The 288,358-nt window shown below is 35.1% G+C and overlaps 1 protein-coding gene across 1 annotated transcript; it reads left to right on the top strand.

The window, feature by feature from the left end:
* Nucleotides 1-89,547: 89,547 nt before the first annotated feature.
* Nucleotides 89,548-270,739, top strand: LOC122753697 (pleckstrin homology domain interacting protein). The gene is given in 41 exon segments (XM_044001307.1): nucleotides 89,548-90,034; nucleotides 90,143-90,201; nucleotides 90,357-90,386; nucleotides 90,594-90,653; nucleotides 107,330-107,480; nucleotides 107,586-107,684; nucleotides 132,858-133,018; nucleotides 153,333-153,554; nucleotides 155,098-155,198; nucleotides 161,391-161,461; nucleotides 162,854-162,954; nucleotides 163,046-163,086; nucleotides 164,179-164,277; nucleotides 165,318-165,471; nucleotides 166,410-166,544; nucleotides 182,843-182,971; nucleotides 185,206-185,431; nucleotides 190,375-190,512; nucleotides 191,657-191,840; nucleotides 194,719-194,836; nucleotides 208,438-208,578; nucleotides 210,742-210,818; nucleotides 212,580-212,811; nucleotides 222,187-222,247; nucleotides 222,250-222,305; nucleotides 224,183-224,290; nucleotides 225,048-225,172; nucleotides 225,280-225,362; nucleotides 229,630-229,741; nucleotides 229,959-230,020; nucleotides 235,533-235,688; nucleotides 238,254-238,374; nucleotides 240,296-240,421; nucleotides 243,926-243,995; nucleotides 245,960-246,010; nucleotides 246,578-246,727; nucleotides 257,672-257,824; nucleotides 258,979-259,142; nucleotides 259,611-259,873; nucleotides 262,437-262,616; nucleotides 265,085-270,739. Coding segments are annotated over 41 exon segments (5,466 nt in total). The 5' UTR covers nucleotides 89,548-89,994; the 3' UTR covers nucleotides 265,741-270,739.
* The last annotated feature ends 17,619 nt before the right edge of the window (nucleotides 270,740-288,358 follow it).

The following is a 288,358-nucleotide window of genomic DNA, read 5'->3' as shown; positions in this document are numbered from 1 at the left end:
TTTGTATGGTGTTCACTTTTCTGACCTTAATATTCAAGGACTTCTGATATAGATAAAAGGCTGATTCATATAGAGGATCAGAATGGAATTTTTTCCTTCAAATCACTTGAAAAAATGCAAGTCTATATGACATTTCAAAGTAACTCTGGTGGCTTCAAATGGACATGAAACTGAATATGGCTGGTATCCAATCTTTTCAGCAAAGAATAGTGCAGTGGTGAACAATTAAGCACAGCAGTTGGGTCTTTTACTTACAGATTTTTTTTTTTTTTGCAATTAGGGAATGTATTCATCATATAAAGTCTTACTGTCAGATGGATCCCACTAACTTAGATTGAAGATCTTTTGTGAAACTGATGGGTGCAAATTATATGAATTAAACACTAAGCTTGAATAAGACAGCAGAAACCTTTTCTTTTGAGGGTGGGGTGGGAAAGAGGTTGCATTTTTTTAGAGTGAAAGTTTTTAGCATAGTGTAATAAAAAGCAATAAGATAAATGAAGCAACATGTTAAATATAGTTCTAATTTAGAATTGATGGAGACTTTAAAAGTTGAGTAACTGTCCAAAGAAGACTGAAAATGGGGCAGCTAGGTGGCCCAGTGGATAAAGCACGGGCCCTGGATTCAGGAGGACCTGAGTTCAAATCCAGCCTCAGACACTTGACACTTACTAGCTGTGTGACCCTGGGCAAGTCACTTAACCCTCATTGCCCTGCAAAACAAAACAAAACAAACAAACAAACAAAGAAGACTGAAAATGAATCAATATTTTGTCTCTAAGCGAGGGAAATTCAGGGAACATGTAAAATTATTCAACATAGATGTAGAATATCTTAGAAATGGTAAGATTTAATAAAACACAGTGTTGAATTTTGGTTTGAGATGTATGGCTTTTGCCCTTTGAAGTCATCATGGGATTTCTGGGTACGCTTGAGGGCCATTTTGATTCCTGAGTTTACACATTAGATGATATATATCAGGGTAGCTCTTGATGCATTATTTTTTACAAGTTAATGATGAGTGTTCATAACTCACTTATGGTTTCACTTCCCTCTGCCACTCCTGACTTATGAGAGCATCAATAACTTGTGGAAATAAATTATTTATCAGAAGCTAATCCATTGTATGTCCTGTTTATGAAACATTTTAGTTTTAGTCAGTATTGATGAAATGCTTTCTTTTGTGTACTAGTGGAGCCAGATACTATAGTTGCACAATCTGAAGGCAATCATTGGAGACATGGAGAGACAAGGAAACAGAAAATTCTGCATTCATTCTGCTATAACTGTTATTCATTTTACTTCTCTTTTGTGTGTGTATATGTGTGTGTGTGTGTGTGTGTGTGTACTAGTGGAGCCAGAGACTATAGTTGCGCTATCTGAAGGCAATCATTGGAGACATGAAGAGACAAAGAAACAGAAAATTCTGCATTCATTCTGCTATAACTGTTATTCATTTTACTTCTCTTTCGTGTGTGTATATGTGTGTGTGTGTGTATGCGTGTGTGTGTGTGTGTGTGTGTGTGTGTGTGTAAAGAGGAAAGCCCTTCCTCACTCTGGTGTTTCAGGGAAAAAAATATACACGTGCATGTTTTTGGTTAGGTAATACAGAATCCAATTACTCTATTGCTCAACCTCATAGTGGGGTCTACACAACTGCAATTATCACATTACATATATATATATATATATATATGAAATAACAGATATAGATATGGATATGGATGTGGATGTGGATGTAGATAAAGATGTAGTTATAGATATATAGATATAGATATAGATAGATAGATGATATATATAGGGTGTGAGCAGACTCCTAAGAAGTAGAAATGCAAGAGCAGAATTAGGTGAAATGGAATTCCCCAGCCTATCATTCTAGAATCTAGGAAGTTCATCTTCCATGGTCACAGGATCACAGATCCAGAGCTGAAAGGAAACATCCATTTTCACCCTCATTTTACATGTGAGGAAACTGAGACCAAGAGAAATTAAGAGACATTAAAAGGATGGCCCAGGATCACACAACTAGTAAGTTATAGAGCTAGGATGTTCAGTATTGCCTAGCAAATATAAGACTAAGGCCATACTTTGACAAAAAAGAATGATATTTGTTGGAGCTCAATATAAAGATGTTATTGACTACAGTACTGGCATTTCTGAGTCTCTGACACTGGCAGCACTGTTTAAACAAAAGGCAAGAAGTCACAATGTAGAAACTTTTTATTATATTTAATACTAGCACAGATACAATTCAAGACAATTTGAAAAGGAAGATTACCATTGTGTACATTATATGGATAAATGGTTATTACTAACATCTTGATCTGTTCATTTAAACATTATATTTCTTATACTAAATAAATCCTATCTGTCTCATAGAATTATTTATAAATAACAGGGTTCTCCAAATTCTCCTATTCACAGAAGCTACTGTACTAATTGCTTTAAGCCCCAGAACATCAATGGACCTCCTTGTTGAAATTTCATGGTTAACCTTCCTGCAAAGCTGGCTGCCTGAACAGGAGACAGAGCTGTCTAGCTGCCACATACCTACTCCATCAAAAACCTGAAGTTCATATAGAACAAATAATGATTAAAAAATCAATGATAAACCACAGTAAATTACCTCTTCTACCCTAGAACTGTTCAAGAGGTCAGCCAGAAACCCAAGGGTGATAGGGAAGTGAGCCCCCTCTAGTAAAGTCAATATCAGCCAAGCATAGGGTCCTAGAACAAACAGAGATGACTACAGACACATGTAGCCTGAAAGGCTTTGTGTTCTGAGAAAGCAGGAATAAACCTCTGAGAAAGCTCCAGAGAGGGGACCTGGGAAGTGCTGGATAGCCCAGATCAGGATAGAACAGTAAGGCACTCAGAGGCTTCAAGTTCCCTAACATTTTCTCCTGAGATACCAGTGTTCCGAATCTCAAAGATCTAGTGGGTCCTAATCCTGTTAGTAGAAGTCAACACAAAAACTCAGGGCATCAAACAGGCAACAAACCACCTCTTCCAAAAGCCCAGCAGGGAGGTAGATACTACCTTTGACACAAAGCCACAATTCAAGAACTAAAATTGGAAAGCTGGTCAGATTGAAAATAATCATCATCAGGCATCAAAAATTATTGTAAATCTATAGATCCCTAAAAAAGACAAAGCATCTCTAGAACAACTATAAAAAGTGACTCAAAGGGGGGAAATTGATTTTTGCATAAGGTCTACATGAATACCTATAAGAAATTAAGTAAGATTTTTTAAAATGAAATTAAAACCTTTAATGAAAGAATTGAATGAAAAACAGGTAGCTAAGAAGAGAAACCTTACCTATGAAATGGACTCTCTGAAAACTGAAATAGACTACAAAGAAATCAATGACTTCATGAAACTGCAAGAAATATTAGGACAAAATTTTTATAAATAGAGGAAAATTATATGATATAAAAAATCTGCTCTAGAAAACAGGTCAAAGAGATAAAATTTAAGAATCTCTGGACTTTCATAAAGTCACCATAAAAATCCTAGACACTATATTTCAAAGAATCCTAAATGAAAATTGACCTGATCTATTAAAAACCAGAGAATAAAGTAAAGAGAAAAAGAATTCATTGATCACCTCCTGAAGAAATCCTCAAAATAAAAAGTATCAGGAATTTTATTTATTTTATTTTAGCCCCAAATCCAGAACTCCCACACAAAAGGGGAAAAGAATATTGCAAGAATCCAGAAAGAAGCAGTTCAAGTACCAACGAACCATGGACAGGATCACACAAGACTTGGCAGCTATTCTAAAAAGAAAGAACTTGAAAAACAATATTCCAAAAGGCAAAAGGGATACACTTAACAACCAAGAATAATTTACCATACAAAGTGGAGTGTCATCCTACAGAGGGGAAAAAATAGATTTTTGATGGAATAGGTGAGTTTTGAGGATTTCTAACTAAAAAAAAATTCAAGAGAAACCAATAAAGGAACATTAATTTAAGCAATTGAAAGTTGTATGATGATTTAGTGCTAACATTCTAATAGTGTCTAGTATATGCCAGACATTGTACTAAATATAAGAGCTACAAAGAAAGGCAAAAGCAATCCCTGCCCTCAAGGAATTTGCATTCTAATATGAGAAACAACATGTACATACAAAATATAAGCAGAATAGATGGAAGTAATATCAGCAGGAAGGCATTAGCAGTGAGGGGAACTGAGATAGGCTTCCTACAGAAGGTGGTATTTGAGCTAAGTCTTAAAGGAAACCAGGGAAAATAAAAGGTGAAGATGAGAACACTTCAGGCATGAAGATATTGGGGTATAGGAGCCCTGGGCACAATTTCAGTGTGAAAAAGAGTGTATGTGTTTACTCACAGACAAGAGAACAGGACAAGAGAGCAGTAACTATACCTCTCATTAAATCATGCTACCTTGGAAAAACTGAAAACTTAGAAACCCCTGGAAGTATCTCTGAAAAGAACAGCATGAACAATCTGAAGCTTGGGACAGTGTCCCCTCTGCACCAGGAGCAGAGCCTAATTGTAACAGAAAGTTAAAAGTCAAGAAATAGAATGGAAATATGAGAAAATGAGAAAAAAACCTTAAACATAGAAAGTTACTATGGTGACAGGGAAGATCAAGACACAAATTCAGAAGACAAAAAAGCAGCTATATGTAAATTTTCAAAGAAAAATGTAAATTGGTCATAGGCCCAAAAAGAATTACTGGAAGAGCTCAAAAAGGATTTTAAAAATCAAATAAGGGGGGCAGCTAGGTAGCGCAGTGGATAGAGCACCAGCTCTGGAGTCAGGAGTACCTGAGTTCAAATCTGGCCTCAGACACTTAACACTTACTAGCTATGTGACCCTGGGCAAATCACTTAACCCCAATTGCCTCACTAAAAAAAATCAAATAAGGGAGGTAGAAGAAATTGGGAAAAGAAATAATAGGTATGCAAGAAAATTATGAAAAGAGAATCAACATCTTGGTAAAGGAAGCACACAAAATATTGAAGAAAATAACACCTTGAAAAACAGAACTGACCAAATGGTAAAAGAGGCACAAAAATCTACTGAAAAGAAGAACTACATAAAAAGCAGAATTGGCCAAATAGAAAAGGAGGTATAAAAGTACACTGAAGAAAATAATTCCTTAAAAATTAGAATTGGGCAAGTGGAAGCTAATGATTCCATGAGACATCAACAAATAATAAAACATAGTCAAAAGAATGAAAAAAGAAGAAAATGTGAAATATCTCATTGGAAAAACACTTAATCTGTAAAACAGATAAAAGAGAGATAATGTAAGACTCATTTAACTACCTGAAAGCCATGATCAAAAAAGAACATAAACATCATATTTCAAGAAAATTATTAAAGAAAACTTCCCTGATATCCTTGAACCAAAGGTAAAATTAAAAATTGAAAGAATCCACTCATCACCCAAAATGAAAACTCCCAGTAATCTTATAGCCAAATTCCAGAGCTCCTAAATCAAGGAGATATATTGTAAGCAGTCTGAAAGAAACAATTAAAATATCATAGAGCCTTGGTCAGAATAGCACAAGATTTAGCAGCTTCCACATTAAGGGACAAGAGGGCTTGGAATATGATATTCTGGAGGGCAAAGGAGTTAGGTTTACAACCTAGAGTCATCTATCCAACAAAACTAAGTATTTATTCAAGAGAAAGAAATGGACATTTAATGAAATAGAGGACTTTTCAAACATTTTTGATGAAAAAGCCCCAGAGTTGAATAGAAAATTTGATGTTCAAATACAAGATTCAAGAGGATAAAAAGTAAATATGAAAGAGAAATCACAAGTTATTCAATAAGGTTAAACTCTTTCTATTCCTACATAGGAAGATGATACTTGTAACTCCTAAGAATTTTATCAGTTAGAAGTTAGAAGTAGTATACATACACAGAATGGGTATGAGTTAACAATGATGAAATGACCTAAAAAAATAAAATTAAGGGATGAAAAAGAGGTATGTGCTGGGAGAAGGGGGAAGGGAGATGTAGAATGGAGTAAATTAAATCATATAAAAGAGCCACAAAAACCTTTTCAATGGAGGGGAAGATATAGTAGGTGGGGGAATGTCTGAACATTACTCTCATTGAAATTGGATTAAAGAAAGAATAACACACACTAAGTTGAGCATGGAAATCTATCTTGCCCTATGGGTAAGTAGAAGAGGAAGGGAGAAAGATAAGAACAGGGTGGGGGGAGGAGGTGGGAAGGGGGAGATTATCAAATGGAGGGTAGATTGGGAGAGGTGGAGGTCAGAGGGAAAATAGACTTTTGAAGAGGAATAGGAAGAAAGGAGAGAGAGAAGGATAAACAGAAGAAAATGGATGGAGAAAAATACAGAGCAATCATAACTGTAAATGTGAATGGAATTAACTCATTCATAAAATAGAACAAAATAGTAGAGTGAATTAAAATGCAGAATCCAATAATATGTTCTTTACAAGAAACACTTGAATAAGAGAGATAAAAACAGAGTAAAGGTAAAGGGCTGGAGTAGAATCTATTATGCTTCAGCTAAAGTAAAAAAAAATCAGGGGTAACAATCATGATATCAGACAAATCAAAAGCAAAAATAGATTTTATTAAAGGAGATAGGCAGAGAAACTACACTTTGCTTAAAAGATACCATAACAAAGGAGTAACATCAATGGAAAATACATATGCACTAAATGGCATAGCATCCACATTCTTTTTCTTTTTTTTTTTTTTTTAGTGAGGCAATTGGGGTTAAGTGACTTGCCCAGGGTCACACAGCTAGTGTTAAGTGTCTGAGGCCGGATTTGAACTCAGGTCCTCCTAAATCCAGGGGTGGTGCTCTATCCACTGCGCCACCTAGCTGCCCCGCATTCACATTCTTAACAGAAAATTTAAATGAGTTACAGGAGGAAATAGACAGTAAAACTATACTAGTGGGTGACTTTAACTTTCCCCTCTCAGAACCAGATAAATCTAACCAAAAATTCAACAAGAATAAAGTCAAGGAGATGAATAGAATTTTATAAAAGTTAGATATGATAGAACTTGGGAGAGAATTGAATGGAAATAGAAAGGAATATACCTTTTCCTTCAGTGGTACTTAGCACCTACACAAAAATTGACCATGTTCTAAGACATAAAAACCTCACAACCAAATGCAGAAAAGGAAAAATATTAAATACATGATGTAATAAAAATATATTCAATAGAGGTTCAAGGAAACAAAGATTAAAAATTAATTGGCAACCAGATAGTCTAATCCTGAAGGATGAGTGGGTCAACAAACAAATCATAGAAACAATAATTTCATTAAAGAGAATGATGAGACAATATACCAAAACGTACACAGTCAAAACAGTACTTAGGGGAAAATGTATATCTCTAAATGCTTACATTAATAAACTGGAGAAAGAGCAAATCAATGAATTAGGCATTCAGCTAAAAATTAGAAAAAGAACATATTAAAATCCCTAGTTAAACAACAAATTAAAAATCCTGAAAAACAAAGGAGAGATTAATAAAATTGAAAATAAGAAAATATTGAACTAATAGATAAAATTAGGAACTAGTTTTATGAAAAAAACAATAAAATAGATAAGCCTTGGTTAATTTAATTTTAAAAAAGAAAGAAGAAAACCAAATTACTAGTATTGAAAATGAAAAAGGTGAATTTGTTACCAAGAAAGATGAAATTAAAGCAATTAGGAGCTATTTTTCCCAATATATGTAAATATGACAATAACTCTCATAATTTAAGTGAAATGGATGAATATCTACAAAAATATAAATTGTTCAGATGAACAGAAGAGGAAATAGAATACTTAAATTATCCCTTCTTAGGGGCAGCTAGGTGACACAGCGGCCTTGGAGTCAGGAGGACCTGAGTTCAAATCCAGCCTCAGACACTTGACACTTACTAGCTGTGTGACCCTGGGCAAGGCATTTTAACCCTAATTGCCTCACAAAAAAAAAAAAAATTATCCCATCTTAGAAAAAGAAATTGAACAAGCCATCAATGAACTCCCAAAGAAAAAAATCCCTAGGACTAGATGAATTCACAAGTGAATTCTACCAAACATTTAAATAACAATTAATTCCAATACTATATAAACTATTTGGGAAAATATGCAAATAAGGAGTCCTACCAAATTTCTTTTACAACACAAATATGGCACTGATACCTAAACCAGGAAGTGCAAAACCAAAGAAACAAAACTATAGACCAATTTCCCTGATGAATATTGATACAAAAATTTTAAATAAAATACTAACAAAGAGATTACAACAATAATATACTATGACAAAGTGGGATTTATACCAATAATGCAGGGCTGGTTCAATATTGGGAAAACTATCAGCATAATTGACTATTTCAATAACAAAAGCAACAGAAATCATATAATTATATCAACAGCTACAGAAAAGGCTTTTGACAAAACACTAGAAAGCATAAATGGTGCTTTCTTTAAAATGATAAGTAGTATCTATCTAAAACCATCAGCAAGCATTATTTGTAATGGGAATAAGCTAGAAGTCTTCCAAGGAAGATTAGGGAGTGGAGTAAGGATGTCCATTATCAGCACTCTTATTCAGTATTATATTAGAAATGTTAGCTATAGTCGTAAGATGAGAGAAAGAAATTGAAAGAATAAAAAGAGGCATTAAGGAAACAAAACTATCACTCTGCAGATGATATGATAGTATCCTTAAAAACTCCTAGAGTATCAACTAAAAAACTAGTTGAAATAACTAGCAACTTTAGCAAAGTTACAAAATATAAAATAAACCCACCTCAGCATTTCTATGTATTCCCAACAAATTCCAACAACAAGAGATAAAAGGAGAACATTAATTTTAAATAACTGTAAATAATATAAAACACTTATAAGTCTACCTGCAAAGACAAATCTAGGAGCTATATGAACACAATTATAAAACATTCTTCACCACAAGTAAAGTCAAATTTAATGATTGGGGAAATATGAATTGCTCATGGACAGGCCAAGCCAATATAAAAAATTATGATTCTACTTAAATTAATTTATTTTTTCAGTGCCATGTCAATCAAAATATCTCAAAGAATTATTTTATTAAGCTATAAAAATAGCACAATATATCTGAAAAAACAAAAGGTGAAGAATATCAAGTGAATCAATAAAATAAATGTGAAAGGTAGTGTAGTAGCAGTAGCAGAACTCAAATTGTATATTAAAGTGTTAATCATCCAAACAATTTAGTAATGGCTAAGAAATAAAGTGGTAGATCAATAGATTAGGTATACAATACACAGTAATAAATGATCATAGTAATCTAGTGGTTGAAAAACCCAAAGATCCAAGCTTTTGGAACAAGCATTTCTTCTTTGACAAAAATTGCTAAAAAACTGGAAAGCAGTTTGGTAGAAACTAGTTTTGACCAACATTTTACACCATATACCAAGATAAAGTTAGATTGGACACATAATTTAGACATAAATGATAGTATCATAAGCAAATAAGGGGAGTATAGAATATCTTACCTGTCAGATGAATGGATAAGGGAAGAATTTATAACCATACAAGAGATAGAGAGAATTATAGGAAGTAAAATGGATAATTTTTATTACATTAAATCAAAAAGGGTTTGCACAAACAAAACTAATGCAGTCAAGATTAGAAGGAAAGTAAAAAACTAGGGAAATTTTCTTACACCAAATTTCTCTGATAAAGGCCTCATTTCTCAAAAATATGGAGAACTAAGTAAAATTTATATAAACATAAGTCATTTCCCAACTGATAAATGATCAAAGGATATAAACAGCCAGTTTTCAGATAAAGAAATCAAAGTTATCTATAGTAATATGAAAAAATGCTCTGATTCAGTATTGATTAGAAACATGAAAATTAAAACAATTCTGAGATACTTCCTCCAAACTATCAGATTGGTTAATATTAAAGAAAAACAAAATGACAAATGTTAGAAGAGATGTTGGAAAATTGGGATACTGGTACACTGTTGGAGCAGTTGTTAACTGATCCAACCACTCTGGTGAACAATTTTGAACAATACCCAAAGGACTATAAAACTGTGCATATGGGCAGCTAGGTGACACAGTGGATAGAGCACCAGCCTTGGATTCAGGAGGACCTGAGTTCAAATCCGGCCTCAGACACTTGACACTTACTAGCTATGTGACCCTGGGAAAGTCACTTAATCCCAACTGCCTTTAAAAAAACCAACTGTGCATATGCTTTGATCCAGCAATACTATTAGTAGGTCTGTATCCCAAAGTGATTTCTTTTTTTAAAACAAAAAATATCTATATGTACAACAATATTTTAGCAACTCTTTTTGTGGTGGTAATGAATTGGAAATTAACATGACATCCATCAATCAGGGAATTGATGAATAAATTGTCGTATATTATTGTGATGGAACACTATTGTGCTATAAGAAATGATGAACAGAATGGTTTCAGAAAAACCTGGGAAGACTCATATGAACTCATGCAAAGTGAAGTCAGCAGAAGCAGAAAAACATTGCGTACAGTAATGGCAATATCTGGGCTACTCAAATGGTAATAAGAACCTTGCAAGGGTGGTGGCTGTGAAAATAGAAAAGAGACTTTATTTATATTATAGAAATAGCAAAGACAACTTGGTAATTCATCAGATATGAGAGTATGAAGGAGAAATAAAGAGTTAGGGGTGGAAACCCCACCAAGCTCTTTGAATGGTGGGGCAGTGTGACAAAATTGATGAAAATTAAACCTTAAATAGATTTAAGGGAAAGTACAATAATTTCGTTAGGACATGTTGTGTTTTAGGTAGTGGTAGAATATATATGTGGAAATATCCTGAAGGCAATTGAAGATCCCAGTTTGGAGTTTGGCAGAGAGCTCAGGAGAAGAGAGAAAGATCTGGGAATCATCTCTATCAAAGTGAGAGCTGAAGCCATGGAAATGCATAAGGTTATGTAAGGGAGAAAGTGGAGATTAGAGAGACAGGAACACTTTGTCTCTTTTTCCTTTTGAGCATAACATTCTCTTTATATGATAACTAGAAATAAAATATTCACAACTAACTCATTTCTGTGTAAAAGTGTAGGACTGGCCAACTACTTCTCAGTTTTCAGTGTCCATTATGGAATTTCTCTTAACCAGTTTGTTAAGAGTCAACTAAGCCAAACACCTGGTCAATTCACCCACAATAGCCAAATTGGTATTTGATAGTCATGGCTTCCTGTCAAGGCTTATGTTTAGAGTATCTTTCATAGATGATATTCTAATAATAAAAAAAAATCTCATATTATTTCAAGTGGATTCCTAGAGCAGCCCAGTCTGAAAGAGAAACTAATGGAAACACTGTTACTGATGTGGGTGGTGAGGAAGATCATTTGGACATGAGGAGAAAGGCATTGATGTAGGGAGCTGATTTTCTCAGACATGAGATTTTTTGAAACTTGCCCATGCCTCCTTTATCCAAGGCTACCATGGTTATAGTAATTTCTTGGTCACAACATAAATGAAATAGCTGTGCAAATAGCCACTTAGCCTGAGATTTCGCTGCTAGAAGGACTGTTTGCACAGGCTGCAGGAAGTTCCAACACTGCCTTTTCCCATCACATCTAATTCTACTGTGGATAATAAAATCCACTTCAGCTGGGCAAGTAGAAAGAATGATTATTTAATGTAGGTTTTCTAATATCAATATCCTGAGAAGAGTTAGTGATTTTTTTTGTGTTTTTATTTATAAAGCTGAAATCAAATATTTACTTTCATCTTTTTTAAAAGACCGGGATCAAATTTCTTGTTCTAACTTTCCTAAAAATGAAAAGTTTATTATATTGCTCTGATTTGTTTGCCAATTTGTTCATTGTCTGGTTATTCTCGTCTTTTACTTCCCATTCTTTTTCCCCTTTTCTTTGGTGTTCACATGTTTTCACTACAATTTGCTAAGATGGGATAAGTCAAAGTTTCTCCTCTCCCTAGTAACTTTAAAACAATGCCTAGAATATAGAACCATAAACAACTCTTATTTGCCTATGCAACCCTAAAGTATTAAATAATAACATAGTACCTTATAATTTACAGTTATTTTCACATGTAATCTTAGAGTCTAACAAATACTGTATGAGATAGGTAGTATAAATATCCCCATTTTTACATTTAACATTATTGATCACCTCCTAGATTTCTCTTTCCTCTTTGTTTTTCTTACATTCCCATCTTCTACTTCTCTTTCAATATTTCATCCCATCTGTTCAAATGCTTTTTCTTCATCTCTTGCCTGATTCTTTATCCATGGCATGTCCACTAACCATTGGTGTCCGCACAAGAATCTACCCTGGGACCTTTGCTCTTTTTGCTTTATACTATCTTACTTTGTGTTCTCATTAGCTATCATTAATTCAGCTATCATCAAGTCCAGATGACTCCCAAATCTACATATCTACCCCTCCTCTTTCTCTATCTCTCTCTCTCCCCTAGCATTTTGGACGTTGTGAACTCCATGACCTGCATCCATTGAAATCTTAACATGACCAGAAAATAACTCATTATCTTTCTCCTCAAGCTCTTCCCTTCTTCAAACATTCCTATTACTGCTGAGGGTATAACTCTACTCCTAGTCACCAGAACTGCAAATTTTGGATCATTCTTGATTTTTTCCACTGTCATCCTTCATATACAATTTGTTGTAAAATCTCATCCATTCTACCTTCAAAACATTTCTGATATGCATCCTTCTCCACATCTTCTCTCCATTCATACAACCATCACCCTAATCTAGGCCCTATTTATCTCCTGCCTGGACAGTATCAATAGCCTTCTAATTTATCTTGCTCCTCAGTTGTATCTGACTCTTCAAAGCTTTTGGACCATATCATGCCAGGCCCTTCTGTTCTCTATACTGTCCATGGGGTTTTCTTGGCAAAGATACTGGAGTGGTTCAACATTTCCTTCTCCAGTGGATTACCTTTTGTCAGAATTCTTCACTATGACCTGTCCATCTTGGGTAATCCTGCATAGCATAGCTCATGGTTTTATTGAGTTGTGCCAGCCCCTCCAACATAATAATGTAGTGATCCATGAGAGGTCTAAGTGATCCACTTGCCTCAAATCTCTTCCCATTCCAATTCATTTTTCATTTAGCTGCCAAAGTGATTTTCTAAAGCATGGGTCTGAAGGAACTTTTCACTTCCAACAAGTTGAATGACTTCCTCCTCTACTTCCTACTGTCCTCTCTCTTTCTCTGCCTGATCCTAATCATCATGGATTACATACACACTTCTGGGAAAAGCCTTTCCCAGTCAACTTTGCTATACTACTGCCAAGTCCCCACATGGCTAGATATCATGATCTTGTTGAATAACATCCTCAGATGATGTGAAAGACGAGATATACAAGTTGACCAAGAAGAGTCTGACTCCACAGATTGGTGTAGTCTTGAGCTTCTTATGGTGCAGCACAAGTTATACTTTGTTACTGGTAACAAAGAATCCTGAAGTCCAAAGGATTTGCTCACTTGATGAAGAGATCTATTTCTTTTCACAAGTATTTTGAGAGAAACAGAAAGGATAAGGATTCTAAATTCCATATGATTCTGAATGAGAGCCAAATTCACCAGCTGTCTCCTTTCTACAAGACCAAGAAAGTGCTCTTACCCAAGTGGAAATACAAATCATCCATAGCCTCTGCTCTAATTGAATCATTTTGACTTGTGTATTAAAATAACAGTCACATTTAACTGAAAAATAAAAAAATAAAGCATAGATCTAATCATGTCACCTTCCTACTCAATGAGCTCCAATGGCTGGCTCCCTGTTACCTCCAGGATCAAATATAAATTCCTCCATTTGATATTTAAAGTTCTTCATAACCAGACCCTGTCCTACCTTTCCAATCTTCTTAGATTTTATTCCCTCCATTTATTCCACAATTCAGCTCTACTGACCTAATTGATTGTCTTCATTCACACATACTTCATCTCCCATCTCCATGCTTTTGTACTGGCTGTTGGCCATGCCTGGAATGCTCTGCATTCTTTCTGCTCTGTGTTCTTTCTGCTCTGCATTCTTTCTGCTCTGCCTTTTTGCTTCCTCCAAAGATTCAGCTCAAGTCCCACCTTCTGCAAAAAGCTTTACCCAATTTTCCTAGCTGCTAGTGCCTTCTCCTCTGAGAATACTTTTTTTTATCAACTATGTATATATTTGGATGTTCCTCATTTTTACAAGTTGTCTCTTATTATAATGTAAGGTTCTTAAGGGCAAGAACTATTTTTTTCCTTTTCTTTTCTTCATATCCCCAGCCCCTGATATAATATCGGACACACAGTAAGCACTGAATTTTTTAAATTTATGAAATGAAACAAGCATTTCTGTAGCATAGTATAATAAAAAAGATGATTGCACATGAAACTGCAAATCTATTATGTACAACTTGCTATTCCTTTTAAATATTAATAAAGTTATCATGTAATTTTTTTCCTTTTTCCACCCTAGAGATAGCTACCATTAGAAACAAGTATGTATGTATATATGTATATGTATATTAAATCATTCTATAAATACTTCTGTTTATCAGTTCTTTCTCTGGATTCAGATAGTGTCTTTGTTCATATGTCCTTTATAGTTAATTTGGATATTTTTAATGGTCAGAATGACTTATTTGCTCCAATTTTTCTTAAAATAGTATTATTGTTGTTTCTTTATACAACGTACCCTTGATTCTGCTCATTTCACAATTATTTCATGCACTTAATAATAATACTTGTTGACTTGCAGGTTGAAATAATTTGAATAGACCCTTTTGTTTGACATTTAAAATTTTTCTCAATCTAGTCCCAAATTCTCTTTTCAGAATAATCGTATATTACTCCTCCACATTCACTATACCTTCCAATCAAACTGGCCTACTAGCTGGAACTCATGAACCCATTGTACCTCAAACCCCCATAGTTTTATATGCCTTGAATGGTCTCCCTACTTATTTTATTTCTTGTAATCCCTAATTCATTTGAGGCTCAGTTTGAGTGCCATCTCCTATAAAAGACCTTTCCTGATTTACCCAGTTATGAGTGCTCCTTCTCTGAAATTAATTTATATTTATTTTGCATACATTTTGTATTACTATTATGATTTTTCTTTTTGCCTTTTTATCTCTGGAACTTAGCATAGGGCTTGACACTTAGTAAGCACTTAATAGATGTTTGTTGAATTTAAATACAAGAACCTGTAGTACTAAGCCAGCTAGTAAGTGGCAGAGCCAGATTTAGAACAGAGATCTTCTGACTTCTTGTTGTTTAGTCATTGTTCAGTTATGTCCAACTCTTCATGACCCCATTTGGGAGTTTCTTGCTAGAGATCTAGAGTGCTTTGCCATTTCCTTCTCTAGCTTATTTTACATATGAGGAAACTGAGGCAAACAGGGTTGTGACAGCTAGTAAGTGTCTGAGGCCTAATGTGAATTTAGGAAGATCAGTCCAGGCCCAGCACTCTATCTACTGAACCACTCAGCTACTCCTGACTCTTAGTACAGTGCTAATTCCACTATACCATTCTGTCATGATAGAAGTATCAGCAATTCTCATTATTAATTGTCCACATGATACATTTAACATTTTAGCTAACTTTGCTGGAGTAGATACAATTGCACACTTTGTCTTGATAATTGATGGCTTCTTTCTACTTTGCCTATAAACACATTCACATATAGATAGACATAAAATGCATATCCCCAGTTTTAAACAAGAGCTACCTTGCCTTGACTCTGACACCCATTAAGCTACCATTCCATTTTTTCCCTCCGTTTTATTGCCAAATTTCTAGAAAGAATATTCTACACTTACTGCTGCTTCTTCCTCATCATCCATTTACTCTTAATGTGCTTATAATCATTCTTCTTTCTCTTCCATGCTATTGAAGTCGGCCCAAGATTGTTTTTGTTGGCTCATTCTCACCGAGATCTGATTCCCTCCTGATGACACCCCACTTCCTTTTGTACTGGCCATCTTCTATTTTCAGAATGCATTCTTTCCTTATGTTTGCTTTGTGGAGTCCTTTCCTTCCTCAAGTACCACCTCCTGCATAAAACCTTTCTGATGCCCTCAGCTACTAGTGCCTTCCCTCCCATACCACCTTTTATTTAACTCCTTTGTACTTATCTGTATTTATTCATTTTTTATTTATTTTGTATATACTTACTTATGTTTTCATTGTCTTCCTTATTAGAAATAAGCTCCTTTTAAGTAAGAGATTGTTTCATTCTTTGTCTTTATATCCCTAGTACCTAGTACAACACCTAGCGCTTGATAAATGCTTATTGATTGAGAGAGATTTTGGCAGAGATTGTAGCAATGCTGTTGGGGGGTTACATTGGGTTGTTGGTTGTAGTATATTCTTCACTTTACTATAGTCATCCTATTCTAACCACAAACAGATTAACTCTGATAGATCTAGTTGAAGGTTAAATGGCTACAAAGTTTATAGTGTATAGAAGGGCCTATAAAAGAGAGTGATAGCTATATCAAGTGCCTAAATATTGACTTTCACGATAAATAAAATGTATAGAAATTTGATTCAATTCAACAAAGATTTATTAAGCACTTTGTTGTGGGTTGGGTCTGTCTCAGGCAAGGCCTTGGAAGTTTGGGTTTAATACTAGAACAAAATGAGACATTCACAGATCATTCAATAGTTAGCAAAAGATTTACTTATCCATAGAATGAAAAGGATGTTCAAAAAAGATACTCACTGGGGGCAGCTAGGTGGCGCAGTGGATAGAGCACTGGCCCTGGAGTCAGGAGTACCTGAGTTCAAATCTGACCTCAGACACTTAATACTTACTAGCTGTGTGACCCTGGGCAAGTCACTTAATCCCAATTGCCTCACTAAAAAAAAAAAAAAAAAGATATGCACTGAAGACACTCCAATGCTTCAAGTTGATTCATTTGAGTGAAACTCTCTTGATTGAGTTGCCCATTATGGTCTACCTGGCATTAGAAGGTGCCTGAAGTTCCTTCTAGCTATTTTGTACTCAGTAACTAGAAAATGATATCAACTATGAATTCAAGAAGATAAAAAGCCTGAGGTGGAGATGAATAAGCCATTCATTTCAGATGTAGGGACGAGCTTGATTTAAAGGTAAAACATTAACAACTAGAAAAATCAGAAAAGACATCTTGAAAGAGTAGCCACTTAAAACTGAACCTTTAAGGGAGCTAGGGGTTTCAAAAAGGAGAGTTGAAGAACATTTCAGGGATGGGGGTTAGCCTGTTCAAGGGCAAAGATAATAGGAGATAGAGAGTTGCATTTAGCTAGATCACAGAGTGCAAGAGTAAGAATAATATACAAAAAGACTAGAAAGATAGGTTAGTTCCATACCGTGAATGGGCTCTTAAAACTAAGTATAGTGTGTATTTTATCCTGGAGGCAATAAGAAACCACCAGAATTGATTAACTAGGGGAATCATATGATCGGATTTACACTTGAGTCATTTTGGTAGCTTCACAGAGAATAGATTGGAATAGGGAGCAACATAAAGCAAAGACAACAATTAGGAGACTGTTGCAATAATCTAGGTGAGAAGTGAGTAGGGCCTGACCTAAAGTAGTAGCTATATGAGTAGCGAGAAGGGGTGGGATGTAAGAGATGTTATGGAGGTAGAGCTGGCAAGATTTGACCACTGATTGGATATGTGAAGTGAGAAACTGTGAGGAGTTAAGAATAATGCCAAAGTTATGAGCCCAGAAAAATTGAAGGATGTTTATGCCTTCCTCTGAAATAGGTATGTTTGGAAGAGAAAGAAGTATGTGTGTATGCAGACATATATACACATCTTCATATGTGTATATATGTACTCAACATGTATACATGCATATGTATATATGCATACATTCCTATATACAGACACACAACATGATAGTCCCCATGTGTTTAAATTCTAACCAAGTATTAAGGGCTAAAATTCTAGCTAAACTGTCTAAAATATCTAATGAGTGGTCGCCAAATAAATTATAAGCTTTAGCAAGAATTAGACTTTTAAGCATTTATTAAGGAGAATAAGAATTTGATTAAGAGAGAGAAAGGCCTACATTCATCTATCTATTAAAGGGAGAGCACGTTTCTAGCTCCACTCTCCACCAGAGTCCAAAGGAAAGAGAGCAAGACAGAGCGCTAGTCTCTTCCATCTTCCTCCCACTAGCCAACATCACTTCCTGATGCCAAAGAAAAGATGCATGGTCTTGCCCTCAAAGACCTTCCTTTTCATGGCGGAGCTTTTCTACAGTAAGTCTCCAGCAGGTGGCATCATTCCAATCATTACACAAGCAAGACAAAACATAAGGAAGTTGCTAGAAAGAATGTGAGGGGTGAAGAAGAGAAAGGGAATCTACATGGAAACATGACAGGAAACTATAGGAAATCATATGATGGTTTGGTACCCAGTCAGATAAGATAAAAGGCTCACCTTCCAGAGCCTAGGCAGTGGGGAGGGCAGGAGTGGAATACTACTAAATAGTGGAGTAGAGATATGTCATGACTGAGAGTGAAATCATGACAGGCATAATGCAGGCAATGAGTTCAATTTTGGACATATTCAGTTTGAAATGCCTGTTAGGCAGTTAGTAATGTGAACCTGAAACTTGGGAAAGAGACTGGAGCTGTAATACACACACATATACACATATATGTATGTACACATGTGTAGTATGTATATATATACATATATATAGCCATACACACAGCTATATTTTGTGTGTGTGTGTGTAAGAAACTGGAGCTGGAGAGAGAGAGAGAGAGAGAGAGAGAGAGAGAGAGAGAATCTGTGAGTCATAGGCATAAAGATTCAAAGATTCAAGCCGGGGCAGCTAGGTGGCGCAGTGGATAGAGCACCGGCCCTGGAGTCAGGAGTACCTGAGTTCAAATCCAGCCTCAGACACTTAACACACACTTACTAGCTCTGTGACCCTGGGCAAGTCACTTAACCCCAATTGCCTCACTAAAAAAAAAAAAATATTCAAGCCATGGGAACTAATGAGGTTGTCAAGAGAGAGTAAAGAGAAGAGGGCCTAGGAAAAAAACATGTGTAACACTCACAATTCTCCTATCCCTGAATAGTTGGTGTTCTCCAAGACTGTGACCTCAAACCTCTTCTCTTTCCTCTCTACATGATTTCTTACTGACAATTTCATCTATTCATCCAATGATTTCAGCTATTATTTCTATGCAGGTGACTCCAAAATTAATATTTCCATCCCTATTTTCCTTTCTGGGCTTCACACCAACATTTTCAGCTGCCCAGTATAGTACATACCCCCATTTAGATTTCCCACTCTCACTTTAAATTCAGCAATTCTCAAATTGAACTCAGTAACTTTCCTGAAAAACCTGTTCCTTTTTCTCATTTCTCTATTTCTGTTAATAGTGCCATTATTTCCTCCCCTTATACAGACTAAGGTCATCGAAATGACCTTTGACTGTTCCCTCTTTCTAATTTCATGCATCTAATCAATACCCAAGTCCTACCAATGCTACCTTCACAACCTCTCTGGCATCTCTTCTTCTCTAGCAAGTCTCACTTCAACCACCCTACTTCAATCCCATATCATCATTGCCTGAACTGAATGAATGAATAAATGAAAAGTACTTACTATGTGTCAAACATCATGCTATGTGCTGAGAACACAAATATAAGAACAAAACGGTTCTTGCCCTTACCTTCTGGTTGAGAAAGACAAAGTATATAAAGAAGTGGTGGCTATAAAAGAGAATTTTGGTTTGGAAAGTTACATGGATGCTGAGTACAGCCATAGAGGAGTCAATTGATAAATCCTTTCCAGAAGCATTGGTAATAATATTACTTTAATTGCAGCTCCCAGAGCCAGAGATGAAAGTTGGGGAAGAAGGGGTATGTGCTACAGAGCGCTATGGATATCAAGATGGCTGGGATGGATATACGTAGTATTGAAATATTAATGATCTAAGGTTCTCTTTTTTTCTGTCTATTCCTCCACATTATTTCTATATATTTCTTCCATAGTAGTTTTCTGACAATACTATCACTGATATAATAATAATAATAATAATACTTTCAATGATACCAAGTTAACTACCTAATAAAATCCTTATTACTTGGTTTTGTATTCAACACCCTTGACAATCTGTGGTACTTTTGCTAAAATAGAATAACATTCCCTAAGAACCCAGCCAAGGAAGCAGACCTGCAAAAGCTCTGTAGATCCTAGACTTAGAGTTTCTGTTTTGCTGAAAGAACTTAACATTGGGTTGTCAGCCCAAAAGAGGAAAAACCCCACCCTTCAGGAAATTGTTGTGAAGATTGTTCCTGAGGGAGACAAAGAAGAGCAAAAACTTTCTTTTGTAACAAATAAGTGCTTACCCAGAACTGGCATGCCTTGATTTGTAGAGTTTGCCATTTTCTGAGAACAAAATGTTTACATTGAAAATTTAACAATCAGGTGAGGTAATACAAGCTGGCTCTAGCACATCCTTACCTTCAAGTTAAGAGCAAGGCTGACAGGTAGAAAAAGAGTGTAGGATATTCTTAGTACTATGATTTCCACCACTCTCCCCACTAGGCCAAGATTAATAGTTTGTATGCCTGTAAAACAGAATTGTATCCTATTCAATTTTACCTCTTAGCACCTAGCATAATGTCTGGCTTGGTTCTCCTCCTACTTCTCCAGCTGCTTCTCATCTGTCTCTTTCACTATCTCATCCAACCTTTGGTATTCCTTAAAGTTCTATATGGGCCCTTTTTTCATCACTCTTCTAGTGATCTTCTAAATTCCCACTGGTTCATTTACCATCCATATGCAGATAACTTTCAGATCCATATGTGCTTCCTCCAGTCCTAGCTTTTGGACATTTCTAAGTGGATGTTTCACAACATATGTTATGTTGAAACATAACACATAATACATATAAAACAGAACTTCTTATCTTTTTCCCTAAATCTACCTACCTCTTTCTAAACTTCTGATTTCTGCCCTTCGTCCAAACACCTAGGATCACAAATTCAGAGTCAAACTCACCTTTTCACTCTCTCACTCCACATATCCAATCAGCTGCTAGGTCTTGTTGATTCTGTCTCTAACATATCTCTCACTTTTTTTCCTTTGTTCCTTTCACATATCCATCATGTTCTTTCAGGATCTCATCATCTCTCACCTAGATTATTGCAATAGCCTCCTGGTTGGTTTCCCTGCATTCAGTTTCTCTTGTCTCTTATAAATCCTACACACTGCTGCCAAAATTATTTTCTTAAAGTACAGATCTGACCATGTCACTCTCCAGCTCAGTTTTTTGATCATCATTACAATATTGCTGTTACTATGTATAATTTTCTCCTGGTTTTCTAAAGCCATCTTGCTTGTCATTTCTTATAGGTCAATAGTATTCCATCACAATCATAAACCATAACTTGTTTAGCAATACTCCAATTGATGGTCATCTCCTCAATTTCCAATTTCTTGCCACCCCAAAAATAGCTTTTATAAATATTTTGTACATATAGATATGACTTATTTTTATAACTTGGTCTTAGTTCCCTACATGTTTGAGAAATAGAGCCTTTACCAGAAACACTTGATGCAAAAAAAAAAATTTCCTCTAGTTTTTTGCTTTTCTTCTTATTTTGGCTGCATTGGTTTTGTTTGTACAAAATCATTTTAATTTCATGTAATAAAAGATATTCATTTTACGTCCCATAGTCCTCTCTCTCTATTGTTTGGTCATAAACATATGACCCAACCCTTATCCATAGGTCTGACAAGTAAACTTTTCCATGCTCCTCTAATTTGCTTATGATATCAACCTTTATGTCCAAATCGTATACCCATTTTGATCTTATCTTGGTAGACAGTATAAGATGTTGGTCTATGCCAAGTTTTCTGCCAAACTGTTTTCCAGTTTTCCCAGAAGTTTTTCTCTAGTGTGTTCTTGTCCCATAAGCTTGGATCTTCTGCTTTATCAAACACAGATTGCTATGGTCATTTACTATTGTATATTTTGTACCTAATCCATTCCACTGATCAACCATTCTATTTCTTAGTCAGTACCAGATTCTTTTGATGAATACTGCTCCAGTATTATATTTTTATCTTAATCAACATTTGAAGGAAGTCACTGTTGTTTCTTCACCAAACTTCTGCTAGATGCCTTCTCAAGTTAGATTTTTAATTCTGGGTTCTCAAAGATTATGTCAACAGAATGAAAACTCTGTTTAATATAAGCCTGGTCATGGACTGTGCGTCTGCTGTCTGAGGACTAACTCAGCTAAATTGTAGGAGATGTTTAACCAAACCAGCTGAAAAGTGAAGAATTTTTCAGTCATTATAATACTCATAGATCATTTAGTAACTCATAAAAGGGGTTAAGAACTACATTAATGGAAAAAGCATCCACACCAAGAAAGAACTGTAGTTAACCTCTATGACGTTAAACCCCCAAAAGTTTGAGTTATACCCCAAACATACCCAGAGACCCCATTGAGAATTCATTTAATTTATTCATAAATTTATACTATAATTCTATGAAAGTCCTTTTTCCCAGCCTGAACTGCCTCATCTCAAAAGTTACCATAACTTTATTGTGTTTTGTGAAAAAAGCATCCTCCCCCCTTGGATCTTAAGTAAATACTTGTAAGATTCAAGGGATGTTACCTATTTCTAGTACTTAAAGATTTCTGATCTATTAACATGATGGCAATGTTTTTATTATTGTGGTGGTTTGTTTTTTTCAGGGCAATGAGGGTTAAGTGACTTGCCCAGGTCACACAGCTAGTAAGAATTGTTGTTAATATCATTTATCACGCTATTTGTTGTTCAGTCATTTCAGTTGTATGCATTTCTTCAGGATCCCATTTGGAGTTTCCTTGGTAATGCTACCAGAGGAGTGTGCCATTTCCTTTTTCAGTTCATTTTTAAAGGTGAGGAAACTGAGGGAAACAGAATTAAGTGAAATGCCCAGGGCCACACAGGTAGTAAGTGTCTGAGGCCAGGAAGATGAATCTTCCTGACTCCAGGCCCAGTGCTCTATCCACTGAGCCACCTACATGCCCTTATTATACATATGTATTTCCAAATTTTGAAACAACTATGAATTTCTGAGATAAATATGTCTTGATCATAAATTATTTTTTAAAAGATATATTTCTTTGTTTTTTCCAATATTTAATTTTTTAATTGATATTCAGTGATATTCCCTTTCTTTGTCATTTTCTTCTCTAGTTTAGTGATAAGAAAAGACCACACTTATTGCATAGAAAGAACTGGAGAGAGTCTTCTTCTATTTTCAAAATTTATTTAGCATTGAGGTGCATTGGGATTTTTTTAAGTCTCATAAAATTCACCTATGAATATATCTGGTTTTAATTTTTTTTAGTTTCACAGTTTATTAATGGCTTGTTAAATTTATTTTCTTATATTTATTTATACTACCTTTTACTTTAATTTAAGTATTTTACAGTTTTGTAAATATTAATCCTTTTATATACTAAATTTTGTTGGCATATAAATTTATTTAATATCCTTTAATAATTTTTGCTACACCCAATTTTTATATATTTCATTAATATATTTATTATCTTTAATAAATTTGTTATTTTTTCTAATAATTTGATCTCTGACCCAATTATTCTTAAATAATTTTCAGTCTTATTTCCCATATTAATAACTTATATAATTGTGTAATGGCTTATTAAATTTAATTTTAAAATTCTGATTTTCAGTATTTAGATATTCTCTATGACCTGGATTATGATCAATTTTTGAAATGGCTCATGCACATTTGGATAAAAAGAAAATTCTCTAATAAATCCATTCATTTCTTTCCATATAGCTATAGAATTTAACTTTCCCAACATATAGTTTATTCTGTAACATCTTCCGTATTTTTCTTCCTGCATTCAAGGTTGAAGACTATAGAGGAATGGACTTATAGGAGCTAACCAGAAAGTGTATAGTAGCACTCTCCTGGAGAATTCTGAGGACTCTAGGTTCACATTTGACTCAACATTGAGGGGCCTTGCACTTTGAGCTGACAAAGCAATCTTTGTCCACTGAACAGAAAAAAATGATGATTCAGTGGTTATTTTTATAATATAACACTATTTATTTATTATTTCTGTGTTTGTTTTTAAAACTCCTTATAGTCTGTCATTCTCTGACTTCTGCCATGCATTTAATTGAGCAATGTTTTTTTTTTCAGGGAAATGAGGGTTAAGTGACTTGCCCAGGGTCACACAGCTTGTAAGTGTCAAGTGTCTGAGGCAGGATTTGAATTCAGGTCCTCTTGAATCCAGTGCTTTATCTACTGCACTACCAAATTTTTTAAAAAGAAAGAAACAAAAAAATATATCTTTACAAACACACAGAGTCCAGAAAAAAAATTCCCATACTGACCATGTCTGAAAATGTATGTCTCTTTCTACATTATAAGTTCATTGATTTTTTTTTTTTGGCAGGAGGTGAATGTTATGCTTCATCTTCAGTCTTTTGTACTACTCATGATTTATCCTTGAACTAATCAGAATTCTCATCAAAGTTGTCCTCTATAATGCTATTGTCTTTGTATAAATTGTTCTCCTAGTTCTGCCCCAATTTCCTCTGAAACTGCCCATTTATTTTTATGAGACAATATTATTTACTGCATTTTAGTAATAATAATAATAACTACCACCATTTAAATAGTGCTTTGAGGTTTGCAAATTCCTTTCCAAATCTGATTTCATTTCATTCTCCCATTAACCCTGGAAGATAGGTGCTATTATTATTATTCTCATTTTACAGATGAGGAAACTGAGGCACACAGAGGTTAAGTGGCTTTCCCAGGGTCACACAGCTGGTTAAGTGTCTGAGGTCATTTTTAAATTCAGAGCTTCCTTAGTCTTAAATCCAGCACTCTATCCACTGTGCTACCTAGCTGCCTACACAATAATATGTTTAGACATTCCCCAATAAGTAGGTAACTAGGTGGCGCAGTGGATAGAGTTCCAGGACTGAGTCACAAAAACTCATCTTCCTGAGTTCAAATCTTACTTCAAACACTTCCTACCTGTGTTACCCTGTACAAGTCACTTTACGTTTTTTGCTTCAGTTTCCTCTTCTGTAAAATGAGCTAAAGAAAGAAAAGGCATACCACTCCAGGATTTGCCAAAACAAAACAAAACAAAATAAACAAACAAACAAACAACAAAAACAAAAACAAAAAAAATGTTTAAAATGGGGTCATAAAGAGTTAGACACTACTCAACAACAACAACAAGATGTAGGTACTGCATCAGTTTCCAGATAAGGGCTGCTATAAATATTTTTGTACACATGGGTCCTTTTCCTCTTTTTTAATCTCTATGGTATATAGTCTTACTAGTAGTTTTGCTAGGTTAAAGGATGTGGATGTTTAGTAATTTGGCTGTCTTTGACTTTATGTTGGGTTGGTTTTGCTACTCTTTGTTTTCTTCAGAACTTTGTGTACCTAATCTGTTCTATTGATCAACCTCTCTATTTTTTAACCAGCATGAAATCATTTGGATGATTATTTCTTTGTACAATATATTAGGATCTGATACTGGTGGATCCCCTTTTTTTTTTCATTACTTCCTTTGAGATTCTTGATCTTTTGTTTCTCCAGATGAATTTCCTTAATTTTCCTGGCTCTATAAAATAATCCTTTGGTAGTTTGATGGGAAGAGTATTGAATAAGTAAATTAATTGAAATAGCACTTTGATTTTTATTATATTGGGCAACTAATATTTCTCTGACTATTTAAGTCTATTTTTATTTCTGTAAAGAGTGTTATCTAGATAGATTCATATAGTTCCTGGACGTGTCTTGGTATATACAATCCCAAACATTTTATATATTTATAATTTCTTTGAATAGAATTTCTCTTATCTCTTTCTGTTAGGTTTGATTGTTAGCGTATAAGAATATTGATTTTTGTGGATTTATTTTCTATCCTGAAATTTTGCTGAATGAATGTATTGTTTCAATTAATACTTAGTTAAGCATGATTTTATAAGTAAATTATCATGTTATCTGCAAAAACATCAATTTTGTTATCTTTGTACCTATATTTGTTCATTTGATTTCTCTTTCTGGTTTTATTGCTATTTCTAGAATTATGTTAAATAGTAGTGGTGATAATGAGAACTCTTCCTTTATCCCTCTTTTTATTGGAAAAGCCTGTAAATTTTCACCTTTACATATAATATTTGTTCTTGGATTTACGTAGATATTATTTGCTATGTTTTCTGGCATTTTAACAAAAATAAGTACAGGATTTTGTCAAAAAGACTTTCCAGTATCTATTGATATAACCATGTAATTTATATTATTTATATATATGTTTAAGTCTTCCTTATATTGAACCAAATCCAACCTAATCATATGGCATAATATTTCTAATATGTTATTATGACCTATTTGCTAATATTTTTTAGCTTCAGTGTTCTTTTGTCTTCTTTCTCTGCTTTGTGTGTCCCTTCTTTAGGTATCAAGACTATATTTGTATTGGGGGCAGCTAGATGGCATAGTGGAAAAAGCACTGGCTCTGCCCTGGATTCAGGAGGAACTGAGTTCAAATGCAGCCTCAGACACTTGACACTAGCTGTGTGACCTTGCGCAAGTCACTTAACCCTCATTGCCCTCCAAAAAACAAAACAAACAAAAAACCCCAAAGACAATATTTGTATCATAGAAAGAGATTAGGAGGGTCCTTTCCTATTTTTGCACACAGTTTATATACTATTGAAATTAATTGTTCTTTGAATGTTTGATATAGTTTATTTGTAAATCCATCTGGTCTTGAAGGACTTTTTTTCATTTTGGGGGTTAGGAGGTGAATTATGTCTTGTTGAATTCCTTTTGCTGGTACCAATTATTTAAACAATCTATTCCTTCTTTTCTTAATCTTAATATTTAATATTTTTAGAATATATAATTAATTTCCTTTCAGTTATAAGTTTTGTTAGCATGTAATTAGGCAAAACTATTTCAAATAATTTCCTTTATTTCTTCTTCAATTTGTCTGAATTCTTTTTCATTTCTGATATGAACAATTTAGTTTTATTCTCTCTTTTTAAAAACAGAGAAGCTGTTTGTTTTAGTTTGTTTTCCTCTAAAAAAAAAAACCCAGAAGATGGTTTTATTTATCAATTAAATTGTTTGGAGTTGTTGGGGTGGCTTTTAATTTTATTAAACTCTTCTTTTATTTTCAGAATTTTTACTTTTCTTTTTAGTTGGAAGGGGATTGATTTGTTTGTCTACTTTATTTAGTTAGATGTCTAATTAATTGATTTGCTTTTTTTCTTTTGTTGATGAAAAGTGCTTACAAATATTAATTTTCCATTAAGAACCGCTTTAGCTGAATCCCATGTTTATTTCTATAATTTGTTCTTTGATCCACCAGTTCTTTAGTAAATTTAATTTTCAACTAATTGTAATTCTTTCTTAGAATACTTTTTATTGAATATAATTTTATTGTATTGTGTTCAGTAAATGATATGTTTAGCATTTCTGCTTTGCTGCATTTTTGTTAAGATATTTATATACCTATACATAATCAATGTTTGTAAAGGTGCTACAAAAAGCTGTGAAACATGTAAATTGCTTTCTCTTCCCTTTCATTTATTGCCAGAAATTTATCATACCTAATTTTTCTAAAGTTCTTTTCACTTCTTTAATCTCTTTCGTGTTTAGTTTGTAGTTAGATTTGTCTAGATCTGAAAGCAGTACATTGAAGTTCTCCAGTATAATTTTACTATCTATTTCTCCCGGCAATGTGATTTACTTCCCCTTTAAGTATAAATATGTTATGCTATTTAGTAATTATATGTTAAATATTGATATTGAATTATTTTCTAGGGAACCTTTAAGCATAATATAGTTTTTCTGATAATCTCTTTTTAATCACACCGATATTTACTATAATCTTATCTGAAATTGTGATTGCTACCCCTGCTTTTTTGAGTTCAGCTAAAGCACAATTGATGTTACTCCAATCCTTCACATTAACTTTAAATGATTCTTTATTGTTTTTTAGTTTTTAATAGTTCCTACCCTCCTTTTTAGACCCATCTATCACCTTGCTTCTCCCCGTTCCCTCTTGTTTTCCTTTTGAGTTTTATAGAGCATTATTGTTATTAAAAATAATAATTTGGGGGGGCAGCTAGGTGGCACAGTGGATAATGCACTGGCCCTGGATTCAGGAGGACCTGAGTTCAAATCTGGCCTAAGACACTTGAAACTTACTAGCTGTGTGACCCTGGGCAAGTCACTTAACCCCCATTGCACCACAAAATAATAATAATAATAATATGGATTTTAAAAAAATAAAAATGGATTTGAATTCAGCTCTTCCTGACTAAAATTCCAGCACTCTATCCACTTCACCACTATGTGTATATTTGCATGGATGTGTGTGTATCTGTGAGGGGTCAGGGGTAGATGCATGTAATTATATTAAAATATTTCTTTATCTGGTTCTGGTGAAAATGAGGTTAATGGAATGTCCTTTCTGTCTACCCCTTCCTCCATGATCATATAGTCTTCATCTTATGTACCTCTGTTATATAATAGTGTTTTCCTCCTCTTTCTCCTTTCCTCCCCAATAGAGTCTGCTGTCTTTCTTACTTTTGTCTTCTAAGACCATCAATACAGGCTCTCTGTCATTTTTAATTTTTGTCTATAACCCCTAAAAATGTTAGGATTCTAAGAAGACATTTGTTTCTTATCTCCCTATTAATATGTGAGCAATTCATCCCTATATAAGCCCTTCCAACTAAACAAACATATGTACGCTTCTATGTTTTTCTTGCTACCTGTATTTCCATTTCGAAATATCTACCTCATTCTGGCTTTTTTGTCAGGAATGCTTGTAAATCTTTTATTCCATTATAAATCTACCTTTCCCTGTAGGTTTATACTTAGTTTTTCTCAATAGGTTATTCTTGACTGTAAGCCTTTACTTAGTCTTTCAGAACATTAAAATCCAAGATTTCCCTTCCTTTATTATAGCAGCTGCCAAATCTCATGTGATCCTTGTTGTAGCTCTTTAGTATTTTTTTAAAGCTGTTATTACTTATAGTATTTTTTTCCTCTGACTTAAAATCTCTGGATTTTAGCTCTGATATTCTTGGCAGTTTTCATTGAGTTTTATTTTAGAAGGGACTGGTACATGCTATTTTTAATATGGCCTCTCATTCTAAAAGTTCTGAGAAATCTTATTTATAATTTCTTGAAACATGATAATAAGACTTCTTTTTGGTCATGGTTTTCAGATAGTCTGATAATTTTTAGATTATCTCTTCTTGTCCTGTTTTTTAAATAATTTGTTTTTATATGATATTTCTTGTATTTTTTTTTATTTTTTCCAATCTTTTGATCTTCTTTTCATATTTTTTTCAATGTTCGCATTGTTTTCTGCTTGACTCATTCTAATTTTCAGGACATTCAATTTTGGGGTGAGACTTTCTATCATCTTCTCTAAAACATCAGTTCTATTTGCCATTCATTTTTTCCTAGCCATTCCATTTTGTTTTCTTGTTTCATTTTTTCCAGGTATTCTTATAGTCTTTTTGGCCAGGATTTTTTTTTCCTCTGGATTTGTTATAAGGTTGATATTTGGGGTTTCCCCTGAGTGTCTCTTAAACTAAGATATATTTTCATGGTATTTGTAGTCTTTCTTGGCATGCTCATTTCCTCTGTCTCAACATCTAGACTGGGGACCTGTGCTTGAGTCAAGCTCCACAAATGAATGGCATGAGTAGGACTTGACTGGACCTGAGTATGGTGGTACAGACTAGGCCCCTCCTTCAAGGTACTTGAGGGCTTCTCCTGTACTAGGCTCTGCCTGAAAATCCCTCTTGCCACAGGGATCTGGGAACTCCCTCTGCCATAGGGTACCCTGATATTAGGAGAAGGACTAAGGAAGGAGGATCTTTTATAGGTTAGGCTCCCACCATAAGGTTTGGGGACTGCTCAAATTCATCTTTGCCTAGAACTTTTCTCCCACCACTGGGTTCATAGTTCTTGATATAACACTGATCACATCTGGAGTTCCCTGGGGTTGCTCCCTCCTACTTAGTTTCTTTCCCCATAGACTTTGGGGATACTTCTGGGCTGGTTTATGGCTAGAATTTTTCTTCAACATCACTGGTCCTTAAAAGAGAGTGATCCAGGAGCAGGTAGGTGGCACAGTAGATAAAGCACCAGCCCTGGATTCAGGAGGACCTGAGTTCAAATCTGGCCTCAGACACTTGACACTTAATAACTGTGTGACCCTGGACAAGTCACTTAACCTTCATTGCCCTGCAAAAAAGAGAGAGAGAGAGAGAGAGTGATCCACCATCTGCCATACTCTTGTTTTCTCATTCACTGGACATAGCAGGAGTCTTTGGACCGCTCCCCGGAGGGACATGGGGAAGTCTAATGCCCTTTTCATGTATTTTTGCCTTAGATATGTTTCCTGTAGTTAACATGCTATTTGGGATTGTATTTTTAACCATTCTGTAATTTATATTCTTTTTATAGGTGAATTCAATCTATTAATATTCAAAACTATAATTGTTCAATTTAATTTCACCTTTATCATACTCAGCTATAATCTTTGTTTTGTCAGTAAAATGTAAAACATTATTTAGTTTCCTTTAGTTAATCCAATCTCTTTCTTATATGCACACATAGAAAATTACTTATCTACTTATCCACTCACAATCCCTAGTTAGAATCCCAGTCTTTACAAATTTACCTATTCACCCTTACAAATATGCATGAATTTAACCCTAGTTTCTAAATTGATTCAATAACCTACCCCTATAAGTTTTGTTTTTGATAAATCTTATTTATTATTAATTTAACATTCATCAGTAAAAACAAACATGTCAATATACAAATAATAAGAATTATATATAAACTGAACACATATAATTTTTTAAAGTTTACATTACATTTAAGGAAACAGTAACAAAATTGCTCTATCTGTATCTCCTGCACTTTTTGTTTTCTTCTATTCATGAAAAGCTATGTTATTGATATGTTTGGCATTGCTAACACTATCTATTAATTTGCCTGCCCCTTCTCCTCTCCTCCTACACACACACAGAAGCCCTTCTTTGTAACAAATAAGCATAGTCAAGGAAAACAAATCAACTCATTAATCATGTCTGAAACCATGTATTTCATTCTGTACTTCTAGTCTATCACCTGCTTTGCATAAGATATGTGACATGCTTCATCTCTGTTCTCTGAAGTCTAACCCTGGAAAAGTCAATGAAAGTCTCTGAGACTCAGTTTCCTCATCTGTAAAATAGGAGAGGGTGGACTGGATAGACTCTAAGGTTTCTTCCAGATCTATGATCTTATCATCCCCTTATCTAAGATCTTTCTTAATCAGTATATGTGATGCCCACAACCTAAGAATTTCTCTTCTCACTCTTCCATCTGTGAGGGCCAAATCTAATATATATGGAAAGTTAATTGGGTGACTCACCGAAATATTGGGGTCCTGGAAATAATGAGGGACCTCTAAGTTCAAAGCTCCTTCCCCTCCGAACTGCCCTTTTAGATATTTCTCCCAGACCAATAAGAAAGGAGCCTTACAGCTTCTTTTCCACAAAAGGATCAGATTTTGTTACTTGGGAATTAATTAAACAACAAAGGTGAAATTAATAGAAATCAAAGATAAGGAAGTAGGGAAAAAGAAATACAGATAAATTCTCCTAGCTCTAACCTAAGTCTATACAATCCCCAGCTCATTTTCCAATTAAGCTAATTCAAAGGAATTTGTGTTCACTCACCATACCTGGGATGTCTGTAGTTGCTCGAGCCACCGGAAAGGCAGAAGAGAGAGAGTGTTCTGGAAGCAGCTCAGCCTCCCATCAGCAAGTGTTTAATCTTCCTTCCTCAAAAGGGGAGGTCTTTCAAAAACTGCCTATGGAGAGGTTTCTCCTTCTGACCTCAGTAGCATACATAACTTCAGGGTGGGCCAGGTGTGGCCCCTCCCAAATGATTCAGCTAAACTCCAATAATTTTTACCACATATCCCTTTTCATTATTTGATTGATTTCTCCTCCCATCCCCCAGTCCATTTGTGACTTTTAGTCATCATTCAAAATAATCTTGTTGCTGTGCATTTATTATTTGAGTCAAATCTTTGTTGCCCATCTGATATTCCTAGTTCTAATATGGGAACCATAATAACACTTCTTGCTCTCAGTCCTTGAGACAATTGAAGACCTCTCTAGCCCTGCTAGCCCTTTGAAACATTTAAATGCAATTTCCCTCCTGAGATTGTTACCCCACATGAATACCTCCCAACCCTCTAGCGCATTGCAGATCACTACTGGGTATATACAGCTTAGTAACTTTTTCCACATAGTTCCAAATTATTTTCCAGATTATTCAGACCAATAAACAATTCTAGCCATGGTTCATTAAGGTGCCAGTTTTTCCACAGCCCCTCCATCACTATTCCTGTAGGTCTTTGATTGCCCCCACTAACAACCACAATAAATCTCTCACTCAATACTGTCCCTCTACCCTTTGAAACAATATCAGTTCACAATATCTCCAGTATTGTTTTACTCATCCAGTATAATATTTACATGGAATACCTTTCTAGTGATTTATCGATTCAGATTCAGCATCTTAAAGCTGTCATTACTTAATGTTCACCATTGATTTACATATCAAATGTCCCCCCTGAGCATGTTCCCCCCCAGGAATTACCTGGAGGTTTATTTCTGGGGTGATTTATATGTAAAAGCTCCTGCCAGGTTTTATTTTTCCTGTACAAACATTTCAAAGGTGTTATGGATAATTTAAAGTATTTTTTTTCTTCTGTATTATTCTTAGTTTAGTTGGAGAGAAGATTCTGAGGTGAAGTACAACTTGGAAGGCAATGTGGTGCAGTGGGAAAGATACTAGATATAGAGTCAGAGGAAACAGAATTAAATTTCAGAGCTGCCATCTATTATCTGTGTGTCCTCAATAAGCCTCAGTTTCTTCATTTGAAAATTGTTTGGGGGGAATTAGGTAATTTTTAAAGCCCCTTCTAAATGAGGTATGTGGGCTATTTAGGGAGGACCAGCTCCTCTAGAGTGAGGGCTTGCTGAGCCCTTTTCAGGGCTGCTTACCTACCTTTGGTGTTCACCAGCTGCCCAACTTTCACCTGTGGCTCCAAAAAGCTATAGCATGTGCAGTGGCCGTACCTTGGTAAAATCATCTCCACAGATGAGCTAAACCAGGGTGGGTTAGAGTGATGTCTACTCCAAGTACATGAAGATTTTCCTCAATGGAATGGGTGGATAAGAATTATCTGTTCCAATGATCATGAAGACAGCTGAAGTAGGCATTGGGGAGCCCTTAGAGCTTGGTCAGACACAGACATCCACTGCATCTGGGACCATCACCAGTTGGCCTGACTTTTGTCTTGCCGCTGGACTTTGATGACTGGAAGAGAGTGGGCTGACAACTTTGTGTAACTCTGGCTCACTTAAATGCAATTCGAATAGAGTCAAGACATCACCCCATGATGTCATTGGTCCTCTGGGCAGCTAGGTGGCACAGTGGATAGAGCACTAGCCCTGGAGTCAAGAGGATCTGAGTTCAAATCTCACCTCAGACACTTACTTGCTGTGTGACCCTGGGCAAGTCACTTAACCCCAATTTCCTTAAAACATCGGGGGCCATCTCCAGTCATCCTGATCTATATGTTGCCACTGGACCCAGATGACTCTTGAGGAGAAAGTGAAGTTGGTAACCTTGTACATCCCTCCCTTATTTAAATCCAATTCAGTACAAGTCATGATATCACCCTGATGTCATGGTTCTCTTTGAGACCATAAGTACAAACAACAACAACATTGATCCTATTCAAAAAAATGAGAGATGAACAATAGGTCTAAATATACAATCCTATGATTCTCTAAACTTTCTATAAATCATTTTTCTTCTTTTTCAGCATTTCTTGTGTTGAGTGAATAATTCTGTGTGATTCAAGTTGGAATCCCTCTATAAGTGATGTCATGCTTCTTGGACAATTGCAAAATCCTCTAATGATGGAGTTTTCTAAACTGATTATAAGGTATTTGGGTGAGCCAAATGTGACATTTCTCTCTGAAGGTATTAAGTGAATTCTATTAATCTATGATCAACTCCTTTATTTGATCACATCTGGGAAATTTTCTTGGGTGATTTCCTGTAAGCAGTAGTTAGAATCTTTCAATCTTTGCATTTTTGATTATCCTAGGAGTAAAATGATCTTTCTTAGCTCTTTTCTAATTCTGTCACCTTTGCTTGTAAAGTTTTCAAGTCTTCCCAGTTGAATTGTCCTTTGATCTTGGTCTGCTACAGAAGATTTGCCTTCCAGACTAAGAATTGAATTTACTATTGAATTCATCCTTTTATCTAAATTTCCCTTGGCTTTCTCCAGGATGTTGACTTTTAAAAAATCAGTTTGTCTTATTCTACTTTTACTGATGATAAATCTTTCTTTACTGATTTTATAATTTCCTTTAGTTTCTTGAAAGTGTTTCTTATCCAGTTTGAGGAACCAGGATTTTGAAGCCCAATTTTATCTTACTCCAAGGCGGTCATTGTACTGTACTAGGTTCCAACTTAATTACTTGGGCCAAATACTGGGAGTTACAAAGATAAAATACAGTCTCTGGGCTCGAGGAGCTCACAATATAATAGGAAAGATAAGAGATGTACCTAATAACTGTAAACACAAAACAGGACATGATAAGTGTGTGGAAAAAAAAAGTATTAGCAATTACTTTTGTAGGAGGTAGCAGGGAATTCGGGAAAGGCTTCATGGTGGAGGTAAAATTAGAGATTTGTCCTAAAGTATAGGAAAGATTTCAAAATCTACCAATGAGGAGATGGGGAAAGAATAGTTTCTGGCATAGGGAAGAGCATGAGCAAATGCACAGAGGAAGGAAAGGTATGAATTATGTAAAGAGTGGTGGATTACAATACTGTGAAATGGAGGTCTCCAGGTATGTCAGAGTCAAATTGTGAAGATTGATGAATGGCAGGCTAAGGAGGTTGGACTTTTACTCAGTAGATATCAAGAACCCATTGTCAAAAAAAAAAAAGAACCCATTGTCATAATACTCTACTTTTCTTACCCATAAGGAAGGAAGGAAACAAGCATTTATTAAGTACCTATATATGCCAGATATTGTGCTAAGCATTTGATGAGTATCATCTCATTTGATCCTCACAACTGAGTGAGGTAGGTACTATTATCATCCCATTTTACAATTTACATTTTACAAACTAAGGCATGCAAACTACAAACTTGCCCAGGCTTACACAGCTACTAAGTGTTTTAGGCAAGTTTCAAACTCAGGTCTTCCTGTCTCTAAGCACATTGCTCAATCCACTGCACCACCTAGCAGCCTCTAGCCACAAGAAATAGATTTTAATTTTCTTTTCTCAGTTCTTTCTTAACTGCTTTGTTGCCTCTTGATGACATTCTGCTTTTAGGTGTGTGTGTAAAAATGGAATGCTGTGGTTATTGGGACCATCACGAAAGGTAGAGGAAAGAAGAAGAGTAACAACAGCAGTATCAAGAAAGGAAGTCAGAGGTGGTAAATGGCACCAATTATTTAAACAGTTCCTTTAATTCTCTGCTATGCTTTGCTAATGAAAACTTGACCATAATAATACTACAACTTTCACTGTCCCAGGTGAAGTTAAATCATGTCCCTTAGTGACAACCACATGGTAAAGTGAGTTGCAGCACTGGATTATGAGTCAGGCTTCTAGACCAAGTTCTGCCTGTGGAACTTTGGACCAGTCTTTTAATTGAAGTCCCTACACCTCAATTTCCTTATCTACCACAATATAAATTTGTAGTGGTTGACCCTTAAGAGCACTCCACCCCCCCTCTAAAATTTGTTAATATGGCTAACCTAATTTACCAGCCCTATCTCAGACTGTCTTCACATATTATATATTTAGCCAAACTGATCCACTAAACTTACCCTGAGACCTGTCTGACTTGCTCTCACATCAATTTACTCACACAAACCATCCCCCATGTATTCTCTCCTCATCTTTTTCATATAGAAATTTGATATTCCCTTCTAGGCTCAGCTTAGGTGTTACATCCTCTGGGAAACCTTCCTGTTTGATAGTGCTCTCTTGCCTTCAAAAGGTGTTTTTTTAGAGCACCATTTCTGATCTGTCTTGACCCAATCCTTCCCTACTTTGTTTTTACTCAAGTGTGTACAGACAAGGAGCAATGTGGTATAGAGAACTAGATTTAGAGTCAAAGTTCATTTCTAGTTCTGCTGATTATTACGCATATAATATTGGGTAAATCACTTAGTCTGTTATATATCCTAATAGACACTTGTTGATTATTATTAGGTGTTTAATTGACGCTTGTTATTGATTAATCGATTGTTGGATAGAATTTAAACACTGAAAAGTCTCTAAAATAATGAAATCACAGGTTTTAACATAATAGACAGATGTTAAATGTTCAACATTTGTTGATTGGTAGATGAAATTTCAATTCTGGGAACTCCCTAAATGATGAAATCACAAGCCTTAACATAGTAAACAATTACCTTAACATACTAAACAGATCTTTGACAAATTGAAATGAATTCTGTCTTGAATGTCCACAGATAAAAGCATAAACCCAGACTCTTCTTACATCTTTAAACACATCCATAAGTACTGACCTCCTCTATTCATTGTTTTTCCTACTTTTTTAAACCACACACACATATACACCATATATACTTTTCTCTGACCTTTGGGGGAAAAGGCATGGTAAGCAAGAGATAACAGGAGATTAAAGAAAATGGAATTTTTAAAAAGACAGACTAGAGGTATTTAAGAATTTGAGAAAAATGTCAAAGAAAATTCCAAAGGGAATTTGTGGCAAAGCAGAGGGAGAATAAAAGAAATGGATAGCCCTAGCTTTGAGGTGTGTCTCCTGATTTTGTCAGCTTTTATGTTGCACTTCTGTGACCCACATTTTAGAGATGGGAAGCATGAACATAGCTTCCCATTCTCCTTTAGAAGAATAGTATATGAATCTCATGTTAGGGCACAGCTGGCATCCAGATGTCACGCATGATTTTGGCATTTCCTTAAAATATAACAAAAACCTTTTCTCAGCTGTGGCAATGAGAATCACAACAATGGTTCCAAATACTTGCCTTTTCCTAAAATACTGGCCAGTTATGGTAGTATCCATTCACGATCAGGTGCTACCCTGTCATGTATCTAGAAATGGCCAAAATAGCTATAGTCCTTGTTTTCAGTGACCACAGATGTTACTGTTTGGAACCAATCCCCATGGCTTTGGCTAACCAACCATGGCTGAAGAGGCTAGATATAGTTCCCAACTTCCACCATCTGTTTAAAAAACTTCCTTGTAAAGGTTCCTGGTACTTCATCATGTTTGGGTCTTTGTTAGCCCAAAGGACTCAACTTGTGAAGAATGACAAAGAAAAGTGTAACATTGGCTTGTGTCTATAGGGTGGATTTATAAAACATGGCTTATCTTCATAGTGATTCTTCACTTGGAAGTATAGTTATTAAATGTTTCATACTTATGCCCCCAAGTTATAGCACAAAATTTTCTAACAATGATCTGGGAGTTGAGCTCCCAGCCCTGAACTAGGAAAGGTCCATCTCTGCTGTGTGGTTCCCATTGTGTCCTCATGCCACAGACAAAAGGACACCAGGTAACATAAAAAAGTACAGGGCCAGCCATGGATATTTATGAAAAATAATATTGAATCCAGCAGATTTATTTTTAAAAGAATTTTTAAAATGCAGTTAAGCATAAGTAAGGCAAAAGAAGGGTAGATATCACCTCTTCCTCTTGGCTAGCCCCTTTCTCTAAGCACCCTTGCTACTAAGAGTGAGAACCTCCCCCAAAGAAGCACAATCTCCCTCTTACATACACACACACACACACACACACACACACACACACACCTTTCTACTTGTTAAATCAATCAGTTCACATTTATTAAGCACCTACTATGTGCCAGGCACTGTGCTAAGCCCTGAGGATACAAAAAGAAGGAAAACACAATCCTTACTCTCAATGAACTTACAATCTAATGTGGGAGACAACATGTAAACAAATATATACAAAACAAGCCTATACAAGATAAATATGAAATAAATAGATGAGAGAAGGCACTGGAATTAAGAGGGGGTTGAGAAAGGCTTCCTGTAGCAGGTGGGATTTTAATTGGGACTTCAATGAAGCCAGGGAGAGAAAATGTCCACAGTGCAGAGATGTAGTGGTTTTGTTGTTGTTGTTGTTGTTGTTTGTTTGTTTATTTTTTGAGAAACAGCTAGGAGGCCAGTTCACTGAATCAAAGAGTACTTGTTGTGGAATAAGGTTTAAGAAAACCTTCTACATTGGAGAGGTAGAAGGGCATTAGGTTATAAAGAGCTTTGAATCCCAAACAGAACATTTTATATTTGATTCTTAAGGCAATAGGAAGCCAGTGAAGTTTGTTGAATAGAAGGGTAATGTGATTGAACTAGCACTTTAGGAAAATCACTTTTGTAGCCAAATGGAAGGTAGATTGGAGTGGTGAGAATGTTGAGGCAGGTAAATCTACCAGCAGACTATTATTGCAATAGTTCAGGCATGAGGTGATGAGGGTCAGCACTAGAGTGGTGGCAGTGTCAGAGGAGTTCATGGTCTTTCAGAAGGGAATTACTGATGTGGCAGACACTGGCTGTTGCAATAGTCACAGTGCTTTCATGGGACAACTGACACCTTTGTCTTCTTTCCTTCTCCTCAAAAGTCTCCAAACTTACCCATGTTATTCATCCTTCATGTTCAAAAAAGACCAATGACATTATGGGTGATGTCTTGACTTGCACATGAATTCCCTGCACATGGAAACCTCCACACTTCAGTCAGGAGGCTGATCATGCCTTAGTGTCCTCTCTTCCCAAACTGAGAAGAACTATAAATCCCAGACTTTTTTATACTCAACCAACCTTGTGTCAGAGATTGCTACCAAGAAAATCAACAATCATTTATTAAGTGCCTTATATATGCAAGATGTAGTGCTAGATGCTAGGCATATAAAGATAAAAATGAAAACATAGAGTACTAACAACTGGAAGAGTATCGTGGAAGGAGGGACATTTAAGCTGGACCTTGATGGAAGCTGAGGTAAGGAGGGAGAGAATTTCAGGCATGGGGGATAGCCTGTGAGAAAATAAAAACAAAAAACAAAAATTTCTCTAACCCTAAATCTCATTTAAAAAATAAACTACTCTGAAGTATATAAGGTCAAAGTAACCTGCTGAAGTTATCCAGCTCTTAATTAAAAAAAAAAAAACATTGTATGAATAGCTTCATGGGCAGGGGGGTTGGGGGAAGTGTGCTCCATATTGTTTGTTACAGTCATTCTTAAAATCATTGCTAAATAAACAACATGCAAGTACCAGCATTATTCGTACCAGGCTTCAGTAACATGTACATATATAATTTCCTTTTAAAGTAAGTTAAAATGAATCAAACTGGTAAGGTAACCTTAGATTTTCCTTTTGCTAAGGGTCTGCATTATTTATTTGAGGATATGTTTGGCCATAGAAGCTGGACTCCAGGAGAGCAGATATGTTACAAAGCATTGCAAATGCAAGCTGAGTGATTAGAATGATGTTACCTTAATAAGAATGGGAGGTGGGTCGAGAATTCAAAATCACAGAATAGTTGGGAAGAGAGAAAGGAAAAAGCATTTATTAAGTGCCTCCTATATTCCAGGCACTGTGTTGAGCACTTTACAAATATTATCTCATTTGAACTTCACAACAATCCTGGGAGGTAGATGCTATTATGATCTCCATTTTATAGTTGAGAAAGCTGAGACAGACAAATTAAGTGACTTGCCCAGGGTCACACAACTATGAAGTGTCTGAGACTGGATTTTAATTTTAGTATTCCTGACTCCAGGTTCAAGTGCTATCTACTATATCACTTAACTGCCTTGGTATCTGAGGAAAGAGCATTAGGAGCCACCTAGTCCAGACTAATTCATATGTGGTTTTGTTTGTTTGTTTGTTTATTTGTTTTGCGGGGCAATGGGGGTTAAGTGACTTGCCCAGGGTCACACAGCTAGTAAGTGTCAAGTGTCTGAGGCCGGATTTGAACTCAGGTACTCCTGAATCCAGGGCCGGTGCTTTATCCACTGCGCCACCTAGCCGCCCCCCAGACTAATTCATATGTGAACAAAAATTCCCTCTACTACATACTAGATAAGTTACCTTTCATCTTTTACTGAAAACTTCAAGTGTGGTAGAACTATCAACCAATAAGCATTTATTAATCACTTAATGTGTGCCAGATATTATATAAAGTGTTGAGTACACAAGGAAAAACTCAGAAAAAGTGCCTTCCTTCCAAGGGGTTACATTCTAATGGCAAAGGATAACTTGTACATAAATAATTAAATATAGTATATAGAGAATGGATAGAAACTGACCTTAGAAGGTAAGTCCCTAGAAGCCTATTCAACCTGTGGTTAGCTGTAATTATTAGGAAACATTGACTTTCATCAAGCCTAAATTTGTCTCTGTTTTATTTGCACTCCTACTTCTGCCATCTGGGGCCAAGTAGGCCAAGTCTAACCCCTCCTTTTAAAAAAAAAGTCTAATCCTTCTCCCATGTGACAAATGACAAATCATTCCCCCAGCAAAATTCTCTCTTTTTCAGGTTAAACACCTCCGTTTCCACCAAAGACTCTCACATGGCATTATCTTAACATTTTCCCTCATCCTGTTAGCCCAGTTCTGAACTCTTCTACAACTTATTATTATATTCTCTAAAATGTGGTATCCAGAACTGAATACAATACTCTAGGTGTAGTCTGATCAGAGTAGTTAGGTGGTGAAGTCATGAATGATGAGCCTGGACTCAAGAAGATCTGAGTTCAAATCTGTTCTCAGATACTTACCACTTACTAGCTGTGTGACCCTAGGCAAGTTACTTAACTTCTGTTTGTGTCAGTTTCCTTCTCTGTGAAACAGGAACACCTCCTACCTCCCAGGGTTCTTTTCTTTTCTTTTTTTTTTGGGTGGGACAGTTAGGGTTAAGTGACTTGCCCAGGGCCACACAGCTAGTAAGTGTCAAGTGTCTGAGCCTGGATTTGAACTCGGGTTCTCCTGAATCCAGGGCCAGTGCTTTATCCACTGCGCCACCTAGCTACCCCTTCCCAGGGTTATTTTGAGGATCAAATGAGATAATTTCACAGTTCTTGGCACATAGTAGGCTCTATATAAATGCTTATTCCCTTTCATTGTCTTTCCCTGACCAGGGCAGAGTACAGGTGGGACTATAAACTCCATCACTTTGGACACTATACCTTTCTTTTTTTGTTGTTTGCTTGCTTTGTCTTTCTTTTTTTCTAGGACAATGAGGATTAAGTGACTTCCCCAGGGTCACACAGCTAGCAAGTGTCAAGTGTCTGAGGCCAGATTTGAACTCAGGTCCTCCTGAATCAAGGGCCAATGCTTTATCCACTGCACCACCTAGCTGCCTCATCACTATACCTTTCTTGAAGCAGCCTAAGTTTGAATTAACTTTCTTGGCTGACATATCATATTGTTTTGTCATCCTAATAATTAATTTCACTAACACTCAAGCAAAACATTCAACTAATTGTTTCATTTTCTTTTTAAATGCATTGCTCTCTACTCATGCCTCTCCCATGAAATTGAGTTATTGAACCCCTAAATCATTTCTAGGAGCAGTTAGGTGGCACAATAGATAAAGCACCAGCCCTGGGTTCAAGAAGACCTGGTTTCAAATCCTGCCTCGACACTAGCTCTATAATCCTGGGCAAGTCACTTAACCCTGTTTGCCTAAGTGTCCTCATCTGTAAAATGAGCTGGAGAAGGAAATGGCAAACTACTCAAGTATGTTTATGAAAAACCTCAAATGGGTTTGTGAAGAGTCAGACTCTGCTGAAACAACTGGACAACAAAAAAGTTATTTCTCCCTTTATCCAAGTCATTGATAAAAATATTAAACAGAACAGTGTCGATCCCAGAGAGCTAGATCTCTGGGGCACTCCACTTCATGTCTTCTTTAAAGAGCATATCAAACCATTAATATCTGCTTTAGGTCTAGTCTCATTAAATTGTCACCTCCTTGAGGGCTGTATTTGTATTTTATTCCCAGCTCTTAGCACAGTGCCTGGTATACAATAGGTACCTAATAAATGTCTATTGACTGACTAGTCATTTAATCAGTTCTAAATCCTACTAACTTTTGTTATTGTCTCTTTGTTCATTCTTTTTTGTTAATTAAATATTGTAAAATGATATACTTTTTCATTTGTTAATATTGCTGTCATTTCCCAAATGTCTCCCTTTCCAACAGAATACTTCCTTATATCAAAGCAGTATTTACCAAAACAAATCAATGTGTTGGCAACATATACCTCATTCCATATATGCTGGAAAGTTGATCACCTCTCTGCAGAGAGGAAGGAGGTAAATTTCACAGCTAGTCCTTTGAAGTCATGATCATTCACTGCATTTTGGTGTATTTAATTATTGTTTACCTTTCTTATTGTAATCATTTTGTAAATTTTCTCATTCTATTTACTCTGTCCTTATTTAAGTTCATCTAAGTATTTTCAAGAATTCCTGAATTCTTCATTTTTGTTGGCTTGTGTTATAGTGCAATTTTATTCCCAAACTATTTGTTCAGTCATTGATGGATACATACTTTGCTGCCACAAGAAATTATGCTATGAATATTTTGGTACATATGGTACCTTTCTATCTTGGACGTCGTTGAGATATATACCAGTAGTGGTGCTGCTAGTTCAAAGAATAGGTAAAATTTAGTGACACCTCTAGCATAATTCCAAATTGTTTTCCAGAGTGGTTGGACCACCTACTAGTTTTCCCAGTGGTGCATTAGTGTGCCTGTCTTCCCATAGCCAACTCATTTACCTTTTTCACATTTTCCATCTTTGCCAATCTGAGCTGTTTCAATTTACTTTTTCTTATCAGTAATTTGGAGCATTCTTTCCAATGGTTGTTGATAGCTTGCATTTTTCCTTTGAAAACTGCTTTTGCATATCCTTTGACTATTTATCTTTCTTGATATTACATATTTCTATCAATTCCCTGTGTACCTTGGATATCACTTTATCATTAAACATTTTTGTTGGAGAATTTTTCCAAATTAATATTGTGAAGGGTTTAAAAGATAAACAGAAGAGTTTATTTTTGATCCTATAGGCAATAAGGAACCACTGAAGTCCATTGACTAAGGGAGTGACATGTCAGATTTATACTTAAGGACAGGGGGCAGCTAGGTGGTACAGTGGATAAAGCATGGGCCCTGGATTCAGGAGGACCTGAGTTCAAATCCAGCTTCAGACACTTGACACTTACTAGCTGTGCGACCCTGGGCAAGTCACTTAACCCTCATTGTCCACCCCCCCAAAAAAATGAAATATACTTAAGGACAATCATTTTGGCAACAGTTTCTTGGATGGACTGGGCTTTTAAGAGACCTGAAGCAGAAAAAACAATCAGGAATCTGTTACAATAATGTAGGTGAAAGGTGATGAAGGCTTCAAATAGGGTAGTAGATACATGAATGGAGACAAAGGGTCAGATTTGAGAGATGTCATAAAGTTTGAAATGGCAATAGTTGACAAGTGATTGTATATATTGGTGACAAAGAGTAAGGAACACAGGATAATATTGCAGTTACAAACACAGGAGGCTGAAAAGATTGGTATCACACTAAATCTGTAAACTAATTTAGTCTTTTCATTTTTATCATATTGGCAAGGCTCAACTATGAACAATGAATATCTGTCCAAACACTTAAATATTTACTTATTTCTATAAAGAATATTTTATAGTGGTGTCTCTGATAGTGAAGAATGTAGGTTGGAAGAGGGAAGGGTTTGGGAAGATAATGAGTTCAGTTTGGGACATGTTAAATTTAAAATGTCTTTAAGTTTCAAATTGTGTATCTTAATACAGTTTGAAATGTCCAATATGTGGTTAGTAACATGTGATTGAAGCTCAGGGGAGAGAGTTGGTCTGGATATAGTAGATATGTGAGTCATCTATATAGAGATGATAATCAAACCTATGGAAACTGATGAGGATATCAAGAGAGTGTAGAGAGAGAAGAGAAGAAGGCCAAGGATAGAACCTTAATAGGGAGTTCCCACAATTAGGTGACATGATATGACAGTTTGATTGGTATGGCACAAAATCTGTAAACTAATTTATGTAGTCTTGTCATTTTCTTTATATTGACATGACTTGGCTATGAACAATAAATATTTGCCCAATGATTTAAATCTTCCCTTATTCTGTAAAGATGGTTTTGTAATTGTACTCATGGAAGTTCTAAGTGTGTCTTGACAAGTTCAATCTCAGATTTTAAAATAGATTTTGTACTATTTCGAAAGAATTTTTTTCCTATCTCTTCTTGCTTGTTTTTAAAAGTAATACAAGCGACAAAAAGGATAATGATTTTGGGAGTTTATCTTGTACTTTCTACTTTATTAAAATTATTCATTGCTTTGATTAATTTTATCTTCAAGTTTCTGGAATTCTCTGTTTATAATATTAAGAAAAGGTCCATTGATTCCAAATCTTTTTTTTAATTAATAAAGTATTTTATTTTTTTCCATTACATGTAAAGATAGTTCTCAACTTTTGTTTATACAAGCTTTACAATTTCAGATTCCTCTCCCTCCCTCCCCTCCCTCCCCCCTCCCCTAGACAGCAGGTAATCTGATATAGGTTTTATATATATATATATATATATATATATATATATATATATATATATATATATATATATATATATATATATACACATAATAACATTAAACATATTTCTGCATTAGTCATGTTATAAGAGAAAAATCAGAGCAATGATGAAAAACCTCAAAATAGAAAAAAACAACAGCATCAAAAACAAAAGAAATAGTATGGTTCATTCAGCATCTATACTCTGCAGTTCTTTTTTTTTTTCTTGGATTTGGAGATCCTCTTCCGTCACAAGTTCCCTGGAACTCTTCTGTGCATTGGTGAAAAGAATATAGTCCATCACAGTAGATCAACACACAATGTTGATGATACTGTGTACAATGTTCTGGTTCTGCTCATCTCACTCATCATCAGCTCATGTAAGACCCTCCAGGTTTCTCTGAACTCCTCCTGCTCATCATTTCTTACAGCACAATAGTATTCTATTGTATTCATATACCACAACTTGTCCAGCCATTCCCCAATTGATGGGCACCCCCTCAACTTCCAATTCCTTGCCACCACGTAAAGAGCAGCTATAAATATTTTTGTACATGGGGGTCCCTTTCCCCTTTCCATGATTTCTTTGGGAAAAAGACCCAAAAGTGGTATTGCTAGGTCAAAGGGTATGCACAGCTTTATCGCCCTTTGGGCATAATTCCAAATTGCTCTCCAGAATGGTTGGATCAGTTCACAGCTCCACCAACAACGGATTAGTGTTCCAATTTTCCCACAGCTTCTCCAACATTTATTATTTTCCTTTTTTATCATTTTAGCCAATCTGGTAGGTGTCAGGTGGTACCTCAGAGTTGTTTTAATTTGCATCTCTCTAATCATTAGAGATTTAGAGCATTTTTTCATATGGGAATAGATAGCTTTGGTTTCTTCATCAGAAAACTGCCTGTTCATATCCTTTGACCATTTCTCAATTGGGGAATGACTTGGGTTCTTATAAATTTGATTTAGTTCCCTATATATTTTAGAGATGAGGCCTTTATCAGAAGTACTGGTCTCAAAAATTGTTTCCCAGCTTTCTGCTTCCCTTCTAATTTTGGATGCATTGCTTCTGTTTGTACAAAAATGTTTTAATTTAATGTAATCAAAATCATCCATTTTGCATTTTATAATACACTCTATCTCTTGTTTGGTCAAAAACTGTTTTCCTTTCCAAAGATCTGATAGGTAGACTATTCCTTTCTCTCCTAATTTACCTATGGTATCACCTCTTATGTCTAAATCATGTATCCATTTTGACCTTATTTTAGTATAAGGTGTAAGATGTTGGTCTATGCCTAATTTCTGCCATATTATCTTCCAGTTTTCCCCAAATCTTTTTAATGTGTTTTACACACACACACACACACACACACATGTCTCAATGTTATATTTTGTTAAAAGACTTTTGGGGGGCATCTATTGATAGAATCACATGAATTTTATTATTTTGTTATCAAAATGAATTATGTTTATGTTTTCTAATATTTAACTATTCCTAAATTCTTAAAATAAATTCAACCTTGTCAATGAATATTTTAAAAATATATACTATAGCCACTTTGTTAATACTTTATTCAATATTTTTACATCAATATTCCTTAGTGAGATTGATCTATAATTATTATTCTTTGCTTTATTTTTCCTTGGGGTTATCTCCAATTTTTTCACAAGAACAGTATGAGAGACTTTGTTATATGTGTAGGTAAAATCTAGGTGAATAATATTTATAAAAGTGTTTTTAAAGGGATCCCACAAAGTCAGAGCTATTTTTATGATAATAAAAAGATGTTTTAATTTCTTATATGGTAAACATGGATAGATATAACCCATAAAACAAAAGTTCTTTGGGGTACCCAATAATTTTTTTAAAATATAAAAGGGGCAGCTAAGTGGCACAGTGAGTGGATAAAGCACTGGCCCTGGATTCAGAAGGACCTGATTTCAAATCCAACCTCAAACACTTGACATTTACTAGCTGTGTGACCCTGGGCAAGTCACTTAACCCTCATTGCCCCCCCCCCAAAAAAATACACACACACACACACACACACATATATATATATATATATATATATATATGAGATCCCTGATCGATCCGTTTAATAACCCTATTTTAAAAAAGGAAATGAGGTTACAGAGAACAATATGACCTTGATGAAGCTATGCTATATCTTTGTGCTCACCTCCTCCCTTTTTTTAGATGTTCACTAATCATCTCTTTAACGACATGTCGTAAAATTTGATCAGGAATAAAAGTAAAGTCCAGGGGCCTATTTCTCAATTGTAACATAAGGGGTTTGTTTTTTGATCATGAATCCTCTTTGAAAAACATTTCTGAGTGCACCTTCCCCATATATGCCCATTTGTTTATAACTTATATTCACTTGCTTGAGTTTTTATATAGCATATATATTATTCTAAAACATACAAAAATAGAAATGAAAAAGAATGAAATAATAATTTAAAATAACAATTTTAGTTTTTATTGCTGCACAGTCCAAAAAATTTTTCTGTCCTCACTAAAATTGTCACTTATAATATTTTAGAGAAAGCAAGGTGATTGAATATACTTTCTTCCCCAAACTATGGGTTAACATTATATAATACAGCCATCTAAAGGTCTAGTTCTACATTCAGTTTATTTTGCAGTTTTGTTTTTGTAATATTCATACCTGAAACAGGAACACTATGATGGTCACAACCCACAAAATACCCTGCCTAAAGGCAATAGAGTGATTTTTAAAGTGGAAAAATATAATTTATTTTACTCTTATTTCATTGTAAGCACGAGATGTGTTTTTTTCCTAGCCCTGAAAATATTCGCAAATGAAAAAAAAAGTTTTTAGTTCTTCAAAATGTCACTTTATGAGATCTGTCCAGATTGCCCCATTTGTTAGTATTGCACCTCTAGCCTTCTGTAAAAGATTATTTTGTATTTATTTTCATGTATTTCATATTTACTTATCAGTGTACAAGTAGAACATAAGTTCCTTGAGGTCAGGCTCTTTTTGTGTTTGTCTCTGAAAGTATTGTATCATAGGTCATAGGATCATAGAAACAGTCTTGGAAAGTACTCAGAGGCTCTTAAACTATGGGTCACAACCCCACATGGGGTCATGTAACTGAACAGGGTTTGGCAAAAACATTGGCACCATTAAAAGGTTATATATACCTATTCGAGATCCCTATGTTCACAGGGTCACATAAAACTTTCTTGGGCAAAAAGGGGTCACAAGTGGAAAAAGTTTAAGAAGCCCTACATCTAATCCAACCATTTCATTTTACAGATGAAGAAACACAGGTATTAATGTCAGAGTTTACGTTTGAACCCAGGTCATTTCTGATTCCAAAGCCAGTGAGAGCTTTTTAAATTTTTTATTTCTATTTATTGTTTTTAATTTCTATTTTTGAGATTAGGTATTCCATTTTGTCCAGGCTGGAAATTCAGTGGCTACTCTCAGGCCAGATTCCAACACTAATCAACTAGGAAGCTTTAACCTGTTCTGGTTTTTTGGCTTTAGTCTGTCCACCCCTCATCTTCTCCTTAGGTAGACTGATGGTTTTAGCCCTACTACAACTCAGAACTCCCCAGTTCAAGTGATCTGCCAGCCTCAGCCTCCCCTCACCAGCAAGGAATACAGAAATGTGTCTCCAGAGCTGGCCCTTTCTGTTGCCATACAGGTTCTTAGGTTTGCTGAATTGAACTATAACATCTAACTTTGCACATCTTTTCTAGTTTGCAAATATATGCAGCCAACATCCATGTAATGGGAAGCAAGTGACTGTGAACACCAAGTAATAATCATTATCCATTCTATTTGTAAAGGACAGTACTGTAATAAATCATAAAAATTGGGCCAAATAAGCAAAATTTTACCTTACCCTAAATTTTTTGCAACACATGTACTGAAGCAACTATCCCAACTCTCCCTCCCACTGATGTATGGAATCTCCAGAGCTTTGCCCACCTTAACATCTGCTTCACACAACTTCTGCTTCCCATAGTTTACCACTTTCAAATGACCAGTGTTAATGACTATTTTGCTATGATTCCCTATTTCCTAAACATACCTCTTTAGTTCTTACAGAGAATAGAAAACTACTACATTTTGTAGCCACTATAAAAATTATTTCCTTGTTACAAAAACCATAAGCTCCAATTTTCTAGGCAGATAAAGTTTATTTAAGTAGGCCAGGGCAGAGGATGGAGAAAGAAGTGGGGAGAGGAAAAGGAGAGGGTGCTTGTTAACTAAGAGGATCTTGGGATCAGGAAAAACAAGGATGTTACACTTCAATTTACATTTAGAACTTTCACTAACCCTTCCTTTCCCCTACATGTGAGACACAGCTCCTTAGTACTTTGTTATTGCAGATCAAACATGTGTCTATGATTGCTAAATGCTCTTACTGAGCTTCCCTTGTATAGACTTCCCAGACCTAATTGAAGTGTAGCAATACTGTGACCTTATTTTCCCAGATTGAGGCTATTTCCATTTCCCCATCTTGGTTCTAGAGTACCACTGATGGGTTGGGAACAACTCTCTAATACTATTGTTCAAGTCCCCATTCTGGTGTGTGTATGTGTGTGTGTGTGTGTGTGTGTGTGTGTGTTCTCCACATTGTTAGTCATTGGTAATTAGCACTCCAGTTTGAATTGTCAATTGACATCAATTAGCTTTTACAAAAGGGATATTTACTTTAAAGATATATTCCAAAACAAAGGGTACCATACCACCTGGGTGGGTTGAGTGGGTTCAAACTTAGTAGTTTCTTTCTACAAAGGGTTCACTTAACCAAGTTCACTTCCAAATTCATTATAGCCATTAGATGAGTCCCCTTCTCAATTATCACTAGGCTGAGTCCTTCCGGTCATTCCTGAGAGGGTTATATTGGGCTGCTTGGCCAGAAAACCTGGGACTTCAGCTCCCAGATCTTGTGTGGATAATCATTTTGATGTTTTTGAAGCTCACATAGTTATAACTGTCTTCAATATTCTTTCACTTAAAAACATGACAGGACAAATACAAAGAGGCAAAGAACAGAAGTCCATATTACCAATTCCAAATGTTGGTCTCATATGGAGAGGGTCCAAGATCCCTCCCCTTACATCATAGTCTCTCTTACCTAAACAACAGTAGGCAGAAAAAGTCAGAATATTCTAGCTGATTAGTGCCTTTTGAATGCATTCCAGTTCCAGCTTTGCAGCCAAATGATAGCTTTTCTCTTTGTGCCATTGGCAGATCAGAAGCAGTTATAGAATTTCTATATGAGCTCCAAATTGGGGAACAGAACACTTCCATTACATATCATCATACCTTTCTAGAAACAGGGTCCCTACTATCTTCCACATGGGGATTGCACGTATCCTCCCCCCTACCTCCTGACTTCCCCACCCCTATTATATATGGACTTGTATGTGTCTGGCCCAACCCAGTTTTAGCATCTGCTGGACTACCCCAGAGGACCTAGTTCCTTACTCCTTGGTACCTAGTTAGGAAGGTAGGTATGAGAACAGGAATGAGAATATATTCCAAGGGAAGACAGAACTGAGGGTGAGAACAGTCTCTTCTTTTGCTTATTAAGGAACTGGAATAATAGTGGCCAATTACCTGAACCATTCTGAGTGTCTGACTGCACAGGTGAATAAGACATCCAGGTAGCATGAAAGACTTCCTACTTACCACTCAGATCTACTTTGGCTTCTGAGCATTCTCAGTATTGATATCAGTTATGCAAGAATTACAATTGCTTAGGGCAGCTAAGTGGTACAATGGATAAAGTGCCAGGACTGGAGTTGGGAAGACTCATCTTTGTGAGTTCAAATCTGGTCTCAGGCACTTACTAGCTGTGTGACCTTGGGCAAATCACTGAACCCTGTTTAACTAAGTTTCCTCATCTATAAAATGAACTGGGGAAGGAAATGGCAAACCACTCCAGCATTTTATTCCAAGAAAACCCCAAACGGGGTCACAAAGAGTTGGTCATGACTGAACGGCAACACCAAAACAGGATGGAAAGGGCCCCAGAACAATATACTTTTCCTGGTCTTTGCAGCAGACAAGGTGTGACACATGACTCTGACATATTGACAGAGGGGGCATCAATGTTTCTGTCTCAGAATCTTTCCATATACATACATACATATATGCATAAATGTATAACAGATATGCATATAATATTAGTAAAACTTAGTTTTGTTCTCTTTTTAGATAAAAATAAGGATGAAAGTAAGTTCCAGCATTTTCTTTTTTTTTTTTGTCTGGGCAGAGGGTTGAGTGACTTGTCCAGGGTCACACAGCTAGTAAGTGTCAAGTATCTGAGGCCAGATTTGAACTCAGGTCCTCCTGAAACCAGGGCCAATGCTTTATCCACTGCATCACCTAGCTGCCCCCAAGGTCTAGTATTTTTATCTCATAGCCTCACATGGGATGCATTTCCCCTTGTGCATAACCTGGGATTAGCACATCCCACCTTCAGTCTTGGATCACTTATGATCTTTAAGGTTTCTTCCAGTTCTTCTAACATTCTATAGTTCCATGAGAATGACAGATGAAGCCTCCCTCTAGTTCCTCCTGGTACTTCAAACAGAAATGCTCTTGGGGAAGGACTACACAGGAGTGGAGTTAACCACCCTAGTGGCTGTTTAATTTTATTTTTCCTTACTTTACTTCCATGAAAAGGTGACTGTTTTGCCCCAGGGAGAGAGAGAGAAAGGAGACCTCATGAGAAGCTGGATGACTGAAAAAAGAAACTATCTGATTTATGTAACTATTAGCCAAAAAGAAACAAGGCCTGGCAACTAGTAATTAAGGATAATAATTCTCAAAATCATGTTGTGCACATTTGTTTTGGGGTCTTTGATAGTGATTCTATCTCTAACCAGTCAGAATTTAGTTTCTCAAACCATCCATCTCATAAAGTTAGATGTATAATTTAGAAATATTCAATATGGGATGGCATTAGTGTCCATGAGTTCTTTATTTTTTTTTTCTGAGGCAATTGGGGTTAAGTGACTTGCCCAGGGTCACACAGCTAGTAAATGTTAATTGTCTGAGGTCAAATTTGAACTCAGGTCCTCCTGACTCCAGGGCTGGTGCTCTATCCACTGTGCCACCTAGTTGCCCCTTTTTTTTCATGAGTTCTTTTAACCACAATTGGATTGAAACTTTTCACACACAGATTTTGAGAAAGATATATCGATTACTACTCGAGTGTGTATGTGTGTGTGTGTGTGTGTGTGAGTATGTGCACATGTGTAGGTGCATTGTAAACTAGGAAATTCAAGACCTGAAGAGATCCTGGCTCTGGTTCTGATTTTTATTAAAATGCTGCTTTGATAAACAACATTCAGTAATAATTGAATAGAAAGCTATCCTTCTACTGTTAATCTTGCCATTGAATTTCTTCCATTAGTTTATTTTCTCCTACATTTCAAAATAATAGCCAGTAGAATTTTAAAATAGAGAAAGATTTTGATCATTTATATGTTACAGTTCTAATGGTAAATTTTTCAAAGGTAGTTCAGCTCTCTGTAGGCTAGGTCTATATTGGCAATGTAAAAAAGGGAATGAGGTTTCCAGATTTGTTATGTGTCTAGATTTGGTTTAACAATGGAGATCTTGGCCTGTAAATGATTGAAAAATATTCCAAAAGGGAAAATTCAGGAAAATTCAAAAGAAGAGAGGAAGTTTTAAAATAAAACATTGGCTTAATGGGAGCCAATGTATTGTAACATACAAGATAAACATATTCAAAGTTACATGGTAAGGATGGTAGAAAGGTAAGAGAAAGAAGCACTACTATGTGAAGCAAGACGTGCATTGAAACTGTACTTAGTTAAAGTTATTACTAAAGATGTTTGAAAATGATGTCCAGGGGAATCTCCTTCATTCAATTCAAGCATTTATCAAGTACCTACTGAGAATTATTCAATTACTTCATTGTGTTCTGAAGGTGACCCTGAGCTTCTGAAGTTTATTCCAGCAGAACATAAGCTCTGGAAGATATCATTATGAAGGAAAGACTTTCAATCTGGAACCAACAGCTGAAATAGGTCTTCTTTATAAGGCTCACCCTACTTATAGGAGGAGAGGCTCATCACCAGTGCACCAGTCACTTGGCAATCAATTCTTTGTCCATGGAAATACACAAAATCAAGGAAATGAAAAAAAAAGGTTCTCAGTTATGTTGGTCCCCTACCATTTCTAGAGTGGTCATGTCAGATGGGCAGGAAAAAAAAGTGGCATGGAGTATTAAGAATCACATAGTTTCTAAGTTTTCTATAATTATTGACTTAGTTGTTGGTACTGTAATGTGGGATCCTTGTCCAATGACTAATGGATGTATTTAAAGAATGAAATTATATGAGTCTTAACATTCTTGCTGGGAAAACAGAAGACAAAGGCAAATCATAGCTAATTGCACATGTGGGTCCTTTTCCCTTTTTAATTTTTTTTCTGTTTAGAATTTTATTTTCCAAATTACATGTAAAAACAAATTTTGACGCCAATTTTTTTTGGGGGGGACAGGATAATGAGAGTTAAGTGACTTGCCCAGGGTCACGCAGCTACTAAGTGTCAAGTGCCTGAGGTCGGATTTGAACTCAGGTTCTTCTGAATCCAAAGCCAATACTTTATCCACTGTGCCACCTAGCTGCCCTCCAATTTTTTAAAAACTTTGTGTTCCAACCTCTCCTCCTCCCTCCCTTCCCACCCCCCAACCTCAAGAACTGAAGCAATTCAATACAAGTTATACATGAGTAGTCATGGAAAACATCTCCACATTAGCCAGGTTATAAGAGAAAACAGACAAAAACAAAACTTTATATTAAGGAACTATAAAAAAATATGTTTCAATCTGTTTTCAGATACCATCAGTTCTTTCTCTGTAGATGGATTGCAATTTTCATAAGTCCTTAAGAGTTATATTGGATCATTGCATTGCTGAAAATAAGCATGTCCTTCCCAGCAGATCATCTTACACTATTGATGTTCTTTTGTAAACAGTCCATTTCACTCTGCTTCAGTTCATGTAGGTCTTTCCAGGTTTTTCTGATAGCATCCTGTTCATCATAACCTTTATTTGGTACCTTAAACTTGACAAAGAATTTTCTTCACAATAGCCCAGCAAAGTAGGTACCATACATTTTGCCATTATAATCAATCATCATAACTATTTCCTTCCATCCTGTTCACTTCCCATGATATTTACTCTATTTTCTATCTTCTTTTACCCTATTCCTCCTCAGAAGTGTTTTGCTTCTGACTGCCCCCTCCCTGCTCTGCCCTCTCTTCTTTCACCCTTCCCTCCTTTTCCTCTTCCCCTCCTACTTTCCTGCAGGGTTAGATAGATTACTCCTCCCAATTGGGTGTGTATGTTATTCCCTCCTTGAGCCCACTCTGATGAGATTAAAGTCTTTAAGATAATTCTGTGTTCTAAATTTTTCTTCCTACCTCCCTACTCTACCCTCCCTATGAAATCAAGAAATTCAATGTGTCATACATGAAGTCACAGCTAATTGCAAAAAGAGTTCAGAGTTCCTCCTTGGAAAAGCAAATGAAGGAGTTGGTTTTATTGTGTGTCCAAACGTAATAAGAAATTCAAGAAATATCATTTCATGGGGGCATTTTGTCATTTCATATTGCAATACTTGATAAATATTTGCAAGAAGACTATCATGAAAATAATTGTAACCTATGTGCCAACAACTATTACAAAGATTGAGGAGTAGAGAATTTTTGTGAAGAGCACTTGGTATGATCCTTCAAATCAAATCCAAATATAGTTGGTATTTGGTTACTTCAATGAAAAAGTTGTTACTTCAATGAAAACAGTGAAAAATATGTTGGAAAATATTGTTCAGGAGTAAGAAATAAGAGAAGACAAAGTCTTGGAGACTACATAGAAACTTCATGCTTATATCACAAATACTCTGATTGGGAAGCACTGGATATAGTGAGTACCAAATAGCATCACAAATAAATCAAATCAATTATATGTTAACAAACAGGAAACAAAGCATTACTGATATAAGAATCATTCCTGAATTGGCTGTCAGGCCACTAACTTGTAAGAGCAGGGCTCCAAATTAATACAAAACAAAGAAAACAACTAAAAATAAGTAAAAGATATACAATGTAATTAAAAGAACTCAAATATTACTTATTTAAATAAGTTATTGATGCTAAAAATGGGAAATGGAAAGAAAAAAGGACACCAATTATAACAATTCTCCATGGGAGTTTTACAAATGTAAATCATTTGTGATAGCAAAGAGAACAAAAAAAGCCTAGTAACTACCTGAGCCAGTAACACTTGGTTTCCTTGCCAAGTAGAGAGAAATGGCAGCCAAGGACAACAGCAGTTTAGAATATAAACTCATTGGTAAATCTTATGGAGGATGGCAGAAGATAATGGGTAGTATTACCTCATGAAACAGTAAAGACAGGTGAGGGGAAAAAGTTTACATAAAGCTCAATGAGATCAACTAAGCAACATAATCCTGAGGCAATTTCAGGATGAAACTAGAAAGAAGAGAGAGATCTATAAAGACTTTTGTAACAAAACACTTTTCACCATCAAGGACAGTAGAGGTAGCACATTTGAATTCTAATATCGCATGTCTCAGAAAAAGCTATCTACAATTAGTACTTCACTTCTGCTTCCACAACTTTTTTGCGGTCTTGTTCCTGACTTCATCATTTAACTTAAATTCCTCTCTCCAAAGTTACCAGTGATATATTAATTGCCAAATCTGATGGTCTTTTGTCAGTCCACATCTTTATCAAACTATCTGCTACATTGGACACTGTTTATTGTTGAATACCCCTGGCCTCTCTTCCTGGATACTCTCTCTTTTTAGAGTTTTCATGGCACTACTCTCACCTGGTTCTTCTTCTACCTTCTTCTACTTTCCTGGCTCATTATTTATATCATGCCCCCTAACTATGGGTGCTTCCCAATGTCCAGTCCTAAGTCCTTTTCTCTTTCCTCTACACACCTTGTTTTGGTAATGTCATCAGCTCCCATGGGTTTTATTATCATTTCTATATAGATGACTCAAATGAATATAATCTAAACTCACTCTTTCTTCTGATGTTCAGTCCCACAGCATTATCAATTGCATACAGGACATTTCAAATCTGATGTCTCAGATATAACATAAACTCAACATATCCAAAACTGAATTCATTATCTCCCCCCAACCCCACTTTCCTTTTCCAAACCTTCCTATTTTTGTCAAAGGTACCACCATCCTTAGTCTCTGATTCATAACCTCAGGATCATCTTAGACTCCTCACTCTCTCTTAACCCATATATCCTGTCATTTTCCAAATACTTCTGTTTCTAACTCCACATCTCTTGCATCTTACCCCATTCCCTATTCACAGGGCTACTACCTTAGTTCAGGTGCCCATCACCTTTCCCCTAAGCTACTATAATAGCTTCCTAATTAGTACTCCTGACTCAATTCTTTCCTCACTCCAATCCACTCTATACTGCTGCCAAAGTGATTTTCCTTAAGTGATGATCTGACCATGTGACTCCCTTTCTCTAGTGGCATTTTATTGCTCCATGATTAAATAAACTCAGTTTAGCTTCTAAAACCTTCACAATCTGGTCCCAACCTATCTTTTCAGTCTCATGAGTATTTTATCACCCTCCCTTTTTTGTGATTTAGCCAAACTGACCTTGTCTGTGCTCTTACCATACAACATGTCATCTCCCATCTCCATGCCTCTGTACTGGCTTATCCCCCATGCTCCTTTACTTCTGCCTCTCTTTTCTCACCCCTGTCTCATAGAGTTCCCCTCTCTTCCTTCAAGACTTAAAGCCTTTCCTGATCCCCCCAACCACACCTCTCTCCCAAACTACCTTGTGTTTAACAACTTTATATTTGTTTATTTATTTATATGATATATTGTATATCACATTATATATTATATAGGTATCACATATAATATATAATATTATGTATTATACATTATATCTATCGCCTATCTATCTATCTGTCTATCTATCTATCCTGTATGCACATATGTAAAGAGCCTTACTTGCACACACCTAAATTTCCTAACATGGAGGTACTCTGCTTCTCTGAATTCCCTTACCATGTGGGTGGGAGTAGCCTCCTTTGATTGGCTACTTAGTAGGAACAGCTTGTATCTGTTAAACTAGACAGATGGAGGCCATTGCTCTCTCTCTATCCTGTGTTAGTTCAGAGAGTGAATATCATGCACAATTCCCCCACAGAGCAGGTGCCATGACTTGATCCAGAAGGAGGGATACCTCCCCATTCCTTTCTTTCTTTTGTTTTTTGCGGGGCAATGAGGGTTAAGTGACTTACCCAGGATCACACAGCTAGTAAGTGTCAAGTGTCTGAGTCCGGATTTGAACTCAGGTCCTCCTGAATCCAAGGCTGGTGCTTTATCCACTCTGCCACCTAGCTGCCCCCCTATCCCTTTCTTGCTTTTACCCTGGCTTTAAGAAATGGGCATGGCGGTACTTGTTTCGGTTCTATTTCATTTGTCCTCACTTTCATGAGCTGAAAGCAATCCCCACTGGAGTAGTAGTCATTATGACCTTGAAGCCAGGATTACAGGTGAGATGTTGCAGCTAGTCAGTCTGGAAAGAAAGCACTAAAAACTAGGATACTTAAGTCTTGAGTCCAAGGCAGGTTTTGGACTTGGAACTGGTACTGTGTGCTCTATAGGAACTGAGCTAAAGTATGAACTTAATCTTCTATTCCTCAGAGATCAGGCCAGCTAGTCAAGTAGGTGGCACAGTGGATAGAGTGCTGGCTCTGGAGCCAAGAGGATCTGAGTTAAAATCTAACCTCAGACACTTACTACCTCTGTGATCCTAGGCAAGTCACTTAACCCCAATCACCTTTAACATCTGGGGCCGTCTCCAGTGGTCCTGATCTATATCTTGCCACTGGACCCAGATGGCTTTGAAGGAGAATGTGAAGTTGATGACCTTGCACAGCCCCCACTCACTTAAATCCAATTCAGTGCAAGACATGACATCACTCTGATGTAAAGACAAACAACAACTCATCAGAGACTGAGGTAGGGCAAGGTGGAAAGAGGATTAAGCACCATGTGTTAGGGAGAAAGTTTATATATTTTTTGTTATACTTTCTGAAGTAAATATTTCTGTAAAAATGAATCTGACTATTAGTGGTTGATGGAACTGAAAAGCAGGGAAACCATTTCCTAAAATTGCAGGGACCCCATCAGGGAGCCTACAGCCAAAGGTAGAGAGCCTAAACATTTCCTCCATCCCCCCACCCCAAGTCCCTTAAGGGTACCAAAGAACCCTGGTCTGTGTAAGAGAACAGAATATGCCTGAAGGCAGTGGAAGCCAGGTGTTAAGGGCTAAATTTCTAGCTAAACTGTCTAAAATATCTAATGAGTAGTCGCCAATAAATTATAAGCTTTAGCAAGAGTTAGATTTTTAAGCATTTATTAAGGAGAATAAGAATTTGATAAAGAGAGAGGAAAAGGCCTAGATTCCTATCTATTAAAAGGAGAGTACATTTGTAGCTCCCTTCTCCACCAGCATCCCCAGGAAAAAGCGAGCGAGACAGAGAGCCCGGCTCCCCCTTCCTCCTCCCACCAGCAAACGTCACTTCCTGATGCCAAAGAAAAGACCCATGGTCTTGCCCTCAGAGACGTTCACCTCATGGCGCAGCTTTTCTACAGTAAGTCTCCAGCAGGTGGCATCATTCCAATCATTACAGTCCCCCCTTTGTTTCCTCAAGAAACAGGGTGTTTCCTTGATGAAACAGTCAAAAATAACAGAATATAATAACCTATGCTAACTAACAATATGTTAATAACAATATAGAAAAGGAAGAGAGGAAAGTTTTGTCCAGAGGGGCAATCTTTTGTCCTCATGAACCGATGCTTTGACATTGGTCTTGCAAAGGGAGGGCCTCTGCAGAGAGTACATGTTATAGATGGTGTATATTATAATAGAAAGAGAAAAGAGAAAAACAACAACAACAAATCAAAACTGTTCATTTAAAGTCTCTGAAAGTCTTTTCTCAGATGTCCTCTAGGTGTGGAATGGAAGTCTTTTTCAGGGGTTGATGTGTGGATGCTGGTAATCAGCCAGGAAAATTTCCTACAAAACTGAGCTTAACACAACTTTAAAATAGCTTTGTCAATAATCAAATCAAACAATGAAAGTTCTCAAAAACATGTCTAAGGGAATTCAGAATCTTAGTTGTTACACATGAAACATATAATAAAACAATAATTGCAACATTCTTTAAAATTAATATTAATATAGTCCCTCCTTATGGAGGGTAATTGAGAAGACAATTGCTGTGATATTAATTTTTATCTTTGTTTCATCACTTTTTGCATCATCTGCCTAATTATCCTCATGCCATTATGAGAAATTTAAAAATCTAATATAATTGGTAACAGATGTCAAGGCCAAATTCAACACTGTTATTTATCATGACACCTGAGATAATTATGGGGGTTACCATAAAAGAACAGAGAAGTGATGGGATATGAGTATTCCCACACTTGAGCAATATGTACTGCCCATGCAGTATGCCAGGCTTAAAATAGGTGGATGGAATATATGTCCATGCCACTGAACATATTGGAGGAAACCGAGTCAGACTTAATCAGATGCATGGGATTGAGATGTCCATGGCATCAGGCATATAGGAGGGGGCATAGAAACCAGGTGAAGAATGAGATGGGTGGGATCAAAACTTCCAGCCATCTGTACAGTATTGTGGGGAAAAATAAAATAAAATATTAAACCAAGAGAATCCAACCTCAACATTTGTCAAAAGACGTTCCCTCGGCCATACCTTGACTTCATTCATGTCTCCCCTCATGTGACAGTTCAATGTCTGCTCTTGCATGTATTCCTCTTGTGATTGGATGGCATCTTGGCCAACTGGCATCTGATAACTCAGAATAAAGGCAATTAATGTCTTAAATGATAAGTTCCCATAATCCAAGTCTCATATGGATTTAAAAATTGAGGATAATAAATGATTGCAAAAAAAATATGAATATATCTTGACTCAGAATATAATATATAATTATGCAACAATTTCAAATAATACCCCTTTTTTTCTTAGTATACAATTACTTTTGTGAAAAATAGAAACATATTTAAATACAAGTTAAAGCACAACACAATCTCAAAGAAACCTTTTTTTTTTTAAAAAAGAAAACTTTTACAAATGTTCCTCTCTTTTTTTTTTTTGGAATAGGCTTATCAAAAATAATACTTCTAGAATCAATTTACGCTTGCCATGGCAAACAATTTGCCAGGGAAATGCTCTATGGAGTTTGATCAAATAATCAGTTGAGAGGAAAAAAATAGCAAAAACAAACAACTCAGAATATGGGAGCACAATGCTCCTAGAATTAACATTGTATTATGAAATCAAAACCATCTTGCAATGTTTCAAAATTAGATAGATGAATGAATAGAAGAAAATACACATGGAAGAATAAAAGACAATGAAATTCAAACTAGGGAAATCTAAATTAATATGAACTTAATATTAATAAGAGTATTATAAAACATAAACTTGATCACATGACTATAAAAAGCTTTTACAAATATTCTTTTTTTAAAAAGCTAAGTATAAAACACAATCTCAAAAGCATGAAAATCTCTATGAAAATAGACCCATACCATTAATTTCAAAATGTAGATGTAATAGCATAGAAATCTTATGTAACCTCCGAACTAATACTATTACTCTGAGTGAATTTAGAACACTTTTGATTCCGGTATTCATATCAATACCTTGCTGCTTACTTCTACATTTCTGTAAAATGTATACCCTTCCATGGCAAAAGAAGCAGAGTCTTGAACTATGTTGATGATTGTCATTCTTATTCAGCTTAAGTTTTTCTTCTTTAACCCCTCTATATTGTCTGTCAGTCCTTTCGCCATACAAATGCTTTATAAGGTTACTAATTAAAGACAAAAGCAGATTAGCAAAATTATGAACAAAACAAGCATATCTGGAATTTAAAGGGCTTTCTAAGGTTGAGTCAGAAGGACAGCCAGGCCTGAGGCTGAGCCTGAAGCTGCAAATACAGGTAAAGAAAGCTGTGCATGCGCAACAGATCTCTGGACTTCCTGGCAGGGGAATCAATGGGCTTGGCCATGGGAGGAGTAGAGGGTGGGGTCTGGAGAGGAGGGGAGGGACCAGGGCAATTTGAATCAGACTTGATTTTGAACTCAGGCCTGGATTCCTCTTCCCCCACTTTGCCTCCAGGTGCTAGGGGATTAAAAACTTCTAGAGGGTGGGTCATTGCCTCCAGGCATGCAAAATTGGAGCAACAATTAGTGTTAGAACTGGGAAAAACTGCAGGAATCTCTTCAGGTTTCTCTGAAAAAGCATGGTTGGGAGAGGGGGAGATATTTCCTTGTTTGAGCACCTTGCTGGCTCTTCTAACAAAAATAAAAATAAAAATAGAAACTCCACAAAAACAAAGCATTAACATGATCTTATCTCCCATTTGTCTGGTTAAACAGACTAAACTCAAAAATAGGGTAATTAGGGAGTTTAAAAGGTCCATTTGAAAAAATTTAAAGGGAAAACACCCAGTAATTCAGCAATACTTCAGATTTAAAGGGACAGGGTAGGGGAAATTTCTTCCCCAACCTGAAGATCAGAGGAGTGAGGTTCAGCTTTCCTCTTCATGGTCAGCCATCTGTTAAGGGCTAAATTTCTAGCTAAACTGTCTAAAATATCTAATGAGTAGTCGCCAATAAATTATAAGCTTTAGCAAGAGTTAGACTTTTAAGCATTTATTAAGGAGAATAAGAATTTGATAAAGAGAGAGGAAAAGGCCTAGATTCCTATCTATTAAAGGGAGAGTGCATTTCTAGTTCCCTTCACCAGCGTCCCCAGGAAAAAGCAAGCGAGACAGAGCGTCCGGCTCCCCCTTCCTCCTCCCACCAACAAACATCACTTCCTGACGCCAAAGAAAAGACCCATGGTCTTGCCCTCAGAGACGTTCGCCTCATGGTGCAGCTTTTCTACAGTAAGTCTCCAGCAGGTGGTGTCATTCCAATCATTACACAGGGGTAGTCAGTGTTTTTACACACACACGTACACACACATCTATGTATATATTCTTGTCATCTTCCCCATTAGAACATAACCTTCTTGTGTGTAGGGATTGTTTCATACTTTCTATTTGTATTCAAAGTTCCTAGTACAGTGCCTAGTTCATAGGAGGTACTTGGTACATGTTTGTAGAATTCTTTAGTTGCTACTTGTGAAAGTGTAAATATCACTAAAGAAGAGCAATTGGTGTAGAAAAAAAACAAATGTAGAGGAAGTCCATGTTGAAGGTGACACAGCTTGGGGACATTGAGGGATCAGGTCTCAAGGTATGTGAAGAGTGGAGGATAATGAAGGTGCAGAACAGTGCTTAAACATTATCACCAAAAAAGGTGACTGAGGGAACATCACTAACTACTGACTCAAAGGCTTCCTTTTCAACCCATACAGTTTTTTAAAGAGAATAATCTACATGCACATCAAAGATATTTTTTAATGAGAGATCTAGAAAGGAGCAAACAGCCTTTTACAAGTGATATTTTACAGAAGAATACATTATTACAATCACATGACTCATTGAAAGATATACAAAATTAAAAATCTCACTGTGCTTATTACTTGCTAACCATGAAAAATATCTGATTTGGAAGAGAAAAAATATTGATTTGTATAGCTGAGTCAGGATCCAAAATAATCATGATTGTCTAGAACACTCGACTGAAAGTTTAAATTTTCTTTTTGGTTCTGATTTTAAATACCTCCAAAATAAACCTTATCATACAGATAGCAGAAGAAAAAAGAGAATTTTATATGAAACCGAGAATCTCCATTTCATTTTATATATTACTTTCAAAATTGTCCTATTTTTTGCTTCATTCAGCACTTCCCTCTTTTTCTTCTATACATATTAAAAAATGTTTAAATGCCTCCTCCTTTTTTGACACAACTATTACTAATACCTTCCTTCTCCTAATGCCTCCCTAATTGAAAACACAGAAGAAGAAAAAATTCCTTCCAACATAGCCAAGTAAAACAGATCTACACAATGGCCATGTCCCCAAAAAAAAAAAAAGAACTATGTCTCCTCTTCTCCCTTGAGTCCATCATTTCTCTGATAGGTAGGTAACATGTTTCATTATACATCTTCTGAAGACCTGGTTAGTTATTTCATTGATCAAAGTTCTCAAGTCTTTCTAAGATTTTTTTCTTGTCATTGTATGACTTTTCTCCTGGTTCTGCTCACTGCATTCTACATCAGTCCATACCTAGTATTCTATGAAATCACCTTTTTTGATAATTTCTTCCAGAGCAATACTATTCTATTACATCTATCACAATTTGTTCAGTTATTCCCCAATTGCTGAGCACTCAGTCAGATCCTAGTTTTTTCCTTTTTTGTCTTTTAATTCCCCCTTCAGGAAGTTTGTTTTGCTTATAACTATTCTCTCCTCAATATCATCCTCCTTGTCAAACCTCACCTTCCAGTCTTTCTTTGGTTCCCTGTTGAGTTTGATATATCTCTCTATGTGTGTGTCTATATATCTATATACTCTGTGTATGCACATTTAACCTTTTTCCTCTTTCAGATAAGAATGAAATTCTTTCAAATGGGATAAGAATGATGCCTGCTTTTCCCATCCTTTCCTCTATATTTGTATACTTTTCTTCTCCAACTATGAGAAATATTAAATTCTATTACCTTCTTTTTCCTTTCTATACTAGTGTATTCCTTTTACTGTCCCTTTTCTTTCTTCTCTTAAAACACTTAAGAATAGGGTTTTAATCCAATCATATTTAATCCAATCCACCCTCTCCCCAATCCTGTTTTTTTTTTAATATGTATATGATAGAGGACTTATGATGAAGAATATTATCCACCTCTTAACAGAAAGGTGATGGACTCATGGCGAAGGAGACATACATTTTTGGACATTATCATTGTGGAGATTTGTTTTGTTTGACTATTTGTTAAATGGACTTTTTCCCCCTTTCTATATTACACTTAAAAGTACCATAAATATGGGGCAGCTAGGTGGCGCAGTGGATAGAGCACCGGCCTTGGAGTCAGGAGTACCTGAGTTCAAATCTGGCCTCAGACACTTAACACTTACTAGCTGTGTGACCCTGGGCAAGTCACTTAACCCCAATTGCCTCACTAAAAAAAAAAAAAAGTACCATAAATAGCAAAACAATATTAGAAGAGTTTTCTGTTATTTAAATTTCCTTTCATTTATATTGAAGGTCTTTTTTTCTCTTTTTTTTCCTGGTTTTGTAAATAATTTATCATTGAAATTGTTCAATTTAACTATGTGACTTTTTGTTTGAAACAAAGAGTTTTTGTTTTTTTTCTGGAGGTGGTCTGTGTATACTTTTGATTGGTGCTTTGTTTTCTATATTCAGAAGTGCTAAACAATTTTCTTGTATTATTTCTTCCATTATGGTATTCAGGTTTTTTGATTTGTCATCTCCTCCTAGAAGGCCTAAGAATCTCAAGTTGTCTCTACATATCCTGCCTTTGAGATCAATGTGCTTTACTTGTAGAAAGATCATGTGTTTTGTAAAACATTATTGCTTTTTGCTTCTTTTCTAGATTGTGCTTCACTTCAGTATATTTATACTCTCAAATTTGTTGTTCTCTCAGACATGTCCATGGATTCACTTTTTTTATTCTGTTTATTTCTGCTATACAGATAATACATTTATCCCCTTTTAACTTCTTTCAAGATTCTTATTTCACTCATATACAGTTCTGGAACCTGCTGCTGTCATTCCATGTTCCCTTAAGAATCCACAGAGTGCTATGGGGAGATTCAATTTCCTTTTTGCAATATTTAATTGGAGATATTTGTAATCTCTTGAATGTTTTGGCACTTCTCTTCTAATTTTTGTATATTCTCTGTTGATTTATCTGCTTGTGCTCTAAGTTTTAAAACTTACTTTTCTTTCTTTTGCAATATTTCATGGTTTTAGCCTTTCTCCCTTAAAATTCCCTCTAGCTCAGTCAGGGCTTCTTAAATGTTTTCCACTTGTGACCCCTTTTTGCCCAAGAAATGTTCATGGAACCCCAGGTATATAGGTATATAAAATAGGTATCCATAACATTTTACTGTTGCCATTTTTTTTTGTGACCTCCACATTCAATTAAATGACCCCATATAGGGTTGCAGTCCACAGTTTAAGAAGCTTTGCTCTATCTCAGTTTTTGACTTTTCCTTCCCTGATGGTGGGTTTGCCTCACAAGCTAGAGCTCAAAGATATCTCAGCCATTTCCCACAACAAGGAATTTACTTTTGCCTGGCCTCAGTTCCTGACAAGTAGCCTCTGGGTGAATAAAACTTAGCTAGATTTTAATTTTCTTATTGATGTGGTTGATTATGTTAATAGTTGTCCTAATGTTGAACCAGCCCTGCATTCCTGGTATAAATCCCACCTGGTCATAGTGTATTATCCTGGTGATCACTTGCTGTAATCTCCTTGCTAATATCTTATTTAAGATTTTAGCATCAATAATCATTAGGGAAATTGGTCTATAATTTTCTTTCTCTGTTTTGGCTCTGCCTGGTTTGGGTATCACCACCATACTTGTGTCATAAAAGGAATTTGGTAGAACTCTTTCTTCACCTATTTTTCCAAATAATTTGAATAATATTGGAATTAATTGTTCTTTAAATGTTTGGTAGAATTCACTTGTAAATCCATCTGGCCCTGGAGATTTTTTCTTAGGGAGTTCATTAATGGCATGTTCAATTTCTTTTTCTTATATGGGCTTATTTAAGGATTTTATTTCCTCTTCAGTTAACCTGGGCAGTTTGTATTTTTGTAAATATTTATCCATTTCATTTAGATTGCCACATTTATTGACATACAGTTGGGCAGAATAGTTCCTAATTATTGCTTTAATTTCCACTTCATTGGTGGTGAAATCACCCCTTTCATTTTTGATACTGGTAATTTGGTTTTCTTCTTTCTTATTTTCATCAAATTAATGAATGGTTTATCCATTTTATTGGTTTTTTTCATAAAACCAACTCTTAGTTTTATTGATTAATTCTATAGTTTTCTTGCTTTCAATTTTATTAATTTCTCCTTTAATTTTCAGGATTTCTAATTTATTATTTAATTGGGGATTTTAAATTTGTTCTTTTTCTAGCTTTTTTAGTTGTATGCCCAATTTATTGATCTCCTCTTTCTCTTTCTTATTGATGTAAGCATTTAGAGATATAAAATTTCCTGTAAGCACTGCTTTGGCTGCATCCCATAGATTTTGGTATGTTGTCTCATTATTGTCATTCTCTTGGATGAAGTTATTGTTTCTATGATTTGTTGTTTGACCCATTCATTCTTTAGAATGAAATCATTTAGTTTCCAATTAAGTTTCAGTCTACCTTTCCATGGCTTTTTATTACATGTTATTTTTATTGCATCATGATCTGAGAAGGATGCATTTACTATTTCTGCCTTTCTACATTTGACTATTAGTTTTTGTGGCCTAATACATGGTCAGTTTTTAATATGTGCCATGTACTGCTGAGAAAAAGGTATATTCTTTTCTATCCCCATTCAGTTTTCTCCAGACATCTATCATATCTAACTTTTTTTTAACATTCTATTCACATCGTTAATTTCTTTCTTATTTATTTTATGGCTAGATTTATCTAATTCTGAGAGGGGAAGATTCAGATCCCCCACTTGTAGAGTTTTGCTGTGTATTTCCTCTTGTAACTCATTTAATTTCTCCTCTAAGAATTTGGATGCTATACCACTTGGCACATACAGGTTTAGTATTGATATTACTTCATTATCCATAGTACCTTTTAGCAAGATGTAGTTTCCTTCCTTATCTCTTTTAATTAGATCTATTTTTGCCTTTGCTTTGTCTAAGATAAGGATTGCTAGGCCTGCTTTTTTTACTTTAGCTGAAGCATAATATATCCTGCTCCAACCTTTTACCTTTACTCTGTGTGTATCTTTCTGCTTCAAATGTGTTTCTTGTAAACAGCATATTGTAGGATTTGGGTTTTTAGTCCACTCTGCTATTTGCTTCTGTTTTATGAAAGAGTTCATCCCATTCACATTCACAGTTATTATTACTAGTTGTCTATTTACCTCCATTCTATATACCCCCTTTGTACTTTTCCCCTCTTCTTTCTCCCTATTCCTCCTCACCAACATTTTGCTTCTTACCCCTGCCTCCCCCAATGTGCCCTCCCTTTTATCAGCCCCCCTCCCTTTTCTTTACCCTTTTTTCCCCTGCTTCTGCCCTCCCTTCTATCAGTCCCCCCATTTCCCCCTTTCCCTTTTACTTCCCTAAAGAATAGGCTAAGTTTCTTTATCCAAATGAAAGTATACGTTATTCCCTCTTTGAATCAAATCTAGTGAGAGTAAGGTTGAAACAATGTTCCTCCCTCCCTTATTTCCTGTATTGTAATAGGGTTTTGCACCTCTTCATATGATGTAATTCACCCTTTTCCATCTCCCTTTTCCTCTTCTCCCCACAAACTACTTTTTAACCCTTTAATTTTCTTTATATCATCACATCATAGACAATTTATATTTATACCCTCTGTGTATAATCCTTCTGTGTACCCAAATAATAGTTCTTAAGAGTTATAAGTATTACTTTCCTATGTAGGAATATAAACAGTTTAACCTTATTGAATACCTTTTGTTCACCCCTGTTTACCTTTTTAAACTTCTCTTGAGTCTTGTATGTTAAGATTGAATTTTCTATTCAGTTCTGTTTTTTTCATCAGGAAACCTTGAAAGTCCCCTATTTCATTGAATGCCCATCTTTTCCCCTGAAAGAGAATACTTAGTTTTGCTGGGTAATAGATTCTTGGCTGCAATCCAAGCTCCTTTGCCTTCCGGCATATCATATTCCAAGCCTTGTGATCCTTTAATGTTGAAGCTGCCAGGTCCTGAGCAATCCTGACTGTGGCTCCATGATATTTAATTTGCTTCTTTCTGGCTGCTTGGAGTATTTTCTCCTTCACCTGATAATTCTGGAATTTGGCTACAATATTTCTTGGAGTTTTCTTTTTGGGGTCTCTTTCAGGAGGCGATCAGTGGATTCTTTCAATGATGGTTTTATCCTCTGATTCTATAATATCAGGGCAGTTCTCCTTGATAATTTCCTGGAATATGGTGTCTAGACTCTTTTTCTGATCATGGCTCTCAGGCAGTTTAATAATTCTCAAATTGTCTCTCCTGGATCTGTTTTCCAGGTCAGAGGGGAAGATGGATATGAGAATTGGGGTGGAGGGTGAGGTTCTGTTGGAGAAGATAGTAGGCTTTGACAAGAAAAACACCCATCTTTTAATTATAGACCAGACTGAAGGAAATAATAAAGGAATATGTCTAAGTATCATTAGATGAGAAAGAGAGGAGGAGAAAAAGAAGATCTTGGGAAATGGACCCTTTTTTGGGAGGGGAAATAAAGTATGAAGTGAGTGTTCAGCAGAAAGAATTGTAGAGAAAATGTGGGAGGTTGGAGGAGAGACAGGAAGATCTACAGCAGCCATTATAGAGGGTGGGATAGTGAATTTATTAGTAAGGAATAAAATAATTAATTACCTTGTTGCAGTGAAGACCTAATTGAAATTAGATGATATAAATTTGTAGTGGATGGTAGGCACAGTTTTGCGACTTCCTCTAGCTTCATTTAGAAGCAGAATGAGAGAATAGAAGAATAAGAGCAGAAGTGGATGGTAGGTTTCATTGTGGGTCAGAGTTTTGCAAGTTATCTGCAAGAGGACAAGGGTATAAAGAATTTAGAAGTAAGAGATGGTATAGAGTTGAGTTGGCTCACCAAGGGTAGAGATAGGTAAGGGAGGAGAATGTAACCAGTGCAGGGCTGAGGGCCTGCCAAAAAAATAGAGGAGTGAAATCTAGACTTTTCCATAATGCCTGCAAAAATGGAGGAGTAGGGAGAAGAGGTGGAGTGATTCATCTCTTGGGGCAAGATGGCACTGGAGAATGTCCTAGAGGCCTCAGAAGGTAGGAGACAGATTACAGGGTCTTGTTTTGATGGGTCTGTAGCTAGAGAAGACCTTGGGACATAGCCAACTATGGTTGCCAGAGGGGAGTGACAGGATCTTGTCTTGGGCAAGCTGGCAGGACTAAACCATTGGACAAGTGCCTGGAGATGACTGGTTTTTATCACAAGCTGGAGAAGGCCCTGGTCTTGGCAGTGAGGTTGCTGGTGAGAATAGAGCCAGGGAAAGCTGGTATAGTGGCTCATGCCTGTAGTCCAGGCTCTGGGGAGGTGGGGTGGGGTGGGGCTTGAACCTGGTAGATTACTTGAGTTCAGAAATTCTGGGCTGTAGGAGGGCTAAAGCTGATCTGAATCTGGCACCAATATGGTCAGCAGCCAGAAGCAAAGGGTTACCAAGCTCCCTAAGGAGGTGTGAACTGGTTAGGTTGAATAAACAGAGCAAGTTAAAGTTTAGTCAATTGGTCCTAAAATTCTAGTCAGTTGGGATTGGGATTGGGTCTGTGAGTTGCTATTGTACTTTTTGGTTTTTTGGCTGAACAATGAGGGTTAAATGACTTGCCCAGGGTCACACAGCTAGTGTCAAGTGTATGAGGCTGGATTTGAACTCAGGTCCTCCTGAATCCAGGGCTGGTGCTTTATCTACTGCGCCATCTAGCTGCCCCCATGCTGTTGCACTTCTAGTATGGGTGATATAGGGAGACCTAGTCTCTGGAGAAAAAAATAATAATATGGCTCCGGAATAGTGAATTTTAAAAATATCCAAAGAATTATTCACTATTATCCAGTTGGAAGAATGCAGGATGCATCCTTAAGGAAAACTATAAACATAATAGACCACTTTAAATAACAAAACAATTAAAATCACATAATTAAATCACTAGATGCAGAAGAAGCCTTTCGGGAAAAATATAGCAATAATTTGATAAAAACACTCAATATATAGGGATAAATATATCTTTCCTTAGGGATAATCCATATAAAATAGAGCTAGCATTATTTGTAATAGTATGACATCAGAAGGCTTTCTAATAAAATTAGTGGTAAAGAAAGAATGTTTTTGTCATTGCTGTTAACATAGTTCTAGAAATGTTAGATATAGCAACAAAGCAATAAAAATTAGAGAAATAAACTGGCAAAGTAGAAGCAAAATTATCTTTATTTGCAGATGATATGATGGTTTACTTGGAAAATCTCAAAGAATAATTTCAAAATTGAATGAAATAGTAAAAGCAATAAGTTATAGAAAATATCTACCTTATCACTAATAAAAATAAGGATGAAAAATAAAAAAGTTAATTCAAAATAACTACAAAAAGCATAAAGTATTTGTTAGTTTTCTTACCAGACATGATGAATAACATACTTTTGATAAAGATCAATTTGATACATGAATTAGGAAATGTCTTTGACAGGAACTTGATTAACTCAGTTAAAGCAATTCTTTTTTTTTTTTTTGGTTGGGCATTGAGGGTTAAGTGACTTGCCCAGGGTCACACAACTAGTAAGTGAAAAGTATCTGAGGCCATATTTGAACCCAGGTCCTCCTAAATTCAGGGCCAGTTCTTTATCTTTGCATCACCTAGCTGCCCAGAGTTTTCTTACAAAAAATTAAAACCGCTCTTTATAGAAACAAAGGAATACTTAAGTAAGTGAAGAGATATTCATTGTCCATGGCCAGACCATACCACTACAATAAAAATGACAAGACTATCCAATTAATTTACAAATTTAGTGCCAAACCAAATTACCAAGGGGGTTATTTTATAGAAGCAGAGGAAATAATAAAATTCATCTGGAGTAACAAAAGGTCAAAAATTTCAGGGACATAATGAAAAATAGTAGGAATAAAGTGAGACTAGCATAATGACAGATAAAACTGTATTATAAAACAGTGCTTATTAAAATTATTTTCTCCTTGTTAAAACATAAAAATGTATTGATTGATCAGAATATGTTATTGAGGTATAGGAGCAATCATATGTAGTGCCCTACTGCTCAATAAATCCAATAACACAAACTAGTAGGGAAAACTCATATGTGAAAAGTATAAAACTAGAAAGCAGTGTGCTAGAAATTAGGTTAAAATGAACTTCTTATACCACATTCTATAAGTTCCAAATGGATATGAAATGTAATTATAAAAAGTCACATGATTAAAAAAATCATAAAACAGAAGAAACTTATACAATGATGGCTAAGTGTAAAGACTCTTGAAATATAGAGATTATCAGAAAAGATAAATAGATTATTCAATTACACAAAATTAAAGCTTTTACATAAACACAATCAATTCAGTTAGAATAAGAAAGAAAGCTGTTAATTATGGGGGAAATCATCACATTAAATAACTGCTAAAGGTCTTATATCCAAAATATGTAGAGATTTGTCATGAACATGTAAAAATGAGAATAATTCCTTAATAAGTAAGTATAAATAAAAGATGTAAAAAATAAGTTTTCAAAGGAAGAAACTCAATTTTTGGGAAGAATGCTCCAAATCACTAATAATAACAGAAATGCAAATTAAAACAACCCTGAGGTCTCACTTTACTTCTTTCAGATGTCAAAGTTGAAAAAAAGATGAAAATAGTAAATGTTAGATTGGCTGTGGAAAGATAAGTCTACTAGCATATCATTGGTGCAATTGTGAATTGGTCCAACCATTCTGGAAAATAAACTGGAACTATATTAGAAAAGTCATTAAATCATACATACCCTTCTTACCCAGCCTTGCCATCACTGGTATACATCAAGGACGTCAAAGATAGCAGCACTTTTTAAAAAATAGCACTTTTTTGTGGTATCAAAACAATGGAGAAAAGTTAGTGTCCATGAATTGGGGAATGGCTGAACAGTTGTGGTATATTAATATAATGGAATATCATTATAAGAAAAAATATGAAGAATTCTGGGAACCTTGGGAATACATTCAAATTGATGAAGAGAAAACAGAAGCAGGAGAAAAATTTATATGATGACCAGAAAAAATGCAAAGGAAAACAAAGTTGAGAGACATTAAAATCTATGTGATAAATCTTGATATTAGAGAACTGACAATGAAACATACCTCCCTACTTTCTGCAGAGAGGTGGTGGACTTGAATTGCATAATGAGCCAAAATACTATTAGACATTCTTAATACAGTGTAGCTTAACTACACTGTTTCAAGCAAGTGTATTGGTGATGAGGGTAAGAGTCAGAAATGTGCATTAAGAAGTGACAGAAATATCAAGAATCATTCATAGTACTGAAAACAAAAATAAATGTATGTGCATGACCAACACAATGGAAGCCTAAGTATTTTCTTTGATCCTCATCTCTTGAAACTCTCCAAAAAAGAAATTATATGTCCAAAATAAAGCAATTTTAGCTGTCTTTAAGCTCTAGGACACCAGGAACCCCCCAAAAGGTTAAAAAACCAACAACACTGAACTAATGTCTAACTTGAACTTGCTCAGCACCCTCTCCCCCACTGCCTGTCGTGCTACTTATAAGAAGGCTATACTAGCCACCCAACCCATGGGCTCTTGACAAAATTCAATCCTACACTCTGATACCCCCTCCCTCTTTCTAGTGCCGTGGAGATCAAGTTCCAAAATGCAGAAATTTGCTGAAGCTTCAATAGCCACTGCAATCATTCTATGCTGCAGAAGATCTCTTCGGGAGAGTAGGGCAACAGATGGAAAGGGGCAAGATTTGTTTGATATTGAAATAGAGCTCAACCCCACACCCTGACTCTCCCTCTCCTGCTCCACCCCCCTTCCAGTTTGAGGAGGTACAAATAGTAAACAATAGAAATCAGCCCAGGCTACAATAGCATCAGCATGGTAGTCTCTGAACTGCTTGGCCAGAGAACTGAGCAACAGAAGAAATAGGACAGAACACAATGCACATGAGTGTATCAGTACATTGTCTTTGTTCTTCATTCTTGAAGAGGACCATGACATCCTGGAGATGTCATGACTTGCACAGAATTGGATGTAAGTGAAGGAGGGCTATACAAGGTCACCAACCTCATTCTCTCTTCCAGAGCCATCTGAGTCCAGTGGCAAGATATACATCAGGATAACTGGAGATGGCCCTGGATGTTTAAGGAAACTGGGATTAAATTACTTGCCCAGGGTCACACAGCTAGTAAGTCTGAGATGAGATTTGAACTCAGGTCCTCTTGACTCCAGGGTCAGTGCTCTATTCACTGCACCATCTAACTATCCTGTGTGAATGTGTAAGTATGGGGGGGGGGGATGGGAAGGGCTGTAACACTATAATGAACCTGAGGAAAATAACCAAGCATCTAGATGGGCCAATTCTATCCCCTCAAAAGTCACTTGGGGCAAAGACTTTAGGCTGGTGAACCAAGAATTGTCCAAGATGGGAGGAGGCAAAGAAGTTTTGAGATCCAGTACCCAGGGAGATAACAATCAGAGGTGAGGTTATCAGAAAGTGAACAATACAGAAAAACAAAGGGAAAAAAAAACTAAAATTACCAAAAGATCTTAAGAGGAGAAAAACTCAAAGACCATGAGCATAAACAAATCAATTAAAAGGGGAAACATTAACAGCATAAGGAAATAAGACCTCCAGATCTAGTAAACTAGTTCAGACATCTGTGAATAAATCTTGAAAAACCAAGGAAAATTTGATGAGACAGAGGACTTTGTGGAATATAAGGAGGACCTGGAACCACAACACATTGTTCCTGTGAGGTTTAAAAATGAATATTATAAAAGGAGATTTTGTTACCTGTACAGAATAGGAAAGCTTGAATCTGATGGCTAGTTTCACCAAAGAATCAAAAGAGAGGACAACTGATTGGGAACGCAAATGAAGGATAATCTAGAAGAAGAAAAGTAAAAATTAACATTAAAAGGAAATATGCTCTCTATTCAAGCAAAACATTGATCTCGAAGACAGATGTGTAGAAGCAACCTATAGGTCTCCCAGAAGAACACAGCAAGTCAAAAACCCAGAATTTCTGAACATAGAACACAAAATACCAACTGAAAGTATCCATGGATTGCCTCCAGAAAAAAAAAAATCCAAGCCTGCAAATTCCAAGACACATAGTGGTTAAATTGAACAATTCCATTGAGAAAAAAATAGTGTGCAAGCAACCAGGTGAAAAACCTTCAAATACAAAGGAAAAGAAATTCATATTACACAGACTATTATAGACCCACTGGAAAACTCAAGCGGGAAAGGAATAATATGTTCTGAAGAGCAATGGAATTCAGGAAGCAGCCTAGAGTCCCCTACACTGCAAATCTAAAGTTAACCATAAATGAAAAAAAAATAGACATTTAATAATAAAAATCCAAAATATTCTTAGAAAGAAAACCACATCTGAAGAGACTATTTGCTTTTTGAATACCCCAGTCAACAAAAAATGTAGTAGGGGTGAATGAAATAAACAGCCAAGAACAGCAACAGCAAGAGATGAACAGCAGAGTCCAATAAGAGACTTCTTTCTAAATGTACACAAGAAGACAGGGGTTAAGGCAGAAATTAGGCAGAGGTGAGGATGGAATGGCAGAACTGGGGCATTATAGATAGAAGTTTGTAGCTCCCTGCTTACAGTTGAATCAACTAAATTACAAAATAAGAGCGTTCATGGAAGACAAGATGGGAGGAGGAAAATAGAGGGGAATGTGTGATGTGCCCTGGTCAAGTTTAGAGCTAACAGTGGGAGAAAGTGACTCCTGTGATCTTTCAGAAAGAGAAGAGACTATAGGCGAATGAATGAGGAGGTAGAGGGAGGGATTGAAAAGGGAGGAAAAGGGGGGAAGCTTTGTTTTGATGGTGGAAAGGGGAGCCAATAATGAACGTTCCTATGGATAAATATAGTTGTTCTATGAAGAGAGATGAAGACCTTATAGTATGTTATCTGTGGGGAATTGGTGCTTGAAAATGCCACTTGTCCTGCCCTGGGGAGTTGGGGGGAGAAAGAGGGGGATACAGGAAGCAAGCTCCTAGAGGATACTGGTGCCTGTGGGAGGGGGAGGACATAGACTAAGGGAGGGGATTTTGAGGTAAATGGGCTGCACAATTGAGGACTGGAAGGAAGATTGTGCCATGGGGCAGTGTCTTCTTTGTCACCTATAGGGACTGACATCTTTCTGGGAATGAGGCATAATGTGGATGAGGGGCAAACTCTACAAAGCAGTAGTAGAAATCACTTAGAAGAGAAAGCCCAGAATGGATATCTCACAAGTTTGATTTCATCAGAAATGCACAGAACAACAACAAAAAAAAAAGGGCAGCTAGGTGGCGCAGTGGATAGGGCACTGGCCCTGGAGTCCGGAATACCTGGGTTCAAATCCAGCCTCAGACACTTAACACTTACTAGCTGTGTGACCCTGAGCAAGTCACTTAACCCCAATTGCCTCACTAAAAAATTTTTTTTTAATTTTAAAAATTTAAAAAAAAGAAATGCAAAGAACGGAGAGGGACTTGATAAATATAGGTGTCATAAACCAGAGAATGATAATCTGGAGTAGACATAAAGGGAGGATTGATAGTGAAGACAATGAAAGAGAAATCTTCTCTGGAAAGAATGAAACAAAACATGAAAGAAAGCACAAAAAGTTAAAAAAAAAAATCCCAACTGATGAACAGTTTAAGGGAAGGATATGAAGGGTGAATCAACCTGAGAGGAAAAAAATGGGAAGAATCAAATAACCAAATTAAGTTTGTAGAGGCCAAATTTTAATTGGGGAGTGTTAATTAGGCGGCTTGACATAATATTGGGGTAAGAAAGGAGAATAACAGCCTCTTTAAAAAACAAAACAGGGTTTATTAACAGGAACAAATTTAAAGCACAAATAAGATTAATAGAACTAGGGATAAAGAAAAAGGGAATAGGGGAAGGAAAAAGATACAATCCACAACTCACCACCACCTGGAAATCAGCAATTTTCAAAGAGATCCCACTGCACAGAGCTCCAGCGTCTCACTCCCTCCACCACTCAAGCTAGAGTGAATCTGTCTTCCCTTCTCTCATAGGAAACAGGGCGGCCACACACGCTAATTGGCTGGCAGCCCTGATTGACAGAATTAACAGGCAGCTGCAAAACTGCTAGCCTCCCAGCTTCTATGCGCTAAAGGTCACCTGACTACCCTCACCAGGCTTCTAGTTATGGTAATTTTGCCAGGTCAATGCAGGCATTGTGCGTGGTGATGGTGTGAACTGCAGCACCATGATGACAGCCACAGTTGGTGGATGAATCACTGTGCCCCAATGGAGGGGGCGGCACCTGAGGCTGGCCAGGGTGTGGCCAGGGCTTCTAATTTTAGCCAAAGATGGGGTCTTAGAAACCTCAAGTCACAATTAATTCTTTACAAGTTAAAACAACAACAACACCACTACCAACACCACCACCAACAACAAAAGAAACTAATAAGCAAAACGTCAAAGGGAAAGGGATAACAAATGGAAGAGGGGATTAGAGATGAGAAGACAGCCAGTAAAAATATGACCATCTTTTAAAAGGTTAAGCTAAAGTAGCTAAAGAGACATAATACTGTGTTTACAGAGGAAGAAAATTTCGAAAATCATAAGAAAAAAGAACAAGATTAGAGAGAAAAAAGGTAAATATAAACCTTTTATAACTTTAAATGTGAATGTATCAAACAATTCAATAAAACCAAAAAGTATGACAAAAACTTACAATCTGTTGTTTATAAGAAACACACTAACAAAACAAAGATATACACAGAATAAAACTAAAATGGTGGGAAAAATTGACTATGTATCAAGTGACTCCAAAAAAAGTTGGAGTTGCAAATATGGTATCTGACAAAGCAAAGATATTCAAAAAATTAAAAGGGATAAACAAGGAAACTACATTATTCTGAAAGGAACCATAGGCAACAAATCAATAGCAGTAATAAATTTATATGCTCCAAATGCCTTAGCATCCAAATTCATAAAGCAAACATTAATTACGCTATAAGAACACAGAGAAACAGAAAAGTAAACAAAGGAGTAATACAGAATCGAACAAATTGCTTGAGAAACTTGAACTATAAAGCTTATCTTCTAAATGGTAATGTAAATATGTATATATATGTATATATGTATGTATATATGTATACTTCTCAGCATCATGTGGAACTTAAAAAAAAAATTAACCATATATGAAGGCACAGAGATCTTGCAAATAAATATAAAAAGGCAGAAAGGCTTCCTTTCTATAATGAAATAAAAGACTATAACACCATAAAACTGGTCATTGATTGATTCAGAGATCACAAACAAAAGACAGACTCCAATGGAAATTTAACAACAAAATTCTAAATAATGAGAGTCCAAAAAAAATCATTGAAACAATAACTATTTAAAAGAAAGTGATCATTATGGAGTAACATACCAAAATTTCTGGGATGCAACTTTAAGTCTTTAAGGGGAAAATCATATCCATTCAAATTTTAAGAAAAAGTAAAGATTAATGAACTGAATATTTATTTTTTAAAATTAGAAAGCAGTGGAGGGGGTGGAGCCAAGATGGCAGAGGAAAGACATTATACACAGAGCTCTTGAAACAATTACCCTCAAAATAACCATAAAACAACCCCTGGAGCAGCAAAACCCACAAAAAGACAGGCTGAGATTAATTTCCAGCCAAAGACAGCTTAAAGGGGGCTATGCTGGGCTACAAGAAGAGTCCAACTCTGAGGTCATGCCAACACAGTCTCCAGGCAGACTGCGCCAGAGAAACTTAAGCCCAAGGTTAAGCACCAGGTGCAGCACCAGCATCTTCTGCAAGTAAGCTTATGGTCAGGTGAGAGGGCTGTACAGCTCTGTGTGTGTGTGTGTGTGTGTGTGTGTGTGTGTGTGTGTAAAATACAGGGGTGTCTGTGGGACCTAAGGAGGAATTCAGCTATCCTACCCCAGCAGGGAACCAGGAAGAAATCTTGAGTGACAGGAGGCACAAGTGGGGGAGGGGAACAGGCTCATTGGAGCTAAGGACCACCACAGCACACAAAGTTCAGCTGGCTGGTTAATTATCAAGTTGGCCTGAGGTTATCTTCAGACCAGAGAACAGGCCAGGCAAAAGAAAAACCTGCCCTTCCTCAAAGCCAAACACCTGGGACCCTCTAAAGCCTGGGACAGTATATCTTGGAAGTAGGGTCCCATTGTAAGAGGAAGTTAAAAGTCAAGTAAAAGACAACAAGATGAGCAAGCAAAGAAAGTTGAGAACTATAGAAAGTTTCTTTAGCGACAAGGAAGATTCTATCCTCAGAAGAGGATAGAAACCTCAGGGCCCCTACATCCAAAGCTTCCAAGAAAAATATGAATTGGTCTCAGGCCATGAAAGTGCTCAAAAGGGACTTTGAAGAGAAAGTAGGAGAGATAGAAGGAAGATTTAGAGAAATGGAGGAAAGAATGGAAAGAGAAATGATTCAGGAGAGTCATGAGAACAAAATCACCAGCTTGAAAAGCCAAATGGAAAAGGAGATACAAAAGCTCTCTGAAGGAAATAATTGCCTAAGAATTAGGATTGAACAAATGGAAGCTAGTGACTTTATGAGAAACCAAGACAGAGTAAAGCAAATCCAAATGAATAAAAAGAGAGGATAATATGAAATATCTCCTTGGAAAAACAGCTGACCTGGAAAATAAATCCAGGAGAGATAATTTGAAAATCATTGGACTACCTGAAAACCATGACCAAAATAAGAGTTTAGACATCATCTTCCAAGAAATCATCAGGGAAAATTGCCCTGATATTCTAGAGGCAGAAGGTAAAATAGAAATTGAAAGAATCCACTGATCACCTCCTGAAAGAGATCCCAAAAGGAAAACCTACAGGAATATCATAGCCAAATTCCAGAGATCCAATGTCAAGGAGAAAATATTGTAAGCAGCTAGAAAAAAAAGGAATCCAAGTACTGTGGAGCTACAGTAAGGATAACACAAGATCTAGCAACTTCTACATTAAAGGACCAGAGGGCATGGAATATGATATTCCAGAGGGGGCAGGAACTGGGGCTACAGCCAAGAATCACCTACCCAGCAAAAGTGAATATAATCTTTCAGAGGAAAAAATGGGGGAAAAATTAGAAAGCAAACAAAGAAACAGACCCAAAATATGTAGAAAAGCTGGGATATTGAAAATACAAAGAGAAATGGATAATGATGAAACAAAAATAGAAGTGATAAGTAAAACTAGTAAAACTAAAAACTTGTTCTTTGAAAAAAACTAATAAAACTGACCAACCTTTAGCTAATCTGATTAAAAAGAATGGGCAGAAAAATCAATAAAATAACAAATGTTCAAGTTGAAATCACAACAAAGCAGAAGAAATAAAAAGAATCATCTAAATCCATTATACATAGTTATATTCTAGCAAAACTAAGAAAATATAAGAAATAGAGAGATATCTATATAAAATACCCAAACTATAAGGAGGCCAGATAAGAATATCAAATAATTCAATTTCAAAAAAGGAAATAGTACCAGCTGTAATGGAACTTCCAAAGAAAAGACTCCTGTACTTATGAATATACAGAAGGATAGCAAACTTTTAAAGGACAGTTAATACCCATATTTTATAAACTATTCTCAAAGCTACCAAGTCCTTTTATGAGACAAATATAGTCCTAATGCCTAAACCAAGGAAGGATAAAACACAGAAGGAAAAGTACAAGCCAATATTACTAATGAATATTGGTTAAATTTTTAAAAATAAAATCCTATCAGATTACAGTGATTTGTCCAAGAAATAATTCATTATGATTAAATTGGAATTAGTCATAATGCAATAATACAGGGATACAAGAATGGTTTAATATTAGTAAAATGATCAACATAATTAATCATATTAAAAAATAAAACATCTAAAGCCACATTGTTACTTAACAGATGCAAAAAAGGCCTTTGACAAAGTAAAACATTCATTTATGTCAAAAGTCTAAAAAATATAGGCACAAGAGACATTTTTAAAAATAATTAAAAAGCATTTATTTAAAACCAAAAGAAAGCATCAAGTGCAACAGTGATATACTAGAAACTTTTTCAATAACCATGGGAGTAAAATAAAGATGTCTACTCTCCCCATCATTATTTTATATAGTTCTAGCAACTGTTATAAGAGAAGAAATTATAAGCATAAAAATAGTAAAATGAGATAAAACTATCCCTATTAGCTGGTTGACTTGGAAAATCCCAGGGAATGAACAAAGATGGTAATCCCAGGGAATCAGCAAAGATAGTAATTGAAGCCAATTATTGGCTTCAGCAAAATTGCAGGCTACCAAAAACCCTCAAAAATCAAATGCATTTATACATAATAATAACAAAATCCAAGAAACAATAACAGAAAGGGAACTCCCATCCTATCTAAATAACTAAAAAATGCATAATGTATCTGAGGATCCATCTACAAAAGCATACCAAAATTTGTGTAGATTCAGTTATGAAGTTTTCTTAAAGAAATAAAGAACAATTTAAACAGTCAGAGGGATTGTAAGTACTCATGGCTGGGCCATACATGTCAACATATTAAAAACAACAATACCAAAGTTAATGAACACTTCTAATGCTATTTCAATCAAATTACCCTGGGGATACTTTATAGAACTTGATAAAATAACCAAATTCAGTTGAAAAACAAAAGATCTAGAATATTAAGGGAAATGAAGGGATGAAAGGAAACAGCACTCCAAGACTACAAATTATATTGTAAAGAAGCAGTGATCAAAACCACCTGGATTATTTAAAACAACAACAACAAATAACTTAACAGAATAGGTTAGACATAGGAGAATCAGAAACAACTGAACTCAGTAACCTAGTCTTTTATGAAGTAGGAAACATAAGTTACCTATGGAAAAACTCCTCATTTGATAAGTACTGATGAGAAAACTGGAAAGCAGTTTGGCAGAAATTCGGCTTAGATCAACACCTTGTAACATATTCCAAATGGATAGGTGACTTTAATATTAAAAATCACATGATAAAAAATTTAGAAGAGAAGCAGATCATATACCTCTCACATTGATGAGGAGAAGATGCTTAATCAAGCAAGGGATAGATGCAATTACAAAAGATACAACAGAAAACTTGGATTATATGAAACTCACTAGTTTCTGAACAGACAAAATAAATGCACTTAGGATAAGAAAGAGATCCAATGTGGGAGGGGAAAACTTTGGATTAAATTTACTGATACGAGGGGAATGGATATCCCTGGATATCAAAGTTTTGATATCATATATATACATATATATGTATATATGTATGTGTGTAAATATGCATGTGTGTGTCTAATAGCCATTATCTAATAGATAACTGGTCAAAGGACATGAACAAATAGCTCGCAAAAGAACAATTGCAATGTATTCACAGCCAAATGAAAGAATGCTCTAGATTACTAATAAGAGAATGCAAATCAAAACAACCTTGAAGTTTCACCTCACATCCTGCAAATGAGCAAAGATGAAAAAAAATGGCAAGAGTCAGTGTTGTGGGATGAGAAGCTTACTAATAAGGTGGAGCTGTGAAATGGTACAATCATTTTGGAAAGCAATTTGGAGTTATGCAAATAAAGTGACTAATGTGTCTATGCTCTTTAAATTAGAGACTAATGTACATTATTGAACTTATGCCCCAAGAAACTATTGATAGGAAGAAAGTGCCCATATACACCAAAAATATTTGTAGCACCACTTTCTGTAATGGCAAAGAATTTAAAACTAAGTAGATGCCCATTCATTGGGGAACGGCTAAACAAATTTTGGTACCTGAATTTAACAGAGCATTTCTGTGCTGTAAGAAATGATGAATGTGATTAATAAAGAGAAGCATGGAAAAATCTATTTGAATTGATGCATAGTGAAGTAAGCAGAACCAAGAAAACAGTATATTGGAGCAATGGACACAGGAAGAACAATCACACGCAAAAAAATTTAAAGTGTGGCAAAATTATAAAGATCAATCATTACTTGAGTGAAAAGATATGAGAGGACTCCCTAAACCTACCACTTTGTGGAACTAGAATGTCCACATCTGTTGCACATTGCGTATTTTTTTAACTCCTTCAGTGCACTGATAGGTTGTACTGATTTGTTTCCTTTTTCTTTTTGTTTTTTAATACTCTGTTATATGGGTTGTCTCTGGAGAGGACAAAAGAAAACTATGAAGATTTTAAAAACTGAAAGAAATCAATAAAAACTTATTTAAAAAATAAGTGTGTGATAGATGAAAAAAACAGACTGGTTATACAGTGAGAGCAGGGGATAACAAATGGCCAATCATTGTGCTTCATTGGCAACCACATGACATCAAGATAATGTGAGAAAACCCCTAAGCAGATTGGATGGATCCCCTATAGTGAATTTATAGGAACACCTTACTAGAATTGTTTGAGACTGTCAGACCTGGATATAATCTCCATTTGTGGAAGGAGAACTCTCATAGATAAGATCAGAGATTCACTGTAACATCAGAATACCATAAGCAAGGTAGTGTGCTAGGGGTGCAAAATTACTAAAAACCATTTCCAGACCTTGAGGACCTTACATTATACTAACATATACAAAACATGAACAGATAAATAAATACAAGATAATTTGAGGAGGAAGAAAGCAGGGGAGTTGGGAAAGGCTTATGGTATCTGAGTTGAGACTTGAAGGAGGTTAAAGATTCTAAGAGGCAAAAGTGAGGAGTACATTCCACGTATGGGATACCATCTTGGAAAAAGCACAGAAGTAGGAAATAGAATAGTGCCTTTGGGGGGAGCAGCAAGTAGACCAGTTTTATTGAAATGTAGAGTCCTTGAAATGGAACAGTGTGGTAGGTATATGAGTGGAGAGAAGTAGACATATGCAAAAGATGTAGAGGTAGGAATGACAAGATTTAATTGATTGGACATGAGGGGTCAGTGAGAGAAAGTTGAGAATAATTTTGAGGTTGCAAACTTGAATAACGATGATGGTAACACCAACAGAAAAAGAAAGATCTAGCAAAGGAGATAATGAATTACTCTGGGACACTTGGGGAAAATGTGTCAAATTTAGAATGCGAGGATTGGCTGGCTACTAATCCTAACTCTAGCTATGTAATGTTGGGCAAACTACTGAACTTCCTTTGGCCTCAATTCCTCATTGGGTTATTGGATTAAGGAACCTTTGAGGTCCTTTCCAGCTCTATAGCTATGATCCTATTCAAATATTGTAGAGATAAATACTATATTATATTTCATTATACATTCTACTAGTATATCCCATTGGCAGAGCAATAAGGAGTAAGGAAGTATATTCTGCCTTTGTCAGATCACATCCAAAGTATGGTGTTCATATTTTAGGAAGGATATTAATAAGTTGTATAGTATCCAGGGGAAGGCAATTAGAATACTAAAGGGTCTTGTGATTATGGTATGACAAGATCGATGAAAGTAACAGAGGATTTTTAGTTTGAAGAATACTTAGGTGGGCACATGATAGCTTTCTTTAAGTATCTGAAGAGCTTTCATATGGACAAAAGATTAGAGCTATTCTGTTTGGAAGTAGAGGGAAAAACTAAGAAAAATCGGTAAAAGTTGGGGGAAAAAGATCTTGCAGGAAAGAAAAACTTCCTAACAGACTACTCCAAAGTGAAATGGGATTCCTTGGGAGGTAATCTTTGGCACTTTAAACCAAGGCTTGTTGGATATGTTGGAGAGGAGATTGTTCAGATCAGGTATTCAGATTGATGTCTTGAGATGTGCCTTCTCTCCTTGCTCTGAGATTCTAAATCCAACTTTGTTGTAAACGGAGTGGCAAATATCAGGTATTGATGAGCTTTTAAAAAGGGTGTTTATACTCCCTTGCAATTTTTAACACTTAAAATGAAATGTGTATGTGTATGTGTGTTATGTGTAAAGTCAATTCAATTCAATAAATATTTAAGTGCCTACTTTGTGTAAGGAGTGCTATTTGGGTCAGAAGCCCCACGAATAGTATTAGCAAATAGTATTAGTATTAACAACTATGGTCCTCAGTTTCCAGAGAGCTGAGTTTGGAGTCAGAGGACCTGAGTTAGAATCCCAGCTCTATTTTTTACTAGCTGTATGACCTTGAACAAGACCTTTATAATCTCTGGTCCTTGGTTTATCTTCTATAAAATGAGGACATTGGATTAGATGATCTCAAAGGTAGCTTCTAGCTCTAAATCAAGGATCCTATGAATATATGCTTTTCCTTATCCACATCAGGGTTCTTATGAGAATCAAATGATGTAATGTATAGTAAGGGGCTTAAAACTATTCTGTGATGTGTAAATATAAATTGCTATTATTTCAGGCCTGACTGATTAGTTGTTAAGTCAACATAGATTTATTTTAAAATACCCAGGATTTTGGAAGAAACGAGTGGTAGAGGACATGGAAGTAACTGAGGCCATAATACTGAGAAGAAACAGAAAAAAACCCCAAGACTACAAATAAAGAATGTGTGATCAAGATACCACCATAGAAATGCCCAGGAAGAAATGACCATCATAGGCCAAAATTGCAGATTAAATCTATGTTTCTTTCATACAAAATCCATCATCATGGATAATTATGACTGAAACTGACTTCAACTCAGTGTAGAGAATGCCTATAATATAATAAAAATACTCCCTAAATGAATTTACTTTTGTGGATAGGTGGTTCAATGCATAGAGAGCTGGACTTGGAGTCAGGAAGCAAGTCTGAATCCTACCTCTGACACTGATTAGCTAGCTGTGTGACCCTAGGGAAATAAGTTAATCTCTCTTGGCCTTAGTTTCCTCATCTGTCAAATGGGGAAAATAACACCTACCTCATAGGATTGTTGTGCAGATGAAATGAGATAACATATGTAAAGCACTTGGCAAATCTTAAAGTGCTCTACAAATTCTAGTTATTTTTTTCCCATATTATTTGAATTCAAGGTATAGTATTTAAGAATCTGAACTGAAATAAAATATGTGCAGGTTGTGATCTTGCTCTTTGAATTATTTCCTCAAATAAAAACTTCTTCCTTGGTGGACCCTTCTTAGATGTTTATTATGTGAAGGTCTTTCAATAAAATCTCCATCTAAATCTTCTTTATTTAATTTTTTCTCATGATCCCAACTGTTAGTACAGCATTGCATGCATAAAGTCATGTAGATACATTTCTCCAATACTCAAATTCCATTTTAAAATCACTTTAATTAAAAAGAAAAAAAATTATGAGAATTTACTTCCAGTTTACCTTATTCTCCTATACCTCCGTTCCATCAAACATCTCCTCACAGTATTGAATGTTTATCGAAATCTCCTTTGCTTTTCCTGCCATCTGGAACAGCTTTTTCTACATCATCCATTGTGTCACTTCAAATCTTAGGGGACTATGCCTAAAAATTGTTTTCTGTCCTTTAATCTTTGTAATTTTATGATCTGAAGCAACAAAGTGTTTGTGTATAATGTTTATGTGAAAGAGAGATTACAAACCATCATATGGAGCATTTCATGGGGATTGGAACTTCTTTTGGAAACTAAAACCTATGAAAAAAGATGAAAAGCACTGGGATTATTAATCCTAGAGAAAGTAAAAAGTGAGTTAATAAACATCTTTAAGTATATGAGGGTTTATGTGAAAGTTGATGATAAGTTGATATTTTCCATTGAATAGTTAGTGTTGGGTAATAGAAAGACCATGAGACTTGCAATCAGTTAGATGTGTTCAATCCTTCCTCAGATCCTAACTAGCTAAATAACTATGGGAAAGTCAGAACCTTTCTCATGCTCAGTTTTCTCATCTGTTAAATGGGGATAACCTTATTTCTAGCACTTTTATCTGAGAGTTATTATGTGCCCAAAATGAAACCATATATTTAAAGTGCTTTGCAAACATTAAAGCACTACATAAAATGTCAGTTACTATTAGTGAGAAAAGAACAAGAGGAAATGAGTTTAAACTTTAACATGAAGATTATTAGTTATACATAAAAATTTCTCATATACTGAATATTATTAAAGGTTGAAATGGTTTATTGAAGGTGGCACACACCTTCCTTGAAATTCATTAAAAATGGGGAAATTTTTCAGTGATCTAGCTAGTTTGATTGGTGTAATTCTTTTGTAAAAGAATGCACTAGATGCATCTTGTAGCTTCTTCCATCCCTAGAGATTGGGGGCAGCTAAGAAGTATGGGATTTTTAAATATTTACTTTGTTGTTGAGCACCTTGTTGGAAGATATAACCATTTCTAGGGACAGTGTTTTATCTTATACTTCTAGCTCTATACTTTTATTTCAAAAATCAAACTCTTGATTCCTTCTAATTAGGATATTTTTAAAAGTTTATGGCTTGTATTTGTTCTAAAAAAATCCAAAATAATCTTATTTGCCAAAGTATCCAAGTAGGCCAGAAACCAAATTTCACAAAATACAATTATAGCAAATTTGAAATAAAATTTAGAATTTAAATCTTTCAGAGCCTAACATTATAATCATACCTCCAGTGGTAATATGCACATTTTTTAATTCCAAGAAGACAGTTCATTAAATAATGCTTTAAGTTTTCTTTTAGAGGACATGTCAATAACTGGGAAGGATAGTTTTTGCTTGTTATGTAACTTTACTCAGGTATTTAGTAGATTTCTACTTTTGTTTTAAAAGCCTTATAAAAGAGATATGTATTTTAATTTTGATGGGTTCAAAGGAAAAAAAATTAGTAACCTTTTTAAAATAGCAAAAGAGGTTAAAATCTTCTTTTTTTAAAGTCATACTTTGAATTTTATCCTTAAAACCTTTTAGCAAAAGAAACAACTGAGAAAGTAATAGTCAAGTCTTTATGACAGGGAATAAATAGAGTTGTCCTTTAGGATAAGCTATTTCTCCAAATTAAATGTGTCATTAAATGAAAAAGAAGAGTATATTTGTAGTATGTATATACTTTGTATTAAGTATTAAAGTATAAATACTTTAAAAACAGAAATGAATCTTATATTTAACTATGGTCAACATTTAGAGATGTTTTGTATTTTTAAGAAATTCAAAAGAAGTTAATGAATTATTTGTTATTTTTGTAGGAATTGGTAAAATTCTTTCTAATGTCCACTTCCAAGCAGAAATATTTTCACATCTTTTTGTTGTAAAAATGTAATTTTTAACCTATAAACTAAGCTTAAAGAAGATTAATTTTAAAATAACTTTTCCAACACAACTGGATCTAAATGTATTATGTATTGCTTTACCACATGGTTTAGCTAACATTTCAATAACAGAACATAAAATGTCTTGAAATAGGTATTTTCCAAAAAATGAATGAAAAAATTGTGTCAAAGTTATTTAGAAGGTAATCAAAAGAATAGAAACCTCTAAAATTTTCCTAAAATGGTCTTAGAAATCAAGTATCACAAAGCTTAGGAAAAGATACTGCAGCTCCTAAAAGGAGAGACATACCTGGGATTACTAGAGTGCCTTCCTAAATTTACATACCATCAAGAAGATACATAGGAAAACTTTAATCTCTGTATTTTTATATTTGCTGTCACCATTTTTTTCTATTCCCTTGTGGAATAAAACATCAATAAACATCAGACTAATGCAAAACAATTAATAAAAATGAAAACCCAAAACAATCTATGGTTACAAAGAAGTATTTATTTGAAAGAAATTGGGACTACATCAATTGGTAGGATTATTTTAAGTATGTAGTTCCTAAAAATAAGAGGATAAAATATATGGCAGTTAATCACAGAAGTAGCAAAAGGGCAATAAAGAACACAAAATGTCCATCTTTTCAAGCTTAAACATCCTTTCTAGAACCAGGTTGCTAGTAATTATAATAGTTAAAAAGGAATTAATGGCTCACACAATAATATAATGCAAATATTGTCAGTATTTAAAAGAAAGGACATTGCATATCAATAAATGATTATTACTCTGATAATTTAGGCTTAAAAAAAACCAAGTCATTGTAACCATTTTTTATTATAATCAGAATGAACTATAAAAAGCAATCGTTGCACTCAAGTATCCACAGGGCTTAATTTTCGGGCCCCCCACCAAATACAGATTTAGCCTTGGATGTTTTAATAGTGTCTTACACAGTTGTAGTCTTCAGGGAAGCTGAGGGGCGGTTGCAGCACCAAGTGTTTCCCACCAGGAATATTAGGAGCCAGGCTGGGTACAGGGCTTGAGGTAAGAATCCAGAAACCACAGTTCAGCTTCTAGGGTCCTAGTCCCACAAATAAGCACCTCCACTGTTTTAAACCAGTCCCATAAAAAATACAGTTTATTACCTAGAATGTTAATGGAGAATCTTTTGTTAAATGTTAACAAAAGAATGCTTATTCTAGTTCCCCTTTAAACATCTACCTCTTTCATTTTCAAATGTTTAACTCCAGTCTCTTTTGGAAAGTGCTTAAATCATTTGGAGATAAATATTACTTATTGCTCTTTTCTAACAAATGGCATTTTCCATTGTTTCCATAAATTTCACCCATGTTCGTTTTCTTTTTTTTTTTTAAACAAGGCCCTTATCCTCATCAGCAAAACTCAGATGAATGATTTAGCATGTAAAACCCAGTAATTACATACTAATTTACAAAAGATTTAAAAAATACTTTTTAGGGTGGTTTTCCAGGAAGTCTTTGCTTGCCTAACTGTAAACAGGAATGGTTTCGACCTTAAATTAGGAGTCATTTGTTAGCATAACTTGAAGTCAACTATACAATATATACTTAATTTAAATCATTTAATCACCAAATACACTGGCCAAACTGTATTATACTCTTAAAATCCTTCGTTAGGTTATCACTAAATTACCGACAGTTCAGCTGTAGGTACATATTAACGTCTCTGCTTTTCCGTAGATTCACATTATTTTCTTCTGGCGAATATTCCGAAAAGCCTTACGATTTCTAAATACCAAATCTCTGATTAGCTGTCCCCCAGCCCTATTATAATGAAAATAGCATTTTAAGTGCAAATAAGGAGTTAGAAAGCATCGTTCTTAGAACCAAAGCAAGAAAAAAAACCCACCAAAAACAACCATTTTACAATTTGTACTTAAGGCACTGGCAGTAATACAAGAAATATGCAGAGATAAGCTCCAGCAAGTAACGGGCTTGAAAAAAAAAAAAAATGTTACTGCTTAACAAAAAGCAGTCTTAGCCTCTATTGCGATATACAGCACTCCCAATAAATTACACAACACTTGAACAGGCTGCAGAAATAACGCAGGACAAGACTTACACAGATGCCAATCCGCAGCATTTATACACATGCACATGGGTAAGAGACAGAAACCAAACACTATCATTCAACTGAGGGAGGGCAGCGCAATCTTGAGTTTGTTCAATGTGTGTGTGTATGTATGTGTTATTTCTGTGTGAGTGTGTGGACGCCGTGTGTGCGCGCGTGAGAGTGAGACCCATCCTCGGGGCATTTTCCCCCCTCTCTGGGCAGTTTTGCTTCATTTGTTTCCTATTTCTGCTACATTGAAACTAACTTCCATCTCAGCTCCAGTCAGAGGCGCTGAATAGAACCTGTGCTACGGCTCCGTGTGCGTCATATCCCTCCGCGGAGCCGTCCCTCCCCCCGAATCAATCCCTCCACAGAGAAAGCGCTTTCCAACCAACCAACGGCCGCTGCTCCGACATCTTCTCCTAACTGGAAATAAATAAATAAATCGATCTACTGGGGGGCGGTGTGAGAGCGGGGAGGCGGGGAATCAGGCCGAACGAGGCTGCTGCTGCTGCCTGGGAAAGGAGTGTGTGTGTGCGCAAGATAGGGAGGTTATGGGGGAGGGATGCTTTTCCCTATCTTTTTGACCTTCCTTTTGAAATTGAGGGAAGGAAGCCGTGTGGCGAGAGACTGGGTGGGGGGAGACCCCAAGACCTAACCCTAGCCCGGGTTCGGCGGCAGGGACTCCTTTCTCAGGCGGAGGGATCTCTGTGGCGGAGGTGGCGGGCGGGTTGCTGCCGCTGCCGCCGCCGCCGCCGCCGCCGCTGCCTGTGAGTTGTTGTTTCCTCCTCCTCCTCCTCCGCCGCCTCCTCCTCCGCCGCTGTTGGTTGAATGGTGGAGCCGAGGCTCTGGCTGGGGAACACACAGTGACAGCTACAGGGCAGGCAGGCAGGCGGCGGCGCCGTCCCCGCTTCCCGTCCTCGGCGGGGGAACCCCGCCAGTGGCCCCTAAGTGACCAATAAACATGTCTTGTGAGAGCAAAGGCCTCTCGGAGCTGCGATCGGGTAAGTGGGGAGGCTGCGGGCGCCGCTGGCACGGGGCGCGTCCGTCCCCAGCGCCCCTAGCCCGGCGCTGAGCCTGTGTCTCTCCCCTCTCCCCTTGTCCCCGCACAGAGCTCTACTTCCTCATCGCCCGGTTCCTGGAAGATGGACCCTGTCAGCAGGCGGCTCAGGTACGGCGCTGCGGGCTGGCGAGCGAGAGGCGGCGGCGGCGCGCCGCCGAGGGGCTGGGGCCGGGCCGGGGTGGGGGAGGGAGGGAGGCCGCGGGCGGCGGGGGGCGAGGAGGGTGGCCAAGCAGCGTCCCCCCACCCCGCTTTTGTTGTTGCAGGTGCTGATTCGAGAAGTGGCCGAGAAGGAGGTAAGAGGAGGCGGTGGCGGCGGCGCTCTGCGGTGGCTCACCCGACCCGGGCTGCTGCCGCTCCCTGCCGCCGCCGGAGGGAGGAGGGCGGCGCGGCGGGCCCGGGCGGGCCGGGGGCGGCGGGGGGGGCTGTTTCGGGGGGTGGGGGGTCAGCCGATAGGCGGGGGTCGAGCAGAGGCTGATGTTGGGGTGTTTTCCCCCTCACAGCTGTTACCCCGGCGAACTGACTGGACGGGAAAAGAGCATCCCAGGACCTACCAGAATCTGGTGAGAGATTCCCATCGCGATGCGAAAAAACTTTTCCCCGAGTCAAATAAAAATTGAATTTCCCGCAATTTTTTACAGGGACAAAAACTTGGCTAAAAAAATCGCGAAAGCTTCAAAGGCAATGGGAAGGGTTGGGAGCTCAACACGGGACAGGCGCGGGGTTGGGGTGAGGGGTACCCGCACCCCAAGACCAGAGGGGCTGCGGACAATTTATTTGTGATATTTTGTTAATGTGCTAGAAATAAAGATACGTCATGAATGTTGTGCAGTGAAAGGGCTGGAGGAGGAGGGACTAGAGCGCGCTTCCGCGAGAGAGCGCGAGCGCGGGTACGCGCATCAGAGAGTCAGGCGGCCAGGAGGGCGCGCTCTCATTTCTCCATGCGCTGTTGCTGCTGCTGCTGCATACATACATAGCTCAGCTTCTCTCCTTTTTCTCTCCCAGTCTCTTCCCTTTTCTCTCCTCTTTTTCCTCTTTCTCTCCTCTTTTTCCCAGCTCGATTCACTCTCTCCTCTGTCTCTCCCCTTCTTTTCCTTCACACAGTAGCTGGTGACTATTCCAAAGTGACATTAGCATTTCACACACAAAAAAGGCTGATCAGCTTAAATCATGGCAAGAAATTAGTTCTCCCCTCTTTTTTTCCCTTTGCTTAATTTCAGATCTGGAATTTTTTTGGGAGATTAACATGTACAGTGAGTACAGCCCCTTAGCCACACATTTATTTGTTGTTAGAACTTTTACTCATCCATGACAGAATTGTAATATACATTTAGAAATGTGATTTGTGGTTACATATATGGTGAATATGCATATCCATGTTTATCATGACATATTAACTGTACCAAAGTGTTAAGATTCCTAGCCTTCTGAAGTTTTTTCCCTGGGATGAAACTCAAGTAAAATTTCCCATCATTTTATATTGTGTGATTCTGACTTTGAAAAGTTTTTTTTTCCTTTTACATGTCTGCTTTTCCCAGTTTTCTCACCAAAGGCATTCCATAGTTCTCTACAAATATAATTTTAGGGGAGGAGTGAAAGGATCTCCTATCACTTTGCCCTGTTCCTCAGTTACCTGGCATTTGCTTTTAGGATAAAGACTCAGTATTTCAACAAATTTGGATTATTCTTAAGTCGTTGCCACGATCATTATTTTTGGTAGCTACTATTTCTTTTTGGTTGTAGTGTAGGCATTAATTTGACCAATAAAATCACTACTTGATTAATCTGTTTTCTTTGAGCCTTTCAGAATAAAAAACATTCATAAATTTAAACTTTGAATGAAGCAAGTAAAGATGCAGTGTTAGATTTTGAAAATTCAGTAATAACCAATCCTGTAACCCCTGGCAAAACATGGTAGAAATAGCTGCCATTCTCGATTTTGAGGAAAGTTTCAATTTTAATATATGAAACCAAATATAGAAAATGGCAGTTTCCATTGCTTGCACTTGAGTTTGGATATAATCCTATACCGATTGATGTTGTTTTAAAATGTTTTACAAGTTCTCTTCAAGACTGAGTTCATTTCCATGGATGTTTCTTTTTACCTGTAATGTTCTTACTTTGCTACCCAGAGAAATCCTATTGAGATAGCAAAAGAGCTTCTGATTTGACATGGGTGGGCTTGATTTTGACTTGTTCTCTTATGAATATATAAGTATACTGTGTTTGGTGTAATGTTATTTGGTTATTTTTATTTTTGTTAAATTTCTGGTGTTTCTGGGATAATTGAACTCTTGTATAAATCTTGGAAGTTATGTTCACATATTGCCTGATTACTTTTATGTACTTAAAATGAAAAGCATAATTTACCTACCAAATATAACTTATTTAATTTTGTTTTGTAGACTTTGTATGTTTTGGTGAGGAGAATTGTTTACATTGGTTTTTTCTAGGTGAGGGTGGTAGTTATGCTATCTGATAAAGTTATTTTTCTCTTAATTGGAGAAGTTACAGTACTGAATTTAAATATATAGGAATATTCCAGATTAGAATTAGTTATACAATGCATACATTGAATATAATTCTAAGATTAACAAAATCTATTTGTAATAACTGTTTGAATCACAATAAGTATGACCAAAAGAGTAAGCAATGGTCTAGGAGGCATTCAAAAAATTTTATACACAATTTTAAAATAATTTTTCAAGTTTATTGTGAATATCTGTGGAAAATAAAGCATATCCTTGATTTGAAGGATTTTTGCTTTGGAATCCCATAAGTTTTGATACAAATATAGATCTTCAATTTCAGAACTTGAAATGAAACTTGTTAATTTTAAAATATTTGCAATATGGATTAGGAAGAGTTGACTAGAACCCAAGTTAATTTATGATGAACATATTAAGACATGACATACCTGGTGATTTCACCGAGTGTTTTCCCTCCAGTAACATACATCAAAAGAGGATCTCCCTCATGTTCTTAAAGATACAAGGGTTTTTGGGTTTTTAGGGGAAGAGTGTACAAGTATGTTCTTGCTACTTGACCAGTCTACTTCCTTTTTCATTCATATATGCCATCAGTTATGTCCTTTTCACCACTTTAAATAGACAAGATGTTGTTGGTAAGATGCTGCACTGCATGTATTTGATATTGCCCTTTGGGTTGCTTGTAATTTTGATCCTTCAGAAAGTATTCCTAAGATCCTCAAACTCGGGGCAAATGTAGAAAAAGGAAGAAATTCCTAATCTGAGCATAGAACAAAGGAAACACTCTTCGCTGTTTATTTTGTTTACTTCTTAGTTCAATTAGTTTGGATAGTGAAACTGGTTGGTTTACCATCATTTTCAAGTTTTTAGCTTATGCAGTGATTGTCTTTAGATTTCTAGGTCTGTAGTTGAGGCAAGATTAAATTTCCTAGACTAGATTGTGTACTCTTGAATTTTTTTGGATTGATCCTGCAATTTCATAAATGGAGGTAAGTCCCAGTGAGGAACTCCTCTTCTAATGTACATCAGGACTTTCTCTGCAAGATGTAGTTTTAGAGTTGCCTGGGGTCACTGAGAGGTTAGGTTAAGGGACTTCCTTGAAGTCACATAGTCAGTGTTCTTAAGAGACCTTGACTTGAACCCAGGTCTTCCCAACCCTGAAGCCAGCTTTTTATACACTAGACCACATTGCCTTTACTTTTTATTATGATTGCATTTTTAGCTAGCAAAACCATTTGTTTTTTGAGCTACTTTTGTTTTGCTAAAATTATTACAAAAATGATTCCTACTCTTCTCATAAAGGGCTTTACTCTTAATAGTTTCATGCCACAGAAAGCTTCACTTTGAAGGGAACTACTGCCATTTACTAGGACCTAATTTGGTGTTGAGTCTTAAAACTTAAAGTACTAAAACCTTGAAGCTTAAAAAAAGGGGGGGGGGGTGTATAGTGTGTGAGTGATCTCAAGTTAGAAAGAGAAAGTTAATTTAGAATTGTATACAAAACACAGTAAATACCTTTGTGTTTGGTACAGATTTGCTGTGGTTAAAATACTTAATTTCTGTAAGTTATTGATGATTTTCAAACAATAATAGAAATTAAAGACGAGTAGTAAAAATAATTTGAGTTTTTAACCATTTGTATTTATGAATTGTTAAACTGGCTAGTTTTAAAAAACGATTTTGAGCTTTGTAAAAAAGATTTAAGTATAGAATTATAAGTAATGTAATCTAGCATTGGTAAATTACATAGAGATTCAAGGAAATTTGCCTTTCCAGATTTTCAGTTTTTAAAATTATATTTTTAATAGTATTTGTAAGACTTAAATTTTTTTTTCCGAAAGTCAGAATTGGCTTAAAGACTGGTTTCCTTTGAGTCTACTTAAAGGAGATGATGAGACTGATTATCTCTAGGCTAGTAGTTTTTATTTTTTCATCTTATATAGTCCTAGTAAGAAAGACAGGCCTTATTGTAGGGCAGCTTACTGAAAGAATTTTTTCTGTCATAACTTCATGTTTAACTTACTATATTTGTGAGAATTAAAATATTTTGAATATAGAAAAGAAAATACCTATTTAGTTGGAGGAGAGAAGTTGTGACTTGTCATTTTATGCATGAAGAATCTAGTCTAGGTGATTTCACTGTTAGAAACTAGGCTCTTCCCTTACCACTAATTAAACAAACAACTCAAACACATTCTGTGATTCCCAGTACTTTCCTAGTTGTGTGAAAATTGATTTACTATACAGGGGAAGTTCTGTTTATATACATACTCAAGTGTCCAGCCATGGCCCCCATACACCCCCCACCCCAAAGCCAGGCAATGATATTATCTTCTTATGTGTTTCTACTTAAGTTTAAAAATACTGTATTGTGCCCAATCCAGTTTTATAAATTTATGTTTCAAAGGTATTCTACTTTTAAATATCACATTTAGATCATTTGGCTTTTACATTTTGGACATCATTATTACATATTCAGATTACTATGAAGAATATGGAATGACTGCTTTAGACTTCTGGAAATCACGTTTTATAGTGTAGCTGTTTACCAAAATCATAAGTATGGTGGTACAAAATAATGTAAAGTTTAAGAACCTTAAAGTAAGAATTCAGTTGAACATATAGGTAGAATTGTAAATAAATTAGTCTGACTACTAAGATATTGACTGACTTTTCCGGGCAAATTTACATTATGAAATATTTAGTTGTGAGCATTTTGGATTGATTAAAGGATATTAAAGCTTTTTGCTTTTGAGAAGTCAAAAACTGTTATGAGATGGTAGTTTGGATTATGTAAAAGGATCTTGCTCTTGTCGGATTCCTTTTGGCTGGAGATTAGGGAACTTAAAAACCACAAATATTTGTATCTTTTAGGACTTTATGGATGAGTATTGTGTCTTTGGTTGTCACAACTAGAATTAATTTCTTTTAAAATTTCCTGGTGATGAGAATTTTTGAATTTGTTCCTCTTTCAGAGTCATAAGTTACATGAATTTTATGAACATCAAACAAAGTAATTTAGCATTCCCTAAATACAAAGCACAAATGTTCCCCTTCCCCCCTTTTTTTAGCCTTACTCTTTTTTTTGTGTGTTTTTTTTTTTGTTTTTTTAAATGGCATTTGTGTAAACACAGAATTTAGTATTTAATAAAGGAATGATTTTTTTTTCTGGAAAATTTTCAGTTAAGTTGAATTCATGATGTTCTTAGAAAGTGAGTATCTTTTACTGATGTTATTTAAATTGTCTAACATTTTAGACAGCTTACTGTGAGCTTTGTTAAATGAATCCTGTTTTGTAGAGAAGTGTGTTAGTGTTCTTTTAAGATACATAAGACTACTAATTAAATATATTTTGAAATGGATTTTCTTTTAGGAATAATAACTTGGCTTTTGCATAGTACTTTCATCTTTACAGAATGCTTTTTCTCACAGTAATTCTGAGGCAGATACATTTAGGTATTAATATCCTAGTTTTATAGATGAGGAAACTGTCTCTTAGAGGTAAAGTGACTTGTGTAGGGTCACACAGTAATTGATTGAGGTGGAATTTGAACATAGCTTTTCTGTACCAAAACTGGAGACATATTGGTGAGAGAGCTAGCCTCAAAATCAAGAAAACCTGGGTTCAAGCTCACCTCTTGTATGTGCTAATTGTATAACCCTGGGTAACATTATCTTTTAATTATTGTAATTATTAAATTATTATCTCAGTGTTCTTTAAGCAGTTCTCTATATTTAAAGAACTATATAGAACTACATATAGTTCTCTATATCTATATTTATATATCTATATCTAATCTATATCTACATGCATACTACCATTTTCTCACCTGGTAATTCCTTATAAAACAATGAAATCACAGGTGTACTCTATTCCTTTCTGACTCTTAAGTAGTGCTCTTTCTGCTATACTGTACATTATTGAATCCATTGAGTCAGTACTTTAAGTTTTGGAAACCAGAGTGATTTTAAAACTTATCTGACTATTCTCCATTGAGCTATGCCAAGATACATGCATATATTTTGTTTCATAGTATAAGAGAAGGGAAAAAGAGGAAAGAGGTTAATAATACTCAAGAATGGTCCAGCATCTGCTCATCTGCTTACTATTCCAGCAAAGTTTTACTGTCACAGGAATGACTCAGAGTGGATGTCCTACATCAATACTTGGATCATATACCTGTAGTGTCCATGGTTTGGATGAGGGGAAATATTTATCACTTCCTGTTTTCAGCTTTGATTTACTTAGTTCTTTTGGGGGGGGGGGCCCCGCAATGAGGCTTAAGTGACTTGCCCAGGATCACACAGCTAATAAGTGTCAAGTATCTGAGGCCAAATTTGAACTCAGGTCCTCCTGAATCCAGGGCCGGTACTTTATCCACTGTGCCATCTAGTTGCCCCCGATTTACTTACTTCTTATCTGTGGAAATAACAAATTCTAGATAAATTTGGTCCTGAAATATATGTAGTAATGATTTGCAAAATGGGTTTTCTACCATTATAGGTGAGATGTTATTTCTAGTGTGTGCTTTCCATTTGAAACTACTGAAAATAAAACTGACTGGTCTATTTAGATATATTTCTGAAATGCTAAAGTAAACATTTTTAGGCTTTTCCATTTTAAACCAAAAGTAGTATTAGGTAGTATAACTTTGACAATAGATGTAATTAAAAAGAACGACATGAATCAAGTTTTCAAATAATTTGCTTGTCAAAGTAGCATTTGGGTATTACTTAGGTAAATATTGTTTAGCTCGACGAGATATTTCTCTCGATACTGACTTTTTAAGATTGTCAAATACCTGACAATTTAAAAAGTAAACCTCACTGTATTTTTTAACAATTTCAGACAAATGTTCACAGATTTTATTTTAACAAGAGGTGACAGTCCCATAGTGCTTTTCCTGTTCAGCCCACTTCTGGAGTATTGTGCTAAGTTATGGACTCATTGTTTTATTGAGAGCTATTGACAAGCTGGATGAAAAGAGAACTTGAAAGCATATGATACAAGGACCAATTGAAAGAACTGGGCCTATTGGCTGGGAAAAAGAAGACCATAGAAGGTCATTGTAGTTATCTTTAAGTACATATCATGCAGAAGAATCACTAGACTTGTCCTTTGTCATCCCATGGATCCGAATTAGGAGCTATGATTAGAAGCTATAATGCTAAAAATTGCAGTGAAATATGATAGAACTTTATAACAATTAAAGTCATAGAAAAGTTGATTGCACTTCCTGAGTAGTTAGTTTTCCTGTTACTGGAGATTTTTTAATTGAGACTGTATTATTATATATTATACCGTATTCTTCTTAAGAATACTGTTGACTAGGGGGCAGCTAGGTAGCACAGTGGATAAAGCACTGATTGGATTCAGGAGGACCTGAGTTCAAATCCGACCTCAGACACTTGACACTTATTAGCTGTGACCCTGGGCATGTCACTTAACCCCTCATTGCCCCAACACCTCCCCATAAAAAAACAACCAACAACAAACACACAAACAAAAGAATACTGTTGAGGAGAGAGTCGTGTTTCAAACAAGGATTTAGCTAAATGACTCCTTAGGAACTTTGCTGAGATCTTTTGATCTTGAGTTTCAAGATTCTGCTCATAGTATTCCTATGCTATACATACCCTAATGATTTTTTTTTTTTGTGAGGCAATTGGGGTTAAGTGACTTGCCCAGGGTCACACAGCTAGTAAGTGTTAAGTGTCTGAGGCCGGATTTGAACTCAGGTACTCCTGATTCCAGGGCTGGTGCTCTATCCACTGTGCCACCTAGCTGTCCCTCTAATGATTCTTTAAAAAAAAAAAAAAGCATTCTTCCTTACCACTTTACTAGAATGTAAGTTATTTGATGGCAAGGACTGTTTCACTTTTGTGTTTTTATGCCCTGTATTTAACATAGTGCCTGGCACATGATAAGTATTTAACAAGTGCTTGTTTGAGATGCTGGGAAAACAATAAGAAAGTGTTGTCATGTGAAAGTTGAAAATCAGATCTTTCCAACATTATTTCTGGATGGGGGATAAAGATGTGGGACTTAGGAGTTACTAAGACTTGATATTGATGCCTGTCTCTAACATACACAATTATTCGATCTCCCCCAGTCTCTGTTTCTTTGTAAGAATGGTGATAAAACTTGTAATACCTACTTTGTAGAGTTCTTATGAATCTCTCATCTCATATGTGTGTGTATCACTTTGTAAATTTAAACATTTAAAAGTTATACATCAGAGCTATTTCTAAAATAAGTTCTACTTTTTAAGCATATGCTACAGTTTAATACATTAGAAAGGTCTCTTAATTCAAGTCAGAAATATTTACTGATCACCTACTATATGCCAGGCACTTTTCTAGTTGATGGAGTATCAAAGATCAAAAGCAAAATAGATTCTGCCTTAGAGGAATTCGGATTCTGCTGGGGGTGGGGGTGGGGGTTGGAAATAAGATGTAATCCAAATACAGAGATGGTACTAGTGATACCTTGGTGGTACCCTTGGTGATACCAGGGATGGTCAGGCAAAGTCTCCTGTGGGAGGTAGCACTGGAGTTATACTTTAACAAAAGTTAAAGAACTGGAGGCAGAGGTGAGATTACCAGAGACAGAATGTTGTGATCTGGTAACTGCCTTAGAACAATTTGGTTGGAATGTGGCTTGGTAGATGGGGAGGACCAGATTATGAAGTGCTTTGAATGTCAAGACGGGTTTATATTTTATCCTTATGGTAATAGGAATCCAGTGGGAAGTGATGGAATGTTGGGGGATGAGGAAGAGTAAAGAGTTGAGGATACTTCTGAGGTGAACTGGGTGAGTTAAAAGGGTTGTGGTACCATTGACAAATGGAGTATTTAGAGAAATGGATGGATTTTGGGAAAAAATACTGAGTTATATTTTGGACATGTTGAGTTTGAGATACCTGTGGGACTAGTTATAGATGTCCAGCAAATACCTGGTATTGTAGTATTGAACTTCAGTAAAGACATTAAGACTTAATAATGTAGATTTTGAAGTAATTTACCTAGAAATTATAGTTAAACTTATGGGAGATTTTGCAAAGGAGACTGAAAAAGGACATTGAGACAAGCAGAAGGAGAATTAGGAGAGCACACAGTCATGAAAACCCACAGAGGAGAGAGATAATAGGAGGAAGGAGTAGTGGCAAGCTACAGGGTAGGGGAAGAAATATGATGACTTGAGAAAAAGCCGTTAGATTTAATGGTTAGGAGAGCTTTGATCATTTTTGTGATAGCAGTTTCACTTGTGGTGAGGTTGTAGGCCAGATTATAAGGGGTTGGAAATTGATTGGGAGGTGAGAAAGTTTTATTTTGTGCCCCAAAGCAACAAGAAACAGAATTTTATTGAATATTTGGTTACTTTATAATGCAATACTTATGATAAGTATTTGCAAAAATAGTATCATGAAAGTAATTACATCTTATTGCCATTATTAAGGGCAACACTTAATTCCCTTTTAGATTTCATCTTAATTTTTTCCAGCTCGTTGAGATCCTTTTGGATCCTGACTTTGTCATGCAGTGTATTAGCCATCTCTCTCAGCTTTATGTCTTCTGAAAATTTTATAAACAAGTTAAATGAATATTTATTCAAGTTATTAATAAAAATGGTAAATTGGAAAGGGCTAAGAAGTATTGAAGTTTGCCACCAGAGAGCTTCTTACAGGTTGGCATTAATCTGTATTGAATACTTTATGCGTTCAGTTCAACCATTTCCAAATCTGCTAATAGTACTGCCATTCAATCCTTGGTGTTTTTATGTAGTGAAATACAACTCAAGAGGCATAAAGTTCAAAGATTTTATTTATATATACATATATATGTATGTATGTATGTGTGTATGTATATACATATATATGAGAGATGGTCTATAACTGAAGATCATTCTAGTTGATTGAAAAAATACAATTGCTAAATAGTTGAGTATTTTTTTCAGTCCTCCAACTACCCTCATCAGTGGTCTTATCCCTTCTCTGTTTTTATTCCCAGCTTCCAGTCACTTAGAAGGTCGTTTCTTTTCCTTTTGGTGTCTGGGCAGTTTGTTGAAAGTTTCCACTTGTTTTGACCTTTAGCCTTTTTGACTTAACGTTTTTATAGGACTTTGGCACTCATACACTCGGCCTCAGTTACATGTCTTTGCTTCTAGTCTGTCTTTTGAGCACATCTTTGAAAAAATCTGAATTTGTTTAGTAAGCTTCCTTTATCAGATTTGACCTGGGTGTGATGCTTAATTAAACTGATACCTCAGACCCTGACTATGGTCAGTTGGTGTGAAGGTATCTTAATGTTCTATAAAAAATAGGACTGACATTTCCAGTTCTCACACTTGATTAATTTGGATAGACTCACTGTATATTGGTTTGCTCTTACTGTGGGAATAAATAGATGAGTTGGGAGAAAAGAGAAAAAATTTTTTAAATGATAGCAAAGATTTTTTAAATGAGTGTAGAAATAGATAAAGAAATATTTGTAAACCTAAGGTGATAAAATCTGGAAGTGTTAATATTTACTTAAGTGGTATGTAGTATTAAATGGTTTTTAAAAACCTCTTTCAAAAATAGATCAAAGTAGATTGAAATTTTTCTAGATTAGGAGAATGTAATATTTTATACCTGGGGACTATGTATTTCAGCTTGTAAAGAAAAATTTTGGTGACTAATTTCTGTTCAGTTCTATGTAATTATACCATTATCCTGTGAAATTTGAATATACCCTTGTTTTTGGCTTTTGTAATTTGCTTACATTTTCCATCTTTTCTTTTGAACCTTAGCTTTAACAAGAGGTAGAATTAACACCTAAGTTGTTACTGACCTACTACAACGTGCTATGATTGTACAAATTTAGCCTTAGTTAACTGTTCAGACTCCTAAAGATGGAGACATATATAAACTATATTTCATCTGGTTTTTGACATGTGGAGTAGATGGTGGGCTGATTGGTTGAAATAGAGGGATCAGTATGTAATTGTGAATTAAATGATAGATTTTTGTTCTTAGATATTGTGTGAATTAGAAGGGGCCTCAGAAATTATCAAATATAATTTCTGTATGAACAAAAGTTGCTTCTAGTCTAGGAGGACCCATTAATTTACATGGGAAAAAATTAATCTCACTAAGATTTAGTATTTCTTGCAGTTGTGAAATTTTTTTTTTCAAGGCAATGAGGCTTAAGTGACTTGCCCAGGGTCATACAGCTATTAAGTGTCACATGTCTGAGGCTGGGTTTTAACTCAGGTTCTCTTGAATCCAGGGCTGGTGCTTTATCTACTGTGCCACTTAGCTGCCCCCAGTTGTGAATTTTTTAAAAAATTCATTCTGAGAAGGGTTCATAAGTTTCACCAGATTGCCAAAGTTTGAGATGGGAGATCCATGATATAAAAAAGTTTAAGAACCCCTGCACCAATCTAGCCTTTGTTTGAAAACCACTAAGGGCCACAACCTCCTCACAAATCTCACTCAATTTGTGGACGGTTCTGATAATTAGCAATTTTTTCCTTAGTATCAATTTACTCTTTGCGCCTTCTACTCTTTACTCCTAGTTCAGTTGTCTCGGGGCCAGGCAAGACAAATCTAATTCCTCTTCCACGTGACTGACTTTCAGCTACTTGGAACACAATGATCATGTCACCTCCTAAGTTAAATCTTCCTTAGGCTAACCATCCCCTTCAGTGATCTTCATATTATTGTATGGTCACAGTGCCCTTTCTCTACCATCCTGTTTATGCACCTTGGGATGCTGTCTAGTTTAATAGTATTTTTCCTACAACTTTCCTAGAATTGAACACAGTACCCAGATGTGATTTGGCTGAGATATTCTACAGTATGACTTAACTTCTTATTTCCCAATTTTATGCCTCTTGATGCAACTTAAGATCTTATTAGCTTGATTTTGGCTTCCATGTCACATTATTAAGTCATTGAACTTCCAGTCCACTAAAATCTCCAGATCTTTTTCAGACAAATTGCTATCTAGCCATGCCTTCCATTGTACATTTGTGAAATTGACTTTCTGAACTTCAGTTAGATTTAGACTTGTATTCTGGTTTGATTTCTTTTTGTTAAGATTAATTGCCTTTTTTTTAAGATTAAAATTACATAGGGGGTAGCTAGGTGGCGCAGGAGTCAGGAGTACCTAAATTCAAATCAGGCCTCAGACACTTAACACTAGCTGTGTGATCCTGGGCACACTTTAACCCCAGCTGGCTCACTTTAAAAAAAAAAATTACATAGTAATACAGTCTTCCAGTATACTTAATTTTCAAGGACAACTTTATTCTGTTCCAGATTGTAGGTTTTTACTGCTGGATTTATTGAGTGTAATGATATGTTCTGCTAATTGGTGAAAAACTGTTCTTGACACCTTACCAGTTCTGTGATGATAAATACTAGACTTATGTCACAGATAGAAAAGTGATTACCTGGGGCAGCTAGGTGGCGCAGTGGATTGAGCACCGTCCCTGGAGTCAGGAGGACCTGAGTTCAAATGTGGCCTCAGGACACTTTACACTTACTAGCTGTGTGACCTTGGGCATGTCACTTAACCCTCATTGCCCTGCAAAAAAAAGAAAAAGTGATTACCTGTTTTTGTGGCTGGCCACTTAAGAGTGTCCTAAGCAACTCTGAAAAGAACTTGAAAAACCAAGTAGGGAATTGGAACCCCATGCTACAGAAAATATATGTGCTGCTAGTTTTCATTACCCTACCTCAGTCACACCCCGGAAGGGGTGTCAGGTACTAGTGTTTGTATATATTTGTTGTGTGCTTTGTAATGAACTAGTATAAGAAAAACTTTAATCAGATCAGTAGTAGAAACTGTCAGTTTTTCTTTCTTCTATTTAGAGGTATAATGTAGACCTATAATCCTCAAGATAAATATTTTGGAGGGAGCTCGTAATTTTCCTAAGCCATTTTATTATTTTTTTTCTGCATCATTGTTTTTAAGATTTTTTTGAATTCCTGAATTATTGTTGGACTTTAAGTAAATTAAAAGTTAACTATTTTTACATAAAGACTTTTGGATCCTAAGTAATATAGTTAACTAAAATGTGATTAGGACAACTAAGTGGCACTTTGGATAGAGAATAAGGCCTGAAGTTAGGAAGACCCATCTTTGTGAGTTCAAATCTTGCCTCAGACACTTAGTAGCTAAATCATCTTGGGCAAGACACTTTAACTCTGTTTGCTTCAGTTCTTTGTGAGAAGGAAATGGCATACCACTCCATTATCTTTGCCAAGAAAAACCCAAATGTGGTCACCAAGAGTTGGATGCAACTGAATAGCAGTAATGCGTGTTTATATATAATGAACTTGGGGGGGGGGGAGAATAATATGTGCTTTGAAGAGTACCATGGCTTTTTGTTTTGGGGTGTATATGTATGTGTGTGTGTGTGTGTGTGTGTTTTGTTTTGTTGGGGTTTTTTTGGTGAGGCAGTTGGGGTTAAGTGACTTGCCCAGGGTTCAGTGTACTCAGGTCTTCCTGAATCCAGGGCCGGTGCTCTATCCACTGAACCACCTAGCTGCCCCTCATGGCTTTGTGTTTTAGTCCTGAAGGCTGTTGTTCAGTTTTGATTTAGATAGCAGAAGATAGTGGTTGGTTTTAAAAGCACTGTAAAATAGTCTTTACGACTCAGGAAGATTAAATGTTTTGAAAAAGAGAGATCATGTTTGACATCGACAACTGAACAATGTATAGAAAATAAAAACTTAATGTTATACGTAAAAAAATATATATACAGCAAAACCTTGATATTATTTCAATTTGCTTGGGCTACAGTATGATGCAGTTCACTTTTAATAGAGATTATATGCCAAGAAAACTCCAAATGGATTCATAAAGAGTTGGACACAACTGAAAAGATGGAACAGAATCAAGTTGTATCAGGAATTTTGGTGGGGGGGTGGGGGAGAAAATGTCTCAATCTCAAAATACTTGACCCGTGGATATATCCTGGGAATGGTTTTCAACCTGCTTTTTCAGCCAATACTTTATAATGAAAATTGAACTTCAGAATAATGATTCTAAGGCACTGCAAAATACTGAATTAGTAAAGAAATAGTTGTGTTCAATATATGTTGCTTAGGAAATGAATGTTACTTTTTTAGACATTATTAATACTTTTGTAATTTGTCAAGAATTCCAATAAGAATCAAAATTAAAAGGATATCATAATCAGAAAAAATCATTTAATCAGTAGGGGTCCTAGTCCTGATAACCTGAGCATTCTTTCTAATTGAGTAAGACTTTATAATATACTAACTTTTTGCTTTTATTAAATAAATAATTTTTAAAATAAATTTTTAATGAGTTCATGAATCATAGAATTTAAGTTAGATGAGACTTTGGTCGTCTAGTAACAGGTTCATAGGATTTATTGTTTAGAAGTTATTTTATCTAACCCTCTTATACACGTCAGAAAATTTTGGCCAAGAGAGTTTTTGACTGCCCAAGGTCACAGAGATAGATAGTAAGCTGCATAGTCAGGACTTGAATCTAGGCTCTTCACTCATTTTACAATGAAACAATGTGTATATGTTTGTTTTTTAGCAGTTAGGTTCATTGGTAAAAATTATGCCTGTTAGGTGTTTAATTTGTGGACAACTTTATTTAGTCAACATTCTGGGGGGAAAATATATGTGTGAGGTAATTTTGCTAGCCAGAATATATGCTTCATAAGGAAACATTAATGTTATAAATGTATATGAATATGTGTTTATATGTATTTTTGGTATTTTATAAAAGTATTTGCTAAAAATAGTACTACAAATGAGATTATTTGTCAAGATCCTATGTAGGATTGTGATTATCTTTCTATGTTAATTTTTCTTAAAAATGCTAATTTAAGGTTATTGATAAATTTGGGGTGAAAATTAATTTTTTTATAGCTAGCTGTGGAATTTTTAAAAATAGTAACTTAAAAATGTGGGATATGGAATTTGTCACCTTATCACAAAACAACTCTTAAGTCATTGATAGGGATTTTATATAAATGTGTGAAAGAAATTATGAAAACATGAAAAAAAAGTTCATTTTATCTCCTATCATCAGAAGATTAATATAGTGAGAAAAACATGTCATTCTAAATAAGATTTTCTAGATCCTCAGTTGTTCAGTTCAATATTCCTTATGTTAATGAATTGCTACAATACAAAGTTTGATAACAGCAGGTGCAGGACAGAAGCAAATTCTGATGAAAAATAAGGTGTAGGGGGCAGCTAGGTGGCACAGTGGATAAAGTGGCAGCCCTGGATTCAGGAGGACCTGAGTTCAAATATGACCCTAGGCAAGTCATTTAATCCTCATTGCCCTGCCCCCCCCCCCAAAAAAAAAAGTAAGGTGTGTTAGGTACAGTGTAGAAATATGAATAATATCCAGCCTCTTTAAAATGTCAGTTGTGGTCTTCAGTTATGCTATAACAAGCTATTGCAAGCTAGTATAGAATAATTTGACAAAAAAGTCTTGTTTCATAAGGAATTCATATGGAAATGGCAGTGGATACTAGTCTTTAGGCACTATAGTGAGGAAATTTACATGATTTGGGTCAGTATTATAGTATAATAGTTATTTTAATTCTTTCGAGATTCATTCTGTATTAGGATTTTAAAAATATTTTGATAAGTATATGAATTTGAAGGGATTGTCCTCTTCCAACCTGCCCCCCCCCCCCAATCAAATTCTAAATACATAATGATGTTTTTATTTGGAATCCAACCTGGGCCAAACTAGAGAGTAGAATTTTGTTTCTTTGTAATTGTAGCTGACATTTATAAAGTACTTTACATACATTATACATTCGATCTTCATATCAACACTGTGAGATAAGTACACTAGCTATTACTACTCCTGTTTTACAGATGAGGAAACTGAGGCTCTGAAAGGTTAAGATGAGATTAAATATAGTGCTTTTAAATTTATAAACACTATTATCAAGACTAGTTTCAGTAGTTAACCTACTACTATTGATTGTAATTTTAATACGTTAAAGACTTATTTGAAATGAAGCATGATAGTTGTCAACATAATTTTTATTTATAAAAAGTATATTAGAATTAGTTGTTAGATTCTTTTTTTTTGTGGGGCAGTGAGGGTTAAGTGCCTTGCCCAGGGCCTCACAGCTAGTGTCAAGTGTCTGAGGCCGGATTTGAACTCAGGTACTCCTGAATCCAGAGCCAGTGTTTTATCCACTGCACCACCTAGATGCCCCCATTAGATTGAAGTTGAATTCCTTCTTAACCTTTCCCCTCATGTTATTTGCGGTGTATAGAGGGGAGGGCAAAACTTAGTAGGAATCAAGCTGTTTCACAGAACAAATACAAAGTTTTTAAGGAATATAAAATTGTAGGGTAATGAGATATAGAGATAGTGAATAGAATGAGATGGAGTTGGAGATCATCTAGTATAACCCTTTATAAAAAAGGAAAATAAAGCTTAGAATCTGTGACTTTGGTCAAGTTTAGGTAGTAATAAGTAAAATTTAAAGACTAGGTGTGATATAAATCCAAGCCTCTTGGTTTGTTTTTCTATATTAAAGAAGCAGTTGGAAGAATAGCTAGGACAAATCTCTGCTTTAAAAATCAATTGTCTTTATTTAAAATTAAATGAAAAATTCACTTTTCATGTCAGTATTTTTTCTTTAGAATTTTAGGTAACAGATGTAATATGAGTTTTATGTGATGAAAATGTTGGTCTTCCCTTTAGCAAATATTTTTATATTTTTCTGTTTCACACAATAGGTGAAGTATTATAGACATTTGGCACCAGATCACTTGCTGCAAATATGCCATCGATTAGGACCACTTCTAGAGCAAGAAATTCCTCAAAGTGTCCCTGGAGTGCAAACATTATTAGGAGCTGGAAGACAGTCTTTGCTTCGCACAAATAAAAGTATGGAACTTCAAAAGAAGGCTTAAAGGGATTTTAATCATTTAAATTTTTTGTGTGAATTTGCCTAAATTCATAAGTATATAATTACACATATATGTTCAATAGGCTGCAAACATGTTGTGTGGAAAGGATCTGCTCTTGCTGCTTTACATTGTGGAAGACCTCCTGAGTCTCCGATCAACTATGGTAGTCCCCCCAGTATAGGTAAGTAAATTGATTTTAATCATATTGGGCAGAATTGTTTAGAAAACTGGACAAAAATTATTTTCAGGTATAGCAGATGTATATCACTTTGCATGCTACACATTGCTTTATCAGAATTTCAGGTAAGAGCAGTGCAGTTCAGATTATTTTTAGGTACATTGGTATAAGGCCATTTATAGTCATACATAATTTTAAATTGTATTGCATTTTTATATTATATGTGGACTATGTGTACTTAAAATATTTTCTATATTTTGGGGCACAATTTAGATCAAAGCTAAAGTCTGAGAAAATTCAAGTTGTATATTCCTTAGTAGTTTCATGTTCTTATTAAATATATTTTATTGAAAAATTAAGTCTTCAGTCAAAGGTGCTTTGGGTTTGTTTGTTTTTGGGGGGCAATGAGGGTTAAGTGACTTGCCCAGGGTCACACAGCTAGTGTCAGGTGTCTGAGACTGGATTTGAACTCAGGTCCTCCTGAATCCAGGGGCCATTCTTTATCCACTGTGCCACCTAGGTGCTCTCCAAAAGTGTTTTGTAATGGGTATTCTTTTTTAAGTTGGACTAAGTGATCCTCAAGGTCCCATCCAATTCTGAAATCCTCTGTTACCAGTGAGAGATTTTACATTTATCACTTGCATTTCTTAAAACAAGGATAGTTTCCTTTTCTTCATTTTTACCACAAATTGGAAAAATTGGGAATTAGTGAAGTACACTCATTTAGGGACTGAATAAAGGAAGGCTTTTTTTGTTGTTCTTGTTTATTTGTTTTATCTTGTTTTTTAAAAAGTTAAAAAAAATCTGACTCTATCAGTTAAGTAAACTCCTGGTGAGGATACTTCTACCTATTCGACTTAGCAGCTGTTCTGTACTTAGAATGTTGTAGAATTGCTTAAGAGCACTGTAGGGTCACATAATAAAGTATGAATCGGAGATGAAACTTGAACTCAAGTCTTCTGACTTTGAGGCCAACTCTTTTACCACTACTCCACATTGGCTTTTGTGTTAGGTCTAGGAAAATAAAATAGTTGACATATCTGTTAGGAAATACAACTGTGCTTCTTTTCCCTTTAAAATAATAGCTGTTTGATCCTGGGCAAGACACTTTATCCTGTTTGCCTCAGTTTCTTGTATGTAAAATGAACTGGAGAAGGAAATGGCAAACCACTTCAGTATCATTGCCAAGAAAAACCCAAAATGGGGTTACAAAGAGTTGGACATGACTGAAACAACTGAGCGGTGGAGATGTCTACTTCTGGATGTAATATCTTGTCAAATTCACCATGTCCAAACTAAACTAATGATTTTCCTTGTCCCCAACAGGTTCCCCATTTCAGCTCTATTTTTTTTTTCTGTCAGCATTGTCACCATTCTTCAGGTAGAAAATTTGGGGTCATTTAGGGGTCCTTTGTTTTCTTTCAATTTGATTACTTTTTAAAGTATCTCTTGGGTTCATCCTTTTCTGTCTGATCTCATCCTAATCGAGGCCTTTCTCATCTCAAACCAAAGTTAATATGCAAGTCCTCTTGTCAGTCTCCTCCCTCTTCCCTTAGTCTGCCTCACTATCCAAGGAAACCCACATTGTACCAGTGAGATTGATTTAATGCCATCCCTCTTCTCAAGATAGTTAAAAGTTAGATAAAACACTTATTATGCTCTTAATACACATGCTAGGCATTTCTAAATGCTGGAGATAAAACTTCAAGCAGAGATGGAAAAGGTACTGGTTCAGGGCAAGGAAGCAAGCAGAGAATCAGTATAGATATGGGTGAGGTGAAGTATGTCCCTGGTTCTTCCTAAATTGGTTCCAGGGAAAGATTTATTAGTTACGAGAGCAGCCCCAATTAAGTGTGGACTCATTGCTATTGTCTTTGAAGATTCCCTAGAACTTAATTCCATCATAGATATCTTACTTTATTTGCCATTAATTATAAGTACTTAGCTTTTGCTTCAGACAGTAAAGAAGCATTTATTAAGTGATTACCTCATGCTAGGCACTGGAAATACACAGGCAAAAATACAGTAGTCCCTACCTTCAAGCAGTTTATAGTCTGTACATATACAGAATACATAATAAAATAAATACAAGGTTCTTTTGAGAGGGAGAGTGGAGAGCACTAGCAGCTTGGGAGGAATCAAGAAAAATTTCATAAATAAGGTGGTATTTGAGCTGAGCCTTCAAGGAAGTGAGGAGTTTTAAGAGATGGAAAGGAGAAGGGAGTACAGTTGAAGCATTGGGGACAGTGTGTATGAAACTACTTCCTATTATATATTCACTAAAGCTAACTTCCCCTCATAGCTTTCCCTCTTTCATAAGTCTTTAATGTCAGTAGCATAGTTTTGTATCTCATTCCCTGCATTTAGATTATAAATTCTGTGAAGGCAAGGACCATTGAGGTAGCTTGTAACTCACCTATGTGTTTTATTAGATGAACTTTCTGAATTGCATTGACTGGCCTACATGTTGACAAATATCTCTGAACTTAGTTACGTGGTCCTTAGATGAAAGACAATTTTGTTACTTGAAGGCTTTTCAGTTTGATTCAGGACCTGCAGAATTTGAGTTTTCCTGACATTTGAGAAACCAGGGTCAACTCCATGGCATAATGAGGAATCAAAGTAGGACTTTGATAATTTTTATATAAATTCTGTTTATGCAGAATTGGAAGACAGCAATATATCTGAAATGAGATTTAATCGAAAAAAATTAAACTTTACTAACATTCTATGTTTTTTACTCACTTCTTGTTTTGTTTTACAAATTCATAATTGGCTCGTCTTTATAGTTATTATGACAACTTGATCTATAGAATTTTGTTCAAATGTGACTTAAAAGAAAGATAACATTGCCTTAGATAAGGTAAGTTGTACTTTTAGAAAAATGTTTTTGGTGTGCATCTGAGAAGGGCAAGAGTAGACTTGGTTAAATAAAACCCTAGTAGTCTGTCTGCTTTCTAAGACGTTGCTCTTGTTGAGTACAAGGTAGCCTTTGGCTAAAGAACAAAAAAACAAAAAAACTACAAACCTAGATAGTAATGTGGAAATAATTCATTGATATCCTTAAAACAAATTTTATCATATAACTCTCCAGAAGAGCCGTTAAAGTATAGGAATGCCATTTAGAAGATTAACTTTTAAGAGTTTAAAAAACTTTATTTTCAAAACTTAGTGAAAATCAATTTGTTCTTTTTAGAAATGCCAACAAAGTATTTTTAAGAGTAACCAGAAAAAACTTAATAGGTTACCGGATAGATAAACTAATAGTATGGCCATGGAGGAGAGATTAGTAACATGAAAAATATATTTAGGGGGCAGCTAGGTGGCACAGTGGATAAAGCACCGGCCCTGGATTCAGGAGGACCCAAGTTCAAAGCTGGCCTCAGACCCATGACACTTTCTTAGCTGTGTGATCCTGGGCAAGTCACTTAACCTTCATTGCCCCGCAAAAAAAACCAAAACAAACAAATATATATGTGTGTGTGTGTGTGTGTGTGTGTGTGTGTGTGTGTGTGTGTGTGTGTGTATGTATATTTAGATTAAATGGCAGAGAAGAAGAATGTGACAGGGAATTGAGTTTTAGAAAATTGGTTGGATCAAGCACATGTTTTTCTGTTATACTGCATTTCTCATCATATAATGAAAACTCATAGAAAAATAAGTTCCAACATTTTTCTTCCTCTGTACAACTCTTTAGGAACAGCTTTCATATATTTTAGAAATATTTGATACAAAATGCCAGTCTGACTTCTGTTCTTTTGTATACACACATGTGAAATACACATTTGAGGGGATTAATTAGAACTATTAATTCTACTACTATGTATTTTTCAGTGTTGTATGTGTGTCAGGCTTCACTATGAAGTTTTAAGTTGGCTACACTGTTGGGGGATTTGAAGGCAATTTCAAACAGGTGTCTCTGATAGGTTAGTAATAAGAAAAAATAAGCATTTAGAATTTTGGTAGAATGTTCTGCCTACATGTTTTTTCAGGATATTTATTGATAGCAAGGCAGTGTGTTTGAAAACTTTTATTTGAATATTAATAGCACTAGATATATGTTTTTTAAATCCCACTTTGAGTTTTTGGGGTTTTTTTAGTAACAATTGGAAACTTCTTTTTGTTCTTCCCTTCCTCAACAAGACCTTACTAATATAGATAGTATCACTGAGTGTCAGAAGGTAGGAGAAAAATGATACCAAGAACTCTTCTACTTTATTATTTGGATTAGATTTCTTCATGGACACATTGAGATTGATAGAGCTATGTCTTGTGTAGGATTGTCATCTATTTTTCAGTTTTCTCTATTTTAAAAAATCCCACACCTCAGCTTAGAACCAGCTTCTAGCAAAACACTGCATTAAAAATGTAAGGCAGTTGGGGGCAGCTAGGTGGCACAGTGGATAAAACACTGGCCCTGGATTCAGGACAACTTGAGTTCAAATTCGGCCTCAGACACTTGACACTTACTAGCTGTGTGACCCTGGGCAAGTCACTTAACCCTCATTGCCCCACAAAAATAAATACATAAATAAAAATAAATAATTTTTTTTTTAAAAAGAATGTAAGGCAGTAATGATGCAAAAGTCAGAGGTTTATTAACACATATTTGTATTTTATCCTTTTTGTAACAACTATATTGTGATCCAGATATCTCTTTTATTCAAGTGTTCTTAATTCCCTGAAAATTGCTATGAGCAAAAAATTATTTATTGATTTAACATATACTATTATTATTTGTTTAGTAGAAAAAACAATTGCCATCTCCTAGAAGAGACTCCTACAGTGTTTTATTGATGTGATTATGTGATTATATCAAAGTTGTGTATAGCAGAAATTTCTTTCTGTTGAGAGGTCAGTGTACTTGATGAAGATTTTTTTTAGCCTGATACTTAGAAATAGTGTTTAAATTAACATTACATGTTACTATCTTTTTACTTATTTTTCAGGCTATTTTGACATTTTAGGGTGTTAATTTTATTGCTGAAGGAATGCTTAGTGCTAGAACTTCTTTGTTTGTTGGCAGACATGCTGGTGGGAAAAAAAGTAGATAAAGTTACTTATCTGTCTGCTTACAGCTGGTTGCCTTATCACTTGGTGTAGAGATGAACTATTAGGCCTAAGGAAAGAAACTTGATGTCATAGGATTGTTGTTTTTAAGATGGGAGTAGAGGGATGTTATTGACAGTATACTTGTGACTCTGCTTCTGGATGGAGTAGCATGACTCATTTTGCTCCTCACTTATATACTTTGAAAACTTGTACCCTTCTTTAATACCCTAGTACTCTCTTAAAAATTTCAGTGGAATCTGTTCTTGGCAGGAACTTCCAATGTAGGCCTTCTTGTTCTGCTTGTCCTTTTTTGCTGCTAGCTACCCACTCCATCCCCTAAGAAAGGAAGAAAGAAATCTGGGATAGAGAGTTATTTTACTATAAGATTAGACAGTGCTATGTAATGGAGAAAGGGCCAGGACCAGGCCACGTAAAAAGAGGCATGTCAACATTAGCTCAACCAGTTGTTTCTGGATTCCTTTGCTCTGGTAACCTATGAATAAAAATAAAAGAAGCAGAAAATAATAAGAATCACAGCATTTTTAGAGAATAAATTTTTTTTTTCCTTTTTTTTTTTTAGTGAGGCAATTGGGGTTAAATGACTTGCCCAGGGTCACACAGCTAGTAAGTGTTAAGTGTCTGAGGCCAGATTTGAACTCAGGACTGGTTCTCTATCCACTGTGCCACCTAGCTGCCCCTAGAGAGTAAAATATTAACCTAATTGATGGTACCATGAGTATGTTATACCTATTCAATTGAAAAATATCAGTCTTACATTTTCTCTATAAATGAAATAGGAAGACAAAAGAACTTGGAACTAAATATAAGTGGCACACAGGCTCTCAAGCAAGAGGCAGATAAAGGAATTAGTTTTATCATGTATTCAGAAACAAGAAGAAACATAACTTTATGGGACATTTGATAATTTTGTATTTCAGAGTACCATGATAATGATTGTTTCTATAGTTCATCTATTTCGAGTGCTTAAAAGGTAGGGAAATTCGGTGGAGTACTCAGACCCTCCAAAATAAATTTCCATATACTTTGATACTTGGTGACTTAAAAGTAAAAATGGGAGTAGATGAGGATGACCAAAAAAAGAGGTTCAGAAGTAAGAAAAGAGAGAAGCCAGAAATTTGTAGATTCCATAGCAGCCTTAGATATATATATAATGATACTTTTTTGGTGAGGCAATTGGGGTTAAGTGACTTGCCCAGGGTCATACAGCTAGTAAGTGTTAAAGTGTCTGAGGCCGGATTTGAACTCAGGTCCTCCTGACTCCAGGACCAGTGCTCTATCCACTGTGCCACCTAGCTGCCCCATGATTACTTTTTTGAAGAAAAAACTTTGGATATGATGAACACCAAACAATATCACAAAACCAAAATTAATTATATGTTGTCAGGAGATGACTTATAGATATAAGATCCATTTGTAGATAAGATGTGTGTGAATTCAAACTGCTTATTGAAGCAAAGATACAAATGAATAGAAATCAACAGAATAAAATTAAAATGTAAAAACATAAAACACTTATGTGTTCACTTAAGCATTTACTTATGCATACATGTGTGTACATATGAACATATACATACATACGTATATATACTTATATCTGCCCTTCAGTTAACAGCTCCATCTTTACCTACTTGAGCATGTTACTGGTAAAGAAAAATGGGAATTGTATGAGAGGAAAGGATGTGAGACATAGACACAGATTATGGTAGTTGCAAATTGAAGTTTAATTGATAGATACCAGTTACCATAATGAGGAGGTAAAAAGAGCCTAAAAAATCCTCACTTTCTTTAGAAAACATTTGGCTGGCTTATACAGCTAATATGACAATTAGAAGCAATACTAGTTTAGAATATAAACTTGTTTATAAAATATTATGGAAAAGGAGAGTGCAAGGTTATGAAGAGTATTGCCTTTTTAAATAATGAGAAGCAGTGTGGACAAAAACTAGTTTAAAGATAACTTGGTATGCAACTCAGCTAAGCTTAGTCATTGTAAGAGCATTTAAGAATAAAATAGGACACCAAATGAATGAAATGGAAAATATCTGAAAAAAGATGAGCTTAAGGAGAAAGTGGAAAATACATTGAAGAAAAAAAAGGAGAGGGAAAGTAGCTGGACTAGACCAAATATATACAGAGGAGGCCCATTCTGGAGATGACACAGTTTCCAAGGTGTTATAGGTGCAATTCATCAGGTATTTGAAGGACAGGAAGGTACCAAAATTATGGAAGAAAAAGGTCAATAAGATACATCAGTAACTACCACCTCATGTCCCTAGTTTCCTGCATGTAAAAATGTATATGAAAATAATGTGCATGCGTATTAATGGCATACTGGATGAGTATGGGTACAGGTAGGCTTTTGTAGGCAAGATTCCAAAGTAGACCATATCTTTCCTATTACTCAGTTGACCGTAAAACTTAGAGAAATGAGGTCTCACTGTGTTTATTTGACTGTAAAAAGAGCATTTGATTCAGTAGAGTAAAATGCCATTGTAGGCTCTCTGACAAAGTAGCTTTAACAGCTTAACACTGCAATACAACTTTTGAGACACCTTATACATGGCAAAATTATGCAAGATTCCTTTAAAGGTATATAACAAGTAATCTCCTTTGACTCTTATGATTAGTAACAAATGTGACATAAAACAGATGTGGATGAAGTCCACTGCAGCCAGCAAGTTGAAGAGGGTTTTTTTTGTAGATGTGGTTCTCCAGATGCTGCTCCTCTTTGCAGATGACATTGTGTTGATTGCATTGATTTCTGAAACATTGTGGAGCCTCCTAAATGAGATCTACAATTACATAAGAAAAATCAAGTGGCTAAAACCTACCTATTGTGTTACATTTGCAGAATGCAAATGGATAATAAATTGGGCCTAGAATAGGAAGAAAGCAGAATGGATAGTCTTTGGGAAATTGTCCAGTTTTTTTAATGACCTCAAATATCTCTCTCTGAAACCTATCCTATCTTTTTAATACCTAGGTAGGTGATGGGTGTGGAAAAGCTGAAATGTTATGAACAAAAAATTTTAAATTAAAAATTTTTTTTTCAGTCTTAATAGTATTTTAATTTTTTCCAGTTACATATAGAGTTTTCAACATTTGTTTTTATAAGATTTTGAGTTCCAAATTTTTCTCCTTCCTTCTCCGCTCCACAAGCAGCAACCAGTCCGACAAACATAATATATGTACAATCATGTTAAACATATTTCCACATTAGTCATGTTGAGAAAGAAGAATCAGAATAAAAGGGAAAAACCTCAAGAAAGGGAAAAACAAAAACAAAAAAAGCAAAAATAGTATGGTTCAATCTGCATTCAGATTCCACAGTTTTTTCTGGATGTGGAGAGCAGAACAAAGAATTTTGAAGTCATACAAAAGGATGTCATCGAAGAAATGTAAAAGCAAAAAAGATGTCGGTCATGCAGCAAGAATTAGGTATGACTTGATAGGCAGCCTGTTTCATTGGATTGTTAAGGTGTCAGTAGAAAAAAAACACGCTACTTACAGGGGGATGTGGACAAGTAGCACAGGACAGTTAGACATGGTAGGTTGTGATCTGCATTGTTTCAGGGAATTTCCATATCAATGAGATGACAGGATGTCTTAGGAACTTATTGTAGGAATAATTATCAATGGAAAAATTCCATTGTATATAAACATTTCACTATTGTGTCTGTTACATAAAGCAAGATATATTCATAATGAAATTTATAGAGTAAGTTCCAGCTGTATAGCAAACTCCAGTAAGCCCTATTTCAGTTTCTTACTTTGGGTCTGTGTGTGGGTTGGAGAGGTGAGGTTGTATAGGAGAGATACTGACTGACTGACCAGTTTCTTGAAAGTGGTGCCCATTGAACATAGGCTCTTGGAGATTCTACAAACCTGAGAAGATTTCAAGTATCAGCATGATAAATTTAGGTCTGCCAAAGGGCTAGTCTAGTTAAATTTAGTGAGACTTTTCAGAAGATTTGACCATAGCAACTCAAGAAGACCACTTACTAATGGATAAATCTGCATTGATGGAAAGAGTACCCACACTTATTTTCATCAAAGATTTAACTTCATAAATTTAATCACCTACATGTTTTGATGAGTTTTGAGATACCATCAAATGGTTTTTTGCCCCCCACATACCTTCCCCAGTTTGTCTGCTTACCTCTTCATTAGCCTACCCCATCTCTGTTTTCCCTTCAAATATGTATCTACCCTCTGTCATCTGCTTAGGCACCTAGTGGTGCCTTCTGTTTTTCTTTCCTTATTCTTCCTACCCTTACTCATCAGTAAATAACAAAAGTTGAAAATGCACTAGAATTCATATGCAGGAGACCTGGATTGTGGCCACTTATACCTGCTAACATATCTTTACCCTGGATTCCTATCTATCTCCCTAAAATCTTTCCTGTCACTTCCCTCACTCCCTTGCCCTGCCCAGTAGGTCTCGTACTAGTATCTCATTTCTTGTTACCCTTCCTTCAATAACATGGCTATTATGCTTTTCCTTCTGCAATACTGTTCTTTTTTTGGTATCTTCTAATACTCTTTATCTTCAGTCTTGCTGCCTTCTAATTCTTCAATCTTGTTATTTTCTAATTTCCTTCCACCATCATTTCTCAGCTTTCTGAAATATTTTCTTTTGTCTCTTCTATACTGAAATTAGGGAAGCTAGGTGGCACAGTGGATAGAGCACCAGGCCTGGAGTCACAAAGACCAGAGTTCATATTCAGCCTTAGACACTTACTAGCTATGTAACCCTGGACAAGTCACTTCACCATGTTTGCCTTAGTTTCCTCATATATAAGGTGAGCTAGAGAAAGAAAGACAAACCATTCTAGTATCTTCGCCAAAAAAACCCCAAATGAGGTCAAAAAGTCAGACATGATTGAAAAATGACTAAACAGCAACCCTAAAACTGGTCTCTCTTGTGTCCCTAACGATTGCTTAATTTCTGAGTCCAGTGGTTCCTTTTCATTCTTTTTTTTAATAGTAATTGCTTATGTTGATCATTTCTTCCTTTTTGATACTCTGTTTCTATGACACTGTTCTCTTTTGGTTTTCTACCTATATATGTTTCTCAGTTTTCATTGGTGGCTTATCATCTTTTTTCCCCCTATATGTGTCTATCTGTTAAGATACTATTTTTGACCCTCTTTCTCTGACTACATTCTGTTATCCTGGTGATCTCACCCACTGTCATGTCTTTAATTATCTCAGTTGTAGAGATGGTTTCCTGTATAGAATTCATTCACGTGTTCTGGACCTCTATTTTCTGGTTGCTGCTGGACCCAGTGAATACTCTTACCACCATTCAGTGTATCATGAAGTAAATTTAGAAACCCCTCAAAATTGGCTCCTCTACAACTTCCCTGTTTCTTTTAATGGTATCACTATTTTCCCACTTACCTGGGCTTAACAACCTAGAATAATTTTGATTTCCTCCCTCATGCTCTGATATCTAATCAAGTTCCAAATAGTCATCCCATGATAACTTTCATATGCATATACTTTCCACTCCCTGTTACTGTTCTAGTTCACTTCTTCACACACGCCAAATAATACTTCTAATTTTAAAAAATAATGTAGTTATGTTTCTGTATTATACCCTTGAAAAGATTATTTCCCTTACTAGAATGGTGTCTGGCCACCAAATCTTAGAAGTAAGTAAGCAAGCTTTTAGCAGCTTCATTTCTCAGGCATCTATGTACTTTTTGCAAATGGTTTTATATCAATTTCATAATGAAACAAAAGATTAAGCATTTTCTTTAGGTCTTTGGCTTTTTTATTTCTGTTTTGGATTTCTTCTAGGATGTTTTAAAGCTTTCATTTGAAATTAGAAATTGGAATATTTCCTCAAATAGTTCTTTCTTGAAACTAGGAAAACAAGTTTTGGTGATTTAGGTTTTTAAAAAAAATACATTTTTTTATGATAAATTGTTTTTATATCACCTATATTTCCCAATGTATCACCCCATGCCTCTTCCCAGGGAGCCATCCCGTATAAAAAAAGAATTAAAAAAAAAGCAATTCAATGAAATTAATGAAAACATTACAAAAATGATACAGTGTTTGATGTCCTTAGTGCCCCTCATCACCTTTGCACAGAAAAGAGGAAAGAAGTTACTTGTTTAAGGGAAGCAGTATTCTTTGCTGAAAAATTTAGGGAGATAGCAAGGAAAAACAATGGCTTTGACCAGTGTTGTGTTTTGTTTTGTTTTTTTATGTTGGAAAGCTTTGAAATTTGAGATTTGAAAGCCTTTACAGTGTTCATTTTACTATAGGACTCTTGTCAAAGAATCAAAACCTGAAAGTCCTTCTTTGACACTAATATTGAAAGGCAGTGTGGCATTAGAAGATAGCCTCAGAATCAAGAAAATTGGGGTTCAAGCCCAGCATCTGACAACAAACTGGCTAAGTGACTGAAGACAAATAATTTAACCTCTAGGTATTCTTGGAAGCGTTCTTAAGATGGTATTCAAATTGCAGAATAATTGCTGGTCAGCATTGATACAGTTTCATCATTTGAAGCTTACCACACCAGTGAAGTCACAGGTGTCAACCAACTCCAAGAAAGTGTTCGCCCTCCCCTGGCCAAAAAAAACAAACCCCCAAACAAAAAATCTCACATCAAGCTTAATTATTGTCATCTTTACATACCCATATTTGTACTGTCTTAAGATATTTTTAACTTAGAAGTCTTTTAGAATACAAAAAGTAATTGAGAGGCAGCATGGGGTAATGAATTACCCTTAGCCTTGGAATCAGGAAAACCTAGTTTTGATTTTTGCCTCTGGTATATATTAATTGAGTGACCCTGAGCAAGTCTCCTAACTTCCTTGCACTTTAGTTTCCTTATCTAACTCTAGATTTATGATCCTGTGATTTCTCATGCTCTAGACTTAAGTTGCAGAAGAGTTTCTTATCTTCATAGAGGAAGTTTCCCTTACCAGGAATTTTTCAGCACCAGTGAAATAATATGAAGGTTTTGGAATTTAGAGGAATTAAATGATTTGTAGTGCATCACAGTATGCTCTTTAAAATTTATACTTTTCAGCTAAGAAAGTATTAATATCCTCTTAAGAAAATTCCTAATAACTAAAGAAAACAAGTATTCCTTGATATATAGAGTTGTATTTTTTAGAAACATCTGCTTACAAGTGAGTTTTTATGTTTAAACCCTATTTATCCTTGGGTTGTCATTGTAAAACTAAAAAATGACCTCAAAACAAGAACATATTTAGGAATGTAATCAAATGTTTGATGTGATACTTGAGTTCCAATATATTTGGACAGAAAATTAATTACAACATGATATTCTCCATTTCAGACTGAGTAATACTGCCGAGATATTGTTAGTTGTCATATCACATTGTTTGAATCCTGAAGCTTGCTGTAAAAATACCTAGATCTTTTTTATGTGAACTATGTCTCTATCTTGTACTTGTAACTACTACAAAATCTCATGTTAAGTTGAATTTGTTTCCTCTGTTCCTAGTAGTTTTAATTATATTGAAACTTCGTTCTGTAAGTATGTATCCTTATAAATACTATTCAAATACAGATTCCTTTGACCTAGAAAATTTGGTTTGGCCTTGATCACATTTTTATGAGTACTAAACTCTCTCCCTGCTAGATATCTCTAATGTGATATACTGATGAAGTGTTTCATTTTGGGAATGAATCAAATGAATGTGGTCAGCATGATAGAGAAATTTGGTTCATCTAATAGTATTCCTGCTGTAAAATTTTGTTTCATACATGTTTATTAACCTACTCCTTTAGTCCAAGCTTTTCGAGTGGATTTAGACAAATTTCTCTTTGTACTCAGCAATATCGTTTGAAAAGAGACATGGTCATTGAACTACAGTATGAAATTTTAAAAGCCATAAAAATAAACATCTTTAGGAAGAGCAAAGAGCATATTCAAAACAAATTAGAAGACTTAAAACATGGTGGTGTTTCTTTGAGGATTACAATTGCATTAGTAATTATATATAAGTTTAACCAGAGTTTTAGAACCAAGTAGAGTTTTTGAAAATTTGTAAATAAATTCACATTTTGAATAAAAATGTTTGTGCAATGGGGTGCATCTTTAACATTTCAAGAGGGTGTGCTTTAATAAGTACTTTTATTTTCTTGTTTACAGATAGTCTTTCCTGAAATTAGAGCCTGGTTTATGATGTACCTATGTAATGTATAATTACAGTTAGTTTCCGATTAATGCAAATAAGGAATCTCATGAAGTGGTTGCATTATTTGAATTCATACTACATATTTCCTTTGGGCTGGAACTAGTAAATACATCTTATAACTTCAAACAGTGCAAATTCAAATACAGACAACTACTTCAGAGGCAGGATTCATTGTTTGCAGTGATGGGTACCTAGCTGTAGTTAACTCAGTATTTTGTTATATAACATTGTAATAATAATTTTTTTTTATGAACTTAGTAAAAAAAATAGATGACCTGTACAGAAAGGATAAGTGAATTTGAATTTTTACTTGTTTAGTTGGCATGCCTCTTTCTTGTTGATAGAATGGAAGCTTCCTCAAAGTACTTTGTTTGATTCATTATATATCTAAAACAGTACCTGGTACATGATAGATGCTTAATAACTGCATATTGATTGATTGCTTTCTAAAGTTGTATCATAAACCTAAGTACTAAAAGAAATTGTGTGAATTGGAAAATACTGGCTAGTGAAATAACTTGATTAGAGAGGAATCTGAAGGTTAGAGGTGCTTATATAGATAGCAGTCATCCTAAGCTATATTGAAGACTGTTAGTGTAGTAATGAGATCTTTACCTAGAAAGTATTAAAGGAGAATTATGTTATGAATACCTCTCCAACTGCTTTTCCTGATAATGACTATTAACGATTAACACTGAATGATGTAATTTGGATTCTTTAATCATGAATAGATAATATTTTAATGTATTATAATTTCAATATGCTTTAATTGATTTTTACACTCAGCATGATAGAACACTTTGAATTAAGTTAAAACCTTTAACATGGCTAATAAAATGGAGAAATTTAAAAATAATGTTTGTTTTAATTTTGACTATTAGAATCTAGAAAATACTATTGTCTTTTGTCTATAGTTAGCTGTTATTAATGAAATGAAAAATTTAAACTTTGTTAACATCCATTTATGCTGAGATTTCTGAATGTGAGTTAAATTATATCCTTATATCCTTATAATTTTTAGAGAAATTACAAGTGTTGCTTTAGACCTGTTAGGTGCTTTTTCTTACAGGCTCGATCTTTATCTGGAAGCATAATCAATTTGCTGGCTTGGTTAGCTGTTTATTAACATTTCATATCTGATATCTTTAGCATAATGAAAACTCTTAACTATTAAATTGATGCTTTTTAAAAAAATTTTATTTGAAAGTTGCTTCTTTTATAAGTACATATGCTGTCTACGTGGAGTAGAATAAGAGGATATGTTATTTTTAAAATCAACCTGAATTTAGTTTGGGGTTTTTTTTAGTACCTAATTTCTTAAAAATTATAATCATAGAAGTTCAAAGGTAGTAGGTGCTGTTGACTAGACAGATTCCTGGCCATTAGTTTAATCTCAATATCTTTATGACTCTATAGGTCAGTCTTTCACAACCCTTCTTCCCTCTACCTCTCTATCCCTAATAGTGTCTGGTTGCTTGTATGGTAGAATCCTTCATATAGCATTTACCTTGTAGAGTGAAGCCTTTATTAACTTCAAATAATTAATAACAAATAGAGAAGTGCAGTAACTAGCCAAATTAATTGCTATTGGTAGGAGCAGTACTTTGTCAAGAACAACAAAGGTCCCTGACACCTGAGGAAGAAGCAAAAAGGGACTAGTAGTAGGGCTGACTATGCAAAAAGTAGAGTTCTGTTCATTCAGCCCTTTTATTTTCTTGAGAAGTTAGGACAATAGTTTCTTTGCAGCAATAATTTGATTACCTGTCTGCCAGGTTTTCTTAATTGTTTTTCCCTTCCATAAACACGTAGGAGAGAGGTATTTCACTAAGTTCTTCATTTTCTTTAATGAAGGCGGTCTCTTTACTTTTTGGTCTCAGGATACCTTTTTCACTCCAAGAAATTATTGAGGACCCCAAAGAGCTTTTGTTTACATAGATTATCTGTCATAATAGAAATAAAAAGTGATCAATTTTTAAAACATTAATTCATTTTAAAATAACAATGATAATCCCATTACATGTTAAATAACATTTTTGGTGAAAAGTAACTATGGTTTCAAAACAAAAAAATTAAGAGAGAAGAGTAGCATGATAGCTGGATCCTTACATCTGTTTCTCCATTCAGACAGTTGTGATATGTTGTTTTGTTTGATGTATTTGAAGAAAATTTGGCCTCACAGAGATAAGTAGTTAGAAAAAAGGAGGAATATTTTAACAATCTTTTCAGGTAACTGTGGATAGTCTTCTTTTATATTACCAGAACTTGATGAGATGTGGTCACTTAAAGGCTAGTTGGAATGTAGCATTTGAAACTATATCACAAAACTTTTTGTACTTTGTTACATTAAAATCCATTGGTCTTCTCATTGAATGGATCTTTTGCCATCTGTGATTTTTTTTAACATTGTTTTACTGAGTCCAGCAGAACTTCCAAAAATGTGACGTGTTTCAATCTGTAATAACAAAAAATTGCATGTTGATATCAGCCACTAGTCTCATTAGAGAAATCTTTATAAATATTGGAGTTGCATAGCTCATGGTGGAAGACAGAAATTTTCCAAAGTTCTAATTCTCAGATGAAAGCTCAATTTAAAAAGTCATTGGGAAGAAATACTATATGCATGGTTTCCCTTGAAATGACAGGCTCATTTCATTCATTTTCAAGAAAAAGTATCCCAGATGCCAAAGTCTGAATAGCTGCAGTTTGGTTGTCAGTTCTTTTAAGTAAAAATGGTGTTTTGTGAAAAAAGCAAGTAATTCAGCTTGCAACTCAAACAAATGTATATGTACTCTTCTTTGAGACAACCACTGTACTTCAACACAGTACTACAAGTGCTTTATGCATATTTCTCAGACATGTACTTAAGGGTTTGAATTTAATAAAATTAATAACTTGTTGCATTAAGGATATTCTTAAATAACAGCATTTTAAAAAAAACAACAAAAAACTATGAGCATATGTCCCTGAAGAAAAATGACTACTTGTATAGCTTAGTACCATTGCTTCAATCTGTGCTAAGGTGTTAGCAATTTTACTCACCATTGCTTTTTTACCATCAGTGCAAATGGTAATAGTTGTCCCTAGATAAACCCTAAGATTCAAAAAAGTTACTCAACATTTTGACTATTTCAGCGCCACTTGTGCTTGTTGCCAAGCAATCACATAAAATATCTTTGATGATTAATTGGTTCTTGATAGGACACAAAGCAAAAACAGCAAATCTAACATCTGTAGATCTGTCCATTTGTGAGGCAGAAGTATAATTTTATAAATGAGATATTAACTCAGTCTTCATGTTTGTAGCTAAATCTTTAATTCACAAGTCTGTAGTCTCTGTGCATTCCACTGGACATACATTAGAAAATTACAGTTAAAACTCAAAATAGTTTTGACCTCAGACTTCCAGTGTTCCATATACTAATGTAAGGAAACATGCTCTTTTCCCTTTTGCATTTCCATTATTTTTCTTGTTAAGGAGTTCTCTCTGCCTTTGGTCATGTTCCAAATGAGAACAACCATTTAACTAATGTTTATTTCCCCACACGTTGCCAAGAAACATAGCATTTATATAGCAAAATTGTTTTACATATTTTGTCCTCACAAGAGGCATGGGAGGTAGGTGCTAGTGTCATCATCTTCATTTTACAGATGAGAAAATAGAAGTTAAATGACTTGTCTGGAGTCACATAGCTAGTGTCTAAGGCCGGATTTGAACTTAGGTTTTCTTGACTTCAGATCTAGAACTCTCAAGTGTTTCACCGAGGTGCCTCCTATAGTTATGAAGGTAGCTTTTCCTTCCACTGAATTATATTTTTTTAAAAGCCATATATCTAGTTGTATATTATCCCCAACACTTTCTAATAATCTGTATAATTATAATTCCTATAATAGTTCTTAATTAATGGAGAGAAAGTGACTTGGCTCCTTCTACAGTGGGAAATATTCTGTCCAAGAACTAAGAAAGTGAGTATTGGCTGCTTTTAGTGGATAACTTAGTGACCCAGTTTAGTAATATTTTTTGAAGGTGAGCAGGCAAAATGTGTTTGGGCTCAAAAAATTCTCAAATTCTAATCTAATAACTGTTGGCAGTTCCAGACTATAAGAATGTAGGTAAAAGTATGTTATGATATCTAAATATAACTATGTGCCATGAACATAATTCTTTAAAAGTTGGTCATTTTAAAAATCTCTAGCCTCTTTAGGTTCTTAAGATGCTTATATTTTCCCTCCTTATTTTTTTTATAGATGGACCAAAAGGGAAAATGCTAGAAGGAAAAGAACAAAGATAACTTAGGTATTTACTATTCCCATTATTTAGCTTCACTCTCCGTTTTTTTGTTTCTCTATTTAAATTTCTGGGAGCCACATATAGTTTTATATGAATAACCAATGAGGAGTGAACAGTATATTGTTTGCTCCAGTACTCAAGAAGTTGATAAAAGGCCAGTTGGATTTTCATGTGAAAGAGATGTCATTTGGAAGTTGGAAACATTTTAAATTCCATTAAACCCCCCCCTCCCCCTCCTCCTCCCCCAGCTAGCTGTACCAAATCTGAAGCTTTACTATAAAGTGGCAGTCATCAAAACTATTTGGTACTGGCTAAGAAATAGAGGGGTGGATCAATGGAATAGGTTATGCATAGGAGACACGGTAGTAAATGACTTTAGTAATGTACTGTTTAATGAACCCAAGGACTCTAGCTTCTGGGATAGGAATTCAGTATTTGACAAAAACTGCTGGGAAAACTGGAAGATAGTATAGCAAAAACTAGGCATAGATCAGTATCTTACACCATATACCAAAATAAGGTCAAAATGGGTACAAGATTCAGGCATTAAGGGTGATACCATAGATAAATTAGGAGAGGAAGGAATAGTTTACTTCTCAGATCTATGGAAAGGAGAACAGTTTATGACCAAACAAGAAATAGAGAATATTATGAAATGGAGAATGGATGATTTTGATTACATTAAATAAAAAAGGTTTTGTACAAACAGAAGCGATGCATCAAAAATTAGAAGGCAGGCAGAAAGCTGGGAAACAATTTTTATAGCCAGTATTTCTGATAAAGACCTCATTTTAAAAACATATCAGGAACTAAATCAAATTTATAAGAATCCAAGTCATTCCCCAATTGAGAAATGGTCAAAGGACATGAACAGGCAGTTTTTCTGAAGAAGAAATCAAAGCTATCTATTGCCATATGAAAAAATGCTCTAAATCACCATTGATTAGAGAAATACAAATTAAAACAACTCTGAGGTACCACCTGACACCTATCAGATTGGCTAATATGCCAAAAAAGGAAAATAATAAATGTTGGAGAAGCTGTGGAAAATTTGGAATACTAATGCATTGTTGGTGGAGTTGTGAACTGATCCAACCATTCTGGAGAGCAATTTGGAATTATGCCCAAGGGTTATAAAGCTGTGCATACCCTTTGACCCAGCAATACCACTATTGGGTCTTTTCCCCCAAAGAAATCATAAAGGGGAAAGGACCCACATGTACAAAAACATTTATAGCTGCTCTTTTTGTGGTGGCAGGGAATTGGAAATTATGGGGATGCCCATCAACTGGGGAATGGCTAAACAAGTTGTGGTATATGAATGTAATGGAACACTTGTGCTATAAGAAACGATGAGCAGGAGTTCAGTGAAACGTGGAAGGACTTACGTGAACTGATGCTGAGTGAGATGAGCAGAACCAGGAGAACATTGTACATGGTATCAACAACATTGTATGTTGATCAACTGTGATAGACTTGATTCTTCTCAGCAATACAATGGACCAAGATAGTTCCAAAGGACTCATGTTGGAAAATGCTCTCCAAATCCAGAAAAAAAGAACTGTGGAATCTAGATGCAGATTCTTTTTTGTTGTTGTTGTTTTTCTTTTTTGAGGTTTTTCCTTTTTGGTCTGATTCTTCTTACACAGCAGAAATATATTTAATGTGATTATACATATGTAACCTATATCAGATTGCTTGCTGTCTTGGGGAGGGGAGGGAGGGGAGAGAGAAAAATTTGAAACTAGAAATCTTATAAAAACAAATGTTGAAAACTATCTCTACATGTAACTGGAAAATAATAAAATACTGTTATGAAAAGATTTTTTTTTTAATTTCCCCCTCCCCCCCAAAAAAGTGAACATGACCTGACACTTTTTTTGGAAACCAGTAGGAACTTAACGGGTAGGAAAGTTGCATTTAATTTCAGACAAGGTTAGTGTTTTGGTTGGTTTGTTGAACTGTTATCACCCCAGGTACAAGGGGAGACTTACTGAAAAGGCAAAGGGGAAAATGTTTATCCAGAAATGGTGATATAACAAAAGGCATTAAAACTTCTTAAAAATTAAGTTCTTTCAAACTACCAAAAAACATTTTAAATTAGTTAAAAATCAACTTTTAATTACATTATGTAGTTCTCCTATATTGTGGTTTTGAAACAAGTCTTCTACGTTTCTTTTTACCAGAGTTTTTGTAAAAAGCATTGTGTCCATAAATAGCAATTTGAAAATATTTTCAGAATAAATATTTGTGGGAGAAACTGTTCTTCTTAGTTAAAAATTGAATTGCATCTCAGAACAACCAGATAATTTTACTTACTTTAAACTAAGAAATTGGCTTATTTAGGAAAAAAAAAATTAGGACCTTAGAGATAAGATTGAGGAGCTGAGGTCAATTTGAATACTATCTCAGACTGAGAGAACCCCTTTTTCTTATTGGAGCCCTGAATAGCCCTAAATCAGAATTTTACATTATACAAGTAGCCAGTTTAATTTCTCTTCCTTAATTGAGAACAATTATAAGAATTGTAATTGCATAGATAAACTAACAGAAGCTGATATGTTGGAACATTAAAGTAGGTCATTCATATGACTTCGTTACATATGATTCTGTGATGAAAAAAGTTAACTCTGTGGCTTCTTGGCATTGTTGAGGATGAGGAGAGGCCAAGTGGTAGAGAAGACCTCTTGTTGCACTATGGAAGAAGATAAAGGGAGTAGTAGGCAGTCAGAGAACTTGAAGAGAAGAATCCCTGGGGAAAAGTTTCAATTCTTTAAGAACTCTTATATGGGAGACAGAAATTGTGAAGCCTTTGAGGGCTTTCTATTTCTTTACCTGCACAATGAGCCTGAGAAATGGATTGCTAAAGTCTTGTAAATGCATTCATTGAAACATTTTATTATGTACTTACTATGTGCCAACCCACTGTGCTAGATAACACAACAATCCTGGCTCTAAATGAACTTACTTAGAAAATAAAATGCCAAATATATTTCTTAGTAGAAATAACTAACAAGTGGGAAAATCAGAATGGGCTTCTTTGGGTTGAATTTTGAAGTGGCTAAGGGTTCTACATGTCTATTAAGAGGAAGTGAGTATATTTTTATCTTTTCCTTTGTAATCAAAATTGATCATTGCAATTATCTCAATATACTTGTCCTTTAGTATTTTTTTATTTCACATTATTATAGTAATAACTATTTTCCTTTCTGGTTCTACGTAATATTTGTAAAGCACTTAGCACAATGCCTAGAACCCAGTAGGTGCTATATTAGTTCATACTAAGTCTTCTCATTTTTCTCTGAAATCCTCACATTTTATATTTCTTACAGTACAGTCATATTCCTTTGCATTAGAATCCACAGTTGGCTCAGCCCCCTCCCATATTATGGAAATTGAATGTTTCTAGCCCCCCCAATGCTATTATGAGTATTTCACTACATGGAAAATTTTTTAAACTTGGGGGGGTACAGGTGTGTTTGTATAATTTGTGTTTATATTTATGTATATACATATATATATATATGTATATACACACATATAATATAATCTGTACCTATGCTTATGTTTATGTATACATATTGCAGTAATGGGATTCCTGGGTTAAAGGGTTTGAGCAGTTCAGTTACTTTTCTTGAATAATCCAAGAATCACTGGAATATATTTCAATTAACATCATATATTTCTGGTTTTTCTTATGGCTGGTTATGTATTTTAAAAATTAGAATAGTAATGTTACAGCCGGCATGATCTAGTGGATTGAGATTAAAATGCCTTCACCATAGGTTAGAACTGGATTGGATCATTAGAGGTCATTTAATCCAGTCCCCTTGTTTTCAGATGAGAAAACTGAGACCCACAGAGGTTAACTAAATTACCTAAGGTAATTCATTTGAATACCGTTTCTGTGGTAAGCTATATATGGAGTCTGGAAGAACTAGGCTCAAGGGATATCTCTGACATAGTAGCTGTTTGACTTTGGGCAAGTTATTCTCTCATTGCTTCTATTAAGTTTCTAAAACTAGAGTCCACAGATGTGCATTGTGAAATGAGTTTCTATGCCATGAACCCTAATGAAATCACAGATGTGAAGCAAAAAAACAAAACAAAACAAACCCACCCATTTCCAATGGAGAGAATAAGTGTGCAAGACCATTTTGTGTACATTTGGAATTTTTGACTTTGTTGTTTGTCATGGACCTTTTGCCAGTGTGGTGAAGCTTATGAACCTCTTCTCAGAATAATGTTTCTTGCCCCCATTCCTAATTAAAGGAAGTGCCAAATTGCAGTTTGATGAAAGTGAAAATAGATATAATTTTTTTTTTTTTGCATCTAAGTCCACATACTCCCTGAATTGTATCCACAGCACCCTACACCCTAGGTTAAAGATTGCTGATTTAGTGAAGGAAATAGAATTAAATTGCTTAAATTAGTGAGTTTGATTTTATTTTGGTGGGATTTTATATGACATTTTCTACTGACCTGGGTTGTTTGCTGGGATGAGGAGCTGTATTTGAATTTCTTTGTAAGGAATCAAATTGGTAATAATAGATTTGTTTGAGAAAAGAAGTTATTTTTAAATTTTCATAGTGGTCATGTAGATTACAAATGTAGATTAGTGGGTTGTTGTTTTTTTAAGGAAATTTCATAGTGAGAGTGCATCTGATAGGTTCATTCAGATGTTTATATAAACATCTAGCCCCAAGATACTAGTGCTTTCCTTCCTAGTTTGGTAAATTCAATTCTTTTCACAGATTTTTTTTAAAAGACATTTTATCCAGCAGATAGGCTTTGTCCTTTTTTCCTGTCATGGCCAATCACAAAATAGTCTGGTTGTTTTTATAGAGATCGTTATTACAAAAATAATAAATTACTTTTGGCAAATAACCATTTATGTGCTAAAGGAATTGGGGAATAGCTGAGACTAGAATAATAACAATAATGGATAATCTGTTGAGGAAGACTGGGGGTTTAATACATTCATTGATTGAGAAAAAGGAAGATATAAAGAGTTAAAAATATGTGAGGGAAAAAAATAGTAAGAGAAGAGGCAATCAATCTTTTTTATTTTGATTTGGCCCTTTGTATATTTCTCAATCTTTATGCCTTTTCTTCTAGGCCAAACCATGTGATATGTTACTGTGATTTTCATGGTATCACTGGTATCAAGATCTTAAACAGTTGCCTATAGGATTAAGACCACATTCATTAGTTGATTATTTTAAAGCTATGTGTTTTTTTCCTCCCACTTCTTACCATGAATCCTTTTTTTCCAGTCTTGACCTATAGTTTAGTACCTGATTCATTTTTATCTTGCATTCTATATTCTGTAGCTGTCTGACAAATTGAAGAGGTTACAGTCTCTATATATGAAAGTTCCCATTGATATTACAAATCATTGAAATACTGAAAAAATATTCTGTGTTTGTCTTTCGTAGGCAATTCTTCCTTTCTCAATAAGATTATAAACTTCTTCAGGATTGGGATTGTGTCATAAACTTTTACTAAATTTTTCAAAGCACACAGCCACACCAATTGATTTATTGATGCCACAGTACATTCTATCTGTAGGATTTTTTTTTTCTGCTAAGGACTACATTGCATTAACATCGCCAAAGGTGAATTTTCTAATAAGACCTTTTGTTTGAAGAAGCAGGTCTTGCCACTCTTACATGAATTAAGACTTGAGACCTGAAGGAACAAGATTTTTGAGATAGTCCATAAGATATTTGAAAGACTGTGTGGAAGGTGGAAGAAGTTACATACTTATCTCAGAAGGCAGAAATAATATCAGTAATTAGAAATCACAGGGAAGTGGATTTGGCTGAACATAGGAAATAACTTTTAATAACTGAATCTGGCCAGCAGTGAAATGGAATAATTTGTGAGATAGGTTTCTGGTAGAAGTTTTTAAACACAACATGAGTAGACGTCTTTTACGATTGTTGAGATGGTTGCTGTATGTTATACAGAATTGTATGCTTGCTTCTAAAGAACCTTGAGATTTTATAACTCTTAAATATAAATATTAAACTTTAAATGCCCTCCAGAAATCCTACTCTGATGATTCTTTTTGGTGCTAGAAGGTTATGCCAGTGGAATACAAGATGTGGCTGGTTCTGCCCTGCTGAAAAGGCTCCAAGTCTGGTCCTTAGGGATAGACCAAGTCTATTTTCTGAGGAGCAATTGAACTAATTGCAGACAGGCACATCACCAGTAGGTTAGACTCATGGTAATGAAACTTTTTAGCCATGGCAATGCATGAAATAGGTGGTGGTGGTGGTGGTGGGGTGAACCCTAGCCCTGTGTAGGCTACTTGTGTCTCTGTATTGTTGGTGGCAGACTTGCAGGAAGTGGGACAGAGGGTGCTCAGAATTACAGTTGTTAGACCATTCACAAATTTCAGTTGATTGTTGCTACTCTGAAAGTGAAATCCTTGTTCTGTAATCACTGAGTGACTATATTGAAGGAATTCAATCATATCAATCTGATATTCTTGATAAAAACCATTAGAAGAAAGAAGGAAGTTATAATTAAAGGAGGGTGGTACACAGGTTATTCTGAGAGTAGCAAAGAAAAAACTTGGCAGAGTGTGGGGGGGTTTTGTATGCCCCGAAGCAAGACATTTTATGGGCCACCTGTCCATCACATATTGCAGTAGTGATTTGAAAAGTATTTGCAAAAAGACCACAACTGCCATGAAAATAAGTGTTAGTTAACACACTAGCATCACTGACGATAAAGTATAATTTCTGTAGAGAACTTGATAAGTTTAAGTGAAATCAACATATACTTTTATACTTGGCAATTTCATTGTTTTGAAATTAAGCTCCTTGACATTTTTTCTTGGAGCTTCCTTCTTTGAAGATTTTGTGAATGTAATTGCTCATGTCAAATTTAAAATCTATGAACTGCTTGCTGCTAATGAATATCATTTAATGTTTTGAAAATAAAAGTCATTTAAAGCCATTCAGATGGCTTTATTAGAGACAGAATATTTAAATTATCATTCCCCTTTGGACTGAATTTGGGTTCTGGTCCTACTCTGCCACTAACTTGGCAAGTGCCTAACTAGGTGATCTTTAAATTTATATGTAATTATACTCTTATAGTTTCTAACAATCTGAGTCTAGAGACCAGGGTTTTTTAGCATCTGTGTAACATTGCTTAATTCTGTTTCTTTCTTTTTTTTCTTTTTTGCTGGGCAATGAGGGTTAAGTGACTTGCCCATGGTCACACAGCTAGTAAGTGTCAAGTGTCTGAGGCCGCATTTGAACTCAGGTCCCCCTGAATCCAGGGCCGGTACTTTATCCACTGCGCCACCTAGCTGCCCCCAATTCTGTTTCTTAATCTGTGGAATATATAGGGTTAATAATTACTGCCTTATCAACTGAACTAATATGAAGATAAATGAAATAACATGTAAAAGTATCTTAAAATGTGTAATGGGTTAGAGTGACTTTTAGTTAGGGGTCTATATAAATGATATGACATTCTATAAACATTTGTATAAAGTAGTAATGAATACAAAACTTCCTTTTGAGTAAGTGTAATCAAAATGTAGTCTTAAAACTAAATCCTGATGTTACTTAGAAATCTTTTCCTCCCCCCCCTTTTTCTTGTTAGCGGATACTTTGTTTTCAAGGAGACTGAATGGGAAGTACAGACTTGAGCGACTTGTACCTACTGCAGTGTATCAGCACATGAAAATGCACAAAAGAATTCTTGGACATTTATCTTCTGTGTACTGTGTAACTTTTGATCGAACCGGAAGGAGAATATTTACTGTAAGTGCTTATTTTATTTATCATTTTTTAAACATTTAAACGATAGGCCAGAGTTCACATCTTAAGTTTTCATATAGCTAAGATGTAACTTAAAATTACTTGAAATTTTTATATCTATATTGATAAATACATGGCAATTGTAACCCTAAAGCTTTTCAGAGTTTTGTTTTATATTTTTAGCTTAAAAGAAAAAGGACATGAAACATTTGAGTATTTGTTGTAAATTGGTTTGTCATAGTTTAAGCTTTGGTATAAAGCATATCCATCCTCATCCAAGACTGTTAGAAATATGTGATAGGTGTATTTATGATCTAATTCACTTCTACATCAAATACATATGGCATTTTGATTAAACTTTTGTAAGGTAGGGAATATGAGCTAGACCTATGATTTTATGAGTTCCCAGATGAGGGAACTCCCTCTGATGATGAAGGGGTTGATATCTTCTCTGTAATTTGTGATTTTATTGAACTGCTTAGAGCACTGAGAGGTTAAGTAACTTGCTCACAGTCCCTAAGTCACTATATTCCAGAAACATTGCTTGAACCTAGGTCTTCATGGCTCTAAGACCAGTTGGCTATCCATTACATCAGACTGCCTCTCATTAAACTCTAGTATATAGCCCAGAATCATTTAAATTGTTTTGTAGCTTGAGGTTTTACAACAGAATTTTATTTCTAACTTCTAAGTATCTCGAGGATTTTTTTAAACTATGTAAATAAAGAGAAATTTAAGATTATTTTTGTTTTGTTTCAAACCTTGAGGAACATCATGTGGATATATTTCTTCTCTATAAAGTTAAAGAAGAATATTTACTGTAATAAAATTTTATCCTTTGTCCTTATTTTTATATTTTTGTTACTCTGCATAGAAACTATGCAAAGTACTTTTTTTTTTTTTTTGGTGAGGCAATTAGGTTTAAGTGACTTGCCCAGGGTCACACAGCTAGTAAGTGTCAAGTGTCTGAGGCCGAATTTGAACTCAGGTCCTCCTGAATCCAGGGCCAGTGTCACCTAGCTGCCCTCTGCAAAATATATTAAAACAATTGCCTATGAATGTGCTCTTCTTGGGTATGTTTCTGATTTTTTTTTTTCAACTTCTGAGAGTGAAGAAAGGGGAGGTTTATTCAGTAGTATTATCTTATGTAAGAGAGTTATTTACTGTGAATGAAATATAGTAGAGCAGCAAATTATTAAATATTACTTTATGGCCTTAAAATGTTGGCTTATTCCTTGGTCTCTGCATTTATTGAAACAGGAAATATTAAAATAAAATTTAAATGGAAATCCCCATTTCTACTTTTGTAGATGAGAGCTGGCAAGGGGATGGCATATCTGTAAATTATAATAAATCTCTTTCTTCAGTTATTGTAAACTGAAACCTGCTTTACTTTTTCTACTTTTCTTTTGTACCCATTCATCTATAAAACAGCTGACTAGCAGGATGTGGATGATTTAACCCATTCCCATTTTTTAAAAAAATTCTGGCACTAATCCAAATAAAAAATGACAATAATCATTTTTAATAATTAGGAAACTAACCTTATTTCAAACAAAATAATAGTGATATTTGCTAAACTTTCAAACAGTATGTCAGATTTCAAAGTGGAAATCAATCTGCTTGTTCTTTATAGTGCTTTTAAAATCCAAGGAATTAATTTACTTGTTTTAAGTTAAAGCATTGTGCCTTGCTCATAGAGGGGGCATAATAAATGGACTTAATTGAAGATACTGTGTGACTCAAATCCAGCAAAGGCTACCAAAATTTAAAATGGCCTTTTCTGATGTATATTATTTGCATCTGAAATCCTCTCAAAATAGTCAAAAACTGAAAGGAAGAGAATTTCATGATTATGCTACTATATATTTTGGCTTCACTTGGTTAACGTAGTATATATTTGGAATTCACTTTGGTTATTTAGTCATTTTAGTTATGTCTGACTCTTGGTAGACCTATGTTGGGGTTTTCTTGGCAAAGATGCTCTCACTTTGTTTAACATAAGACAAAGATAACTATCAAAATTAAGAACAATTGATAGCCCATTAGAGTGCTCATTTACTGTGTTTTCCTGAAATAGACTTAGTACTTTGTGGGAAATTCTCATAACTTTTAAAATATAAGCCCTTGTTTTCCCATCTAATTCAATTTAGAAGTATTATATGTATGATCTTATGTATATACTTATACATAGTTTTTATGTTTATATACACATAGATATTGTATGTATGCTTTAATCAGTCCTATCTTTAAGAAAAGTTTAACTTTAAATAGTTTTATCTTATTTGGAAATTCTGTGGGAAAGAGACAGTAAAAGTAATTTTTTTGAAGTGAATGTTCCATAGGTGCATGAAAAGAGCCAATGCAGAATCAGGATAATCATCCAATACTCAGCTTTCACCTTTTGGGGAACTTGGGGGTATTGGAATGGTGGACAAGAAAACTCATACAATGGCTGCTCTTGGGCATGGGGTAGCAAATATGCAAAGTGAAGAAAAACAAATTTCCACATTGGCTATGTCAAAATAATTTATATCATCCTTTTTGAGTCTGTCATTTCTCAGGCAGATGAGTAATATTCTTCATCCTTACTTCTCTGGAATTATGTGGTTGGGCAGATGTTTTACAACATTGTTATTATGTAAATTGTTCAGGTTCTGCTTATTTCAATCTGTATCACTTCATTACATATCTTCCCAGGTTTCTTCAAAACAATCCCTTTTGTTTATATCACAATAGTATTCTTTGTTTTTTTGTTTGTTTTTTTGGTGGGGCTATGAGGGTTAAGTGACTTGCCCAAGGTCACACAGCTAGTGTCAAGTGTCTGAGGCTGGATTTGAACTCAGGTCCTCCTGAATCCAAGGCCAGTGCTTTATCCACTGTGCCACTTAGCCGCCCTCACAATAGTATTCTATTACATTTATATATTGAATATTGTTTCCCAATTGATGTATTCCCTTTAGTTTCCAGTTCTTTGCCACCACAAAAAAGCTGCTATGAATATTTTCATATTTAAGGATATTTTTTCTTCTTTATCTTTTTGGGGCATAGGCCTACTTGTTCTCTTCCTTATTAAGGGGGCAAAAAAATGATAGGAAGAGAAACCCATATATTAATAGCCTAAAAATATAATTTGATTCTTTAGTGATATACTTCTACTTTTCTCCATTAAACTCAGAACATTATTCTAACTTTTTATTGGTTATTCTCAGGTAAACATTTAAAAATAGTATGTATATTTATAAAAATATATTACAAACATTCATTTTCCATTGTTATGGAATGAAAATAAACATATTTAATGGCTTCTGTGAAGTGCTAGTTTTAGTTAAAAGATCTTTTACTTATGAAGAGCTACTTTTGATTTCCTGGAAGTCTTATAATTGCCTGGATTGGTTGTTGGAAGGTATGTGTTGATAATGTTAGTGTCTGTCAGCTGGAAATCCCCACAATTTGTGGAGTAGCCGAAATAAAGATTAATTAGGTACAGGCTTCAAAATTAAAGATTTCCTTATTCCTTTATATATAAGTTTGAGATAGTGGCATACCATGCTTATTTCCTTTGTATAGGATTACTAATTTTAAAGACATAAATGATAAGTTCTAGGCATCTATTTTAGATACATTTTAAAACTTTTCAAAGGTTGTATTATTTTAGTACTTCTTATTTATTTGTATCAGCAATTATATGTCACCAGCATGCCATAAGAAGACTGAATGAAGCAATGGGGGATGCTTAATATAGAGTAGCTAAGATTGCTACTCTGGGAAAGAGGAGGGGTAGGCAGTCTTTAAGTATTTGAATGGCTGTCAAATGGAAGAGGAATTAGATTTGTTTTGCTTGGCCTTGGGGGAAGACTGGGAGTAATGGGTAAAAGTTGCAAAAAATAAAATTTAGGCTTATTTAAAGAAAAAAATAGTTGTTTTATTGTAGAGGGGATTTTTTTAATGTGTAGGTTGGAATAAATGGGCCTATGAGACTACTTTCAACTCTAGGATACCATAATTTCTCTCCTAGGATGCTTAGGGAAGTATCATTTTGGGTCCACTGGTTCATTTTCCAGAATTCACAAAGGATGGGTTCATGAGGCTTTGTTCTAATTAAATGCCTTTTTCCCTGCCTCCCCATACACTTCCTTTTCTGTCTTGCTTCCCTACCTTGACTCCTACTGTTCCCTGAACTTAGAATGTTCTCTGTTTACTAACCCTCAGTTACCAACCCTCTCTCTATACTAGTTCATACTTTATTCACATAGATTGTGTTATCTTCTCCATATAAACAACCTATTCTTATCCTCCAGTCAGTAATGATACTTACCCTCTTTGACTATCACAGAAATTTATTATGAACTTAGTTCTTTAACACAAGTGTTCTTAGATTTCCACTTCTTACTCTTGAAATCAAATCAGTGTCCCCATTACTTACGGAAAGAGATGTGACATTTGACTTCAATCACCATTCTTGTGATTCCTCAGACCAAAGCTTCTTCCTTGACTTCTCCTTATCTATATATGTCCTCTCTCCCTACTAGCATGCAATAGGATCATTGAAGGCAGGGACTGCTTCACTGTTGTATTTGTATTTCCAGCATTTAGCACAGTGTCTGTACTAGTAGGTGCTACATTTATTCTGTGAAATCAAAGTTGTGAAAGACCCAGGGGGCAATGGAGAAACACCTTAAGCACAGGTTATCTGCAATGTGTTTCCAGTGACCTGTGCAAAGGTAGAGATATCAGGGAGAAAATGTATGATTGGAAAAGGAAGTGGGTTATTCAGGTGGTAAGAGCAAGAGATAAGAGATGGACACCTGAGTACTCTACTAGTATCTGTGGAATAGAAAATAATAATAACTAACATTTTATATAGTGCTTTTAATGTTTTCAAGGCTCTTTATAAGTTTCTCATTTTATCTTCACAACAAGTCTGAGAATAGAGCTATTATCCCTAATTTACAGATTGGTAAACTGAAGCAGGAAGATTAAATTACTTGTCCAGAGTCACATGGCGAGTAAGAGTTTTGTCTAACATTTTGAGTGGATCCTCTTTGGAGGATTTATGGAAGAATATGGACAATAATAGCATACAATTAGAAAGCATAGATGGGTTGTAATTTGTACTAAGAGTGATGATACCTTCTTCAGAGATTTCATTGAAGTATTAAGCAATTTGCATGTTTAATAACCTACTAGTGTATTTTGAGACTCCATAAGGACAGAGGAATTGTGATTTATTTAGTTTTTGCAATATTAATGTTTATTCAGACAATATTTGTTAAGCATTTACTACTCACAAGGCACTATAGAAGGTGCTGGGAATGCAAAGACAAAAATAAGAAAAATGAACCCTACCCTCAAGGATCTTTTATCCCACTAGGAAATATAACATGAAATCAGATAAATGCAAAGCAATTTAATGTCACTGATATATATATATATATATATCTAGGGTTGGAAGAAAATTCAGAGGCCGTCTAGTTTAATTCCCCCATTTTTATGATGAGAAAAATGAGACCCAGCATGGTTAAGCGAACTTGGCCTTGGTCACACAGGTAGTAAGCATCATAGATGGAATTTAAACACAGATCTTCTGCCAGTGTTTTGTCTACTGAACCACAACTAGGAGGATCAGGAAAGACTTGATTAGAGGAAGTATTTCAGATGAGCTTTGAAGAAAGCTAAAGATTTCAAGAAGTTGAGGTTTAAGGAGAAAACACATTCCATAGATGAGTGTGGGGAACAACCTGTGAAAGGACATGGAAGCAGGAGATGGAATGCTGAATTTAGGGCTGGTGGAAAGTGAAGCAAAAATTCTATAGTTTGAAAAATACTGAAAAATCAAACCAAAAGGGTTTTTGTTGTTGTTTGTTTGTTTGTTTTTCCGGGGCAGTGAGGGTTAAATTGCCCAGGGTCACACAGCTAGTAAGTGTCCAGTGTCTGAGGCCAGATTTGAACTGAGGTCCTTCCTCCTGAATCCAGAGCCAGTGCTTTATCCACTGAACCACCTAGCTACCCCCATGTATTTTTTTTTTTAGATTATAGTAGATTAATTAACTTTGAGTTTTTCATTAGATATTATGTTTTTTCTCCTTCTCCTTGCTTGTACCATAGTGGGAACTTAATAAATACGATTGTATTGACTTGATGATGCCAGGGTATGGAAAATTGATAGGCTTTAATTTGTTATTGATTGAAAAGAAACAAAGATAAATTTGGAAGTTGCTTTTTAAAAATCATAATTACTAGTGTCCCTGTAGGTGGCAGCAAACCTTTATTAAATGAATGGGAAATTCTTGAACCTATATTAAAGAAACAACTTAGTTCATTAAAAATGTCTTTTTTGTTTATTTGTTTCTGAGTACCAGATTAATTTAATGCATTATGTCCGTCAATATTTTCTGGATATTTGAAGAATAAAATTCTGAGGATTAGCAAGTGGTATTTTTTAAAAAATAACTTAGTGAGAATTTGGGGGGGAAAGTTTATTGTTCAGGAAAGATCAGGTTCATTTTATTAAAAACCCAACAAACCTTTATTTTGCTTTTCTGGCAGACTGCATTCTATCAGAAAATAGTGGCAAATATAAAGGTTCTTGTTTTGAGACTAATTCTTAATAAAATTGTTTACATTTATAGGCCTATATAGAAGGAATTAAGTGAATCTGTGTTTATTCTGTTATTGTCTACATTATAATATTTGGCTAGCTAGCCAGTTGATCTATTAGATAATAAGCTGTCTTTCTAATTTTTTCATCTTGTTGTACATGGAAACTTGGATAAGTCTATACAGTGGTATTTTGAAAGAGTACAAAACTGTACCTAACCTAAATTAGCTTTAATTATATATATTGGGTAAGAACAAAATATAGGAATAAGCTAACAATTTAATTTTGTCACTCAGTGGGAAGTGAAAAAGGAGCAATATGTGAGTGAAAAGTTTTTATTAAGCATGTATATTTTCATGTGTCAAGGAATCAGTTAATATTAAGATTCCGCTGTATGTCAGACACCTTGCTAAATGCTGGAGATAGAAATACAAAAGAGGCAGTCCTTGCCCTCCTGGAACATAGGAGGAAACAATACTTTTAGGGTACTAGTGACCATGGCAGGGTGTTTTGGTCTCATAATTCACCATGATGATGAATGGAGCCATAAGGGATGGCTTAACTTGTCCTTTGTAGAGGGCAATATTGATGTGCTTCTTTTCTTATAGCAAAAGTTGGAAAACTGGTAGCATGCCTGGAAAGGAAGAAGAGATCTGGGGTAAATTCCCCAGTGGGATGTGAAGTATCCTCTGATTGGTTTGGAATTGGCTAGATACAGTGAACTTGGTGAATTTTTCTGCTTAGTTGCTGATCAGTCATGCAGTTTGGCCCGAAGGCAGGAGTTCTAAAACTTGAGTTGGGGCATTTTCTATAGTGCTCCAGCAGTCTGGAGGTTCTGTAGCTAGGTAGCTCCTGGCTAATTTTCTTGATGCTGAATGAGAAGTAATCCCCTGAAAGAACTGTGCCCTGGGGCTTTGCTTTCTTTTCTTTCTGGAAAGTCCCAGTTTCACCTCTTTCCCTCTCTAGGTCTATAATAAGTATTTATGTATAAGTATAGATAGAATCAAATTACTTCTTCCTTTTCTCCTAGAGAAGGGTATGTCTAATCTGTTCATCATCCCTTTATCTTTTACCTCTGTAGGGGCCAAATTTAATATGGGGAGAGTTAATTGGGTGGCTCACGGTAATATTGGGGTTCAGAAAATGAGGGACCTCTAGGTCCAAAGTTTCCTCCCTTCCATACTGCCTTTTTTAGTTATTTCTCTCAGGCCAATAAGAAAGGAGATTAACAGCATCTTTTCCACAAAAAAATCAGGTTTTATTAATGGGAATAAAATATATAATGAAGGTGAAATTAATAAAGCCAAGGACAGAGGGATGGGGAAGAGAAAAATGGATAAGCTCCCTGGCTCTAGCAAAGACTGACACAATCCCCAAACTTGCTTCCAGCTCAGCTAGTTTGAAGAGCTGGCTTCATTTCTATTAACTCACCACCTGGGGTCTGTAGTTTCTATAGGAGTCAGCTGGGCAGCCCCCCCCCCCTCCAGTCCGCTCCAGGAAGCTCACCAACTGGAAAGAAAGAGCTCAGAGTGAGTGTTCTCTTTTCTACCTTTTCTCTCCCTCCCCAAAAAAGGGAGGTCCTTCAAGTTGCTTGGCCAAGGTGGTCCACCTAGTGACTCAGTAGTCTACAGTCACTCAGGGCAGGCCAGGTGTGGCCTATATCTAATCATCTCAAGTAGGTACTTAGTTGGTTTCTCAAACAATACTAGATCAATCAGGTGGGACCCCTGGACATCTGCCAAATTCCATTATTTTATCACACCTCTAACCTCTTATCCTTCTTCAGACCAGAGTAACCTCACCACTCACCAATGTTTATTATCTTTCCTCTTAAAAAGTAACCTCTTTGGGGACATAGTAAGCAAGTCATCAATTCAGCAAGCATTTATTAAGACCTACTTTGTGCCAGAAACTGTGGTAAGCAAGGGGTTCCAGAGAAATGCAAAAACAGTCCCTGCTTTCAAGGAGATCACAGTATAATGGGTTGGGGGTTTTTGTTATTGTTATTGGTGGTGGTGGTGGTGGTGGTGGTTGGTGGTGAGTTTTTAATTCATTTTAGATGGCTTGAGGACATGCTAGTAGAAACTGAAATTTACTTTCCCTTTTCTCATTTAAAAAAAAAATTCAGACTCCTAAGAACCTTGTATTGAACCTAAGAACTGAAAAGGCAACCTGAATATCACATGAGTGGGAGAAACTTAAGTAGTTTAATTGTTTGGGAGGAGGGGATTAGGAGAAGAAGATTGGGGTCCTGGAGGAGGTAATGTCCAAGCCAACCTATTCTAGTTGGGTAGACTTAGTCCTGTGGGCATCTTCTTGTTTTCATTTAGAGTATCTAATAAAAAACCCTCTGATCTTAATTTGGTTTTCCAAGTAGACTTCCCTACTGGAGAGAGAGTTAAATGTAAATTAAGTTCAATAAAGATTTTTTTAAGCATCTACTATGTGCTAGACATTTTGCTAAGAGCTGAGGGATACAAATAAGAAAAAGAAGATAAAAAGGAGAGTTGGGGTACTAGGTGAGTTAAAGCCTGGCACATTGTGAACCCTCTGTAAAAGAAGGCTTTAGAAGGAGTTTAATGTTACACTTTGCAGTCCTCCATTCAAGGTGGGGGGTGGGGGTTCTAGTATAGTTCAGCTTTGTGAATATGGAAGATATTGTCATGGAGAAGATTGGTGATGTGGGGGTCCTTAGGTATTCTTCTTTAAAGAACACCCTCTCACACAAACTGATTAGAAAAAAAATAGTCATTTATTTAGGGGCTAGAGTAAAAGACACAGACAGACAAACAGAGACACACACACACACACACACACAAGTCAGACTTCTCTCAAGAGGAAATGGTTCAGAGAGACATTCCTTGATATACCTCTCTGTCCCCCAACAGGAGAAAGGCAAAAGTGTTTCTAGATGATAGATGGGGTGATCACCAGAGCCCTTAATGGGGGTAGGTTGGGAGAAGTTGGGTGAGGGGTGGTTATTCTGATTTCTGAAGTTATCTCTCCCCTGGCCCACCTAATGGGCTTATCTATAACCCTTACTTCTCAAAGCATGTCTGTCCTTTAGTTTAGCTTCTCTTTTGTGTGTGTGTGTGTGTGTGTGTGTGTGTGTGTGTGTGTGTGTGTTTTGGGCAGGACAATGAGTGTTAAGTGACTTGCCCAGGGTCATATAGCTTGTAAGTGTCACGTGTCTGAGGCTGGACTTGAACTCAGGTCCTCTTGAATCCAGAGCCGGTGCTTTATCTGTTGCGCCACCTAGCTTGCCCCCCTTTAGTTTAGCTTCTTGAGAAGAGTTAGCCCAGATCCATGTCCTAAAGGACATAGCTGTCCAGTTATGTCCCAGCCTCAACCCAACCCAATAATATGAACCAATTTTCCTAGCAGTTTCAGAATTGTGGAGTTAGCTGATGAAACATTGAAATAAAAGGATTTAGTGGCAACTTTAATCCCCGTCCTGACCATCTACCTCTATTGCAATGTTGAAATTATGAATAGCCCTATCAATCAATAAGTATTAAATACCAGTTCAGTTCTAATGGTTGAGACAAGTATGTAAATATAGACAGAATAAATATAAAGACAATAAATGCAAAGTAATTAACTACAAGAGTTCAGAAAGGAGGACACTAGAAATGTTAATCAGGAAAGGCTTTTTGTAAAAACAGGTTCTCAACCACTAGTATTGTGGATCCCTTTGGCATTCTGATGAAGTGGTCTCACTATAATATTTATATATGCATACAATGAAATACATAGAATGACAAAGGAAACCAGTTGACATATTGTTATCAAAATGTAGATTATACCTTGAAGATTTCTGGCTGCTACTTAAGCCCCTCTGGGTTCCAGAGGGATAACCTCGAAGGTTTACAGTTTCAACTTCACTACTGCTTTCCTTTGTTAGGAACCTGTAACCAGCCCCAATTGCATTTAAATATTTAATATCCATTAGAACTCTTTTTCCTCCTCTCTTCTTCAATATATTTTTATTTTTAAAAAATATTTCCTGAGGGGGCAGCTAGGTGGCACAGTGGATAAAGCAGTGACCCTCAGGAGGAGCTCAGTTCAAATCCTGCCTCAGACACTTGCCACTTACTAGCTGTGTGACCCTGGGCAAGTCACTTAACCCTCATTGCCCTGCAGTGTGTATATCCTGAAGCAGGTAGGTGGCACCTCAGATAAAGTATGGGGCCTGCAGTCAGGAAGACCTGGTTTTAAATCCAGCCCTCAGACACTATCTGTGTAATCCTGTTTGCCTCAGTTTTCTCATCTGTAAAATGAGCTGGAAAAGGAAATGGCAAACTAATCCAGTATTTTTGCTAAGAAAACTCCAAAAAGGGGTTATAGCAAGTATTGGGATTAATTGTTCCTTAAAGGTTTGGTAAAATTGTAAATTCATATGGTCCTGGGGACTTTTCCTTCCGAGTTCATTTATGACTTCGCTTGTTTCCATTGTTTCTGACTCTTAGTGATCCCATTTGGGATTTTCTAGGCAAAGACACTGAAGTGATTTGTCATTTTCTTTTCCAGCTCTTTACAGATGAGCAAACTGCAGCAAACAAGGTTAAGTGACTTGCCCTGGGTCATATAGCTCGTAAATGTCTGAGGCTAGACTTGAACTCTGGTCTACTTCCAAGCCTGGCCTATTTTTCTATGATTTGGTTATTAGAACTATTTCCTTTTCCATTAATATGGGCAGTTTGTAATTTTATAAATATTCATTTCCATTAAATTGTGAGTTTTGTTGGTGTATATATAATTAAGCAAAACAACTAATAGTTGCCTTAATTTCATTATCATTGATGGTACATTTACCTTTTTTATTTTTGATATTGGTAATTTGCTTTTCCTTCCTTGTTAAAACAATTCATATTAACCAGTGTTGTGGGATTTTTTTCCCATAAAACTAGCTTCTAGTTTTATTTACTAGCCCTGTGGTTTTAGTTTCAATTAATTTTTTCCTTTGATTATAAGGATATCCATTTGGGATTTTAATTGGGGGTTTTAAATTTGTACTTTTTCTAGTGTTTTTTGTTGTGTGCCCAATTCGTTGATCTGCTCTTTATTGATGCATGTATTTAGATGAATAATTTTTTCCCTAAATACTGCTTTTGTTGCATCCCACAAATTTTGAAATGTTGTCTCATCTCATGAAATTATGGATTGTTTTTGTGATTTGTTCTTTCACCCATTCATTCTTTAGGATTATATTCTATAGTTGCCAATTAATTTTTTATGCTTTCACTGCCCTTTATTAAAAGTAATTTTATTGCATTATGATGTAGAAAAGGTAATATTTTTACTTTTCTGCATTTGGTTTTGAGTTTTTTGTGCCCATGGTCAGTTTTTGTGAAGATGTCCTGTATACCTGAGGGAAAAGTATATTTAGTTTTCTCCAGAGGTCTCAAATCTGACTTTTTAAAGATTGTATTCATCTCCTTGGCTTATTTCTTTTGTTGTTAGATTTATCTAACTTTCAGGGGAAAGTTGAGGTGTCTTACTAGTACAGTTTTACAGTCTCTTTCCTCCTATAATTAAACTTTTCCTGTAAGAATTTGGTTGTTGTGCCATTTGGTGCATATTGTGTTTGATATTGCTATCACTTCATTGTCTCTGGTGCCTTATTGAAAGATGTTGTTTCCCTGCTTTTCTCTTTTAATTAAATCTACTTTTGTTTTTCCATTGTCTAATGATGATTGCTACCCCTACTTGTTTTTTACTTCAGCTGAAGCATAATAGATTCTGCTCCAGCCACTTATCTTTACTCTGTTTATGTCTCTCTGCTTCAAAAGTGTTTTTTTTTCCCTAAACAACATATTGTCGGATTTTAGTTTTTAATCAGGTTCTGTTTTATGGGTGAATTTTCATTCACAGTTATGATTACTAACTCTGCATTTTCCTCCATCCTATTTTCCTCTGTTTATCTTTCTCTCTTTTTATCCTGTCCCTCATCTAAAAATCTTTTTTGCTTCTGACCACTGCCCCCCATTTCCCTTTCTGTTTTCCCCTTCCCCTCCTACTTCTCCTTTGGGGAAGATAGATTTCTATTACCAGTTCAGTGTGTCTAGTTTTCTTCTTTGAACCAATTCCAATGAGAATAAGATTCAAGCATTCCCACCACCTCCAACTACCTATTTTCCACTCCCTTATAAGAGCTCTCCATTTTGTACCTGTTCTAAGTGTGATAATTTTCCCTATTCTTCCTTTCCCTTCCCCCTTCTCTCAGGGCATCCCTCTGTCTTGCATATTTATTTTTTAAAAACATCATCCCAACATAATTGACTTACTTTCCTGTATACTCTTTCTATGTAGAATCCTTCTACCTGCCTTAATAATGATGTTTCTTGGTAGTTAACATGTATCATCTTCCCATATAGAAAGGTAAAAAACAGTTTAACTTTATTGAGTTCCTTATGATTTCTCTTTCATATTTACCTTTTTATGATTCTCTTGAGTCTTGTATTTGAAAGTCAAATTTCTGTTCTGCTCTGGTCTTTTAAGAATGCTTGAAAGTTCTCTATTTCCTTAACCATAATTTTTTATTTCCTGTGAAGGATTATACTCAGTTTTGCTACATTGGTGGTTCTTGGTTGTAATCCTAGCTTCTTTTTACTCTGAAATATATTCTAAGCCCTCTCTTCCTTTAATATGGTAGTTACTAAATCTTATGTGATCCTTACTGTGGCTCTGCAGTATTTGAATGATTTCTTTCTAGCTCCTTGAAGTATTTTTTCTTTGACCTGGGAGCTCTGGAATTTGGCTATAATATTCCTGGGAGTTTTGAGATCTCTTTTAGGAGGTGAAAGTTATTTTCCCTCAATCTTTTTTTCAGGTCTTTTCAAAAGATATATTTTACATCTTCTTATATTTTCATTCTTTTGACTTTGTTTTATTATTTCTTGATGTCTCATGTATTCCTTAGCTTCCACTTGTCCAATTCTAATTTTTAAGGATTTTTTTTTCAGTGTGCTTTTGTACCTCTTTTTCTATTTGGCCTGGTGAAGCTTAAAAATTCTAACTGTGATGTCTAAAAATCTAATGAGTGGTCTCCTTAAATTAGAAACATATAGCACCAGTCTTTGGGCATTAAGTATTTATTAAAGTATATTAGGGGTTAGTAAAAGGAACAAATGTAGAAAGAAAGGAAAAGGGGCAGCTAGGTGGCACAGTGGATAAAGCACTGGCTGTGAATTCAGGAGTACAAGAAAGAAAGAAAGGAAAAACCCTTCATCCCTGCACCTGAAGCTGCTCCTCTCACCACTTCCAGTGGAAAGGCAGATTCTCGTTCCCTAGAGCAAAAGCTGCCTGTGGGCCTGCCCAGGCTTTGTCAATAATCAAATCAAACAGTGAGAGTTCTTAAAAACATTTCTAAGGGAATTCAAAATCTTAGTCGTTATACATGAAACCTATAATAAAACAAAAATCGAAACATTCTCTAAAACTTAATATTACTACAGTTATTTTTATCTTTGTTTCATTACTTTTTGCATCATCTGCCTAATTATCCTCATGCCATTATGAGAAATTTAAAAATCTAATATAATTGGTAACAGATCTCAAGGCCAAATTCAACACTGTATTTATCATGACACCTGAGATAATTATGGGGGTTACCATAAAAGAACAGAGAAATGATGGGATATGAGCATTCCCACACTTGAGCAATATATACTGCTCTTGCAGGATGCCAGGCTTAAAATAGGTGGATGGGATATGTGTCCATGCCACCAAAGATATTGGAGGAAACTGAGTCAGACTTAATCAGATGCATGGGATAGGGATATAGGAGGGGCATAGAAGCCAGGTGAGAATGAGATGGGTTGGGATGAAAACTTCCAGCCATCTGTACAATATTGTGGGGGAAAAAATTAAACCAAGAGAAACCAACCTCAGCGTTTGTCAAAAGCTGTTCCCTTGGCCATACCTTGACTTCATGCATGTCTCCCCTCATGTGACAGTTCAGTGTCTACTCTTGCATGTATTCCTCTTGTGATCGGATGGCATCCTGGCCATATGGCATCTGATAACTCAGAATGAAGGCAATTAATGTCTTAAATGATAAGTTCCCATAATCCAAGTGGATTTAAAAATTGAGGATAATAATGACCGCAAAAAATGTGAATGTACCTTGACTCAGAATATAATATACAATTATGCAATAATTTCAAATAATTCCCCCTTTTTTTTACTAAGTATACAATTGCTTTTGTGAAAAGTCAGAACATATTTAAATACAAGTTAAAACACAACACAATCTTTTTTGGGGGGGGGGTGAGGCAATTGGGGTTAAGTGACTTGCCCAAGGTCACACAGCTAGTAAGTGTTAAGTGTCTGAGGCCGGATTTGAACTCAGATACTCCTGAATCCAGGGCCGGTGCTTTATCCACTGTGCCATCTAGCTGACCCTCAACACAATCTTAAAGAAAACTTTTTTCAAGAAAACTTTTACAAATATTCCCCTCTTTTTTTGAATATGCTTATCAAAAATAGTACTTCTAGAATCAATTTACACTTCCCATGGCAACCAATTTGCCAGAGAAATGCTTTATAGAGTTTAATCAAATAATCAGTTGAGAGAAAAAAAATAACAAAAACAAACAACTCAGAATATGGGAGCACAATACTCCCAGAATTAACATTGTATTATGAAATCAAAACCATCTTGCATTGTTTTAAAATAGAGATAAACAAATACAACAAAATGCACAAGGAAGAATAAAAGACAATGAAGTTCAAATTAGGGAAATCTAAATGAATGTGAACTTAACATTAATAAGAGTATTACAAAATATAAACTTGATCACATGAATATAAAGCTCTTGCAAATATTCTCCTTTTTTTTTTAAAAACTAAGTATAAAACACAATCTCAAAAGCATGAAAATCTCTATGAAAATAAACCCATACTATTAATTTCAAAATGTAGATGTAATAGCATAGAAATCCTATGTAACCTCTGAACTGACATTATTTCTCTGAGTGAATTTAGAACTTTTGATTCCGATATCTAAAATCCCCAATACTCATAATAATACCTTGCTGCTTGCTTCTACATTTTTGTGAAATATGTCTTCTTGAAATATGATTATCATTGTCATTTTTATTCAGCTTAAGTTTGTCTTCTTTAACCCCTCTATATTGTGTGTTGGTCCTTTCATAATACAAATGCTTTATAAGGTTACTAATTAAAGACAAAGGCAGATTAGCAAAATTATGAACAAAATGAGCATATCTGGAATTTAAAGGGTTTTTGAAGGTTGGTTTGGAAGATCCATAGCAGGTTGAGTCAGAATTACAGCCAGGCTGGGGAAGGGCTGAGGCTGACAGCTTCAGCAACTGAGTAGAAGCTGCAAATGCAGGTAGAGAAAGCTGTGCATGCTCAAGATCAGGACCTGAGGAGGCTGGATTAGATCTCTGGACTTCCCTGGCAGGAGGATCAAGGGGCATGGCCATGGGAGGAGTAGGAGATGGTGCCAGAAGAGGGGGAGGGGGTGGGGTCCTGAGACAAGGGGGCAGGACCTCCTCTCCCATGTGGTGCACAGCCGGGGAATCAGGCTTGGTTTTGAACTCATGTCTGGTTTCCCTTCCCCCACTGCTTCTAGATGTGGTTGGGGTGTTGCCTCCAGGCATGCAAAAGAATGGAAACTCTTAGCATTAGAATTTGTAAAAAATGCAAGAGTCAGAGGTTTCCCTGAAAAGTCATGGTTGGAGATGTTTATATTCCCTTGTGTGAGCACCTTGCTAGCTCTTCTAACAAAAATAAAAAGAAAAATAGAAAAACCACAAAAACAAAGCACTAACATGATCTTATCCCCCATTTGTCTGGTTAAACGGACTAAAATCAGAAACAAGGTACTTAGGGAGTTGAAAAAACCCATTTGAAAATTTAAAGGGAAAACAGCCAATACTTAGCAGTACTTTCCAATTTAAGGGGACACGGGAGGGGAAATCATACCCAACTGGAAGATCAGAAGACGGAGGTTCAGTTTTCCTCTTTGTGGTCAGCCATCTCTAGGGGGTTAAAATTCTTGCTATACTATCTAAAATCTAATGAATGGTCACCAATAAATTATAAGCTTTAACAAGAGTATTTAAGTGTTTAAGTATTTATTAGAGAGCATTAGGATCAGAGAGAAAGGTAAAAATCTTAACTATTTCTAAGAGACCCATCATCCAACCCACCATGGTGAGGTCAGGAACCAAAAAAGGAAAAAGCCCTCTGCCAGCCTCCGCTTCCTACTTCATGTCCTCTTCCAGAAATGGGAGGCTCCTCATGTTGATTGGCTGGTAGCCTTGATAGGCAGTACTCATGAGCAAATGGTCACTTCCTGACACCAAAGACCTTGACCACATGACTTGCCCTCAGACGCCTTCTCCTCATGGCAGAGCTTTCCTACAGTAGCTCTCCAGCAGGTGGCAGTCATTCCAATCATTACAATACATATCCTACCCACAGCTAGGAAAGGTATATGTTGCTTCTTTTTTTTTAATGGTTTTTCAGGTAACATTCATTTTGAATTTATTAAGAAATAATGTAATGTGTTGTTCTCAACCTGATTTTTGCTAGTGATTTCTAATTTTCTCAGGAGTATTTATATGAAGTTATTTGTTAAGTAATTTGTTTCTGAAAAACCAGAATCCTACAATATGTTATTTACAGGAAACACATTTGAAGCAGATACACACAGAGTAAAGGTAAAAGGTTGGAGCAGAATATATTATGCTTCAACTGTAGTGAAAAAACAGGTAGCAATCCTCATGTCAGACAAAGCAAAAGCAAAAATAGGTCTAATTAAAACAGATAAGGAAACTATATCTTGCTAAAAGGTACCATAGACAATAAAGCAATATCAATACTAAATATATATGCACCAAGTGGTATAGCATCCAAGTTAGAGGAGAAGTTAATGAGTTACAAGAGGAAATAGCAAAACTATACTCAGCATCCCCCTCTCAGAACTAGATAAATCTAACCACTAAATAAATAAGGAAGAAGTTAAGAGGTGAATAGAATTTTAGAAAAGTTAGATATGATAGACCTCTGGAGAAAATTGAATGGGATAGAAAGTAATATACCTTTTTCTCAGTGGTACATGGCACCGACACAAAAATTAATCATGTATTAGGGTACAAAACCCTCACAGTCAAATGTAGAAAGGCAGAAATAGTAAATGCATCCTTTTCAGATCATGGTGCAGTAAAAATTTCATGTAATAAAGTTCCATGGAAAGATAGATTAAAAATTAATTAGAAACTAAGTAATTTGTTTCTGTCTTATCAAATACTATGTCACTGAATTCTATTGCATTTGTTATAATGGAATCAAAGATCTCACTTTTCCTTCTTTTCCCCCTCCCCCCCAAATATATTACTTCTTCTACTCTTTCAACCAAATCAGCCCTGATCTTTGCTCATACTTTGACAAATGGTCCCTTGACACATTCCTCTTGTTTCATTTCATTTTCCCAATTCTAACTTCTTCCTTACACATTCATCTATGTATTTTTGGTATTCTACTTTAATGTGTCATTAGTTGCTACCTTATAATACCCTGCCCCTGATTATTATTTTTTTTTAACTCTGACCTAGGTTTTTTCTGGTTCCTACTGTATCTAATTTCTTTGCTAATGGTAGTTGGAGAAAATAATGAAATCTGCTGATTTCTTAAATAACAAAAAACAAAAACTTATGCCCTCTTATTTGACACTTGCCTGGTTTTCTTCATGCATCTTTTGGTTCCTTTATCTTCCTGTCTACTATTTATCTATTTATCCACCTTCAGCATATCTGTATTTAAAATTTATTTCTCACACCACTCATTTTCACTATCAACAAATCCAGCAGATGGTTTTTCTAGTTTCTCTCACATCTTTACTTGCAACCCAGTTCTGTGTAGCTGGCCAAAGGCAATCCAGTTAGATCTCTTCCTACTTCATTCTGGGTACAGTTCATCCACTGTAGCCTTTGTTCAAGGCATGATGGCCTGATTCAATAAACTGCCTGCCTAGATGCATCTCATAAGCTGGCTATAAACTATTTAATAATGCAAAAACACTTCTCTTTAACATCAGTGTTCTATGAAGGATATTATATCACTGCAGATTATTGAATGTTGTTGTTTGTCCTTCATTCTCGAAGAGGACCATGACATTGGGAGGTGATGTCATGAATTGCTGTGAATTGGATTTAAGTAAGGGAGGTCTGTGCAGTCACCAGCCTTACTCTGCTCCAGAGTCATCTGAATCCAGTGGCAAGATATATAGCAGGATGATTGGAGGTGGCCCTGGATGTTTAAGGCAATTAGGTTTAAGTGACTTGCCCAGGGTCACAATGCTAGTAGATGTCTGAGGTCAAATTTGAGCTCTGGTCCTCCCAACTTCAGGGCCAGTGTTCTGTCCACTGTGGCACCTAGCTGCCCCAGATTATTGAATACCATTTCCTCAGAGCAATAAAAATGAAGCTCAAAGGGTGATGATGCATTAGTGGACATAAGCTGCCCACAGCATATTGCTTATGAGAACAAGAATTTGTATGAATGAAAAATGAGGTGGGTTTGTTAAGTATCAAGAATAGGATATGAGAAGAATAGCCCAAGTGGTACATTAGTTCCTGTACGAAGCTTCCAGGTTTTGAGTAGATCCTTTATGGACTATTGATGGGAAATATATAGGTAAGCATTTTACAGGTTAAAATCTGTGACAGTTGAAGAAATACTCTAAATAAATTATACAAGGGTATCAGAATGTTTATTTCTATTTTCTTGGGGTTAACATGTGACTTAGAAGTGAAACATCATAAACTTATTGTTTGTTCTGGATTTGGTCCAAGAAAAGACTACTTTTTCAACACCAGAAAGAGCAAGATTTGGGACATGGCTTAAAACATACAGAGTGCCAATACAATGTTTTCCATTTTAATAGTTTAAATTTGCATAATTTGACTAGGTAATGAGATTCATTGTTCTCACTAATCCATAACTATCTGTAAATTCCTTTGTTAATGAAAATGCCTAAAATATTTTGGGGGAGAAATTTTAACATGTATCATTACAATAAAGCCATCTCAGATGTTTTAGCTAGCCTGTGTGTTGGTGTATGTGTATGTGGGTGTATGTGTATATATACATATAAATAGTTTTTAAAACCTTTCCTGAGCATAATTATTAAACTTTATTTGCTAATGTAACTTATTTTTTTAATGACAGCTAAGATTTAAATCCCACCCACCAAAAAAATGTGTAAGTAAATATATATTGATAATTATGAAACAAAACTGCTTGGTTTCTGGCTTCTTAGAATGATAGAAAACCTCTGAGGTGTGTGTGTGTGTTTTGTTTTGTTTTGTTTTGTTTTTAAGTGAGGCAGTTAGGGTTAAGTGACTTGCCCAAGGTCACACAGCTAATAAGTGTTAAGTGTCTTGAGGTCGGATTTGAACTCAGGTCCTCCTGATTCTAAGGCCGGTGCTTTATCCACTATGCCACCTAGTTGCCCCTAAGTTTTTTTAATCACAAGTTAAAATTAATTTCATCATTAACTTTTTAGATTTTTGTTATATCTTGTATTTAGATAAGTTTATGATGTAAACTGTTTTATAGTTTGTTTTTTTTAATGTTTAGTGGTACCTGAAAATGTACTTGTTGAGAAGTGGATCATTGCAAATATCAATGTTTTACAAATAAATGAAAAAAAAATCAGATTTATATTACTTTTTCTTTAAGGGTTCTGATGATTGCCTTGTAAAAATCTGGGCAACAGATGATGGAAGATTGCTGGCTACTTTAAGAGGACATGCAGCTGAAATATCAGATATGGCTGTGAACTATGAAAACACCATGATTGCTGCTGGAAGTTGTGATAAAATGATTCGTGTGTGGTGTCTACGAACATGTGCTCCTTTGGCAGTTCTTCAGGGTCACAGTGCATCCATAACATCACTACAGGTAATTATTAATTTATTCAATCACTTCAAAAGTCCTCAAGGGAAGTCACTTTAATAAAATTGTTATACCTCAGAAAGTAATCAGATTTATCTTCTTTTAATTTTTCTTACCTAATTATGAAGACCAGTAGGAACTGAGAGAAAGAGAGGTGCTTTTTATATAACCCTTTTATATAAAAGTTTGTATTTTTAAAATACTGGCATTATGTCTTAGTTCTGCCAGACATGACTTTATCATCTCTATGTAGATGATTCTCACATCTTCATATACAGCCATTAGCCCTCTCTCCTGACTTCTAGTATGGTACCACATATTGCTTTTTGGATGTGAGGAACAGTATGTCTGATAGGCATCTCAAATTCAGCATGTCTAAAACAGAACACATCTTTTCTTCCAAACGCTCCCTTCTTCGACATCTTTATTGTTGATAGTCCACCCTTCAAAGTCACCCAGGCTTGCAACTTCAGTTTTCTTCAACTCCTCTCTTACACTCACACTCCATTCTTTTGGCAAGTCTTGTTATTTATAGTTTCTACCTTTAAAACCTCTCTCATCTTCATTCACTTCTCTCCACTCAGAACCATAACCCTGGTACAACCTCCTATCACCCTACACCTGGACTACTTCAGTAGCCTTCTAATTAGTGTCTCTGCCTTGTCTCTTGTCTGCTATTCATTCAGCAATCAAACTGATTTTCCCTAAAACAAACATTTGACCATGTTGATTCCTCATCCCTCTATCCTCCTTGATTTTATAAATTTCACTGGTTCCTTGTTGCCTCCAAGATCAAATACAAAATGTTACGTTCAGCATTTAAAGCTTTTCACAATGTTGACCCTTCCTATCTTTCTGGATGTCTTACACTTTTCTCCCTTTCATGTACTTTGCACTTCAGGAACACCTACCTACCTTCTTTGCATATGACACTTGCATCTCCCACTTCTCTGCCTTTTTACTAGCTGTTCCGCTCCCCCAATATCTTGCATGCTCTTCCACTTTGCCTAGACCTTACCTCTTGACCTCCTTGGCTGCTTTTAAGACTTAGCTCAAATTCTACCTTTTCCAGGAACCCTTTCCCAGTCTCCAGCACTGTAGTGTCTTTATTCTGGGATTACTTTCTGTCTACTCTGTATGTATACAATGTTTATGTAGTTGTTTACTTGTTCTTTTTATTAGAATGTGAGCTCCTTAAGGGCAAGGACCATACTTTTGCTTTTCTTTGTATCCCTAGCACTTAGCACAGTGCCTAGCACATGGTAAATGCTTAATAAATGCTGACTGATATCTCCCTGTGCTGCTTTAACTTCTTCATTTGTAAAATCTTTGAGGCCCCTTCTAGCTTTAGGTATATGAATGAACTTCCTGTGTTATTTGATAGAGTTTACTTCAGTGTTTCAATGTTCATTTTTGGTACTATGTAAGTTATTTTATTTGTTACTATTTTTAAGGTAGCAAACATTTGGAGCCATTGTAAATTTCATTATTTGAAGAAAGTGTTATGTTTGTATAAAGATTTTTTTTTCTTTCTGTTCTTGTTTTTCAGTTTTCTCCATTATGCAGTGGCTCAAAGAGATATCTCTCTTCTACAGGGGCAGATGGCACAATATGTTTTTGGCTATGGGATGCTGGAACCCTTAAAATAAAGTCAGTTTTCTAAAATGTACAATAGAAATGGCTTGTTTAATGGTTGCATTTTTTTAAGTATTTAAAAAGTAAACTATTGAAAATGATTCTTTTTCCTCTGCCAAAAACTGGCATTTGAGTAATTTAAAATTTTGCCCAAGTAATACAGACCTTTGTTTCTTTTTTTTTTCCTTAAATATACCCTGTTTTTTATTTCATGGTTTACAGCCAGAGTTTCATCAGTTTTGCATTATTTCATGCTTTTCTTTTTTCTAGTTCCTTTCTAGTCTTTCCCTTTCATATTCTCTCTTTTCTTTTTTTAGAATTCTTTTAGTGTAAAATAGTTCTATAACCTTCACTTTAGGAAGTATCAAACTAGTTGATTCTGTTGTCAAATATAGGCATTCTGATATTTAGTTCTAATTTAGAGAAAGCGTTAGGGCAAATATTTCCTAAAATGACTGATTTCACCTAAACAGGGATGAAAATATTTTTTTCTTTACCCTTAGTTCCTATTATAAATAGAGTGCCTCTTTGTTGAATCTTACCTTTTGTCAGAATAGGATTGTGTAATAGATTCAATGCTAGAGGTGGCCATTTTGCAAACAAGATATAGGTCCTTACGGAAGTTGACTGTCTTATCTAAATAAGTATTGCCCTGCCCACCAAACAAATAAACAACACACAAAATTCCAAGATGAGTTAATGTCAAAGCAGTTTATGACCATTTAAAAGTAGTGCAGAGTGAAGCACCTGTGAGACATGCAACAACTATCATAAGTAGCCTTATTGAAATTTATGGAATTAGAGGATAAAAGTTGAACATCCCAACACATTAAGTAACTTCCATATTAAACCAATATATTGTTTGTAGACTTTTTAGAACACCTTGATATACTGCAGTTATCCCTTCCAAATTGAGGGGGTTAGGGGCACAGTGCCCCCTCAATCTGGAAAATCCACATAAAATCTTTTGGCCCTCCCTTCATGCCAATGAAGAAATTGGAATTTTTATGGTATCAGAAGATAAACTATGTTGATATTATACAATACTATGTGAATATATTTCATGCATTTTTGGGTTTCTAAACTTTCTCTGTGTCATCTGCCAGCCTTCATGTGTTGTCTGCAGCTTCCATAAAACTTCCCCAAAATTCCTGTTTAATTTCTTATGCTGACCCATGGTATATCAAAACCATTATGGGAAAAGTTGCAATGTGGAAGGGATAACTGTATTTTTTTTTACCATATCATCTTGAGTAATGTGTTATATTCAAAATCATGAAATTAAACATGAACCTCAATAATTTTATTGGGAGAAAAGAATTTAATTTTAATGATGTTTATGGTAGAAATCCATAATTTTTTAAATGTACAATTGTGCCTTTTATTTATAACTCATTGTGCTAGGTTTTAGAGGTGATACAAAGATAAAGACATATTTTATACCTTTCAATGAGCTTGTTGCATTCTGATCTTGAAGTCTTTTTATGGTTATGGAGACTTCCATTAAAAGTTGAAATAGAAAATGAGACTGACAAGTGAGTGGAAGGATAATGCTTAGTGGCCAGAAGTCAGTAGAAGATATATGGTCTTTAAAAAATAAAAGCTTAGAAAATTAGTTTTTCCCTTTTTTGATATTTCCTGATGTCACTTATTTCAATAAATAACTTTTTCTTTTTCCTAAAGTTTGTTTCTTTGGGTGCATGAAGGCTCTCATAAATTAGGGCTAGTATCTTCATTTATCGAAAATTTTCAAGGTTTTCCTTTGAAGTTCTGAAAAGAATTTTAACCATTTTTTAAATGGCTTTTTGCCCAAATGTATTCTTCCTTGGGTTTTTTTTAAAGCAAAGGATGATATTAAACATTTCTCACGTTTTCTAGTTGACTCAGAACTCTCATTTTTAATACCATATTATAATGTTCTCAGGGACAGTTAAAGTGTTTAAGGTTACTTGTCCCTATACTAAATAACTTTAGATTGCTATGGGGTTTTTTTGTTGATATTTTTTGCCATCTTATTCTCTCTTTATTCTATGAGCAGTTATTTGCTCCAACAATACACATGTAATATGTAACTTAGAAAAAAATAAGAAAATTGCCTCAGGAAACCAGCTAATCAAGCTTGCTAAAAATAAGCTATTAAATTTCTGAATGATAACGAGTCAATACACTCTGTCCTGAGAGTGTCATTTTTCTCCTCTGGAGTAAGCTTTGTGACAGCTGGTTTTCCTTCTTGTTTTTATAGTTTTGATTTCTAGAGATTTCCCAGATAAGGGGTGCATCTAATTACAAAATCAAAGCTAACATTTTTTGTTTTGTGAGTATGGAAGAAATCAGGTTAAATGTAATGTTATATCTTTTTGGAAAGTGACTAGGTCAACTGTCATCCACACTAATTGAAGGAAACAGTAAAATAAATAATTGGTTAAACAGATTTTTTAAAACCCACCCTTCATTACTTTATTTACTAGGTAACACCTCCCATCTGGCCACGTGTATTTTAGGGAGTTTCTGCTCCAAACTAGTTGATTTGTTTGGAAGCTGGTTCAAGTACTCTGAGTTGAAGAAAGCAGACACACACTCTCTCTCTCTCTCTCTCTCTCTCTCTCTCTCTCTCTCTCTCTCTCTCTCTCTCTCTCACACACACACACACACACACAGACACACACGCACGCGCGCGTGCACACTCCCCTGCCCCAGCCATAGCTAGATGGGTTTTTCATAGCTTATGATTCCTGGGGAAAAAATGCAAAATCCATTTTTAATTTCTATTTAATTGAATAAACTAGAGTTGTTTATACCTAACTTGAATACACAGATACATGATGCTTGATGCCCAGACCTCTTATCATAGTGTTTGACACAAAGGAAGCATCTCATAAATGTTTATACATTCATTCTTATCAAATTTCAATCAAAAGATAGGTGATAAGTGTCTTTTTTGGATCTTACATTGAGAGTCTGAATGTATAACATGTAACTTGAAATTTAATGTATTCCTAGTACCACCAAAGTAGATTACTTTTTGTCATAAGCAAGCTAATTCTTATAAATGAATTCTAGCAATTTTTGTTTCTTTTAACTTGTATGTTTTAGCTTACCTATACTAAGGTCAATAAATATTAAGGAAATAAAATGTTAACATTGCTAATTTGTTTTAAATTTTCTTAAATAATTTGTTTTCTTTCATTTTATAAGAGTGTCTCAAACTGATTCATAATAAAAAATTACTGTTATGGTAACTGTCGAACAGTTTGGACCTATAGACAGGCCTATTCCATTCAGTGTTCAAAGTACAAAAAATTTTTTAAGAAACTTTGTTCCTTCAGTGATATTTTCAAGTAAACCAGTGAATAAAACTTATTAATATTTGAATGGCAAAGGTTTATAATGGATAATTTTTGATTGTAGAAGCTACTTGAAATAATCAAATTTGATGGTCTAATTATATTTTTTTATTTCATGTATTTCTAAGAAAACCTTAAATAGAATTTCAAAATCCTTTCAACAATTAGTACAGTATGCATGTTGGACTACATACCATGATTAAAATTTAATTTTGTTAAATTTCAGCAAGACAGTTTAAAATCTTTTTTTTTGTATGAGAAATTAGAATTTTATTATAAGAAAATAGTGGAAAAGGATATGATTACACCATTATAACAAATTAAATTTTAAGGCAGATAACTCTTGACTATGTTTCATGTTTCACAATACAATTGATATATGAATGGTTCCCATTCATCTTTATATTAAAAAAATTTTCGTGGACCTACCACATGATTCAAATAGTAATTGTACTATGGTTAATTTGTTGATTTAAAAAAGAATATGCAATGGCACATGACTAGTTTGAATTTAGTACTATTTTAAATGAATTCATATTTTAGCAATCAAAATAGGATATACTTAATTTCAAGTGTTAACATGTTGATTATGCTTAATTTGTTACAAAGATTATGTTTTTATATTTAGGGATAGGACTTGGTGAGGGAGGGTGAGGTGAAAGATATAATTGACAAATAGAAAAGGAAAAAATAGGGTTATTTGAAAGTGTTTTGTGCATTGGAAAAATGTACAGAAGAGAATTAAGGGAAATTGAGAAGGAAAATGGTCAGAGAGCTTTGAAAGTAACATGTTGAATTTATGTTGTATTTCAAAAATCAAGTAGGTTGTATGTAATACAGGTTTTTACCTCCACAGAAGCCTCTTTTAAAAAATCTATTGTAGGGCAACTAGGTGGCGCAGTGAATAGAGCACTGGCCCTGGAGTCAGGAGTACCTGAGTTCAAATCCGGGCTCAGACACTTAACACTTACTAGCTGTGTGACCCTGGGCAAGTCACTTAACCCCAGTTGCCTCACTTAAAAAAAATCTATTGTAAATACAGAATTTTGGGGTGCGTATTGGTTAAATTATGAATAAAAATAAAATTTAGAAATAGTAACATGTATCACAAAGCATAGTATTTTATCCCCTTATAGAGATATATTTGCTTTGTTGTTCAGTCTGACAGCTTCAATATCCAACTGTTTATGATCCCATTTGGGATTTTCTTGGGAAAGAAACTGGAGTGGTTTGCCATTTCCTTCTCCACATCATTTTACAGATGAAGAAACCGAGGCAAACAAGATTACATGACTTGCTTAGAGTCACATAGTGTTTGAGACTGGATTTGAACTCACAAAGATGAGTCTTCTTTCAGGCCTGGTGCTCTGTCTGCTGTTCCACCTAGCTGTCTCATATTTGCTTTATGATTTGTGAATCATTAAAATAACTCCTTAGTCTCTCTATGGTCTTAAGACCACTGCAGTGAGAGTGGGTTTTTAGATTTTGAGTTGGATAATTATGATATAGTAAGTTTAATTTGAATGTCCTTATTTTTTGCTGTATAGTGGATATGTTTTGGTGTATTAGTAACATAAATAGTTTGTCTCTATCTACTTTTTGGTACTTAAACTTATTTCTAGTGTTAAAGAACTGAACATTTTGTATTATCTAATATATATTTGTTACCTAATGTGGCACTTAAATTAAAAGCCATGTGATCTTCAGCAAATTACTTAATCTCTCTAATCCTGTTTCCTGATCAATAAAGTAAGGGAGTTGGAATAAATGACTTGTAGTTCCTTCTAGACTTAAATCTTATGATGACTAGAAGAAAAAGCCTTTAACAAAAGGTAGTTTTTACATTTTTTTTCCCCATTCCCAATTTAACGAATTCTAAAAATGCAGCTAGGTGGTAAAATAGAGTGCCACTTAATGGACTCAGGAAGAACTGCATTCAAATCCGGCAAATTACTTAACATCAGTTTTCACATCTGTAAAATAGGGATAATAGCAGCACCTACCTCCCAGGGTTGTCATGAGGATAAACTGAGAATAATTGTAAAGCACTTAGCACAGTGCCTGTCACATAAAGTATTAACATATAAATATTAATAGTAGTAGTAGTTATTACTTTCATCTACAAATTAGAACAAAAAATAATATGGGGATATACACATATATCTATACATATACATGAACAAAAATGTATAGACATGTGTGCATACACACATATAAAAACACAAATTTCTGTATAATTTTTAAAAAATACATTGTAAATTCATCTTGTTACTTTCAAAGCTGTCTTGTTTGTTTCCTTCTGGATTTCCTTGTGTTGTAGTCTGTTAATTTAAAAAAGGAAAGCTTCAAGTATCCTTTTTTCTAAATTATTTTTGGGGAAGCTAACCTTATCTCTAGCACTGCCAATCTCCCCTATATGCCCTCTTAGATAAAAAAAAAAAGAAAAAAATCAAAAAAGTCTTTTTAAATGGCCTTTTCCATTTTACAAATCATAGTTTTCCTGTTGCATTAGTGTGTTACACTGTTGTGCCATATGGCATACTGAGACCCCATCAAATTTGATTAAAAGTGAATGTAACCAATAATTGTTTCTACTGTGCCAATGACCTTGGAGTCATTATTGGTGAGTGATTATGGGAAAATTTACTGTGTAATCAGGAATTCCTAAAAATATCAATGGCTAGGGTTTCCACAAAATCCAATCATGAAACAATAATTCTAAATTGTTTATAGATGGGCAGCCATCTGTTACTTCTTGTTTAATTTCTGTCCTACTGTACTTATTTTGAAACTTAAGAGTATTTCTGGAAGTACTGATCCCTTTAGGATGATAATTTTAATTGTTTATTTTTTTACATTGTAGTCAAAGACCCACAAAATTTACAGAACGCCCTCGACCTGGAGTCCAAATGATCTGTTCTTCTTTTAGTGCTGGTAGGATTTTCTCTTTTAGCTTTTCCCCTCACTCTTTTCTATTTAAAATTTTTTGTTGTCATTTTTAAACAGAATTTTCAATGAGATGAATATTATATTATTAAAATTGTTGTAATTTTCCCCTGTGGGGTGGAGGAAAGGGATTAGAAGACAACAGTAGTGAATACAAAAGAATTCAGGACATTTTTGGATTTTTTTTCTTCTAATTCAAGTTATATAATTAGATTGTGATTTTTTTTGCTAAGAAGAGGAAAAGCATTCACAAAATTCAGTGTTGATCAAATATGAAAAGATTAGAACCTTGAATTAAGATAAGAATTAAGTAAGCCCATTTGTATTAAAATGTAGAGACTGAATTCTTTCATTTGAACTTTGGAAGTACCTTGTAGCTAAATAATATAGACATTTATAAAATTCGTTGGGAGGTATTCCAGTTGCCATGCACTAACTTTTTTGCATACCCCATTAGACTTAGGTATTTTGTAATATCAGATGTAACCTGTGCTGTGAAGTTCATACTTCAGTTTAAATAATTTCTAGCTATCTATCTATATCTATATATAAATATATAAAAGAAGACAAGTCAGAATTTAGGGATTTTACTGATGGGCCTTAGAGATGAAAGTGTTAACTGATGTAAAGAAAGCTTTACTTTATGGTTTTAGAATTTGCTTGTAATTCTACTTTAGTCTTCCTTCTAATTAGCCTAGAGTGAGCAGGATTTTTTTTATTACTGAAATTAAGGCCACAGTATATGTCAAAGTAAAGTCCAGTATCACCAGCATTGTGCTGTAGAAAGAGTTGCTAGATTTGGAAGCATTAGGACCTCAGGTTCATGGCTCTGCTATTTACCACCTGTGTGGTATTGAACAAATCAGTCTCTCTGAATCTTAAGTTTCCTGATCTGTAAAATAAGGGGCAGTGAACTAGATGTCTTGAAATCCCTTTTAGATTTAGAAATGTATGATTCTTTGAATAACGAGAAGACAGGTGATGGTGATATTAAATACTGCCTTTCTTAGATGTCTTGATTTTCATCTGATAAAAACGTTTTAGATGTTTTCAAGCTACTATGACAATTTTACAGTAATGTTTGAAATGATTTGTCTGGCTTTTAGCTGCAAAATGATATAGTGTACATTTAAACTACAATTTGAATTTCATTTACATAGTGAGATTAAAAGATTATTCAATCTCATTTTACCATTTGCTCTATAAATAATATATTAAATTTTGAAAAATTCACTAAGTATTAAATGTTCAGAAAGAATGAATACATTTAGATTTTAAATTTAGTCTCATGATAGAGATCATGATGTTTATAGTATTTTAGAATCTTAATTTTTAAAGGTTGTGAAACTACATTAACGTGTTTGTTGGATCCTTTCATAGGTGGAATGTTTCTGGCCACAGGAAGTACTGATCATATCATTAGAGTTTATTTTTTTGGATCAGGTCAGCCAGAGAAAATATCAGAACTGGAATATCATACTGTAAGTATTACTTGAGAGCATTTCCTTATCTAATTAAAATGTCTTTGGCAGTTGCATTCAGCTCTTTTTTTTTCCTTTAATTTATTTATAGGACAAAGTTGATAGCATCCAGTTTTCAAACACTAGTAGCAGGTAAGAAAAATTATAATTTATATTTTTTCAAAGAATATGTTCTTTGTTGTTGTTATTATTTTTTGAGGTATTTGGGGTTAAGTGACTTTCCCAGGGTCACATAGCTAGTGTGTCAAGTATCTGAGGCTAGATTTGAACTCAGGTCCTCCTGACTCCATGGCCAGTGCTCTATCCACTGCGCCACCTAGCTGCCCCTTGTTCTTAGTTTTTTAAACTATGAAATTGTAAAAACAAAAAACCAGTAGCTTTAAAACTTCTTTGAAATTAATTATTTGATGCTTGGTTGGATCAGAGTGAGTGGCCTTAACAACTGAAGATACTTTTTTGTAGTGCCAGAAAGAGTATAAAGACAAAATTGCTGGTGAGTTTTAGGGATCTGCATCAGTAAACAAAATTTTCACAGTAGGTATTCCATACCTTGATAAAATCATAAGTCCAATTAAAGAAAAGGAAAAAGAAAGTGAATTTTTTATTAACATATTAAGAAGTAAAACAAGTTTCTTTTCTTATACAAAGGTGAGTCAATACTTAGTGTTGATTTATAATATAAAATAACAAAAAAATACATATTTTTATGTTATACTGAAAGTTGTGAAGATCTATATTCTTATAAATGTTTACATTTAGATTATGTTGGGAGCATTCATTTTGAACATGATTTTATAGGGAAAGTTAAGAGAAATTTATTCATATTATTTGAAAACCCATATTTGCAATGTAATATTTACTGATATGTTTTTTATTGGAAGAAAGAAATGAAGGGATGTAGTACTGCACATTCATTTCTGACCACAGTAACTACAGAACATTTAGTGCAGAACTAAGTTGCTTAGAATAATGGAGAGTGGTCCTAAACCACCTTTGAAACTTTATTTTTCAGTGCTAATCACTGATACCAGTAAATTTACATTAAAAGTTAGAAAGGCAAATGTTGAATATCAGTAGTTTTCAAAAGTTTAGGGACTCATTTTTAAGAATATTTTTTAATTTAATGTTATAAATGTGAGTATATGAAGGAAAATTTTTATATTTTACAGAATAGAGGTCAGGAAAATAAATGCTTAAAGCTGTTTGTATCTTTCTTCTCACTAGGTTTGTAAGTGGGAGTCGTGATGGAACAGCCCGAATTTGGCAGTTTAAGAGAAAAGAATGGAAGAGTATTTTGTTAGATATGGCTACTCGTCCAGCAGGGTAAGCTATCAAACTTGAAAAATTGCTTAGGTATATGTCGTTCAAATATCTTAGCAGTGTAGAAGGGTCTTCATCAGGTGTATATATGGTGAAGAGGTAGTAGATAGGTGGTTCAATGAATTAAGCACTGGGCGTAGACTTTACATGACTTCAAATCCAGTCTCAGGCACTTAATATCTGTGTGACCCTGGGCAGGTCACTTAACCTCTGTTTTCCTTAATCCACTGAAGACGGTAATGGCAAACTGTATATCTTTGCCAAGAAAGCCCCATGGACACTATGGTCCTTCAGGTCATGAAGAGTCAGATGTGACTGAACAACATCATCAAATGATGAAGTGGAGAGAAAACTGCATCTGAACTCAGGGTCTAGGTTTGAATCCCAGTTTTGCTACTTAATATTATATGACTAAGTCACTTAAATTTCCTTTGTCTTTGATTTTTTCCTCCCTAAAATTGGAAGGTTTGATTGGATGACATTGAAGGACTCTTCTAGTTCTAAAACTTGGAACTAGCGACCCAACCCCACATATACAATAAAATTTCAAATGTTACATTTCTACCATCATATCTATTGTATCTGGGCCTTTCCATTCACACAGCTACCACCATGATTCAGGCCCACATCACTCCTCACAAAATTTCTTACTTCAATAATCTCTTAAGTGAAATTTCACTGTTTCTTCTTTGATCTGTGGGATCCCTTTAAACTGATCCATCTAAAATAGTGGTATAATTATGATATGAGGCAATGACTTTTTTCCTATTCTTGTCTTAAATGTATTTAACACATATGTTTAGTATTTTATAATTTTTCTTTTGGGGGTGGGAATGAGTTGTACTAATTTGCCTCTGGGTCATAAAGGTCATAAAGTCAGTGGTAGATTCCAGTTTCTGAATTTAAATCCAAGTAGCTATTTTTATTATACGTTATTATTACTAAATAATAGGGTTCATAATAAAACCTTTTCAGATTTCTGTGGTACCAATATTTACCTAATGTAAAATATTTGGTTAAAATAACATTTTTATTACTTTCAGACAAATCCTGCAAGGGGTAGAAGACAAAATCACAAAACTTAAAGTAACTATGGTAGCATGGGACCGTCATGACAACACTGTAATAACTGCTGTTAATAATATGACCTTGAAAGTCTGGAATTCTTATACTGGTCAACTTATTCACATACTCATGGTAAGAAAAATCTTCCAATTTTTATTTAGTAGACTTAGTTAATATATAACTATTAAGTTAGCTTATATTGAGCTAACTTCAACACATATAATGAGAAAACAAAGAAATTATAGAAATAAACATCTGTCATTTTATCCTGAGCTTCTAAAGACTATTCCCAGATGACTAGCTTATTATGGGGTTCTTGCAAGAATTGAAACTTTGAAGGGAATTAAAAGAAATAACTCTTTTCTGATGTCCTGCTGTCACATCCAATTGTTTATTGATTTGGAAGAGCACTATACAGAAAGTTCCCTACATGAGAGGTGTCAAACGTGGTGTTCACACCACTCCCAGATGTGGCTAAACCAGATAAATGTGTAATTGGGAAATATTTAATACAATAAATCAGATATTGTTAATTTGTGTTTTCTAAGTCAGCAAATACGTGCTTGAAGGGCTCTTATGAATAGTTTAGTGACTGTTGATTCTATTTGAGTTTGATACTACTGCCTTACATCACTATGTGATACCTGACTTTGGGCATTTATATCATTTAGCTTAGTTTTATTTCTAATTCTCGTGCTTTCCTTCTGTTAATTATTTCCTTTTCATCCTCCATATAGCTTGCTCTGTGTGTGTGTGTGTGTGTGTGTGTGTGTTTTTGCATGTTGTCTTCTCCATTAGATTGTAATTTCTTTGAGGGCAAGGTTTGTCTTTTGTCTCTTTTTATATCCCCAGGACTTAGCATGGTGTCTGGCACATAGTAGATACATAATAAATCTTAACTGATAGCTTAGTATTTGAGGTATTTATTTTGCCAAGTAAATTTGAAGAAATGTATGTAAATGAAGTAAAATAATTTATAGAAGTATTCAAAAAATATTTGCTGTATTAGTGTTGTATTGTTAATTTTGCTTTATTGTCAGTGATTTTAACTTGAAAAATACATTTTTCAGGGCCATGAAGATGAAGTATTTGTTCTTGAACCACACCCATTTGATCCTAGAGTTCTTTTTTCTGCTGGTCATGATGGAAATGTGATAGTATGGGACCTTGCAAGAGGAGTTAAAATCCGTTCTTATTTCAACATGGTAATTATTTATGCCTTAAATTTTTATATAGTTATGTATATGTGTGTGTGTGTATATGCATATATAATATTTAAGATTTCAGTGTTTTCTAACTACTGGCATTCTACATAGTGCAAAAGAAGTTTGTTTAAAATTGGCCCATACAGAAATAAACTTTTAGGCCTAAACTAGTTAGTAAACCCTTTTTCTTGGAGTATTTTGACTCCATAATTGTTGCTTTAACACTTTCTACTTCAGTAAATAAAGTGTTTATTTTCATCTTACACTGAAAACTTTATTGTGGAAAATTTTAATTAAAATCTTTGTCAAATTTATTTACTCAAAGCATTTTGTACTATGCCTACATGTTGTGGTTAGTAGTTTAGTTTTCAGTGTTCACTCAATAAATATAAACACATAACTATGGGTAAGACATCATTAGGTGCTGGGGCCAGAACTTCAAAAACGATACCATTTTTGCCCTCAGGAGAGCTTACATTCTACTGAATGACAATAATTGCATAGAATTCTATTTTAGTTTTCTCATTTGAGCCTCATAACTGTTAGGTAGCTGTTAAATACTCTTGTTACTTCCATTTTGTAGATGAAGAAATTGAGGCATTAAGAAGTTAAAGTGACTTGCCTACAGTTAAATAGCTAGTAAATTTCAGCTGTGGAAGTTGAATCTCACAGGTCTTCTATGCTTCCAAATCCAAGAACAAATGCAGTCTGTGTTATGCTGATGTTCCTAGTCTTAAACCTAGGAGTCTAAATTAACTATATGCACTTAAGTCATGTCATTAGAATGCAAGCTCTGGATTTTCTTATCAAGAGGGAAGGGTGCTTTTTTATGGTTTTGTGATTTATGTCTAATATTAAAAGGTCAGGTTAGCTAAATTCAGAGAGACTTTTCATCAGGTTGACTGCAGGGTGACTATTATTTGTTTATAGCAACTCTCCATGACTGTCTGCTAAATTTGATAGGATTTGCAGTCTGTATCATTGGGTGATGCTCACACAGACAAAATCATGGATCACTGAAGTATTAAAGTATATGACTACATTATACATGGATTTAAATGCCATCATTGCAAGGGCAAGGGGGAGGTTCTTGAATATCGAGTGAGAAAGGAGGTTTGAGAGTTTCAGAACATATAAATGGAGAGAGAAAGAGAGCAAGAGCGAGTAAGCAAGAGTGTGTGTGCATTGTTGTAATGGTAGTCGATGCTTATTAGAAGTGTAATACAGCAGATAGAGTACCAGGCCTGGATCAGGAATACTGATCTCCCCAAGTTCAAATCTGACCTTAGGCACTATCTGTATGACCCTGTGCAAAACCTTGTTTTCTTTAATCAGCTGGAGAAGGAAATGGCAAACTACTGCAGTGTCTGCCAAGAAAACCCCAAATATGTTCACAAGGAATTGGACATGACTGAAAAATGACTGAACAACAATAACCTAAAGATTTATATCCAAATTTTTTCTAATTTTCTGAATATAATCATAAAATTCAATTCAGTCTACTGAAGTATGAGTTATTTTTTAAATATGTTAAACCTCCATGTAGTAGATATTTACTTTTAAACCACATTTATGCATAAGATGTTTTGTACTTCCTCAAGTTAAGAGCTTTCTCTCCAGATTTCAGGTTAATTTCTGATTTAAATATTTTTGGTTTATTGTGGATCCCTGGGGCTCCATTTATAAATACCTTTATACAATAAATATCTATTCTTCTCTATAGCATGTAGAAAGCCTTCCTCCATTGGGATTATGTCAGGTCTTTTCATAGTTTAATCACTTTTTTAAACCTAATAGTCCTTTTTGTACTTCCTCAATTTAAGAAACGTTTTCTTTCCTTGAAAGTGGAGGAAGATATTCTATTTCAATTTTTAGAGTCATGACAAAGGAATTTTTAATACATTTAATTAAAACAACATACTCTAAATAATGCATTGTAAGATACCATAGTCGATGTAATTGGCAAAATTATTTCATAAAAATAATGTTTGGCTTAGATATTTGGGTAGTATAATGGCCATGAAAAACAGCTGTCCACCGATGAATTCTTGTTTCTGACCATTAAACACAATGAAAGTTGTTTCCTGCTAGTGAAATGGTCACTAAATAGTTAAATGGTAGGGGGTGAAAAAAGTTATAAGACATAGGGGTTAATTAATTTTAAAATGACAGTATGGTTTCACCTTGATGCTCATATGATAAGTGGTAGGGTTTGAGTCAAATATCCGTTTTTAAACTAATATTATAAGCTTTTTAAGAGGACTATTTTTTAAAAAGACTATTAATAGAACTTAAAAGCTTAAGAGTCATGAACTAGAGTGACCCTCAGGCCACAGTAGGCTCTTTAAATCCATATTTATGGCTTTTAGCTTCTCTACTAAGACAGTCTCTACCCTATTTCTGGTCCTCATCACCTCAATTAGACCATTACTGTATTTTCCTGACTTTTTTCTCTACATCTGGATTTTGCCTTCTCCAGTTCATCCTTCAAACAGCCACTAAAATGCTATTCCTAAAACATTTGATCATGTTACTCCCCTACTCAGAAATCTTTTACAGCTCCCTCTTGTTACCTCTAGGATAAAATACAAACTGATAAGCCTGGAATTTAAAGGTCTTCACATTTCCAGACCTACTTTATACAGTTTACTATTTCTGGTCAGTCTGAAATCTCTTCCTCATACATTAGAGTAAATCTCTAGCATCTGCTATTTTCCAAGTGAGCCCCTGTATATGTAATGCACATCTTCAGCAGCTCTTTGTAGAATTTCAGCCTTCTTTCAAAATACAGAACAGGTGTCACCTCCTTTATAGAACTTTTCACGAGAACTCTAGTAAGGCCTTTTCTCTCTTAAAATTATTTCATATATACTATGGAAGAACATTGGCTCTAGAGTTAGAGGAACTGTATTGAAGTCTTGCCTCTGATTCTTTCTACTTGTGTGGGCTCTCCAAGGGCCTCAATTTTCTTACCTATAAAATGAGGTTATTGAACTAGAAGGCCTCTGAGATTGCTTTCAGCTATAGATCACCCTGTGTTCTATCTTCCCATAAGCTCCTCAAGGGCTGGGACTGTTTTATTTTCTCTGCCTCTAGAACAGAGTAAGCAGTTAACTGTTTGTTAAATTGAATGAGGTTGTACCTATGGATTAACACATGTCAACTTGGTATCAACAATGTATATCTAGCCTTGGATTCAAGTAGAGTTTAAGTCTTGAAGCCCTCATGTTTTTATCAAAACAGTGCCCACACTAGAATGCCTTTATTGCTGCTGCTGTGCTTACCTTCCTACATATCATTCCTATCCTGATTTTCATCTCATCTCTCCTCTCTGGACCAGGCCCATGTCTCCTAAATTCAGTTTCTTCATTTGTAGAATGGGAATAAGAATAATAGTAGTACCTACATTATGGAGTAGTTGTAAGGATAAAATGAAATAATACATGTAAAGTGCTTGTATGTCTTAAAGCACGAGACAGTGTTCTTACTCCCAGATGAGAGAGTATATCTGGCAACCTCATATATATATACATATATACACATATACACAATATTATTTTAATACACTGTGGGAATTTTATAGAATAGCATATTACTGTTACTTTCTTACTTCACAGGAAGAAAATTATGAGCCTTTCTTTTCTTTGCCTCACAGAGAGGTGAGCTTAATTATATACTCTCAAAATAGGGAGCTCCCGCCCCCCTCCTTTTTAGCTTGTGCAATTGGGTACAAACAGTAGATGGAGGGTCAGGAGTTCAAATTCATCTTCAGATACTTACTGGATATAAATCAATCAGCCTATATCTGATCTGGTTTCATCATATATAAAATGGGTATAATAACAGCATGTACTTCCCAGGTGGTTGTGAAGATAAAATGAGATAATATTTTTAATATTAATATAGATGCTAACTACTTATTTATTGTATTTTCAGAAGGTTTTCCTGCACCATTTCATTAAAATAAGCACAAGGAGAAAACTCCTAGTATATACAGTGAGAGTAGAAAATAAAGAAAAAGAAGACACTAGACCCTACATTTAGCACACTGCCTTCCAGGGAGACATGGTTTGCATCAGAAGAGAAGGGCCCCCCTCTGTATACTTTGCGACAATAATCTTAATTACTTTGTTGGAAAAACTCAAAGAGGTCTTGGATTTATCCCTAAAATAGGGAGGGAGCTGTCGTGTTAAAGAATAAGCTAATGCATCTTGTAAATATTAAAATGTTAAATAATCATGGTAAAAATAAAATGGATCCCCAAATTTCTATCTGTTGAAGTAAACAAAAGATAAGTACAACTACTTCATTTTTTAATACAGTAATAATGAAATCACTAAACCAAGAAGACAAAGAACAGAAGAAAGAAAAAAAGTAATACTTAATAGTTAATTATGTTAACAAATATGTTTCTATGCATTTGTAAAAAATCTTCCTCATACTTAGGACAAGGGTAGGCAAATTTTTAAGGACAAAGAGCTGACTTTGAGCTAGTATTTTTAGACTATACATTTTTTACACACACACCAGATAAATGTATATACATGCTTATATGCACATATGTGTGTGTATATATAAACATGTATATTTGACAAGCATTGTTGGTATGAGATTATCCCTTAAAGAATATATTAAACCTATTTTTAAATGAGATGAAATCTTTTATTATTCTCTATTCCTTAAAGATTTCTGTTTCTTGTAAGAAAGAGAAGGGGTAGGGAAAAATCACTATGTGTTTTTTAAAATGAAGACTTTGAGCTAAATGAACTCTTAAAGCTCCTTCCAATTCTGATTCTGTGATCCTGTTCAATAAATAAAAAGCAAACACTTGATTGTAGGCAGTCCTGGCTAAGTTCAAAGAAGGTCATCACCATACGATGTCTGTGTCAGTAGAGGGAGGAAGATTGCCAAATTGAAATTATAGATTTGTAAACTATTGAAGTGTTTATTAAAGTGGTGTTTAGCACTCACAGCTACTTATTTCACAAAATTGAGACCTGAATACTCATTCCATTTCAAGTCTAATTTCTAACTCAGTCATGTTAAGTGGTGTTTATTTTCTGGGAGGGTGATTTCAGTTAGGACAGCGTCCTACTTTTGCTAGAACATTTTTAGAGACTTTTGTTTCTAGACTGAAGATACTTTGTCTTCCCAAATGTGGGCCCTAGACGTCCTTTGTTTTACCACCTTCTCCCTTCCTAAACCCAACCTTTTCTCAGCTGATTTTACCACTTTTTATAAAGGGCAAGTAAAATATTAAAACAACCACTTAAAATATTTAAGAATTTGATAAGTTTTTTGCTGGTGGAAGAAGGATTTTTTGTTCTTTTTCCATTACCATGGATATTTAATATAGAAAAGTATTGTTTTGTTTTTAGTCCCAAATAAATCATTTAATAATAGCTATTAGCAAAAAGTTTGGAATATTTAATAAAGTTTCTTTTAAACAAATTTTAGTCAAATCACTTTTTATCTTCTAGTAGAAAACCAATGTAGGGAAATATATAAATTTCTTCAAAATAGTAAAAGGCCTGTGTTTGATTCTTGACTCTGATACTTTCTATGTGGCACTGACCAAATCATTTTACTTTCTTTGTGAATAACAAAGAAAACTATGTGAAGTATTTTTGAAAACCGTAAAAAGTTCTATATGAATGACTTAATATTATCATTTTCATATTTGAATTTAATTTAATAACTTTACTACAGAGAAACATTCTTATTTCTTTCTTCTAGGGGTTCATTCCCTGTGTAATAATTCCTGTTTATGAATTACAAAAATAAATTAATAAACTATTATTTAATGATGTTAATGAATTTAAACCATAATATTCTGGTCCCACTTTTCTATAGGAATAAGTAACTTTACATTAAAATACTATTTCCCCAATTTTTATTATATTTAAATTTTATTAAAATGATTAGTTTATAACTAGTATTATGATAAGATATTAAGCCCTTTTTGTGGAACCCTTACGTTCTTATATTTGAAACTTTCTGGTTAGCCTAGGTGTGGAGGAGAACATGAAATTTCTCTTCTATCCTACTTTAACTTTTCCCTTGGCTCTGAGAACCTGAAAGTATTCCTGCATACTTTCTTCTAAAAACCATGATAGTGGTTTTTCAGTGGTCAGTTTGCACTATATTATCTCTAGTCATAAATATCCTGTAATTCTAAGTTCCACTATAGCTGTTTAACTGAGCAAATTTGTAAAGTATTTTGGCTGTATGAAGATATCTTTTATTATTTTGTCTAAGTGTGTCTGGATATAGTAACAAGTACCCTAAATTAGTTTGTTGCATCTTAGTCATCCTGAATGTCTCTTTGCTTTTATTATTTTGTACTGAGTTCTGTGGCCTTAACATGAAAACTGCAATTACTTGGTTTCAGCAGTACTTTGTTGTTGTTTTTGTTAAACTGGAAAAATAGAGGTTTTGGGATATAGGTAGAATTGTTAAACTTTTGACTAATAATCCACAAAATATCAGTACATTTAAAAACTGGTGGGGCAGCTAGGTGGCGCAATGGATAAAGCACCGGCCCTGGATTCAGGAGTACCTGAGTTCAAATCCAGCCTCAGACACTTTACACTTACTAGCTGTGTGACCCTGGGCAAGTCACTTAACCTCAATTGCCGTACCCAAAAACAAAAAACTGGTGTACAGGTACTTAAATAGGAATCAAACTGCATGGCTTTGTTGAATAACCAGAAGGCATTCTAGTCCTGTACCTGTTTGAAAGAAATATTGGGGACAAGTAACATAGGAATTACAATGTATTCTGACTCATCAGATAAAGTAGGTTTTGTGGTATAAAAAATAATGTAATTCGGGGCAGCTAGGTGCCGCAGTAGATAGAGCACCGGCCCTGGAGTCAGGAGAACTTGAGGTCAAATCCGGCCTCAGACACTTGACACTTACTAGCTGTGTGACCCTCGGCAAGTCACCTAACCCCAATTGCCTCACTAAAAAAAAAAAATTGTAATTTACTAAATGCTAAGATTGGAGTAATGTCGCATGTCCCCAAAACACATAATATATACTACAGATCCATGGGATAGAAGTAGAAATAGAAAAGGAGGAGGAAACAATTATTTTAAGCCAAACAAACATTAATCCTTTCCTTTTGGCTGGAGTACAAATAAAGGCAAAAAAAGAGCCCCTGCTTTCAAGAAGCTCATAGTATAACGGGAAAGGAAATGTTCAAACTAATATATACAAATAAGATAGACATGTATACAAGATAAATTGGAGATGTTCCCAGTAGCAAGGCCTTATCATTAATAGGGAACAGGAAAACCTTGTATAAGTAGAATTTTAGCTATGACTTGAAGCAATTCAGGAAAGGCAGAAGGACAGAGAAGAGGGAGAAAATTCCAGGTATGAGGAACAGACAATTCTGGGAGGTGGAAGATGGACTGTCTTGTGCAGGAAACCACATGGAGGTCACTAGGCCATGATCACTGAATTACCAAGTACTTGGGAGATGAATAAGATGTAAGAAGATGGGAGGGTGTTAGCTCATAAAGGACTTTGAAAACCAAATGGAATTTTGTATTTAATCCTGGAGATGATAGGGCTACTAGAGTTTATTGAATAGATGGTAACTAAGAGGGGTGGGGAGGAAGAGTCCAAAATGTTCTCCAGAAAGGTTGAGGGGCCTGGGGAAGAGGCAGAAATCTGGAAAGAAGAGACCTGTGCCAGTGCAAAGTGGGATATAAGCCTTAGAAGAAAGTAGAGACTTTTCTCTCCTTCTGGTCTATCCAAAGTAGTAAGGAATTAAGATATTATATGCCTGGATAGAGCACCAGTCCTGGATTCAGGAGTACCTGAGTTCAAATCTGGCCTCAGACACTTAACACTCACTAGCTGTGTGACCCTGGGCAAGTCACTTAACCCCAATTGTCTCCCCCCCCCCCCAAAAAAAAGATATTATATGCCATCTTCTCCCAACCATTGTCTAAGTTATGCAAAACTGGAGTTCTTAACTTTTTGTGGCATGAACCCCTTTGACATTCTGACAAAGGCTATAGGCCCCTTCTCAGAGTGTTGTCTTAAAAAAATAAAAGGAAAGATCACTCAGAGATTAGTGAAAATACAAAGCAGTTTCTTCTCTGTCCACATTTGTAGGCTACTTGAAATTCATCCCCAGACCCTAGGAAAGAACCCCTGCTCTAAGAGGCCTAAATTGGTTTTTGTGATCAGATTAGGCCTAAGAGATTAGATTTCATATAATGTCAGGTATTTTCTCTCTCCTCTCCTCATTGCCCCATAACATGTCCTTGCTATATGTAGTTGCTGGTGCCTGAATTTTCTTTATAAAGAGAAAATACTTTTTTTCCCCTCTGTTAGAGACAATAGGCTTAAAATGCTGGTTGGCAGAGGTTAATATTACTAAGTTAATTTTTTTTTAAGTGTAAATTACTTTATCACATCTAGGTTTTGATTGTTGAAAAGGGATTAAGAGTAAGAAGGCATACCTGAAAAATGGGGGAATTTGTCTGATAGAAACGAAGAATGGAGAGGAAGCTGCAAGAAGACGAGCTTTGGAGACTAATTTGCTGTCAAATGGAAGCTGTGCACACTGAACTGTTCTTGTAATAAAGCTGCAAAGGCAGTGAGCTCTGCTTTAGATAAAAGATTCTTTTTTGGTATTTGCTTTTTTAAAAAATAGATTAGGTTGGACTTTAAGGATCTTCATTCTCAGGGGATTTGTTAATTGAGGTATTACTACTGTAAATATGACTTATGTAGTTTTTAAAAATATATAATCATTTTTTAAAAAGAGTCAAAATTCCCTCCTCAGCACCAATTCGTTTGCTAAGACTGATGAATTAAAAACTAAGTCTGTTAGGAAATTTGAGAGACTTGTATCATAAAATAATTCCCAAATAAATATGTGTGTGTGTGTGTGTGTGTGTGTGTGTGTGTGTTTTCCTTTTCCATCTCATGTTACAGATGAGGAAACTGAGGCAAGTAGGGTGTGGTGACTTGTCCAGGATCACACAGCTAGTGTCTGAGGCCAGATTTGAACTCATGAGTCTTCTCAGTTCTAGGCCCTGCACTCTATCTACTGCACCACCCAGCTTCCCATATACATTTGTGTGTAGATAGATAGGATAGGATATGATAGACAGAGATGCAGCCATATATGAATTTGAAGTCAGTATTCTATTAAGTTGCTACTAATAGTATATGTACATATTATCTTTACTGAGTTAACTATATTTCACACATTCATCCTGATGTAATCTAATAAAATTGAAAGTAAGGCAGGTATAAGTTTTGTAAATGTTAAAGTCAATGGCTTGCCCCAAGATCAGATTGCAGATCTGTGGGAATATGGCTAGTTGTTAAGAGGATGAAGAGTTTTTTCTAGGAATAATTAGCTTTAAAATGTGTTGTTTATCTTGAGTTGAAATTGAAAGCATTTAAAGTATTATTCTTCAAAGGGTAACATCTAAGTATCTGACAAAGGGAATGTAACTCAGTAGAAATCTTAACATAGTGCTTGGTTTAGTCCTTTTATTCCTTATAATGGTGGCTATTTGCTTTGTAAATAAGTTTAAAAAGAAACTAAACTGTAAATTGAATAGTGCTATATCATTTCTTATTAAATGAAATAGGGGTAAAACTTACTTTAATACTTCAAAAGATCCATGATTCCATTGGTGTAAGTGGGAAAACAAAAGCTACACGAGTAATTTGGGAAGTGTTCAAATTTCTTGATAGTAGGCCATTTTATAGTCAGTACTAATATGCAGTAATTAAAATATGGTCTATGATTTCTCTAAATTTATGTGTGCTATTATTCAAGGCAGAATTTTATTACCTGCATATCTAATTTTGGTTTTTTAATTATGGACTTTTGATATACATGATATGACAGGATTTTTATTCAAAGATGGTACTGCTTCATTTTCTTTGTCTCATGGGTGAATTCCAAATAACATTTTTTATTTCTTTAAAAATATATTTTAAATTATTTTTGTAATTGTTCACTTAACCTTTCTTTTACTTGAGATTATTTTATAAATGTTCCAGTGTCCACTAATCCAGAACAATGAGTTTCTCCTTGCAACGTGTCGATCAAGCAGAGGCTGCCAATCACCACTCAGAATTTTTGCACCTGCACACTTCTGAAATTGCCATGTTCTCCAGTGTGTCCTCTACTTTAATTTCAAGTGTTTGACTACTATAGTTACGTAGATAAAGAAAGTATATTTTGAAAACCCCAACTTTTAAAATCATAGGTGCAAGGTTATTCTTTCTTCTCTATATTTAGGTAGTCTAGTTATATACATGCTAATCTCACATTGTGAGAGGCCTCTCTGATGATTTCAGGTTCTTCATCTCATTTCTTCTCAGGAAAAGAAAAGTTTCTTTTGAACACAAATTTTAGACTCCTAATGACATGCCAGGTTTCCAAGATAATCTAGGTTCTATACACAAAAATCTTTCAGACCAACAAAACACGTTGAAATGTTTAGAGAAATATTTGATACTGCCATCTTTCTCTGCCATATTGTATTTGACAGCAGTTGTATTTATTAAATATTTAGTGCTCAACAGTTCTTAGATATGCATTCTTAAAAGATATCCAAAATAGATTCTACGGTAAACCATTTGTTGAAGAAAGCCTTCTAAGTCATGATATCAGTTATTTTAGTTATCCTTAAGATATTTATTAAATGACTACTTTGTATTGGCCATTGTGCTAAGTACTAGGGGAAATAATAAAGGTATGTAAAATATATTAGTGCCTTCTGGGAGTTTCAGAATCCAGTTAAGGAGATAAGAAATGAAAACATAATTAATGATGCAAGGGATTATCAAAATGCCAACTGATTGAAAAAGTAAGTATTGGAAAGAGTTTCAAGGGAGAAAAAAATCATTTTAGGGTGGGAGTATTAGGAATGAATATGTGCAGCAGTTAGTGTTTAAAATGGTCTTTCCAGAGGAGTGTAGGATTAATTACGTAATTTGGAAAGTAGGGAGAAGTGGGCGTTGTAGGCATAAAAATTATTAAGTGAAATTGAAGTCAGGAGAGTAGATGTCCTGGAATGGAAATTGTGTAGGGATTTAGTGGGAAATATGACTAGAAAAAAGACTAGATATTTAATAAATGATTATTGATTGATTGATTGGGGACAGTTTTTTGAAGGCATTCAATGTCAAATTAAGGAGTTTGATTTGATACCACGAAGGATTTTTAAATGATTTTGAGCAACATAGTAGCTCATAGTGGCATCATAGTGATAATGCTAATATTTTAAGAAAATGAATCTGATAGCTTTTAGCACGGACCAGAAGTGAATGAATTGGAGCAGGGAAGGCAAATAACAATCTAGACATTAGATAATGACTTCTTTGGCTAGTCAAAGTAGCAATGCAAAGGAAGGGGAGGATACAAAAGAAATTGTGAAGGACAAATTGATAGAACTTGGTGACTGATTGGATGTGTTGGACAGAGAGAGGAATCATTTCCATAATTCAAGCCTCAGAACAGTTAGGGTTTTATTAACCAAATAAGGAAGTTAAAGAGGTAATTTGGAAATTTTTAGATGCATATTCAGTTTGAGGTAACAACAGCAGGGCATCTAATTAGAAATGTCTCATTTGGCAAATGGGCATAGGTCAGGACTAGGTATTTTTATTAGTGGTTAGTGGAGTTCTTTTTACCTTTGTTCAGCGTATTAGGCATTTGACTAATTATATGCTTTATTTTGAAAACATGCACAAATAATCCAGAAATGTCGGTGGTTCCTTGTGCTTTAGTTTTGGGTTGGAAAGATACCATATTTATATTTATATGGTATTATAGAATATTAGTTTTATAATAGTGGATAATGGCAAAACATACTTTTTATCTTATCAATTGTAAGGAATCAGTTTTTGTATAGCATTTTCTTACTGAAATCTAAACCCAATTGTAATAAACCTTAGGATATCATTTTGTATAAGAAAAGGCTTTTAAAGAGTAGTTATGGGGCGGCTAGGTGGCGCAGTGGATAAAGCACCAGCCCTGAAGTCTGGAGTACCTGAGTTCAAATCTGGCCTCAGACACTTAACATTTACTAGCTTTGTGACCTTGGGCAAGTCACTTAACCCCATTTGCCTCACACACAAAAAAAAGAGTAGTTATTTTCTCAGTTCAGTTTTCTGTCATTCCCTCAGGATGTGCTTTTGCTTTCCTTAATACAATGGCAATTTCATTTGAGAATTTTCAGATTTTTTCCCCGCCTAAAAGTTAAAATAGCAGGGTAGCACCATTTCCTTGAGAGATTCATTAGATAAAATAATTTTAAGAAAAGAAACAGCAATTTCTGAAATGGTCTTTTTTTTTAATAGGAAAATCATTTTAACTATCCCAGATTTCACTTTCTCTTTTTTTCCCAGAATTTCTTAGTCCATAGTCTTTAGACAAATAATTTCTTACAGGTTATATATAGTTCAGTCCTCTGGCATTATATTGTCAATCTTACGCTTATGCTTTATCTTACATTTACATCTCTCCAGTTTTTCCCCATTTTCCCTTTCTTCTTTGAAAATTATCCAACATTTTACTTAGGCTTCATAAGTATAAGATATTTTTAGTTGATTGTATTGTTTTCCTTGTCAGCCAAAATCAACAGTTCCACTGAAATTCTCTCTCCAAGCTCTGTCTTGGGGGTCATCTTTATTTTGATTTTTAGAAATTGTATCTTTATTCTTTTCATTAAAGCTGTTTCTAATTTCTTGCATTATCTTCAGAATTCTTCTTTTAATTTCAGTTTCCACTAAAAATTAACACCTATGTTTACCAACTTGTCTATAATTTTGCAGCATCCCTTTTCTTATCTATTAAAATTATCTTCCTCATCATTTTATTGCTGTGTTTATTCCTTTTCTTTCATCTGGATAATTCTTACTTTTAAAGCATTTACTTATTGCTACTTCTCTTTGAAATTTATTCACATCTTTGTTTAACCGAATTCCTTTTATGTTCAGCTTTTTATAATGGAAGGGGTAGAGGGGGGGTATCTTTTTGAATATGATCTTTATTCAGAAATCTGTAAAATGACATATACAAATATTTTAAACTTTTAGAGGATAGTAGATAACCAAAATTTGCTTTGAGAAATAGTTACATAGCATAATGTAATTTTCTGCCTTTTTGCTTTGTACCCATTCTATAATAAGCTTGTGCCACTAGAATAATTGGTAAATTTTTCAGTACTTCTTTTTCGAGAGCTCATGCTACCTATTTTATGAATGATTCAACCCTATGGTTGACTAAATATATTTTAATGTGATAATGATTTTTAAATTGTTATGCAAATTAATGAAATTGATCTCATAACTCATGGGAGTTATATACATTACTTCATCTTTTTTGTAGTAAATTTGATTTCATAATATTTTGATCATGGAAGGTTATGTGAACTGTATAAAAGATTTCCTTTTTTAAAAATAAATCTATCCTCATTTTACTGACTTTTAAAAAATGAAAGCCAAAGTGGCTGTATGTAGTTAACTTTATAGGGAAGGAAAAATTCTACTATGTGGTAATAAATAAATTTTACTACCTTTAAATTAGCCCTCTGTAGTACATTATCTATGCTTCACAGAGAAATTAATAAAAATGACCTAATTATGTAAATATTAAATGTAACTTTGGCAATTATATAAAATCTTAAACAGATTCTTAGAAACACTTTCAAATAATGATTATTCCATCCCATTAAACTTAGGTAGAATTTCCCTTCAGTGCTGCTCCCCACCAAAGAACTTAATTTGTGTTGTCTTGGCATATGATGGTCACTTTTGTGTTAGGCATAAAATTACACTAAGACAATGGAATGAACCACATTAGAATGTTTTGGCATTGATTCCCAAGACCAATAAGAAGTTCACTTTTGTCACATACACACTTCCATCTAACTTTAAGAAATTTTTAATTAGCTGTATGTTTGGACAGAGGTTAGCATTGATGTTTTATTTAAACAATATTGAAAAGACCATATTATGTCCATAAATTGAAAGATATTGGTACTTAATATTTTCTGTCATTTCCATGTGCATTGATTTTACTCTTTTTATTAGATGTTTCCCCCCAATAATTGTTTTTAAACATTTTGACATTAAAACACCGTTTTCATACTTGATATAGCATTTATTTTTTCTAACCTCTGATAACATTTAGATCATGAGAACTGTAAATTTTCTAATATCTGATAACAAAAAGCCATGGAAACATTGATGTGAATAGGCTTAATTTATTATTTTTTAAAATTGATCTGCTGGCAAGGCAGGTGATGAGACTGAGGAAAATAATGTTTGATCAGAATATGAATGGAGTATTCTCAGTTCATTTATTTATTATGTAGAGTAGGGCTCTACTTAAAAAAAATTGTACATGTAGACAAACATTTGTTTACCTTTAATTCACAGTTAACAATTTTTTATTAGGCTTGGAATTTCAACCATATAAATAAAGGACTTTCCAAAATCATCAATTCTCCTTGTAGTCTTTACTATCTGGTAAATGTATATCCATAAGTAATCTTTTGTGTTTGTTTGAATTAATAATCTTTTAAAAACCTTAACATGGGGCAGCTAGGTGGTGCAGTGGATAAAGCACCGGCCCTGGATTCAGGAGGACCTGAGTTCAAATGCGGCCTCAGACACTTGACACTAGCTGTGTGACCATGGGCAAGTCACTTAACCCTCATTGCCCCGCAGAAAACAAACAAACAAAAAAACCTTAACATGCACTTTGGAATTTACCTGGGACATTCTTGAAAGAGATTTGAAATTTATCTAGCCTATATTCCTTCATCTTCTTTAGTTGGTACCATTTTCTTATGGCAAATCTTGATGTAAGATAGACTTCAGGAAGATGCTTGATTTTCTTTGAAATATATTTGTATCTTAGCGGAAATCTCAAAAATTTTTGTTTTCATTATCACCACTTTTATTAAGCCATTCATATATGCACGTTTCTATTTAAACCAGTGAAGAACAGTTTGTCTCTTTTCTCTTTATGCTCTTTATTAGTTTTCTTTTTTCTTTCATTCTTTTCCCTTTTTTTAGTGAGGTTTACCTGCATAGGCTTTATTTCTGTTACCTGTTTGATTCCTTAGCTGGAAACCTTTCTTTCTAGAGCCACAGATCAAAATGTGAGGTAGTGTTCTTGAAAAATAAAACTTACTCTTCTTTGTAATTATAGTCACATAAATGCATTAAAGACTATCTTTATTCTTACACTGAAACAATCTGCAATGAAGGAAATATTTGTTATTCTAAAAATTTTAACTATTATAAGTTTTTAGTTTCCCAAGATCTCAGCAGGATACTGTTATTAAAAATCTGTTTGTTCTGGATCAGTGGATACCGGAACAAAGAGAAGGTAATTCTTACCTGATAATGTGTTTGTGTTCCGATTCTGCTAATCCAGAAATCTCTACACTTCTGCTCCCCAACAATTTGTTGAAAATCATCCTTAGTTGATATTGGTTAGGGAGTGACCTCCCTGTTTTAGTTGTTTTCTACAGTTCAGCCTTTAGATATGCCAGAGAGAGGGTAGACTTTTTACCTTTTTCAGAACACTGCTAAAGAAGTTTTCGACGGGGAATGTAGTCTGAAGAAGCACTGAGAGCAAAAAAATTCAGAGTGGTGATTGGCCACCTCTGTTTGATTGACAGGTTGCAGGGAGAAACCCATTCCTTCTGGATTAATGGAACTGGAAAACAGAAAACAATTATCAGGTAAACATCTTTTTTTTTAACCTTTGAAATTCACCTTTTAAAAGATATCAGATCACCCAGTAAATTTTATTACCAAAACATTGTGAGTAGATTTTTTTTTTTTTTACAAGTGTGAACCACAGTGTCTGGTGAACATTGACTTCTCTCTACTTCCTAGAATTGTCCAAATCACTACAGTTGCTAGAAGTTTTCAGCCTTGGCAGAAAAGCCAGTGATTAAAAGGAGACAGATTAAATCCCAGAAGCAGTATTTTCAGATCTGTGTTAAAGGTGATGAGTAGAATTCTGTGGGGGGAGGGAGAGTGTTCTTTTATTACTGGATTGTTCCAATTCTATGGCTAAATAGAATGCTTTGTTTTCCAGGGCTAACAATCTAGCACTTTTCATGAATATTCATGTATTATTAAATGTATTGTTTAACATTGAAGTTACTTGCTTATCAGTTCATTTAGTATATACATTTATAGATCTTTATCATAAAGCTTTAGTTATAAAGTAGTAACCAGTTTATTAAAAAACATTTATTGATTCTCAAATGAATATATTTCAGATTGAAGGCCAAGGACATGGAGCAGTATTTGACTGCAAATGCTCTCCTGATGGTCAGCATTTTGCATGTACAGACTCCCACGGGCATCTTTTAATTTTTGGCTTTGGCTCCAGTAGCAAGTATGACAAGGTAGAGTATAATGTATAATGAACAAAATACATTCTTTCTTTCATATACTCCATGAATGTTTAGAAGTGTAAATGTTTTGTAGGCAAATTCAAATGTATAGAAATGTGACAAAACGTGGAGCATTCATTTTAAATAGTTACAAGTGGTTTTTCTTTTTCTTTTACTTAAAGCTGAATTGCTGTCAAAAGATTCTAAGTAATGTCATTAAGGTGAAATTTAGTAGAGCCTCAAGTCATCAAACTCTAACTGTGACTGACTCTGGGTTGAAAATTCAAGACTCAGTCTTTTTCTTCATCTGTAAAATAGGGATAATAATTTTTCGTTGTTGTTTATTGTGTCTTGACTCTTCATGACCCCATTTGGGGTTTTCTTGGCAAAGATACTGGAATGGTTTGCCATTTCCTCCTTCAGCTCATTTTACACATGAGGGAACTGAGGCAGATGGGGTTAAGAGACATTTCTCTGGGTCACACAAGCTAGTGTCTGAGGCCAGATTTTAACTCAGGAAAATGAGTATTCCTGACTCCGGGTCTACTGTGCCACCTACCTGCCCAAGGGATAATAAAAGTATGTATAGCATTGTCTTGAATATCAAATAAAATAATGTATTATAGCACTTTGCAAACCTTAAAATGCTTTATACTATTTAGAAATTTGAGGAACTCCAAAAAAAGTAACATTAAATTTTCCTTGAAATGTCAATGATGGCATATTAATTTTTAGAAAGGGTTTTTGACTACTGACTGCATTTCAGATTTGAGAAGAGATACTGCAAGTCTTTTATTCCTCCCAAGGGTACTTAATCACTTCCTCCATTTAGTCAGTTCAGTTTAACAAATCAATGAACATTTATTATATTGTCTTCTATTTATAAATAAGTTTCTGGATATGACACAGGCCTTGCTCTCAATCAAATGGAACCAGGAAAAGCTTTGTAAGGAAGAAAATGTCAGGAAATGAAAGTACTATCTGAAATTGGAACTTGAAGTAAGGGAAGATTTTTAACCTTTAACAAGATTTGGATCTGAGTAGAGGCATAAAGATGGGAAGAACAGGACATAGGGAATAGTCTAGTTTGGCAAATAGTGAGGAAATACAGAAGTTTTTAGAATAAAGGAGTGATATCTTCATGCTATACATTTGGTTTTTTTTTTTTTTTTTGGTTTTTTTTTTGCGGGGCAATGGGGGTTAAGTGACTTGCCCAGGGTCACACAGCTAGTAAGTGTCAAGTGTCTGAGGCCGGATTTGAACTCAGGTACTGCTTAATCCACTGCGCCACCTAGGGCCCCCCCCCCATGCTATACATTTGGAATATTTATTGAGGAAGCAGTGTAGAAGATGGGTTGAAGGAAGGAAATAGGTAAAAGACAAGGAAAAACAGGAGATGATCTAGGCAAGAAGTTTGTGTGTGTGTGTGTGTTCAGAATTATTATTGTTAAAGTAGTATATTTGTACATTAGAGGAAAATTCTGATACATTCAAAGTTAAATAGCGTTTCTTGGAGTCACAAGAATGTAGATGCTAAATTTTTTCTTCAAATTTAACTTATCTGTCAGCACTATGGAATGAAATCTCCATATTGTTTGGGAAAACAATCTGGTTTGAATTTGAAGTGATCAATTTTGAATTATTATTGCTTATAGATTAAAGGCCATAGAGTAGTGAAAAGAATGCTGGATCTGGTTAACCCCTGGATTTAAATCTTGCCATTGCTACTTAGTACCTTTGTGTGACTGTATACAAGTCACTTTGCTGGGCCTTTGTTTCTTAATTTCTAAAATGAAAGTACTGGGGTAGGTGTCATTAATGGCCTTTTCAGCTCTATGTTTATGATCCTATGAATTCCTGGGACCTTCTTAAATTATTTAGGATTTATTGTTTTCATTATTATAAATTTTAATTCCTTTTGATTTTTTTCTCTCGATATTTCCACTATTATCTCTTACTTTGGCTACCAATATTTCATTTATTCTTTTCTTAAGAATAATTATGTATATTATTAACATAGATTGAAGTGTTAACAGAATGATACATTTTAGCATTGGCTTAATAAGCATGTAAACCAGATGCTTAATAAATGTCTGAATGATTATAATTCTGGATTCAACAAGACTATTCCATTGTCCTTTTGTTATTTTTCAAAATTATAAAAATGTCAAATTAATTAAAAAATGAAATAGAGATCTTTTTTTCCCCCTGCATCCTGCCATATCTATTGGTTTATCTTTTTGCAGATAGCTGATCAGATGTTCTTTCATAGTGATTATCGGCCTCTAATCCGTGATGCCAATAATTTCGTGTTAGATGAACAAACTCAGCAAGCACCCCATCTCATGCCTCCCCCATTTTTAGTTGATGTTGATGGTAACCCTCATCCATCAAGATATCAGAGACTAGTACCTGGTCGTGAGAACTGCAGGGATGAACAGCTTATTCCTCAGATGGGAGTAACATCCTCAGGTAGGTGCATGCTTGATTTGTAAACCAGAATAGTAGGATATTTTCATAGTTACCCAGATTATTTCAAATTTGTATTTTTAAAATTATTCTAACTAACTGGTAAATTAAAAGGACACATTTTAAATTATCCAATTTTAAGGTCTTTGGATTATGTCAAGGATATATGATTTGATTAGGAGCAGTTTTGAGAGTTTTAATATAGTAATTTTGCTTCGTATCCAGTCATGGTGCATAACATTTTTATAATTTTGAGACATTTTCAAAAAATTATATTTAGAAACAAATCAACACATTTGACAAAAATAGAAAATTTTAAAACAGTGAAATTATAAAAATTCAAAAATGTTGCTTAGAAAATAATTTTATTGATTATCAATTATAGTCACATGTAGAAAAATCTTTCCCCAGTATCCCTTTTTTACTCCATATAATTTCTTCTGCTAATGTGTGTTAGAATCAAGACTAGAATATATCTCTTCCTGAAGGTAATGCTATCCTACTATCCTTTCATTCCACATCTCATACTGCCTATTTGAAATGAATTGGTCACTTACTTCACAGTGCCTCCAAGATACTCTGAGACCATAATTTATAGATGAATCCTGAACCGCATTGATCAAGGAAGTTTCCAACTACAATGAATCACAGATTCAGGATTCTCTAGTCCCACTCTATACCCTTTTAATAATACTTAAGCTCTTTTGAACCTCTCCAAAATAGGAAAACGAGTAGCTGCCTAGAGGAAAGTCCAGCCCTTAGCTTGATTCACCCCCACTGGGTGAGACTTCATAAGTTCTACTATAGTACATTGATCATTGTTTATTTCTTTTTTTTGCACTGGTTATGCCAGACTAACATGATTTTTTTCCTTTGATAGGATTACTAAACTAGTAGATGGCAAGAATCGTGTGGATGTAGTTTACATAGATTATAGAAAAGCTTTTAGTGAAGTATCTCTTACTGTTCTTCTGGAGAAGATAAAAAGATTTGGATTAGACAGTACTATATTTCAAAAGTGGTTGAATGACCATAATAATTGTTAATGGTTGAATATTTATTATAGCAGGAGGCCTCTAAGAGTATATCCCAAGAATTTATGTTTTTTCCTATGCTGTTGAACATTTTTTATCAATAACTTGAGATAATGATATAGATGGTGTGCTCATAAAATTTTCAGGTGACAGAAAATTGGGAGGGATAGCTAGCACTCATTAGTATCCAAAAAGATCTTGATGGGCTAAAGTACTGGGTTCAGTCTAATGAGATGAAGTTTGCTATGGATTAATATCATGTGTAAATAGTTGGGTACAACAATCAGCCTTACAATTAATTATAAGATAGGGAAGGGATGTTTAGAAAGCATTTCTAAAAAAGATCTGGAGAGTTCTGAAAAAGATTTGGGGATCCTAAGGGACTGCAAGCTCAATATATGTTAGCAGTATGATATGGCAAATGTGATCTAAGATTCCATTAGGAGTTTGACAGACCTCATTTAGAGTATTTTCATTTCTGGGCTCTATGATTTAAAGAGAACATTGATAAGTTAGGAAGTGAGTTTGATAATAATTTTGACAAGTTGGAGAAGGTCTAGAAAAGATTAATCAGAATGATAAAGAGTCATGAGTCCATGGCATGAAGACTGGCTACTGTGTAGTATGGAGAAGTCAATAGTTGGGGAAAAGTATGATAGCTGTCTTGAAGTATTTCTCTGGCTCCAGAGGTCGGAAACTGGAGCAATGGTTAGAAGTTGTTAAGAGGCAAAATTATATTAATTTTCAAGGAAAACGTCATAATAATTAGACCTGCCAAAAGTGTCATTGTCTGTTTAGGAAAGAATTGGGGTCCCCTTCTTAGAGGTCTTCAAAAAGAGGTTAAAGGACCACCAGTCAAGTGTAATAGTTTAGTAGGGATTCCTTTCTTGTGTGATTTGGACTGGATGACTGGTGAGGTTCTTGAGAACTCTAAGGTTCTTTGATTAGTAACTTGAACTTCAGTTAGGATTTCAGTATGTTCTAATATTATATTTGGGCAGTATTTACTGTTTTTATTTACTAGACTAGTCTCATTTTGGAATACATACATACATAAATACATACATTGCATGAAACCTTCACAGTCAACATAGATCTGTTTTTATACTACTTTGTATGAAGGGAAACTATTGTGTTGGACTCCTTATAAATTTTGTACATGTAGCAGTGATCCATGTGAACTAGTTTTTCTGATGGATTTTGTTTTGTTTTTATGCTGGGTTTAAGTAACTGTATGATATACCTTGCAGTTGTGCTGCAGCCTATAAAGAATTTAATTTTTTCTTTAGAAATAAGAAGCTTGCATATTTAGGGACAGTGACAACTCTAACTTAGCCTCTGTGCTTGTATATCCACACATATGACCTATACCTATAGAGGGGGTAAATGAGAGATAAAGTTATATAGCCAAGAAGCAATTAGATTTTTAGGATCTTTGACTCCTAGAATGAAGAATTTAAATTTCCTCCTGTAGACAGTGATAAACTGTTGAAGATTTTTAAACTGTTGTCATCATGAAAATAGTGTTGTAAAAAGAATAGTCAGTCTGAAAGCAGTTAAGGATAGGTAGTAGAGTCCCCCTAGCTGTTGTTAAACATAGGAAAATTTTTAAATCCATGGAAACTGGAGAAATATTACCAGGGAGGTAAAACAGAGTTAGAAATACAGGATTAAAGCAAGGAGAATGTTTATTTCTTAGCCTTGGAATCAGTTCACTTGCATTTGAATCCTTGACTGGTTAAATGCTTCACTGGTAACTGTGGCCAAGTAACTTAACCTCTCTTGGCCTCAGTTTCCACATCTGTAAAATAAGGAGGTTCTAGTTTATCTTTCCAGTTCCAAATCTGTGATCCTGTGCTTCATCCTAACCTTATATTTCACTCTTACACAAATTCAGGAAAAGAAATACTGTCTGTACTATGATATAGCACTGCCACTTACATGGGTTTGGTTAATAATCTGTGTACTCAACCTTAAAAAAGAACAAAAAATCAAACAACTTTTGGATAAAAGTCTTTTTATATGTGTGTGTGTGTACACATGCACATACACACACACATACATATATGTAAAAGTTCATTAAATATTTAGTTAGAATGTGGGGAATTAGCTACTGGTTAATAGACAATAGATAGTGGGTTGTGGGTATTCAGAGTACAGGGGAGAATAGTAACAAAAAGAACAATTCTATAATTTTTGTACCTTAAAAAACTTTTTTTATTAGGATACTTAAATTAATCTTTGATGTCTTAGCAGCTAGTATTCCCTCCACTGTTACAGATTTCATCCAGTGTTATTCTTGTCCATGTCTTCATTTAATTCTTTCACACAGGATCTACTGCACCCACCTTTTTGAACACCTATGTGTTAGAAGTACCAATACCATCACACATCAACATGAAAGGAAAGAAATGGGTGCCTAGGGTTTTATGCATACATAAATCTTTAGTGTGGAGGCTGGGCAGAAAAGGGCTCCAATTCCTACTAATTTAAACACCTCTGGGAAGGTTGATATGTGACACAGTGATGCCCCTTCACTAAATTCTTGTTCAACCCTTGAACATCAGAGGACTAATACTATATAGGCAGGTGGAGAAAAAAGTGTGCTGAGCTTTTTTGTTTATACACTGCTCAAGAATTAAAGCACTTTAGGTTCCTTTCAAATTTGACTTCCTGGGACAAAAGATCTGGTCTACCGACCCACCATAGCTCTAAATGTAGTGTTTCTATTTCTTGATTGGTAGTCATTTCCTAGGCCATGTGATTTGGTTTAATTCTTGTCCTGTGACTAGCACTTAACTTCATATTTCTGGGGCTGAGTCCTTGTTACTGCTAGTTTTTTGTCCATTTCAGAGAGCTAGAAAGGAACTTTTACCTATTTATCGTATTTGTTTTTCATAAATTTGACATAATTTAAAGTATATTGTTTTATTACACTTTGGGGGGACGGATTAAGTAGACTTTATTTATATGAAGATATCTTGTCCTACTAGCCTTCAGACTATGTTATCTTCTTCCCATTTTTCCTTTTGGCTAAGACCTCATGAGCGTAAGGATTATGATATTGAGAGAAAAGAGCAATATGACTACATGATAGAGTAGCAGCTACTAAAGTATTTTGAGGACCCTTCCTACAGCCTTCAAAATTCAGAGGCCTTTATATTTGTCCAGAGTAGGTTTATTTTAATGAATTAGATCATTATTATGAGGGAGGTGTTTAAAAAATAAAACCATCTTTGTGATTATTAAGTAGAATTTTTTAAATGTCAGCTATAGCAGAATAAAAATTTTTATAGTTCTCCTGAAACTCACAATTTTTTTAATCATTTTTTAGAGTTTCTGGTACAAATTAAATAGCATTATTATGGAATATTTTTCATATGAATAAGATAATGTTTTTATTCCCAGCAGAATATATATATAGTCTGGGGCCAAGTACTGTTTCATTTTTGTCTTCTCTCTACAACCATGAATAGTAGATGTTCATAGTAATGGAAGATAGTATATATTTATTAAATGTATGTTGAATTAAATTGGAGGTGTTGTTCATTGCTTTTATATCATCTGTTGTAAATAGTTAGAATAAAAAATTGAAATATTTTTTTTAATAGGCAGCCAGATGACACAATGGAGGCCTGGAGTCAGAAAGACTCATCTTCCTGAGTTCAGATCTGACCTCAGGCACACTAGCTATATGACCCTGGGCAAGTTACTTAACCTTAACCCTGTTTGCCTCAGTTTCTTCATTTGTAAAATGAGCTGGAGAAGGAAATGGCAAACCCCTCTAGTATCTTTGCCAGCTGAACAACAATAAAAATATTTAGATACTCTTATTTTGATTGTTTGAATGCCTGTAAGAAGATACCTTAATGTATCTATTAACATTATTTTTTTTGTTTTGACTCAATATAGGATTAAATCAAGTTTTGAGTCAGCAAGCAAACCAGGAAGTCAGTCCTTTGGACAGCATGATTCAGAGGCTTCAACAAGAACAAGATCTGAGACGCTCTAGTGAAGCTGGTACCAGTAACAATAGCCGTTTAGGCAGAGGTTAGCAGAGATGTGTTTTATTTTTACATTGGCACATTATCAAAATTGTCTTTAAAATGATTGCTTGATATTAGTGGAAGTCTTTATTTTGTCCGCAAAATGTCTCATTTACCTTTCCTTTTCTAATGCCATCATTCTAGTTGTCTTACAATATCTCTTGTTAACACTAGATGGAACAAGCACATCAGTTGACACAGAAATATTAGAATTTTGCTTTAAATAAAAAGTATTATCCCACTCTATTTTCTTTGCCTTAGGTGTTTAAAATAAAAAGTTCTATGTCAAATGATGTAGGTTGGTTGATACTTCAAGGTGTTCTTAAAATTTTGGCCCTTCAAGTGTTAAGACCACTATGACACTCTCCTAACCCATCTTTCTAATAACTCAGCCTATCATAGACATATCAGATTACTCTTCTTAATTCATGGTTCTGTTCCTAATACTCCATTGATCAAAAAACTTCCTGTAAACTACCGATTAAAGCTTAAACTCCCTCTGACATTTCTGTTTTTCCATAATCTGGCATTACCCGTACCCCATCTTTTTCTCATACTACTCCTCTGTGATTTTTGTGCCTTCCCTTCCTTAATTTTTGCATGTTCAAATTGAACTTGAACGCCTAGCCAGAGTTCCAACTCTATTCCATGATCTTCTCCTTTTCAACAAATATTCTGAGCGCTCAGGAATAGGAATTAATTTACACGCTATATATATATATATTTTGTATTTGTAAATCTTATTTAGTCTACTCATTTTTCTTACCTCCCTTAATACATAGTGCTTTTAAGTAAAAAAAATTTAAACAATTTTTTACAAAGGTAATGATTTGACATAACTTTGGGATCTTGCACTTCACTGATGTATTTCATTAGCTTATCTAAACAGTTGAATTCACGGCTTATAATAATTTAATTTTGAACTTTTGTTCCTGGTTCACTTATATCTATAGTTCTGCTAAATTCATATTTGATCATTTGAATGACTGCAATAATATGAAATTAAATTCAGATTGTAACTCCAGTTCGTGTGTGTGTGTGTGTGCGTGCGTGCGTGCGTGCGTGCGTGTGTGTGTGTGTGTGTGTGTGTGTCTTCTTAATACATCCCTAAGGCTTACAATAAACTACTGTTTTAACTGTTTATTCAGCCTCTGTAAGCTCTACCTCAGAAGTTCATTCACCACCAAACATAGGCCTGAGGCGCAGTGGGCAAATTGAAGGTGTAAGGCAGATGCATAGCAACGCACCAAGAAGTGAGATAGCTACAGAACGAGATCTCGTGGCCTGGAGTCGAAGAGTTGTAGTGCCTGAATTGTCGATTGGGGTTGCCAGGTAAGGCTATCTAGTATCCATTTAGAATTTTGGGGGTTTTTTTGTTTTTTTTGTTTTGTTTTTTTGCAAGGCAATGAGGGGTTAAGTGACTTGCCCAGGTCACACAGCTAGTAAGTGTCAAGTGTCTGAGGCCGGATTTGAACTCAGGTACTCCTAAATTCAGAGCTGGTGCTTTATCCTCTGTGCCACCTAGCTGCCCCATAGTGTCCATTTAGAATTAGGGTTGTGGGACTATTTTCTCTCTAAAACAGGGATTAGCAAACTATTGCCCCAGAGCAAGCTAAGAATGTCTTTTTTATTTAGAGTTGGCCCACAGGCAGTAATTTGTCTAATCCTACTCTAAAGAAAGAGTGAGTTTTTGAGAAAAGAATGATAATTCTTGAGGGAGGGAATTAAAATCTTCAGTATGAGAATAAAGATATTATTTTGTCATAGCTTTATATTCTGTCTTTTGAGCAGTATGGGATACATTGGGTTGAATTACAACTGCTGATTTTCTTAGGTTTTTACATCAAATTCATTTGTGTATATATAAATGGCTTTTACATGGTATAATCACAAAGTATAGTTTGATTAAACTGTAGAATATGTGTTGACCATAAATCACAAGGTTGCTTCTTTTTTTTGTTAAACATATCAATAAAATTTCAAAAGACTTAATCCTTTTACTTCACCTTTTAAATTTTACATTAAAATAATGTTAAATTATCTGTTAAAGAATAAACTACTTTCATATATTAAGTTCTCACACTATATTGGTGTTTCATTATAATGCTATCCTCATGGTCTGTTCTTTGGGACCATCTTATAGTGAAGTCCAAAGTGAGGATATATCTTGAGTACTGAAATTCCATTGTTTTCTAGTGTAGATATTTAAAGGTGAACATGCATCTAAGATGTTCCTATTATCTTAAAATGTGAATTGGTATAATTGTAACCTATAAGGATGTAAATATCTCTCCATAAAAATAATGCTTTTTGAATAGCACTTTTATTATTTTACATAGGCTCTCAATTATCACCACCTTAAGATATTAACCTCTCTCTCTCATCTTTTACTATCTACAATAGAATGACCCAATAAATTATCACCTCCTCTTCTTCACCACCTACTCTATCACTTGTGATATATTTTTTGTACTCTACTGAAACAGTTTTCTCCAAGGCCACTAATAACATCTTTAATGATAAGACAAACAACATTTTTTCCACATGCCAACTCTTCTTGATTACTCTAGAATTTGACAGAATGCATCATTTTCTCCTTTTGATGCATTTCTGTGACACTGTATTCTCAAGTTTCTAACTCCTTCCCCAGCCTTCGTCCTTTTTATTTTCATTGTTCTTCGTTTTTGTCCTGTCCCCTTAAACACAGGTAAACCTCTATGTTCTATCCTAGGTTCTCTTTGTTTTCTCTCTGCATTATCTTTCTTGGTACTTTATTCTGGCTTCAGTTATCATTTCTCTGCAGATTCCCTGAATCTTTCCAGATAAGAAGAGCTATATTTACAATTTCCTGCTTGACATCTCTACTTGAATGTCCCATTAGCACCTCATATTCAACAAATGTAAAGTGGAATAACTCAAATTCCCCTTCAAAATCTCCCTTTCCACCAACTTATTTGTTTCTGTTAGAGGTACCACTATCTTTCCAGTCAATGAGATTTATAACATAGGAATAACTTTTATACTCTTCTCCCTACATATCCAATCACATTTAAAATCTTGATGTTTCTAATTCCGTAATATTATTCACATCACTTTCCTCCCTTCCACTTTTTATCTAACAACCACAGTTTAAGTTTTCTTTTTTATCTTTTCTTTTTTTGGTCTGGACTATTATAAAAACTTTTTAACTAATCTTCCTTCTACCAGCATATCCTAATCCCTTCTTTGACATCAGTGAGTAACCTTTCTACTGCATTACTATGATCACATCACTCTTCTGCAAACAAAACTTCATACTGCCTACTGTTGCAAGCTCTTAATCCTCAGACCCCAAACCTTTTATAAGTGGTCTTCAGTTTACCTACCCAGCCTCATTTAATACAACATCTCTTTGCATTCATTTTCTAGATGAACTGGACTATTTCCAGTCTCCTATCCTTTATCTCTCACTTCCTTTCTCTTTGAAGGTATTAACTCAGATTCCATTTTTTCTGTGAAATCTTAACTAACATTCCTTCCCTCCAGTCCTCCTGGGGTGAAGGTGATGTTTTTATCCTCAAATTTCTCATCAGTTTGTGTGAACATCTTTAAAATTATCTCTTTCCCTTGTGATAGTTTGAATATTGCTCATTGCACCAACTAAATTGTTAGATTTTAAGAGTAGAATAGTGTTAGATCTTTCAATCAGTCTGTCAGTACACATTTGTTAAGCGTATACTATGTGTCAGGCAGTTTGCTAGGTGATGGAGAGAGATACAACTCCTCCCTATTCCTCCAAAAAATATCCCTCAAAAAAAAAAAAAACCCAACCCACCAATTTCTATTTAAATAATTTACTTTCTGTTGTATAGCTTGGCATGTTCATTTAAAATTTGTACAAAATAATAAGGTAATTATATATACTTTTATATCCTTAGCATGGTGTTTAGCTCATAGTAGGTACTTCATAAATGTAAACAACTGGCTTTGAGATTTAAGTGCAAAAATATATTTTGCATAAATTTGAAATTTAGAGACGTTATGTCAATTTCCATTAATAACATTTTGTTAATACGTATTTTAATTGTTTTCTTTCTTATAGAGAGATTAACAGCAGTGCAGAAATAAAAGAATGAGGATCTCCTTATGCATTTTCCCCCAAATTAATTTTTGTTGTGAAGTCATTTGTTGAACACTCACCTAACATGCATGTGGCTTACTTCACTTTTAGTAGGCAAGAAGAATGGAGAACTGCAAAGGGAGAAGAAGAAATAAAAATTTACAGGTCAGAAGAGAAAAGAAAACACTTTACAATTCCAAGAGAGAATAAAATACCCACTCTGTCAAAGGTAAATTCATATTATTTATTTGTCTAATACCTGCACCTAACATTGTGCTAATTAAGATTAATTCTTCTGTCCTTCAGAAGAGCTGTGATTTCATTAATGTAATTAATATTCCTTCTAAAAAAGCAAGTTGCATTTCCTCTATTCCTTAGTGAACAGCCTTCAGGAATTGTACCCCAAAACAGTTTTTCATGTGGTGATTAGCCTTCTGGTCATTAGCCTTTCTAAACACAGTTTGTCTGGTCCTTAGACAAGAGACATAACCTGTCATTTGTATTTATTGAAATTAATCTTCACTGTGACTTCACTGAACCTCTCAGTGCCCACTGAAAATTATGTAAGACTAGGAATTTCAGAATAGTTTTCTATTAATATTGGTAGAAGGATTTTCCCACTTCTGTGAAATCACAAGCCTTCATTCATTCTTTACTCCCCCTAAAAAAGGCACTTAGTCAGTTTGGATCTCAGTTTCTTAAATTAGAGCATTGAACTAGATGACTTTTAAAGTCCCCTCAGCTTTTAAGCCTATATTTCCATGTTGCATTTATTCATTATGACAAATTTTTAATCTTGTGCTTGCTTCCCTCTTTCTCCCAGCCCAAGCCTTATTAACTACATTATCAACTTGTGTTCTTAATAAAGATGTTTACATTACTTAAACAAAATTTATTTAAGAAAATGTCTACTGCAAAATCACTCTATACATTTCAAGTGCTTGACCATATCAATGTGGGTATTTTCTTCATGCATACAGAACATAACCTATTCATACAAAATCATTTTGTGTGATTTTTTTATGTCCTTTCCCATAAAAATTTGAGATAAGATTTACCTAATATGCTTCAAGCCTTCCTTTAGATCTCTTTATATTTTGTGGGTACCAGTGCCAGTACTCAATTGGCCCCATTTTCTTTCCCAGTCATGTGCTTTCTGAATGAAAGCTTTGTAGCCTACTCATACTCACATTGCATCCCTCTAATGCATTCATGAAAGTCTTCATTAATTGTCATTTTTCAAGATTCCATACGATGTCATTTGTCGGGGGGGGGGGTTTGTTTTGTTTTGGATGGACTTTTGTACCAAGGAATGGCTTCAGATTTATTGACATTTTTATAACTATATTTTCATCATCACTAGCAGGGGAGCACCTTACTCCATCTCAGTATTCTATATAGGATAGGAAATAGGGATTGACTTTGTGATTTTATTATTAGAAAGAATTCCCAGGTGACTAAACTAACTTCCTCTACTAGTGTATACTGGCACCTTCTCTGCAATTTATAATCTTGGAGAGTTGTCTAGAACATTTGACAGGTTAAGTGACTTGCTCAGGGCCAATATCAGCTGAGGGTTCCCCTTCTCCTAAATCAGTGATCTCACAATTTTTTTAGACATCAAAACATTTAAGCCTTCGAGGGAATATCAATGTAGTAGTATAGAAATTTGACACAGCAACTTATTTGATTTCCCCAGTTATAATGCAAGGGCACTTAACCAACTCATTACCCTCTTGCTTGGTATTGACAGTTTGTTTTACATATGAAAAGACATTGTGGTCTGTAACTGTCATTCAAGAAGTATTAAAAAGAAACATCATCTAGGAAAAGTATGATTTGGAAAAGGAGGGAGAATAACAGGAATAGCTTATGTGTTGTCCTAGTTTTCAAAGATTATTAAAAACATTTAGGAGGGTTTTAGCACATAGATTTTACAGTAGAGAACTTATGGGAGACGTGAACAGGAATTAAACAGCATGAGATAGTATAAATGAATCTAATATGCATAATGAAAAGGAGTAGCCACATTAATGTGATCATGGATCCTTTTAAACAAAGTCTTCACAGTCTGATTTCTACATTTTGCTGCATACCCATAGCAGAGGACCTTTAACACAGTCATGAGTTAGCTGTTCCTGGATAGTTAGCTATCATTAGCCCTTTGTAGCTTAACTCACAGATTTCTGATCTGGAGTATTATTTTACTTTATCCATACTCTTGGAATCATTAAATCTTAGAGTTCTTTGGTCTTTGAAATGATAGAGATGTGAAATAATTTTCTCAAGATTACACAAAGTTTTCCAAGCCAATGGTAATTACAAACTTTAACTTGAGCTTGGGTTGTCTGCCTCCCAGATTAATGCTACTTCTAATACAGTTCCTGAATTGTTACTAACCAACCTGGGGTTTTCATGGTCCTTGGTTTCATAGACCACATTGGAAACATCATCCTGAATTAGATATCACATGGGCATGATATTCAATAGCTTCCCATGCACTGGACCTGTGAAAAGAAGACATGGGAAGCTCTGGAATAGTATCTAAATTACTAAGATTTTAGAACAGCAGTAAGATGGAAGAATGGTCCAAAATTTGGCAGTTGTGGCCCCTCTGAGTCACAGGGAGTCTCTGAATTCTTCCTGAAATTGAATTTTTTTAACCATTGTTGCAAGCAAACAGATCTGTTTTGTTTTATGTACATAAGATTTGTTTCTTCTTATATTGTCTTCTATAGCTAGATACCATGTGAAACCCTGTACTCAACCTTTTTGTAGATTTAAAGATCAATATTACAATATCTGTCAGCTTTCTTACTAGAAAGCACAAAACTAGTTTCCATCCCTCTCTTACTCCCACTTGTTTTTATCCCAGGTTTTCCCTACTCTGAAAGAGGTGCCCACCAGAGACCTCTCATTATGTACCTTTTATATACAAAGTCCCATTTTCCCAGGTAAACCATGAGTTCCATTTTTAGTTGCCTTGAATATACTTTTTTCCCTTATGCTTTATGACATAGTTGGCTATAGGAGCTTAAAAGGTAGTTAGGAACCAGGACAGACGTCTGCTGGCTGACTGTAGAAGGATCAAAGCTGCTGAAAATTAGCTAGCCTCTTCTTTTTAGGGCCCTAATGAAGTCTTTCTTATCCATTCATTTCAGATACTAGTTGGCATGCTGTATTTATTCTTCAAGTGGAAGCTACACTTCTGCTTTTTATAGTTAAAACACCTTCAGTAACAACACAACTAATTTGGATATTTAAGGCTATCCTGTTTAGATTGATATCTGTTTTGTCACATTCACAAAGGAACATTGGAGTCAGAAGACATGTTTACTAGTCCTGGCTTTGTTTTTTACTAGTTATATGGCTTAAGAAAAGTTAGCCTTGGGGGCGGCTAGGTGGCGCAGTGGATAGAGCACCGGCCCTGGAGTCAGGAGTACCTGAGTTCAAATCCAGCCTCAGACACTTAACACTTACTAGCTGTGTGACCCTGGGCAAGTCACTTAACCCCATTGCCTCACAAAAAAAAAAAATTAAAAAAAAAAGAAAAGAAAAGAAAAGTTAGCCTTGGGGGCGCCTAGGTAGCGCAGTGGATAAAACACCGGCCCTGGATTCAGGAGTACTTGAGTTCAAATCCAGCCTCAGACACTTAATACTTACTAGCTGTGTGACCCTGGGCAAGTCACTTAACCCCCATTGCCCCGCCAAAAAAAAAAAAGGAAAGAAAGAAAAGTTAGACTTAATTTCCTCATCTGTAAAATACGGATAAAATTATGCTTTGTGATGCTCCTGCTTCGTGATGTTTTTAGGAGCACTGAATGAGATATGGGTGGGGGCGGGGCAGGGAGAAGCTTTGTAAGATGTAAAGGTGTGTAATATACAGAGATAGTAGTAGAATAGAAAAGTTTTTGTTCAAAGTGCTGAAAATCTCAGTCATTTATTTTTATATCTACTCTTCTTGGCTTGACCTTTCCCCCATTCCCCCATAGTTGCCCAATCGTTATACCAGCTATGTACATTTAATTTTTAACTTTTGAGAAACCCTAGTTACTCTTTATTACTCTGAAAATGAGTCATCTTTATAAAGATTCTCTGCCTTCATCACCATTAAGTTTTTGAGTTACCTCTAAAACAAAAAAATTTGTTTTATTAGGAAATGGAAAATTGGTCCCTATGGAATCAAAAAGGATGAGATAAAGGATAAGCTCCTATCACTTGAGGTACATAGTTTAGGAACCTTCAAAATTCAAAATGGAGGTTAGGAGAACTTCCTGACCCTGTTTAGGTTTCTTCCTCTCCAGAGTATCTGAAGCTAACACTAATATTACACTTTATAGAGGGCAGCAAAAACCCTGGAGAAAGGCCATAAATTCCCATTTATAGACATAGAAGAGATTTTCAAGGCCCAACCCTTTTAATTTTTTAGTTGAGGCCTAAATGGGTTAAATTATTTATTCAAGGACGCAGAAAGTGGTTAAGTCTGTGTTTGAACTCGGGTCCTCTAATTCCAAATTCATTCTCTTTGTATTCTACCACACTGCGTCTTGTCCTTCCCTCCTCAATAAGGGTGAGCTCAGAAAAATGTTTATATGTCTGGCTTAGGGTTAATAAATTAAAGGCCAAACATTTGTAATTTGTGTATTGTATTATCTTAAGCAAAAGAGTTGAAAAGATTTCAAATGTAGTAATCATGACACAACACAAAACATACAAGAAATGACTTTTTTGATGGCTGATTCATTTCAGAATCGACTGTGTGTTGTCTAAATTAGTATATAATAAAAACAAAGAGCTGGGCTGAATGACACTGCATAAAATTCTAACATTCCTCTACCCAGCATATTTAAAGAACTGTTAACTTTGAATGATGGAAAATAGACAAAAGTAAAAGATAATAGGCTCTGATTATTAACACTTAGAGAAGTTTAAATAGTGTAAAATATTTGCTGGGTAGGTAGGCAATACAGAAGATAGAGCACCCAGCCTGGAGTCAAGAAGGCTCATCTTGCTGAGTTCAAATCTGGCTTCAGACTCTTATTAGCTGTGTGATCTGGGTCAAGTCACTTAATCCTCTGCGTCAGTTTCCTCATCTTTAAAATGAGCTTGAGAAGGAAATGGCAAGCTATACCAGTATCTTTGTCAAGAAAATCTCAAAGGGGAGTGATGAAGAGTCAGACACAACTGAATAATAACAAATCGCCACAATGAAAAGATCAAAAGAGCCTAAAGGACTGCTTTAGTTGTAGACCTTCAGTTATTTAAACAGATTCATGGTAGGTAGGGGGTATAAAGGGGGTTTAAAGTTCATGTTCATTTGCAGTACACAAGCAAAGAAGATTGTGATTATAAGCACTATTGCCTCACCCAAAAAACAAGGAAAAAATCCTAGGTGACACTGGATTGAGGGTTGGGCCTGGAATCAGGAAGACTTGAGTTTAAATCTATCCGTCAGATACCTACTAGTTCTGAGACCCTGGGCAAATCACTTTACTTCTCTTTGACTTAATTATTCATCTGTAAAAGAGAGATAATAACACTCTCAGAGTTGTTAGTATCTAATGAGATAATAATTGTAAAGAGCTTAACAAAGTGCTTGGCACATGGTATACCATTTTAGTTATTATTATTAGTGGTAGGGGTAGCAGTGAGAAGAATCATTTGAAGTAGTATCTAAATTACAAAGAGAGTGGATAGATGATGACAGAATGGAAAATGGTACAGCTCTGCCACAGTTTCTGTATCAATAGATTATTAGTAACAGGTAAGCCATTCTGTATTCTGCATAAGGAAATAGAAATGTCACATAAGAAGATAAAATTGGAAAGGATAACGGGACCTCGCTAAAATAAAGACCCAATCTGTCCTGGGATCAGTATAATATGTAGTTATTCAAGGATTAATTTTATTTTATTTTGAAGAGGGCAGCATTCCAAATGTATAGAAAAGCTCATACATGGTATTAATACCTACAGAAAGGAAACCAAAAATATTCGTAACACTGACTACAAACCCCTTACTCCAGCCTTTTTCATCTCTTATGAAATATTGATAGAGAAAGTAGCATGGTATGGTGGAAAGGAAAAGCTGTCCTTAAAGCCAGGAAAGCCTGGGTTCAGTCTGTCCTCTGACACATTTTCTTTGTGACCTTGGGGAAGCCACTTAACCTCTAAGACTAAATTGCAGAGAGATTTCTGACTCGCATTGGTAAAGGGAATTTCTTATTCCAATAAAATTACTAGTACAGCCCTTTTCTCTATAAAATATTTATGAGAATGGCATTGAGAATATCTAAATGAGTTTGTGAGGTAGAAACTGGTAGACTATTGCAGACAGTTTTTCTACAGCAGATCTTCATAGTTACATGATTAATTGGACTGGAGAGAACACAAAATCTATTGTGTTTATTGTTCACAAGATACTGTTTGAACTGGAATAAACCTCAGTTTTAAAAGCTTTTTTCCATCAACATTTTTCCAAAAACCCAAATCATTACAACATTCTTTCTGAGTAAAGCCGCAGTGATGACTCTGTTTAGTAACTCATTTTTGCTTGTATTAATCAAGGCATAAGAGAGGGAAACATGATACCCAAAGGTATTTTTCAGATACCATGAAAAAATGTCTAGCAAATGGTTCATTCAAGTATATTACATTCCCTTTAGATAGGTAGTAGTCCCACTAGATCTCCTATATGTAAATGACATTGTTCTGATTATATCAAGACCCCAAAATATTACAGAGTCTGGCGAGATTTAATCAAAGTTTCTATGTAAGAAAAACAAACATATATAATACATATTGCCCAGAATATGCTGACCATTTTCTGGTTATTGAAAAAGAGAGTGTCTGTCTGTCTGTTTTAGATAGATAGGCATTACAAACATAATATTCTAGACCCAGAGTTGGACAGGACGACAAAACTTTAATTATCACAAGCTTCTCCATTTAAAAATTACTCATATTTTCAACTCAGTGATGCCATATGGTTGTGAATGATGGAACATCATAATCAAATTGTGTATGAAACAAAAAGCAATAGAGAAATTCATGGTTAAGTTTCAGTAGGCTAAAGCAAATTGCCAATATAACCCGTATGATAAAAATAATAGTTAACATTTATGTAGTACTTTCTATGTACTATACTAACCACTTCAGAAATATTTCATTTGGTCCTTACAACAATCTTGGGAGGTAGGTATTATTATCCACATTTAACAGATCAGGAAACTTAGGCAGAGAGAGGTGAAGTGACTTGCCCAGGATCACACAACTAGTAAGTGTCTGAGACTATATTTGAATTCAGGTCTCCCTGACTCCAGGCCCAGCACTTTTTCCACTGTTTGACCTGGCAGCTACTCCATATAGAAGTAGCACAAAATAACATCAAGGACCTACATTATTGGAAAAGGAAGTGAGCTGGTCATCTAGCAATAGTGAAGGGTAACCTGGTTGTTGGCCTAGTATCCATGAAATATTAAAAGATCCAGGATGGGAGGGTGCCTTCAAGGCTTTAGATACATTATCAGTGGAGTACTTAATGTGGATAGGAATCACAGATTAGGCATCAGTGGTCTGGGAGCTGTACCACTGGAGAGATTAGCGTCTTAAAAAGTATAGTTTGGACAAATTGGCTTATGTCACTATACACATGAATAATTTGAAGATAGATTTTAAGAAGATGGAAATTTGGAATGTATGATTAACATTTCAGTGAAAATTTTGGTTTGGAGAATGGTCACGGATAATATAAAAACCATCATTTCAACCTCCTGGAATCCATTGTTCTTATTTTAGTCTGTATATTTATGTTGCTTTGGATCATTATTAAAGTTAATCTAATATATTAGAGTCTACCAGTAAAAATCCATATTTGAATACAACTAAGAAGAATATTGGGCTGTAAGGACTTCTTTTCAAATGAATAATTTATCCTTGGTTTTACTTGTTTATTTGTAATTCTTTTAAGGAACAAGTTAAAACATAAATATTGCTTCAGTCATATAATAGCGGCATAGATTTTGACAGTTAGCCTTTCCAAAGATAGACTTCAGCATCCATCTAGTCCAACTAATTACCCAAAAAATAGCATACAGTGGCATACCCACAAGTGGTTTTGAGGACTTAAATGAAGGGGAAGCCTTTGGCTACCTACTAAGGGAGCTTACTCTACTTTGGGTAGCTCCCATTGTTAGGAAGTGTTTCTCAACATCAGGACTAAATGTTTCTTTGTAATTGCTTTCCACTAATTGTGATTCCTACCCTTCAAATCTAAACTCTTTTCTGCCTAACAGCTCTCAAATACTTGGAAAAAGCCTTTGTGTCCCCTCCAATTTCTTGTCTTCTTGAGCCTATACATCCTCTATTTCTTCAACTGAACTTCATGTGACATGGAAAAAAATGGTCCTTCACTGACCTGGGCACCCTTGTCTGAATACTTCCACCTCTTTTTTTTAACTGTGATGACTAGAATTGAACACAATAATTCAGGGTTTATCTGATGACAGTAAAGTACAGAGCAGCACTTACCTCCTTTTTCTTAGACTTTTCATTATGTAGCCAAAGATTACATTACTTTCTTTTTTTTTAGCTACCATATCATACAGCTGGTTGATATTGAATGTATAGTTTACTAAATCCTAGATCTTTTCCAGACAAATTGCCATTTAATTATATCTTCTCCCATTCTGTACTTGTAGAGTTTATTTTTTTAAAGCAATATCCTGTTGTAAATCTTTACATTTTTGGATTTCATCTCATTAGATTCATCCCAGGTTTTTAACATCTTTTTGGATCTTGATTCTGCCAACCAATATGTTGCATGTCCTCCCTGATTGTGTTTTATTCAAATTTGATTGTCACACCATTTATGCCTTTATTTATCTAGTTTATTAATAAAAAGCATAATCAACGTAGGTCTATCAAGAACATCATACAATCCATTTGAGGTGGCTCACCAATTTGATGTTGAACTACTGATGACTCTTCCTAAGTCTGGCCATTCTCCTGATTCCTAATTCAGAATTGGTCAGTAATAACATCTCACCAATTCTTTCAGAATTTGAGAATATAATTCATCTAGGGCCAGGTGACTTGAATTTAGGAACCCATTGGTTCTCTGTATTTATTTTTGGGTATCAACTCCTTCTTAGTCATTTTTATTCAGTAATTTCCCATGCAACAGTTATTTGGGGCAGAGAAAATAGAAATAAGAATTAAGCAAGTCTGGTTCTATTTTTTTTTCTGTTGTCAGTTATTAGTCTTTTCCTGTCTAATGTAGCAGTCTTAGTCATTCTTTAATCCTTTTCTTTTCCCCAATATGGGTTTTTTTAAAAAGGTGGGGAGGGTAAGGAAGTAAGTATTTATGTAGTGCTTATGTGCCAGGCACTGTAATAATTGCTTTTATAAATTTTTTTTTGATCCTTAAGACAACTTCATTGTCTTAAGTTTCCGTTGCCAGCCTGAGCTCATTTCAAGCTTTAGCACCCTTAATATTTTCCATAGAACAGTGCCATACTGATTCATCCTTTATTATCTGTCCTTTTATTTTCTGTACATGTCTTTTTAAAAATTTAAGTTAACTAAGTAAGTTTCCTATGTTTCCAGACTTGCCTCTTTGGACGAATTCTGCTTTTCTTCCTCACTGGAATTGGTTACCCTGATGTCTTTAGAATTTCATTCTTGAAAGGTTTCCATCCCTTTGGTTGGACTCCGTTTTTAGAATTTTATTAAATGGGATCCTACCTATCTTTTCTCTGAACCCTATGAAATTTGTTTTCCCAGAGTATGTTGATTATTTTAGACTATGGTCAACTTTGTGTTTTATCACAAACCTTAGGAGAGGTAGTCATTTCCCCCTCAATGTTCACATCCCAACACCTGGTTCTTGTGTCTTGGCATGTATCAGAATTAGAATAAAATTTCCTTTTATTTGTTCTTCCATCTTATGAAGGATGCAGTTATCACTAAGGAAGTCAATATATTATTAGCTGTTCTGTGTGTGTTTGAGAGAGTGAATATTTCAGCAGATGTACAAAATGTCTGAGCATTTGAAGTTTACCATTGCTAATATACCACACCTTTGTGCCAGGTTTATGATCTGTTTCTGAAACTCACCTGGTTTTGCTTTTTGGCCAAGTGTTCTATAACTATAACATTTGCCTATGACAAGAATCTGTCATTCTTCTGTTTCTCCCTCTGCTGCTTTACCTAAATGCTGTCCATCATATTTCTCCTACGATAACCTGGTTTTCTCAAATATTCATTCTCATTCCTCTTTTTTGGCTGCCATATACACTGATGACTCATTGAACTTCTTGTCTATTACATCTTTCAAATCATTTTCAGAACAAATGTCTAAATATATCTCCCTATCTTATATAACATTTACTTTTGTTTCTGTTGAATTTCTTCTTAATTAGTTTCAGCCCTGTGCTCTACCCTTTCAAGCTCCTTTTGAATCCTGATCCTGTCTTCCAATCTCTTAGCTATCCATGCCAGTTTGGTATCATCTAAAACTTGATGAAATGCCATCTATGCTATTATCTAAGTCATTGACAGGAATGTTAAGTAACACATAGCCACCCAAACATAGATCCCTGGAATATTGTCTCTTCAAGCAACTCCTGTTTTTCCTCCTTGCAATTGTTTAGCTTTGTGTCTTAAGAATTTCATTCTTGAGGTAGCTAAGTGGTACAGTGGATAGAGCACCAGCCCTGGAGTCAGGAGAACCTGAGTTCAAATGTGGCCTTGGACACTTAACACTTACTAGCTGTGTGACCCTGGGCAAGTCACTTAACCCCAATTGCCTCACCCCCCAAAAAAAAAAGAATTAATTAAAAAAAATATTTCATTCTTGAGCTTCTCCCATTCCTTGTGTACTTAGTTTTCCCATAGAATTGGGGGGGTAGGGCAATGAAGGTTAAGTGACTTGCCCAAGGTCACACAGCTAGTAAGTTTCAAGTGTCTGAGACCAGATTTGACCTCAGGTCCTCCTGAATCCAGGGCCTGTGCTTTATTCACTGCGCCACCTAGCTGCCCCTCCACAATAGAATTTTAATCTATGGGATCCTATCTATCCTTCCTCTGTACCTTTGAAATCTACTTTCCCAAAATCTGAAGTACATGTTAGACTATATATAACCAGCTTTCTTCTACTTCTCTATCATGATCTTGAGAAGGGGAATGGTGACATAATGAGTATCAGACTTAGAATAGCATTTCCCTTAGTCATTTCCTCATCTTTTGAAAGCCAAAACTATCGCTAATACAAGGCAAAAAATTATTCGGTGATCTGATTTTTGTCAGAGTTCTAACAGATTTCTGGGTAATTTAAATCTTCCCATAATTACTGTAAATTGCTTTTGTAGCAGGTTAATATTTTCTCCCAAACTGTTTTCCATATGTCTTTCTTCTTTTCTGTGCAGGTGACCTGTAGCAAGGTTTTTTAGTCTTTTTTGTGTCTCATGGTCCTCTTGGGTAGTCTGTTGAAACCTCTAGACCCTTTCTCACAATAACGTTTTTAAAGTACTGAAAGAAATGCTGCATATCAGAGGTTACTTGAAAATAAAGGTCTTATTTTTTTTTTCCATCCAAGTTCACAAATCCCCTGAAATAAATCTACACAACCTTTGGCATATATTTAACAAACCCTGATCTATAGTAAACTCAGATAACAAGAATAACTTCTGTTTCTCCCTCAGTTTATCATTACCCAAGTGTTAACCCTCAAGTTAAGCTCCCTCTGATACCTCAGTTTCCTCACAAGTGTACCTTATTTTTATCCTCAGTGCTATCTTCCCAGTCCTTTACCAGTTTTGCTTTATTGAAATATAAGCTATTATTCCCCTCTCCTCTAAATCCCTGAACTATACTTTGCTTTACTTCCTTGTATTAGAATCTCTTTCTCTTGATTTTGTCCCTTAACCTTTGGGCATTTATGCATAGACATTTTAAGCCAGTTTAATTATTGGCTTCTTCCTTGAATATTATCTCTATTGCTATTCTTTCTTTATTTTAGCTACTCTCTATTACATATAATAGTTTAGCTATTCTCTATCATGTATAGTTTGGGTATACATAGGCAGTCTTCTCCCTCACAGCTGGCCAGCTGTGTCTGGCCAGAAATGTGTCATTACTTTATTATTATAAGGCATCACCTGGAAATCCAAATATTGTTCTTAGAAACTACCTTTTTAGCAGTCTGTTTACTTTCCAAATTACTTTTGTTCCTCCATAACCTTTAGTCTTCAGTTTCTTGACCTAGATTTCATGATACTTGTCACAATACATTTTAGGTTCCTTCTGACAGTATCCTTTTATTTTTTTACTAAGTCTCCCTAACTGTGTAGTTGTCATCCAACAATTAATCTTGGGAGATTACTTGTTAACCAAGAATAGTTGTGAAACAACCTAGACAACATGATTTATTTGGGAAAAACCTATCAGGTCTTTTGGTATTTTGCCCTAAAAAAAAGTAAGGCGTTTTAAAAATCTTGGGGAGGGGGAGAAGAAAAAATATGAAACATAAAAAAAATTAATGTTGAATGTAATTGGGGAAAAAATTTAACTGTTTACCAAAAAAAAAAAAAAAAAAAGATGTGTAAAGTGTTATAGGCCACCAGGACTAACTGTAGAGTATAAAATTTTATTCTGTGTGGCTTCAGAGAATATAACTGCTCAATTGGTAAAGCTGGGCTCAATTGAGAGAGATCATAAGGATACATAATTTAGAAAATTTAGAAAGAAGTGTCTTTAAAATTCACACTTTCTATAAAATAGTATCAGTTGCCATTTGAGGCAGTAAACTCCTTACTGGAAAGTCCCTAACAGGAGACAACTCTGTTATAATTGTTGTAGTGCATATTCCTGTGAGGGTTACTAGTGTTGTATGTCTCTTGTACTGTTAATTATTTAGAGAGGCCACAAAGAATTGTTTGCTATTCTAAAGAAATGTGATGTTACTTGTTAGGATTTTTTAAAAAATTTCAAGATAATAGATATATATTAGATAATGATCATATGACAAAAACCACAAAAAATAAAATTAGAGGGGACCTTACAAGCCATGTCAAGTACAACTTGCTTATGAACAGGAGTTTCCTTTACTGCTTCCATGCCCCTCTAGTGCAAGAATTTTTAAACTTTTTTTTTTTGCCCTTTCACCATCTAGTAAACCCAATGGACCTTTTCTCAGAATAATGTTAAATCCATAAAATTAAATGCATAATATTCAAAGGAAACCAATTATATTGAAATACAGATATTAAAATATTTTTAAAAGCACATATAAAAGCACAAACCCCCTAGTTGAAAAGCACTGCCATATATTGCAAGTCTCTGCTTTGAAGACATACACAATGAAGGACCCAGTATTCCTTTTCCAAAAGTCTATTCTACTTTTGGACAACTCTAAGGGTCAGTTTAGAAGAATTGGACTTTGTGCAATTCCTTGCAGCCTCTTCCTTCATACGACTTCAACTACTAGTTAGCCATGTTTAAAGTATGTAGCATTTTATGACCTGCGGGAGGAGTGTTTTACTTTGAGCAAAAAAAAATTATTTACATAAAGAAAACAGCTTATTCCTTAAGTTGTCAAAATCCTCTCCTTCAAAATCACATGTCAAATATCTGATAATGACTGTTATCTGGTATGATTGCTCTTGAAGACAATTTCTGTGTGTATTTATATATACGTCTTTGGTCCTAATACTACAATATAAGTCCTATGGTGCTGTAACTAAAAGCAATGTAATATTTACTGATCTATTATTTACATTGTCAAATATAAGATAATATTTTGAATAAATTTATTTCTTTGTTTGTTTTAAAGAATCATGCTCATGATCATTTACTTGACCCTGGAGACTCAAGAAAGCAACAGACTAATCAGCATAACTATCGTACAAGATCTGCCTTGGAAGAAACTGCAAGACCTTCAGAAGAGTTAGAAAATGGCAATAGTTCTTCAGATGTAAGATCCCAGATAAATTAAATAATAAGAATTGATTTCTCTCTAACAGTTTATTGTTCCTATGTTGAATACAGGTGTGTTTTTAGTGCTTAAGGCTTTAAATTTAGATAGATTTGCAGGTTTTTTATTTGAATTGCTCTAATTGGTTGCATTTCATTGAAAGAATGGAAAAAATAACATCAAAGAAAAATATTAATAAGCACTATCTCAAAGGAAACATGTAGGTTTAAAAAGGAGATTTGTCTTCAGGATTTTGTAGGAATTCTGGGAAATTATTTGAACTAAGATAGTCAACAGTCTAGTTGGTTGGTGATTTCTGATCGATTATGATTATGGTTGAAATGAAAGTAAGGGCAGTGTCTGCAGGTAAAAATAGCAAATTTGCATATATATTTGAGAATCTAATTTTAAAATTACTTGGTACTTAGTGATCTGTTTACCAATTTACTTTGTTGGCAGAATTACATTGCCCATAATAATTTTGTTGTTTTTAAAAACAAGCAGTTGAGATTTTTAGAAAAGGTCTGCCTTTAAGTTTAGAGAAAACAGACACTTTTTTTTCTCCCTTTACCTTCTAATTTGCAGACACAAATGTGGCTTGTGTTCACAAGCTGATTAACAGATTTTGTAGAACTCACTCCTATGGACACTTTTGTTCTAGGCCAGTTGTTCAAGTTAAAAGTACATCATAAATCTGGAACATTTTTATTAATAGTAAGTTTAGGAGTCTAAAGAAGTTGAGAGTTTCCTAGGCAGAAAAAATAATTGGTGTCCATATATTTCAGAAACAACCTTATTTGATGACCAAAGTCTTTCTTTTCAGAGAAACCATCTTTCATATGCTTTTTTTTTTTTTAAGTGAGGCAATTGGGGTTAAGTGACTTGCCCAGGGTCACACAGCTAGTAAGTGTTAAGTGTCTGAGGCTGGATTTGAACTCAGGTACTCCTGACTCCAGGGCCAGTGCTCTATCCACTGTGCCACCTAGCTGCCCCTTTCATATGCTTCTAAAAATTAAGAGTGTGTAACAAAATTCTTGGGGCAGCTAGATGGCACAGTGGATAGAACACTGAACCTGGAGTCAGGAGGACCTAAGTTCAGATACAGACTCGGACCCTTATTAGCTGTGTGACCCTGGGCAAGTCACTTAACCCTGATTGCCCTGCCCTTCCTTCCCCACCCCCCCCAAAAAATTAAAGCTTTGGACATTTTACTGATAATCTATTCATAGCAAGATTAAGGGATTAATTTCTTTTAGATTCTAGCCTATAAGAAAGAAAAAAGAAATGGCGCCCTCTGAATTAGATCAATGAATAAGTTATTAAAATATACTCTAATGATTGGTCATGGAACACATTTCAATTTAATGTCACTTATACAGAAGACTATGACAGAACTGCTTTTAGCTTACCTGACACACATCCTTTGAAGAATAGAGATGGAAGAACGAATAGTCCTATTGATTGATGCAATTTAAATGATGCCTTAAGATTTAAAACCATAACAGAATTCATTATTTAATAATGTATTAAAAGAATTCTGACTCTAAATCAGGAAATCGCTTTGACCATAATTCTGAGAGTGAACTATTGGTTTTCTACATTTGTCACTTATAAGAATTTCCATTATTTCGAGTTCTAAATGTTAAGCCAAGATTTTTCAGGGTCCTTACCTCTATATTTTTGTATAGCAGTTTAAGTTTTAGCTATAAGTTTCCAATTATGAGATTATTCACATCAGATAAGTACAAATAAATACATGTGTTTTTCGTACTTCTATTGAGTGAAATTAGTTCAGTAGTAAAAGTAAAAAGAGTTATAATCCTTTTTTCAGCTCTTTCACTAGATAAGGAAAAGTGATGGTTACGTTCAATAATTGACCAAAATATTATTAATTTCTGAAAGTTTCTTTTTGAAATGAGTCAGAAATAAAACACATCTCTATGGTCCTTTGAAGATAATAGTACCAGGAATACTGTATTTATATCTCTCTGAACTTTTAGAATGACTTGGAATGTATGTTTATTGTGAGGATAAGACCTGTATTTTATGTCAAATATAAGATAGATTATGTAATGAAAGCTCCTTAATATTAATATCTCTGGATTTTACTAATAATTTTTGCAGAGATATATAATAAAGATACATTAAATGTCTTTTAATTAGGAAGGTGAAATAGTTGCTGTCAGTGGTGGAACATCAGAAGATGAGGAGAGAGCATGGCACAGTGATGGCAGTTCAAGGTAAATGACTGAATTCTTATTATAAAGCTTTACTGTCAGTTATAAGTATTACTGGAACTTTGATGGAATGGGACTCATGGCTAGAATATGACTATGGGAAGGTTACTCAAAAGAAAAAGAATGAGGTAAGGAAAATGAGGGCTAGAGTCCAAGTACCAATATACTAGTCCAGACCTGTAATTTGATTGAGTGAGGAACTCAAAAGTGGAAACTTTCTTCATCAGTATAGACGAGCATCTTTTCTGTAATTAAGCTGTGAGGTAGGAGGGGACTAGGGATAGAATTTTTAAAGAATGTTACAATTTTAAAGGAAGAAAAATTAAAAGAGGATCATAAAGCTGTATAGAAGAGAACAGAAAGCCCAAAGTCAATAGTTAATTCAATATATTGTATTTAGAAATTTGCAGTTTTATTCACAAATCTTGGTCTAGTGTATATGTGGAATTGCTCACTTTATTTCAGTTCCAACTAAAAGAAAATTTAAAAATTTATTACATCCTTCAGGATTGCATATTAAAATATGTTTGTAAAAGAACTAGATTGTGTAGAACATGGGTGAAACTCAATGACATTAGAAATAAAAGTAGTATTGTCTTTGGAGGCTATATCATCTGGATATAGAAAATGGATGAAGCAGTCTAGAAAGCAGATTGTAAACCTTGCAGAGAGGGTATGATATGAGAATTAGGAGCACTTGAATTATCCAAATATCTACTGTATCTCTTTATTTCAAAAAAAATTAGCTAATACATTAGAGTTCTTGGCCTAACAACAGGGAACACCCTTTACTTGTCATCTCCCCACATTAGCTGACAGTTCCATGTATATTCCCCTAATTTCCACAGCAGTACCTTTAATGGTGGCAAAAGCTTTAAAATGTCCTATGGCTTAGAAGGTAGCACCTTCAAAGTTATGGAACTCTGCCAAATCAGTGACCAAAGGCAGAGGCTTGTATAGCTTGAGAGCAAAAGGTTTAATATTTTCTTTCATTCATGGACTGCTGTACATTGAATATATGTGTTTACTTACTGCTTGAATAAACATTGAAAAGCTACATAATACTATATTTTTCATAAATATGACTCAAATATTCAGAGTGGATCTGTGATCTCATTGGTGTATATTCCTGCGAACAGTATAGGTAACAAACCATGTATCTTTTGTTCATTGGGGAAGCCCATCTCTTAGTATTGGGAGGATAGCATTAATACACATACCCATGTTTTATCCATTAGTTATACCTTTTCTGAATGACCAGCCAGCCTTCTTTTTTTCCTCATACATTTCTTTAATGACATCAGTAGTATGACACTATACTATTACAACATGTTCATTGCATAAAAGCCTATTGATTCCATTCCTTAGTATCAAAGAGAGAAAAATTCTGAATAATTAAAATTGATAAAAAGTTGTTGCTGTTAGAAAAAATGCTACTTCAAAATGATGGGGGCGGCATTTATTTTTCAGGATTTATAAAATGTCAAATATTATACCATCTCTTAATCATGAGCCTTTCTGAAAGGGAATTTCAGTGTTTTCTTATTGTTCATGGAAATTAGAAATGTTTAGGTAAGCATAATATTTTAGAAAGTGCTCAAAAAATTGATGTGTCAGAAATCACTGCAATATTTTAGTGAGTCCAGTAATTATATATTGTTTTTCTCTCATTGTTTTACTTTTCATTCATTATTTTATTGTCAAAGAAACAGGCTTAAGGATTTTTTATTTATTTATTTATTTTTTGTCTATCCACATTTGTAGTGATTATTCTAGTGATTATTCTGATTGGACAGCTGATGCAGGAATTAACCTGCAACCACCAAAGAAAGTTCCTAAACACAAACTAAAGAAAGCAGAAAGTAGTTCAGAAGATGAAGAAGAATCTGAAAAACAGAAGCAAAAGCAAATTAAAAAGAAAGGAAAAAAGGAAATGAAGAAAAAAGATGGACCAACATCACCAAAGAAAAAGAAGCCCAAAGAGAGAAAGCAAAAGGTTGGTATTGTAATAAGCATCAAAATAAAGTGATATTATCATTTATATTTTTAGAGAAACATGATTATTTTTATGGAAGGCTTATGGTTTAAAAATAAAATTAATAGCTCATATTTATCAAGTACCTTTATGATTTGCAGAGCCATTTACAAATAGTCTCATTTGAATCTCACAACAACCTTTAAAAGGTATATACTATTATGCCCATTTTTACAAATAAGGAAAGTGAGGCAGGCAGAGGGTAAGTGACTTGATGGATCACATAACTAGTAAGTGTCTGAAATAGGATTTGAATTCAGATGTTTCTGATTTCAGGCCCAACACTAACAACTTCACCATCTAGCTGTCTTTGTAAATAACTAGCATTTATAATTTGCAAAGTGCAATACAAATGTTACTTCATTTTATCCTCACAATAACCATGGGAGGTAGGTGTGCTTATTAGCCCTACTCAAAGGGCAGGCAGGCAGGCAGGTCAACCAGTTTAAAGTAGCAAGACACCAGAAGGAGAGAAAGGTGACAGCATATGCCAGGCAGGCCAAACCACTGCTACCACTTTGACCCGACCCCCACCGCACACATGCGCTTTGAGGGAGAGAGTCTAGGACTGTGAACCCAAGAGCTTTTGGAATGGCAATGCATCCAGCCCTAGTGTCCACAACCATCGTTCTGAGAAGCAATTCCTATGGAAATGCAGTCTGGTAATTGCTCCTGCAGGTGCTACACTCACTTCTATTGAAGACCCAGAACCAAAGTCCTTGTCAGTGAACAAGTATCAATATTTTCTAAAAAATCTTGAATGGCCACAAATAATGAAATCAGGAGTGACCTTATCTGAAAATGCATGCGATATTCACAACTGTAACCTCCAACCTATTTTAATTTGTTTCAATTAACAAATGTATTTTCCTTCCCACACTCCTATCCATTGAAAAAAGACAAAAGAAAAAACAAATATGCATAATCAAGCAAAGTAAATTTCTTCATTGACTGCATGCAAGTGTGTGTGTGTGTGTGTGTTATGTGGTGTAATATGTAATAAGTATATATAAAATACACTTCAGAAGAGGTAGCTAGTACATTATATCATCAGTCCTCTTTAATCATGTGATGGTCATTGTATTGATCAAATTTCTTACAGCTTTCAAAACTATTTGTCTTTGAAGTATTGTTATTGTATAAAATTTCCCTGCTTCTGCTCATTTCATTGTTTATTTTTTTAAAAAACTTCAGTAGTTTATTTTTATGATATTGATGTCATCCTTTTCCCATTCTTCGATTGGTATGAGGTGCTATCTCAAAATTGGTTTAATTTTCATTTCCATTAATTAATAGTGATTTGGAGCATTTTTTTTTCATATGTCTGTATGGATATCTTGAGTCAGTTAGGTGGCATTGTAGATTTGGAGTCAGGAAGACCTGAGTTCAAATCCAGCCTTAGATTCTTAATAGCTGTGTGACCCTGTGCAAACCACTTACCTCTGTCTGCTTCACTTTCCTCCTCTGTATAAGAGTATAATGGCACAAAAATTAGAATATTTGTAAACTCCTTCTCAATCCTTAAAGCATTATATGAGGCTTAGGTATTTATCAGTATCATTCTCTTGTAATTACCTCTTGATATATTTAGGCCACATATGAAGTTGGGAATGGATCCTTTTCATGTATATATTTGAATCATTTCTTTATATACTTGAGGGTGGGGAGAGGGGGGATATGCTTTTAATTACAGCTTTTTAAGATTTCGTTTGTACAATAACTTTAATTTTACATAGTCAGAAACTATCCATTTTTATCTTTACTCCTTTATTCTGTTGTTTTCTACTTTTATGGTATGTATGACCTTTTATATTTTCTTGGTGTAAAGGTATGAGGTATTCTAAATCTAATTTCTTCTTATAGCTGTCAAATTTCCCAGCAGTTTTTGTCAATTCCCAGTAGCTGCATCTTTGTACTTACTGAATACTAGGATACTAAATATATTTCCTTGTGTAGTTAATATGTTCTACCAATCAAGCATTTTATTTTTTACCCCCCCCTTTTTTTTTTTTTTTTTGTGAAGAATTACTGCTTTATAGTATGGTTTTGAGTCTTGCTACTTACTGGACTTCGTTCATTCCCACTTGATTTTACTTATTTCCCTTGAGTCTTTTCCCTTTTTGCCTCCATGTTAATTTTTTTCTCTAGTTCTTGTTAAGTGATCATTTCATCCTATGCAATTGTAGGTTTCTATTCTGGGAATTTATTGCCGGGTTTTTGGACGGGATTTATATCATTGGTATCAGGAACTGCCAATGTAGAATAGCTCTTGCTCTTCAACTTATATTCAAAAAGTTGCATGGGACACTGAGAGCTTAAGTGGCTTACCAGGGGTCGTATAGCCAGGATGTATCAAAAGTAGGACTTGAACTCAGGTTTTTCTGACTCCAAGACCAGCTCTCTTTTTATTATGCCATGTTGCCTTCATATAATCTTATGTAAATTCTCACACACACACACACACACAAATATATGCATGCGTGTATGTTTAATTACATGTCATTATAATTTTGTGTGTGTGTATGTGTGTATTGTTACTTGGAGCTGAAACCTTCCTAATGTTTTGCCTCTCACATTAGAAAGTGAGTTCCTCAAGATCATTGATTGTCATATTTTCTATTTGTATCCCCAGCAACTCTACATAGTAAGCTCCTAATAAATCCTTCCTTCCTTTGTATATTTTATCATTAAATTTTCTTATGTGTAAAGCTAGGCTAAATTCTTTTGAATAATTATCAGTCTTATGTAGGAGGTTTTTCACTGTTCTGGCACTTAATCATCAGCCAATGTTAATCAGCAAATAGGACTTCCTAGAGGACTTCACCCTAGGTAGAGAATCCTTCAATTTGAACTCTGCTGGATCTCTTTTATGATGGTGGTGAACGCCTTTGGCATTTTCTGATTTATTCTTTACCTGATATTAATGATCAGAATAGGTTATCAAACAAGATTACATCTGAATATATTTCAAGGAATTTTGTGTTTTTGACATAGGCATAGGAAAGCCTTGTTGAAGTAGAAGCCTTTATGCTTTCATATAGTTGACAAAAACAAGCACATTGGAATCTTAAGTGTTCTCTGTATCTTTCACACACTTATGTGATGGTTAAGATGTAGAGCTATGCTAAAAGCTGTGCAGTATTGCTTGCAAAAGCCTACTTGTTGCTTTTTAATTCACTCACCAAGATGCCAGTACATATAAATATTTTCATAAAAATTTTATTTAGATTGGAAAGTGGACATATTGGTTGATAGCTATTGATGGTCTCTTGGTTTTCCTTTTTTAAGTTTTGATATTTCTTCATCACCATTGGCATCTTCTTTTATATACTTTGTCAGTGTCTCAAAATATCATCTCCATCTCAGAACAATTTGATCTTTTGACTAGACTTATTTAAATTATATTCTGTCCACTGTTTTTTGATGTGTGCTCTTAGCTCTCATCCACTTGACAGGTAAAGCAAGTTTTTGATGATTTAAGGCAGTTTTAAGTCTCGTTTCAATCATTTGTACCAGGTTAATTTTTGCATGAAATTGTTATAATCAGGTTTATATTTTCCTCTTTCTACATCTGTTTCCTCTTTTCATCTTCAATAACTCATTTCAGCAGGTCAGAATTGAGACTTTTAAATTGCATGGTATATTTTTTTCATTTGTTTTCTTCTGGCTTTGCATTTATGATATATAGTCCCTGAAGTTTCTATATAGTCTATATCCCCTTTTTCTAGAGCATCTTTTCCAGTATATTTGTCATCATACTTTACTGTCTTCCTGTTTTCCTAGTGTGTGCTCATTCCTGATTTTGCTTCTTAAGAGTACCTGACTTTATCAAGCACTTGCTCGATGTCTCTCCTGATCTCAGACACTCCTAACTGCTGGTGCCTATGAAAGGCATTGAGATAAGAGATTCTCCCCCCCCAAAAAAAAACTTTCCCCATAAATTTAAAAACAAATTTCTTTATGTTAAATTCCTCTGATAAGGCCTTGGTATCCAAGATATAAAGACAGCGAAGAAAAATTTTTTTATTTCTCTTTGTTCTTGATCCCTTAAACAAAAACCTTCATTTATCATTGATGAGTTTCCCTGTACTTAGAATAGCTAGGCTGGTTTTCACAATACGAATATGATTTTTTTTGGGACCATCCTTGAAGCTTTTCAAAATGACACACTTGTTCCCAATCCTAATTGTACTAAAAGTCAGACTGAATAGTCTTCAGTTTGTTTCTCCACTTCTTTTAAAATATCAGGAAGACATTATGTTCACTTCTAATTCACCAACTCTTTCTCTGTTCTCTATAATATATCTTTCTTTATTCCATTCATCAAGAGTAGTTATTAAATTCCCAGGGTGTGTGCCAGACACTAGTAATACAAAGACAAAATGACATACTCCTGCCCTCAAGATGGCCACACAAATCCAGAGGTGACAATATGTTCTTATATAAGCATGTAAAGTTTATGTATACATGCGTACACAGAGCAATCATGAGAGGATTATATAATTTTGTATTTAACAAATACTAAGTAAAAGTATTATGCATAGTAGATTAAATAAAAGAAAATGGTATTTGAATATATAGTAAGTTGTGTAGTTTACTTTTCTTTTTTTAGTATATATGTTAAACCTATAACTTTCAAAAGCATTCCATGTATCTGTGCTTTCTTTCTTGCCTTCTGTTCTCTGCTTTAAAAAACAAAATGCCTCAACAACATTCTTGCAAGCTACTCGTGTTACATATCTACCAGTGGCAATCTCTGGTTAAAAATATATAGACTTTATTTCCATAATTACAAATAGTTTTCAAAATTATTGTATTAATTCATAATGCCACCAATAATACATTCTATCTTCCCACAACCTCTCCACCATTAATTATGCTTGTCTTTTATTATATTTGCTAATATTTATTGGTTGTAAGGTGCTATTTCAGGGTTGTTTTTAATTTACATTTCTATTAATATTAGTGATTTGGATAATTCTTTCACATCTCTTGTTATGGTTTACAATTGTTCTTTGAGAAATATGTTCAGATCCTTAGACCACTTCACCGTTATGAAATAATGTTTAATCTTAGCTATTTTTGTTTAGTTGTCTATATATCTTGGATATATGTATTCTTTAACTAGAGGTATTTAACATAAGAATTTTTTCACTTTGACTATTTCCCTCTTATCAAATATGTATTAATTTTACTTATAGAAGCTTTTCATGTAATCAAAATTATCTTTTATAATTGCATCAATCTGATGTTTAGTAAAGAATGAATACATTTCTTATCCATGTTCTAGTTCTCTTCTAGTGTTTTTTAATGGTATGATCTTTAATATTAAGGTCCACATATGCATTTTGAATTTATTATAATGTCCATTTGATCTCTTCTGATCCTCTTTTTCCCTTATTTGGTAACATACTTTTCCATTATTCATAGATCTGAAATGTAATTTCTCTCTTACTCCATTGATTTTTGTTGTCCCCCTTTATATCTAACTTACGTTTCCGTTTGGAACTACCTTAGTAAATGTTTTTATTATCTTGGCTAGGCCAACCCAAAAGCAATAAATATTTTTTCTAATTTTTTAGGTCTGTCTATATAAAGAGGTTTTTTTGTTGCTGTATTCATATGGTTTTCCTGTATCTATCGGTAGATAAGCCTCCTCCTGAGTATTTTAAGCATTCTATAGTTTATTTTAATGACAATTCTCCTCTGATCTCTTTCTGCTGAATTTTGTTGATAATATACAGAAATAATGGTATTTTATGGGGATTCAGTTTTTATCCTGTAACTCTTGCTGAAATTGTTCTTTAAATTAATTGTTTTGTTACTCTTTAGCTTTCTTTAGTAGATCATCATTTAAAAAATGATCACTTTTGTTTTTTTTGAACTCCCTCAATATCTTATTCTTGTCTTACTGTGATAGTAGCCATTTCTAGGACTCTGTTAAATAGTAGTAGTGATTCATGTGTACATTTGCTTTATGCTTCATCTAACTGGGAAATCCATTCTCAACTTTTTCCCAATCTATATAATGCTTGCTCTAGGTTTTAGATAGATACTGCTTACCATGTTATGGAAAAAATCTATTCCCTAAGCATATATTAATATAATCATTGTTTTTATTTTTTTTAATCAATGTGGCCTAATATCTTTATTTTCTTCCTAATGAACCCACTCCCCATTCTGGGTACAAATCCAATCTGGTTGTAGTATATGATATTTTTAATATTTTGTCTGAGCTTCTTTGCTAATAGTTGTTTTTTTTAATATTTACATCAGTATTCACTAGGGATATTGGTCTATAGTTTTCTTTGTTTTTTCCCCAGGTTTAGGGATTGAGACTATTATTTACATCATATAAAGGAATTTGGTAGGATTATTTCTTTTCCAAATAGTTTCCGTAATATTGAAATGCATTATTATTGGAATAATTGAAATCATTTGTAACCCATCAGTTCCTGGGGAGATTTGTGGTGAGGGGAGAGAGGAAGAAAGTTCACAGAAGAATAGTTTCCTTATTTCCTCTTCAATATTTGTGAATTATCCTTTGGCCATTGATAGTAACAATTTGATTTTCTTCTCTTTTAATTAATCAAATTAGTTAATATTTTTGCTAGTTTTTTCCCCAAAATATTCAGTTCTTACATTTATTTATCAATTCTGTTTGATGGCTAAGTCTAGATTCCATGTTCCACAGGTATTATTTAGCCTTAATTCTTGCCTCCAGCCTGGGCCTTATCAAACCCAGCTTGCCTGGATAGTAAATCAGACTAGTCTTCTCCTTGTATCCTACTCTTGGAACTGGGCTATTTTGTACTTCATCTACCCTGTCTTTTCTCAACTCCATACTTCCACAGGATTCTGGCATTAATTTTAGCAGTGCTGTATTGAATGGAAGAATTATATATGATTTTCTTTGGTCTTCTTTCATTGTCCTTCTAGTACATTTTCAGAACTTTCCAGCCTTCTATTCTAAATTAATACAGTGCTTCTGGAGCAGCTAGGTGGTGCAGTGGATGGAGCACTGGCCCTGAAGTTGGGAGGATATGATTTCAGATTTGACCTCAGAAACTTACTAGCTATGTGACCCTGAGCAAGTCACTTAACCCCAGTTGGTTTAAACTATCAGGACCATCTCCAACTATCCTGATGCATATCTTGCCACTGGCCCAGGTGGCTCTGGAGGAAAGAAAGAGTTTCACTTAAATCCAATTCAGTGCAAGTCATGACATCAGTGTTATGGTCCCCCTTCGAGAAGGAAAGACAGACACAATACGATGCTTCAGTGTTCTCTTTAGAATGTTTGCTCCAGGTGGCACAGTGAATAAAGCACCGGCCCTGGATTCAGGAGTTCCTGAGTTCAAATCTGGCCTCAGACACTTGACACTTACTGGCTGTGTGACCCTGGGCAGGTCACTTAACCCCCATTGCCCCACCAAAAAAAAAAAAAAAGAATGTTTGCTCCATAGGGTAAAAATAGATTTAATTTTATACTTTTCCTTTCTTATTTCTGCTAGCTTCTTGTACTCACTAAGACATGACTCTTTCTGATTACATAGCCTTCCTGTACACCCTGTAGGTGACCTTGGGTACTCAAAGGGCATTCCAGTTGAGTTCTGAGTTCAGATGACAAGAGTTGGAATTTGACCTTAGGTATTGTGATTCAAAGTCCCTGATTTCAAGATCTCCAAGCCCTTCTGTGAAATAATTGCATCAGCTTTGCCAAAAACAAGTTTAGTTTAAGGGAGACCAATATGATATCAATCAATAAATTGATGAACATTAAATGCCTACCAGACACTGTACTAAGCTCTGGGTATTCCAAAAATAGGCAAAAAAAAGTCCTTCCCTCAAGATTTCTAATGGGGGAAACAATGCAAATAAATATATACAATGCAAACTATATGTAGGATAAATAAAAACTAATGGAGCCAAGGCACTAGAATGAAGAGGCCTTTGGGAAAAGCCTCCTATAAAGATGAGATGTTATTTGAGATTTAAGGAAGCCTTGTTGTTTGTCCCTTCATTCTCAAAGAGGACCATGACTTGCACTGAATTGGATTTAAGTGCAGAAGGGCTGTACAAAAGTCACCGGCTTTACTTTCTCCTCCAGAGCCATCTGGGTCCAGTGGCAAGATATGTTATCAGTACAACTGGAGATGGCCCTATATGTTTAAGGCAGTTGGGGTTAAGTGACTTGCCCAGGGTCACATGGCTAGTGTCAAGTGTCTGAGGTTGGATTTGAACTCTGGTACTCCTGAATCCAGGGCCGGTGCTTTATCTACTGTGCCACCTAGCCTCCCCCAGTATTTTTTTTTTAAGCACAAGGTTTAGTTAGCTCCCACAAGGATAAAGTGGCTATTAAAAAAACAAATGCTCTGTTTGACATTCTTAAGCTATATAAATAACAGTATTAAACAAGACAAGAAAGAAAAACAGACATAACTGTCAGTAATATTGTTCATTATTATATTAATAGAAGTATAGTATTAAGATAGTGAGAAATAGTAGTCCCTTTACTTTCTCTCTCTACTCATCAGGCTACATCTACAATATTTTGTGTAATTCTGGCATACCAAATAAGGTACATTCCAAGGTGTGATTAAAGGATCTAGAAACTATATCATATGAGGAGGTGTGTACATGTTTAATTTTAAAAAGTAGACATATGGAGATATAATATACCTAAATACTGAGTAGATTTGTCACTTGTTTCTTCAGAAAGCAGAATTGGAAGCACTGCAAAGAGACAGTTTTGGCTGGAGCTATTAAAAAATTGAATGAATTATCTTGATAGATGGTGGATTCTTTTCAAACAGATAACTAATTGTTAGGCATACTATGAAAGGATTACTGCTATTTTTCCATGTAATCCCAGCATTGTTAAAATGCTAAAACTACAAATATAGCACCCTTATTTTCTTTTTTCTAATGAGCATTTGAATGGGTAGAATGAATTAAATATTCATTATTAATAAAAATTGTGATTTTTTTTTTCTTTAAAACAATATAATTTTTTTAAATTTGAGTAATGCCTTGAGTATTTTATTTAATATCAACTGTTTTTTGAACTTTGTTTTCATCACTGCAGTGGTTACTTTTTTTTTTATTTCAAGGAAACCAGTTTGTAAGTGTGCAGTTTAAGGAAATGTATTCTTCAATGGAAAAGATTGCTTTATTTTAAATATCCTTGTTATGCGTATTTTTTGATGTGAGGGGCATGCATTTGATCTTGAAGAGGTGAAGTTTCTATTTTCTTAAGTTTCACTAGGTGTTCTGTGCATAAGAATCTCTTTATGGTGATCATAATCACTTTCAAATTTTGTGAACATTCTGTAGAGATTGGCTGTTGGAGAATTTGACTGAAAATGGTTTGACATAGAAGAATGGTTGCCTTCAGTATGTTTACAGATACTGTTCCTCGCAGGTGTCCATTTGTACCACAAATGGGAGATGAGGTATCTTTCATTTTAAGAATTGACCTTCATTTTTTGTCTTTACAGTTGATTTTAATGTGCAGTTTTAGAAACTTGTTGTTATATTAGAAAAATCTTATACTACCAGTATTCTTATTGTGTGTGTGTATGTGTATATTTAGAGAGGTGTATGTATATATTTATATATAATTATAATACACATTCATTCCATTGATTTTCTTTGTTTAGAAATATGCCTTAAATGTGTTTACATATTTAAATGGAAATTTTGTATACAAAAAGTGGAATGCTTTTGGTAGAATTTCAAAGAAAGTTTATGAAATTTCATAAGCTGGGGCTTCAATCTCTGAATTTATTTTTGTTTTTTCCTTTAACTTAAATCAGCAGATTTAAATAGATTGGCATATTAAAAATATAATTTATTTTATTTCATAGAGGTGATAATAGGCTTATGTGCCCATACTTTTTATAATTTAGTCAGTATACTGTAGATAAAACTATTAATTTATTCTCCAGTACTGTATTTCAAGGCATATATATCAAATGTATTAAATTGTCTTATAAATCTATCATGTAAAAATATGGCTACTTTGATTTTGAACAGCAATAGTATCATATCCCAGTTTTTTAGACTGTAGGACAGTCTGATTCTTTTGGAATTGCTTAATGGATTCCTGAGTCATTATCAAGTTAGATGAGTCTCTGAAAACAGAGACCACCTACATTTTGGAAATATTTTACAGTTAAGTATTGCTTCCCTTTGGGGCCAAGGAGTTGGAGTGGAGGCCAGCTTAAAGTGAGAAACCTTACCATAGTATTTTCCTCCCCATATTACATCATTTTCAAATTCATTATTTGTCTTAAGCTAATATAAATGGATGATATTAAGGAAAAAAGACTTTTTTAAAAAAAGTTTTATTCATATTAACAGGAAGATTATCATAAACTTTAGTCTTTAACATTGAAGAATTTATTTTAAAATCTTTGATTTGAAGAAAATACTTTACTCTTGGTAATACTGTGGGTTTGAGAATCTTATTGATTTGAATTCTTCTTATTCTTGAGTAATATTCTAAAAATTCATGAATTTTAAAATTATTTCATCCTTTTTATTCAATAAACATCTATCATTAATTCAACAAGTATTTCTTAAGTACCTCCTATGTGCAGGCACTGTGCTAAGCATTGTGGATAAAAAGAGTCCTTGCTCAAGGGATTCACAGTCCAATGGAGAGACAATATTCAACTATGTATAAATGATTTAGATGCAGGATATAGTGGAGATAATTTCAGTTGGAAAGAACTAAGATTAAAGAAGAATGAGAAGGGCATTTTCCAGAAGATGAAACTCTAAAATTAAAAGGAAGGACAGGAAGCACAGATGAGATGGGAGAGAATTGCAGGCATGGATTTGGAAGATTTGGAGTGTCTTGTGAGAGAAATATCAAGGAGGCTATAGTCACTGGATCTAAAGATTTTATAGTAGTGAGTAAGATGTAGAAAATCTGGAAAGATAGGAGGAGCCCAGATTATGATGAGTTTTAAAAGCCAAACAAATCCCTTCTGCTGTCCTCTCAGCTGCATGTCTTCTTTTCTGAAATTATATGTACTCTGTATTTATCTTATATGTATCTAGTTAATTGTTTTACCCCCCCAGGGCTTTTCTTTGTGGAGCTTCCTCACAGACACACAGAGCACAATGTCCAGCACGTGATTAGTACATACTAAAAATTTTTGACTGATTGATACTTTGACTGTAGTTAAATAGTGACGGTATAACCAATTGAAATTTAACAGTTCGTTGATGGTGTAGTTCATAACAGTCAATTTTGAATTTTGAGTCAAAAGTGGTACATTTGTATTTCGCAACTATGACATGATTCATTATTTTTTCTTAGGTTTACTATTTCCGACAAGGACATGAAGCATATGTTGAAATGGCCCGAAAAAATAAAATATATAGCATTAATCCCAAAAAACAGCCATGGCATAAAATGGAATTGCGGGTACAGTAATTTTCTTTTATCTCAACTTTGCAGCAAAAATACTGATAATTTATTGACTGGTACAATTTGTGTTTGCTACATAATGTTATTAGGATTAATTTTAGATAGTTTTTATCTATAAAATGAATACAACTAACACTTTATGTGAAATAAATATGACATTCTGATCTTAATTTTTAAAAATGTGTTGGGGGGGGTGGGGCAGTGAGGGTTAAGTGACTTGCCCAGAGTCACACAGCTAGTGTCAAGTGTCTGAGGCCAGATTTGAACTCAGGTCCTCCTGAATCCAGGGCCGGTGCTTTATCTACTGCATCACCTAGCTGCCCCCTGATCTGAATTTTTAAAAATTCTTAAATTTTACTAGAAAAACACATTTTCAGAGTCAGCATGGCATGTTGGATACAGTTGAAGGTTGGATGACCCTAGGATAAAGACCCTTCTCTGACAGAGGCTGTGTGACCCAACCAAGTCACTTAACCTCTAAGTGTCCCCAAAGAACTCTGTAATACTATAAGATGCAGAGCAGTTATTGATCTGATTTGGTGGTTTCCTCATCAGAAGTTCCCTATATGAAATCACAAATCTATATAATATAATACCCCACTCCCCCAAAAAGAAATGTACTGTTTCCTCATTTCACTAGATTTCTTTTTTATACTAAACTTACAAAATACTGAACTTTAAGTCAAAATATTTAAACTTAAAACATGGTGTTTTTCTGTTTGTTTTTCTTCTCTCTCCCCCTTCACTCCCCCAGGAGCAAGAATTAATGAAAATAGTTGGCATAAAATATGAAGTTGGTTTGCCTACCCTGTGCTGCCTTAAACTTGCTTTTCTAGATCCTGACACTGGTAAACTGACTGGAGGAGCCTTTACAATGAAGTAAGGGACATTTCAGAGAGGCAAAAGTTTTCAAAGCTTTAAGAAAGATATTGAAATTATTGGCTTTAATCAACCTATTCATGTTTTTGTTTTGTTTTTCAAATTAGGTACCATGATATGCCAGATGTTATAGATTTTCTAGTCTTGCGGCAACAATTTGATGATGCAAAATATAGACGATGGAATATAGGTAGGTGCATAATTAGTTTGTGAAAATATAAACTGTTTAACATACACAAAATAACCTCAAAGGCAGCATTATTTCCTGGGTCTCGGAGAATAGATGATGGAACATTTGCTTTTTTCCTAGGTAAAGAGTCGATGTGCAAAATGTTGTCATCTCTGCCAGAGATAACATATTTATTGACTTCTTTTGTTTGCTTAGCTAACTTTTTTACATAGGTTCTTCATTGGCAGGCATGGTATATTTTGAAGAGATTGGTGTAAAAATAAGGCATTTATAATTTTTTTTTTAAGAAAGGAAGTCATGGGGGGCAGCTAGGTGGCACAGTGGATAAAGTGTTGGCCCTGGATTTAGAAGGACCTGAGTTCAAATCTGGCCTCAGATACTTGACACTTACTAGCTGTGTGACCCTGGGCAAGTTACTTAACCCTCATTGCCATGGGGGAAAAAATGGAAGGAAATCATTTATTATTTACTAGCAATATACAAATATCACTTGCTAAATAGAAAATTCCTCATTGATGGCCTTTTTTGTATCAAAAATACCACTTTGTATTAAAAATCAATTGGTATAGTTTTTTTCCTCCCTTTAAGAACTCAACATACAGTTGATAAGTATTTTGTGTACTGCTAATTATAGATAACTACAGTTCCATTCATAACTGAGTCTAGGGGCTTGAAAGGACCTTATAGTTAAAGTCATCAAGCATTTATTAAGTGCTTATTATGTACTAGGTATTGTGCTGAACCATTGGAGATACAAACAAAAGGAAAAGCAGTCCCTGCCCTCAATGAGCCAACATTCTAACAAGGGAAAGACAACACATAAAAAAGGGAATTGAAAAGCAGGGACTAGAGGGTGGCAAAGTCTGAAGAGTCACATGTAGATTTTTAAATGTTGAGGGTTAAAGGGGTCATAATTAGTTGAATGCCAGGATCCTCATTAAGTATTGATGGTAATCTGAAGGATGATCTCTAGTATGTTAACCCAAGTGTATTGTTAGAATATTTTTAAATTGACTAGCCTAATTTGGGGGACTAATCTGACTGGAGGACTAATCTGGGGACTTTTGACTATTTGGCTATCTGACCGTGTTTAATTTAATATGGGCCATTTATAAAGTTCCACCACACTGCTCCACTCCCAAATTGATAAGCAAAATATTAAGAAGCCTCTTAACTAAATAATCAAAGCAGAGTTTGTTTATGAGATACTATTTCAAATTAGGAATACAGGGAAATAAAGTACAACCTGACTGCTTTCCTGCAGTCTCTTTCCACTGCATCTCTTTCCCACCTGCTGTGCTTGGAACTTTTTGAATACAATAAGGGCCTTAGCTGCAAGAGGCCTTAGGGCACTCAGGTCCTTTATTCTAACTCCTCTTAATCTTCACTTTCTCCAACCTGTACCCTGTGCTGACCTGCTGCTGTGCTCTCCCCTGCCTCCTGGTCAGTCTGTTTTCTGCCACCTTTGCTCCTAGTCCTGTGTTGCTGTTCATCTCATCGTCCCACCCCCCCCCCAACTTTCTAATCTCGTCGGCTGCCCTCTTGACCTCTTCTCTGCCCTCCGTCAGCAGCCCCTGTTCCTTCTCAGCCCTGTCTCTCCTTTTCCCAACCAATCTCTCCTCAGTCCTTGTCCATGCCTCCTTCAATCTTGTCTGTCTAGTCCATCCCCCAGTCAGCCCCCTCTCCTGAATCTAACTCCCAGGTCTATATATAAAGGGCCAAATCTAGTAACTGAGATTTAGTCAGAATAAAGTTCTACATTTGAGTCTAATAAGTAACAAGTCTAAAGTTCTACATTTTGAGTCTATATAAATATTATTTGTAGTACTTTTTAGTGAGAGCAACATGAATGAACATGCTTCCCTTTTTCTCCCCCCCAAAAATCTCAGTTTACTACTTTTTGATAGAAGCTTTGCTTTGTAAGTATAGTTTATTTTGATACTTGGTTTAAAGACTGAGATGTAAAAAGATACATCTAAAAAATACATAAATATAATTGAAGAAACACACCATTGGCCAGGGTGAATTATTATATACAATTTTCAGTTTCTACTACCAATTATGCAGAGGTTGAAATTCACTTAGTCAATTTCCATTTTTGCGAAGTGATACATTGCTTTTGCCAACAGAAGCTTAATTTTAGATAACTTGTTGATTATGATTTCTTCATATTATCATTCACTAATAACATCTCAAGTCACAACATACACTTAAAATAAGGTTCATTAACAGTACTTAACCTATGAAACTATATTTCAAGTGGTCTTTGATAATTTCAAAATTCTGGCTTATTTTTATTTCAGATCTGATTAAGTTATCATTGTTTCTGTCATATTTAGGCTGACAAAAAATGTCAACCCAGGAATAGGTGAAGTGTCATTTTTGGCATATTCCTGATTTAGGAGTTTTAATGTTTTTGGTTTTTTTTTCCTAGTCCATTATGTTACCTCACTTAGGAGACTACAACTCATCTTTAGAAAAGGAGATAGGGTAGTGATACCATATATAAATCATTTCGGGGGGCAGTTAGGTGGTGAAGTGGATAAAGCACCGGCCCTAGATTCAGGAGGACCTGAGTTCAAATCTGGCCTCAGACACTTGACACTTACTAGCTGTGTGACCCTGGGCAAGTCACTTAACTTTCATTGCCCCACGCAAGAAAATAAAATAAAAATAGATAAATCATTTCAGGAACTAGAAAATTTTTGTCTAAAAAAAATGCTTAGGAGACATGTGATCAGTTAACAATCATACATTAAGTGCCTACTATTTGTCAGGTACAGTGCTAGGCATAGGGACTATAAAGAAAAAGTAAGACAGTACCTGCCCCTAAGGAAATTACATTCTACTGGGACTTAAAATGTACATAGAGGGGGCAGCTAGGTGGCGCAGTGGGTAAAGCACCGGCCCTGGATTCAGGAGGACCTGAGTTCAAATGTGGCCTAAGACACTTGACACTTACTAGCTGTGTGACCCTGGGCAAGTCACTTAACCCCCATTGCCCCGCCCCCCCAAAAAATGTACATAGAGAATGTAAAACATATACAAAATAAATACAGAGTATGTCAGTGGGAGGAAGTCTTCTAATACTGAAAGGAAAGCCCTCTTGAAGGGAACTAAAGATTCCAAAAAGTGAATGTAAGTAGGAATAATATTTTGGTCTTTGGACAGGCTCTACAAGCCATGGTTGCAAGTGAGGGAGTGTTGTGTTCCAACCTTATGTAGGCCAGTTTGGCTGAATCAAGTTTAGGTGTGGAGAGGGAGGAAGTAATGCAGCCTAAAAAGATAGGGATGTTGTGAGCACAGAGTACATTTCAGGCAAAGATATAGTAGCATGAGGGGAGATGAAATAATAATGTGCAGCGAGCTTGAAAGCATAAGTTGTGGCCAGGTTGTGAAAGTCTCTGAAAACTGTTTAGAGAAGTTTCTGTTTTATCCTACAGGCAAGAGGGAGCCACTTATTAATTGAATAGGAGAGTGGCATGATCAGTGCTTTATTTAACGAAAATTACCTTGGCAGCAGTGTGTATAATGCAAAGCTTCTTAAACTGTGGGTCACAACTTGATAGGGGGTCGTGTGACTGAATGTGGGGGGTCATGAAACATTTGGCAATCTATTTTATATACCTATATATCCAGGGTTGCATAAAAATTTCTCAGGTGTAAAAAGGGGTCATGAGTGGAAGAAGTTTAAGAAACCCTGGTATAATGGAGTGGAATGAAGAGAAACTTGAGGTAGAGACTAATTAGGAGAGGCAGTTACAGTAATTTAGGTGAAAGGTGGTGAGGGCCTGAACTAAGGCTGCAAGCTGTGTGAGTAGAGAGGTTTGCCATTTCCTTCTCCAGTTCATTTTACAGATGAGGAAACTGAGGCAAATAGGATGAAGTGACTTGCCCTGGGTCACATAGCTAGTGAGTTTCTGAGGCCAGATTTGAACTCAGAAAGATGAGTCTTTTTGACCCAAAGTCTGGTGCTCTATCCACTGTGCCATCTAGTTATCCCAATGCCAAAGTTACAAACTAGGAAAACTAGAAGAATGGCTGTACCTTTGACAGAAATTAAAACATTTAGAGAAGTGGTGAGTTTTGGTGAGGAAAATAATGAATTCTGTTCTTGACATGTTGAGTCTCTAGAAACATCCAGTTTGGTATTTCCAATAGACAGTTGGATAAATAACTAATAATTTTAACCTTAAAATGGATTTACTAAAAATGGATTGTAACATGACATTTCTTAATAATGCACTTCCTGTTTATTTCTTACCAGGTGATCGTTTCAGGTCAGTCATAGATGATGCTTGGTGGTTTGGAACTATTGAAAGCCAGGAACCTCTTCAGCCTGAATATCCTGACAGTTTATTTCAGTGTTACAATGTCTGGTAAATATCTATCTGGTGTTTGGTTTTTTTGGTTGTTGTTGTTTCACCTAATTACCTTCAAATTTTTCCTCTCTAGTAACCAAACTATTGAGTGCATGATTCAGCTTCTTAAAATGGTGGTTTTTTTAAAAATTATCTTATGATAAATTGTATTTTTTATTCATTCAGCAGTTATTTTATTTGGAATTGTAATGCAAGTATTATATTTTTCTTTAAGCTGGGATAATGGAGACACGGAAAAGATGAGTCCTTGGGATATGGAGCTTATTCCTAATAATGGTATGTGTATCTGTAGATTATGCTCTATGTAGCTGTGAAGTTGAATGAATTGACTTAATAGTAGAAAAGAGGTTTTGAGTTCATAGTAGTCATCTTTGTGAAATAAGAGCTATTTGAAAAAAAATTGTAGTGAATGTTTAATCCAAAAAAAGTAGTTGAAACAATTTTTAAGAAACAGTATCCATTATGAAATTTTCATGTAAATTGAAACAAAATTAAGTTTTGAATCAGTTTTAAAATTCATTGCTTAGTACAATTCATTGGATATTTTTCGTTTTCATTGTTACATGAGTTTGTTTTGTGGGGGTTTTTTTCCCTTTAATGACATTTGTATGTTTCCTTGCCCAGATTAACTCTGTTCAGATAAGGGTACTTGCTTTTAACAACTAAGTACTACAAAGGGAACTTCAGTTTAATGGATAGAGTACTGGTATTGAAGTCTGGAATAACTGATTTCAAAACCTGCCTCAGACTTGTAGTAACTCTGTACAAAAATAGTCTCTTTTAAACTATTTACTCATCTCTTAAATCAGAATAATAATGATGCTTTTTCTGCACAGGATTATTCTAAGCATCACATAAAACAATGTAAGTAAATGCCTTGGGAAACCTTAAAGCACTAAATAAATGGGTGCTTTTCTTTTTTCCAAGACTTTTGATGTTCATGGGTGTAGGGAACTTGTGGTGCAGAAATGCTACTTCACCGGTGCAAATGGCTTCAATAAATGCTTACTAAGTGATTGATTGCTAGACTGATTGACAGGCTTTAATGAAGAAATAGTACGTTCCAGGTCATAGGGAAAAAAGCTTATACAATGACAGAATGTATGAAACAGCATAAAGTTTATGTAATGGATTGGCTAGTAATCTAGTATAGATGGAAGGTAAAGCTCCTGAAAGAGAGTCGTATGAAATAAAGGAAGGAAAGATAAGAGGAAGCCAGACAACACTGGGGGCAGCTAGGTGGCAAAGTGTATAGAGCACCGGCCCTGGAGTCAGGAGGATCTGAGTTCAAATTCGGCCTCAGACACTTTAAATTTACTAGCTGTGTGACCCTGGGCAAGTCACTTAACCCCAATTGCCTCACCAAAAAAAAAAAAGAAAGGTAATTAACAGAGGGAATTATGCCAAAGGGGAGGAATTCAGATTGAGAAATGGGTAATAAGGATGTAGAAGGGGTGAGTACAGGTGATTTTAGGAGTTTGATGATAAAACATATTAGGAGTATTGCTTCAAAAGGTGGCAAGATCTAACTGGGATTTTCTTAATATTGGTTTAATCTTGAGCATATTTATAGGGACCAGGGTAAAAGATAAGTGGAGAGGAGAGAAATTGAGGATGAATTGAAAGTGAAAAGATTTGAAAGACATAATTTCTGGGCAACTTAATTGTTTTATTAATAATGTCAGCATTTTAATAAAAGGATGGTCATCTGTCCATCTCTCTCTTAGACCAAACTATAAGCTGTGAAAGTTCACAGCTTATCTGTTATTTTTTGTAAAGAATTAATTGTTATTTGAGGTTTTTTTGACCCCATCATTGGGCTAGAATTTAAAAAAAAAAAAGACTCAGTGTGTGCACTGGCCTGGGGGTCCGCAATGACATAGTGCTCCCTCCACTGGTTGTAGCCATCACCATGGCACTGGCACCTCACACTCATGGACCTACATGGGCCTGGCAAAATTATAATGATTGGAAGCCCAGTGAGGGCAGTCATGTGCCTGTCAGAGCGGCCAGCCAATTGGCTGTGGGCCAAGTGTGGTCAGCCTGGGGTCCACGGAAAAACCTCTCTTCTTCCCAGCAGACCAATTGGCTGGCCACTCTGACAGTCACATGACTGCCCTCACTGGGCTTCCAATTATTATAATTTTGCCAGGCCCATGCAGGCGTCGGCGAGTGGTGATGATGTGAGGTGCCAGCGCCATGGCGACAGCTACAACCAGTGGGTGGAGCACCATGTCGTTTGCAGAGCCCTAGGCCAGTGCACCGAAGTTTTTTTTTAATTTTAGCCAAAAGATGGGGTCAAAAAAACCCTCAAATAACAATTAATTCTTTACATTTTGAATATCAAAAGGATGGCAATCAACTCTGATTATTTAACAGTGAGAGAAAGAATATTACAATGAGGGACTGGACCTGGACTTTGATTATGTCATCCACTTCTAAGTCTCCTCTCCCCAATCCCAGTCTATACAAAGAATTTATGCCCTGTCCAAGTCTGAGCAAAACACAATGGCTGCCCCATCTGGATGGGGTCTAGATAGAGGAGGTTTGCTCAACCTTCAGAGACAGAGGTCTTGAAATGAGGATTAAGAAAAAGGGGAAATCTGAATCTTGCCAAGTCATTGGTTATTAATAATCCTTTCTCTTAGTAGGGAGAAATAACTAATGCTATAAGATCCTGAAAGAGAGTTGCCACTGGCAAGGAAAATGCCTCTTCTAAAGAGGCAAGGATAGAGAATGGAGAGGATGAAAGAAGAGAAATGGGTTTTGAGATAGAGAGTGGGGAAGAAGTTGATAAATGTCATCATTTACTCAATAAAATAGGAGACAAAATCCTATACTTGGAATGAGTGGGTTGTAGAAGAATACATTGAGGTCTTAAAGATGTAAAGAGGGCTTAAAGAAAAAAATGCGGAACAGCCACTGAAGGGGAAATGGAATAGACAAATCAAGGAATAAGAAAGATTTTGCTATGCAGCAGCAGGTAAGTCTTGTTGAGGTTAGATAAAAAGTGATCTGCAACCTATTATGGCATGGGTTCTTTGAAGTATTGTTTGATTTAGGTTTGCCAAGGCATATGGTAGCTGGGATAAGGAAGTGAAAGTCAAGGGTGAATATTAGTATAAAATGTAACTAGTCAACTATATATTCGTGATTAAGAAGGGGGCAAAGTGAAGCCCGAGTAGGGGTGACATCAGGTGAGCAATCTGGAGGTCTCCTAGCTGAGCTATTTTGTTTGTTTGTTTTTTAACTTATTTGCTCAGGGTTCATTGGAATATAAGAAAGGAAAAAGAATGGATTGTGTGCAAATGGGCCAGTTCACAAACATCTGTTTGTGGGGGAAGAAAGCCTCTTTAATCCTTACTTCATATTAAGTCATGTTGAAGTATACTGAATTCAGTAAAAATAATTTCATTGTAGTTTTTAAAAATAGATAATTAACACGAGTAGCATTTCTTCTGTTACCCAAAAAATGCAAGAAATATTCTTTTGTAATGTACAAGTCAGGAATTCAACTGAAACCACTTAGTCTGTTTGCATAATTTTTGTCACTACTGGCCTAAAATAGCTTGCAGCCAAAAGCTAAATGAGTATGGGCATAAGACCAAAAAAAAAGTTTTGGGGGTGGGAAGTGAACTCTTTTGACTTGTCCGACCACAAGTTATGTAACCAACATCACATCCCATCCCCCTGAGGTCTTGGCAGGCAGGTTTGTTCTGCAAAACTCTTCTCCAGCACTCAAAATTTCCCCAGGCCTTCATTTTTGTTTGTTGTTTTTTGTCCTTCGTTCTGGAAGAGGACCAATGACATCAAGATGGTGATGTCTTGACTTGCAAGTGAATTGGATTTAGGTGAGGCAGAGCTGGTCAAAGTCACCAGCTTCACCCTCATCCAGAGCCATCTAGGTCCAGAGTGACAAGACATAGATCAGGATGACTGGAGATGGCCCTGGATACAGTGTAAAACCTTGGCCTTTTTAAGTTAAAGTCTTTCTCAGGTCTGTTTGTCTAAGGCAAAAACCATTCAGTGATTAAGGCTAGGTAAGAAATGAGGCAAAAAATGGCCTCTTTTACCTACTCTACCATGACAAAAAAAACAATCTGGGAAGGGAAGACCCTCAGGGTTTCTGGCCAGAATATAAATAATTGCTATTTACACTCTGAAGCAACAAAATCCAAACTATGACCAACTGTTGGAGGAGCTGTAAGAAAACGGACACGTTAATGCACAATTGGTGAAGTTATGAAATGGTCAGAACATTCTGAAAAGCAATGTGGAATTATGTTCAAAAAGTTACTAAAACCTATATATCCTTTGGCTCAGTTTATATCCCAAAGAGATCAAAGAAAGATGACCAATATCCAATCCAATCACTAAATATTTACTAAGCATCTACTATGTGCTAGGCACTGAGGATACAATTAATAAGGCAGTCCCTTCACTTAAGGAGGTTAGTCATAGGGAGGCAAGAAAGTGGGGGTGAGGAGAGGAAACTAAGGGGGTACTCAGCAAAAGGGGCATCTTGTTCTATGGAGTTGAAACCAGGCAGAGTAGCAGATTCAAATTGGAGTGAGCTGAGCACATTTTTCTGCCCTGTATAAAAGGTATTAAGGAGTACCCTCCACTACTCCAATCGTAGAGAACAGGAGTTGAGGGAGGTGCTGTCAATCAAGGGTTGAATAAGCAGCAGGTGGTGAGATTAGAAGTGATGAGTTTAACCTGGGAGGGGTATCTTGTTCAATGGAGTTGAAAAGTGGAGCAGCAGAGGCATAGTGGAGATATGTACAAAAATAATTATAGTGGTACCTTTTGTCACAGCAAACACAGCAAAGAAGTAGAAACTAAGGAGGTAGTCACCAACTAGGGAATGATTAAACAAATTATGAATAGAATAGAACATTATTCAGCTGTAAGAAATAAGGATTTCAGATAATCTTAGGACTTCTATGAAGTGATTTAGAGTGAATAGAACCAGAAAAAAAAAATTTGTTCAATAATGGGTTAAACATGAATGACTGATTGAATTAATGAATGAAAAAGCATTTATTAAGCACTATGTGCCAAGCATTGTGCTAAGCATCAGAGATACAAATCCATTCCTGCTCCCAAGAAGCATACCTTAATTGGAGGAGACAGCATATAAAAACTCAGGTACAGAGTAGACATAAAGGCTCATAAACCACAAGGATTTAGTGAAAGAGCAGATAGCAAGGCTCAGGGGTTCTTAGGTTAAGTTAGTAGGTCAGATAATCATGCTGGAGTCTTCCAGACATTGAGGCTTGGCAGATATAATAAGGCTGGGAGGATCTTAGGAGGCAGGTGCAGGGCAGATAGTAAAGACAGATAGATGGCTTTCCATTGAAACAGATTTGGTAACTAATCTCATCCAAGACCTTCATATAGCAAGTTGAGGTAGTACACTCCCCCCCAACCCCTAACCCTCCTTTCAAGAAGAAATTTAATTCAATCAGGAAATCATGTTAAACTTATGACTTCAACTTTTTTTAAAAAAACTAACAAGTTTTAAAATTCTGATATGATGTTTGTAAAAGCTGTATCATTTTTCTTAAAATATGCTCTTGCATTTAACTATTAGAGCATTATTTTCAGTTATGGACACTTTTGGAGTATGAAATATTTTGTCTTGATGATGTTGTCATTGATAGAATTGTAAATTCTTTTCAAGAAATTTCAAACTGAAATTGTTGAGTCAAGGGATTTCTACAAGCATTTTCATTAATTTTCCTAAAGATGGTTTTTCTCACATGTTCTTTTTTATGCATTTCAGCTGTATTTCCTGAAGAGCTGGGAACAAGTGTTCCTTTAACTGATGTTGAATGTAGAACATTGATCTATAAACCTCTAGATGGAGAATGGGGTTCTAATCCCAGGGATGAGGAATGTGAAAGAATCATCACAGGAATAAATCAGCTCATGACACTAGGTAAGAGTCAAAAAGGAGGAAACATGATGTACAAATACACAACTTGAGCAGAAATAAAACTGAAAAATATACATAGTCTTAAGAGTATTCAAAGGGACCCTAGGTCCATATTAGATGCCTGTACCTCTATAATGTCTCCTTCAAATAGCTACCCAATGTCTGCTTTAACACCTACAGTGACATAGAATCCACTGCTTGATTACTCATTTCTTCATTTGGCAGCTTTAGTCTTTTGGAAAGTTTTTCCTTATCTTGAAGCTTATCTGACTTCCTATAATTTCTACTAATTAATCCTAGTTCTGCCCATTAGAACAACACAGAAAAAAGTCTGACTAGTTTTTGTGTATAAAGAATGCTGATCAAGTGTTCTTATTCCCCAATACAATTTTTTCTAGGCTAATTATTCACAACTGCCTAACCAAATCATATGTGACATGATTTTTGAGGCCCGTAAGCAGTCTCCTTTGTATATAATCCAGTTTGTTAAGGGAAAAAAATTAAAACATTGAATTGACAAAATAAGGAAATTTGGTGGGATTTGATTTTCTTGAAGTAAAATATTTCATAAACAAAAAATTACCTTTTTTCTAAACAAGTATGTAAAAATTTCAAAATGTTTTTTTTTTTTTAATTGAGGCAATTGGGGTTAAGTGACTTGCCCAGGGTCACACAGCTAGTAAGTGTTAAGTATCTGAGGCCGGATTTGAACTCAGGTCCTCCTGAATCCAGGACCGGTGCTCTATCCACTGCGCCACCTAGTTGCCCCCCAAAATGTTTTTTTGATGGTGTGTGCAAAAACAGATAGAGGGAGCAGCTAGGTGGCGAAGTGGATAGAGCACCAGCCCTGGAGTCAGGAGTACCTGAGTTTAAATCCAGCCTCAGACACTTGACACTTATTAGCTGTTTGACCCTGGGCAAGTCACTTAACCCTCATTGCCCCACCAAAAACAGCAACAAATAGTTGAAAAGTTTCACATTTTAAAAAAAAAGAATATGTTGGAATCTGTTGACACTTAACATCTATTTGGCCATTCCCTTTTGAGGGTAGGAACTGGTTAGTGGGAGGTTTTTTTAACAGCGAAAAAATATGACCAAAACCACATATGTTGCTGTTATCAGTTTTAGTCCTGAAAGATATAGTTCTTCCTCTGTAAAGAGGTGGAAGACTATAGGTATGGAATGTTGCATATATTATTGTTTGTGGGTTTTTCTTAGTTGAATTCTGCTTTAAATTTTTTTTTCATTGTTCATTGGGGGGAAATTATTCTGAGGTTTAAAAAGGGCATCTTATTCATTGTAAATAAAAATCAAATTATGGGGTTAGACTTGGATCTTGAAGGTCCCTTCCAGCTCCAAACCTATGTGCCTGAGATGATTGCAAATTTGCCTTCATGTATTAGGAAATTTTGTCATTAAATTATTGTTGAATTACTCATCGTTTTCACATATCCATAATAGATTCCCAAAAAAGTGGTGGTTTTCTATTCTATTTTTTCTTGTAGACTTTTATATAACTTTGTAGATTTTATTTGTTGGTGATTATTTCAAGGATGTATGGAGTACATAAACACAAAGTTAAAGCCTTACTCTTGATAAATGACTGTCCCAACCTCCTTTTTCATTTGTATGTTTTTGTGATATCTTTTATACAGCTTCCCATGTGTAATTCTTGATTGGAAATAGCTCCAACCTATTCATATCTGCTGTATGTCTTTGCATCTCCCTTTGAGTGACCTGCAACTTCAATTTGTAGACTATGTTTTTCTGTGCTGCAGGTAGATAATAAAGAAAAGGAAAATTTAACAGTGCTTTTAATGGCATCAAGCTTCTCCTAAGGAGAAAAAAAACCATCTTTTTAATATCAACATTGTTCCAGTGATCCTATCTTGCTGTAAAGTATGAAATATCAGAGTAAAGTTGACAGTATTGGATCATAATGATGACTAAAAAGTTTAGAATTTTATAGAGGAGTGAGTTTGGCAAAACTTCTTAAAATTGTTGACAGTGCATATTCAGTGGCCCCTATGTGTTGATTTTATAGTAATATATGGCAACAGACATATATAATATAGAAATGCTCTCATAACTGCTGGCTTAGTGGAAAGAAGTTTGGCCTTGGAGTTAGGAATTCTTGTGTTCACATTCTGTTTTACTCACATTTTGTCTGTCCAACTTGAGCAAGTCACAACATCTCAGTACTACAAGAACTCTGGGACTACAAGTTGCAGATGAATTGCTGAACTACTATATTAAAGAAGAAATTTTCATACTGTTAGTTCCCTGCACTGGTGAATTTACAGATCTGGACCCTGCCTCCTACTACTTCCCCAAAAGGGGGGAGGGATGTCTTTAACCTTACATTCTGCTAACCATAATGAATCAAATAATGTATTCCTTAAGAGTTAATTTCACAATATTAATATAATAGTAAAAAGTTTCTCTTTACATACATTTACTGTGTGCTTTTTATAGCTAGTACATAGTAGGACTATATCATAAGATCTTAGTTTAAAAGTGTTTTTTTTTAAATACAATATATAAACATTTTTTCCTTCTTTTATTTAGATATTGCTTCTGCATTTGTGGCCCCTGTGGATCTACAAGCATATCCTATGTATTGCACTGTAGTGGCATATCCTACTGATCTCAGTACAATTAAACAAAGACTGGAAAGCAGGTTTTACAGGTTAGAACCAAGTAATATAGTCATTACTGGAGAGGGTGTTGCAGGGATATGGGGAGGGCAGTATTATTAATAAATGATCTTTAATTGAGCCTATTCTTGGGAAAATTTTTGAATACAGTACTTTGATTTCCTGATCTAATTTGATGCTCACTTTTCTTAATTATTCTATATCATATAATAGAAACCCAAAAGGGAGTTTTCTTAAGGTGAGAGAGGAAACAGAATTCCACATCAAAAGTTTTTTAGTTGACTTTTAGAGCATCATTTTTTTAAAAAATATGTTTGCTTTAGTCATGCAATCTTGAATACTGATGAAAAAGTAAGTAATTCTCCTGTATCCTTATGTCTTTGGTACTACAGATATTTAAGAACATTTAGAAGTTTTAGAAAATGATGATAAGCTTTTATAGCAGTTTTAGTTTCAAATATTAATAGATTGCCTAACATTCTAACTTTAAAGAGTTTACATAGTTATTCTAAAGATATATTGTCTGGAATAGCTTTTTCTCTATAACAATATATCTGTTTGTATACATGTCAATATATAGATATAGATAAAGATCAGAAAAACAAGTATTTAATATGAGGAAAACCACATTTTCACCTTAAATTCCTTTGGTTTTATAGTTTTGACAAACTTTTATGTGCTTATAATTTCATTGTTTTTCTTACTTTTAACCTAGGAATTTTTTTAATTTCAATTGATAAAAATGTATAACACATTTCTTTACTTTTTAAAAATAGAATACAAAAGGCTTATTTGCACATGTCTCTTTATATACCAATAGTTGCGAGCCTCTCACTTCTCATTCTTTTCCCATTGCCTCTGGAGAGTTCACTCTCCCCTTCCCCATATTCCACTATCATCCTGGACTCCCACCGTTATTTTTTGGTCCTTCCCAAAGTTCCATCATTATTTCATATTTTGCCCCAGTGTCCTGTGAAAGTTGTAAGAATTCTAAATAGAGTACTAGTAGTATTATAGAACTAATCCATCATTTGAACTATTTTTGTATGGTGAAAAGTACATTCCTGAGATCTAATTTGAGATGCCTAAAAAAATTCCCCCCAAAAGGGTAAAATAGGTTCTTGTGTACTAGATTGGAAGCCCATCCTCTACTTGTAACATTGTTTCTATGGGAAGCTGCATTCTGAGTTCCAAAAATTTATAATTAAAAATTAACATTCTTAAAGGCATAGGATCTTTATGATTATTATACTATAAAGATAGTGATGCTATCAGGTTATTAAGATATGTTGGAATTCATTTCCTCTATACTCAGTGGCTCTGGGGGCAGCTGTACTTTTATGCCTTTTTTTAATATAAACTTAGTTTGGTTTGGGAACCTGTAATTGGCCTTACCTCTGATGAATAGTAAAAATATATATATTTTTTCTTAATGACTATTTGCCATCCAAACACATTTTTTTGTTTGCTTCTGCTGTGTGAGTATGTTTCTCATGTGATTATAGTAGCTAGAAATCTTTCTTTTGGGTATAGTGGGGGGAAAAGCTTTCTGGGTGTTTGGTTTATAAAAGTTTATTTTTTTTTTATTCCTTCCACTGGAGATGTTTTAAGGATTATTCCCTGAACAAATCTGGAAACTACATAGAATTGTATTTCAGTCATAGAATTTGAGCTATTAGAAGTAGTTCTCCGTCAGCATTTGTTTTTGTATTTAGAGCATAACTTTCCTTCAGTTGGGTTTCATAATAAACTCATGGTTCACTTTATTCATTCATAACCCACAGGTGACAGCTATTTAATAGTTTCATCCATATATCATTATGATAAAATAAGTAATGGTTGTTAGATTTATGATTTTATCTTCTATAGTTTTAAGGTGAGGCAAAAATGATCAAATCTAATTTTAATTTCTATGTACATTTTTAAAATATGAGTTATTTCTTTCCACTAAAGGAGGGTTTCATCACTGATGTGGGAAGTTCGCTATATAGAACATAATACACGTACCTTTAATGAGCCTGGAAGCCCTATTGTGAAATCTGCCAAATTTGTCACTGATCTTCTTCTACATTTTATAAAGTAAGTTCATTAATGTATTTTTTCTATTAATTCTAACAATAATTGACAATAATAATATAAAGTAGGGTTATTAATATAAATACTGTTATATAACTTAAGGTAGGGAGCATACAGGATCAATCATATATTTAGACTTGCAGAGGACTTTAAAGAAATCCAGTTCAGCTTAAAATATCTTCTTATGAAGAAAAGTAAACACAGGCTTATTATGTAATCTTAATTATAAAGTATCATCACCAATGACATTAATATTTGTATTTACCACACATGGTACAAGTATGTATTTAGTTAATAAACACAAGTGTAGGCCTAATATGCCAGATGATAATTAACCTTTTAGAGTACTAAATTAAGCATTCTAAAATGATGTCACAAAACACACCTTCTTTTCCATTCCCCACCATTTTTATTTCATTGATATGAGTACAATAACATAAGTATTATGTGTTTACCATGTGTGTGATGCTAGGTGGTAAGAAAACAGAGTGAACCAATCCCTGTTTGTAAGAAATTTACAATTTATTGGAGGAGACAAGTACCTATAAAATATACAGCATAAATATAAATGATATATACAAAGCAATTAATTATAGAGTAGTTGAGGGGTGGGACTAGTAGAAGAAACAGAAGAGATTTCATGCAGAAAGTGGTGCATGAGTTACATCTTAAAGGAAGAATGAGGACTCTTAGGTAGAATTTAGGAAGGACAATGTTTAAGGTATATGGGGTGGCCAATGCAAAGACATAGAAACAGGAAATAGTGTCATGCCTGAGAAGCAGAGAGGAGACCAGTTTAGGGAAAGTAATATCCACTGAAACTAGAAAGATAGGATAGGGCCGGGTTTTGTAGGGATTTGAAACTAAACAGAGGAGCTTATATTTAATCCGTACAGACAGAATCATAGATTCTTGACATACTGATGTGACAAAATCTCACAGTTGGAAACCACATAGGGGCTAGCCAGCCTACAACTGGATAAGAATCACTTATTCTTGGACTTAGGACTTCCTGAGGCAGCCCATGTCAATTTGGGATAGCTATAATTGGAAGGAAAACTTTCCAAATAAATTAACCCTAACTGTCTGATCCCTCTTTCACATGACAGTCCTTCAGATACTTGAAGACCACTATAATTTATCACTTAAGTTTCCTTTTTTTTTTTCCTGGACTAAACTTGTTTTTTTAAATCATTCTCCTGGCATTGTCTTTAGGCCCTTCACCAGCTTCATTATCCTACTCTGAAATGTTCCAAGCTTATCCATATCCTTCCTAAGATGTAATTCCAAGTTCTGATTATAATACTTTACATGTGTGATCTGATCATAATCAGATAGAATCATAGGTTATTTATCTTGACTAAGGATTTTTTATTTTGATATTGGAGGATGTGATAAAGGATAGAGTCAAGGAGGATTCAAATTTGAAGGAACTGGAAATGTATATCTTGGAAAGGGGAATACAGGGAATCTTTTAAATGTTTGGAGGGCTGTCATGTGGAAGAGGGATTATGTTATTCTGCATATTTTCAGAAGGTTCAAACTTAGGCAGTGGAGAGAAAATAGTAAATTAGCTTTAGATACAGAAAACCCTTTTTCTCAATTGAAACTATTCAAGAATGGAGTGGATTGCCTTGGGAGCTTAGTGGGTTTTCCCCCCTCACCAAAGATCTTTACTCAGAATCTGGATGACCATTTGTTACATTTATTATATTATGTACAAGTTAAACTGGATGACTGCTGTGGGGTTCCTTCAACTCAGCTTCTGTAAAGATTGGAATAAATAGTTTTTTACATTTTAGATATTTTCTTTGCAAAACATTCAATTTTTTACTTTTTGAACAAGTATTAATCTATTCAATAAATATTTATTGCCCCATGGCACTGTGCTAAATGCCTTGGCAGAGAGAAAATGGTATTTGAGAAAAAAGCTCTTGGGATGGCTAATACTGATTTTTAAGATCTAACAAAGAAATATTATCTGTATGTAAACATCTGTACTCCAATGCAGCATGTTCTAAATGTCATGCAAGAGTCCTCAGAAATCCTCAAGCTGGAGTTATTAAAGATGATTCAGTGGAGATGGAAACATTTAAGTTGTTTTGTCCAGTGGGGAGGATTATGAGAGGAGAAGGGCATTCTGATTTAAGAGAAAATCAAGAGCGAAACTGGAAAAAGCACAGCAGAATGATTGGTCCATTTTTGCTGGAATTTAGGGTATGTATAGGTAATTCGTGAATATAAAGCTAGAAGAGGAAGGTTAGAGTTTCCAAATAAAGAATTAAAATTTATTTTGCTAGATAATGGAGAGCAATTGAAGATTTTTCAGCAAGGGAATGCTATAAATAGAAATTTAGGGAAATGATTATTGACAGCTCCCCATAGAGTAGATTTGCAGGGAAAAAAAAGACCTCCGGTAGGGAGTACAGTAAGAAGTCCATCAAGTTAAGTTCCTTAGGACATGATTTTATCTGATGGTGCCAAGTGGGAAGAGAAAGAGATACATGGAAGAAGCATTTCAGAAACATAACTAACTGGACTTTGTGTCTAGGTATTGGACAATGTGATAGAAGGTAGAGTCAAGAAGGGCTCAAAACCTTTGAATGTGGTTGACTAGGAAAATAGTGATTCCATTAACAGAAATTGCAGTCAGTAGAGAATGGATTGGTAGGGGAGATGAAGAATTTTATCTTAAATATATTCCGTTCAAGGTATTCACAACATGGCTAGGTAGAAAGGAATTAAAACGTGTGATAGCTGCTAAAGAAAGGTATCTGAATAAGGATGATAGAATAAGTTACGGGGGTAATGAAGTTAATAAGCAAAAGAAAATAATGATAATAATTAAAATAGAATGACAGGGAGACTGGTTGAAGGAGTTCACCTCAAATAACATATATCTCAAGTTTGAGAACTAGTTATTTACTGAGGTGGTAGGTAAGATGCAAAGAAAATAACATGTTTCTAGGTCTCAAGCTTACAGTCTACTTGACAAAGTTGAAGAATTTAAAGGAATGCTAATTGTAGAATAGAGTGGTCAGGTAAGAATTAGAACTAGTTCTTGAAAGGTGGATAAGATTTATATGGCTGGACGGGAGGAGCATTCTGGAAAGGAAAGAATGATCAAAACCAAAGGCTCAGATTTCAATGCTTATGGTGTATTCAGGGGAACATAAGTCTTTACTGGATTTGAGAGCATTTAAGAAAGAAATAAATTTGGAAAAGTAGATGTGGTTGAAATTGTGAAGGGCCTTGAATGCCATAGTAAAGAATTTATATGTGTATGTGTGTGTGTGTGTGTGTGTGTGTTTATTTAAGGTTTGTTGTGGGCAAATTTCCCAATTCTGGGGTTTTGTAACCTTCCAAAGTTTTGATATGCTTACTTAAATAATAAAAGAAATTCATCTTAATAGAAAATTATTTTAGCTCTTAATATTCAGTTTATATTTTCTTTTTTTTTTTAAAGTTTTGATACAAGCCTTTGTACTAACATTTCTTATTATGTAGAGATCAGACTTGCTATAACATAATTCCGCTCTACAATACAATGAAGAAGAAAGTCCTGTCTGATTCAGAGGTAATTTAAGATTTTATTGTCATCATTAGAGTTTAATCAGTGGATGAAAATGACCCATATATTTTAGTGAGTTATTAATCTTTTGGGATAAAATTATTTTTGATCTAGCATCTTCGTTTTTTTTAGAATTTAATTGGTATTTTGTGTTCATTTCAGTTGGTAATAGTTATCTATAAGACCCTTAAACTAGATACAAACTTAGCATTGAACAGAAATGTCAGCATTGTGGTAAATAAGCATTTATTAATTTTTTTATGTGTACCTGGCAATGTGCTGAACCCTGGGGATATCTAGACAAAAATAGTGTTGATCATTCTAGTGTGGGAAACAGTGTCTATAAAATGATTCATAAAAGATACAAACAGAATAAATGAAAAGTAATCTTGGGTTGGGGACTAGTGGTCAGAGAGACCACTTCCTGCAAAAGGCATTGTTTGAGTCATCTTAAAGAAAGCCAGAGAAAGCATTCCTGGCATGGGGGATAGCCATTGCAAATGTATGGAGTCAGGAAGGGAATTTTTGTGTGAGAAGCAGCAGCTGGGCCAGCATAGTTGCCAAAGAGTACAAGGAGGAGAGAAGAGTTTTTAAAAGTTCACCGGTATTTGATATTTGGTCCTAGAGATAGTAGGAATCCACAATAGTGTACTGAGTAAAAGGGTGACATTCTCAAACCTGCAATTTAGGGAAAGCAGCTAAGTGAAGGGTGAATTAGCATAGGGAAAGACTTGAGACAGGGATACCAATTAAAAGGCTATTAAAAGAGCCCAGGCAAGAAGAATTATATAAGAATAATTGTGGTGGACATGGAGAAAATACATGTGAGAGATATTATCAGGGTAAAGACAAGATTGACAATGTGGGGTGAATGAATATACATAAGAATAAAACCTAGATTCCAAGCCTAGAACACTTGAGAGGATTGTGGTGCCCACAGTAGTAATGGGAAATTGAAAAGTAAGAGAGAGGATGAATGAATTCTATTTTGGACATGCTGAGTTTTGGTTGACTGTAGACCATATAAATTCAGGATGTCTGAATGCAGTTGAATGATGTAAGATGAGCTCAGAAAAGAAAATGGGTGGATATAAAGATCTTAGGATCATGTGCTTAGATATACTAATTGAGAAAAGGGCATAAATTTGGTACTTTAAAACTCATTAATAACTTTGGGGAAAGCTATTGCAGTTAAATCAGTCTGTATTTCAGAAGATTTTAAAGCGATTGAAGAGGAGAGGAGGTAAAAGCACTTAGTACCATTCTCAGGGAGTTCAGCTATAAATTGGATGGGTCAAGTGAGGTTTAAGAATGGGAGAGACCCAAGGGCAGCTAGGTGGTGCAGTGGATAAAGTGGATTCAGGAGGACCTAAGTTCAAATGCGGCCTCAGGTGCTTGACACTAGCTGTGTGACCCTGGGCGAGTCACTTAACCCTCATTGCTTCTCCCCACCCCTCCTCCCCCCTCAAAAAAAGGAATGTGAGAGACCCGAGCATGTTTATAGGTAAGCAGGAAATGAATAGGATCGAATGCATATTGAGGGGTTTACCTTGGCAAAAAGGACTCACCTCTTCATGTGAAACAGAAGTGAAGAAATAAAGAGATTAGGAGAAGATGTGTGGTAATATAAGATGAAAACAAGTGGGAGAGAAGAGGGGCCTCTTGTTGAATAACTTCAGTTTCTTTGGTCTGAGACAAGGTGTCCTCAGTTTAGCGGGTAGAACAAAGGAAGAGCTATGGGAGACTTATAGGACGATGAAAACGTTTGGAATAGCTGTTGTTATTATGTGGGATTACAGTTGAATTAGAGAGGTGTAAAAGGCTTGCCTTGTTACAGTGAGAGCCCAGCTGATATTATGTAACATGATTTTCAGATATACTTCAGTAAAGGGGGGAGGAAGACTACCTAGTTAAATATGTGACATTATTTCCCAGTGTTTTATGAAACTCATAAATTCTTGCTTTCAAAGGAAGAAGAGAAAGATGCTGATGTGCCAGGAACTTCTACCCGTAAAAGGAAGGTAATTTATTGTTTTATTTCACTGATTTTTACCATTAATCTCTTATGCACAAAAGGAATATATTTGTACATGAAATAAAAAGCATTTTTTAAAATATTTTTTAAAATAAGCATTAATGAATCTTTGAAAAAGATTATAAAATATTATAAGCTCTGGGTACAAAGAAAAAAACAGCTCCTCCCCTGACAGTGTTTCTTTTCTAATGGGGCAGAGGTAGTTAAAGATACATAGTCTTAGAGCGGGAGTTCTTCACTATTTTTTTGTATCATGGACCCCTTTGGCAGTCTGGTTAAGCCTATGGTTAAATATGTTTTTTAAAATACGTAAGAAGAAATACATAAGAAGAAAAAATGGTTGCATTGAAATAATATTTAAAAAATTTTTAATTTGTGTTCTCATTTGGATATGTTGAATTTTAGGTGCCTATGGAACATTCAGTTTGAAATGTCCAATAGGCAGACCCGAACTAAATGTCGTATTATCATTTAAGTATTATTTTATCATTCTAGACCAGTTTTTAAAACTATAAAATTTTATGAATGAATGTATTTGAATTTGTGAATTTAGGACCACCAGCCCAGAAGACGTTTACGTAATAGAGCTCAGTCTTATGATACCCAGGCCTGGAGGAATCAGTGCCAAGAATTATTAAACCTCATATTTCAGTGTGAAGATTCTGAACCATTCCGCCAGCCAGTAGATCTCCTTGAATATCCAGTGAGTGTTGTGTTTTGTCAGTATAAATGTTTGCTGAAGGTGAGGTTATGTTCAAGAACTGTAGTTATGCCATATTTTTATGAAGATAGGATTTGATTCTTAAATTCATTTCATGAATAATATTTTGGCTTATTTAGTATGAAATATAAACTTTGATTATTGAAAGGCTATTTAGTATTTAGTAAAGCATTTATAAATTTGGAAATATATTGTGAAATAGTTGAGGAAACCCACGTTTCACATCTTTCTTCTTGCCTCTAAATATAACTTGATAAGCTAAATTTAGCTTAAGGCAGTTTCATTCCTTTAGTTGAAGACATGTTCATTTGAAATAGCACTTTTAGGTGCTAGTTTATATTTAGTATGAAATGAGAAATAAGAGAACATAGAATATTTTAACAGTAGCAGAGTTCATGAAATATTTTTTTCAAAAATCTATATTGAATCATCCCTAGACAAGTAGTTGCACTGTTGACAAGTTTATAACATAGCATTTTTTAACAGATAAAGTGGCAAGCATATACTCAACTCATTTCTTTGTGATAATAGGGAAACATACATAATTTTATCCAATATTACGCTTTTCCAATCCCCAACAAAAATTTTGCCAGATTTTTTTAAATGGTAAAATAAATATATTTTAATTTCATTTACTGGCTTTTCTTCTGACACTCATTGCTGGAGATATTTAAAAGCATGAAATGGAGGCAGCTAGATGGCACAGTGGATAAAGCACTGGCCCTGGATTCAGGAGGACCTGAGTTCGAATGGTCTCAGACACTTGACACTTACTAGCTGTGTGACCCTGGGCAAGTCACTTAACCCCAGTTGCCTCACCATTAAGAGGAAAGAATTAATAAATTTTTTGCTACAATATTGATTATACAGCAAGTACAGGGGCAGCTAGGTGGCGCAGTGGATAAAGCACCGGCCCTGAATTCAGGAGTACCTGAGTTCAAATCCGGCCTCAGACACTTGACACTTACTAGCTGTGTGACCCTGGGCAAGTCACTTAACCCCCATTGCCCTGCAAAAAAAAAAAAAGGCAAGTACATCCCAACCTTGTTTTTATACCCCTATACTTTCCCCACTGACACTATTCTGCCCTCCCCTATGATAAAATATTTAAGCAAAAATAACACAAGTATCTGAAGTGTTTTTATTTATGTTATTATTATCATTGTATTACTTTTCTCTTGGTGCTGCTTACTTCTCTCTTTTCAAATACATCAGTTTTCTGATACTGGCCATTAATTTGGGGGAAGGGGGTAGATTTAGGAGTATTTGAAACCTAACAGATTTTTATAAGAGTAAGTTGACAAGGGCTTCAGGGGAAGTACAGCATTGAATTTGGACATGTAGGTCTTTGGTTTCAAACTCCAGCCCTGTGTATATAGTGACCTTGAACCAGTCATTTAACTCTGATCTTCTGTTTCTTCCCCTATAAAAAAGGTGCTTAGAAGAGAAGATCTTTAAACGTCCAAATAGCTCTAAATCTTTGTTCCTGTTACCTTAAATTTAATTGGCTATCAGAGCAAATATTTTAGAATTTTATGTAACTATTGCATGAAACAAATTTACCAGATTTAATATAGTGATGAATCAGTATTTCACTAAACCATCACTTAAGGCAAATTAATTCTACAAATAAATTCTGAAATCTAACAGTTGTTTTTTGGTTTTTTTTTATTTTAATTTTTTTTATTTTACATATAAGGTATTTTATTTTTTCCGGTACATGTAAAGATAGTTCTCAACTTTTGTTTATACAAGCTTTACAATTTCAGATTTTTCTCTCTCCCTCCCCTAGACAGGAGGTAATGTGATATAGGTTATATCTATATATCTATATATACATATACATATACATATATATATACACACATATATTTACACATAATAACATTAATCCTATTTCTGCATTAGTCCTGTTATAAGAGAAAAAATCAGAGCAATGATGAAAATCCTCAAAATAGAAAAAAAAACAACAGCACCAAAAACAAAAGAAATAGTATGGTTCATTCAGCATCTATACTCCACAGTTCTTTTTTTTTTTTTTCCTGGATTTGGAGATCCTCTTCTATCATGAGTTCCCTGGAACTCTTCTGTACCATTGCATTGGTGAGAAGAATATAGTCCATCTTAGTAGATCAACACTCAATGTTGATGATACTGTGTACAATGTTCTTCTGCTTCTGCTCATCTCACTCATCATCAGCTCACATAAGACCCTCCAGGTTTCTCTGAACTCCTCCTGCTCATCATTTCTTACAGCACAATAGTATTCCATTGTATTCATATACCACAACTTGTCCAGCCATTCCCCAATTGATGGGCACCCCCTCAACTTCCAATTCCTTGCCACCACGTAAAGAGCAGCTATAAATATTTTTGTACATGTGGGTCCCTTTCCCCCTTCCATGATTTCTTTGGGCAAAAGACCTAAAAGTGGGATTGCTGGGTCAAAGGGTATGCACAGCTTTATCACCCTTTGGGCATAATTCCAAACTGCTCTCCAGAATGGTTGGATCAGTTCACAGCTCCACCAACAATGCATTAGTGTTCCAATTTTCCCACAGCTTCTCCAACATTTATTATTTTCCTTTTTTGTAATTTTAGGTGATCTGATTGGTGTCAGGTGGTACCTCAGAGTTGTTTTATTTTGCATCTCTCTAATCATTAGAGATTTAGAGCATTTTTTCATATGGGAATAGATAGCTTTGGTTTCTTCATCAGAAAACTGCCTGTTCATATCCTTTGACCATTTCTCAATTGGGGAATGACTTGGATTCTTATAAATTTGATTTAGTTCCCTATATATTTTAGAGATGAGGCCTTTATCAGAAGTACTGGTCTCAAAAATTGTTTCCCAGCTTTCTGCCTCCCTTCTAATGTTGGATGCATTGCTTCTGTTTGTACAAAAATTTTTTAATTTAATATAATCAAAATCATTCATTTTACATTTTATAATATACTCTATCTCTTGTTTGGTCATAAACTGTTTTCCTTTCCAAAGATCTGATAGGTAGACTATTCCTTTCTCTCCTAATCTACCTGTGGTATCACCTCTTATGTCTAAATTGTGTATCCATTTTGACCTTATTTTAGTATAAGGTGTCAGATGTTGGTCTATGCCTAATTTCTGCCATACTATCTTCCAGTTTTCCCAGCAGTTTTTGTCAAATACTGAGTTCCTATCCCAGAAGCTGGAGTCTTTGGGTTTATCAAACATTACATTACTAGTGTGATTTACTACTGCATTTCCTGAGCCTAGCCTATTCCATTGATCTACCATTCTATTTTTTAGCCAGTACCAGATAGTTTTGATGACTGCCACTTTATAGTAAAGCTCCATGTTTGGTACCGCTAACCCACCTTCCTGTGAATTTTTTTTCATTATTTCCCTGGATAGTCTTGATTTTTTGTTTTTCCAGATGAATTTTGTTACTATTTTTTCTAGCTCCATAAAATAATTTTTAGGCAGTCTGATTGGTATGGCACTGAATAAGTAAATTAGGCAGTATTGTCATTTTTACTATATTAGCTCTGCCTATCCATGAGCAATTGATATCTTTCCAATTATTTAGATCTGATTTGATTTGTGTGAAGAGTGTTTGGTAGTTGTGTTCATAGAGTTTCTGGGTTTGTCTTGGCAAGTAGACTCCCAAGTATTTTATATTATCTACCATTACTTTAAATGGAATTTCTCTTTCTATCTCTTGCTGCTGGACTTTGTTGGTCATGTATAGAAATGCTGATGATTTATGTGGATTTATTTTATATCCTGCTACTTTGCTAAAGTTGTTAATTGTTTCAAGTAATTTTTGAGTTGATTCTCTGGGATTCTTTAAGTATACCATCATATCATCTGCAAAGAGTGATAGTTTTATTTCCTCCTTGCCTATTCTAATTCCTTTAATTCCTTTCTCTTCTCTGATTGCTAAAGCTAACATTTCTAGGACAATATTAAATAATAGGGGTGATAATGGACATCCCTGTTTCACCCCTGATCTTATTGGGAAGGCCTCTAGTTTATTTCCATTGCATATAATACTTGCTGATGGCTTTAGGTAGATACTGTTTATTATTCTAAGGAAAGCTCCACCTATTCCTAAACTCTCTAGTGTTTTTATTAGGAATGGGTGTTGTACTTTGTCAAAAGCTTTCTCTGCATCTACTGAGATAATCATATGATTTTGGTTGGTTTTCATATTGATGTGGTTGATTATGTTAATGGTTTTCCTAATGTTGAACCAGCCCTGCATTCCTAGTATAAATGCCACCTGGTCATAGTGTATTATCCTGGTGATCACTTGCTGTAATCTCCTTGCTAATATCTTATTTAAGACTTTAGCATCCATATTCATTAGGGAAATTGGTCTATCATTTTCTTTCTCTGTTTTTGCTTTGCCTGGTTTTGGTATCACCACCATATTTGTGTCATAAAATGAATTTGGTAGAACTCCTTCTTCACCTATTTTTCCAAATAATTTGTATAATATTGGAATTAATTGTTCTTTAAATGTTTGGTAAAATTCACCTGTAAACCCATCTGGCCCTGGGGATTTTTTCTTAGGAAGTTCATTAATGGCTTGTTCAATTTCTTTTTCTAATATGGGTTTATTTAAGGATTTTATTTCTTCTTCCATTAACCTGGGCAGTTTGTATTTTTGTGAATATTCATCCATTTCATTTAGATTGTCAAATTTATTGGCATACAGTTGGGCAAAATAATTCCTAATTATTGATTTAATTTCCACTTCATTGGTGGTAACATCACCCTTTTCATTTTTGATACTGGTAATTTGGTTTTCTTCTTTCTTTTTTTTAATCAAATTAACCAAAGGTTTATCTATTTTATTGGTTTTTTCATAAAACCAGCTCTTAGTTTTATTGATTAATTCTATAGTTTTTTGCTTTCAATCTTATTAATTTCTCCTTTAATTTTCAGGATCTCTAATTTAGTGTCTAATTGGGGATTTCTAATTTGTTCTTTTTCTAGCTTTTTAAGTTGCATGCCCAATTCATTAATCTCCTCTTTCTCTTTTTTATTCATGTAAGCATTTAGAGCTATAAATTTTCCCCTAAGCACTGCTTTGGCTGCATCCCATAGATTTTGGTATGTTGTCTCATTATTGTCATTCTCTTGGATATAGTTATTGATTGTTTCTATGATTTGTTGTTTGGCCCATTCATTCTTTAGAATGAAATTATTTAGTTTCCAGTTGATTTTCATTCTACTTTTCCCTGGCTCTTTCTTACATGTAATTTTTATTGCATCATGATCTGAAAAGGATGCATTTACTATTTCTGCATTTGACTGTGATGTTTTTGTGCCCTAATACATGGTCAGTTTTTGAAAATGTGCCATGTACTGCTGAGAAAAAGGTATATTCCTTTCTATCCCCATTCAATTTTCTCCAGTCATCTATCATGTCTAACTTTTCTAGTAATCTATTCACCTCTTTCATTTCTTTCTTATTTATTTTTCGGCTAGATTTATCTAATTCTGAGAGGGGGAGATTCAGATCCCCTGCTAGTATAGTATTACTGTCTAATTCCTCTTGTAACTCATTTAACTTCTCCTCTAAGAACTTGGATGCTATACCACTTGGCACATACATGTTTAATATTGATATTACTTCATTATCTATAATACCTTTAAGTAAGATGTAATTTCCTTCCTTATCTCTTCTTTTTTTTTTTTTTTTTAAGTGAGGCAATTGGGGTTAAGTGACTTGCCCAGGGTCACACAGCTAGTAAGTGTTAAGTGTCTGAGGCCGGATTTGAACTCAGGTACTCCTGACTCCAGGGCCGGTGCTCTATCCATTGCGCCAACTAGCTGCCCCCTCCTTATCTCTTTTAATGAGATCTATTTTTGCTTGCACTTTGTCTGAGATAAGGATTGCTACCCCTGCTTTTTTTACTTTAGCTGAGGCATAATATATTCTGCTCCAGCCTTTTACCTTTACTCTGTGTGTATCTCTCTGCTTCAAATGTGTTTCTTGTAAACAGCATATTGTAGGATTCCGGTTTTTAATCCACTCTGGAATTCGCTTCCGTTTTATAGCAGAGTTCATCCCATTCACATTCACAGTTATTATTACTGACTGTCTATTCCCCTCCATTCTATTTACCCCCTTTGTACTTTTCCCCCCTTCTTTCACCCTATTCCTCCTCCCCGATGTTTTACTTCTTACCCCGACCTCCCTCGATCTGCCCTCCCTTTTTATCACCCCCCTTCTCTTTTCTTTACCCTTTTCTCCCTTGCTTTTGTTCTCCCTTCTATCAGTCCCCCCCCCTTTCCCTTCCCCTTTTGCTTCCCTAAAGAATGAGTTAAGTTTCTTTATCCCAATGAACATATATGTTATTCCCTCTTTGAATCAAATCTAATGAGAGTAGGGTTGAAACAATGTTTCCCCCTCCTTTCTTTCCCTCTATTGTAATAGGTTTTTTTTTTCACCTCTTCATATGATATAATTCATCCCATTCCACCTCCCCTTTCCTCTCCTCCCCATAGACTCCCTTTTTAACCCCTTAATTCTTTTTTGTATCATCACTTCAAAGACAATTTATATTTATACCCTCTATGTAAAGTCCTTCTCTCTGCCCAAATACATTTACAGTTCTTAAGAGTTATGAGTATTCTCTTCCTGTGTAAGAATATAAACAGTTTAACCTAATAGGGTAACCTTTTTTTCCCCCTCTGTTTACCTTTTTAAACTTCTCTTGAGTCTTGTATGTTGAGATCGAATTTTCTGTTCAGTTCTGGTCTTTTCTCCAGGAAAGATTGAAAGTCCCCAATGTCATTAAATGTCCATCTTTTCCCCTGAAAGAAAATGCACATTTTTGCTGGGTAATAGATTCTTGGCTGCAATCCAAGCTCCTTTGCCTTCCGGAATATCATATTCCAAACCTTGTGGTCCTTTAATGTTGAAGCTGCCAGGTCCTGAGCAATCCTGACTGTGGCTCCATGATATTTAAATTGCTTCTTTCTGGCTGCTTGGAGTATTTTCTCCTTCACCTGATAATTCTGGAGTTTTCCTTTTGGGGTCTCTTTCAGGAGGTGATCGGTGGATTCTTTCAATGATGATTTTATCCTCTGATTCTATGATATCAGGGCAGTTCTCCTTAATAATTTCCTGGAATATGGTGTCTAGATTCTTTTTCTGGTCATTGCTTTCAGGCAGTCCAATGATTCTCAGATTGTCTCTCCTCAATCTGTTTTCCAGATCAGTTGTCTTTCCAATGAGGTATTTCACATTTTCTTCTATTTTTTCATTTTTTTGATTCTGCTTGACTGATTCCTGGTGTCTCATGGATTCCTTATCTTCCAACTGTCCCATTTTAATTTTTAAGGCATTATTTTCTTCAGTGAGATTATGCACCTTTTTTTCCATTTGGCCTAGTGAATTTTTTAAGGCAGTGTTTTCTTCAGTGAGATTATGCACCTTTTTTTCCATTTGGCCAGATGAATTTTTTAAGGCTTTGTTTTCTTCAGTGAAATTATGTGCTTCCTTTTCCAAGCTGCTGATTCTTTTTTCATAGTTTTCTTGTTTTGCTTTCATTTCTCTCCCCATTTTTTCTTCTACCTTTCTCAATTGATTTTTAAAATCCTTTTTTTTTTTTTTTTTTTTTTTTTTTTGCGGGGCAATGGGGGTTAAGTGACAGCTAGTAAGTGTCAAGTGTCTGAGGCCGGATTTGAACTCAGGTACTCCTGAATCCAGGGCTGGTGCTTTATCCACTGCGCCACCTAGCCGCCCCCCTTTAAAATCCTTTTTGAACTCTTCCAGGAAGACTTTTTGTTCTTGAGACCAATTCACCTTCCCTCCTGAGGCTTCAGATGTAGGCAATTTGAGGCTATTGTCCTCATCTGTGTTTGTGTTGGCTTCTTCCCTATTGATACAGAAGCTCTCAATGGAGAGGGCCCTTTTTTGCTTTTTACTCATTATTGCAGCTTATTTATTTATTTTTTAAGTTGAAGTCTGCACTGGGGGCACCAGGGTCCCTGTTTTGGGCTTCTTGTGCAGGGGTATAGGTGCTGTGTGCTTTTTACTCTGAGGCCTTTATGGTGTGTGGAGATCCCCCGCCCTGCACTTCCTGTCTGATTGCACTTGGCCAGCCCGGCGCCCGATCTTGGCGTCTGTTCCTGCCTGACCTGTTCGTGGCCCTCCCCGCCAGTGCAGATAGGTTTTTCCACTGCCCTTCTTGGCCACCAGATTTTTGAACCAGGTTCCAGGGGCCTCAGTTGTTCGGCTGTGGCCCACAGCTCCTGCTGATTTGCCCCGACCCCCTCAGCACTGGGTTGCTGCCCTGCGCTGGGCCTCCCTTTTGCCTGAGTCAGACCGACCTTTTCCTGAAGTCTTCTAAATTATCTCTGGTTGGAGGACTGTGTCTCTCTGTCTCTTTGCAGGTTCTGTAATTCTGTTCAGAGGCTTGATTTAATGTTCTTTTTGAGGGAACAGAAGGAGAGCTCAGGCAGCTTGCTGCTTCCTCTCCACCATCTTGGCTCCGCCCGAAATCTAACAGTTGTAATCATAAAATAATTAGTTTCTTAAACTTACCAGAATGTATATATCCAAATGAGTGTTACTCCCTTCAAGATGACATATTTTTTCTAAAACTGCTACTTAAGACATTGTGGGTGGGGTGTGGGGGCAGTGAGGGTTAAGTGACTTGCCCAGGGTCACACAAGTGCTAAGTGTCAAGTGTCTGAATCTGGATTTGAACTCAGGTCTTCCTGAATCCAGGGCCAGTGCTTTATCCACTGCGCCACCTTACCTGCCCCTACTTAAGACATTTTTAAAGCTATTATTTTTTAAATGGCCTGTGTTTTGCTATAATGGACAGTTCTTTGGGGGGATGGGGGAGTAATTGGGAAGTGGTGGTGGTGGTAAAGAAAAAATTAAGTCCTATAATTAACTTATATAATTATAAATTGTCCATCATGCATATTCTTTTAAAAATTCTCAGTGACAGTAAACTGTCATTATTTATGGATGTCTGATTTTTGGAAATGCCCCTAAAATAATTTATAACTACATCTGGTAAATAATAGGAATTATCAAGCTGTCAGTTCAGTTTTCTGTTCAGAAGTATAGCTATAAAGGAGACTCGCTTTCTTTTGTGGTGTGTATACTGCCTCTGAAGTAAATTCAAACAGTGATTTGCCAGGATCATTGTCATGAGCATATAGCTTTCTAAAATCTTTAACTTACATGTAGCCTATTTTAAAAATAAAATCTCATTACTCTATAATTCATGTTATATTTATCTTAAACAAAATATGAAATGTAATTTAGTATTGTTTTATTATAAGGAATTTTATTATACAGAGTTAAAAGAGTCCGTTTGCTATATAGTAGCTATGAGTTATCAAGGACTTTATTCCTAGTCTCAGTGGACCCCTTTTGCTGGGCTTATCCTTCTGTCCTCCTCCAACTTGCTGTTGAAAGTATGTTGCCATGGTTTTTACAGTTTCCTGAATGCAGCCCTAGAGTCTGGCTTAGTTTTTTCTAAAGTGATATTTAGGAGTATTCTGGCACCAAAATGCCTTTGAAAATTAATCCTTTGGTTGTGTTTAAATGTTGCTGTAATTTACCATTATTAGAACTGTCCCTTATAATAAATAAGCAAAACAGAATCAGCACATTAGCCTCATTCTTCACCTCTCTCCAAAAGGCAAAAAGCATACTTCACTATCAGTATTCTGATGTCTTCTGGTGTTACCATAGTCTTTGTGTAAATTGTTCTGCTTACTTTGTTCCACACTACTTCATACAAGTTTATCCAGCCTCTGATTATTCATATTCACTATTTCAATGCAATATTTTATTATATTCATATGCCTCCATTTGCTCAGCTGTTCTCTAATCAGTGGATATGTACTTTTCTAGTTCTTTGATAGTACAGAAAGTGCTGAAATTAGTATTTTTTGTTTAATGAGAACTTTTCCCATTATTATTGGCCCCCTTGGAATATTTGCCTAGTAATACTATCACTAGGTTAAAAGGTATGTATAGCTTAGTGAATTTTTTAGTGTAATTCTAAATTACTTTCCACAACAATTTTACCAGTTCACCATTTCACCACTTACCATTTTTTGTGTCCTCATCAGATGCCTTTTTAATAATATAGTGGATAGAGTGTTGCATTTGGATTTTAATGGTTGTGTCGGCATGGGTTTTCACTTCTGAACTTATATACTCATTTGTGAAATGAGGATAATGATGCCAATAATGCCCATTTCTCATAGTTTTTTATGTGACTGAAATTAGATTAACATGTAAAGTGCTTTTTAAGAGTATAATTAATCATATTGAAGCAACAGTGTTTTTATTTTAATTATTTCAGTATAGAGCTATGGTACAATAAGTTAAGGTTGCTAAAAATATGACCTGAATAAGTATAATGTAATTGCATTTCCTATATTAGCTCTTCTTTATTATGAAATCATTATTATGTTATATAGTTCAAAACTTTTATAAATTACAAATGACATTTATTTTGATGTTTTTCACTGGTAACTATAGTTTATATAATGATCCCAAAACTTGTTCACCATTATACCCTCTTTTTATTAACATAAGATCATGATAATGTTAAAAGGAAATAGCCTTAAAGCGTGGGGGGGGGGGTTGTTTTGTTTTTAATAGATGGTATATAATAAGACTAAAGGCTTGCAGTGTGTATTGGGGAGGTGGTATATATTATATATATATATGCTAGTAAGATGTGGGCACTCGATTTGAGTTACTGAAAATAGGAAGAGGTAAATATAGAGCCTAATACTATCTAAGAAAATACTTTTTGAGACATTGGGGAACTGGGGAGGTTGTGATTACCAACAGGGCAAGTCTTTGTGGCTCTTTTAGAATTTAAATGTCACCTTCTAACTTTGAAGAACATTGATTTTTTTCAGCCTTAAAATCTTTTTTTTGGTAGGATTACAGAGACATTATTGACACTCCAATGGATTTTGCTACAGTTAGGGAAACTTTGGAAGCTGGGAATTATGAGTCACCAATGGAATTGTGTAAAGATGTAAGACTTATTTTCAGCAATTCCAAAGCTTATACACCAAGCAAGAGATCAAGGGTATGGAATTAAATTTTCTTTCCCAAATGTGTAACTTTTCTGCTCCTCTTTCTACCTTTATTTATAAATGTAAACAACTAAATGTTTATAGCTCGCTATATAAATTTTAAAACAATATTGAAATGTTTTCTAAGCTGCAAAGTAACTTAAATATTTGTTCATTAACTGAACATTTTTATTGCATATTAACAAAATTGAATATGAACTTTCATACCTCATTAGTTTCTACTGTCTTTGAAAATGAAATGTTTATCTGAAGAAAGATTTTCTAGAAATAAAATAGTGGACTTAATTAGTAATAGTTTGAATTTTGGTTTACATGTAGAGTAAATAATTTCTGAAACTTAATTTGTCTTTTTAAAAATAACATATGGTTAACTGTTATTTAATGGAAGAAGAGCATTTGTGTGGGTAATTAATAAATGTAAATTTGTAAATGTGTAAAAACCAAAGTATTTACCTGACTTTGGTGATGCAAAAGAAGAGGGCAACTCTGTAAATGAAGTTGAAAATCAATGTATCTCAGTACATGGAAACCAGTCCATTTTGTACTAATAGCAGCTATGCTTAATTAGGTTAGCATAAAGAAGGTACTGTGGGGACCTTTATGGATTATACATCATGTACATATTCTGAATAATGAAACTTTAGTCTAGAATTCAGGGTAACATGTATTACACACCCAAAAAAAAGATAAAATCTTGACTAGAGACTTTACAATTAGGAGGCAGCTGTATGGTAGAGTGGTTAGAGTATAGGACCTGGCATTAGGAAGACCTGAGTTTGATTCCATCCTCAGGACACTACCTGTATGACCATGGACAAGTAATTTAACCTCTGTCTGCCTCAGCTTTCTCATCTATAAAATGGGGATAATAGCACCTACCTCCTGGAATTCACAGAGTAGATGCTTAATAAATGATTGTTTTCTTCCTTCCATTTAGGGCATAAATCTGTGTGTGTGTGTGTGTGTGTGTGTGTGTGTGTGTGTGTGTGTGTGTGTGTGTGTGTGTGTCTTAGAGTAAATAAGTATTAGGTTTTTTTAATTAAAATTTTGCTGTTGAAAAAATTTATGCAATTCTATATCATGATTTTACTGAAATTTGTTATTAATAAGTAATTTTAAACACTGACACAATTCCTTTTATTTATAGATTTATAGTATGAGTTTGCGTCTGTCTGCTTTCTTTGAGGAACACATTAGTTCAGTTTTATCAGATTATAAATCTGCTCTTCGTTTCCATAAAAGAAATACAATAACCAAAAAGAGGAAGAAAAGGAACAGAAGCAGCTCTATTTCCAGTAGCACTGCATCAAGGTACATAATTATTCTTTTTTTATAAAGCTTGGAATGATCCAAAAGTTTGACATCTGAATGGTTAAACTTGGCATTTTTTTAATGCTTCCTTTACTATTCCCTATATTGCAGAATGATATATTTGACATGCAAGTTCCTATGATGTGGAGGATTTTTAAACTTTAACTAAAGCTATACTAGTGTAAGTGCTTAAATTCAAATAACTGCTAAACATACAGTAAAACAGTATTTTTAGGATAGTGTTGGCATCATGCTTTTTCTGTCATATATAACTATTGCATTTACAGTGATCTTTCACTAAAGATTCACTTATCTGAGGTTCACTACTACTTAAAATTTACTGCAAATGTCATGTTTAACATTTCATTACAGTATAAATTATTTTGAATCCCACAGTATTACAAAAGTTGTGTATACAAATATATGTTCATCCATGTATGTTACAAGCTTCATTTTTAAAATTTACAGCCCTGAAAGGAAAAAAAGGTTGCTAAAACCTCTCCTGAAGGCAGATATCTCTACCTCTCTATTTTCTACACCTTCACGAACAACAGTCCCAAGACACAATGCTGCTCAGATGAATGGAAAAACTATTGAGTCCAATTCTGTGGTGCGAACTAGAAGTAACAGAGGACTTACAGACCTGATTATAACTGAGCAACCATCTACTTCTTCAGGAAGCAAGCCTTTGATTTCAAAACCTAATGTTTCTGTGATACCTGGGAAAACAAGTGAGTCAAGTCATAATTTCTAAATTTAAGATTCCTTAGTATCCTTGGTATCCCTGGAAACTTCTGGCTAAATTATCAAAGTTCTTTCTTTACTCTTGGTACCTTGTAGAATGAAATATCTTACATTTGCATAAATTTCAGTAAGCCTTTTCAGAGGATTTTGTGTTTGTTTTCAACTTTTTCTAACTGGGGTGGGGGGGGGCAGGACAATGAGGGTTAAGTGACTTGCCCAGGGTCACACAGCTAGTGTCAAGTGTCTGAGGCAGGATTTGAACTCAGGTCCTCCTGAATCCAAGGCCAGTGCTTTATCCACTGCGCCACCTAGCTGCCCCCTAACTTTTTTTTTTTAAGGATTAGGTTCATAAAACACAACTAGCCTGTACTTTATGAAGCCTAAAGTCATTCTTTTTATTTCATTCCTTTCTTTCTTTCCTTCTTTCATTCTTTCCTTCTTTCTTTCTTTCTTTCTTTCTAGTATTTCAGCTAGAATAGAAGATTTGTTCTTGTTGATTAATGTTTGGGGCTTTTTAAAAATTAGAAAGTATAGCCATTTCCTTATAGGAAGGACTGATGGGCCTCTCAATAGAGTTATTGTATAGAACTTGAATAAAATAGGGATGGCAAAATACTTGTTAATAATGTAAAAATTTTACTGTGTTCTCCTATGGCAAAAAAAGCAAAAAAGCTTTTTGAAAAGTTAGCCTAGTTGAATCCAAAACTTTATTGGTTGTCTTCTTCCTTTACTTCTCAGAACCATTTGATAATGTTGACATACCTCTTTCTAAAATGCTGCTCTTGAAATTCTCCTTGTTGGGTATGATAATGCAGTATGTATGGGTCCCTTTGTCTCCTTCCTCCTCTTTTCACATACTAACCATAGATACCTCTCAAATCCTATCCTTCAGCTATGTGTTCTTTCCTTTTAACATTTACTTCCTTGATCAGAACATTCTTTTTCATAATTTCAAGTAACCTTTTTATACTGATGACTCCCAAATTTATACCTTTAAACTGAACTTTGATTCCATAATTCAGTCAGTTGGGGTTTAAAGTAACCTTGGACTTATATTTTTCTCTTTGCCTTGTATCTATCCAGTTTACCAAACCTCATCTCAATCTCCTTTTTTGGCATAAATTACTATAAAATTATTATGACTTTTTTTGTTAGTAATAGCAGTCATTTATATAGTAGCCTTTTGAAGTTTGCAAAGTTGAAATCCATCCCTATTGCATCAAATCTATACCTTCTTTTTCTGCCTTTTGGAATCTGGCCTGAATATGTTCTGTACTTGCTGTTCCTCACATGAAATTACATCTCCCAAACCACTGTGATTTTATAGTGTCATGCATTCTTGGAATTATTCCTTCCTTACTTCTGTCTCTTAGAATACTGTAGCTTCTTTAAAACTCAACCTAAAGTGCCACATCCTACATGAGATCTTTCCAATTGTTAGTGTTTACTTATATGTTTACATGTTGTTTTACCCTGTATAATTTAAGTTCCTTGATGATGGGGATTGTTTGCTTTGTGTCTTTTTATCCCCAGCACCTAGCACTATTTGTTCCTGGCATATAGGTGTTTATTACTTTTTAAAAATATATTTATTGAGATCTTTTGTTTTACATCACCTAAATTTCCCCATGTACTCTACTGACCCTCCCCTCTTCCAGAGCTTCTTTAAAAGATGAGAGAAAAAAAGAATCAGCTAGTCCAATCAATACAATACATTCTAAAATCTGACAGCATAAGTGCTTGATGAGCCTCTAAAATTAATGAGGCTTATTCTTAGAAAAAAAACAATAACTAATAACAACAGAAGTCACTTATAGTGATTTTACTGTGTGCCAGGCACTGTGCTAAGCACCTTACAATTCCTGTCATTTGATCCTCACAAATAAGCCTGCAAGGTAGGTGCTATCATTATCCTCATTTTGCAGATAAAGAAACTGAGACAAAAAGGAGTAAGAGACATGCCCAGCGTCACACAGCTAAGTAAATGTCTGAGGCTGGATTTGAAATCAGGCCATGTTCTTTCCCACTGTGCCACTTACCTGTCTTGAAAATAACACAATGACACTGGACCATATACCAAAAGTCCTAGCAGTTTTATAGCACTTGCTATAAGTTACAGTAGCTACTATTGCCTTTGGGAGCACAGGGTCATATCTATACCATAATGAACTATTAGAATACAACTTTAATTAAAGTTCATCAACAGCATGCATAAATAATGATTTTAAATAGTGTCCCAGGGCTTTCTATCAACCTAGAATAACCAAAATATGATGGAACAGCTTCTTATAAAGGAGAGGAAGCAGGAACTATAAATAATTTCCATTTCTTAATGGTCATCTCCTCTATAAAAATTGAATGTTTGAGGCAGAAAGTTGGGAGTATTAGCCCAAGTTTTTTGAATCTTACTAATCCAGTTATGCCTTAGTGGCAGTCATAGCCTTCTCATTGTTTCCTAAAGGGTGAGGGAATGGGAATTAAAGTACCTTCAGTAATAAGTTTTAGTGAGTTTTGGCTTATAAGAACTTGTTGTTTTCTTTTTTTTTTTAGTACTGGAGAATTCTGCAAAACATTCCAAAAATGTAAATACTCTTTCAGGCCCTAGTCAATCTAATTTTAGTCACACCACTAGGAATAACTCCACAAGAGAAAACATGGAGAAGGAAAAGCCAGTCAAACGTAAAATGAAATCATCTACTCTTACCAAGTCACCCACTCCAGTTCAGCAAGGTATGTTGTTAATTTTGCAGGTGTATTTTAAGGTGTTCTAGAATTCATTAACAATACTGTACTGATGTTAGGACTAACACTCAAGTTTTAGACTGCTGATGTTATATTAGATCTTTCCTGTGAAGAGTTAACATGTCTAAAGATAAGATTTGAACCAAAACAAATTTAGAGACCTGTGTAGTAACAAACTCATTCAATTATGTAATGCCTAAAACTTCGTATTTCCTTTCTCTGTTGAAAGAATTGGCAGATTTCTTTTGAAGTTAAAGGATGTGTTTCCAAGCTCCAGGCTTTATTTACAGAAACTTTATTCAAGGGAAATTCAGTAAGGTGGTTGGTAAAACATACTGAACATGTTAAAATTGACTTCACAAGTTCAATAAATATATCCTAAGTTATTTATGTGTTCTCTACCTGCTTTCTTCTTTCATTCCTTGTCTATATTAGTCTCACCTTTCCAATAGTTAAATCCTTTGTTTGACCTGTATTTCTTCTCATTTGCTTCCCACTTCTAAAATTCTAAACTCTGAAATGATATCTGCTTATTTAAATATTAATGACTCTAGCACTAATATAACATAACTAACTCTGTAGCCCTAGCACATTTAATTTTCAATTTGGAAATGGTGTAATCAAACCACTGCTCCAGTAAAGTTAGCCAGTTGTCTGAAGTATATTAATTAGTAAATAATTAGTTCTTTAATTTGATATTATAGTTTGCTTCCAACTTAAAAATAGATTGTATTCTACATGTTTTATACTTGGCAGTTGGGAATTTTGAATACATTTTCCCCAAAAAATAGTTAAATGTAATAGCTTGATTCCCAGTTCAGCCCTCACAATTTAACCTATAATATATTTCCATTACAGTTCTAGTATAACCCCTATGTATAACAATGTTTCATAGGAAAATGTGTTCAGAGTTCCATCTAGGAATATGAAGAGCCTCTCTGTCAACCCCAAACCATAGCTAGTGCCCTAGATTTGAAGTCAGAAAATGAGAGTATTAATTATAGGTCTTAAACTATGTGTGGCCTTGAAGAAAATCACTTAAGTAGTCTGTTTCTCTTTTAAGTAGAGCTTTGGGTTAAATTGTATTATTGTGAACACTATTTCCATTCAAGAGACATTTATTAAGTGCCTAACACATGCTATGTTATACATAATATACAATACAAGCCATTTTCTTAAGGAGCCTATGGCATAATGTACAAGTACACCAACGACTTCATAACATGAAAAGTCAGATTCATGCAAAGGAGAAATACAAAGTGCTCTAAGAAATTTGAGAAGGGAATTTTCATTGATGGTGTGTGAGAAGGGAAAAAAGAAGCTTAATGGAGGTGAGCACTTCATTTATAAAGAAGTATTCTGTATATTAAGGAAATTTCTGCCTTAGCAAATGGCCAATAAAAACTTCATTAACCACCTGTCAAAATTAAACACAAAAATCAATAGCTGGAGGGAACATATGGGTAAGAAATAGTTTTTGAGTCGCATATCTTCCTCTTTCCTGTGACACATTAAGAACATTTCCTTCTACACTGGAGAACTGGCTATTGTGTTGTGTTTTATGTCCAAATCCTACAAACTAAATATGGATTCTAGCACTGTATTCAGGTTAAGAGTACCTTTATGCCAGGATAATTGAGTCAGATATGGAATTTATTACAAGATTTTTACCTTTGTTGTATACTCTATTCTGAACTGTTGCACAGGTATATTACCAAAATAAGTGAAAGAATTTACTTGAAATCACTGAACTGTTAAGAAAAAGGACTGTCGGGTTTTATTAAGAGATAGGGACTTCTCTATGCTATACAAAATCACCATTTATCTATATTGTTTTCATCCCTACATGTACTTTTTGGAGAATATTCTTTTTAACCTGCATTCCACTCTGTTGTTATTTATTTATTTATTATATTAGTAGTGTTAAAACTGCTGTCATTTCCCTGCAGAATTGTTAACCAAATTATTTTACTATTTTAGCAGTAGTGTTTTTGTAGATCCTTCATGAAAGGGGTTTTGTAGAGAAAGTCCATTGTCAACATATAGTAATTTATGGAACAGTCTAAGAGAACATTGACATAGTAATACACATGGTCTTACCTCAAACCTCCATTTGGTTATTAATGAGAGTATAGTGGCAGCCAGTGTATAAAAGTGAACTGAATCCAGTATGGAGATATGAAAAAAATGGGGCTATCAGTCAGGAAATCTAATTTCTTAGTTTCACCTCTGTTGCTAACTTGCTGTGTGGTTTTAGATAAGTTATATTAATGTCTTGTGACTTCACTTTTTTTTCTATGGCAGTAATAACAATAATAAATATCTTTGGGAAGCCTATATGTTTATTATTTGAAAGAAGTAAAAAATGAGTTTATTATATATTATGACAGCTGACAAAAGTGCGAGTTGATCTTTTCTGTATCCTGTAATAATGTTCTATCATTGTGCTCTTTTAGCAGATTGCAAGAACAATGCTTTGGCATCAGGAAGCATTCAAGTAAATGGGCATGGAGGTCAGCCATCAAAACTTGTTGTAAAGAGAGGCCCTGGAAGGAAACCTAAGGTAGAAGTGAATATAAGCAGCAATGAAGTTGTACACAAAAAAAGAGGCAGAAAGCCCAAAAAACTACAGTGTTTGAACCAGGAAAATTCAGAGCAAAATGTAGTACAAACCATCAGAGATGTGATTAATGATGAAGTAACGGCAGCTTCTTCAGCGTGCAATTTTCTTTCTGAAACTAATGTTGTAAAAGAAGATTTGTTACAAAAAAAGGGCCGTGGGGGCAGAAAGCCCAAAAGAAAGACAAAGGCACAGAAGCCAGATTCAGACCTTATGGTTCCTACAAGTGTTAAGATGCTAAGAAGAAGTAGTAGAAAAAAGACAGATGAACCTATGGATGAGGATGAAGGGTCTGAGGAACTTAAGGGCTCTGAGCCCCACATGAGAACTAGAAACCAGGGTCGAAGGACAGCATTTTACAATGAAGATGACTCTGAAGAAGAACAAAGGCAGCTATTATTTGAAGACACCTCTTTGACTTTTGGAACATCTAGCAGAGGACGAGTCCGAAAGTTGACTGAAAAAGCAAAAGCTAATTTAATTGGTTGGTAACATGTACCAAAACATTTTACTTTAAATGATATAAAGCAGGTACAGTTAAGGAATAAGTAGAACCACAGCTTCTTCCTTGCTGCTATTATGGATTAGAGAATGTTATAATTTGAAAGAATTAGCCAAAAAAAAAAAAGAAAAAAAAAGAAAAAAGAGAAAAGAGAAGAAAAAAAGAACACTTCTTTAAAGAAATATATATTTTAAATGTTTGCTATTTATTGCCCTCAAATAGGTTATACATTTCAACAGTCATTTTATTCACAGTTCAGAGGGGAAAGGGGAGCAATGAAAGATGTTAGAGCAATTCCTGGTTTATTTATGGAAGAAAAAGATCTGCTTGCACTGTGGGAGGTGCATCATATTCCTAGTGACAGAACTTTTCATGCTACAATGTATGTTTATTTTTGACCAAGCAAGGTACATTTTTATTGATTATAGAAGTCTTGTCTCCTAGGAAGACAGAATGTTGCAGAGTGGCAGTAAAATAAGAATTGTGTTTCCAGTTAAGATACACATAAAATTACCAAACTTTGCTAATCTTTAATTTCAGTAATGATGGAAAGTTTATCTACAAAACCTTAGAACAGGCTTTTTTGCTTTATCCCATTTCTGCCAAACCTAGAAAAAAAAATGTTCTTGTAAAAAAAAAAATATATCCACATTGGAAAAAGTTTGACTGGTGTCTAATTTTTCAGACCTTGATTCTTGTATCAATCACTAAATCTCTGTTTATTGTGCCAAAGACAGCATCAGTGCAGTGGAAAGCCTGTTTTTGACTCTCTGTACAGCATACAATTTTCAACAATGGAAAAGGCTGTATATTACACTAAATAGCAAGTTACGTAAAACTGTGCTAAGATTTATCCTTTTGGTACTTAAAAATAATGCACTGGTGGGAGTCCTTTGACAGAGATGTTTTAGACAAAATATTTAAGTGGTTAAAGGATTCAAGGAAATTACAGGAAAGCTAGAGGATTTGCTGTTTACTTGATCTGGATGAATATTTCTACAACTTTATAGACATTTACTAGACTAAAATGACTTACAAAGAAATGTGTCTGTGTGTATGTGTATATATCAATAGATGGATATATAAAAATATATATACAAACACATACATATACAATATTACCCAGGTAAAATTCTTTTCAGGATTTTTTAACTAGCACTAGAATAAAAATAATTTCAAAATGTCATTCTTTATAGTTTAATTTTAAGGGGAAGATTGGTTATTTTCAATTATAAAGGTTAAAATAGGCCAAATCACTTTTTATGCAATCATGTTTTATACAGTGGTCTCATTGCACATTGTGTTTTTTCTGCACTTTTTACGGTATCCTTATCACGCTGATAGAAGTCAATATACACCCTAAAGAAAAATTCCATTTAATGATTGTGCCTTGTATTCTATTTTTTTTTTTTGCATCTTTAGTAAAATTAAGTTGTCTATTGTAAATGATAACTATATGACTTAGGGGAATGTATTGCTATATGTACTGCTATGGAAAAGGAAAGCAGTTATTTATTTGTTTATGGTACATTTAGTTATTTTATACCTTAAAAACCAACTTAAAATACCATTTCTGTTGTTCAAAAAATGTTGTCCATTACAAGAAAAATTTAAAGGATGTAGTATTTTCTGAGGACTGGTATGGTACAAAAATGTAACCAAAATTTTCAGATACTACATTTTTGAAATGGGATTAGGAAACAATGTATTTTCATACCCAGCTGTAGAAGAATAAAGGTCTTTAAATTGAATGTTGCCAAATTAAATTGCATAGAAATCTTATACATTCTGGTAATGTTGAATATTAGCTATCATTTAATTGTTATAAAGAAAAATAATAGTTGATGCATTTGGACTTTTTAGGTTAAGATTGTACTTAGATTTGTGCAAAAATCCTCACCTAAAGTTAAGTAAACCATTTTCCAAATTTTAACTGGGTTGCTACGATTTTACATTTTGGGGAAAAAACTAAATTTGAAAACTTTGCAGGTTTCTTTGTATATTTATTTTTTCTAACAGTTATTTAACTATTTGGTTAAAGTTCAGTAGCTAAACCATTCATAATGCAGAAGGTGGAAGGCTTGCTTGGTTGTACAGTAAAATGCAGTCTTTCAGTTATACCATTAAAAGTAATAAAGTGTGTGTTTGACCTTTAACAATGATTAATTTAAAAGATCTCATTGCTTTTGAAGGCAATCAATATCAGATATGTAATTTCCTGATGTTATCTGCATTGTGTTAAAAACAATAGCATTCATCTAAGAATTCATCTTCTGTAAAAATATATACAAAAATACATATATATTTTTATGGTGTGTACAGTATGAAGCTATGAATTCACAAAAAGGACCCATATACCATCTTGAAGAGTATAACACTTCTAGTACAGTGTGTGGGATGATTCTAACTCTTGAGCAAAGAAATGAGTATTTAAGGTCTTACCTGCAGCACATATTTTTTCTGTTCTGCAAACACTGTATATTTATGACCTTAAGCTTACAGTTTTACTAGTAACTAATAGACACTGGTTTCTTAATGAATCATGAATTATTTGGGTCAGGTTCTTTTTCATTGAAACACTTTTAAATGTTTATTAGTAATACAAGATATATTTAAATTTTATATTTTTATAATTTAACTTCACTATGTTACAAACATTTAGTTCAAAAGATTTAAGTCCTCACCTTCTTTTGTGTGTTTTCTGTTTAGTAAAATGTCCTGAGACATTGATACCAACTCTTTGTGCACTTACACACACTCACACACACTCCCCAGTTGTTCTACATGAGCAATAATACAATCTCATTTGTTGGAATAATTTTCATAAACTATGACTTGTTACATGCATGTAATGTATAAAAGCCATCTGTATTTTCAGTTACCTAAAACATAACTCACAAAAATTTGTCCCAAAGTGATTTTTTTTAAACAAAACACATAAATGTTGCAAATAAGCAATTTAAACATTAAATCTAATTATGGCCTCATAACCCTGGTACAGTAGATTTGTAACTTCATTAATCTAAAATTACTGAGCTCTAATATTGTGGTTTTAGACTATTTTCTGTCTGTAAGTATGAACTGAGGCCAGAGTTTATTATAATTATTTCCACTGATTTAAGTATCCAGTTTCACTGCAACTGAAAAGAATAATGTTTGGTTGTCATTATATTATGACAAGTAGTTATATCTTTACAAATTGTCTTCCTCTCTAAGTGTGATTTCAATGACTGTATGGAATATTTGTATACATTTTTATTTGTATGATTTGGGATTGGGTTTTGGCATACTTAAAAGATGGGATTGACTGAATTTAGTATTACTAGTAAATGAATTATGTAAGATATATTATTGACTGACAAAAGGACCCTCATTCCGCATGTATGTAAAATTCTAGAACTGTCACTTGTCTGTATGGTGCAGTAGGCCAGTCAATACACTGTTACTGTACAAATGTATTCAAGTACCAATTTTAGCTTGTTGGATGTCAGCAATTAAACAATTGTCATATGTAGACTAAATTAGTACATCCAAGCTCTTTGCAGTTGCTTCAATTCTAACATTCCATGACGTATACTTTGCTCATACCCGCTCAGACTTCAGCTGGAAACTGTCTTATTTTCTGTTTACTACCTATTGAAATTTAATGTTTAATTATTAATTTATGTTTTATATTTTTCATATTACCTTGCAGTTTTTTATGATTAGTTGGGGGGACTGAGATACTCAATTGATTAAAGGGCTATGCATTTTCTGCTTAGTTTCTCTATGTATTCCAATATTTATGCACATTGTAGCAAGGAAAGGACTTTGTGCTCTAGGAATTGCCCCAAATCTGAACATTATTTCTACCAATATTACAAATTTGCATTTTTATTTCCTTATCTGAAACTTTTGGTTTTGTTTTTAAAATATTCAAAATTTGTGGGTTTTTTTGGTTTTGGCTTAATTTTCAGGTCATTTAAATTCTGTAATCTTTCATTTGCTATGAGAACAATTATTAACTGCTAACTATACTAAATACTCTTAAGCACTCCCAGTGAAGAAAGTAAATTTTGCTTATTATAAAAAAAGAAAATCTGAAGGCTACAAGTACCAGTTTTGGAGCTCCAGAGATAAACTTGTACACACTGCAATAAAAATAGAAGAGTTGAAAATGGTCTGAGCTATATAGTTTTGGGGTTTGGTTTTGATAGCTCTACTTGTAATTATTTTTGATGCAGATAAATACATCAGGAAATTAACCTTATATGGCACAAACCAAATACATGACGGTGGGTGGTGATATTATACAATGAATTTCTACATTTAAAGAACTAAGAGGTTAGGTTTTGAATGGTATATCAATGTCCACCTCGTATACATGCATATAAGGCACGTGCACATACATGCTATGTTCTGTGTAAGGTTGTGCATGTTGATTTACCGGTATGGTATGCTGTAGAGTATGAGACAAATAAAAGTTACATTTTTGGACCATATTAAAACTGCAAACCAAGACAGGGATCTTACTAAAGATCTTTTAGAAAAATATGAATCCTGTCTCTTAAGATATTTAGACATGTGTAGAATGTAGCTCAATTTTAAGAAAGTGACCTAGAGGGTTAATTTTGAAACTGACACATTTTCAGATTTAAAATACACTTATTTTGTACAGAATACAATGTTAAATCTGTTGTATGTAATAAATACCATACAGTTTCAAACCAAGATAATTATTTAGCTTTATCCAGTTTTTTTCTTCCAGAAACCTGGAGCATCATGTTATTATAACCTGCAGTATCACAACAGGATAACAGTGCCCTTTCTTTTTGTACATACTGATTGGACCTTTCTTTACTGTTATGTGGACACTTTCTATGTTAGTTTTGATGCATAATTCTTTGAATCCTTTTATACAAACTAGAATGTATGTGTAAGAATTCCTGTCACTGCAATGTAGTAACTACAAACCTATTTTTAAATAAATAGAAAACTTGTTTTTCTAAACTATTTAGTAGTGCCTCTTCTTTCTACTTAATTGCCCTTCTATCATAAACCTTTCCATATACCATAATGGTTTAATCTCAAAGTCTGTTTTAGGTTTAATTTTAATTCTGTGGGAGAAGTCCCATGCATTCAGTGTTAAAGTAAATATTTCTATTTAATGAGAATTTCCAGGAATGCAGATAAACTTATTTAGACCTAGTGGTCAGATTTACATCACAAATTGTTGTCGTGCTTTTTCTGTGAATCTGAAATTAAAGTCTACAATACACTGTGTGCTACTAAAGAGTAAATTTCCTATGTACATTAAATTACCTGGTAAGACCTACACTTCAATCCTATAAACATTAATCTTTTAGTTTGTGAAAGAGCACTATGCCAGTTGATGAGGGTGCAAAGAAAGAAAAAAATTTTAAATAAAACCTATTTGGCACAGTGGAAAAAGCAACATCCCTGGATTCAGGAGGACCTCAGTTCAAATCCGACCTCAGACACCTGACACTTACTACCTGTGTGACCCTGGGCAAGTCACTTAACCCTCATTGCCACACAAAAAGAAAAGGGGGAAAAAAAACTGCATACCCTTTGACCTAGCAATACCACTACAAGGTGTATATCCCAAAGAGATCATAAAAAAGGGAAAAGGACCCACATGTATGAAAATATTCATTGCTGCTATTTTTGTGGTAGCAAAGAATTGGAATTTGAGGGTATGTCCATCAATTGGGGAATGACTAAACAAGTTGTGGTATATCAATGTAGTGGAATACTATTGTGTTGTAAGAAATGATAAGCAGGCAGATTTCAGAAAACCCTGGAAAGACTTAAGTCAACTGATGCAGAGTGAAGTGAGCAGAACTAGGAGAACACTGCATGGTAACAGCAACATTTTGTGATGATCAGCTGTGATAGACTAGCTCTTATCAGCAATACAATGATCTAAGACAATTCCAAAGGACTCATGATGGAAAATGCTCTCCACATCCAGATGAAAGAACTGGAATCTGAATGCAGATTGAACCATAGTGTTTCTACTTTTTTCTTTTTTTTTTTCTTTTTTTGAGGTTTTTCTCTTTTGTTCTGGTTCTTTCACAACATGACTAATAAGGAAATATGTTTAATGTGATTGTACATATATAACCTATATCGGGTTGCTTGCTGTCTTGGGGAGGGGGGAGGGAAAGGAGAGGGAGAAAAATTTGGAACTCAAGATCTTATAAAAACGAATATTGAAAACTATCTTTACATGTAACTGGAAAAAGATAAAATACTATTTAAGTTTGGAAAAAAAACAAAGAATGTAATGTCTTTGAAAAAAAAAAAGTAATTGTGTCTTTTACTTGTTTTGTCCCAACCCAGATTTCAAAGATCTAGGAAACATCTCTAGTGGTACATGGTTCTTTTTGGCATTAAAAAATAATAATAAAATTGTTACCAGATTCAAAAAAATAAATAAAACCTATTTTCAAGAAGTTAACGTTCTAATAACATGGGGCATATGTATATGATAATTTGAGCACTGAATACACTAGATACTAAAGTTCTGAGGAAAGGCTTCCCTTAGGAGACACTACATGAGTTGACCCTTAAAGGGAATTAAAAATACTAAGGAGAAAAGTGAGGAAAGGAGTAAATTCCAGGGATGGAGAACAACCTTTGCAAAGGCCCAGAGACAGGAAATAGAGAATCAGATGTTTAGTGTGCTTTAATTGGTAGGCTGAGGAGTAAAGACTCAACTATTTTTGCAAAACAACATTTAATAAAGGAATTTTTGTCATAGTAGGAAGAACACTAGATTGGAGTCAAAACCTTTTGAAATCCAAATTTTCCAACTTGAATAATCAATACTTCCCCTCTTCTGGGTCTTATTTTCCTCACTTCTAAAGTAGGAGGGTTGTGGTAAATGATCTCTGAAAACTCAACTAAAACTTCTTACTATGTATATATTATAATGATATGTGTTTATAATTTTAAATGATATATTTATATTATCCAGAAACTGAAAATAAGGGCATTCTAACAACTTAATGTGCTTTCAAAAATCTGTCACTAAAGGGAAAATAAATTTCAAAGCAATGTTTATTATTAAAGGAATTTTTCTCCAAAATATGAATTCTTTCCCTTTCCATTCCCCATTTACAATGGAGGGAGGCCTTAGAGCACTACTCACTTTAAGATATATATTAAGCATTTAACATGTAAGGCACAGTCAAATGGGATTCAAAGATGAAAAATGTGTTTGTCCTTCAGGAACCCTTTTTTTAGTATGTATTTTCAACCCAAACCGATTTCATTGGTATAGACAACTAGCAGTAAGAAGTGTTCTTGTGCAATATAATTGATGGCTCTCCTCTTAGTTATAAATGGGACATTTGGGGGGAGGGGAAGGAAGAGATTCAGCCAGCAGAAATAGTGAAAGCTTGGTTCGGAGGAGGCACTAGGCATGACTGGGTTAGGAAAAAAGGATTTCAATAGGCTGAAATGTGGCATGCCCAACTTCTGTGCCTGTACAAATGCGTGGAGATGGGAGAGTATAGAACAAAATTAGGTTGTAGCTAGTAACTTGATTTGATTGAAATTAGAATGCAACACGAGTGTTGTGAAATAAGGCTAGAAAGATATGGCACCCTGAAGAGTTTGTATTTTAGCCTGAGGGCAACACTCAAAAGTTTTTTTGGCATGGTCAAAGCTATCCATTAGGAGGGTCATTTTGGAAAAGTATAAAGTACACAATATGGGGGCAGGGGAGGGAAGTTTTTTGTTTTGTAGAATTTGTGTAACAGTGGATAATGGTATTTAGCGTCAGGGTAACTGAGTTTGGATCCCACCTCATATACTTATGAACTATGTGACCCTGAGTGCTTTTGTGGGCCTTGGTTTCCTCATTTGTAAAATGGGAAAATAGTGCCTGCCTCGCAGAGCTGTTGTTAGGATCAAGTAAGATAAGGCACTTTGTGAAACTTAAAGTTATACAAGGTGGCCCAAAAGTCACGATGTTTTAATACCTTCTTGAAAATTATTTTCCTTTGGTTTTCCACCATTTATAAAATTTGATTTTTCACACAATGTGAATTCACTTCCTATATATACTGTATAATGCTATGGTATTATAAATTAATAACAAAATAAAAGAGTTATTAAATATTGAAACCCCTTCATGACTTTTGGCCCACCCTGCATAATAGCAAATAACTATTGTAAAATTATATGAATAATGAAATAGTGAAGATGTCTAAAGATGTTTTTGTTGCTATCTTCCTAGAAATGGTTCAGGCTGATAAGTGGTTAAAGCCTTCATAAATTATCCACATTTCCATTTTAAAGAAAATTATATTTGTAAAACAAGTTTAATATAAAGCAATGAGCATTTGAGAACTAAGCATAGGTTTTAAATTTTGTTTTTGCGTTTGCACCATTAGTGATACTTCACAGGATTTGTGTTTTTGTTGTTTTGGGTCTGAATCTTTTGACTTCAGTGTGAAAATTCTGGACAATGAAGATTGCCAATACATGATCTTAGAAAGCCTCCTGGGGCACTGACAGGTTAAATAAAGGACATGCCCATGGTTACATGGCCCTTTACTATAGGCAGCCTCTCACTGAGTTGTTGTGATGATCAGGTGAGATCATGTGTGTGTGTCTTAGACTGTGAGCTTCTTGAGAGCAGAAACATCCTTCCCTTTTTTGTACCCCCAGAGCTTAGCAAAGAGTTTAATAAATACTACTTGACTGTGTGAGAGAATAAAGAGCTATCTAAATGTCAGTTGTTGTTATTACTTCACAACTATGATCTTACTCATTTTCACAGTTTCCTTATCAGTCCCTGCTCAATTTCTATCATTAGGTAAATAAAGAAATGGGCAGAGAAATTATTGGTCCAGGTTACCTGCTGGCACTTTCCAGTCTATTAACTGTTCTTTTAGAAAGAGCTCACTGATTTCAAAGGATAAAAAAGAACATTTTGAATAGCTGCTGATAGATGAGCCAAAAAGATGAGCAGAATGTTTTGTAACAAACTGTTCCCTTCCATCACCACAACCACTGAATTTCTTTAAAGTCTTTGTGTTCTACATTTTTACTATGATACTGCTATATTTGGCATATTTGGCATTTGCAATATTTAAGTACTTCAACTTACTAGTTAGTTAACTTACCATTTTTCTTGCCCAAAATATATCAAGGTTGATGTTGAGTCACAGTGTAGACTTTATTTATTTGACTATATTATTGATGTGATATATATAACTAAGTAAGTTTCATTTACAGCTAGTAGAGAAGGATTATCATCCTAAACTGGGGACTCCTTGGTCATTTATATATAGCAAAGGGACTGGAGTTCTAAATCTAACACATTTACAAAGAGATTACTGGATTATATAATACTTAAACTAGAAAAAGTACTTGTGGAGTTGGAGATCATAGATTGAGAACCGAATGAAATCTTTGAAGCCATAAAGTTCAATCCCCTCATTTTACAAATAGTGACCCAGAGAGGTAAAGGGAATTGCCCATTACATAGCTAGTACTGCCTAAGACAGATAGGAATTTAACTCTTTACTGACCTCAAATTCAGACCTCTTAATATACTGCATATCACCCTACGGTAATGACTCTTCTATTTACCTTTTCTCTATAATTGCATGTGCTAAAATGTAGTAACCTTGCATACTTTCAGTGTTTAGATGTATACAGATCAAGTGTTTATTTCTGGCATTTAGATTAATTTTTTAATGATTTAACCCATTGTAGTTATGTAAGAATGCATGAATTTACAGTATAATCAAATCACCTAATGACTGATTTAAAAAAAAAAAGCCAGATTTATTTATCAATTCAATGTTTTTGTTTCCAATTTTGCAAATCTGTTCTTTATTTTCAGATATCTACTTTGATGTTCAGGGCTTCAAAATTTTTTCCCTAGTATTTTGTTTGCATTTCCAATTCATTGATCTGTTCTTTTCCCCGTTTTGTTTTTTTTTAAGCGTTTAAAGATAGAAATTTTCCTAAGGACTGATCTGAGTGTATGCTGTCTTATTGTCATTATCTTTAATGAAATCATCACTTCTTTGATTTATTCTTTGACCCTCTAACTCTTTAATTTATTTAAATATTTTCTCTGATTTCTTTTTTTGCTACAATTGGGATAAATGGGTTTCTTTGCTATACTCTGTGTTCATTGTGGAATTAGTATTAAGTGGAGAAGGGGGTCAAGCCTTGGCTATAAAGCTTGGGGTTTCACTTTCCCTCAATAATGAGTAAGGGATCTAAAGTTAGATTGAACCCCTGGATCATATTCCCTAGGTTATAAATATTTAAGGGAGCAGAGAGATAAACTCCTGGCCTGTAATCTCCTCTTAGGAAAGCAGAACAGCCTCTGACCCCAACTTCATGCTTCCCCTCCTGGAAGGAAGGAATGTTTCACTTGGAAAAGGATGGCTGGGCATGGAGGAGTGGGGATTGGAGAGAGGCTGGAAATGTCATATTTTGCCTCCCTTTAAGCCAAAGGACAGGTTTTTCCCAACACTTGGGCCTCTCTATGCTTGGGGGTTTTCTCTAAATGTATAGAGATATATGTAGCAGCTCTTTCTGTGGAGCCTAACAATTAGAAACTAGCAGGCTGGGGCTGTCCATTTTTGAAGACATAAACAAGTTATGGTATTTTAATGCAATTTATAATTTATAATATTGTTGGGCCATAAGTAATGATAAAATTGACAGTTTCAAAGAAAACTGGAAAGACCTCAATGAACCAATGTAGTTTTTTAAGTGAACAGAACTAGGAGAAAAATGTGTATAGTAAGATTAAAAAGAGGGGGCAGTTAGGTGGCACAGTGGATAAAGCACCACGGGCTCTGGATTCAGGAGGACCTGAGTTCAAATCCAGCCTCAGACACTTGACACTTACTAGCTGTGTGACCCTGGGCAAGTCACTTAACCCCCATTGCCCCACAAAAGACAAAAACCAAACCAAAAAAAAAAAAAGATTAAAAAGAAAAAGAACCATAAAACTCTGAGCAATGTGATGACCAATTATGATTCCAGAGAAGTGATGTGGAAGGCTGTGGCAACCTTGTTTCACCTCTTGAAAGAGAGGTGATGTAATTTCAAGAAGGAAAATTAGGGGGCAGCTAGTTGGCACACTGGATAAAGCACTAGCCCTGGATTCAGGAGGACCCGAGTTCAAATCCAGCCTCAGACAATTGACACTTACTAGCTGTGTGACCCTTGGCAAGTCACATATTGCCCCACTCCCCTCCCCTCAAAAAAAGTATCTTAAAAAAAAAAAAGACGAAGGAAAATTAACACATACATTTTCGGAAATGGCCAATGTAAATTGACTCTGAGATTTGTTAACAGGGCTTTGTTTTCCTTCTTCCTCCCTCCTCCCCCCCAACCCCATAGGTAAGATGAAAGGGAAGAGAGAGAAAGAAATAAAGTAGCCTCCCATAAAAAAGCAAAAAAGGGTCATTGAGACAGAGATAAAAGAGGGAGAGGCAGAAGGACAAAGGGGGGGGGGAGGGAGAGAGAGGAGAGAGGGAGAGAGAAAAAAAAACCGGAAAGAATAAATGGGACAGTTTTGTAAGCTATCAATTAAACTTACTATATACTTAAAAGAAAAACAAGCTATGCATAAGACAACTGTAGATTTATGGATGGTCTTCTTCGTCATACTATATCTGCAGAAATGTCCATGTTATTTGGTATTTGTTAATTTAGGACAAAAAAAAATCTTTACAAAAATTAAAACAAACAAAAACATCATTAAGAAGTATAGTGGAAGACCATGAAGGGCATTACCCATAAAACAAAGAGAGGAGTTTTGGAATACAAAACCTGCTTAAGGAAAGCTTTATAAGAGACCCAATTTATCAAAGTCATCTTGAAGATATTTAAGGATGAAAACAGTAAGAGAATAAGAAACCAAAAAAATGGAAAATATCTGCAGATATTTTTAGAAAACAAAAACAAGGTTTGTTTGTTTTTTTGCAAGAGCCACCATACTTAGGCATTATAGAAACAGATGTGCATATAGAGAGAATAAAAGACCAAAATTAGGAAGTTGGATTAAGCTAAGTATACATAGAGGAGATCTTTCTGAGATATGACATAATTCTGAGGGAATCAGTAGTGTATATGAAATAGGGGAAGAAAGACATGGGGAAAATCTCAGACTTCACTAATATTCCCAGCTGCCAAAAGGCAACCAGTACCATAAACTTGTATTCCTACTTTTCCATCTATATAAAGTCTTTATGATAACATTCTTTGTTATTATTTATTTTGGGGGGAGGGAGGGTGGGGCAATAAGGGTAAAGTGACTTACCCAAGGACACACAGCTAGTAGGTGTAAAGTGTCTGAGGCCAGATTCAAACTCAGGTCCTCTTAAATCCAAGGCTGGTGCTTTATTCACTGCACCACCTAGCTGCCCCCAATATTCTTTACTCATATACAGGAAATCTTTGTGGAAAGTATTACTATGGAGGCAGACTTCTGCTAAATTTCACTGTGGACCACATCTTTACCATCATACAATTGACTGAAAAATGTAAAACACCCCAACTGAGAAATGGTCAAAGGATATGAATAGGCTGTTTTCAGATGAAGAAATTAAAGCTATATACATCCATATGAAAAAATGTTCTCAATCACTACTGATTAGAGAAATGGAAATTAAAATTACTCTGAGGTCCCACCTCACACCTATCCAATTGACTAATGTGACAAAAAAATGATAAATGTTGGAGGTGTGGGAAAATTAGAACACTACTGCATTGTTGGTAGAGTTGTGAACTGATCCAACCATTCTGGAGAGCAATTTGGAACCATGCCCAAGAGGCTATAAAACTGTGCCTACCCTTTGACCTAGCAATACTACTATTAGTTCTATAACCCAAAGACATCATAAAAAGGGGAAAGGATCCACATTTAGAAAAATATTTATAGCTGCTCTTTTTGTGTTGGAAAAGAATTGGAAATTGAACAGATGCCTATCAATTGGGGAATAACTCAACAAGTTGTGGTATATGAATGTAATAGAAATACTATTGTGTTGTAAGAAATGATGAGCAGGAGTATTTCAGAAAATCCTGGAAAGACTTACATGAATTGATGCTGAGTGAAATGAGCAGAACCAGGTGAACATTCTACACAGCATTGTACACAGCACATCAACAACATTGTGTGATGATCAACTGTGAAAGACTCAGCTTTTCTTAGCAATACAATGATCCAAGACAATGCCAAAAGAGTCATGATGGAAAATGCTCTCTACATCCAGCAAAAGAACTATGGAGTCTGAAAGCAGATTGAAGCATGCTATTTTCACTTTTGTGGGTTTTTTCTTTTTTCTTTTTTTTTTTGGCGGGGCAGTGAGGGTTAAGTGACTTCCCCAAGGTCACATAGCTAGTAAGTGTCAAGTGTCTGAGGCTGGATTTGAACTCAGGAACTCCTGAATCCGGGGCCAGTGCTCTATCCACTGAGCCACCTAGCTGCCCTTGTGGGGTTTTTTTGTTTCCTTTTCCTTGTGTTTTTTCTCTTTTGTTCTGATTCTGCTCTCACAACATGACTTATGTGGAAATGTGTTTAACATGATTATAATGTATCAGATTGCTTGCTGGCTTCAGAAGCAGGGAGGAAAGGGAAGGAAGGAGAAAAATTTGGAACTCAAAATCTTAAAAAAATGAATGTTGAAAACTGTCTTTGCATGTGGTTGGAAAAAAATACTATTAAAAAAAGAAGGGGCAGCTAGGTGGCGCAGTGGGCAGAGCACCGGCCCTGGATTCGGAAGGACCTGAGTTCAAATCCAGCCTCAGACACTTGACACTTACTAGCTGTGTGACCCTGGGCAAGTCACTTAACCCCAATTGCTCACAAAAAGAAAAATGTAGAAAACACAAGATTCCATGGTGCTTATTTTTAAAATTAGTATTTAAAGATAATCATTGACTCAGTAAATCAAAATGTAATCTTAAAGGCTTTCTTTTAACAAGATACCTCCTCTTACTTGCCTTGGATTCTGGCAGACGGAGGCAAGAGGTCCACTGTTCCAATTGGGCAAAAGTAGGTTTCAGAAGGGTCCATCTCAGATTCTAAAGTGGAAAAAGGATTACCTTTTCAAACTACACAGGTTATCCAGATATTCCTATCTAGATAATATCATGATTGCATCAAGCTCTGGAACATTGTAGAGCCTTTTGGATGAGAGCCATAATTATTCAAAAAATTTTTGTCTTAACCACTCAAACAAGGAAAACAAAGTGGATTAAAAATGCATATATGTGGGGGCTAAATTGGAATGGGTTAAAAAATATAGCATGATTACTGTACTTCATTTTAAATTTTATTTATTTATTTAATTATTTATTGTGGGGCAATGAGGGTTAAGTGACTTGCCCAAGGTCACACAGCTAGTGTCAAGTATCTGAGGTCGGATTTGAACTCAGGTCCTCCTGAATCCAGGGCTAGTGCTTTATCCACTGCGCCACCTAGTTGCCCCTATGATTACTGTACTTGAGCAAAAAACTTCAGAGTCACCAGCTGGAAGATCAGCAGTGTGACTCTAAGGCTGGAGCCAAGTTACACATAAACAAACATATAAATTAAATAGAATGCACTAACAATGTGTTTCGGTTGAACTAGCCATTCCCTGTAAAGAATATTTAGTTCCTGTATTAATCATTGTAAAAATTCTAATGTTATATTGTTTAAGTTTTTCCACTGGCATAGATACACTGACCAGCTGCATTTTCTCTCTCTGTGTATATATGTGTGTGTGTGTGTGTGTGTGTGTGTGTGTATATATATATATATATATATATATATATATATATATATATGTATATATATATATATATATGTATATATATATATATATATATATATATATATACATATACCGAGCACTCTGTGATTCAACTTTGTCTCTTGCACATGACTTGAGACCCCTGCTCTTCTCATTTTCGACTCTGGCATGTATTGTATGCATTATGACATACAGTTAAATGTACAACCTATAGAGTTCATCCATAAATATACAGGGTATCTCAAAAGTCTTAGTGAAATTTCAAGTTTAATAGCTAAACATTGCAATAAGACTTTGAAGACACCTTGTCTATAAGAAATATACAAACATAATGCCCTTTCTGGTGTCACTTGCCCAATTCACACTATTAACATGTTGGATCCTAAGAGGTGTCAATGACTGCTACTACTCCTAGGATTCTAGGGGTAACCCTGTAGGCGAATATCCTCATAAAATCTGGCTCACAAACTTCAATCTCCCATAAATATACCCAGAAACTACAAGGGGAGAAGAACGGACATGAACTTTAAGTATAATGGCAGAGAGAAGACTTATGACTAAGGCAAATTCTAACTCTGGACCTTGATTCCTTCCTCTCTTTGGACCCTCACTATGAGTTGCTCCTCTGTTTTAGCTAGACTGGTACTTCACAGGGCACAGTGACATTCAGCCTCCACAGCACCGGTGGATCACCTGGGTTTGCACCTCCCAATGTGTACTGTCTTGGCAGGATGGACCAATATGTTGCTGATTTGAGTTGAGTTGGTCACTTGGTGGTTATTCTGTGTTACTGGTGTGTTATCACTATGGTGAAGTTCTTAAATTAAAACACAATTGGGGGGTGGCTGGGTGGTGCAGTGGATAAAGCACCGGCCCTGGACTCAGGAGTTCCTGAGTTCAAATCCGGCCTCAGACACTTGACACTTACTAGCTGTGTGACCTTGGGCAAGTCAGTTAACCCCAATTGCCCTGCAAAACAAACAAACACAATTGGGGCAGCTAGATGGCGAAGTGGATAGAGCACTGGCCCTGGAGTCAGGAGTACCTGAGTTCAAATCTGGCCTCAGACACTTAACACTTACTAGCTGTGTGACCCTGGGCAAGTCACTTAACCCCAATTGCCTCACTAAAAACAAAACAAAACAAAACAACAACAACAACAACAACGACAACAAAAACCGAAATAGAGGCAGTTAGGTGGTGGACTAGATTCAATGCTGGGCCTGAAGTCAGGAAGACCTGAGTTTAAATCCCACCTCAGATACTTATTATCTATATGACCCTGTGCAAGTCACTTAACCTTCTGTTTAACTCAGTTTCCTTATCTACAAAATGAGGATAATAATAGCACCTATTTCTCAGGGTGGTCGTTGTGAAGATCACATGAAACAATATTTGTAAAGCACTTAGCACAGTGCCTAGCACATAGTAGGTGCCATGTAAATGGTAGCTGCCTAGTTATAATTATTATTATTATTCATTTATTTATTATCACTATTACTCCTCGGTCTACACTATTGCTTGCTAGACAGGATCTGGCAAGTCAGTCGCTCAGTAGAGTACTCACTCCTCATTAACTTCTGCGGCTACTGGGCTGGGCTAGGCAGCTGCTTGAGAGAGGCTTCCAGATGGGGCTGGGTTAGCCCCTTTGTTACTGGACAGTGCTTACTTGGAAAGGGCAGGGAATGATATCTCTGATAGATAGAAAAACTGGCCTCCTTGGCTTGACTATAGATTCCAGCTACTCTTTAATGGATAGCAATATGGATAGCTAGGTGGTGCAATAGATAGAGCACCAGGCCTGGAGTCAGGAAGACCTGAGTTCAAATCACTTACTGGCTGTGTGACCTTAGGCAAGTCATTTAACCCATATTTGCCTCAGCTTCTCATCTGTAAAATGGGGATACATAGAAGAAGGAAGGGGCAAACCCCTCCAGTATCTTTGCCAAGGAAACCCCCATACATATCCATGGAATCATGAAGAATTGGACATGACCAGACAACTGAACAACATCATATTCTATAGTCTTTTTCTACCTTTAGTCACTTACTTAGACTAATCATGTCTCAAGAAGCTCCAGTGACTCTCTTTGTCAAAAACAAACTTTCATGCCTGGCACTTAAAACCCTTCCCAATTTGGCTCCAATATTTCCAGCTTGAATCCACATCACTCCCCCTCATGCACTCTGCTGCCCAGCCAAAATGGCCCACTTGCTTTTCTCATACAGGTTATTCCATCTTCTGCCTTTGTGCTTTTTTTTATTTTTAAAGTGAGGCAATTGGGGTTAAGTGACTTGCCCAGGGTCACACAGCTAGTAAGTGTTAAGTGTCTGAGGCTGGATCTGAACTCAGGTACTCCTGACTCCAGGGCCGGTGCTCTATCCACTGTGCCACCTAGCTGCCCCTGCCTTTGTGCTTTTGCATAAGCTTCCCTCCATTACTGGAATTCCTTTGCCATCTTTCATTTGGAATTCCTATCTTCCTTAGAAATCAGCTAAATTATGAGGTAGAGTTCAAGTCTAGCTACAGATACTTGCTATGTGACTTTGGGCAAATCTTTTTTTTTTTTTTTTTTTTTTTTTTAGTGAGGCAATTGGGGTTAAGTGACTTGCCCAGGGTCACACAGCTAGTAAGTGTTAAGTGTCTGAGGCCGTATTTGAACTCAGGTACTCCTGACTCCAGGGCCAGTGCTTTATCCACTGCGCCACCTAGCCACCCCTGGGCAAATCATTTTAACTCTATCTGCCTTCATTTCTTTTTCCTTTTCTTTTCTTTTTTTTTTTTTTGCAGGGCAATGAGGGTTAAGTGACTTGCCCAGGGTCACACAGCTAGTTAAGTGTCAAGTGTCTGAGACTGGATTTAAACTCAGGTCCTCCTGAATCCAAGGCCAGTGCTTTATCCAAAGTGCTACCTAGCTGCCCCCATTTCTTAATCTATAAAATAGTAATATTAATATCATCCACTTCCCTTGGTTATTGTGAAGTTAGGAGCTCTGGTGCGAGGGCTTCTAAGCCCTTTTCAGGACTGTTTTCCACCTTTCGTGTCCTTCTGATTCACTCAACTATCACTTGTGGCTCCAAAAAGCTGTAGCTGACAGAGCAGCCACACCTAGGTAAACTGTTTCAGCAGATGGGCTAAACCAGTTTGAGGGTAACCAAGGGCTCTCAAAACCACTGGTGAGTTAGAAGGTTATCTACCCCGTGTGAAGACTTCCCCCAGCACAATGGGCAGATAAAACCAATTTGTTCCAATGGCCACAAAGGCAGCTGAAGCAGGTGCCATGGAGCACTTAGAGTTTGGTTAGACATGGAAAACCCCAAGGTCATCGACCGCTTCCCTAGTCATTGCCAGTCATCCTGACTAAATGTAAAGTCCCTTGTACGACCTTTTGCCCTCAACATATAAACTCACTTTATATGTTATTCAATTTTGTTTTTGTTTTTTGTTTTGTTCAGGCAATGGGGGTTAAGTGACTTGCCCAGGGTCACACAGTTAGTAAGTGTCAAGTGTCTGAGGCCAGATTTGAACTCAGGTACTCCTGAATCCACGGCTGGTGCTTTAACCACTGTGCCATCTAGCTGCCCCTGTTATTCAATTTTTTAAAAAAATTATCAAGTGCCTCGTATGTTCAAGGCACAACAAGGTACAAAATATATGAAAACAGAATAAACTCTGTCCTTGAGAAACTTATATTCTACTGAGGAGATCCAACAAGTCCATAGATATAAGTAAATACAAAGTATACTCAAAATAAATCTGTGATCTCATCAATGTAGGTATTACCTTCAAACGCAGATCCCTACCCATTCATACTGTTATTGATGTTCATGTCTTGTCATGTTTGTCAAAGGAGATCTATCCAATCTGCTGGGGATCTTTCTTAAGTTCTGTTGACATCATAAAGATACTAATGGAGCCTGAAGAATATCTATCAATTATACCTTACTCTGACCGTGAATTCAATCTGTCATCTCTGCAATTTCTGGATAACATCTTTTATAATATTTCTCCATAATTCCTTTTTAAAAAAATGTTGTAGCCTGCTCACATCTACCATGTGACTCTCCTCTGCCCTCTGGGTGATGTTCAACTTCAGTGTTTCATGGCTTACTGCCATGCAACATCACAAATAATACTGGTATTTAAATATGTATGTTTGGTTAGGGATATATTTGGGGGATAATTAGAAGAACGTTGAAGATAATCCAGTATTTAATAAATATGAAATGTAAGTTTCTTAGGAAAGACTCATTCTATAGGGACTGTTGAGAAGACTTCCAAGTCAAATGAGCAAAAGGGGGAACTAGATATTTTCTCTTACCCCTATGACCTCTCAAACATGTCAAAAAGAGAAATTGTGTACCAAAGAGAAAGCAATTACATTTGTTTTTATAGTCTAAGCCACCCAGAATTCAAAAGAAGGTTAAAAAAAAGACCAAGAAAACCCCAAACCCATGAACTGACACTCACTGACCCTGAACTCAGTCAGCACTCCCTCCCCATCTGCTGTGCTACTAGTAGTGAGGCTACAACAGACCCAAGGACCCAACATGGCTTAGAACAAAACCAACTCCTACAACTGAGTGCCCTCTGCTTCTTTCCAGAGCCCTGGAGACCCCAGTTTCAGCCTGTGGGAATTTCCTCAGTTTCAGGGTCAGTCCCTTCTCTAGGATTGGTCAAGCTTCAAGTTTTCTTTCAATTTGAGTCAGCTTTCAGCTTTGAGAGAGAAATTGGAAGAGGCCAACCCTACTTCAGGTTGCTGAAAGAAAAGACTTTGGGAAGATATGAGAGGAATTGGCAGTCTCCATTAAATGCCCATTTCTATCTAAAGACTTCAGGAAGTTTCCCCTTGGCGAAGATCCAGGACTTCTTTGTCAAGCTGAGTTACCTTGCTTCCATTGGAAAATTTTATTGTCTGGTATATATTCTTCTGTCTATACCTTTTCTGATTTTTGTTTTGCTATATCTAGATAAATGGGTTCCTTTACTATTATCTACATGTGTTCACTATGGACTTGTTATGATGTGGAAAAGGGGTCAAGCTTTGGATAAAGAGCTTGAGATTCCCTTCCCCTCCAAATGAAAAAGTGATCAAAAGTTAAATCCCCAAATGGATAGTTTAAATACTATCATTTATATAAATTTATATAAATAAATATCATAAGGGAGCAGATAGATATACTTCCAGCCCAGAATGTGAGGAGAGCACGGTGAAGACCTCTGGTCCCAACCTTCTGCCAGAAATTAAAGTCTCTCTTGGAGAAGGGTGGGAGGGGGTGGAAGAATCTATAGATGACTAATCTGCCTCCCTTCAAGACATACAATGGCAGGCTTTGTCACATGTGGGGCCCACTCCCTCTACCTTCCCATTCTTTCTTATAACAAATTACCAAAGATTTCAGGAAAAAGAAAACTCAAAGACATTGAACAGAAGCAGATAAATCAACAGGGCAAATATTAGCAGAAGGAAATATAACCTTCAGATATAGTAAATGAGTTTGGGCATCCATAAATAAATACTGAAAAATAAAGGAAAAGCATATAACATTTGATTAGACAGAAGATCCTGTGGAATTTGAGAAGAATGTGGAACCACAACATGTTCTTGAATGGTTCAAAAAAGAAATGAGATTTATAAGAGTAGAATTTATGACCTGTGCAGTAAAAATAATGGGCTGAGGGGCAGCTAGGTGGTGCAGTGAATAAAGCACTGGTCCTGGATTCAGGAGTACCTGAGTTCAAATCTGACCTCAGACACTTGACACTTACTAGCTGTGTGACCCTGGGCAAGTCACTTAACCCCCAATGCCCTGCGATGATGATGATGATGATGATGATGATGATGATAATTATGATGATAATAATAATAATGGGCTGAATTAGAAGAACTAGAATCTGCAACAGTAAGTATCACCAAAGAAACAAAAGAGAGAACAATGGATTAGGAATACAAATATATGGAAGTAAAGGCCAATCTAGAATAAGATAAGCAAAAAAACCCCACAATAACATTAAAAGAAAATTATGCTCCCTGTGCAAATAAAATACACTGATCTCTAAAATAGGTTATGTAGAAACAACCTAAGGATTATAGATCTCCCAGAAGAACATGGCAGAACAAAAAAACTTAATGCTACAATGAAGGAAATAATAAAAGAGAACTGGTACAGATTTTTTTTAACATAGAAAATGAAAAACCAATTGAAAGTATCCACAGATCACCCCCTCCAAAACAACAACAACAACAACAACCACCAAACAGACAATAAAAAACCTCCAAGGCCACAGACTCCAAGTAACACGGTGGTTAAATTCAACAATTCAATTTAGAAACAACAAGTTCTACAAGCAAACAGGAGAAAGACCTTCAAATACAAAGGAAGAGAAATCCAAAGAACACAAGACTATTCTATACCCACTAGATAATATAAAAAAGAATGGAATAATGTATTCTGAAGAGCAATAGAACTCAGGATGCAGCCTAGGATGACATACCTACACATCTGACCTTAACCACATATGAAAAAAAAAAAGAGAGAGACTTTCGATAATAAAGAGATTTTTAGAAAGAAAAACAGAACTGAAGGGACCATTTGCTTCTCAAGTATCCTAAACAGCAGAAATACTAGAGGAGGGAATACATTCAGCAGCCAAAGATGACGACGACGACAACAGAGTGACAGCAGAGACACCAGAAAGGAACTTCCTTATAAATGTACACAAGGAGACAGGAATGAAGGCAGAAATTTGGTAGCACTAACAGTGAAGGGACAGATAAGAAGTATTATGGACAAAATCTGGTGACACCCTTCTTACTGGTAAATCGATGTTTTGTTTTGGTTTTTGGTTTTTTTGTGGGTTTTTTTTTTTTGTAAGACTACATTGCAACATGGGAAGGTGTATAAAAGAGTGGAGGGGAACAGAGGAAAAGAAAGAAAAGTATGATGTGCCATGGTCAAATCAAAGGCTAGCTGTGAGGAGAAAGTGACCCCTATAATCAGAAAGAGAAGAGCCTACATGAGTGTGGTTGAGGAGTGGGGAAAGGATTAAAAAATAGGAAGAATAGAAGAGCTCTTATTTCAATGGTGGAAGGAAGTTCCACTGATGAAAGCTCCTGTGAGTGATGAGAGATGGTCTGTGAAGAGAGATAGGAGCCTTGTTCTGGGTATGGCCTGAGGGATTTGGTATATTAAAAGTCTACTCATCCTACCTTAGGGATGGAAATAGTTGGAACTTCTTGGAACAACTGGCACCTGGGGGAGTGGGAGAACACTGACATAGTGAGGAGGTTTTTAAGCCAAATTGAAATAGAAAGGTAACCAGGGGAGAGCATAGATCAGTGGTAAACTACATAATTAGGGATGTAGTGGGGGGAGGGGTCCTACAACACAACAGTATTTTCTCTGACAACTGATGCTGTTCTGGGATCGAGGTACAATGGAACAGCGGAATCCATGGGCCAATGCAGTGGTAGAAAGCCCCTAGAGGGGAGAGTCTATAACAGATAACTTGGAAACTTTGATTGCATGAGGAATATAGAGAAAAGAGAGAGTCCAGATAATTTTCGGGATCATGAATCAGAGAATGAGGGTCTAGAGTAGACAGAAAGAGGGGATGGACAATAACGGGAGTGAGAGAAATTTTTGAAAGGGCTGAAAAAAATGGCATTTGAAAAACTAATGAACAGGACTAGTTAAAAGGGAGGAGAAGAAGGGACAATCTATTTGACTGAGAGGGGAGAAGTGTGTGTGTGTGTGTGTGTGTGAGAGAGAGAGAGAGAGAGAGAAGAATTATATAACCAAAAAGATGCACAAGTGA

This window comes from Dromiciops gliroides, chromosome 4, assembly GCF_019393635.1.
Source record: "Dromiciops gliroides isolate mDroGli1 chromosome 4, mDroGli1.pri, whole genome shotgun sequence".
In the NCBI taxonomy this organism is placed as follows: domain Eukaryota; kingdom Metazoa; phylum Chordata; class Mammalia; order Microbiotheria; family Microbiotheriidae; genus Dromiciops; species Dromiciops gliroides.
This window is presented reverse-complemented; position numbering and strand designations above follow the sequence as displayed.